The sequence below is a fragment of the Neofelis nebulosa genome, chromosome 7 (genome assembly GCF_028018385.1).
Source record: "Neofelis nebulosa isolate mNeoNeb1 chromosome 7, mNeoNeb1.pri, whole genome shotgun sequence".
In the NCBI taxonomy this organism is placed as follows: Eukaryota; Metazoa; Chordata; class Mammalia; order Carnivora; family Felidae; genus Neofelis; species Neofelis nebulosa.
In genome coordinates, this window is record NC_080788.1 from 36,849,012 (window position 1) to 37,137,369 (window position 288,358).

At 45.0% G+C, this 288,358-nt stretch overlaps 2 protein-coding genes, 2 long non-coding RNA genes and 2 pseudogenes across 10 annotated transcripts; 4 read left to right on the forward strand and 2 right to left on the reverse strand.

Moving 5' to 3' along the window:
* Positions 1-8,718: 8,718 nt before the first annotated feature.
* Positions 8,719-126,050, reverse strand: GLCE (glucuronic acid epimerase). 4 transcript variants are annotated; one of them, XM_058737247.1, is made up of 5 exons: positions 125,918-126,034; positions 86,640-86,706; positions 22,007-22,603; positions 18,545-18,790; positions 8,719-12,690 (listed from the first exon to the last, which is right to left on the reverse strand). In XM_058737247.1, exons 3-5 carry the CDS (start codon positions 22,587-22,589, stop codon positions 11,666-11,668), a joined length of 1,854 nt encoding a protein of 617 aa, XP_058593230.1. In that variant the 5' UTR covers positions 22,590-22,603; positions 86,640-86,706; positions 125,918-126,034; the 3' UTR covers positions 8,719-11,665. The 4 variants fall into 4 exon arrangements, with proteins under 4 accessions (XP_058593230.1, XP_058593229.1, XP_058593228.1 ...); XM_058737246.1 differs by lacking the exon at positions 86,640-86,706 and adding an exon at positions 42,755-42,802 and having other exon boundaries at positions 125,918-126,027; XM_058737245.1 differs by lacking the exon at positions 86,640-86,706 and having other exon boundaries at positions 125,918-126,044.
* Positions 75,964-76,447, forward strand: LOC131517905 (peptidyl-prolyl cis-trans isomerase A-like; annotated as a pseudogene).
* Positions 126,051-198,982: 72,932 nt separating the features above from the next.
* Positions 198,983-270,353, reverse strand: NOX5 (NADPH oxidase 5). 4 transcript variants are annotated; one of them, XR_009264017.1, is made up of 19 exons: positions 270,092-270,351; positions 264,083-264,206; positions 262,279-262,429; positions 257,456-257,666; positions 255,565-255,799; positions 253,677-253,830; positions 253,314-253,492; positions 252,197-252,379; positions 250,578-250,710; positions 246,962-247,098; positions 244,707-244,898; positions 242,314-242,358; positions 241,789-241,913; positions 241,430-241,514; positions 240,659-240,758; positions 236,458-236,624; positions 225,121-225,235; positions 215,619-216,273; positions 198,983-199,302 (listed from the first exon to the last, which is right to left on the reverse strand). XR_009264017.1 is itself a non-coding variant. In XM_058737249.1 (17 exons), the coding sequence occupies exons 1-17, from the start codon at positions 270,139-270,141 to the stop codon at positions 235,293-235,295; spliced, it is 2,403 nt and encodes an 800-aa protein (XP_058593232.1). In that variant the 5' UTR covers positions 270,142-270,348; the 3' UTR covers positions 234,629-235,292. The 4 variants fall into 4 exon arrangements, 3 of the variants coding, with proteins under 3 accessions (XP_058593232.1, XP_058593234.1, XP_058593233.1); XM_058737249.1 differs by lacking the exons at positions 198,983-199,302; positions 215,619-216,273; positions 225,121-225,235 and adding an exon at positions 234,629-235,424 and having other exon boundaries at positions 270,092-270,348; XM_058737251.1 differs by lacking the exons at positions 198,983-199,302; positions 215,619-216,273; positions 225,121-225,235; positions 264,083-264,206 and adding an exon at positions 234,629-235,424 and having other exon boundaries at positions 270,092-270,353.
* LOC131516354 (suppressor of cytokine signaling 5-like) lies at positions 217,211-218,336 on the forward strand (annotated as a pseudogene).
* Positions 220,150-225,125, forward strand: LOC131516355 (uncharacterized). Its single transcript, XR_009264019.1, has 3 exons — positions 220,150-220,413; positions 221,966-222,143; positions 224,705-225,125. It is a non-coding gene; the product is annotated as an uncharacterized LOC131516355 (long non-coding RNA).
* Positions 227,338-229,886, forward strand: LOC131516356 (uncharacterized). The gene is made up of 3 exons (XR_009264020.1): positions 227,338-227,980; positions 228,940-229,103; positions 229,666-229,886. It is a non-coding gene; the product is annotated as an uncharacterized LOC131516356 (long non-coding RNA).
* Positions 270,354-288,358: the final 18,005 nt, after the last annotated feature.

Genomic DNA, 288,358 nt, shown 5'->3' on the forward strand with positions numbered 1-288,358 from the left:
CTGGAGAAAGGAGAGACAGAGCCAGGGCTGAGTTCTATTCACCTTTCCCTCGCAGGCCATTTTAATTCAGTTAGTAATTTAAAATACTAATGCACTGTGGGGTCTGCTATAGCACAGGCAGATGCTGTGGCTGTCACCGGAGGGCTGGGTGCGCTGATCTGAGGAGGGGGTGCAAAGTGAGCAACTTTGTGAACCAGAGCGAAAGCCTCCCGTCGGTGATTTCTTCCACCCAGGAAGAGGCTGCTTTGGAGGACACAGAGCCAGAAAGGGAGACCGGAGTTGTGGCAGGTGGCAACCAGCCAGGGAGGACCCTGCTCGAGGGTGGTGTGGCCCACAGCAGGCCTCTCTCACCCTCCTCCACCCCTGGTCCCAGGACCCACTGGCTGTGTTACCGCCCAGCAAACCACTCCAAACAAAGGATCTGATCACTCCATTCACACCAAGGAGGAGACAATGGGAACAGCTTACTAATATTTTAACTGGCAGCATAGTTCAGCCCAAGGGCTGAGTCTCTGATTTCAGCGATAGCTTGCTGGGACGAGGCAAGGGGACAGGATAACTCTGGGAAGGGGTCTGTGGGGGTGTGGCCTGGGGGAAGGGGTAGGGGTCCTGTCCTCAGATTAAAATCCCGTTTCTTCAACTGAGAATCGGAATTGTTTGACACCCTAGGACAGCTAGGGCATTTTTTCTTGGTGGTTCCAGCATGGGTGAAGACGCATTTCCATTGACAGCGGCTCAGTGTGCTTTTCCTCATTTCTCTCGGTTTTCTGTTAACTGTATTTCCCTCCAGCTTTTGCCCAAAGGATCTGCTGGGCCCACCAGGCCTGAGAGGAGCTCTGGATTTCCCACGGGGGTGGGCAGGCTGGCAGTGTGTATGTGTGTGTGTGCTCACGCGCACACGCACACTCACACACACAGGTCTGGGGCTCACTCTGACCCTGGCCCACATTCCCTGCTGAGCACCCACCAGAGAACTTCCTGCCGAGAGCTCTGGAGACCTGGTCTGTTTTAGGGGATGGGGAAAATGAGAAGGCTTAGGGAGGTCACTGTCTGACCAGGGTTTAGTCCCTAGTCCGATCCCCAGTCTCCCTGCGGAGAGCAACATGAAGAGGAATAAAACAGGGCCCCAAGCACCTTAGGAACCAGGAGAAGGGTGCTCGAAAATAACAAGCGACCTGCTGATGGCTGGACCTAAATGGGAGGCAATCACATTTCCCTTTCTTCCTCCCACTGTCTCCAAGCCTTACCATTCCTTGAGCCCTGTGCTTTGCTTGCCAGCAGGCAAGAGCTCGTTCTCTCACCAGCTAGTTCTCCACCTTGGCTGCACAGTCTAACGGGCTGGGTACTCGGCCACAGCCAAGAGCAGAGCAGATCAGAAGCCCCAGGGGAGGGCCCAGGCAGCAGTGTTGTGTATGACTCCCCATCAGTGAACTAGGGGGCACTTCTTACACTTTAATATGCACACCGATTGCCTGGGGGTATTGGTGAAATGGTAAAACCCTGACTCTGATTCAGTAGGTTTGCGTGGAGCCCAAGATTCTTCATTTCCAGCAAGCTCCTAGGTCATCACCCAGGAGCTACGCTGATGCCAGAGGTCATAAGGAACTCTGTCAGAGTGTTGTAAGGAGAGAGCTAGTTCCCAACCCCCCTGAATTCTTTGAAGCTTGCATTTATTCATTCATTCATTCATTCATTCAACCACCCATGCACCATTTATTGAGCTCACAGGGCTGGGCTCTGTGCTAGGTGCTAGGAATAAGGTAGTGACTGACCAGAGTTAAGCTCCTGCTGTCAAGGAGGTTGCATCCCAGTGGGGGGCAGGGGGGCGGGGCACAGGTGAACCAACATGCGAGCAAGTCCATTCCCGCTGGTGAGAATGGCTACGCACATATAAAGTGGGGGGCTGTGACAGGGGCGTCCGGGAGGCTAGCTTCGCTGGGTGCTCAGAGAAGGCTTCAGGAAGGATCTGAGATTGGAGCTGGTGACTGAATGAGAAGCCGGCCCCTGAAAAACTGGGAAACAGTTCCGGCAGGAAGAACGACAGTGCCAATGCCCGAGGCTGGATCAGGCGGTCCAAGAAGCCTCTGCGTGGAGCGCAGTGACAGAGGAGAGGCTAGGACTGGGCATGAGGTGGGTGCAGGGGCAGGGGCAGCTCCTGGTGAACCTCCCAAGGCTGCGGAGGAATCCGGATTCTGGTTTGGGGCAATGGGAAGCCATTGGAGAGTTTCGAGCACCTGATTTTTGTTCTAAGACAATGTCTCTGCTGGCTATGCGGACACAGGATTACAGCGAGGCAGGAGTGAAATCCCACTGGTGAATAAATTGGCCTCGTAGTGACACACACACACACACACACACACACACACACACACACACAATCCTTTTATCTCCTCATACCCTCACACACCCCTGGAAAAGGCACTGTTCTTTGGCCTGGGAGGGGACCTGGTCTGCAGAAGACCCCTGTGAGCACATTTAGACCTCTCATCTCAGCCAATGACCCTTCTGTCACCCACACCTAGGAGCCGCCCCTCACCCCCACCCAATCCTGTCCCATTACCCCCTACCCGCCATACTGCCTGTCAATTCTTAGTTCAACCACATCTCACAATCCAACCACCTCAGTCCTGGCCACCCCCCTATCCCACCCAGGCTCCTGCAATGACCCCCTTACTCCACTGCCCACTTCCCCGCCTGCCCCTGTGACCCTGGGTCCACACAGCCGGCGGAGTCACTGAAGTGTGGGAGAGGCCCAGTGAGCAGTGGGCCAGTGTGAGGACTGCAATTAAATGAAAGGCTGGGGGGCCACTCAGTGGTGAAAGACTCAGCTTGGATTTTCCTTGGGAAGGAAATAAAACTATGGTTTCTAAAATTTATGAAGAAATTGGCACCTTGAGAGAGAGAGAATTTTTTTTCCCCTTTAAAATTTCATTTGCTTTAAATAAAAACCCACCTTGGGGCACCTGGATGGCTCAGTTGGTTAAGCGTCCGACTTCAGCTTAGGTCATGATCTCACGGCTCGTGGGTTCAATCCCTGCATCGGGCTCTGTGCTGACAGCTCAGGACCTGGAGCCTGCTTCGGATTCTGTGTCTCCCCCTCTCTCTGCCCTTTGCTGTTCACGCTTTCTCTCTCTCAAAAATAAACATTTTAAAAATTTTTTAATGAAAACCCAGCTTTAAACAAGGTGGCCAGGCAACAGGTAGGCAGACCTTTGAGTGGTTCTCTGGGTCACTTTATTCTATCTGGTAAGAGCTTGCATGTGATGAGACAGGGGACTGATAACCAAAGAGAAACAGAAACCAACAGAGAAGGGCCCCCCACCCTCATGCCAAGCCCAGGGCCAAAGGAGACAAGGCAAGGCCCCGCCCTGGCTCACGCCAGGCCGTGCCGATCCCGGGAGCCCCCTTCTAGACTCCCACCCAGGCTGTGGGCACAGCACACGATGAGGAGATGAAGTGGGGACTTCAGTCCAGCTCTGGTGTCAGCACACGGACCCCAGGACGCTACCACACACCGAGCCCCTGCTCCCGCGCTGGAAGGAGACCCCACTCGGCTGGTCCCCCAGGACCACTCTGAGGCTCGACTCAAACAATGAAAGGACTCTAAAAGGTGTGAATGTAGGCAGGTCCTTTAGAATCTCATTAATTCAAACTCTGATTTGGAATTTGTCATATTTTAAACATGTTTTGATTCGTTTTCACGGCAAAGAGTAAAAACTATGTACCTGCTGAATCTGTTACTTGGCGGACTTGTGAGGGGCAGGGACTTCTTCCTCGTCATCGCATCCCTGCAGCCGGCGGGGTGCCTGGGAGCTTCACTGTGACTCCTTCCAGATGTCTTCGTGCAGCTGCGCGCGCGCGCACACACACACACACACACACACACACACACACACACTCGATTACATCCTACTCTATAACAGATACAGCTTTTGCAAGTCCATTAGGGAAAACAGTCAATGGCAGGAAGGTGTTGCAGAGAGGCCACAGAGGGGACCGTCATGCCGCGTCACCCCAAATCTAATGTAAACAGACAGTCTGGGGATGCCGAGGAAAGGGGGGGCACATACCAATGAGACTTGATGGCGAGAGAACCTCCTGTTTCTGGACTCTTCTAACCATGTCGTGGAGCACGTATCAATTTCAGCAGAGTGGACAGAGTCTGTGGATGAAATGGGCTAATTCTCTCACCTGTGGGGGAGCGCTGGGGCTCTCTCGTCCCCGGGAGGCCTGCAGCTCGGGTTGAGCACACTGTGCGGGGTGCAGTCGGGAGCGAGTGGAGATGGTGATGGCCTGAGGACCTCGAGGACGGCGCTTCCGAACATGGAACCTGGCTTCCGGACCTTGGTGTGTCAGAGAACCGAATGACCTCTGGCAAGCGGCTTTGCTTCACGTTTGTTTTCTCCACTGTACAGCTCGCATGATACCACTTCCCAAGATCGTCAAAAGAATTCTAAAGAATGTATACGGGGTCCTTCCGCAAAAGCCTGACTGAGGACACTTGGCCACTTTAGCTGTTAGTGTTGCCACTATCGCTTGGTCTTTGATTCTGGAAAAGGAGGGCTACCCAAGGCCTTCCAGAGCGAAGAGCATTCCAGGGTGTGACTCAGGGCCGGAATGGGATCTTCTCATCCTGTCTTCTGGCAGGGAGCACAGGCTTGGCGGGAAGCTGGTCAACAAGCGTTTCAGGGAAAGGCACTGCGTGACCTTGACCAAGTTATATACAGTGTTCCATTTTCTCATCTCCTGCCAGAGATGAGCCAGGCTTTCACTCATGGCTGTGAGAGTCTGGAAAGCACCTGCAACAGTGTTTGTTCCCTATCCCTAAGCAAAGATGGTCAAGAAAGACCAATCAGAACCATAGTTTGTTGTTCCCGGACAGTAAGAACTCAGATTTATTCAAGCACATAAGCAGTTGCCCAGGTAGTATCTTCTGGTGGGCGTTTCCAGATGGAGATAGTATCTCTCTCTGTTGCCTGCAGGAGTTGAGAAGATACACTCTCCCCCTGATTAACTTGCCATACCATTGACAGGACCGGAGAATCAGTTTGGGGCCTCCCACCCTATATTCAACTGAATTACAGAGATTTCATTTCACTGGTGTTAAAAAGGAAAGATGAAGTTAACAGGCATTAAATTAAAATCCTGCGCGTTTGCCAAGACACCCCCACCCCCACCGCGCCCCGGGGATTTCTTTCCTTCCTCTAGTTCCCGAAGAGAGGAACGCTCTTTACTAGATTTTCTAAACTGGAGTGGGGCGGCCCTTCTCGTCTCAGTGCTTTCACGGGGTGCAGATGAGAACAGAGTAGAACCCCAGGAAGGTACGAGCTCTTCCAGGGGGTGGGCTTGGGGTTGCCCCCTAATATCCTATCTAAACTGTGTGTCTGCTGTCGGGCTGCTCGCTTTCTGATCCTTCACAGGTGTTCTTTCTCCCCCTTTGGCTGTTCTCTTTGCCTCTGCGCCTCTCTGCTTTGCTTTGCAGCCCTGTCATTTCAAGAAATCCTTCTACTCCTGGAAAAAGATTAGCAAAGTTACACAGTGTTGCTGCTACTTAACATTCAGGAAATGCAGCACGCGCGCGCGCACACACACGCTACCCATCATGCTTACCAGATGGCAAATGTAGCTCTTTTCACCAGAAAGTGAGCAGCGTTCAAATTCATCACCAATACAACATTTAAATTCACATCCATTTTCAATTTGACATCTTTAACGGGTTGGTATAATGAAAAGCAATATTTTATCCCAACATTGCTAACTATTTGTAAGTTACAATAATGCAGACTCGAGAGTAAAAAAAAATTGTCATTAAACAAATCTTACGACTTGCAATTTTGATACACTCTGGATCTATTTATCTGTTTTTGATCCCTCCGAGTCCTGTATTCAGAGAGGCTAACAGGAATGGCACTGGGTAGGAAGAATAAAAATCTAGTAGCTAATGTTGGGGTCTATATATATATATATATATATATATATATATATATAAATTTTTTTAATGTTTATTTATATTTGAGAGAGAGACAGACACAAATGGGAGAGGCAGAGAGAGAGAGGGAGACACAGAATCCGAAGCAGGCTCCAGGCTCTGAGCTGTCAGCACAGAGCCTGATACGGGGCTCGAACTCATGAACTGTGAGATCATGACCTGAGCTGAAGTCAGATGCTTAACCGACTGAGCCACCCAGGCATCCCTGGTCTGTACATTTTTTTTAATGCCACTGCTTAAGTTTAGTGGTGACAGTTTACTAGTTTATAAAAAACTTTAAGATTGATTACTCTTATTAGACTGTATTACCAAATAGTTGAGGTCCATGGGGTAGAGCAAGTTCCTTATGCTAACAGTGGCCAAGCCCACGAGCCCTGTCTCTGGAGTCTCAAGTGTAGATGTCTGCCCACCTACTGTTCCCCAAAGATCTCAGAGTTTTGGGTTTTAAGCTGGTTATCAACTAACTAAATGGCACCCGTGGCTAGTTCAGTTCCTCTGCACTGAAGAGTAAAGAGTAGCAAGGGGAGCCTGGGTGGCTCAGTCAGTTAAGCGTCTGACTTCAGCTCAGATCATGATCTCACGGTTCGTGGGTTTGAGCCCCGCCATCAGACTGTTGACAGCTGGGAGCCTGGATCCTGGTTCAGATTCTGTGTCTGCCTCTCTCTCTCTGCCCCTCCTCTGTTTGCACTCTCTCTCTCTCTCTCTCTCTCTCTCTCTCAAAAATAAACATTAAAATTAAAGAGTGAAGAGTGGTTTTTATGAGCTGATTGTGTCCCCCTCTCCCCACCAAATCCACGCTGAACGCCTAGGACTTCTGATTGTGACTGCGTTTGGAGATAAGACCTTTAAAAAAGGTAATTAGGGGCGCCAGCGTGGCTTGGTCGGTTAAGCGTCCGACTTCGGCTCAGGTCATGATCTCATGGCCCGTGAGTTCGAGCCCCGTGTCGGGCTCTGTGCTGACCGCTCAGAGCCTGCAGCCTGTTTCAGATTCTGTGTCTCCCTCTGTCTCTGCCCCTCCCCTGTTCATGCTCTGTCTCTCTCTGTCTCAAAAATAAATAAACGTTGAAAAAAAAAATTTTTTTTTAAATAAAAATAAAAAAGGTAATTAAGGTAAAGAGGTCATATGAATGGGGCCCTAATTCACTACGACTGGTGTCCTTATAAGAATAGGACACAGACAACACACAGGGGGGTGACCAGGTAGGGGCACAGCAAGGCAGCCATCTACAAGCCAAGGAAAGAGGCCTCAGAAGAAACCAAACCTATCGACACCTTAATTTTGAACTTTCAGCCTCCAGAGTTGTGAGAAAAGAAATTTCTGTTGCCTAAGCCACTAAGTCTGTGGTATTTTGTTATGGCAAACCGAGCAACCACAGTGGTCCGGACTGGGGGGAAATGTATGTAATGTAGAATTTACATTATACATTTCTCTGTAATGCAGACACTATGTTATTAACTAGGGCTTGTTATTCTAGGTAACAGAGGTCAAATCTGGCCAACCTAAGCAAGCACACATTAGGAATGCATCCTGAGGAGACAGCGGTATCTCACGGAACTGGAGAAACGCAGCGGGCCCCAGAAACGCACTGCATCCAGGGCCCGAAGCACTGACAAGATTCTGTTCTCATCTCTGCGTTTCACGATGTATCTACTTCGGTTTTCTAATCCATCCCAATTTCGGATTCCTGGGGCAGACATTCATGGGCCCAGCTTGAGGGACTCACCCCTGGTCTCACAGTCCTGGCTCGAGGCAGCAGGGTCACGTGGCACAGTGGCTGGCAGGGTCCCGTGGAGAAGGAGGCATTCTCAGGTCACACGAGCTCCTGACTGTGGAATAAGTCCTCTGGGGCTTGGAGGGTCTGTTCCCGCTCAAGGGCAATGGGGGAGGCGAACAGAAGAGGTTTAGTGTGCTAAAGCAGAATGGCCAATGGGTTAACAGTTTGGCTCTAAATAGCAAATCAAAGCAAGAGCAGCCTGAGCCCTCATCCAGACCAAGAACTGCTTGCAACCCGTGGCTGTCTCCCAACTGAGGATGAGAGAGAGAAAAAAGAGATGCCAAGGATGTTGAGTCGTAGCCTGTGCACCCATCAGCTAGAAAAGTTGCTTGGGGATCCACCGGTACTCCGTCATACAAACGGTGTGCAATGTGTCTAACCCAAAAGATAATGTGCAGTGAAACACAACATAAACCCGGACTGGTCTCTGGTTTTACATGTATTGGGGAGGGTGTATCATTACTGAGAAGAAGGGAGGGGCAGAGATTCAATAATGCTTATTGTTCTGGAGAAGAGGCGAGGACAGAAAATACAGGAAGGACAAACTTTCAAATAAATCTAAGTCAGACAAAAATGGTTACCAGCCTGAATCAGCATGGCAAAGGGCACCCTGATTTTGCTCGTTGCCCTTTCCTCTTCTTCGACTCGGCACCGGGAACTGAAGCCCCCAGGGAGGCACTGTCTCCTCCACAACACCTTTCCTGACCAACCACAGAGTCTGGCAGTTTACTTTTCTGAAACTGTTCTGTGGACACTGTGTCCCCCTGTACAATAAACCTCCTAGGGGTAAAACCCACGGGACAGGCCCTTCCCCACTTTGTCTTAAAGGGCCCGATACACCTTTGATGAATATTTACTGCCTAGTTGTCACCGGTTGAACAGAAAATTCTCAGAAATCCACTTGCTGGGCTCAAAAAATCTTAAGATTAGAGAAGGAAGAAATCTCCAGAGATATTCCTTTTAAGATAAAAACTTTATTTTACAATTTTATAAAGCAGCTTTACATTAAGCACAAACAATCCATTTACTCTGTATAGAAACAAAATACCTTTCCATCTGCAAAAAATCCAGTTTTGCTGTATAGAAAACTAACATGTGCACATTGTGCTTAAATTGCCAAGTCTGTACAGCTTTACAAAGGACCGCCCTTCAGAAGGGCGTCCTGTAAACACTTTATTGCATATTTAACACATGGCATCTAACCCACATGGACAATGGAGGAGAAACAAGAAAAACAATTACAACAAGGATGAAAATAGCAGCTTTCAGTGAAAGTTTGCACACCGACAAAGAAAAGGCCTCTGCCACATCTGGAAAGTTGTGCTTGTGTGTCACTTCTGTATTTGCTCACAGACACTGGGTGGTTTTTGGATGAAGCCTTTATGTACAATAATCCTAAAGGGCCAAACTTGACCTTTATCTGGAAACTTTTGGCTGGTTTTACAACTGAAGTGGCAATAGATTTAATTTAACATCAGAGCTAACTCAAGATGAATGCAAAAAACAAAGACCCATTATCTTGAAACAAAGACAAATCAAAAGAAACAAAACAAAACTAAAATACCTTCCCCATTCTTCTAAGCTGAGAACAAGTAAACGTTTCACATGGTTTAAAACCCTAGAAAACGCTTCGGAACAAAAACGCAATCGATGGTCTTGGGCAGTGTTCCTCCACGTCTGCCCCGCAGATCACCTGCATGAGAATTATCCGAATGCTTGTCAAAAATGCAGATTCTCATGCTTCACGGGCAGATTTAGTGAGTGACCGGCATCTGAATTTCAGGAAGCTCCCAGGTGATGCTGAGGCACCCTGAAGTTTGAGAACCACCGGTATATGCTGGCGGGGCTGTCGCAGGTTCAACTCATCCTCTTAGAAAATTCTGGGATCACGAGAAAAATCAAGTTGCTGTTGCAACGTGGAAGGCAGTGTGAAACCAACAGCAATGAAACAGCAATGCCATTTCTAGATCAAAACGTCTTTCCTTTTTCAGTGGAAAAGGACAGCCACATCGTTAAGGCACTGGTATCTGTCACGGAAGCATACCATGCTGTTTTTGCTGATTCCCTTAGTCTGAAGTACCAGTATGCAAACACAAGGCAGAAGTCTGGACCGCTCTAGATGATAACAGAGCAGATGAAGTAAAAAGGGCTTCCAGATTGGAGAAAGTTTATTTTTTGAGCACTGAAATTAAAAAAAAAAAAAAAAGGGAGTCCAGGTATTTTTGTTGAGACATCTAATGTAGAACTACAAAAGTCAAATGCTAGGGGGAAACTGAATAACCCGCAGCTCTTCTGTTGTGGGCAAAATAGAGTTGTGGCCGCCTAACTTGGGAGTTGAAGCTTACTTTTCTGTAATATCGTCTTCAGTGTAGATCTATATTGTTTTCTCGGCTCCTGCTCCCTTTGCCACTAATATGTATACTTTGCCTTTATATTACACTCATACACATGTATACATTTTCTGACTTCTAAGTTGTGTTGGTAGGCTGAGTTCAATTTAAGATGCAGTATGTGGGCAAGTGCCCTCGTGGCTCTTGATGTGCATTTAATACAGGTCACAGACAAATTGCAATTGTGTTTGTCAGACTCAGTCTCCTGAAAGTGTGGGGTCTCGTATTTCAATCTGTGTAAGTTACAGTAGTGATTTGGTGTTCGTCACACACTAGAACAAAAACAGCAAAATCAACCTCGCTTGATATTGACAATGCCGGAAGCCCTCTAGCAGACACTGCCCAGGGTGTGAGGGCTGTGAACCTATATTTATGTGAGGTATGGTGGGATATAAAACCAAAAGAAACGTCTGGTTACACACATACAGCGAATGTGGTAGCATCTACCCAATAGCTGAAATAATTTAAAATTAAAATTGCAAAAGAAAAACACTGATGTGCAGAGTCAATGGTCTGGAAAGTTGACAACCAAGAATGACCTAAAAGAAGGGAAAAAACCTGCTATGGTTCCTGTGTATAATATCTGACAGAGTACGTTTCTTTACAGAGGGGAAAAAAACCCCTGAAAGGGCAGCGGGAGGGGACTAGCTCCTTAAAGAAAATTTCCAAAATGTCCCCCCAAAACAGATAAAACTCTCAGGTGTAGTCTGAAACGAAATACAGAATTCTAGACAGTGACAAAAAGAAACCATCACAGGGGGAGTGGGGAGGGACAGACTGATTATCAAATCTTTACTGATTGTAGATCGAGTTTCATAAAACAGAATAACATTTTTGTGATTTCTTGTGCAGTCAACAAGTTTCATTTTAGTTGTGCTTACATTATATAACTGTGAAGCCTGAACACTGGCTGTGTTTTTAATTTACATGTTTCAAGAAAACCATACATTCAAAATATTCTCCATATATAACAAAGTCAACAAACGCAACACGAAATTTGCCCAGAAATTAATCTATAGAAAAGAAACACCATTTTAAAAAGTTGCACACAGTCCACTATTCAGGCTGCGAGTACACACTTACTGTATTACAGCACATAATTTTTTAAAGTTTGCTTCCAACATAAACATAAATAGTCACATTTTAAGAGAGGCCCATACTAAGTTTTCAGGTAAGCACTAGACAGCTGGCCACTAACAGCCACTTACCAGTGTCTTTCCCAAACCCAGAGGGATGGGACTATCTGTGGAACCGCAGAAGGTGATAAGCAAGGCAAAGTTAAACATCTTTGTTCAGCCATCGACTAACACTTTTCTGCTCCAAGGGCCACCGAGGTTTCAAAACACCCAACCCACAGAATGCAATGATCTCCGACGACTGGTTTCATTTATCACTTTGATGTAATCCACAAAAACCTAGTATACCACCTTTCAAAATGTGCCTATGCTCCGCTGACGTAGAGCCCATAGCTGTGTATGACAGAGGCTGAAAGACGATTTTGGTTCTGAGCTCTAGTTGTGCTTTGCCCTGCTGCCTTTAAGGTAGCTCTTCCACCTCTTGACAAACTCTTTGAAGATTGGGGACTCATCGATGGTGCTGAGTAGCTGCAGCTGATTGATGTGGGTGGTGTGGTAGTCCCAGCGGGCCAGGTTGGGGGCAATGCCGAGCATGAAGTGGCGGAGGTCATAGATGGTTCCTGACCCGGTGTCATACAAGGGGAGCATGGCTTTAAGGGATTCCATACCACGCTCATACAAGGACCTCGCTTCTTTCCCGAGTTTTTCCCCTGCAGTTTCTTTTAAGTCATACAGCCCAATTAAAGAATACATAAAGCCATTTAAAACGAAAGAGCTAGGTGTGGTGGGATATTCTTCATACCAGTCGTGTTTATTCATAAACACAGCCCTGACTCCATGCTGTTCGGACAGAAACTTGTAAGGGGCTGTTGCCCTTAAAGCTGAACTGAGGAATAAATGGTCTTTTGTTAACAGATAGGCCCTGACTAAGGTAGAAATGGCCTGCCCTTGGGCCATGGCCGAGTACCACCCTGGCTCTAAAGACTTGAACCCCTCCCCTAACTTACGGGTCACCATAATTGGCCAGCCACCTTTCTCATCCTGGTTCCTTACCAGCCAATCGCTGGCAGCGAAGAATGCAGCCATGTGGGCTGTGGTAGAGATGGTAATGTTGTCAAGGAAGCCTTTCCCTTTTGCAATCAACCTAACCACCTTTTTGGGCATGATTTTGGTTGGCTTGACAGCTTTTGTGTTGGAAAGACCCACTCCTTTCCTGAGGTCAGTGACCAGGTCCCTTGTGACCGTGCTCCACGAAGTTCTAGGCCCAATGCCATAGTATATGTCTCTTTCTTTAAAAGCAATTAGCTGGGTATTTGAGACATAATGTACAGTGAAGAGCTGATTCTTTTCTGTGGTCTCTAGAACCACGGACACACTTCCATTTGTCAAGAACTTGAGGTCAAATGAAATAATAAAATCTTTTGTGTTCCCCAGGTGCAAGGATACACCTTCACTGGTTTCTGTAGGGGGAAAATATACCAACAGAGACTGGTTAGAATAAGAGCTCTTTGTATTAAAAATAAATCACAATTCCTCCTTGATAACCACTAACCATACAAAATTAGCATTTCGATATTTTGGTTAACCATATCATCATCATCATCATCATCATCATCATCATCATCATCATTTTACTGAAGTAACCAAAAACAAATGATACAATTGATGAGCCCATCCATGATGGCTCATGAGTTTCAGGCCTGTCTAGTTTAGCGGGCTAAGAGCAAATGATTAAGGTGTTGTTGATCAAACAGCCTTTTCTAGATCGAATGCTGGCTGGTCGATAATCAATGGCTGCCCTAATATACCCATTCTATAAAGAGAAAAAAATAGCCAAAATAGGCTTAGCACATAATATTGTGAGACGTTAGAAGAATGGCTGCATATGAATTGAAATTTTTTAATCTAATTAACATTTAGTATTTACTATGTTCTAAGTGCTTTACTAGTCGCTTTTTTTTTTAATGTTTTTATTTTATTTTTGAGAGAGAGAGACAGAGTGCAAGCAGGGGAGGGGCAGAGAGAGAGGGAGACACAGAATCGGAAGCAGGCTCCAGACTCCGAGCTGTCAGCACAGAGCCCCACGTGGGGCTTGAACCCACAGACCGTGAATTCATGACCTGAGCCCAAGTTGGACACTTAACCGACTGAGCCACCCAGGCACCCCAGTGCTTTACTAGTCTTAACTCACTTAATCTTTGTAACAAGAATAGTGCTATTATTACTCTTACTTTATGGTTGACAAACTGAGACACAGGAAAGTTAAGTAACTTGTCTGATGTACAAAATGTGAAACTCAGGTTGCCTAGTTTGGCTTCACAATACACATTTTTCTTTTTTAAAGTTTATTTTTAAGTAATCTCTAGGCCCAACATGGGGCTCAAAGTCACGACCCAGAGATCAAGAGTTGCACACTTCTGCCAACCGAACCAGTCAGGCTTCCCTTTACAATATACACTCTTAACTGCTGCTAACTGATGCTGAAAACGATAGGTTTGCTTCCAGGTATCTGCTGGAGTTGTGAATAAAATTTCTGAAAATTAAGCGATGGGTTCATGTAGCCCACAAAAAGGGAGGGAAACTGGGGGAGGTCGAGGGGGAAGCATAGAATTAAAACCCCACCAAACCTTGTTTGAACTGTTATTCTACCACCTACTAGCTTTGAGATGTTCAAGACGATATAACTCTTTGAACCTCAGTTTCTTCGCATGTTAAATAATACTTTGCAAGGTAACTGTGAGGACTTAAAAAAAAAAAAAAAAGATAGTGGCTTGGAACAAAGTAAAAATTGATAGTGATTATGATTATTATTACTCTGAAGCCACTGGCCTTCGGAGGCTGATAAAACAGTAACAGCTGTTTTATCTGGCAAATCATCAAATAAGAGATTTCTCTTGCGTATCTACAGTACAATGACAGCTGACTCCCAAAAAGTTGCCTTTCTGAATATGGCTGGTCTAGATCTACCAAGAAAAGAAACAGAGCATATTAAAGAGCAGCAGCAACACGACCACCACCACCAGCAAAAATATACGTACTGCATATTTTATATATGAATTTACACTCCCACGTGTTATCTCACAGGATCTTTATAATAATCTGAGGCCGGTAGAGCAGGAATTACTACTTCCATTTCAGGAACAAAGATATGGAGGCTTTGCAAGGTTAAAAGGTTTGCTCAGAGCCAAATGCCAATTCGTGGTAGAGCAGGGACCAGAAACCAGGATTCCTGGACCCAAGATCAAAGACTATGAAAAAGAAATGGTATTGGAAATGGCATCCTCATGAGCATAATCGCTGGAAGAGTTGTTCCTCTCAAAATAGCTACAGAATCAGATCTGCTTTGAGGAGTCCTTTGAAGAAATCTTCCGTATATCACCAGGGGCAAAGATGAAGCGTGGACTGATGATGGTGTACACAAGAGTAATTAGCCTGGAGAGCCCTAGCATGTGGAGCTGGCTGTCAAACTCTCCCAACACTGGACTCTACCAGTGTGGACATAATTGGTCCGGGGCTCTTAATTATTTCATTTGATGGAACAGACAATCATGGAAATTGTATAAGGAATGAGAACATCTTGATAGACTTACATGTCAAATGATGCTTTGAGTGACTTTTTTTTTTTTAACTTTATTTTTTACTTTGTAAAATGTACATCCAAATTAGTTAGCATATAGTGCAACAATGATTTCAGGAGTAGATTCCTTAGTGCCCTTACCCATTTAGCCCATCCCCCCTCCCACAACCCCTCCAGCAACCCTCAGTTTGTTCTCCATATTTATGAGTCTCTTCTGTTTTGTCCCCCTCCCAGTTTTTATATTATTTTTGTTTCCCTTCCTTTATGTTCATCTGTTTTGTCTCTTAAAGTCTTGAGTGACTTTTTAAAAAGGGATTTCAGAAGCATATTTCTAATAAAGATCCATTTTATCTGGAAAAATGTCAACATGCAATCTCTCTCTTTACTAGTTGTTTTCCTACATCTACGGTAAAATGGAATCTGATGCTCAATACAACATTCCCAAAACACTGCAGGATTCTAAATTGACTGACAAATCACTCAAGTTTAAATTATATTCAGCAGAGAAGACTGTCTTGAGTGCTTATTTTTTCATTCTTAGGGTAATGCCTCATTAATAAGACAATATTATTAAGTATGACCAATTCATTCTCATGAAACTGAATAACAGTGATCCATCTTTAGAAGTCCAAATGGGGGGCTCCTGGGGGGCTCAGCTGGTTAAGTGACTGACTTTGGCTTGGGTCATGATCTCACGATTTGTGGGTTTAAGCCCTGCATCGGATTCTGTGCTGCCGGCTCAGAGCCTGGAGCCTGTTTCTGATTGTATCTCCTTCTCTCTCTGCCCCTCCCCCACTTGCACTCTCTTTCTTAACAATAAAAATTTTTAAAATTTAAAAAGTCCAAAATGGGAGGAAGCTGAAGAATTATCTATTTTCCTCCCAGAATTCCCTTCTTTCACTTTATCAATATAAATCTAATGAAATGATATGGCCAAAATTACCTGATGTTTCACTATAACAGATTAGTTGATGTCATGGGATATAACCTTTAAAAAAAAAAACTATTTTCCTAAAACACTATCACCACCAGAGGGAGCTACTGAGCCACACAGAAGAAGAGAAGAAGTCCCAATTCCCAACATAAATCAATCAAACAAAAAATGGTAGTCTTTACAACAATCTTCCAAGTCTTTTAATTCCCAATTTATAGATATACAGAGTGGTTACATAACCTGTCAACACCACTCGGAAGGATCCAAATGGTAGCAAAAGGGATGTGAGTGTGGTTGTGGCAACCACTCTGGAAATACAGCAGGCGAGGTCTGAGCTCTACTGAAGGTATTCTGTACCTAGAGATGCCTACTTTCAATCTATTAGTAGAAAGTTCTGGGTTTCCCATTTGTTGAAATCCATACTCATTCTCTCTCTGAGCAGTTAAGCCTAGGAGTTACTAGAAGTGTTTATTCTTGGTGTATATGTCCTTTAGGCCAAAAAAGGATGATAAACACTTAAGAACAGTCTTTAAATCAATGTTTTCACATACAACACAAACCATCATCATTCATTCATTTTAATCCACATACTAATAAGCTCAGTGAGAAGAGGCCCTCCCTACTCAGAACCTTGAGGAACAGTGAGAGATAAGGGCCAGGCAGAACTGGAGAAGCTCACAAGAAGTCTGAGAAAGAATGGCTGCACAGAGAGAGGGGAGAAAGTGAGGTCATGCAAATGAAGTGAAGAAAGTACATCAGGAAAGGGAAAGCTAATTTAATTTAATGGAGTATGACAGGTATAGTTTCAGTTCATTCAATTTTAAAATTAGGAAGAGGAACTCAAACATTACTCAACAAACAAAACAATAAAATATGATGTAGACCCATGTTCTGGTTCTTTCTTCTAGAGGATTTTAATTTTATTTCCTTTCAAGGAAAAAAATTAAAGGCCCCAAAAGAAAAACTAAAAGGCCAACAGCATTCAGCCCCTGGTCCTCTGAGACTCACCTCATTGAGGCCAATGTTTCTATACACAAGTTCCAAATTCTTCTCAACAGGGATTCTCTGAATTTATCCCCCAGGAGGTCTATACCCTCTGAAAAGCCTCATCTCCCCATCCTGCGACAGTCTCACTGCTTTGATTTCCTTCTCCTGCGCTGAGCAACAACTTCCATGTAACCCAACTCACTTGCCCTCATAACCTAGATCAAATACACCTCCACGCATGCCCAAGATAGCAAAACAAGGGCCCCATTCCCAGTTAGCACACTCCACCAACAAGGAGTTCCAACTGTGAGTAGCTTGTGTGCCACTGACAGAGTGTCCCAGAGTTCTCTCCCCCCATATACTGAAAACCACCTTAGGAAGCAGTTCTATCTCTAGCTACGGGCTACAGAATGAAGAGCTGACGTGAGGGTCCCTCACACAGTATGAGGAGACTTATCTTTTGTATCACCCAGGGCATCCAGAGTGAGCAATGAAATCTACTGCTCTAAATAGAATAGAGTTCAAAAGACCACTCTAGACAACTTCTCAACATTTGAGATCAAGATGAGAGCTGTTTCTCACCCTAATCCAGACAACATTACTAATTAGTGCAAAAGTAAGCTCCTTGGGTACATACAAAAACAACTGTCCTTTTGCTTAGTCTAATCATTTCCTGCTACAATAACCTCTTTGGTATCACAAGCTAAATACTCTTGAACATCTCCATGTACTTTCTCACCAGTCAAGCCTGTGGTTTTACAATAAGCAGAGATGCTCTGTGTACTGGAATATCACAGAATACCATAGGAGAAAAGAAGTTCTAGTCACAATAAAAACTAAAGGTCATTCATTATTTGCACTGCATTAAGCACTCATAAATCCATTACTTAAGGTCATCTAGAATGAGTAGATTTGTATTGTGGCTTTCAAGGTCTGTGAATTACACAGTCATCAATAAAGGACAAGGAGAGAATACAGAAGAGGTCTTATAACCTTTTCTCTCATTTTATTTACCGACTGCAAGGTTGGTGGGAGGGGGGAATCAGTTCTGTTCTTGACAACATTTCCCCCATAGAGAATTAAGCCTGAGGTGCTAACTGAAATTATTTCATTGTCTTTTTAAGTAATCGACTCATTAATTCTCATGGATATTGATTAGAGGAGAAAAATACATTACATCCTAATTAATGAGACTGTCTTACTAAAAGGGGAAATGTTGCATAAAGTTAATTTGATTTTATAAATGCTTTTATTAATGAAATGGTTTTATATGAAGTTTGAGACAATCTAGTACATTAACAAAACTCAATACGAGAAGCAGGCCTGGTTGCTAATGCTATAATATTTTGAAAAAAAACAAAAAAAACAAACAAACAAAAAACCATGCTGGTAAAAACCAGACAAAGGAAAGGATGGCTCTCTATAAAGAAAAATTTCTACTTTAATGCAAAACAGTTTAAAAGTTAAAGAATAAATGCTGCACTGAAATACTAAAATAAACCAATGAGGGTCATTCCTATGGGACATAGATCCCTGGAAGGAGACACATACCATGTAGTAACCTGGATCTTAATATTCAATCTATGGCTTGGTTTTCCATGCAGTTTTTTGTTTTTTGTTTTTTTTAATAACCTTGAATTTTTAGCTGTTCTTTTTCTAGGGATTTCACTTGGGTGACACCATGTTTCTTTATATAGATACAATATAAAGGGTCTGCTAATGTGCTTTTTAAAACCATAAAAGCAATTTTAAAGGAGTTATCAGGTACCATAAATCAACATAAAATTAGCAGACACATATAATCATCACCACTTACCTGGAGTAATGAACTGCTTAACATTGGTGAATCTAGACTTATCAGCCACACTAGCCATAAAGCAGCCCTTTGGCACGGTCCAGTCATTCGGCTTGCTGTTTCTGTCTCTGTCTTCTGCTGTTTCATATACCTCTACATGAGGGGGTTTCTCAGTTAGATTCTTGCTGTAATGACTCAACCCATATTGTGCAATCTGGATTGGGTAGAAATAGCCTTGAGGTCCCCATTGTGTAGATAAAGGTACACCTACAAAACAGAGAGACTAAATAAATAACCGCATCTGGACATTCCCAAGCGTATTCTGAACAACGCTCTCCACTGCTTTACCTCTGGGGCACGTTACCGGGTTATCGGCAGCTTTAATGCTTTGGTATTACGCTACTTTCATAATGCTTAAAAAACTAGTTAATGAGGCAATCAGACATGAAAAACAAAATTGAGGCTTATTCACTCTTGTTCAGTATTTGACAGACAGCAATGCAGTGTGGTAGAAAACCCTTTAAGAACTGATGTTTTACAGAGCTACAGACGTCCCGTTTTCAAAACCCCGTTTCATACATTCGTATTTTGTACAATTTCAATACATGTAGATAATGTTACCACAGGTTTATCCTAAAATATTAACTCTGAAATTTTCTTACATGTTTGTACTTCACATTCAAGTTAGTAACCTACTCCTCTCTCTCTCCAATGTTAAGATGTGGTCTAACTATATCAGCTGATGGCTGAAGTATTTGCTTAAGGAGCCGGGTATGACCAGGCAACTTCAAGTATAAACGCAGTTTGCAATTCTTCTTCATATCCGGCATGTCAAAATGTGACTCTTGAGAATGAGGCGTGTTTTTTAAATGAGTTGAAGTTGTATATCTAACTAGAGATTTCTGACATAATTCATTAATGGATGATGATCTCTTGTAAAGTTCTAAGCAAAACTTTGAAATGTTTCTTAGTGTTTATTTTAGTAATTCTACATGGGGAATACAATAATGCCACATTGCACAGAATATTGTATTGCTGCCTCATGGTCTATGTGTTTAGAAATAAACTCCTTTCTGTAGTTCTAAAATAATTTGATCGACATCAGACGGACATAGCAGAAACCAAGAACCTACAAAACTGTATGTGTGATGTAGTTTCAAAACAGTTTAAGGAATTAGGAGCTATAAGGGCTAAGAAACCTCGGCTACAGATATGCTTTTAATATAAAGACTGCATCATGAATTGGTGGGGACAAAAGATTATTCAATACATGTGAGGGGAAGAGTCTGAAATTATACCCTGACTTTGTACCATTTACCAAAATATAAATCAATTAAGCTGGCCTAAAAAGCTTAATGTAAAAAACCAAAACCCTAATAAAACTATTAAGAGAAAATACAGATGAACAGCTGACCACAATGTGGCCATGACTTTCTAACCATAAAAGTAAAAAAAAAAAAGTCTGTAAGTTTAGTAAATGAAACTAAAAACTTCCAAAACTAACAAATCGTAAGTAAAATGAAAGATAACCAAATTGAAGAGAATATCTTTAATAAGTGTAACAAAGTATTATTAACCTTACTATATATATAAAAGTTCACATAAATATTTTAAAAGCCCACTTAATTACATTAGAGAAAGAGGGAAACAACATGAAGATCATTTTATAATGATTGAAAGCATATGAAAAAGATATCTGACCTCACTAATTGTTATAGAAAGCAAATCATGAGATCCTTTGTAAACAACAGATTAAAAAAAGAAAAACCAATGTTCCTTGGGGCCCCTGGGTGGCTCAGTCAGTTAAGCATCTGACTTTGGCTCGGGTCATGATCTCACGGTTCGTGAATTCGAGCCCCACGCTGGGCTCTGTGCTGACGGCTCAGAGCCTAGAGCCTGCTTCAGATTCTCTCTCTCTCTCTGCCCCTCCCCCACTCACACTGTCTCTCTCTCTCTCTCTCTCTCTCGCAAATAAATAAACATTAAGAAATTAAACAAACAAAAAAACAATAAAAACAAAAAACAATGTTCCACGATGTCAAGAGCTGGGTGACAAGTGTGCCCTCACACTCTGCTACTGGAAACATGAGTAGTTCAACCTTTTCTGGAAAAAGCAGTGTAACTAAATAGATCAACTTCTATCATTTGAGTGACAGTTTATTTCCTAGGAAACTACTCTTAGAATATAATTAAAACAGCAAATGATTAACTATAAATATCTATACCATTATGTATAAAAGCAAAAAAAACTGGAAGTGACCTAAGTGGCCAACTAAGGAGAAAGGCTGAACACATTACACATATCATGGCATATTCTCACTATATGAGAGTAGTTGTTAAAATATTCGGTAAATATTTAATAACAAGGGGGAATAATCAATATATTTTAGATGAAAAAAGGAGAATATAAAATTGACTACACAGTATGATCTCAATTTATTTAAAAAAACAACAAAAAGATCGGGAAAACACATCAAAATATTAACACCAGTTATGGGTGCTTTTTACTTTTTCTTTAGCATCCAAACATCTATTACTTTTATACATTTTACATAATTTACATGAAAGGGTTTGACGATGGGTATCTCTGAAATCTCTAAGAAAACATTACCACCCTGGACACCGTATGGTTAAGTATCATTACAACTATGTTAAAACATAGACCTAGGTACAAAGACCTCCAGAGAATATACAAAATGGTAATAATTATCTTGAAGTGGTATGAATATAAGTGAATTTGGCCCTTCCCTCTTCTGAACATTAGGTAAAGATATTATAAAAAACTTAAAATATTGTATTAAAATCACTTTTTAATAGAATGAAGAAAATAAAATAAAATAAAATAAAACTAAGCAAAGCAATCTGAAAACACACTAAGTTCTTTCCTCGGGTTAAATGATGTATTTTAAAGTCAAATTCAATTTGGCTTTCAGATCCATCTTAGGTTTGACATACAAATTCCAAAATGTACTAATGACACTCATAACGAGCTCCTACTGCTTCAGGTTTTAAAGACAATATGCAATAGACTATAGGAGTGTAGCGTAAACGTTCAGAGAAAATGGCGTCTTGTTCTGAGGACTTTAAACCTCCATCCAGAGATGACACCTGGCTAATCTGGTAGTAAGACTGCATTGGTACACAGGTCTATTGGTCTCCTCTCGTAGGGCACTAACTGCATATTTTAATGCAAAATTTTTGGAGATGCTGTGCCCTTACTTTAGAGGTGATAATTTTAGATTCTGAGGCGGGTTCGTGGAATAATCCTATTTGATCAGGTATCATCTTGCAGCCCCCATATCACATCATCTAGAATGATGCCTCAGGTTTAGACTTAACCCGGTCCTCCTTGCGAAGTCAGAGTGATGAATGGTCTCCTGACAGTAAGCTATGTATGTACTTGCTATATCATCAACACCTACAATTTCTTATTCCTCAACACAATCAAGATAGAAAAAGGCAGTGGAGCAGACAGATACCAACCTTCAACCCCACTTATGCACTTGACTCTGTCTCGGACTTCCACATTGTAGCCTTCAAAGGACATAAACACGCCATCAGGGTGATAAGGGGCTCTCTGTGCATAGACTTTGGAATAGCTATGAGAGAATTCAAACCGATCGTAGCCATCATACTGAACCACCTTTCCATATACGTCAAAATATTTCTCTACCCAAGTGAATGGAAGAAAGACTTCATTCCCCTCTCTTCTCCCTTTAATTGTGTGTTCATCATTTATGAGACAGTCAATTTCTTCGTATTTGAGCCCTAACACCTTGCTTCCCCCATTGCTGTTGAAGCTCCCAACAACAGGGGGTGCTTTCTGCTGTTCCTGAGGGAATGCCTCCTCAGACTGCTTGGCCATGTGGTTCACATAGTTGTTACTCTCAGATGCTGCTGCTCTTTTTTCTAATCCATCCACTCTGAAGCCACTACTCAAGTGCCGTGGAAACTGGATCGCTTTATCGCTGGAACATTTATTCCACAAAAGTACCGTGACCAAAGTGAAGAGTGTGCAGATGATAATCAAAGTCTTATAGTTGACCCGAGCTGCCAAGCAACGCATATTTCAGACCATACCTATGGAGGCAAGAAGAAAAATTCATGCAAAGCTGTACTGCAGACATTTCATAGGATAAGGTTTTCCTTAGTTTTTTATATTGAACCACATTAGGGCAATTTTATTCACTGCAGTAATCTGATCAGATTTAAAATGACTAACTCAAACTTCTCAGCAGAGACAAAGAAAAGGCAAGAGGAGCTTCCCCCTCTTAAAATACTTAGCACGATCCTCTAAAGTAGAGATTCTCAAACTTTCTGTTTGTGGCTCTCTTGGTATCTTACTAATTGTTTCAAAGTCCCTAGGCCAAAAGAAATACCTGACAGTTCCATTTATTAAGTCCTTGGGCCCAAATAGCTTAATACATTATTTTTGTCTGAACAAGTTAGTAGCTGTCGGAAAAAACACAGCGGCTTTTGTAAAGGTAAAAACACTGATATCCATGCTGCCAAACCCAACAGTGAATTTTCGGTGCCCCTCCTACTTGCTCTCTCGGCAGCGTGAATAGTCAATGACTCTTTCCTACTGGAAACACTTTCTTCTCGTGGCTTCCAGGGCACCATCCTCTCATGGATTTCCTTGTACACCACTGGCTGCTCCTCCTCAGTCATCTCTGACCATTCTTTCTCATCTCCCTGAACCGTAAGTGTTAGCGTGCCTTAGGGTCTCAGGCCTCATACCTCTTCTTGACCTCTCTTCACTCCTAGGCGATCTCACCCAATCCCATGGCTTGAAATACACTTTATATGCTAACTACTTTCACAATTTCCTCTCTAAGCCAGAACTTTCTCCAGAACTGCAGGCACATACATCTCAGTACCAATCCAAGTAGCTGACATCTTTACTTGGAGACCAAATGAACTTTTGAAACACCCCGAACTTAACTCCTCCTCTTTCCCCCCATCTGTTTCTCTTTTCCTATTGCTCAGGCCAGAAACCTCTACTCCTTTCTTGCTCACCCCATATCCAATCAGTCAGGAAATGCTGTTGGCTCTACCTTCAAATTATACCCAGAATCTGACCTCTTTTCACCAACTCCACCATTACCACCACATCAGAGCCACTGCCGTCTTTCACTTAGAATACTACAATGATGTCCAAACTGGTCTCTTCTTATTTCTATCCTTGCTCTACTATTCTACCCCAAGTCTGTTCTCAACATAGCCATTAGAATGATGCTTTTTTTTTTTTTTTCCAGTTTATTTATTTTGAGAGATACAGAGATAAAGTGAGTAGGGGAGGGGCAGAGACAGAGAGAATCCCAAGCAGGCTCTGCACTGACAGTGCAGAGCCCGATGTAGGGCTTGGAACTCACAAACCACAAGATCATGACCTGACCGAAGTCAATAGTCGGATGCTTAACTGGCTGAGCCGCCCAGGTGCCCCAGAATGATGCTTTTAAATGTAAGCCAGATCATGTCACTCTAGTCACAATGGGAAAGGAATCTGATGCTGTTGCCATATAATACACTAGCCAGTTGTGACTGCAATTAAATAGTCCCGAATTACCTGTTGCTGAGGTCACTGGGAACTATGGAAAATTATGGGATTAGTCTCCTTAGTGTTTGCTACAGTAGCTCTATAATTCATTTTATGGTGTAAATCCACAACTACTTATTTTACTGTTGGAAATTATTCATCCCCTTTTTTCTTTCCACAAACCCTTTTGGGAGCGATGAGATTTTTTTATGTTGTTATTATTATTTTTTTAATGTTTATTCATTTTTGAAAGACAGAGAGAGACAGAGCACAAGCAGGGGTGGGGCAAAGAGAGAGGGGGACACAGAATCAGAAGCAGGCTTCAGGCTCTGAGCTGTCAGCACAGAGCCTGATGTGGGGTTTGAACCCATGAACCGTGAGATCATGACCTGAGCTGAAGTCGGATTCTTAACCCGACTGAGCCACCCAGGTGCCCCACAATGAGATTTAAAAAAAAAAAAAAAACCCAAAATGAAAATGTTTAATGAGAAATTACACAATAATTTTTTATTTTTTAAAGAAAGGTGATGGTGAGGGGCACCTGGGTGGCTCAGTGAGTTAAGCATCTGACTTTAATTCAGGTCATGATCTTAATGGTTTGTGGGTCTGAACCCCTGCATCTGGCTCTCTGCTGTCAGCACGGAGCCTGCTTCAGATCCTCTGTCCCCCCGCTCTCTCTGTTCCTCCCCAGTTTATGCTGTCTCTCTCAAAAATAAATAAATTTTTAAAAAAAGAAAGCTGATGGTGAATGTGTAATTCTCTATCTATCTATCTATCTACAGCTTGAATTCATGACCCCAAGATCAAGAGTCACATGCTCTACCAACTGTGCCAGCCAGGCACCCTCACTCATTTAATTCCAAAAGAAGGTGCCTTTGAGTTCTTATATGTCTAAAATCAACTTCAGTCTGCTCTCTCCTTTGATTTATAGTTTGGCAAGATATAGAATCCCTGGTTACACATTATTTTCTTTTGAAAAGTTGTAGGCAATGTTTTATTGTCTTAAAGCATTAAGAACTACTGATGAGAGGGGCGCCTGAGTGGCCCAGTTGGCTGGGTGTCCAACTCTTGGTTTAGGCTCAGGCTCACGATCTCGCAGTTTGGGAGATTGGGCCCTGCGTCGGACTCTGCGCTGGGAGCGCGGAGCCTGCGTGGGATTCTCTCTCTCCCTCTCTGTCTGCCCCGCCCTTGCTCACTCTCTCTCAAAATAAAGAAATAAACTTAAAAAAAATTTTTTTTAAAGAATTACTGATGAGAGGTTTGATTTCAGTTTGATACTTGTCACTTTGTACATGAATTTCCTCTGGATCTTTTATCTTTAGAATTCTGCAGCTTCCCAAGAATGTATTGCATTATGATATTTGACTCACTATTTCAGCATTTGTTGTGCCCTTTCCATCTGAAAACGTGTGTTCTCCAATTTTTGTTTAATGCGTGAAGTTCTCTTCCTACAGCCCTGAGTATATTAGAGTTCCTTTCTGGTTAAGTTCTCGCTGATTAGCTCTATTTTCTCCGGTAGCAATTTTTCTGGTTATTTTAGTCTTTCACGCCATCAGTTTTCCTCACATGCCTGGTGATCTTTGGTTACTCATTCGCATTTACATCTGAATGATTCATTTTAGCCAACAGATTTCCTCTATCATTGTGAAGATGGTTTGATTTCTGGTCGGACTGCTCTCCTGAGGAGGGCTCTGTGTGGGGTAGGTACAGGCTGACTGGCAGTGTTCCTTTAGGATGCATGGGTGGGGACCAGCAGACCTGCTAAATACCAGAATAAAGATGGCTTTTTTCCCTTTTGTTCTGGAGATATAACTTGTACTTTAAAAGCCTTAGCTTTTCCCAATTTCTCTAAACAAAATCTGTTTGGATGTTTTGCCTGGGGTTTGTGCCTGCTATCAATAGTCTAAGTGCAGGGAGGAGAGCGGTAAGGAGAAATGAGAGCCTTCTAGTACTTGAGCAGAGACCCAGAAATCTGTTCAATTACCACTCTTTGGTAGCCTTCCTATTTATTGTTATTGGTTTCTTCATTTCTTATTTCTATACATTTTATTTCAGTAGGGCATCAGGAGGGAAAGTAGGCAAAGACAGGGTTTTGGTCCATCTTGGAAATCATACACAGATTTAAGAGCCAGAATCCAATAACACTTTATCATCCACATTATTACTATTCGAAAATGTACTGAATGCTAAAAAACCAAAGCGTGGTACAAGCGAACCTTTAGAAGTCATATATTTACAAAGGATTTCCTTGTATTATAGTACCAGCAAACCAAGACACTAAATGGCGTTTATTTTTAAAAAGAAGTCCTTTGTTAAAAACACTTACGTGTCAACATTTCAATCATCTGTCAGCTCTACCTAACATTTAGACCAATTAAAATAGAAATATACAGATTTTATCCCATCTTTGAGAAGTGCCCCTTCCTTCACGACTCAAATGAGAGTAAACCCGCCTATGGAAGTAAGCTACCATTATAATGAGATGCATCATGGGAAAATATGGAAAAAATAAAAATAAAAAACTTTCAATAATCTTTATGCACGGATTTTGTTATCTGATCCCATTCTTTAACAAAAGCAGTGAGGGCTTCTTAGAGAAACGGATGATTCCAGGTGTAGGTCCTTGTCATGCCAGAAAATAAAGAAAACTTAAAAGTATCAATGGGTTCATAATCCAGGGGATCAAAAAAAAAAGCAGTAGGAGAAAGATAAAATGAGATTAGAAACACCTATAATGTTGAAACTGAAAGATATGTTGAAGGTTCACTACATTATTCTCTATACTTTCGTTTGTTTGAACACTTCTGTTAAAGAAAAAGAATAGTATCATAGCAAAAAATACAAGACAAGAATCACCCTGAAAGGTCCCTTTCCCCATTAGTCAAAGTTGTGAGAATTATGACTGATCATAACTGAAACACACTGAAACCAGAAAAATCTGAGCCTACAATGATACTCAAAAAGGAGAAAGCCAGAAAAAAACACTAATGTCATCTTCTGACTGGGCTGGTGAAAACTGGTAACTAAATGAAAGAATTTATTTATCTATCTGGCCTTGTAAGAGAAGAAGTCAATAGCCCCAGATAATAAAGAATTCTGTTACAGAAAAAGGGTGGCTAATGATGTAGAAGAAAATTTTTTAAAACAACAGAAAATTTGCATTGTGATCCCTCACAAAATTTACTAATTTAGACAAGTATTATATTCAGGTATATGTTTGACAGGAACCTAGTGATTCATATTACTCAAGGTAACACCAAATACATTATTTTCTAGTAGCAAGAGGAAAAAGTTGAGACTCTACAATGAGAGGATCAGATTCATTACCCTAATTCAGTACTCAAATGCAGTCTCATTAATGCTGACTCATCCAGATACTGTGGCTTTTGATGAGTTAAAAGAAAAAGTAAATAACCTATTATATATCCCAGCTAAAAATGTTTAACATGATCTCTAGGCTTTACAATTTGACTTGTAACTAATAGGATATACAAGAAACAGAGGAACAAATTAAATGCAGATACAACCAGACAAATCTAGAAGGCAAGACATCCTGCAGGAGAGCTGGCCCTGTCCCTTTAATAAGCCAGTGGTATGAAAAGAAAAAGGGGACTAGGTCAAATTTTTTGGGATATGACAACCAGATGTGAGACATAGTCCCTCCCTGGGAAATCAGACTGTGGACTTGATAAGACATGAAGACAGAAGAACATACAGAGATTGTAAATTGGGAAAAGGAGGTTACGAACAGCACACACAGAATGATCTCACTTTAGTAAACAATGCATACATAGGTCTTTATTTTCTCATTTCCCATGAATATATTTACTGGGTTTTTTTAAATCATTAAAATAGAAAATTAAGGTCAAACACTTTTGTTAAAATATTAAAGTAAATCTAAAATTTAACTTTAAAAATGTCTATAAATATAGTTTTCAAAATAGGCACGGGCGTCTCTTCAGGAGAGAGGGGAAATATGGGAAAAAGAAGGAAGATGGAAAAAAAGAAAACCCTGAGTATCGACATGCACTATTTATTAACTACTAAATAGATTTACCTAAAGGTAAACATGATGATTTTATTATAGTGTTGCTCAGATTATAGAAAACTAAGCAGAAACTTCAAAATTTCAGAAAGTATACTGCACTGACATTTTGCTAGTGCAATAACAACGGTACTTGTAACAGCCCAAACCAGGGTTTTCTGCTGACTGTTGATAAGCTTCCTACTTACCTTAAAGCTTTTGCCACATCTATAAACCAGATTAACCTTTTAAGTTAAAAAAAGAAAAAAAAGTTTTAAACAAATCAATGAATTCCAAAACCTTGAAACCTCATCTACTGCAGGTTCTAAAGATTTATTTCATTAGAAACATTATCCAATAAAAATTGGTTTTAGTACCTTTGGAGATCTAAAACAGAAAATAACATTCAGTAAGCATCATAAAGAAACGGGAATAATTTCTCTGCAGAAATGGTCAAAAATTAGGGAAAACAAAATACGCCTTAGTTTTCCTTTGGGAAAGCAAATTGTTCTCTTCTAAAACGATTTGCAATTCTAAGAACTCTTGTGTGATACTTTACTGAAATTAAATTCATTTTTCTAACTGAATATTACAAGTAACCAAGTCATTCAGTAAACATTAAATCATGGATATCACCATGAGTTTTTAAAATATGAAGGTCATATTTCAGATAAGAACATTTAAATAAATTTGTAGAAGATTTCATTGAAAGAAATTTTCTTCCTCTGAATAATGCAGACCAAGGCTTGCCTGATCATTATTTTCTCTTATTTACTCACATATCTAACAATTTGTATTTCTCTGGTACCAAGTAAGTAGGAAGAAAAGTAGTTGTGCAATATATAAACTAACTGACTTGTTCAATCAGCATCCGTTCAGCACCTACTATGTAGCAGGTGAGGCACTACTTCTGTCCCTAAAAGCCAGATTACTGGGAGATATGTGCACAAAAACGATAATGCTGAGATACCAACCGAAAAAAGTTACACAGGATCCTACACAGAGGAGGCGGCCTGTAATTCTCCCTTAATGTTTTAAGGTGTTAAGGAAAGCTTTAAGGTGGAATGAATAGAATACTGACAACTAAGCGTACTCCCAGATCAAGTACCTGAACTTGCCATGCCCTCTGCCTGGCACCGTTTCCCCAGATATCATTTGGCTTGCTCCCTTACTTCTTCAGGTCACTGCTTAAGTGTTAATGTATCAGAGAGGGCTTCCCTGACCACCTTATCTAAAACAGCACTTCTTACCCCAACATTCTCTAGGTCTTTACTCAGCTTTACTCTTCTTAATAGCATTTATCATACTTGATATCATACATATTAAGCTTATTATCCATCTCCGGAATCTAAGTTCCATGAGGGCTGGGTTTTGCTTCTCTTGGTCACTGCTGGATCCCCAGTGCCTAGAAATATGTCTGCTTCACACTAGGCATTCAATAGAGATTTGCTGAATGAACAAATATTGTTAAGTATGCAATTTTAAAAAATGAGAGACAACTTTGTTTTCTTTCCCATATTTGGGTATTCTGAAATCATAATCCAAATAAAAATGAACGTAACTGAGACAACAGAATATGGACTGTGATGCTGTATACTGGCCAACTCTTTAAAATAGATTTACAACTTAATTACTCCTGTTAGAAATGTTCCATCTGTTTACTGCTTGATAGACCAAGACTTAAATTACACAGTCAAATGGTTAAGTACTCTGTGACAGCTCTAACACAAAAGAGAAATGCCTAATATTTTTCGTGGTCAGGACTCTTCCAGTAATGTAAAACAGTATTCTCACTATAAAGAACAAAGTGAGAAGGTAACTTTGCCATCCTATTTTTAAAAAATATCAAAGTTAGGGGCGCCTGGGTGGCGCAGTCGGTTAAGCGTCCGACTTCAGCCAGGTCACGATCTCGCGGTCCGTGAGTTCGAGCCCCGCGTCAGGCTCTGGGCTGATGGCTCGGAGCCTGGAGCCTGTTTCCGATTCTGTGTCTCCCTCTCTCTCTGCCCCTCCCCCGTTCATGCTCTGTCTCTCTCTGTCCCAAAAATAAATAAAAAACGTTGAAAAAAAAAATTAAAAAAAAAAAAAATATCAAAGTTAAGGGCGCCTGGGTGGCTCAGTCGGTTGAGCATCTGACTTCGGCTCAGGTCATGATCTCGCGGTGTGTGAGTTCGAGCCCGCATCGGGCTCTGTGCTGACAGCTTGGAGCCTGGAGCCTGCTTCCGATTCTGTGTCTCCCTCTCTCTCTGCCCCTCCCCTGCTCATGCTCTGTCTCTCTCTGTCTCAAAAATAAATAAAAACATTTAAAAAAATTTAAAAAAAATATCAAAGTTAAAATAATCTCTGATACAACTGGCTCACGATGCTTCAAGTAAGATTATACCTCTAGGCAAATATCCCCAAGAAATTGAGTAGGGGGTATGCAGTACACAGGCATACCTTGGAGATATTGTGGGTTAGGTTCTAGAATAGTGCAATAAAGCAAGTATCAAAATACAGCAAGTCAAATAAGTTTTTTATTTCCTAGTGCATATAAGTTTAATAGAGTACACTATTTAATAGACTAATATGCTAAATAGACTATAACGCAGTCAATATATTAAGTGTGCAACAGCATTATGTTTAAAAAAGCAATGCACATACCTTAATTAAAAAATAATGCTAAAAAGTGCTAACCATCATATAAGCTTTCAGTCATAATCTTTGTACCGGTGGAGGGTCTTGCCTCGATGTTGATGGCTGATCAGGGTGGTGGGTGCTGAAGGGCAGGGTGGCTGTGGCAATTTCTTAAGACAACAGTGAAGTCTGCCGCATTGATGGACTCTTCCTTTCACGAATGATTTTTCTGTAGCATGTGATGCTGTGTGATAGCATTTTCCCCACAGTAGAACTTCTTTCAAAATTGGGAGTCAATTCCCTTAAACCCTGCCACACTGCTTTATTAACTTACTTTATGTCATATTCTAAATCCTTTGCTGTTATTTCAACCGTCTTCACCAGAAGTAGATTCCATCTCAAGAAACCGCCTTCTTTGCTCACCCATGAGAAGCAGCTCCTCATCCATTAAGTTCTATCCTGAGACTGCAGCCATTCAGTCCCGTCTTCAGACTCCACTTCGGTTTCCAGTTCTCTTGCTATTTCTACCACACCTGCGGTTAGTTACTTCCTCCACGCAAGCCTCGAACCCTTCAAAGTCCTCCATGAGGGTTAGGATCCACTGCTTCCAAACTCCTGTTAATGTTGGTATTTTGACCTTTTCCCAAGAATCATGAATGCTCTTAATTGCATTTAGAATGCTAAATTCTTTCCAGAAGGCTTTCAATTTACTTTGTCCAGATCCATCAGAGGAATCACTACAGCAGCTATAGCCTTTTAAAATGTATTTCTTAAAATAATAAGACTTACAAGTTGAAATTACCCCTTGACCCATGGGCGGTAGAATAGCTGTTGTGTTCGCAGGCATGAAACAACATTAATCTCATCGTATACTTCCATCAGAGCTCCCGGGTGACCAGGTGCAACCGTCAATGAAGTTATATTTTGAAAGGCATCTTTTTGTTCCAAACAGCAGGTCTAAACAGTGGGCTTGAATATAAAATTCAGTAAATCGTGTTGTAAACAGATGTGTTGTCATCCAGGCTTTACTCTTCTATATAGACCATAGGCAGAGTAGATTTAGCATAACTGTTAAGGGCCCTAGGACTTTCATAATGGTAAATGACCACTGGCTTCAACTTCAGGTCATGAGCTGCGTCAGCCTCTAACCGGTCGGCCAGCCTGTCCTTTGAAGCTTTGAAGCCGGACACTGACTTCTCTCCAGCTATGAAAGTCTCAGATGGCATCTTCTTCCAATATGAGGCTGTTTCATCTACGCTGAAAACCTATTGTTTACGATAGCCAACTTCCTTAATTATCTTAGCTGATATTCTGGATAACTTGCTGCAGCTTCCGTATCAGCACCTGCTGCTTCACCTTGCACTTTTATGTTATGGAGACCTTTCCTTATACCTCATGAATCAACCTCTACTCGCTTGCTCCAACTTTTCTTCTGCAGCCTCCTCACTTCTCAGCCTACGTAGAATTGAAGGGTTAGGGCCTTCCTCTGGATTAGGCTTTGGCTTAAGGAAATGTTGTGCCTGGTGTGATCTTTGTTTCAGACCACTAAAACTTTCTCCGTATCAGCAATAAGGCTATTTCGCTTTCTTATCACTCTTGTGTTCACTGGAGTAGCACTGTTAATTTCCTTTAGGAGCTTTTCCTTTGCATTCACAATGTGGCTAACTGTTTGGCGCAAGAGGCCTAGCTTTTAGCCTCTCTTTGCCTTCAATGTGTCTTCCTTACTGGGCTTAATCATTTCTAGCTTTTGATTTAAATGAGAGATGTGTGACTCTTAACTTTCACTTGAACACTTAGAGGCCATTGCAAGTTTTTAATTGACCTAATTTTGATATTGTTGTGACTTAGGGAATAGGGAGGCAAGGAGAGGAAGAAACAATGGCCAGTCCATGGAGCAGTCAGAACACATGCAACATTTATTAAGTTAGCTGTCTTATATGGGCAGGGTTCATGGAGCCCCAAAACAATTATAATATTAAGATCAAAGATCACCATAATAAGTAGATAACATTTAAAATATTGCAAGAGTTACCAAAATGTGACACAGAGACAAGAAGTGAGCGAATGCTGCTGAGACCCACAGACTTGCTCGATGCAGGGTTACCACAAACCTACAGTTTGTGAAAAACAAAACAAACAAAAAACCAAAACTGCAATATATGCGAAGCGCAATAAAGCAAAATGCAAAATGAGGTATGCCTGCCTATATTACATGATTCACATTTTACAGATGAAGGGACTAGGATATCATAGCCCACAAGAGATTCACTAAAGAGGACAGGAACAAAGCCAAGAGAGATGAGAACTTAAACATGGTTAAACATTGTGTTCTTTCTTATTTTACGGATGATGAAACAAACAGGCCTTGTAATGTTAAATAATTTACCCTAAGTTACATGATTATTTGATGGTTCACTTGAAATTTGAACTCAAGTTTGTTTCTCTGACTCCCAACCCTGTGCTCTGACAGGTCATAAGGTATCTTTGAGCAGTTATACATTATATTTCAGAAGCTGAATACTATCCTTCCCCAGAAGATATTCTAATTTATAACAGGTTACCCCATTGTGAATTGAACTCGGCCATCCATGGGTCTTATTCTAGACAGAGCTGAATTTTGATCTTCAATCAATAATTTGCATCAGTAAAATACAATTTTAGGAAAAGTTATTCTAAAAGTTTATTAGTATTTTTGAATGAAACTACCAGAATTTTGAATTTTCTTTAAATGTAACAGTATAATTATATGACATATTAATATCAGATAGAAATGAGTCAGAATTATGAATATTTATGTATATATCATCCAATAAAGCTATCTGCTCTCCACATTAGAATCATTAAACCCATGAAAATAGGATCCCCACTGCCCCCACAAATCTAGCAACAGCTCACAAATGCATTACAATACCTCATCTCTGCTAATAATTATTATGATGTACTGGGATCACTTGTCCAAAGCAAAACCTTTCTCTAGAGATAGGAATGGAGCTTAGTAACAGTTTTATCAGTCCACGTTAGTTTGAGGCTCTGAGAATAATGTCATAAAAACCCCAAGGTGGCAGCATATAAGAAGTGTGACTAGCATTAATATAAGAAGTTAGAGTACAGGGGCGCCTGGGTGGCTCAGTTGGTTAAGCATCCGACTTCGGCTCAGGTCATGATCTCGCCGTCCATGGGTTTGAGCCTCGTGTCATGACAGCTCAGAGCCTGGAGCCTGCTTCCGATTCTGTGTCTCCCCCTCTCTCTGTGCCCCTCCCCTGCTCTCGTTCTATCTCTCTCTGTCCCTCAGAAATAAATAAACGTTAAAAAAAAAATTAAAAAAAAAAAAGAAGTTAGAGTATAACAAAGTAGAAATCTTAAGTCTTATTGGGCATCATGGCTGTGTTGTGGCCCAGAAAGAAGAGAGAAAGGCAAAAGAAGGGCAAAAGAGGATATCTCTCAGTAGAACATCTTACCCACTTATGGGAAGTACTCCACAAATATTAAATCAGAAAGTGCCTAACTCAGTCACACTGATCTAGTCACAGTGTTTATGGTTGCATACATTTTCAATTTAATCTACTGGCTTGTGTAACCTACGTGGCAACCTAGTCTTCCCACAGTCTATAGCTTGTGCTAAAAATTATCACTAACTAGCAATCACTGATGGGTAGGTCAGTCATGCCACCTCATCTATCCTCAAACCTTCATGGGACATACTTAGGCTTAAAACAAACAAACACCAAATTACATTTGAATGAGAAAGGAAGTTTGCTGATTTTTGAGGGGGTAGGGGGAAAGGCTACAGGGAAAGGAAACATTTAAAGACAAGTTTTACTATATGCCAGGTGCTATACATATTTCAGTTACTGAAATCAAACCCTAAGCAGGAGTTCTTGTTATCACCATCATATAGCTGAAGAAACTCTACAGAAGACAAATTATTAGCAAGCACACAGTGGGATTTAAACCTAGATTTATCTGGCTTCAGAGTGTTAGGTTCTTCTTATCATAGCACAATAGCCTATTATCTGCTTCCAAATCACTATTTACTTTCTCACCAACTAGATGAAGAGTAGAATGATTTGCCCTTAGTTTGTGCAGACATCTTAAACTACTGACACTATGCAGCAACTTTTGAAACTAAAAATTGTTTCTGAAAAGAGGTTCTAAATGTATTCAGCTTAATTCTCCCTAACATTGAAAGCAATAATATAAAGAACTAGGGCAGCAGTGTTTTTTAAGGAGCAAAGAGCAGCAGCTTTTGTACCCAGAAAAGTTGAACAGCTATAGTGTAGCTAAAATGTTCTTTGAAGTGCTGTATAATATTTAACTAAAAAAACTGCTTCTTATGAGCAATGTGTCAAACTCAGCATATGTTATGTAAATAAATCAGTTCAGAAAGGAGTCCTAGGCTTCTCCAGCTGTGTAACATTTCTCCCCTCATTAGGAAAGCAAGAGAAAGAAAACCTAATGATGTGTTTACTCTGCATGGCTCATGCATACGGGGATTTTACAGTACAGATTGGTGGAACTATCCTAAGAAGTTCTACAGAATAGCTGCTAATAACTTTTTATCAAGTTTGATGCACCCCTGCAAAACAGAAATGACAGAAGGGGAAAAGTTCATCAAGTTGCTTGCTTATAGTAATTTTAAAGATATAAAGGTATAAAGATAGAATCTTTTGGCCATGCAGAAAGTATGTGGAAGAAATCATATGTGGACATTGGCCCCAGATGATTGATATATATATATATATATAATTTGAGAGAGAGAGACAGAGACAGAGAGGGAATGAACGAACAGGGGAGAGAGGAAGAGGGAGAGAGAGAATCCTAAGCAGGCTCCATGTTCGGCATGGAGCCTCAATCCCCAGATCTTGAGATCATGACCTGGGCTGAGATCAAGAGGCAGATGCTCAACTGAGCCAGCTGCCCAGTGCCCTTAGAATGCAGTGTTGAGTTACTTCACAAGTAATGCAGAATGTATCACTTTGGGAAAAAAATGATTAAGGGAATGTGCTAAAAGGATCATGTGAGAACAATCTGCCAGGCTGTTGGGCTGTACTGTGAATTCTATTTGCTAGCCGAGTTTGTGTTTTTCTAATGTTTACAATAAAAAGAAACATCCAATATACTGGCCTTCTGATATTATATAATCTTTTGCAATTAAAAAGACATTGTAAGATTAGCACCCCTATTTTAGATTTCTCTGAATAAACAGTTAACAGAAGTGCAGGGCAGGAGACAGGGAAAGTGGGACCTTTATAAGAAGGGAAGGAGAGGGGCGCCTGGATGGCTCAGTTGGTTAGGCGTCTGACTTTGGCTCAGATCATGATCCCACGGTTGGTGGGTTTAAGCCGTGCGTTAGGCTCTGTGCTGACAGCTTGAACCTGGAGCCTGCTTCAGATTCTGTGTCTCCTTCTCTCTCTCTGTCCCTCCCCAACTCATTCTCTGTCTCTGTCTCTCAAAAACAAAACAAAAAAACCCCACACATTTAAAAAAATTTTTACAAAAGGGGGAAGGAGAGGAAGAGACTGGCAAGTCTGAGTCCTTATTAATATACTCACATTTAATTCTCACAACTACAAAAGTGGGTATTATCTTCATTTTCCAGATAAGGAAACTGAGATAGGGAGTCAATTGTTGACTCACGCACCTTACTGGCTCTGCTCCCGCTGTCAGTTACCTCATTTCTGTGATTCGCAGTTTCCTCATCAGTGCAATAGGACTGGTACTAATCTACCTCATAGGTACCTCCTAGGGTGTCTAAATGAGCTAACATATACATCTAAACGATGTGGAAACCTTAGTTCCATCTTCCTTCTTGCAGAGTAATTACTAATTTGTTCAGTCACAATCTGTCCAAAGTATAGTAAGACATACACAGCTGGAAACAAACCAGGTTAAAGGACTAGTAACCAATTTGCCATTTTACTACATTTTCATTGTATTTCATTTCATATCCTTTATCTTCATACTACTACGGCATACTACATTAAAAAGAGTATGTCCCAAATATCAGAGTACCCTTCAAATTTTGAAAACAGTCAACAACTTTCTTCATCCCCTGATTTCTAACAGAGGGCTCAGAGCCCTCCAATGAGGTATCTCATATTTTATGTTATCCATGACTAAATAACCTATGAAGTAGTATCAAGAGAAAGCCATGTCACTCAAGATGATGTCATAGTAACAGAAATTTTAAAACTAAACAGGTTACTAACATGAATGTTTACAGCATTTATTCATAATATTCTAAAACTGAAAACCCAAATGTCCATCAGCTCAGGTGACTACATAAAGAAACTGTGGTTCACCCATAGGAATACAACTCAGTAATAAACTAATACCTGATATCTGCAACGACATGGATGAATCTTTTTTTTTTAAGCTTATTTATTTTGAGAGACAGAGACAGAGACAGAGTGAGAGCAGGGGAGGGGCAGAGTGAGGGGGGAAGGAGGAGGAGGAGGAGGAGGAGGAGGAGGAGGAGGAGGAGGAGACAGAGAATCCCAAGCAGGCTCTGTGCTGTCAGCACAGAGCCTGATGCAGGGAACTTACAAACCATGAGATCATGACCTGAACCAAAATGCAGAGTTGGACGCTTAACCAACGGAGCCATCCAGGCGCCCCATGGATGAATCTTTAAAAGCATTTTACTAAGTGAAAGAAGGCAGACACAAAAGGTTACTTAATATATGATCCCATTTACATGACATTCTGGAAAAAAGCAAAATTACAGGGATAAAAATTAGGTAAGTAGTGGTGGCAAGGGATTAAGAGGCACTAGGAACTTTGAGGGGTAATGGAAATGTTCTAGATTTTTATTGTTCTGGTACAGGTTACATGACTGTATACATCTGTCAAAACTTATCTAACTGTACACTTTAAAAGGACTGCATTTTGGGGGTGCCTGGGTGGCTCGGTCAGTTAAGTGTCTGGCTTCAGTTCAGGTCACGATCTCACAGTTCGTGGGTTCGAGCTCCACACCAGGCTCTGTGCTGACAGCTTGGAGCCTGGAGCCTGCTTCAGATTCTGTGTCTCCCTCTCTTTCTCTGCCCTTCCCCCACTCTCGTTCTGTTCTGTCACAACAATAAACATTAAAAAAAAAAAAACTTAAAAGGAGTGCATTTTACTGCATGTAAATTATATCTCAACAAATCTGACTTTTAAAACTTGTAATTTATAAAATTAGTCAAGAATAAATGCATTTCAAAGGGTGTCTGGGTGGCAGTTAAGCATCTGACTCTTAATTTTAGCTCAGGTCATATCTCACAGTTCATGAGATTGAGCCCCACGTCAGACTCTGCACTATCTTCTTGGGATTCTCTCTCTCTCTCTCTGTCTCTCCCCTGCTCATGCTGTCTCTCTCTCCCCCAAATAAACATTAAAAAAAATATTTTTTAAAAAAGAATTAATACATTTCTATCATTTTTTTTGAGTAATAAATGCTATGAATATACAGAAGTAACTTACAAAATAGGCCATAAACAAAAGGAGAGACTGTATTTGGGGGGTGGGGGGGAAACAAGCTTTTGAGCCCAATACTCCTAGATTTCAATAGTGGTAATCTGGACAATCTTGGACCAGGTAATCTCAATTCTCTCATCTGTAAAGCTGAGATAATACCTTCTACTTTATAAAGCAGTTGTAAGACTAAATGAACACTTAATTTGGTTCCCACCGCGTAGCAGGCAAAGAAAGGAAAATGTCAATGGATGAAGCAATACCTCTTTTTGAAGTCAATAAAGAGTAAGTTTCATCTATCTGTATCAGTTCATTTAATCAGCATCTATTTGTTAAAACATCTATTATATGGTAAGTCACTATTTTCCCAAATAAGCATTATGAAAAAAGAGATAACTATATGTCTCTCCCCCTGAAAAGAACACCGTTCTCTAAGTTTCTATAATTTTTATTATCTCATGAAAGTTGGTAAGAACAGCAATCAAGAAACAAACAGAATGATATATTAGTAAGGAAAATACATTTTATCAGCAACAAATGTGAATTAAGTAAGATTTAAGCTAAGGTTTCCCAAATGTACAATTTTCTGAGCAAACAGGAAGGTTACCAAATTGAATTAACTTCAGCACTGTAGGAACTTTCATTTAACTCCTACTTAAGACCTTACTGCATGCTGAGCAAAGGGTATGGATACTTTCTGGTGGTTTTTAAAACTGAGATGAATGTAAATTACCACAAAGAAATCCATTTACCTAAATAAATAAGGTGGCTGGAGTAGAAATGAAACTTATCCAAAATAGTATTTCTTAATGCACAAAAATATATTTCTATACATTTTCTAAGGGTTGAAGCTAACTTTTCACTGACAATTATGTAAAGTCTCAGATCCTGGCACTAGGATCATTTATGATGGTAAACCTGAATTACAAATATTTAACAAAGAAAATTACATCTTCTAGGATTTTTTCCCCAAATCAAAATCCTTTTCTCCATATACATATATATGTTTATTATGTATATTTCATATACACATACATACATATATTTTTTCTTCTGGCAACAAAGCCTATTGTATACCGAAGCACATGCTGCTTCATGTTTCTAAAAAATTATTCCTTCAGAACAGAATTTAAAGTATTATGCAACGTCTCATGAGCTTTAGGTTTCAAAGTGTGGCAAATACTGATTCAAGAATAAGAAATGAAGATAATACACAAATTTTCCCTTTGCTCTTCAGCCAACCATAAAGCAGAGATGGCCTTCCAACAACCCAATATGAATCTCTTCCTATCATGTCCTATGATGCACATTTGTAATAAGGATAGAGATCATTCTTTGTTAGTGCTAAACTCCATCTCTGGGAAGCAGAGTGAATTTATGTAGGCATGTATATTTTGAGAGAGAAAAAGCAGGGTAGGAACAGAGAGAGAGAGCGAGCAAGACAGAAAGAATGACTCCCAAGCAGGCTCCACGCTGACATCACAGAGCCTGATGCAGGGCTCAAACCTATGAAGTGTGAGATCATGAGCCGAGCTGGAATCAAGTTCGGACGCTTAACAGACTGAGTGCCACCCAGATGCCCCAGAAACAGAGTGAATTTTATTTTATTTTATTATTATTTTTTTAAACGTTTATTTATTTTTGAGACAGAGAATGAATGGGGGAGGGTCAGAGAGATGGAGACACAGAATCTGAAACAGGCTCCGGGCTCTGAGCTGTCAGCACAGGGGCCCGATGCGGGGCTCGAACTCACAGACCGCGAGATCATGACCTGAGCCGAAGTCGGCGCTCAACCGACTGAGCCACCCAGGCGCCCCAACAGAGTGAATTTTAAAAGCTTAATATTATATACTGAATCTGAAGACATAATACCAATGTTTTCTACCCCCTTACTATTTACTGCCAGGGTACGAAAGAAAGAAGGTGTTCACATTTGTTATTGGCAACTATTTCTTGACTGAAAATTAAATTCTTCTGGCAGTTTCTTGGTATAAATTGATATGGTCTGAATGCAGAAATGAAACAAGGGGACTTTGTTTGTAAGCTAAAAACAAACAAGGTCATTGAAACTTTTATTTCTCATTCTCCACTTTAGTCACAAAGTGACTAGTGCTCCACAACGGAGCAAAGGGGGTTATAGGAATTTGGGGGCTTCAAGACTTCTGGGGGCCATATGGAGTCTTTTACATGTTTTCCATATACTTTAGACCTAAACTCTCTGAGGTTATGGAGCACCCTAAAGATAAACATGTCCAACCTGAACATACTTTTCTATAAGGAACTCCTTAAGAGAATTCATAAAATTCTAAACCAGTATATCTTCCTGCAGTCTTTCCAGGAAAATGAGAAATTACCCTAAAATGCCCCAATATGGATATCCTACAATCTTTAATAATATCAAATAAGTTATTTCTTTACATTATTAGAAACTTATTTCTCATTTGTATATCCTCTGCCTCATTCCTTAATGTCTACTGCAGCATATCCTCCACCAAAACAGAAACACTCTGAATTTATGATTTTGGACTAAAGTTTGTAACTCTCCAAGGATGAATTTCTTATATACCTTTGCTGTTGCATTTGTATCAGAAAATAAAGTTGAAAGAAAGAAAGAAAGAAAGAAAGAAAGAAAGAAAGAAAGAAAGAAAGAAAGAAAGAAAGAAAGAAAAAAGGAAAGAAAGAAAAAAGGAAAGAAAGAAAAAGAAAATTAAGTCCTTGAGGGGAGAAACCATGTGTGAACAGATTTTTCTCCCTGCCAAAGTGCCTAGGAGTTTTCTTTCCACATAATAGCCTAATTATTCCTGAAATACATTTGGATAAATTCCTATGAATGTAATTCCCACCTCAAATTCTACTTTGCTATCTCATCCTAAATATCCACCTAAGGAGAAGTAGCCAGTTTGGGAAGTGTAAAGGATCCTAAGCTCTGCAATAATGAAATACACATTGAAAAATCAACACATTAATTAAAAAAAAAAAAGTATTTTGAAATCTTTAAGACAACTGGCAGAATAAGATAAAAGTACAATTGAGCAATTTCTACTTTCACAACAAATAAACCTAAGAGGAAGGAAGGAAAATGGGCACATGAGTTTACACACACACACACACACACACACACACACACACACACACACGCTTCATGCACTCACACCAATCCCAATGTACCAAGTGATAAATCAAGATCTTTACCTGGAAAAACATTTTGTAATATAGCACAATATTATGTATCTCATCTAAGATGCTACTGCCTAGAAATATCATTGATTATTTTTAGCATTTTCTTTCTTTTTTTAATGTTTATTTATTTGGGGGAGGGGGAGAGAGAGAGGGAAAGGGAGGGGGAATGAAGGAACAAAGGAACGAACAAGCAGGGGAGGGGCACAGACAGATGGAGACAGAATCTGAAGCAGGCTCCAGGCTCTGAGCTGTCAGCACAGAGCCCGATGCAGGGCTCAAAATCACGGGCAGTGAGATCATGACCTGAGCCGAAGTCGGATGCTTGACTGAGCCATCCAGGTGCTCTGAAATATCACTGATTATTCAGAATATAATATTACACCTGGATCAGCTACTGACTGTTAGAAAAGCATTAATGAGGGGCGCCTGGGTGGCGCAGTCGGTTAAGCGTCCGACTTCAGCCAGGTCACGATCTCGCGGTCCGTGAGTTCGAGCCCCGCGTCAGGCTCTGGGCTGATGGCTCGGAGCCTGGAGCCTGTTTCCGATTCTGTGTCTCCCTTTCTCTCTGCCCCTCCCCGGTTCATGCTTTGTCTCTCTCTGTCCCAAAAATAAATAAAAAAAAACGTTAAAAAAAAAAAAAAAAAAAAAAGAAAAGCATTAATGACTGTTCAACCATACTCTCCTATCAGACTGATACTATTGGCTTGACATACCAACATACTAGATACATACAGGAAGTTGTCCTCTAGCTTAAATAATTAGAATATTATTTTTATGCAGATAAAAGGGAACTATGATCACTCTGTCAACAGTCTGTTTTATTCCATTCAAAGGTTTGTATGAAAGGCAGAAACACCTACATACCCTAAATAAGAAAAACTTGTAAGGCATACATAAAGATATTGAAAAGGTCTTTCAAGAGCTAAAGAACAGAGAACACTAATAACATAAATATGAAATGGGGGCATTTGCTCTGAGTTTCAAGAGTTCAACGAATACTCCACCAATTCACCTGATATTTTAGGAATGACTGGAAAATAAATGGTAGAAGCAAAAACAAAACCCGTCTCCTTGGAAAAATTTGGTAAAATTTAGATATTTTTGTCTTCAAAAATCTAAAGTATAATAAAATCTGTCTCTCTCTGTCCACTTATCCACACCCAAAGAGAGCACTAGGAGAAAACTGATTTTTGTCAGAACTGCAAAGTGGATTTGAATTCTTGACCATTTGTTCGCCTTTTCAAATATTTATTTTCGCTGTCTTGTTTGAATTATCTATATATCAAGTATTCCATCTGAAATACAGGCTTTTTTACTTTAGAAGGGAGTCCTGAGCCACAGAACATAGACAGTCTCTAGAAGCTAGAAATGCAAGTAACAGGCAATTCCTAAAGCCTCAAGAGGAATGCAATTCTGCCGATACCTTGATTTTAGTCCAGTGAAATCCACTTTGGACTTCTCACTTCCAGAACTATAAGATAATTAATAAATTTGTGTTATTTAAAGCCACTACATGGTAATTTGTTACAACAGAAATAGAAACCTAATACATCTAGCAATTCGTAAGTCTCGATAATTCTTTTTACTGATCCCTGGTTGTGGATATTTACACAGAATCGGCACCTTAATACTACTCTGATAATCAGGTTTGGTAGGCATAATCTTTTGGTTAACAAGACAAAGTCTCAAATCAAAGAAAACATTAAAACGAAAAAACAGCAATAAATCATGCCTCTCACGGTAGACTATAGGTCAAACATGTATTACTGAGAGAATGCTGAAGTTTGCAACTATGTGCGTTTGCCTACTTCTCCTTTTAGTTGTACTGCTTTTCCTCCATCTATTTGAAACTCCTGTCATTAGATGCCTACAGATCTAGGACTGTTATAGCCTTTTGAAGAACTGACCCCTTTTACGTTATGAAATAATTTTCCTATTTTTTGTTCTGAAATCTACATTATCCAGTATCAATATAGGAACTCCAGCTTTCTTGTGATTACTGTTTACATGGTGTTATCTTTTCTGTTTACTTTTAACCGGTATCTTCATATTCAAAGTGGCTTTCTTATAGACAGTATGTAATTGAATCTTACTTTTAAAACATCTAATCAGGTAGTGGGGCATACAGACCGTTTAAAGTGATCACCAATATGGATGGATTTAACTCTGTTTTACTATATCTGTCTTATCTCTGTTCTCTTTTTCTTTCTTTCTTTCCATCTTTTGGTGTTTTTTATGATTCCATTTTAGCTCTACCATTTTTAGCTCTACCTCCTTTTTTTTTGTTTTTAACTTCTACTTATAAACACCATAATGTGTTGTTATTCTTGTTCTAAACAATTGTCTTTAAGAATATATGAGGGGAAAAAGAATTTTATATCCACACACATATTTACCATTTCTTATACTCTTCATTTCTTTTTGTGGATACAAATTTCCATCTGAGATTATTTTCTTTCTGCCTGAAGAACTACTCTTTTAACATATCTTATAGTATAAGCCTGCTGGTGACAAATTCTCTCAGCTTTGTTTATCTAAAAAACTCTTTATTTTGCCTTCAATTTGGAAACATCCTTTTTGCCAGGTACAGAGTTCCAGGTTGAGTTTTTGTTTTTCTTCTTCTAGTACTTTAAGGATGTCATTTCTGGCATGCATAGCTTCTGACAAGTCTGTAGTGATTTTTATGTTATTGTTCATCTGTTATTTAAGGCGGTATATTTTCCTCTGGCTGCTTTTAAGGTTTCTTTCAAGATTTTTGTCACTGGTTTCAACAATTTAATTTTTGTGCCTGGTTCTTCCGCTTGGAGATTTGTGAACTTCTATCATCTGTGGGTTTACAGTTTTCATCAAACTTGGTAAATATTTGCCTTCTATTTTTTGAAATATTTTTTTGTCTCCCGATCTCCTTCTAAAACTTGTTATACTTGTGTTAAATAGCTTAATGTTGTTCCATAGCTCACTGATAGGTTTTTTCCAACTATTTTTTTCCGTTGGTATTTCATTTTAGATAGTTGCTAGGTCTTCAGGTTTTAACTAATCTTTTTCTCCTGCAATGTCTGTTAATCTCATCTGCTGCATTTTCCACTTCAGAAATTTTATTTTTCATCTCTGGAAGTTCTATTTGGGTCTCTCTTTTGAAAAACAACGCCCACTTCTCTCATTGACATGTTTGTTTTCCTTTACTCTCTTGAACATACGGAGTATAGTTATAATCACTGCTTTAATGTCCTTGTCTGCTAATTTGATCATATGTGCCGTCTTTCTCGCTTCCTATTGGTTGATTCTTCTTCTGGTTTTGGGTCACATTTTCTGCTCTTTGCATGTCCGGTAATTTTTTATAGGATGCAAGGCATTAAGAATTGTTGGGTAATGAAATTTTTTCAGATCTGTTATGGATATTTTTACCTTTCATGCTTCATCTTCACTACTGCATGGTTTTTAAAGCAGAAAATGGTATTTATAGAAAATATGAGTTGACAAACGAATTTGTGCAATTTACTTTTTTGTCTACGACAAAATTTTAAGTGTATAGTACAACATAAGCACCATGTTGTACACAAGATTTCTAGAGCTTTTTCAACTTCCATCACTGAAACATTATACCCATTAAATAGCAGCTACCCATTTTCCCCTAGCTCCAGCCCCTGGCAATCACTACTCTGCTTCCGGTTTTTCTGAGTTTGACTACTTTTAGATACCTCATGTAAGAGGAATCAGGCAGCATTTGTCTTTCTGGGACCGGCTTATATCACTTAGCATAAAATGTCCTCAAGGTTCATTTATGTTGCTGCCTGACAGAATTCCTCCTTAAAGGCCAAACCATATTCTACTGTACATACGTATCACCATTCTCATCTGTTGAGACACTTGGGTGCTTCCACCTCTTGGCATCTGTGACTAATACTTCAATGAACACAGAAGTGCAAATCTCTCTTCAAGATCCCAATTTCAATTACTTTAGGTAAATACCCAGAAGTGAGATTGCTGGATCATACGGTATTGGATTTTTCTGAATTCCTGTGTTGTTGAGCTTTGTTCTGGGTGTAGTTCAATGGCCTGGAAACGGTTTGATAGTTTCAAGGTTTACTTTCTTAATTTGTTAGGTGGGACCAGAGTACAACAGTTCCCCCTCATCTGCGGGAGATGTTTTCTAAGACACCCAGGGGATGCTTGAAGTTGAGCTTAGTCCCGAAACCTATGTGTGCTTTTTCCTAAACACATACACTCCTGCTAAAGTTTAATCTATAAATTAGGCTCAGTAAGAAATTAACAACAACTAAAAATAGGACAATTATGACAATATACTGTAATAAGTTATGGGAATGTGGCCTCTCTCAAAATATCGTACTATACTCACACTTCTTGTGATGATGTTAGACGATAAAATGCCTATGTGATGGGATAAAGTGAGGTGACTGACACAGGCACTGTGATGTAGCATTAGGCTACTGCCAACCTTCTGAGGATACCTCAGAAGCAGAACCACCTGCTTTTGGACCACAGTTGACCATGGGTAACTGAAACCACAGCAAGTAAAACCGCAGATAAGGAAGGGCTACTACTGTAGCTTTTGGTCTAGAGCAGTGTCCTTGAGACTTTATCCAGTGCCTATTAGGAGGTCGTTCCACTCTGGCTAATGTGGCCAACTTACTCTCTGTGATCTCTGAGGGCTTTTTCTCCTACTCCTTCCAGTGGTTCTTTTCCTAGGGTTGAGTAGTTACTTCACATGTATACACAGATTGATAGCCAAAGACTTGAAGAGACACTCTCCAGGTCCCTGGGGTTCTCCATTTCTATACTTCTTTCCTTTCCAATATTTTGCCTTAAAATTTTAGCTTGTCCTCTCTGAACCCCAAACCCAATCCTGTGAGGCTCCTGGGCTGTTTAGGTTCCCTCTGTCGGCACTGTGGCTTGGAAACACGGTGGACTCACCCGCATTCATTTCCCCATCTCTCAGAGATCATTATCCTGGATTGACTTTTAGCCAGTATGTGAAAAACCACAACTAAGAAAGAAGTGAAGTTGAGAAGTCAATTCTTACCATTAATACGTTCTATGTGATAACTATGCCATTGCTTTGCTCCAACATAAAAAGCCTCACTTGTATTTATACCTGACTTCATGGAGGCATGTGTTAATTACTAAACTATCTCATAAAATGTTATTATTCTACAAAGTACATTCTTTTTTTTTTAATTTTTTTAATGTTTTAATTATTTTTGAGACAGAGACAGAAGAAGAGCAGGGGACGGGCAGAGAGAGAGGGAGACACAGAATCCAAAGCAGGCTCCAGGCTCTAAGCTGTCAGCACAGAGCCCGGCGCAGGGCTCGAACTCACAGACCGTGAGATCATGACCTAAGCTGAAGTCAGATGCTTAACCAACTGAGCCACCCAGGCACCCCAGTACATTCTATTTTTGTAAATGTTTATCCATTTTTGAGAGAGACAGAGAGAGAAAGAGGGAGAGAGGAGAAGAAGAGGGGAGGGGCAGAGAGAGAGGGAGACAAAGAATCCAAAGCAGATTCTAGGCTCTGAGCTGTCAGCACAGAGTCCAACATGGGGCTTGAACCCATGAACCGTGAGACCATGACCTGAGCTGAAGTCCGACACTTAACCCACTGAGCCACCCAGGTGCTCCCACAAAATACATTCAAAATCAAGCATGACTGAGAAAGAATCTTCCATGGAAATGCAAAGTTTTCTTTATCTCATCTTATAAACTGAACATGTACATTTTTGGCTAGCTCTCCAAGTATCATTTTCATTTTTTTATTAAAAATTTTAAATAAACTTTTTATCACAGTATAATATAGTAATGAATAGCTTAATTTTCATGAAGTTAATGTGCCTCTGAAACCAATACCCAGATCAAGAAATATAGTACAAGAACACAAGTCTGGTTTCACATTCAGAATTCAAATTAAAAGAAAAAGAGAGGAAACCCATACCATGTCAATAGCTTTTATCATATAAAAGCATTTGATAAAATTTAGTCAGTATTTTATTGAAAATGCTTACAGCAAACTATTGGAATAGAACTTTCTTAACCAGATACACAGAAGATTCCCTGTTATTTCCCTGTCACATCTTTCCCCCAAAGAAATAATTCTCCTGACTTCTAACACAATAAATCAGTTTTGCCTATTTTTGAACTAAGTGGAATCACAATGTGTACTCATTTGTGACTGGCTTTTTCTCCTGAACATTATGTTCCTGAGGCTTATCCATGTGGCTGTGTACCACAATAGTTCATTTATCCTCACTGCTGTATGGTATTCCATTGTACAAATAATACCACTATTTAGTTATCCAGTTTGCTGGCTTTGAACATTTGGATGGATTCCAGTTTTTGACTGTATGGGTATTGCTCTACGAACACTCTTACACGTGTGTTTTGGAGAACATATGTTAGCATTTCTGTTGGATATATACCTAACAGTGAAATTGTAAGGTCATGCGGTATAACCATGATTAAGTTCAGCTTTAGTGAGAAAAAAATTTAAAAAAGTATTAACCAGAGTGATTAAAGCAATTTATATTCCCACCAGCTGTGGAAAATGAGTGGCAAATACAATACATCCTCATCAACATTTGACAGCATCAGTCCTTGAATTCTAGCCATTCTGTAGGATAGACAGCGATATCACATCATGGGTTTAATTTATACACTGCAAATAAATAATGAGATTGAGGATCTTTTAATATGTCTGTATGCTTTCTGAAGACCTTCTGCTGCGAATTGACCATTTAAGTGTTTTGCCCATTTTTCTATTGGGTTGTCTGTCTTCCTATTGCTGTATAGGAGTTTTTAATATATTCTGGCTGAGTATTCTGCAAATACCTTTTGTTCCAAATGCAAATATCTTTTTCTCACTCTGTGGTCTGCCTTTTCGATCTTAACTGTAGTTTAGTGAACAGAATTACTTTCTTTTCTTTTCTCTTTTCTTTTCTTTTTTCTCTTTTCTTTTAAGTAGGCGTCACACCCAGCATAGAGCCCAATGTGGGACTTGAACTCATGACTCTGAGATCAAGATATGGGCTGAAATCAAAAGTGGGACAGTTAACCAACTGAGCCACCCAGGTGCCCCAGTGAACAGAATTTCTTAATTTTAATGTATATTCCATGCGAAAGGAAAGGAAAGGAAAGGAAAGGAAAGGAAAGGAAAGGAAAGGAAAGGAAAGGAAAAGAAAAAAAAGAAAAAGCTGGGGGAGTAATACTTACATGAGACAAAACAGACTTGCAAACAAACATTGTAACAAGAGCCAAATAAAGGCATTACATAACGATAAACATATAATCTTCCCAGACGGAATCGGGAAGAAACAGAAAATCTGAGCAGATTACTGGCTATGAAATTGAAACAAACAAAAGTCTAGGACCAGATGGCTTCACAGGTGAATTCTACCAAACACTTAGGAGTAAATGCCTCTCCTTTTCAAACTATTCTAAAAAAAATGGAAGAGGAAGAAATGCTACCAAATTCATTCTATGAGGCCAGCATTACCCTGGCACCAAAACCAGACACTACAAAAATTAAAAAAAAAAAAAAAAAAAAAAATTATAGGCCAACACTCCTGATAAACAGATGTAAAAATCCTCAACAATATATTAGCATACTGAATTCAACAATACACTAAAAAGATCATTCACCACCATCAAGTGGGATTTATCCCAGAGATGCAAGATGGGTCAGTACCTATAAATCAATCAGTGTGGTACACCATGTTAACAAAACAAAGGATAAAAACCATATCATCATCTCAATAGATGTGAAAAGCCCATTTGACAAAATTCAACACCCATTCATGATAAAAAATTCTCAATAAAGTAGGTATAAAAGTTCTCAAAAATACCTCAACATAATAAAGGCTATATATGACAAACCTACAGCTAACATCATACACAATGGTAAAAAACTGAAAGTTTTTCCTTTAAGATCAAAACCACAAGAATGCCCACTCTTGCTACTTTTATTCAACATAACAATGAAGTCCTAGTCACAGCAATCAGACAAGAAAAAGAAACAAAAGGCATCCAAATTGGTAAATAAGTAAAACTGTCACTACCTGCAGATGACATGATACTGTATATAGAAAACCCTAAAGACTCCACCAAAAAAAAAACCCAAAAAACAAAAAACAAAAAAACATGAGAACTAATATGTAAATTCAGAAAAGTTGCAGGATACAAAATTAATATATAGAAATGTGTGTTTCTAGACATTAATAACAAATTGCCAGAATAATCCTATTTACACTTGCATCAAAAAGAATGCAATACCTAGCAATAAATTTAACCAAGGAGGAAGGAGGAAGGAGGAAGGAGGAAGGAGGAAGGAGGAAGGAGGAAGGAGGAAGGAGGAAGAAGGCCTATACTCTGAAAACTATCAGACACTGATGAAAGAAATTAAAAATGATGCAAACAGGGGCATCTGGGTGGCTCAGTAGGTTAAGCATCCAACTTTGGTTCAGGTCATGATCTTGCAGTTTGTGAGTTCGAGCCCTGTGTCAGGCTCTGTGCTGACAGCTTGGAGCCTGGAGCCTGCTTCAGATTCTGTGTCTGTATCTCTTTCTCTCTGCCCCTCCCCTGCTCATGCTCTCTCTCGCTCTCAAAAATAAATAAACATTTAAAAAAAATTTTTAAATGATGCAAACAAGTGGAAAGATAAACCATACTCACGGACTGGAAAAATTGGTTTCGTTAAAATGTCCATACCACCCAAAGCAATCTACAAATTCAGTGCAATCCCTACCCAAATTCCAATAGAATTTTTCACCGAACTAGAATAATACTAAATATTGTTATGGAATCATAAAAACAAACAAACCCAAATAACAAAGCAATCTTGAGAAAGAAAAAAGCTGGAGGTATCACACCCACATTTCAAACTACACTACAAAAACTACAGTAATCAAAACAGTACAGTACTGGCACAAAAAGAGAGACATAGATCAATGGGACAGAACAGAGAGCCCGGAAACAAACCCATGCTTATTCAGTCAATTAATCTTCAACAAAGGAGGCAAGACTATACGATGGGGAAAACACAGTCTTTTCAATAAATGGTATTGGGAAAACTGGACAGGTACAAGCAAAAGAATGAAACTGGACCACTTTCTTATACCACATACAGAAATAAACTCAAATGGATTAAATACCTGAATGTAAGACCTGAAATCATACAACTCCTAAAAGAAAACACTGACAGTAAACTCTTGAACATCAGTCTTATTCATATTTTTTTGGATCTGTTCTTCAAGCTAGGGCAACAAAAGCAAAAATAAACTGGGGCTAGCACAGACTAAAAAGCTTTTGCACAGTGATGGAAAGCATCAACAAATTGTAAAGGCAACCTACTAAATGGAAGAAGATATTTGCAAAGGATATTCTAATAAGGGGTTAAATTCAAAATATATAAATTATAGAATTCATATGAAAAAAGCAAACAATCGGATTAAAAACCAGGCAGAGGACCTGAATCGAAATATCCAAAGAAGACACACATGGCCAGCAGACATATGAAAAAATGCTCAACATCACTAATCACCAGGGAAATGCAAATCAAAACAGCAATAAAATATTACCTCACAGGTGTCTGAATGGCTGGTTAAAAAAATCAAAAAACAAAATAAACACAAACAAAAACAAGAATAACAAGTGTTGGTGAGGATGTAGAGAAAAGAGGCCCTCATGCCCTGTTGGTGGAAATGTGAACTGGTACAGTCAGCATGGAAACTAGTATGGAGGTTTCTCAAAAAATTTAAAGTCGAAATACTGTATGATCCAGCAATTCCATTCTGGGTATTTCCCACCCAAAATGAAAAAAAAAAAAAAAAATTCAAAAAAAAAATACATGCAGTCCTATGTTCACTGCAGCATTATTTGTAATAGGCAAGATAAGGAAGCAACATAAGTGTCCACTGATAACATGAATAAAAAAGATGTGGTATACGTATAAAATGGAGTATTAATCAGCCATAAAGAATTAAATCTTGTCACTGTGACAACATGGATGGACCTAGAAGGTATCATACTAAGTGAAATGTGTCAAAGAAAGACAAATATGATTTCATTCATATGTATAATCTAAAAAAAAAAAAAATGAACAAAAATAACAAAACAAAAACAGACTCATAGATAGAGAAAAATGGGTGGTTGCCAGAGGGGAGAAAGGTAGGGGGTGGGCAAAATAGATGAAGGGGATTAAGAGGTACCAACTTTCAATTATAAAAGAAATCAGTCAAGGGGCACCTGGGTGGCTCAGTCAGTTTAGCGTCCGACTTCAGCTCAGGTCATGATCTTGCAGTTTGTGAGTCTGAGCCCTGCGCCGGACTCTGCGCTAAGAGCTCAGAGCCTGGAGCCTGCTTGGGATTCTGTGTTTCCTCCTCTTTCTGCCCCTCCCATGCTCATGCTCTGTCTCTCAATAATAAATGAACGATTAAAAAAATTGTTTTAAATAAATCAGCCACAAGAATGTAAAGTAAGGCATAGGGAATATAGTCAATAATTTGTAGTAATTTTGTATGGTGACAGATGGTAAATACACTTATCATGGTGAACATTTTTTTAAAATGTTTGTTTATTTTTGAGAGAAAGAAAGGGGGAGACAGAGCGTGAGTGGGGAGGAGCACACAGAGAGGGAGACACAGAATCCGAAGCAGGCTTCAGACTCTGAGCTGTCAGCATAGAGCCTGACGTGGGGCTCGAACCCACGAACCATGAGATCATGACCTGAGCCAAAGTAGGACATTTTTAACCAACTGAGCCACTGAGGCACCCCCATGGTGAACACTTCTTAATGTATATAGATGTTGAATCACTATGTTATAGACATGAAGCTAATATTTATCAATTACATTTCAATTAAAATTTTTAAAAAATGTTTTCTTCTAGAAGCTTTATTGTTTTACTTTTCATATGTATTAACTCATCTATATTTATTTTTTTGTGTGGTTTGAAGTCAAGGTCAAGATTCATCTTTTTGTTTTCCCCACGTGTGTGTCTAATAAACCCACTACAATTTATTAAAAAGAATATCCTTTCCTTCTGCACTGCAATGTTATCTTTAATATAAATCAAATGACTATACATGCATATATCTGTTGGGCTCTGTTTTGTTTTATTGATTTGTCTTTTCTTGTGGCAGAACCACACTGTCATTATTATAGTCACCTTATAACGTCTTGGTATCTTGTAATATAAATCCTCCAGTTTTGTTATTCTTCAGTATGATTTTGGCTATTCTTGGCTCTTTGCATTTCCATAATTTAAGAATCAGCTTCTCCATTTCAAAAAAAAACTAAACTAAGAAACAAATCTGGGATTCTGTTAGAGACTGCACTGAATCTACCTGGGGAGAAGTGTAGAGGTCTTTTGTTAGATGTTTGCATATTTGGTGTTTTTGATATATTGATAGGGAAACATTTAAAAATTTTCATTTTTGGCTTATTGCTGGTATTCAGGCCTAAAACTGATTTTTATTATGTCAATTATGTATCTGGTCAACCCTGCAAAATTTTCACTTTTTAATTCTATTAGTTTGTAGACTCCTGAATTTTCTTTGTAACAATCATGTCATCTGTAAATAACTAGTTTTCTCTCTGCTTCCTCCCTTAGTGCACTGAGTAGGCCAGCACTGTCCAACAGAACTTTCTGTGGTAATGCAAATGTTCTATATTTGTTGTGTTTGGTGGCCACTGGCCACATGTGCCTAGATGTGTTATGAGGCCAGTTTGATTGATGACCTATAATTTTAATTAATTGAAATTTCAATTGCAAAATAAGGTATTAGACAGCTTAGGTCTAGGATCGCCAATATAATGGTGGACACAAATGGTTATAGCAGTCACCCCTGTTTTATTCCTGATCTTGAGATAAATGTTTTCAATATTTTACCACTATGTGACGCTTGCTATAGATTTTGGGGTTGGCACGGGTAGAACTCTCTATGAGATTAAGGAATTAACATTCTACTGATGGTTTACTATAAGCATTTAATAAAATCATGAACAGATAAATTTTATCAAATGCTTCCACTTGATAAAACCTATTGAGATGATGTAATTCTCTCTCTTTTTTGTTAATTTGGTTATATTCACTGAGTTCCAAATGTTAGATCAAATTTGTGCTCCCGTATTAAATTCAACTTGGTCATGACATCTACTTCTGTACCTACCTATCTATCTACTTAGACTTGATTTACTAATCTATTGGAATTCGTTCACCTATATTTACAAGAAAAATAGACTTGAAATTTTTTATAATGTCCTTATCAGGTGTTGATACTAAGGTTATACAATCCTCAGAACAGGTTGGGAAATATTTTCTTTTTATTCTCTGAAGGAGTTTTAGTAATACTGATGTTAGTTCTACTGAAAATTCTTGGAAGAATTCATTTGTGAAGCCATCTGAGCCTAGAAATTTATTTGCGGAAACATTCCAAATTATAGACTCAATTTCATTAATTAATATGAAACTATTCAGATTTCTAATTTTTTGAAAGTTTTAGTAAGTGCTGTTTTCCTAGGAATTTGTCCATTTCACCTAAATTTTCAAATCCATTGGCATAAAGTTATTTTAAAAATCTTCTTCTTTTTTTTAACATGTGAAGTATCTGCTAAAATGTCCCTTTTTCATTCCTGAAACTAGAAGTTTAGGGGTGCCTGGGTGGCTCAGTCGGTTGAGCATCTGACTCTTGATTTTGGCTCAGGTCATGATCCCAAGGTCATGGGCTCAAGCCCTGCAACGCCCTGCAACAGTCTCCATAAGAATGGAGCCTGCTTAAGATTTTCTCTCTCACCCTCTGATCCCTCCTCTGATGGGTACACACACTCTCCCTGTGTCTCTCTTTAAAAAAAGAAGAAGTAGTTGTTTATGCTTTTATTTTTTTCCTTCATCAATACTCTGGGGGGGGGGGGGGGAAGTTACTGTTTTTATTAAAAGTAGTGATTGTGTTGATTTTCCCTTTTGTACTTTTGTTTTCTACTTTATTAATTTTGGCTCTAACTTTTATTGTCTGCTTTCAACATTCTTCACAGATTGCTTCTTACAAGACTTTGCTTGGTCCAAAGTCTTTGCTCAAAAAAAAAAAAAAAAAAAAAAAAAGAAAGAAAGAAAAAGTTATCCCGTTTTTTTTAAGTGTCTTAGAAAAAATAAGTTGCTGGCTGCCCTGATTAAGCTACCTAACAGTTCATTCTATTGGCTGTGTTTTTAGAAGTTTCCTCTGCAATACCTACTTTAGTATCAGCTCTATAACGAGCAATTAATATTTAAGACTAGTGAGTTGTGTTGTTATAGGGCTTCACTAACACTTCACTAATACTGGTATTTTCTCTCCAAAGTATGCTTATATATAAATAGAGGGCCCCTAATGATTAATTGGATACCCTTACTGTAGAACATACAAATTAAGCTAGTCAGGATAATCAAGGCCTGGGGGAAGTAACAAATATTCTTGATACTTTTAATGACTTTAGCAAAACAAATTTATTTCTTGCTCACACATGGTCTCCTAACTCAAATTACATTTAAACAATCAATCACCATTGATTTAAGTAAGCAATAATTTTACATGTGAGGTGTGTGTGTGTGTGTCTTTTTTTTTTTTTTTTTCCTATTGACATGCATTCAAGAATATACTCATTAGTTGGCATGCTTACTCTGGCTGAAGACAGGAAATCTATATTTAAAGTCTTGATTTACAGATTAGGAATATACATGAACATGAAGTCCTTATAAAGTTTCTATGCAGCCATGTTTGGATTTTCACTAAGGAGTTGGGATTCTTCGTAGTATAAACTTTCCTGCTTGGCAATTTAGCCTTACTCCAAAGACCCCATTATTTCTATACTGCTATGCAATAAACACTATGGACAAGGAAAAAACACTACATTTAAAGGGACTGATTGGCTATATTATTGCCTTGGATTTTCCTATCTTCTGCATTGTACATCTATCTGTAGGACAGACAGGGCTTATACAGACTAGGAGGCTTATGAGATCTTTAGAAAAATATTCTATTTTCAATGTCTATCTTAGTACAGTATCCAAAATTCTATCTAGCTTGACAGTTCCAACAATAGCAGTGTTTGGAACTTTGCCAAAATCAAGTTTATTACTCATGAAATAGTTCTAAAATGTTAATAGTTTGGAACGAAAGTGTTATTTGTGTCAAAGACCTAACTTTTATCCAACTCACCTAAAGATAAGGAGTTTAGCGGTCACAACCACAAGATTGTCTAATCACTATAATAACAAAGAATTGAAATGGGTGTGTGTGAGGTCTGATGAATTTAAAGCCCGAAGTCCAACAAAATTCTGAAACTTCACATATATAACACTGGGAAGCTGTATAGCATAGTCATTAAGGATGTATGCTTCCAATTGCTCCTTATGGGTTTGAATCTTACCCTGTCACTTATTAACTCTGTATTTAAGAAGGTTATTTAACTTGTTTACATATCAGTTTCCTCACACACCATATGGGTTTAAAGAGTAACTACTTCAGGGGCACCTGGGGGGCTCTGTTGGTTAAGCAACCAACTCTCGATTTCGGTTTACATCATGATCTCATGATTCGTGAAATTGTGAGATCAAGTCCTGCATAGGGCTCTGCACTGACAATATGGAGCCTGCTTGTATTCTCTCTCTCTCCTCTCTCTCTGCCCCTTCCCCCACTCTCGCGTGTTCTCTCAAAATAGATAAACATTAAAAAAAAAAAAAAACAACTACTTCATAGATTGGGATTAATGAGTTAATCCATGTAAAGGGTTTTAGATCAACGCCAGGCACACAGAAAGTACTCAATAAATGTTAATAAATCCACCACAATCCACCATCTTAAAAAAAAAAGTGAGAAAAAGAATTTTTAATTAAAAACGTCAAAGTTCAAAATTTTAAACCTCACAGCAAGTTGTTCATTTACTTTCAACCTAATGTCTACCAAAGTTTCAAAACCTTTATCATCCCCCAAAACATTACTATTCCTTATACATGACGATCCAACCAACAGTGTTTATTGAACACCTACTAGGCACTTGGACATAAAGACAAGAGGCATTAAAACTGCTATTAAAAACCTTATAATCATATTAAAAAAATTTTTTTAATGTTTATTTATTTTTGAGAGAGACAGAGACAGAATGAGAGTGGATTAGGGATAGAGACAGAGGGAGACACAGAATCTGAAGCAGGCTCCAGGCTCCAAGCTGTCAGCACGCAGGGTTCGGACTCCTGAGCTGTGAGATCATGACCTGAGCTGAAGTCGGATGCTCAACCGACTGAGCCATCCAGGTGCCCCAAAACCTTATAATCATTTTAACAAATTATTTAGAGAATTAGACCATATATAATCAGATGCTGAACTCTGTGGTAAAGAACATACATCTTGACGAAGATGACAGGGAATTCCATGAGAGCTGATACAAAGGTGCCTAGTGTACCGCAGGCATTCCCAGTACTAAGGGCTTACTCCACATTATGCTAAGCATAGAGAGGTCCAAATAATCTAACCCTTCCCTATCTCCCTCCTGCAAAAAAGGAAAAAAAAAAAAAAGGTTAAAAATACTTGGTTAATGTTATAGTCTTTTATTCCTAATGGCAAGAAGCATATTTTTTTTTTTACATGTACTGTATTACTATAGGTATATAGAGTACTCTAAGCACTTAAATTCACCAGCATAGTTGTGCTGGGCTGCTCATTCTGAAAACAAAAAAACAAAAAAACAAAACAAAAATCCCTATTTATTGGTTAGAACCAGAAAAGTAGACCAACTATACCATTTACATTAGTTTTAGTACAGACATAATTTCTGGCCTAAGAATCACAGACGTGGAATTAATCTTAGAAACCACAGTCTAGGGGCCCCTGCGTGGCTCAGTTGGTTAAGCATCCAACTTCAGCTCAGGTCATGATCTCAAGGTTCATGAGTTCAAACCACGTGTCAGGCTCTGTGCTGATAGCTCGGAGCCTGAAGCCTGCTTCAGATTCAGAGTCTCCCTCCTTCTCTGCCCCTCCCAGGCTCTCTCGTGCTCTCACTCTCTCTCTCAAGACTAAATAAACATTAAAAAAAAATTAAGAGAAAAAATGTTTTAAAAGAACCCACAGTCTAATTACTTTACAGACAAAAGAATTTAAGATCTAGAGGAGTTTAATGCTCTGTCCAAAGTCACACAATTAGTATTGGCTGTACCAACATTACAATTCAACTGTGCTGATTCCTAATGGTGTACTTTCCTTTTCAACCTACTGCCTGTATAGATCTTCGTGTAACACCAAAACAAATAAGTAAATAATAAGTAAATAAACAAGTAATGTTTTTACATCATCCTACTTAATATTATACTTTTCCCTAAAATATTAACAAAAGAATAATGAATTCTTACCAGATGTCAACTAACAGCACTTTTAACAAAAGGTCTGTAGTCTGACTGCTTATATATACTGAAACAATTTCCCATACAATTTTATCATATTTGAAGTATTTTCTATATTTATTGATTTGAGAATTTTAATATGCTAGAAATAAATACTAAATAACTAATGACTGGCGTATGATGGATTTACACTAAATGTACAATAAGATCACTAATACAATGAAAACGTTAAGGAAAAACTCTTACAACTGACACCAATTCTACATATAGTCGTTAATTTTGACAGTATAACATCACTACGGGGTAAGATACCATTCAGATAAAGACAGCTTAATCACTGCACAAATGGAATTTATTGATCTGCCATAAAATGAATTTATTGACCAAACAATCTAAAGCATTATTTGCAAGCTATACAACAGTTTGTTTTGCAAATGTTATACTAAGTATTTCTAGTTTAATCAGACCACTAAAAAGTTACTAGTTACTAGAAGAGTGAGGTTTTGAAATAATTTTTTTTTTTACTACTAAGCAATTCATACATGTATTATTTCTGATTCACACACGATTTTTATCAAGAAAGCTAATTATCACTAACATCACTAGAATCCTTTTTGAGACATAAACTGGAGACTCAATCGTCATTAGCATTAACATGTTTTATGTATTAACATGTATTATGTATTAACGTGTATTATGTATTAATTAACATGTATTATGCTGGCAGTTCCCTCATATAACCTGTATAAAATAAGTCTTCCAAAAGCGAGGTCCCTTAAGGTTGAAGAAAACACTACCAAGGTTGAGGTAATCTCAGTCTTACCTAATTATTAGTTTCTTTCTCAGAGGTTTAAATGTTTAGAGATTTTCTAGTAATTTCCATTATTTTCTTCATTTTAGGAGAGGCAGTATAATGGGTAAGCAGAGGCTTTTAGCTCAGAAAACAAAAGGTTCAAAATCCGACTCTGCCACTATTAGCTGTTACCTTGGATACATTTTATTTGTTAAAATGTGGGTAATTATACATACCATGTAGGCTATTGTGAGGACGAAGTTAAATAACGTGGAAATTACAGCACCTGATTTGGAGTCAAGCAAAGAACAGCTGCTCAGAAGTTAAACTATGGGGGCGCCTGGGTGGCTTAGTTGGTTAAGCTCCCGACTTGATTTCAGCTTCAGGTCGTACCTCACAGTTCGTGAGTTCTGTGCCCACAGCACAGACCCTGCTTGGGATTCTCTCTCTCCCTCTCTCTCTGCCCCTCCCCTGTTTGTGCCCACTCTCTCTCTCTCTCTCTCTCTCTCTCAAAATAAATAAATAAATAAACATTAAAAATTAAAAAAAGAAGGGGGCCACCTGGGTGGCTCAGTTGGTTAAGCGTCTAACTTTGGCTCAGGTCATGATCTCATGGTATGTGAGTTCAAGTATGTCGGGCTCTGTCCTGACAGCTTGGAGGCTGGAGCCTGCTTTAGATTCTGTGTCTCTCTCTCTCTGCTCTTCCCCTGCTTGTGTTCTGCCTCTCTCTCTCAAAAATAAACATTAACAATTTGTTTTTTAAAAGTGAAACTCCATACTTCCTCAATTCCCCAAATTCAGAAATGGTGATTTCTTTCTTTTCTTTTCTTTTTCTTTTTTTTTGAAGTTTATTTACCTTGAAAGAGAGAGACAGAGTGGAAGGGGAAGAAAGAGGGGGAAAGAAAGAATCCCAAGCTTGAACCCACGAATCTCAAGATCGTGAACGGAGCCAAAGTCAGAGGTTTAACCAACCGAGTCACCCAGGCACTTGAAATCGTGATTTCGATACTGGAAGATAATAAAGCTGATACTGTCAACTGTCACACATGCACAACTGCTTGTGGCTGCCACTTCTTGGAATCTAAAGCAAAGTCAAACGAAGTCACAAAGTTCACCTTCCTAATCTGTAAATAAGGAAGAAGCTACCATCAAAACATTAGAAAACAACCCCCCCTTCCTCTTTTTTCCCCTGCTGTTCCAAGGAAAATGGAAAGAAGGAAATAAAATATATTTATAGCATAAATATATATAGCACACCCCCCACACAAAAGGCTGCTTTTTCTTATCTAGAACTTATTTACAAAGAAAGTCTGAAAAGGTAGGTCAATATAAGTAATATACAGTGACCAGAGCAGCCACTATAGAAAGGTTAAAATTTCCAATTTAAACTTTGCTGGTTTAGGGGCACCTGGGTGGCTCAGTGGGTTGAGCACCCAGTGGGTTGGGATTCTCTCTCTCCCTCTCTGTTTGCTCTTCCTCTGCTCTCTCAAAATAAATTAGTTTTAAAAAATTTGCTGGTTTAAATTCAAACTGCCATGATCATATTAACAACAACAACCCAGGTTCAGCTACTAGAATCATCAGTAATGTAATCACACTATCAAACAGGATATTTAAAGAGACAGGCTCATTCTAGTGGTGCCTGGGTGGTTCAGTCAGTTGAGCATCCAACTCTTTATTTTGGCCCAGGTCATGATCTCGCAGTTGGTGGCATCGAGCCCCACACAGGGCTCCATGCTGTCAGCTTGGGATAATCTTTCTCCCTCTCTCTCTCTCTGCCTCTCCCCTGCTCATGCTCTATTTCTCTCTCAAAATAAACTTAAAAAAAAAAAAAAAAGAAAAGGCTCATTCTAAAGCAGACAAGAAAGGCATCTTTCCATCTGTAATAAGTTCTAATAATAACATTATTTTCATAATCTGAATATGTAAATAAAATACTGCTTAAGTTGGCTTTTTCTGCTGAAACTGGGGATAATTCATTTTGTTAACTAAAAATCCATATCAACAGAATCATCATAATTAACCAAGTGATTGACAGCAATATTATCCTTTAAGGCTTACATAATTATTTTCCCAACTTAAGCATACATTTTATGAAGTATACTAAGTTCTTAAAAGGACTTTATACAGCAAACAAACAGAAAAATCTATTTAAATAATCTGGCATCCCTGCATATAGTCTAATAGATCAAATACAGGCCTTTGCAAAACAGAAACAGTAAATACAAAGCTTCAATAGGGTAAAAATCACTCAATAAAACTTTATATGTTTTTACTTCATTCTGACAGAAGCTAAATTTAAACTAAAAACTTAGTTACTGAATTACAGCTTTTTTCAGCAGTAGTCTTTGAAATGCAAGAACGTAGGTGACGAGTATTCCACACATTTTTATTAATTCAGCTCAAGGAAGCAACATGTTATTTTTAAGCTGTCAATTTAAATGTTTATGTAAATTGGGGCAAATTTAAAAACATTCACTTCTAATCTCTTTCACCTAATATTAACTGATGAGTTTATAAGAATATAACAAAGGCTGCATATCTTGACAGACATCCCAAGAAAGTATCAGGTTTGTTTGTTCATTTGATAGTCAAAGGGGAAAAGATCTCACCAAAGACCCTAAGATTTCTTTTTCTACAGTGACATTTGTCAATCCAAAGCCAACCTTTAGCACTAGCAGAGAATTTATGTTTTACCTTACCTTGCATGTCTATGTAGTTACAGACATAATCTATGAGTAGATTCGTATAAAACAATCTAGCTTTAGACAACAATGAAATTATCATTCAAATACTCCACTACATAAACACATTTGTTCCACTGTAGTAAGTACAGAAAGCCAAAACTCATAATGGAAATGTGCACTTATTATAAAATATAGCCAAATCGTCAAAGATAATAGCAACCAGTTAAATCAAAACTATATTGGAAAAGACTATCCACCGGGTTGATCATAAAAGAAAATCAAGAGAAATAAAAGGGACCAGCTACCCATTTACAAACATGGATGGCATATTAACATTACTGGACATTTGGGAAACGCAAATTAAAACCACCACACAGATATTAGAACAGATACAAGACAAAAATGGACTGACAATACCAATGTGCTGATAAGGATACATACAGAGCAGGAGAAACTCTCATACTCTGGTGGCCGGAACGCAAAATTGTACAGCCACTTGGAAAAAAGTCTGGCAGTTGCTTAGAAAGTTGAATATGTACTTACAATAAAGTCTGTGATCCCACTCCTAGGTATTTACCCAAGTGAAAACAAAAACAAAAACAAAAACCACCTTCATGTAAATGTAGCTTTATTTGCAATCACCCAAAAGTGGAAACAATGCAGATGTCCCTCAACAGGTAAATGGATAAACAACTCTGGTAATACAATGGAATGCTACTAAGCAATAAAAAGGAACAAACTAGTGATTTGTGTAACAGATAGATGAATATTAAATGCATTTTGTTAAGTGAAAGAAGCCAGTCCTAAGAGGCTACATATTCTTTGATCCCATTTATATGAAATTCTGGAAAAAGCTAACTAAAGGCATGGAAAACACGTAAGTGTTTGCTAGGTTTGGGAATGGGGCTGGGTAAAAGGGTTGACTATGCAAGGGCAACAGAAGACATTTTGTGGATGATGGAACTCTTACTGGTAGATACATGACTCTATGCATTTCCATAGAACTGTACAACACAAGGAGTGAATTTTATTGAATATAAATTTAAAAAAAAAAACAGGGGTGCCTGGGTGGCGCAGTCGGTTAAGCGTCCGACTTCAGCCAGGTCACAATCTCGCAGTCCGTGAGTTCGAGCCCCGCGTCAGGCTCTGGGCTGATGGCTCGGAGCCTGGAGCCTGTTTCCGATTCTGTGTCTCCCTCTCTCTCTGCCCCTCCCCCATTCATGCTCTGTCTCTCTCTGTCCCAAAAATAAATAAAAAACGTTGAAAAAAAAAATTTTTTTTAAATAATAAAATAAAATAAAATAAAAAAAATAAACAAACCAGAGTGTCGGGGAAACTGACGATGGAAACAAACTGTGAAAAACTGGATCTAACTGTATTACAAATGAATGACATAGCAGACTGAAGGGCATATGGGAGAAAAGACCTGACTTAGCGAGCTTTGAATAAAGATAAAAAGAACTGTACACAAACACTGTATTCTATTTAGTAAATGTGTTTCTCTCAGAAGTATATGACTGAGCAATTCTGAAACTACTACATACATGGATACCAAATACAAAATTAAACTGCCGATAATGAGAGGTTTCTCACTGTGGGCAAAATAAGTTACAAATAAGCAAAAGGAAATGCGAGAATAATCCTTATGGTGCTAGGTTGGAGTTGGAAGTATCAGTATCAAATAATGTTTTGTATATATACAGATAGTACATACAGAAATAAACATAGGTAGGTGTGTGTGTGTGTGTGTGTGTGTGTGTGTGTGTGTGTGTGTATGTGTGGGTTAGTATACATGCACGCATTTTCTAGGTCTGAAAGGCCTAGAAGCAGTTAATGCCTCAGTAGCAATGAGCACACCTAGCACCCAGATGTTGGTTTGTAAAGACTATTCTCCAAACAGATGGACCTGGGCTCCTTGGAGGTGTGAGTGATTTCAGGCCTGGGGCAGGAAAAATATAAAATGAGCCTAGAGCATTGTGTAGAGCCACAGAGTAAGAAATTGCTGGGGGAAAAAAAAAAAGATGCTTTGAAAGGACAAAGATGCAAACTTCAAAGGGCTCCCAGGGGCCAAAACTGAAACAATTTGAGCAACAAAAGAAATCAACACTAGTACTGTTTCTAATCCAGAGAATAAAATAAAAATCCAAGAATGTGTATAGATATAAACGAATGATCAAATAAAATAAGTTAATGTGGGGAAGGACAACTCTTTCTTACAGAAGAAATAAAATTAATAAATGTAAGAGAAAGAAGTGGAATAGAAAATCACCATCAAACCATCAAAGGAGGGGCAACTGTGTGCCTCAGTCAAGCATTCACCACTTGATCTCAGCTCAGGTCTTGATCTCACAGTTGTGAGTTCAAGCCCCACAATGGGCTCCACACCTACTTAAAAACAAATCAGGGGCACCTGGTGGCTCAGTTAAGCGTTGGACTCGATTTCAGCTCACGACTGGTGAGACCACATCCCGTGAAAAATATACAAAAACTATATACTATCTTTAGACTTATTTCTACACCTAAAATTATTATAAAATAACAAGTTGAAGAAAATCCCATAATGATCAAATAAAGTAACATTTTTTGCATGATCTCCTATAAGGACAAACCTTAAAGGCTTATTTCCAAATTACTGTCTTTACTGCCCTAAAGGCTATACAATGACATTATCAGGGTCTACAAAACTAAAAATTTGAATGTTTCTGTCCCCTGGAAATCCACGTTGAAACCCTAACCCTCAATGTGATGGTACTTGGTGGAGGGACCTTTGGGAGGTGATTAGGTCATGTGGGCAGAGCCCTCATGAGTGAGATTAGTGCCTTTATAAAAGTGGTCCCAGAAAGCTCCCGCGCCCCTTCCACTATATGAGGAGAACAGAGGGAAAAGACAGATGTCTACTGATCAGAAAGCAAGTCCTTACTAGAAACTAAATCTGCTGGCACAGGTCTTGAATTTCCCGGCCTCCAGAACCGTAAGAAATAAATTTCTATAGTTTATTAGCTACCCAGTTTATGTTATTTTGTTACAGCAGCCCAAATGGACTGATATTGACATTCAGAAAAAAATTCCTAACTTGTCCACCCAACCTTTCTTCTCCAGACACATATACTCTAAAAAACAAGCAGCAGATTCCATTTAAAGAAGAAATTCTGTGTCTTCAACCCATGCATCTAATTGCAGTGATACTGTCAAATTGACAGTGGCTCAGTATTTGATTTTTAAAATGAAATATTTTATGTTGACCTAGAAAAATCTAACTAATCTAAGTCTGTATGGAAGGACTATGACAAAACATAAATCAGAGAAGTTAAAAAAAAAAAGACATCTTAAGATATGATTTTGATAGAGGCAAAAAGCTTTAGCAGTACCTTCTTATATCATCCATCATTTAAAAGGGAATTCTTATTCATAAGTCTCAATCTATGAATCAGATAGGTACTTCCCCAAACCACATTCAGTTTAGACCACAGCTAAACACGCATAATACTAAGATGGCCTCATTCACATATTCAAGCTACCAAGAGTCCCATCAATTCTTCTGTAGCTTAATGTTATCCATCCTTCATAATTCAAATGTGTAAGTACTCTAAGTCTATACTGATTGAAGTATAAAATGATATAAAATAATGCAAAATACACTCAGATAAAATTCCAGATTCCTCCTTTAAAAGTTAATTTTAAAAGTTTTAAATTCATTTTATAAGAACATAAGCAAAGATACCTCACACAAGTCTATTAGAAAGTCAAATGTATCTCAGCTTTATGCATGTTATAAAAGAGACTATTTTTCTTTTTTTTTAAATTTTTTTTTCAACGTTTTTTATTTATTTTTGGGACAGAGAGAGACAGAGCATGAACGGGGGAGGGGCAGAGAGAGAGGGAGACACAGAATCGGAAACAGGCTCCAGGCTCCGAGCCATCAGCCCAGAGCCTGACGCGGGGCTCGAACTCACGGACCGCGAGATCGTGACCTGGCTGAAGTCGGACGCTTAACCGACTGCGCCACCCAGGCGCCCAAAAGAGACTATTTTTCAAATCAAATAGTTCTTATTATATAAAGATTTTAGAAACTTATTTTGTTAACATTACCTAGAAAATAGCAAAAAAGAATTTATTTTTCAGATTTTGGTTTCCAAAAAAGGAAAATCCCTTTGTTTGATATTGCTTGGAAATTCAAATTTATATGTCCACGTATTAAGAAATATGTTTTTCTGTGGTACCTGGGTGGCTCAGTTGGTTAAGTGTCCGACTTAGGCTCAGGTCATGATCTCACGGTTCATGAGTTCGAGCCCCACATCAGGCTCTCTGCTGTCAGCACAGAGCCTGCTTTGGATCCTCTGTCCCCACACCTCTCTCCCCTGCTCACACATTTTCTCTCAAAAATAATAAAATAAACATTAAAAAAAAATATATGTCTTTCTTTCGCCAAGAGATTCCTGAGCAGCCTAGAAAACATTTTATTAACTATGTAGGCTCATATTTTAATTTTTCCTTCTATCTTCCATTTTTAAAATACTCATAATTTCAGGAATCACAAACAAGTATAAGCGATTCAATACAAATTTCAGAGAAACTAATTCCAACTTTAACCACTAAAACACAGTTTTATGTTAGAATCAGTTTTATTTCATTAAAAAATTTATGTACTCTAAAATACTTCTGTTACTAGGACAGATATTAAAACACATAATGACTACTTCCAAAATGTACTGTTTAAATTTACTAGGAAAGAAAACAGAATTAAAAACATTTGTGTGCCTTTTATTTTTTTTCTTTAGAGCAGGAAGTAGCTTGACCTTTATCACATACATAAACTTTAATTTTTTTAAATGTAAGCAAAATTAAGACTTCTACTGGAAATAAGAACTTGGCATTTAACTGCTCACAGCATTGTCTTATTTTTAAAATCAATTACTTCAGAAAATTAACACCTCTTTCTAAAAAATAATCTCTAATTAGTTTTCATACAGTTGTCTGTCACTTCACATTATGATTACACAGCACGGTTAAGATACTCTCGATTCAGTTTTCTAAGCCAAAGGTCAACAAACTTTTCTTAAAGGGCTAGATTTTAGGCTTGCAGGCTCTACAGACACTGTTGGAACTAGAGAACTCTGCCACTGTAGTGCTAAGACAGCCACAGACAATACATAATGAATGGATGTGACTATGTTCCAATAAAATTTTATTTAAAATAGGTGAGTGGCCTGTGGGCCATAGTTTGCTGATTCCTGCAACCAGGCAAACAGATCTGATTATCAATATATAATACCCTCAGTAAACAAATCATCACATGTTCCCTTGTTTCCGAAAGTTATTATGTCCTCTTAAGTCTAGAAGTGAAACATCAGTTATTTATATGATAAAGAAATCATTAAAATACGTTGAGGTCAGAATCTCAGATAAACTGAAAAAATGTGCTAATAGAGAGCACACATTAAAATATAAGTTTCAAAATGTATAGTGGGGATATGATTAATTTTAACCAAGCAATCTTACATTAATCAAATGAAAGAATTTAAACTCTATTATTACATGTCTGGTTTCAAACTCAAAATATATTTAATCAAAACTTCAGTTTTTTGGTCAGATTCCTAGATAAATAAAATTTAAAGCTTTTAAGTCAGGTTCTAGTTCCAGATAAAATGGGTTAATCATACTCCAACCTGTCTGAGTAAAGGTAGCTACAAGACCTGGATAGAATACATGAATAGCTACTTTGTTTAATTATAATTATTATTTTTTTTTATTTTTGAGAGAGACAGACAGAGTGTGAGCAGGGGAGGGGTAGGGAGAAAAGGAGACACAGAATCTGGAGCAGGCTCCAGGCTCTGAGCTGTCGGCACAGAGTCCGACGCGGGGCTCAAACCCACAACCGTGAGATCATGACCCGAGCCAAAGTTGGACACTTAACCAACTAAACCACCTAGGCACCCCTTGGAACAGCTACTTTAGAACTCTGAAAAGTAAACAGGAGCACAAAGATTGGGTCAGAAGACCAGAACTTGAAGTACCACTGAAACATCATTTTCCAGTATGTAAACCTCCAGTTCAGGTATCCTCTAGCCTGAACCTAATACCACCCCAAAACTAGAAGTGGGCATTAGTGCTGGCTCTAGGAGAGGGAAAGGGATCTTCCAACTAATCCCTCCCCCATTCCCTCAAGCTCAGCCTCCTGCAGCAGCTTTGGCAATGGAGGCCCATTAGGACCCTAAAACTCTGAGGAAGGGAAAACCTCCCTCTGATTAGAGGAGCTGTGGTCCAAAGAGGATGTGGAGAATCCCTGTTGCTTTTTCTCTGTTATTCTGCCACTTGGCGCTAGATATGGGCACAGTTGTAGGGACTGCACATTAGAGGAGAAAAAATAAAGCTCCACCTTTCTGGTCAGAGAAAAGGGGAGCCCTGAGGAATCAGAAATTACTGGGAGATCCCAAAGAAGAGCAGCTTCGGAAAGCAATGCTTCAAAGTTGTTTATGGACTTCCAGGCTCATCTCAAGCAGCACATGTGTGTATCTGACCCAGACAAGCACAGACTTTGAGACTTAACTATGATATAGACCACTACCCAAGTTCCAGAATGGCCCATGTGTCATGCACATGTGGGACAGATCCATAGAGCATGGCAAAGGCTCTGAAAATCCAACTAATGTTGTAGTCACAACTCACAGGAACTTTCATCCTTAACCAAACTGGGCTATTTGCCTACTAAAACAAATACATCAACATTCTGCACAGGAACTGAACAAGACCCAAAGTCTCATAACATACTAGTCAAACTCTCCAGGATATAATCCAAAATTACTTGGCAAATGAACAACCAGGAAAATCTCAACTTGCATGGGAAAAGATGCCTACACCAAGGAAATACAGTTGCTAGAATTGAGGAAGATATTAAAGATATTAGAGCAATCCATCATAGAATGCTTCACCAAGTAAAAGCAAACATTCTTGAAACAAATGGATAGATAGAAAGTCTCAAAAAAGAAACAGAAGATATAAAAAGAGAACCAAACTCAAATCTCAGCAGTGAAAAAGTATCAATAACCAAAATTAAAAGCTCACTAGATGAACTCAACAGTAGAAAAGAGATAACAAAAGATGAAGTCAATGAATACAGAGGAACAGAATTTATCCTCTGTGAACAGAGAAAAAGATTAAAAACAAAACAAAACAGGAAGAGTGCCTCAGATCCCACATTAATGACACCAGAATCCCAACAAAGGGCACCTGAGTGGCTTAGTCGGTTAATGGTCTGACTCTTGATTTCGGCTCAGGTCATGGTACCACAGTTCATGAGATCAAGCCCTGTGTTGGGCTCTGTGCTGACAGTGCGAAGCCTGCTTGGGATTATCTTTCTCCCTCTCTCTGCCCCCCCCCCACCCTCCACCTACACACACGCTCTCTCTCAAAAATAAATAAACTTTTAAAAAATCCTAATATGAGAGGATTTCAGTATTTGTTGAATTTGTTGAAAGACAAAAACTTAGAGTTTCAAGCAGCCCAGCCAACTCCCCAAAGAGAATAAATATAAAGAAATCCATGAACAGCCACATTTAGAAAACTTTAGACAAAAAGTCTTGAAAGCAGCCAGAAAAATTTAACATTACTTAGAGGGGGAAAGTGTTCAAATGACTGTGAATCTATTTTCAGAAATCATGCAGACCAGAAGGAAGTAGAACATTTTTAAAGTGCTGAAAGAAAAGAACTGTCCACCCAGAATTCCATAACCAGCAAAAATATCCTTCAGAGATGAAAGTCAAATAAAGACATTCTTAGATGAAGGAAAACTTAGAGAATGTTTTGACAGCAGGAGTGCTGTAAAAGAATTGCTAAAGGAAATTCTTCCAACAGATGGTAAATAACGCCATAAGGAAACTGAAACATCAGTAAGGAAGAGCAATGTAACTGTTAAATATCGAATTAAATATAATGGACTATTCTTATCCTCTTGAGTTCTTTAAATATGTTTGATAGTTGAAAGCACGAAGTATAACCTTCTGTGGTGGAGCTTTCAATGTATGTCATACAATACAATATATAACACAACTACAGCATAAAGTGGAGGGCACAGTAAAGGGACTGACTGTATGATGGTACAGTTTCTATGAGCCACATAAAGTAGCAAAATCTTGATGCTAAGTAGACTGAAAAGTTAAGCACATTGTAACTTCCAGAGCAATCACTAAAAAACAAACCGTAAAAAGATATAATTAAAAACAATCAATAAATTATCATAGAATACCTAACCAAAACACACACACCAACACACACACACGCACGCACACACCAAACACTCTAAAAGAAGGCAGGAAAGGGAAAATTGAGAAATAAAAACAGGGGTAACAAATGGAAAGAAAGAATAAGAAAATAGTAAATGTATGAGGCGCCTGGGTGGCTCAGTCGGTTAAGCGTCCAACTTCAGCTCAGGTCATGATCTCACAGTCCGCAAGTTCAAGCCCCGCATCAGGCTCTGTGCTGACAGCTCAGAGCCTGGAGCCTGCTTTGGATTCTGTGTCTCCCTCTCTCTCTCTGCCCCTCCCCTGCTCATGCTCTGTCTCTGTCTCAAAAATAAACAAAAACATTAAAAAAAAAAAAAAAAAGAAAATGGTAAATGTAAATTCAAACATATCAATAATTACATTAAATGTAAAAGATCCAAACACATCAATTAAGGGAAAATCAAAAAAGAATAGTAGAAAGAAGCATTCTTTAAATACAATGTCATAAGTAGTGAGCCACTCACAAAAGGGGCCACGAGCCAAGGAAAGTGAGCACCTTTAGAAGGTGGAAAGAACAAGGAAACAAATTATCCCACAGAGCTTTCAGAAAGAACCAAAGTCTTGCTGACACCTGGAATTTAGCCCAGTGAAACTGGCTTCAGAACTGTGAGACAGTAAATTTGTCCTGTTTAAGCCACTGTTTGTGGTAATTTGTTAAAGCAGCAACAGAAAAGTAATGCACTGGATCACAAAACAAACCTCTACAAACTTAAAAAAAAAAAAAAATTAAAACCATACAAAGGATGTTATCTGCAATAAAATTAAACTAAATTATCAGTAACAGAAAGATAACAAGATATTCTCCCAAGAGGAGGAAATTGCAAACACACTTGTAAGAAATCCATGGATCAGAGGCAAAATAGAAAATACTTTGAAATCAACAAAAATAAGACACTATATCAAAATTTGTGGAATGCAGCTAAAGCAATCCTTAGAGGATAAGTTTTGGCATTAAAATACATTAGAAAAAAGAAAATCTAAAATTAACAATCTAAGCTTTCAGCTTAAGAGACTGGAAAAAGAAGAGCAAACTAACAAGTAGAAGGAAGGAGATAATAAAGAGCAGGAATCAATGAAATTGAAATTAATATTTAAAAAACCAATAAAACCTAAATTAGCTCTGTGAAAGATCAAGACAAGCAAGAATGGTAAGACAAAAAGGGAGAAGACATAAATTCTCAGTACCAGTACAAATGGGGAAATTTCACAATAGACTGTACAAACATTTAAAGAATAACAAGGAAATACTGTGAGCAAGTCTCTATGCACACAACTCCCTGAAACCATAAACTACTAACATTCACATACATTAATATGGATAAGCTGCACAGGCTGTAACTATTAGATAAATTGAATTTGTAGTTAAAAACTTGCAAAAGAAGAAATTCTCCAGGCCCAGATGTCTTCGCTAATGAAATCTACCAAATATTTGAAAAACAGATTAATAAGACTGATAAGATTAGCAAGTAAGAAATAAAACTGTCCCTATTTGCAAAAAACATTATTGTCTACTTAGAAAATTCCAAGGAATACAAACAAACAAACAAAACCCTCCTGGAACTAATAAATGAGGTTATCAAGGTCAAAATATAGAAGGTAAACATCAATTATATTTATACATACTAAACAGTGAACAATTCAGAACCCCCAAAGTTTTAAAATAATGTTATTTAAAATAGTTCCATAGAAACAAAATACTTAGGTATAAATCTGATAAAACATGTACAGGATCTGTATGCTAAAAACTACAACATGCTGATGAAATACGTCAAAGATGATGCAAGTAAGTAGAAGGATATACCGAGTTCACAGACTGGAAGACTCAAAACAATAAAGATGTCAATTCTCTCCCAAACTGGTCTACATATTTAATTCAATTCCAATAAAAATCCCAGGATTTTTTGTTGTTGTAGAGAAGTTGATTTTCAAACTAATATGGAAAGGCAAAAAATCTAAAATAGCCAAAACTATCAAAAAACAAATTTAAAAAAAAGAAAAAAAGTTGGAAGAACTATACAATCCAATGGATCAGCACAGTGTCCACAAATAGCTCCACACAAACACAACCACCTGATTTTTGATAAAGGTGCAAAGATAATACAATAAGAAAAGGATAGTTTTTTGACAAACTGTCCTGGAACAACTGAGTGTCCAAATGCATAAAAAAAAATGAATTTTTACCTAAACCTCTTATATTATATAAAAATTAACTGAAATGGATCATAAACCTAAATGTAAAATATAATACTATAAAACTTTTTACCTACCCCCCTCCCCAAAATAGGACAAAATTTTTGTGACCTAGGGCTAGGTAAAGAGTTGTTAGACATGACAACAAAATACAACCCATTAAACAAGAAGGGATACATTGGATTTTATCAAAATTAAAAAATTTTGCTCTGGAAATTTTTTTTTACCATAATATAAAGACAAGCTATACACAGGGAGATAATGTTTGTAAATTAAATATGCAACAAAGAATTTGTACCCAGAATAATAAAGAACTCTCAAAACACAGCAGTAAGAAAACACTCCAATTTGAAAGAAAGAAAGAAAGAAAGAAAGAAAGAAAGAAAGAAAGAAAGAGAAAGAAAGAAAGAAAGAAAGAAAGAAAGAAAGAAAGAAAGAAAGAAAGAAAACAATCCAATTTAAATATGAACAAAAAGCATACTGATCAGAATGGTTAAAATAAAAAAACATGGTAACACAAAATGCTGCCAAAAATGGAGAACAACAGGAACTCACATGTGCTGCTGGTGGGAATGAAAAATGGCAAAACCACTTTGAAAAACAGTTTGGTGGTTTCTTATAAAGTTAAATTTACACTTACACAACCCAGCAATCAAACTCCTAGATATTTACTCAGGCCAACTGAAAGCATATTCACACAAGAATCTGTATACAATTGTTTAATGGAAGCTTTACTCAAAATCACCCAAAACTGAAGGAACCAAGATGTCCTTCAATGGGCTGTTTAAAAAGAAAATGATTAAAGGAAATAATTTAGGTGATACAAACAAATTGTATTTAACACTTTATGAGGTAGACAGTCACCCTTCCAACAACTGAAAATGGGGCAGAAGGCAGGAAGCTTTTATAGAATAAAGAATAAAGAACAAGGAAGAGAGAAACAGAAAATATCCGACTGGCTAGAGCCACACAGTCAACCTCATTTGGGGTGAGAAGGCCCAGAGGTGGCCTGGTAAACACCAGGGACCGGTTGACTAGAGATACCGTGTTTCTGGTCAAGCGGAGCTTTCATAGGGACACAGGTTTGCGGATGTGGCACCTAGAGCAGGAGCAGCTCTATCTCGGGCCTAGAAAGTTGTTTCAACGAGATGAAGGGATAAAACAACTGTGGTAAATGCCTACAACAGAATACGCTGCAGGAATAAAAAGGAGTGAACCATTTGATTCACGTGACATGGAGAAAACTTAAATGCACTTTGCTAAGTGAAAGAAGTCAGATCCAAAAAGTTACACAGTATATGACTGCATGTGTATGACACACCGGAAAGGGCAAAACAGCATGAAAATAAAAGAGATTAGTGGTTGTCAGGGAAGGGGGGATGTGGGAATGGCTGACTTACAGAGCAGGTATGTGAAGTGAGTCGTGGGCTGGGGAGCCCTATAGGACTGAGCCCTTCACCTGTGGAATCTGCTACTATCTCCAGGCAGATGGTGTCAGAACTTTAGTGCAATTTTGTGATTTATAACAAATACATACACTTGGTCATTCAGATGACCAACGTATATTTCTCACATATATTTTGCCTTCATGGTTCCAGGCTCACTGGTCCAAAACTTCCTGAGCAATAAGAGCAACAGGAACATCCTTTGTTATATTTGGTCCCTTGTTATTCGTAACAGGCCCCTTTTTCCATCACAACTGGGTTTGTGTTAATGAGGTGACTTCCATAAAATAACTAAGTAAGGATGGAGGCTGATTTCTGGAAGAACCAACCCCTTGATTAGGGGGTTGGAAATTTCAGTTCCACTCCCCACCTCCGGCCTGACCTCCAGGGAAGGGATAGGGACTGGAGGTGAATCGGCTGCTAATGGCCAATGACTAAATCAATCATGCCTATGTAATGAAGCCTCCATAAAAAAAAAAAAAAAAAAAAAAAAAAAAAAAAGAAGAAGAAAAAAGAAAAACCAGGAACGGTTTCAGAGAACTTCTAGGTTGGTAAGTACAAGAGCGTTTGGAGAGAGTGGTATGCTCCTAAAGGGCATAGAGGCTTCGCACCCTTTTCCCATATCTCACTCTAGGCATCTCTTCCACCTGGCTGTTCCAGAGCTATATTGTTTTTTAATAAACCAATAATCTAGTAAGTAAAATGCTTCTTTGGGTTCTGTGAGCTGCTCTAGCAAATTAATCAAGCCCAAAGGAGGGGGTCATTGGAACCTCTGATCTACAGCTGGAGGCTCAGAATCACTGGTGTCAACCTAGACTTGCAACTGGTGTGTGTGTGTGAACTGAGGTGTGGGGTGGCAGCCAGTCAGATGGGACTGAGCCCTCAACCTGTGGAATCTGATGCTACCTCTGGGTAGATGGTGTCAGAATTTAGTTGAATTGTAAGTCACCCAGCCTGGTGTCTGAGAACTGCTTGTTGGTGTGGGGAACTCCTCTGCCCTCCACACCCACACATACACAAGTTGCAAGTAGGTCCAGAACCTTTTAACAGAAGAATATTCAGAGTGATGAAACCGTATGGTACTGGGATAAGCGGATAATGACCCTGTGCCTTTGCCCAAACCCGCAGAACTGTACATTGCAAAAAGTGAACTTTAATGTATGCGAATTTTTAAAAATCCACTACGATATTAGGGAAATCTTAAGATAGAATGCAGTCTGTGACAAATGAATCTGATGGTACTGCAAATGAATGGCAAAACCCCACTGAAGAGCTTAGGAGGAAAATGAGTTGATTTAAGTAACTTTGGAAAACCACGTCTTAAGTGGAAATTAAGGCCAAATACAAAAGGGCCTATACATAAACACTGTAGTCTAGTTGGTAAGTTTATTTCTCATGAGAGTACTGGTTAATTCTGAATTTGCTTTTTACATGTATACTGGGGTGGAACAAGTAAGTAAATAGGCCAGGTTTCTCGTTCTCAGAGAAGTTGCAGATAAGCTCAAAGGAGAAAGCTAGAATGAACCCTATGGTACTGAATGAGAGTCACAGACGCTGGTATGAACTTAACATATATGCTGCTTAATATATAATACAAACGGATAAATACAGAAACAATTAAAGATGTGTACAGACGCATCAATTAGCATCCAGATGTTTAATTCCTACCTCTGTCCTCTGAAAATGCCTAGAAAGAGTGACACCCCACTAAAAGCACCCCGACACTGGTCTCTAAACACCATTCTCCAATACCAGCTCTACACCAGAGCTCAGAGAAATGCCTGATTCTAGGAGTAGGGTGGAGACAATACACGATGAATCTGGAGCATCTTCTAGGGCCAGAAATCAAGGAAGTACTCAAAAAACGTCAAAGGGACACAGGGGTCAACGATGAAATAATTTTAGCAACAAAATAAGTAACACAGCTTGGACTGTAAGCCAATGTATAAAATAAGTGTACATAAGGACGTAAATGACTGAATGAATGACTGAATGAATGAAAGGGACAAACTTCCTTATGGAAGAATTCCTAATAATATATGTAGACAGACCCTCATCGATAAAAAGCATCCCCTTGAGTGCAGGCTAGAATTAGTGACTCACTTCCAAAGAACAGATGATGGAAAGACAAAAAATAATTTTACAGTGTAGAAACCTAGCAAATACTACCTTAACCAAGTGATATTATCATATACCCCCTGATAGGATGTGATGAGAAGGGAGGGCACTTTGCTATCATACCTTTGATATTCTTCCCTAAAACCACTGGCCTTGGTATAATCATAAGGAAACATCAGATAAACCCAAATTGAGGGACATTCTCCAAAATACCTCACTAGTATCAGTACTCAAAACTATGAAGGTCATTAAAAGCAAGGAAAGACTGAGAAACTGCCAGAGACCATAGGAGACTAAGGAGGCACAACAAATGCAATGTGGAATCCTTGGAACAGAAAAAGGAGACTACTGGGAAATCTGAGTTTAGAATCTGGAATTTGGGTAACATAAGGTACCAAAATTGGCTTCTTCGTTTTGGTTTTGTAAGATGTTATCACTACAGGAAGGTGGGTGACAGGTATACGGGGATTCTCTGTATTATCTTTGCAACTTTTCTATAAATCTAAAATTATCCCCAAACAAAGTTTCTATTATTTTAAAGAATGGACAAAAGACGTGGACAGACCCAAAGAGAATACGTGTATGGCAAAAAAGCACGACAAAATGTTTGACATCATTAACTATTAGGAAAATGCAATTTAAAACCATTATCAGATATCATTCCAAATCCATTAGAATGGCTGTAATTAAAAAGAATGACCACTTGCACACACCGCAGCCCCAGAGCTGGTCATCCGCTCAGTCATGGTCAACCCCACCATGTTCTTCGTTCTTCAATTATCATTGTGGATGGTGAGCCCTCCAGCTGTTTCCTTTGAGCTGTTTGCAAAGTTCTAAAGATAGGAGAAAACTTCTGTGCTCTGAGCACTGGGGAGAAAGGATGTGGTAATAAAGCTTTCTGCTTTCACAGGATTTACGTGCCAGGGTGATGACTTCACATGCCATAATGGCACTGGCGACAAGTCCATCTATGGGGAGAAATGTGATGATGAGAATTTCATCTTGAAGCACACAGATCCTGGCATCCTGTCCATGGTGAACGCTGGACCCAACGAACAGTTCCCCGTTTTTCATCTGCACCGCCAAGACCGGGTGGTTGGATGGCAAGCACGTGGTGATTGGCAAGGTGAAGGAGGGCATGAATATCGTGGAAGCCACAGAGTGCCTGGAGTCCAGGAATGGCAAGACCAGCAAGAAGATCACCACTGCTGACTGTGGACGAATCTAATAAATCTCACTTGTGTTTTATCTTAACTACCAGACATTCCTTCCGTAGCTCAGGAGAGGACCCCTTCACCCCCACCTGTTTGAAATACCTGTAATCTTTGTGCTCTTGCTGCCGTTCTATAGGTTCCATATTTTTCCTTACTCCCCTCCAAGTTTAGGTGGACTGCAGTGTCAAGTTTATGATTATGAATGAAAAACTAAACAAACAAAAAAGAATGACCGTACCAAGTGCCAGCAAACAGAACTAGAACTATCACACATGGCTGATGGGAATACAAAGTGGTGCAACCAATTTAGAAACTGGCAATTTCTCACGAAGTTAAATTATACAATTACCAACAATCCCACCGCTATGTATTTACCCAAGAGAAATGAACACTCACATTCATAAAAGCCTGTACACAAATGTTTATAACATCTCTATTCAAAATAGCTACAAACTCGAACAATTCAAAGTCCTTCAATGAATTAAGGGATAGTGGTACATCCATACAATTAACTACTACTCAGCAATAAAAGTGAATGAAATAATGTTATACAAAACAACTTAGTCCACATGAAATCTTAAGGCACTATGCTGAGTAAATGCATGTGTAACAGTGTCAAATAGCTAAATACTCTATGATCCCATTTAGTGTCATTTTTGAAAAGACAAAACTAAAATGACAAAGTGGTTGCTAGAGGTTATGGGTGGAGTCGGGAGGGTACAAGTACAAAGGGAGAGCATGAGGGAGTTTATGAACTAATAGAACTGTCTGGATACGGACTGCGATGACAGTTACACTAACTTATACAAGATAAAATTCATCATCTGTTCACAAAGTAAATTTTACTGCATGCTCACTTTAAAAATTAATTTCTGATACTTAACCAAATCATCTTTAAGTCATCAAGATTTTTCCAGGATGTTTAGTTTGGATTTTACTATCTGTAAAAATCCTCTTGTTAATTCTGGCTATTTTAACATAGAACAAATGACACATTTCTCAGCTCAGTCCTAACATGTAGAATCATTGGGGGATCAATAGCCTAGAAGACAATTCCTCTAGTCAGTGCATCACCTGCAAAGAAGTCTAATCTACCAACAATCACAATGTCACCTAATTGAAGAGTAAATCCTGACGTGCACTTAATGGCATCATAAAAGAACATTCATTAATTTTTTAAAGAGAATACTGATTTATGGGGCCCCTGGAGGCCTCAGTCAGTTGAGCAACTGACTCTTGATTTCAGTTCAGGTCATGAGATGGAGCCCTTCAACAGGCTCCTCGCTGTATGTGGAGCCTGTTTGAGATTCTCTCTCTCTCTCTCTCTCTCTCTCTCTCTCTCTCTGCCTCTCTTTCCCCCTGTTTCTTTCCCCTGCTCATGATCTCTCTCTCTCTCTCTCTAAAAAAAACAAAACTAAAAACAACTAATTAATTAATTAATTTAAAAAAAGAATATTGATTTATAGCCAGAGAATTCCAGGGAAGGGAAAAATGGGATTAATTCTACTTCCAATGTATTGAGAACATTCTAAAAATGAGAGAGTAAAACATAATCATTTGTCCCCGCATTTATTATCAGGGAAAATTAATTGTTTTATTTGAATAAGAAGAAGGTGAAGGATATAAATCAAGTGACATAATATTTCAGAATTCTACTCTTCTGCAAGAGTTTTACCTCAACTAATACAGTACTACTGTAAGCTTCCATTATACCATCCACACACATAGCACAAAACATTCAAACGCATCCACTACAACAATTGGTTTAAATTTAAAAATCTAAGTAAAAAGGTACACCTTTCTGGAAAACACCTTTATTATTATTTAATCTATTTGATTCCTAGGTTTATCTCAGGTGTTATTTGTAAAAATCATATTTTGGCAACTATCTTATTTATTTATTTATTTATTTTATTTTTGAGACAGAGAGAGACAAAGCATGAACGGGGGAGGGTCAGAAAGAGGGAGACACAGAATCTGAAACAGGCTCCAGGCGCTGAGCTGTCAGCACAGAGCCCGACGCAGGGCTCGAACTCACGGACCGCGAGATCATGACCTGAGCTGAAGTCGGCCACTTAACCGACTGAGCCACCCAGGCGCCCCGGCAACTATCTTATTTAAATAAAACTCACTGACTACTTGTTTTAAAGGATACAATTGCTCTCAGTTGTGCTAGTAAATTTAGCAACAATCTTAAAGTATAAAATTTTAAAAATATAAAATCTTAAAGTATAAATTTCACTTTATACTTTATTTTAAAAGAACGAGAGATTTTTTTTTTTTTTAAAGCCAGTCTCCAACTGCACTAATTTCAAGTGGAAAACAAAAAACTTCTGTGAGGAACAGTTTTTGCCTTAAGGCTTTTTGTTTCCCTAATATTACATTCAATTAGAAGTGAAATGGCCTGCTTCAAGAACTTAGGTTTATTTTCCCCAGAAACACATTTGGAAAAATATATGACTTACATCTGGAACCATATCCTTTCAAACTGAAGCCATTTGTGTGCAGTCACTGTAATAGTTCACTGAGGCCAGTTTAGTTTTAACACCCATTGACACAGTGCCTACTGCAAATCAGTCTGCTTAGTCCTCCATGTAATCTTCTCAGTAAATGTTCAATTTACTAAACAAAGGCTGCTTCAGTAATTCAGGTCTGACTTCTAAAGATGCAAATATACCTGTCAAAAGCTTTCAGTAAGTCAGTAAATTTCATCTCTGTGGCATTGCAAGTATTTAAGTCATTCCTATATGTTCATGTCCAAAACCATGGAGGGTTTTCCCCCTTTTCGTAGAAAAATCAACAGAACCTCAGTCATTTTCATTATTGTAGTGTTATACTTCCAGCCCTCTTCAAATTTCCATTTAATAAGTTTTTGCATATGAACTAAATCCAATAGGATACCACAGTTTCCAAGACACTGAAGCATCAAAAAAAAAAAAAAAAAAAAAAAAAAAAGGCTCACAGAAATCAACATTATCTATTAATACTTTAAAGATTACAGTGCATTGGGGCACCTGGGTGGCTCAGTGCGTTCAGCGGCCGACTTCGGCTCAGGTCATGATCTCAGGGTTTGTGAGTTCAAGCCCCGTGTTAAACTCTATGCGGACAGATCAGAGCCTGGAGCCTGCTTCGGATTCTGTGTCTCCTTCTCTCTCTGTCTCTCCCCTGTTCACGCTTTGTCTCTTATTTTGTTTCTCAAAAATAAATAAATGTAGGGGCGCCTGGGTGGCGCAGTCGGTTAAGCGTCCGACTTCAGCCAGGTCACGATCTCGCGGTCCGTGAGTTCGAGCCCCGCATCAGGCTCTGGGCTGATGGCTCGGAGCCTGGAGCCTGTTTCCGATTCTGTGTCTCCCTCTCTCTGACCCTCCCCCATTCATGCTCTGTCTCTCTCTGTCCCAAAAATAAATAAAAAACGTTGAAAAAAAAATTTTTTTTAAAAAATAAATAAAAATAAATAAATGTAAAAAAAAAATTTTTAATACAAAATAAAAATTAAAAAAATAAAAGGTTACAGTGCATTAAACCACATCTATAAAATAAAAGTAGCTATCACCTACCTAGACCCACATTAATATCGCTCAAACTTAACAGGACAATAGCCATCTCAACTTAAGAAAATGAAATGAATAATCTAGCCACTGTTCCAAACTTTCTTTTATCAGAAATGAGATTTTGTATAAATATACTTAGGCTACTTGTTTGGAGACATGAAGAGTCATATGGATAAGAAATCATCCATAAGTAATGTTAAATTACCAAAGAATCATGAAGGAATTTTAGTTGGAAAGCTGTGTACTGACATGAAGAAGATGCCCTAAGACCCCATATGACATTTACACTTTGTAGTCCAAACCTGTGTAACAAATATATTTAACCACTTGCCAATAGTTCTGATAACAAGTTCTGTGATGATCAAGTTTAAAATTAATGCTGGTATATGATCTATAAATCTTACATACCTATGCTTACTCCAATCCATCATTACTAGAGTTCCTCATTGCTGCTTTGGGATATTATATAGCACCGAATAACCTTGACCATCACTGAAAAAATTAAGAATTGGCTTTAAAAGTCTTTGAATAATTGGTAAGAATCCCATGGTTTTTCACAAAACTTAGACTGACACTTGGCACATAGTGGGAGCACAACAGAGAGTTGTATATGAAGAAGACAGAGCTCTAGGAGTAGTACACAATCTCTCTCCTGATTTTATTTTTACTCATTTATTTATTTTTCTTTCATTATTTTAAAAAGCTATCCATCCCCAGAAAAGCCATATTGAGAAATTTATTTTAATGTGCTTCTGGGTTGGCAATTCACTGTCTATTGATGAATATAGGGCTTAAAACAACAGCTGAGGGGCGCCTGGGTGGCTCAGTCTGTTGAGTGTCCAACTTCAGCTCAGGTCATGGTCTCACAGTTTGTGGGCTCGAGCCCTATGTTGGGCTCTGTGCTGACAGCTCAGAGTCTAGAGCCTGCTTCAGATTCTGTATCTCCCTCTCTTTGTCCCTCCCCCACTCATACTCTGTCTCAAAAGTAAACATTAAAAATTTTTTTAAAAAAACAACAGTTGATTTTTTTTTTTATTGGGTAAGTATTTCTGGCTGTTGAAACCAGGGGGGAAAAAAGCAAAAGTGCCAATTTAGATGATGACAGCATTTATAAAGCTATCTTTAGCACTTTGAAGTTTTAACTCAGAAAAGATGGAGTACATGATAATTCTTAAGGCCTTTTAAAAAATTCTTCAGCAGGTATCTGATTAAATCTTAAATTGTCGGGGCGCCTGGGTGGCGCAGTCGGTTGAGCGTCCGACTTCAGCCAGGTCACGATCTCGCGGTCCGTGAGTTCGAGCCCCGCGTCGGGCTCTGGGCTGATGGCTCGGAGCCTGGAGCCTGTTTCCCATTCTGTGTCTCCCTCTCTCTCTGCCCCTCCCCCGTTCATGCTCTGTCTCTCTCTGTCCCAAAAATAAAAAACGTTGAAAAAAAAAAAAAAATCTTAAATTGTCATCTGAGTCTGGATTGATGAACTCAAAATTCCTCACTGCTTCTGGAGTAGAAAGTATCAGAAAAGAGAGAGAAGTCAGGTTCCTACCAATGCAAAGGAAAACCGAAGTAAGCCATTGTGAACAGTATCGGTTAAACCCTATTCTAGTGTGGCATGAGGAAAGGACCACAACAAGGGACACTAAGACCTGCTTTCAAAGAACTTACATAAACACAAAATACATGAAGAATCCTTTATAAAGCACTGCTGTATCTGTTTTGCTTGTTTTTTATAAGTAAACTGCTGTACACATATAGGCAGGGCAGGGAATGTGTCTTGTCTTTTCGCCACAATAGCCCGAGTGCCTACTGCAATGCCTGGCACAGTGTAAGAAATCAAAAATTATTTGTTGGATGAATGAAGACTTTCAACAGTTATGTCAATTTGGTTTCCTGGACTCTAGTGACCTAGCCCCTTTTGACAGACAGAATGGCCCTTCAAAGATGTCCTTGCTCCTTTCTCTCCTATCCCCAGCCTAGCTTCCCTTACATGGCAAAAAAGGCTTTCAGTTATAATTAAGATTATGGATACTAAGATGGGGAGATTGTCCTAAATCATCCAAGTGGGTCCAATCGAATCAATCACAAGAGTCCTTAAAAGCGGAAGAGAAAGACAAAAGGTGGCATCAGAGAGGTGAGACAGAAGAGGAAAGAGGAAATACCGGAGGAAATACCGGAAGTGTGAAACAGAGGTGACCGTTGTTGCTGGCTTTGAGAAGAGAGGTAAGAATGCCACAAGCCAAGAAATGAGGGTGATCTTTAGGGGCTGAGAAGGGTCCTCATCTGACAGCCAGCAAGACAACTGGGATGTCAGCCCAACAACTGCAAGGAAAAGAATCCTACCTCCAGCTCCAGGCTCTGAGCTGTCATCACAAATCCCGACGTGGAGCTTGAACCCACAAAACATGAGCTCAGGACCTGAGCCAAGGTCGAACATTCAACCAACTGAGCCACCCAGGTGCCCTGAGAGTCCGACTCTTGATTTCAGCTCAAGTCATGATCCCAGGGTCATGGGATCAAGCCCCACTTTGGGCTCTGTGCTGAGCGTGGAGCCTGCTTAAGATTCATATTCATATTCATATTCTCTCTCTCTCTCTCTCCCCCCCCTGCCCCTTTCCCCCACTCATGCTCTCTAAAATAAAAAAATTTTAAGCTATAAAAAAATACACCCCCCGCCTTTAACCTCTACTCTAGCACCCTGTCCTCTTGCGATCACCCTGACACTACTCCAATAAAAGATCTAAAATCTTTAAATGCTTCAATCTGATCAAATCTCCTATTAACTTTTACTCATGCTGCTCATACTTGTCACGATAAAGGAAATATCTTGTTTGAAGGAAGGGATACCTTGAAACAAAATGTGTGGTTCACCAATCACAAATTCTATTTTCTAGTTACAATGTTCAGTCAGCATCCTACCAGAGTATATGACTGCCCCCACTGAATGGTTATAATAAAACTGCAAATTTTACATTCCTTGCAACATGCAGTACCAAGGACATATACCGAACTGTGTTATTAAAACAACCAGTATGTCAAATCCTGACTGACTTACCTTCGAAGGAAAAGCCTTTTGTTTTTAAATCTGGAACCATTTCTTTGCCTCTTTATATTTATACACTTGCTCTAAAATATTAAAAAAAAAAACCAACCTCATAAACAATCTGTTTAACAGTAATTAGAATTTTATCTAGTTAAAACAACAGCAGAGTGTGCCACAACACAGATGGCAAAACACTTTCTCCTTGCCTGATCAGTGTCAGAGAACCATTCTCCTATTTCACGATCAGGAAGAATTTTGTTACAGGCTATCGCATTTATAGCACACACACTAGTGAGAGAAAAGACAGCTTTATTAAGAAAGCCATTGTTCAGCAGAACTCTTGGCTATTTCTCAATGTAAAGATTTTTCTTACTGCCCAGATAAAACCCAGCCAAATATATGATTAAGGAATCAGAATGGACGGAAGTCTGTACTATTGATTTCATTCCGGTTCCAAGTCCTTAAGCACACTAATTCCTTAAGGAACAGGTTCCCAAACTTGGAGCTTTTATTTTTTTTATTTTTTTTTATTTTTTAATTTTTTTTCAACGTTTTTTATTTATTTTTGGGACAGAGAGAGACAGAGCATGAACGGGGGAGGGGCAGAGAGAGAGGGAGACACAGAATGGGAAACAGGCTCCAGGCTCCGAGCCGTCAGCCCAGAGCCCGACGCGGGGCTCGAACTCACGGACCGCGAGATCGTGACCTGGCTGAAGTCGGACGCTTAACCGACTGCGCCACCCAGGCGCCCCAACTTGGAGCTTTTAAAAATCCCAATGCTCAAGTTATACCCCATACCAATTAACTCAGAATATCTGGGGATGGGGCAGGCATGAGTATTCTTAAAGATCCCTAAGTGGTTCCAGTATGATTATTAGCAGTGTGGCATGGTATGGCGCACTGAATGGAATCAGAGGCCTGGGATCTGGCAGTGGGCCCTGCTATGAGCAAGCTTGGGCACATCAATGACTGGGTAGCCATTTCCTCATCTATAAAAAGGTAAGACTGGGTAACTTATTGTTAATATCAAACATGTTATGAGTCTATGATGAGATTCCTTAGGTCTCTCCTAAAGATTAATAAACTGCCTCAATTTTAAACTCTCCCACCCCCCAACAAATCCAATCCATGATCTGATACTTTCCCCAGCCTGTTAAGAGCTTCTTTTTGTAAATAAAGATTATTTTAGAGTAGGGATCAAATTTAGCTCTTCAATTGCTCAGATTCTGATACACCATTATGTCTATCCAGGTCATAACGTAGTATATGGACTGGGAATGACTGGGAAGCTTGAATTACCTCAAAACACTACTTGTTATTAGACTACTTCTTGAATTCCCATTAAATTACATACACGTATTCTGGTTTTCCTAAATAGCATTCCTGGTTTTGTTTAGGTCACAGAGGTGTAACAGGATTTTAACTTTTCACTGATGTTAGCTCATTTCAAAGAAGGAAAGCATCAAGGACACTGGCCGGAAACATGGGTTGGGAGAACTGCTGAGGAGTGGCTGTTGCTGGACAGTCTCAAGCAGAGTCCCCGCCTTCTGCCAGACCTCTTACAAATGTACGTCACCAGTGATGAGGCTGCTTGAGAAAAGACTGACCCACTCAACATGTTAAGCGCTTCATAGAACCAGGGTTTGGGGACTGGGTGGCAGACTTCGAAAACAGACCTCCAACGATCCCTGCACTCGTGGTACTCACACAATTGTGTAATTACCTATTCCTCTGAGTGCGGTCTGGGCCTAGCGACTTCCTTCGAAAGAACAGAATATGGCAAAAATGATGGGCTATAACTTCTGTGATTAGGTTAAAAATGATGTCCTTCTTGCTAGTATTCTCTTCTGCCGGCACTCTTTCTTGCCCTCTTCCTTTCCTGCTCTGAGGGATACTCAACAGTAAGATCCATGTGACGAGGGACCAAGGGAGGCCTCAGACCAACAGCCTAAGGAGAAAATGAATCCTGCCAATAACCACGTGAGTGAGCTAGGAAGTAAACTTTTAGATGAGACTGCAGGCCCAGTCAAAACACCAATTGTAGCCTTCTAAGAGACCCACCTAAGCCATTCCTATATTCTTGACCCACAGTGAGATAGTAAATGTGGTTGTGAGCTGCTAAGTTTTGAGGCAATTTATTATGCAGCAATAGACAGAAAATACAGGCACAGAGCAACGAACACAAACACTGTACTGAAGGAACCAAGGGTTGAATAATGAGTAGGACCAAGGTATCAACAACCTAGTAATGGATAAGGGACATGTAAGTAAGCATGATAAAGTGTTTTAAACACTCTGACAGAAGTAAAAATATGCAGGGTACAGTAAGGACATAAGAAAGGGTTTGTTTTTGGAAGGGCACAGGCAATGAAGTTCTTTAAAACAGGAATGTGAGTTGTAAGCATGAAATATAATAATGGTCAGTTCAAGAAACTACATGTAATCTGTTAAATCTGGAACATAGAGGGAAGAGATGATTATTAGTCCTCCAACTTCAAAAATGTGCAAGCATTTATAGGTAGCATAAGACTCAAAGAGGTCTCTAGTATTGTATGCTAAATTTATACTAGTGAACTCTCAACCTCCACTAGATTACAGAACACCATTATGGAATAATATCACTAATTATGAATAAATGATCCATGCTCCAAGACAGGACTTGGCCAGGGCCAATCCTTCCATCCGTATACTAGATCCCCATTCCCTTCCACCTATACAAGGAAACTGCTTCAGCAATGACCTCTTCTCTCTACTGCATTGTCAAATATTCCCTCTCTACTGGATCATTCCCATCCCATATTTAAAAACAAAAATAAACCCGCTCCCTTAACTCTACATGCCATGTGTACATAGCTCCCCCTTTATGATAAAATTCAAAAGTGTTGCCAATACTCACCCTCTCATCTCCTTTTGAATCCCTGTCAACCAAGCTTCTTTCTCCACCTATTTGTCGAACTTGCCCTTAATAAAGTCTATAATGACTCCCACACTGCTAATACAATGATTAAGTCTCAGTCTTCCTCTTATGTGTGGCCAACAGCTGATACAAACAATAACTCCTCCCATAAGAAACATGGCTCCCAGGGCACCCCACTGTCCTGGTTTTCATCTTTCACATTATCTTTTGCTAGTTCCTCATTTCTCTATTCTCTACCTTCTGAATACATAATGTTCTAGACTTGTCCTTGGACCTCTTTTATGTAACTCATAATAAGAAATATATGCTCCATTTCTGGCACAAGCTCCTAAAACTCCTGGAATTTTGGAATTTTCTAAGAGACAAGAACAATAAAGATATCTTTTGTTGTGTTAATGAGATGACTTTTATAAAGCACCTAAAGAAGGGAGTTGGTTACCAGGAGAACCAACCATGAAATCTAAGGGTTGGAACTGCAGTCCCACCCACCTGACATCTGGGAAAACAAGAAGGGCAAGGGGCTGGAGGCTGAGTCAATCACTAACAGCCAATGATTTAATCAATTGTGCCTATGTAATGAAGCCTCCATAAAACATACAATAAGAAGGGTTTTAAGAGAGCTTCCAGGTTGGTGAACACATGAACATCTGCAAAGAGTGGGGTGCTCCTCGAGGGCACAGAAGCTCTGTACCCTTTCTTCATACCTTGCCTTATGCATTTCCTTCCATCCAGCTGTTCCTGAGTTATATCCTTTTATAATAAACCGGTAATCTGTAAGTAAAGTGTTTAAGTTCTGTTGGTCACTCTAGCATAAATTAACCAAACTCAAGAAGTGGGGAGGGGTCACTGGGAACACCTGATTTGTAGCTGGTGGGTCAGAATCACAGGTTAGCAACCTGGACTTGGAATTGGCATCTGAAAGGAGGACTGAGCCTTTAACCTATGGAATCTGATGCTATCTCCAGACAGAATTGACTTGTAGGATATCCAGCTGACACCCAAGAATTGCTTGGTGTGGGGAAAAAACCCACACTCTGGAATTGAGTACAGAATAGTATAGTACTTCTATCTACATTCACTCCCTAAGTGGTCTCCTCCAGTCTGAAGACTTTAAATACTATCTATAAACTGATGACTCCCCCAATTATTTACTGATAAAGAATTATTCTTTCTCCATAATTGTCCTCTAATACATCTAAACTTTCTACTCAACATTTTTAATTGGACATTTAATATGCCTTTCTTAGTATGTTCAAAACCAACTCCTGGGGTGCCTGGGTGGCTCAGTAGGTTGTGTCCAATTTTGGCTCAGGTCATGATCTCGCAGTCCCTGCGTTCAAGCCCCACATCGGGCTCTGTGCTGACAGCTTGGAGCCTGGAGCCTGCTTCGGATTCTGTGTCTCCCTCTCTCTCTCTCTCTCTCAAAAATAAATAAACGTAAAAAAAATAAAAAAATAGGGGCGCTTGGGTGGCTCAATCGGTTGAGCGTCCAACTTCGGCTCAGGTCATGATCTCACGGTTCGTGAGTTCGAGCCCCGCGTTGGGCTCTGGTGCTGACAGCTCAGAACCTGGAGCCTGCTTCAGATTCTGTGTCCCCCTTTCTCTCCGCCACTCCCCTGCTTGTGCTCTGTCTCTATCTTTCAAAAATGAATAAACATAAAAATATATATATAAAAATTAAAAAAATAAAAAATAAAAAGTAAACCAAACTCCTAATTAACCTCACCACCATCCAACCCACAAACTTGCTCCTCTTCCACAGTCTTCCACCTTAGTAAATGATACTATAAACTTTTACTAGCTCAGGCCAAACATCTACTGTTAGCCCTGCTTTCTCTCTCCCTTTTAGTTCTTATCTATCGGCTGAGTTCTTATCCAAAAACTGTTGGTTTCTCTTTTAAAATAGAATCATAAATTAAATAAACAAACAAACAAACCATTTTTCACCATCTCCACTGCTACCAAGCACACACAAATTATTGCAATAGTCTCCTAAATGATTTATTTCTGCCTCAAGCCATCCACTTGCCTACCAGTGGTGATCCTTTCCAATCCCCATGCCTCCCAACACTCCCCCTCCCCTTTCCACCCCTTATTGTTCTCTATAGCACTTATTGCTATCTGCCATCCTTTGTATTTCACCTGTTATCTTCTGTCTCCCTTCACTAGAATGTAAGCTCCACAAGAACAGGAATTTCTGTAATGTTGTACACTGTTTAGAACAGTGCCTGACAATAGTAGGCATCGTATTAATATTTCTGTTTGATGAATGACTGAACCAACCAAGGGGATTCTCTCACAGATCCATTCTAATATAGGGAAATGATCTCAATAATTTCAAAGGTACCAAAATATTACAATCATATTTCAATCATTGTGATGTAAGTTCTGGCAGTTTTAACTCCCTAATTATATTCATATTGGGCTCCCATTAGTTTGCATTCCCCTGGATGCATACTAATTATGTGGGGAAGAGAAGTGCAGAATGATCTTCAACAACAAGGAGAACCCAGATTGATTTTTAAAACTAATTTTCCAGGGGCGCCTGGGTGGCTCAATCAGTTGAGCATCTGACTTCAGCTCAGGTCATGATCTTGAGGTCTGTGAGCTCGAGCCCCCCGTGGGGCTCTGTGCTGACAGCCCAGGGCCTGGAGCCTGCTTCGGATTGTGTGTGTGTGTCTCTCTCTCTGCCCCTCCTTCACTCATGCTCTGTCTCTCTCTCTCTCTCAAAAATAAATAAACATTAAAAAAATTTTTTTAATAGAACTAATTTTCCCTAGATAATCAAAATGGAAAATATTTCCCACAATATTTCACAGAACATAAATGTTCAGAATTTGCAAAGTGTAGGATTAGAGCAGACGTTAGGTAAAAATTTCAAATTTTACTAGTACCAACAAAAACTACTTTAAGGTTTTATAAATTTTTTCATAAGTAATTTATAACCTTTGCCTAGTATAATACCACGTTTTCCATCTGTACTCCAACCTATATTTTCCTTTTTCTAAACTATCTGTGATAAAATAAACAAACAAACTATTTAGATGAAACTAGACTTACAGATTCTCAAAGATAAGAACAGGACTTGACTGAGCTAAAATAATATATTATTACACTTGTATTTGTATAATGTTTTACACATTTTCCAAAATGACTTCACACCTCTATGATGATCTTCATACTGATATGTACAAGAAGCAAGCAGATATTAGCTCACTCTCCCCTACCTCCCACATACTTAAACATACCTTACAGATGGAAAATTTTGAGTTTTAATGAGATTAACTGACTTGCTCAGGGGCACAAAGCTATTTACGTGGTTCAACCTGGACTGTAACCAAGTTCTTTCAAATCCAAGTCTACTGTTTTCTATCACAACATATTACCTCACCCAGTGATTAAAGAAAGGTACCACTGCCTAAGTCTATAAAACTTGACTGTAAAAGCGTCTTCCTTCAGGATTGGGCATTTTCACATTCCAACCCATTATAAAATGCTTTGCAGATGACACAAATGTGCAAACATTCCTACAGGGAAAAAAAAGGAGAAAAAGCCCAAGAACCAATAAAAATCAAGTAAAGAAAACTCAGTCTCCAAAGCAGCAGTAAGATGAGATTAATATTCTCTGCACACAAGATCAAGGTTTTCGAACAGTTCAACTATCAAACAGATACTTAATACCACTCAGCCAGAGGTAGATGTTTAACAGGGGCCATTCCAGGTAAAAATCACTTATTACGGCTAGAACTCATAGTAGGTCCCTATCTGAATAACCCTGGAAATCTGGAATGAAAATAAGAAGAATGAATTCTTTTTGCCCTTCTCCCCTACAGCTTAACTCAGGTTTAGATCAACAAGTGGTTCCATGACTCATTTCATCTGGACTTCTTCCTGGTTTCCTCTAATATTTAAGATGAGGAGAGAGAGGAATTCCTTTATCATTCCAGCTATACCCTAAAGCAATTCAAAAGTGGGTCAAGAGTAGAACTCAAAAAAGAGTACATTCCGTGTGAGATTAAAAGCTTTGTTCTTCCCATCACCAGAACCTAACTGTGTGTCTCTGACCCGTATTAAAAGTTCTTCTAGGGAACACCTGGTAGCTCAGTCGGCTGGGCATCCGACTCTTGATTTCGGCTCAGGTCATGATCTCACTGTATTTGAAATCGAGCCTTGCATCAGGCTCTGCACTGAAAGCACGGAGACTGCTTGGGATATTCTCTCTCTCTCTCTCTCTCTCTCTCTCTCTTCCACCCTCCCACCCTCCCTCCCTCCTTCCCTCTCTCTACCACTCCTTTGTTCATGCTCTCTCTCAAAATAAATAAACATTAAAAAAAAAAAAAAAAAAGTTCTCCTAGTAGAAATCTAGATTCATTTCTGAAGCCAAGTCAGGCATACCCAGGCCTCTCAAACTACAAATATGCCTGCAAGCTCAGTGGGCAGTAGCACACAGGAATTAACAGAACCTGGCCTAGGTAGGGAGAGCCACTCCATTCTACGACCAGGACAGACTAACCTAAAAATAGGTAAGAATTAACCACACACGGTTTGGTTCTATGAAAGAGTATTTGCTACCACAGATACTCTCCTTTCTTCCATTTCAGCCAATACCTAGGGACTGACATGTCACATCAGACTTTATTTCCAGTTCCTTCAAGAAAGTAATGGCTGGTGAGAAGTTAAAATAATTTAACTATGTAGGTTAAAAAAAAAAAAAAGTTAAAACTACTCTAAAAGAAATATGTAATATAGTTAATAGTGATTTGGGACCTACACCCTAAGTAATGAAAACGATCTTTGGTCTGGATTATCCCTTGCAAAGCCTGAAATAGAGTAAGACAAGCTAGGTACCTAGAGCACAATATTTAAGGAGGCAATGGGAAGTGCAGGACTGGTACCTGAGAGTGAGTGCCTCCTTAAACTTTGTATTAAAGGTACCCCTTTATACTGTGAGATATATACACATATATCTACTGTGAGATATTCACTCATTCATTCACTCAAGGCACAGTGGAATATTCTGCGGCTTTAACAAACACCCCAGCAGAATTTAAAGTCTGAAATCCTGATCACATTTATCATGACTATCTTCTGAACAGAATAAGAAAAGGAGAGGCTTGACATTTTGCACATATTCTGAAATGCAATTGCTTTAGAAAAAGGAAAAGTTTATAGTGTAAATGGAAAAGTTCATTGTTTATAGAGAGATTTCCAATTTGAACATGAAGGACAGGGATTATTCTTCTGCCTAAACAACTAGAACCTAGACAAAATATGGAAAACAACTGTTTTCAAGCACTGAACAAAGGCAACACAAGACTGTGATCCCAGACTACTGCTCTAACAGGGCAATAAATGAGAGAAACCTCTAGCTTTCTGCCTGGAGGTAATTCCCAGGCAATGGTACAGAGGAGGGTAACCCCAAAAAGAATCCAGTACTACTGCTGAGTTTAAAAGACACAGATCAAAGTTTGAAGAGGCCAAGGTGGCTAGAATTTTGTGTGGCAGTACCAACTAGCTGAAAGGAGAGATCTACACAAAGAAAGAGATCCAAGAAACTGCATAGGGAACCTAGTGGGTCTTTGGCTGAATACAATTTGTACATGTAGAACGTGAAATCCCAAAAGGTCAGGCAAAATCAGAATCAACCTAGGGAAAGAAAATTACTAGGAAGCTGTTAGATAAAAAATTGCCAGAACTCACAAAGGGCCAGGAATTGTTAAAGTTCCCCCTCTGCAAAGTGGAGAAATCTTGTGGAACACAGAAGTCAACAATGACCCTGGAAGGGCCATGCCTTAGAAGTGAGGTTAAAATAGTCCTACAGTAAAGGCAAGTCTGGGTTTGCCCCGAAACTGTTTATAAACAAGCCATGAAAAGACCAAACTTACCTGCAAGTAACTTAGCAGTTTACCATAAAAATTCCAACATTCTTTAATGTAATACAACAAAATCCAGGAAACAACACAAAACAATGATGATCACACAATCAAAACCTATTATATAACATACAGCATTAAAATTAGGTTTATAAATAAGCAATAAAATGTGACCCATGAACTAGAAAACCATTGTCAGTATTAACAGAATCAGAAATGAAAGAGACGATCAAATTAGGAGATGAAGATCTTAGAGCAACTATAATATACTTGCTCAACAACATAACAGAAAATCTGAATATAATGAGGAAATAAGGAAATCTATAAAAATTAATCAAATGTAACTATTGGAGATGAAAAATACAATGTCTGAAATAAAAATGTCATTGGGAGGGATTTATAGTAGATTAGCCATTGCAAAAGAAAAGATTAGTATTTAAACCTGAAGACCAGAGAATGAAACTGCTCAAAAAAGTAAAGAGGGAATGAAGATATTCCCCCCCCGCAAGGAACAGATCAGCAGTCTATCATATGTTTAACCTGAAGCCTGAAAACAAAAGAGGTGTAGCAATGTTGGAAAAGATAATGGCTGAGAAATTTGCAGTTTGTTGAATACCTCAAACTCACAGTTCCAAGAAGTCCAAGGAATCCCATATAGGATAAACACAAGCACACATTCACACATACACATAAAGCGTATCATAAGCCAATTACTGAAAACAGTGACAAAAAGTCTTAAAAGCAGCTAGAAAATAAAAGGCACACTACATACAATGGAACAAAGAGAAGAATCACCACAATACTCAGAAGGTATGCAAGCCAGAAGACAACAAAATAAAATCTTTAAAGAACCAAAAGATAAAAACAAGGCAACCTAGTACACAGAAGAGTTAACTCAGCAAGCTCAAGACTGTTATCCTTAGAAAACATTCACTAGCTAATACAGGTGGTTCACTGTGCCTACAGTGTTCGTGCAAACAATATGATCTATGCTAAACGCCTGCTTTCCTTCTGGGAGTCTGGTATTTTGGTGCATGCTAGGCAGAGGATGCTTATGTGACCAAACTCTCAATAAAAACCTTGGACACTGAGTCCCTAATGGGTTTCTCTGTTAGACAACATTTCTCATGTGCTGTCACAATTCACCGTTAAGAGAAAAACATTTCCTGTGTGACTCCACTGGGAGAAGACTCTTGGAAGCTTGTGTTTTGTTTTCTCCAGGCTTTAGTCATGCACCTTTTCCCTTTGCTAATTTGGCTTTGCATCCTTTCACTGTAATAAATCATGAGTAAAACTACATGCCCAGTCCTGAAAGTTCTCCTAAAGAAACACCAAACCGGAAGGCAGTCCTGGAGACTCTCAACACACTAAAATTCAGCAGCCAGAAAAAAATCTTTCTGAAATGTTGATAAAATACTTTTTTTAGACAAATTAAAGCTGAGAGAATTTGTCACCAGCAGACTCGCACAATAAAAAAAAAAAAAAAAAAAAATGCTGAGAAAAAAAATGGGTGCTTGGGTGGCTCAGTCAGTATGGCATGCAACTTCAGCTCAGATCATGATCTCACCATCTGTGAGTTCGAGCTGCACATCAGGCGCTCTGCTGTCAGCATAGAGCCCGCTTTGGATTCTCTGTCCCCCTCTCTCAAAAATAAATTAACATCGGGGGCGCCTGGGTGGCTCAGTCGGGTAAACTGCCGACTTCAGCTCAGGTCATGATCTCGCGGTCTGTGAGTTCGAGCCCCACGTCGGGCTCTGTGCTGACAGCTCAGAGCCTGGAGCCTGCTTCGGATCCTGTGTCTCCCTCTCTCTCTGCCCCTCCCCCTACTCATGCTCTGTCTCTCTTGCTCTCAAAAATAAATAACATTAAAAAAAAAGTAGCATTTAAAACAAATAAATAGGGGCGCCTGGGTGGCTCAGTCGGGTAAACTGCCGACTTCAGCTCAGGTCATGATCTCGCGGTCTGTGAGTTCGAGCCCCACGTCGGGCTCTGTGCTGACAGCTCAGAGCCTGGAGCCTGCTTCGGATCCTGTGTCTCCCTCTCTCTCTGCCCCTCCCCCTACTCATGCTCTGTCTCTCTTGCTCTCAAAAATAAATAACATTAAAAAAAAAGTAGCATTTAAAACAAATAGGGGCGCCTGGGTGGCTCAGTCGGCTAAGCGTCCGACTTCGGCTCAGGTCATGATCTCCCAATTTGTGAGTTCGAGCCCCGCGTCGGGCTCTGGGCTGACAGCTCGGAGCCTGGAGCCTGCTTCAAATTCTATGTCTCCCTCTCTCTCTCTGCTCCTCCCCTGCTCACACTCGGTTTCTCTTTCCTTCAAAAATAAATAAAAACATTTAAAAAAAAATAAAATAAAACAAATAAATAAACATTAAAAAATAACGGCGAGAAAGAATTTCTGCAGAAGAAAAAATGACCATAAACAAAGCATAAATCATAAATCTTACAGGAATGAAGAGTTCTAAAGTGGGTAAATATGTGAATAAATATAAAATAGTTTTCTTTCTTAAGAAAGATTAAAGATTTAAAGATTCTTTAAAAGAATAATAATCTTATGGAGGTTGTAAAATATATAGAAATAAAACATATGATAATATTTGGGGAAATGATGGGATAAGGGAAAAAATGACTAGGCTTAAAGTTACACATTATACATGAAGCGATAGATTATTATTTGTAGAAGACGTGTTAAGTTAAAGATGTTTATTATAACCATACAGCAACCAATGAAAAAGATAAAAAGAAGAGTTACAGTAGTAGTAGTAGTGTAGGCAGTAGTGGAGAGAAAATGGAACACTAAAATGTACTCAATTCCACAGAAGAGTTAAAAAAACAAAGAAGAGATGGGACAAATAGGAAACAAACAGCAAGATGGTAAAACATAAGTCCAATAATATTATATGTAAATGGTCTAAACATCTGACTGAAAGGAAGAGACTGTCATGTATAAAATGCCATCTAAAGAGAACCCCACTTTAAATATAAAAACATAAAGGTTAAAATTAAAGGATTATAAAAATATACCAGGCTACCACTAATAGAGTTGAAGTATCTATCTTAATATGAGAAAAATTATATTTCACAGCTAAGACTATTACCAAAGATAAAGAAGATCATTTCATAATGATAAAGGAAATCAATTTAATCAAGAAGATAGAAGAATCTAACTAAACAGCTTCAAAATACATAAAGCAAAAACTGACAGAATTGCAACAAAGGACAAATCCATAATTGTTATCAAAGATTTCAACATTCCTGTCTCAATATCTGATAGAAAAAGTAGATAGAAAATGAGTAAGGACAGAGCAGACTTGAACAATACTATCAACCAACTTAATCTAACTGAATTTATAGAACATTCAACCACCAATGACAGAATATACACTCTTTTCAAGTAACACACTGAACCATTACCCAAGACAGACTACATTCTGAGCCATAAAACCTTCTCAATAAATTTTAAGGATTTCAAATTACACGAAATACATTCTATTATCACAGTGGAATTAAATTAGAAATTAAAATCAGAACATCTTTAAAATCCCCAAACATCTGGAAACTAAATGCTATTCTAGATCTTAAAAAAGAAAAAAGGTTTGAAATCAATGACCTAAGCTTCCACCTTAAGAAATTAGGAAGAGAAGGACAAATTAAACATAAACAGTAAATAAAGTGTTCTCTCCTTTTCTGTTAAAAACGAAAAAAAGTAAGATCGGGGTGGGGGAGTGAAAATAGGGAAAACAAAACAGAAAATGGGGATGGTGGATGGTGTGGGGTGGGGGTGATAAAAGAATCAATAAAGACCAAAAAAGCTAGTTTTTCCAGATTAGTAAAATGCAAAATGGTAAAGACACTCTAGAAGACAGTTTGGCAGTTTCTTATAAAACAAAACATATTCTTACACAATTCAGCAATCATGTTCCCTGGTATTGACCCAAATGAGTTGAAAACATATCTCTACATAAAAACCTGCACATGAATATTTATATAAACCTTACTTACAATTGTCAAGACTTGAAAGCAACCAAGACTTCCTTTAATAGCTGAATGGATAAACTGTGGAACATCAATGGAGTATTATTCAGGGCTTAAAAAAAAAGAGCAATGAAGCCAGGAAAAGACACGGAGGAAACGTAAAATGCATATTACTAAGTGAAGGAGCCAATGTGAAAAGGCTATATACTGTAGGACATTCTGGAAAAGACAAAACTGTACAGTCAGTAAAGATCAATGATTGCCAGGAGTTGGGGGGGGGGGGGAGGAGAAACGAACAGGAGGAGCACACAATTTTTAGGACAGTGAAACTACTCTATATAATGCTATAATGGTGAATACACATCATTAAACATTTATCCAGACCCACAGAACATACAACACCAAGAGTGAATCCTAATGTAAACTAAGGACTTTGGTTGATAATGATGTGTCAATGTATAGATTCACTGACTGTAAGAAATAAACCACTCCTGTGAGGAATGTTGGTAGTGGGAGGTTTTGCATGTGTGGGAAGCAAGGGGTATATAGAGAAATCTGTACTTTCCACTCAACTTTGCTGGGAACTTAAAATTGCTCTAAAACACAGCCTATTTAAAAAAAAAAAAAATCTTAAGTCCATTAAAGCAAAAGCTGACTCTCTAAGTAAAATTGATAAATCTCTAGCCAGACTAATCAAGGGAAAAAAAGGAAAAAAGGCAAAACACCAGTATCAGAAATGAGAAAGAATTTATAGACGTTAAAAGGAGAATAAGGGAATGTTATGAACAATTCTAGGTCAATAAATTTAACAATTCAGATGAAACAGACAAATTCCTTAAAAGACAAGCTACCAAAGCTCACTTAAGAAAAAATAAGTAAATCCTGAATCAGTTTTAAACAAACTGAAACCATAGTTTAAAATCTTTCCATAAACAGAACTCGAGGCCCACTGGCTTCATTGGTGAATTCTACCAAGAATATAAGGAACAAATAATACCAAAGCTAAAATACATCCAAAAAAAATTGAAGAGCAGAGAATACTTCTCAGTTCATTCTACAAGGCCAGCAGTATCCTGATACCAAAACCAGACAAAGACATTCTAAGAAAACTATAGACCAAATCTCTCATGAATATGGACATAAGAATTCTTAACATTTCCGTAAATCAAACCCAACTAAACATGAAAAGTATAATGCATCAGGACCAAGTGGTGTTTTTACGAGAAAAGCTAAGTTGGTTTAACCATTAAAAATGAATTGATGTTAAAAAAAAAAAAACCTTTAATATAAGATTCTGTCCTTTAATGTGGAATACATGTTCTCATTTTCTTATTCTTTATTAACTTTTTGAATGCTTGTTTATTTTTGAGAGAGAGATAGACAAAGAGAGAGACAGAGTGCGAGCAGGGGAGGGGCAGAGAGAGAGAGAGAGAGAGAGAGAGAGAAAGAGAGAGAGAGAGAGAGAGAGGGAGGGAGGGGAGGGAGGGGAGGGAGGGAGGGAGACACAGAATCCGAAGCAGGCTCCAGGCTCTTAGCTGTCAGCACGGAACCTGACGCAGGGCTCCAACTCATGAACCATGAGATCATGACTTGAGTTGAAGTTGACTGCTTAACCAACTGAGCCCCCATTTAACATAGTTTATTAATATATTCAGATTCCACATGTACATTAATGTAAGGCATGATGAATATATTAAGTAGTATTTTAAGTCAAATTCCTCACCATTATCTTAATTTCATTCAACTCCAAATATGAACTTTTGCTTATCAGAGTTCTCAGCAATGAAATTAAACATCTCCTTTAGCAATAACAATCAAACTCCACCCACATTTCTGTATGAAATCCTAGGTTTCTTCAAAAGAATAATGTTCCAAGAAAGAAAAAGAAAGTGAATATGAGAAAAGTCAATAACCAAAATAAATAAATAAATGTATCCATCATACCCTGCAATCCACATAAAGCACTACCGTTTACCTTTACTCTACACCTGCTATCTTTAAAAACAGCTTTACCCAAAAAACCAGGGCAAAAATTTGAATGAAAAAAATTATAGAGAATACCTGAAAAGTTGCTACTAGGATACTTACTCGAATCAAGCATTCAAATAGCTGTTTTCTGATAAAACATCTTTTACTCGTTGAACATCTTAATTTCAAAACAGCTACACATCCTTATCTTCTACTGACAGATGTTGTATACTCCAAATCTAAGATCAATTGTTCACTTTTCAGGACCAGAATCTCCTGTGTTATTTAGGTTTCCTCCCTTTAATTGTACCCACTCTTTAATTAGTGTAAAAATTAAGACAATTTAAAATTGTGTTACTCTATACTTTCCACATTTCCTTCACATCATTCTGACTCCCATAAGAACTTGGTGAAAAGATACTTCAGCTTACAGAGAAGACAGGTGAAGGTCTGAGAGCTGAAATGATTTGCCCATGATCACATATAACTGGAAAGCAGCGAAGCTAGAATTAATTAGAACCCTAATCATAACCCAACTCACTTTCTACTTTATCACAATGCTCCAGGCAATTTTTGGAGAGAGAAAGAAAGGAGATACAAATCAAATCACTAAAGTCTCTATGTAAATGGCAGCTAAGTCAATTATCTGGAGGTGAAAGAGGTTAAAAGTTATTGGTTACAAGGAGATACAGATTCAAAACTGCCAACTATCTCTAATCTTTTCACTATTTCAACATTCTCTTTTTAAAGAAAGGAATGCTTAATAATTGCTATGTTGCTTTATATGATCGAAAACTCTGAACGTGGGCAATTAAATCAATAAAATATGACTAAGCATATTTTGGCTCATTATGAAAGTGTAACAGAAAAAGAATGGATAAGAAACCTCAGAGCACTAGGACACAACGAAAGCAGACACTGTGACTATTCCAATCTCCATTCTGCAACTTCTAAGTGGCAGCAACCAGGAAAACCGACTTCAGCTCAAGGGTGGGCTTATCCCTATCCTCGCTGCTAGAAATTGAATCAGAAATGAGGGGGAATCATGCCAATGAGACATAAAAAAAGGCTTTCTGTAGCTTCTGGTTAAGTTTGTCCTTTCTGTTCAGAGGAAGCTGTGGGGTATCCAATCGGATGGAGAGGGCACCAAATGTGGGGTGCTCTGATCTGGTGGAGGCCAGCAGCACAGATGAAGAATTCATTCACCCAAGGCAGAATAAAATAGATACAAGATTACACTGCAAGGGCAGGTAGGGCAGAGAGCAAAAGAGACCGAGACAAGGCAGTAGTGACGGGCCACATTTATAGAGCAGAGTAAAGGATACAGGGACAGACAGAATTTTCCATTTTTTGGTAATGTGAGGAACTGTGCCTGGTTGTAATTGGTCAGTTAGGTCTATGGTTATTTCGAGGTGGGTAACTTCATGAGCCTATTTGCACTGCCTGTTTGTATTCAGCTCAGTGATGAGAGTGGGCCCTTTTCTATTACTCAGGTTTCCATCACTCAAGCTTGTTGCCTAAAAGCAGCCCCTACACAAGCCAGACTTTTCTTCCTTGTAGAAGAACATATGGTTCTTTTCTGGCAACCATCATATAACTACAAAGAAAATCCTGCCTTGGCATAAAGCCAGTACTACAGAGCCTAGAGTAGAACAATGCAAAGAATCTGAATTCTTGGTGTCTTCAAGAAGGTACTGACCAACACTGTCCTGAACACTACTGTCCTCTAGTCTTCCAGTTATGTTAAAAGCTAATAAACTGCCTTATTGTGTAAGGCTGTTTGAAATGGACCTTCTGATACTCAAAGCTGAAAGAAGCCAGAGCAAAACAGACAGAAACAGACACTGAGATAATACATCCAGCTGATGAATTATAAAATTTGTGTGAGAACCAAACTGAGCTCTTGGATTTTTGAAAAGATTTTAAAAACACTTACTCCATTAGCAGGTAATTTAGACACATTAATATAAAATGGAAAAATATATAGAATAATGGGAAGGAAATGGAACTCTTTGCTTATTTTTTATAATTGACATTTTTTCCTGACTTGGATATTCCTGAAAGACTTAGAGGGAGGCAGAGTTTGCAAGGTGGGGAGGTGTCATTATTCTGCACAGTTTCCCCACAACTACAACTAAATTGAGGAGGTGACTGGGAGGCTACAACAAAAATCATTTTTGTTAATGGTTCAGGATCAGTCTTGGGAAATATTAACCAGTGTCCTACTAATGTTGGTCTTAGGGCTGACATTCATTTTTACAAAAAAAAATTCTGGATGCCAAATACAGAGAATGCTTATTAATTCTAAGTGCTACTAAAAGAAATAAGTCTACAAAGACAGTGTTAAAAAGAAAACGACAGGCCCGATATGGCATTACTTGGGCCAAGGCAAGTAACCAAACCAGGGTTTTAATACCTAACCTAACCACAGTTTCAAACTCCCACAGAAACAGAAGTCTTAACCTATCAATCAGTAAGTTTTTGATAAGCACCAGTGAGGTCATCTGTCAATGGGCCCACTCACTCCCCCAAACGAAAGAGGAGGAAATCCACCTAATAATACCCCTTGTTCTCCCACCTAAGGGAGGGTGACAGATCCTTTCTTTTCTTTTGCTAGTAACTTTCTTGCCCTACCTTCCTTCCTACAAAAAAACTTCCATTTTGTACAGACCCTCAGGGATCCCCTCTACTTGCGAGATAAGACGTTGCCCAATTCATAAATTGCTTAATAAAGCCAATTAGATCTTCAAATTTACTCAGCTGAATTTTTGTTTTCTAACAATGTCAAACAGGGATACACTTAAATTGCAAAACTGCACTGCAATTTCTGCTTTCTCCAACACTGCGTATCTTCTATGCCTCCATGATATTCTATTTGGGATGTTCTTCACTAGCTCAACTGGTTAAGGTGATTCTTGCTCTAACCACCACTTGACTCTCCCAGAATCCTTCTCTAAAAGAGTAAGAAGGAAAAGGAAATGAGAGGGAATCGAAACAATACACTAGAAAAAATAAACACAAAAGAAGGCAGTAATGGAGGAACTGAGGAACAAAGGGATGTATTTTTATTAAAAAGAAGACCTTTAAGCAGTGTGGAGGTTCCTCAGAAAATTAAAAATAGACCTACCCTATGACCCAGCAATAGCACTGCTAGGAATTTATCCAAGGGATACAGGAGTACTGATGCATAGGGGCACTTGTACCCCAATGTTTATAGCAGCACTCTCAACAATCGCCAAATTATGGAAAGAGCCTAAATGTCCATCAACTGATGAATGGATAAAGAAATTGTGGTTTATATACACAATGGAATACCACATGGCAATGAGAAAAAATGAAATATGGCCTTTTGTAGCAACGTGGATGGAACTGGAGAGTGTGATGCTAAGTGAAATAAGCCATACAGAGAAAGACAGATACCATATGGTTTCACTCTTATGTGGATCCTGAGAAACGTAACAGAAACCCATGGGGGAGGGGAAGGGAAAAAAAAAAAAAAAAAAGAGGTTAGAGTGGGAGAGAGCCAAAGCATAAGAGACTGTTAAAAACTGAGAACAAACTGAGGGTTGATGGGGGGTGGGAGGGAGGGCAGGGTGGGTGATGGGTATTGAGGAGGGCACCTTTTGGGATGAGCACTGGGTGTTGTATGGAAACCAATTTGACAGTAAATTTCATATCTTAAAAAATAAATAAATAAATAAATAAATAAATAAATAAATAAATAAAAAAAATAAAAAAAATAAAAAAAAAAGAAGACCTTTGAATAGTTACTTTAAATGTAAATAGTTTAATTCTTCTATTATAAAGCAGAAATTGGTAGAATGGATTTTAAAAGATGATTGAATTATATGTTATCTACAAGAGACTCATTTTGTATCCAAAGACACAAACAGGTTGAACGTAAAAAAATGAAAAAAGACATTCTATGCAAACTAACCAACCAAAAGAGAGCTAAAGTGGCTATATTTATATCAGACAAAACAGACTAAGTAAAAAATAGTTATAAGAGATAAAGAAGGACACTATACACCAACGAAAGGTAAATCAGCATGAAAATATATCAAATATAAACATATGGACCTAACAAAAGATCCTCAAAATATATAAAGCAAAAACTAATGGAAGTGACAGAAAAAACATTCTATAAATAATAGCTGGATACTTCAATATCTCACTTTCAACAGAAAAACCAGACAGATAATCAGTAAGGAAATTGAAGACTTAAGCAACACTATAAGCCAACTAGACCTAACAGATATATAAAGCACATTCCACTCAACAGCAAAACAATGCATTCTGGAATATTCTCCTCAAGTCCACACGGAACATGTTCAGGATAACCCATATGTTAGGCTAAATACAAAAATAAGTCTCAATAAACTTAAAAGACTGCTATCATACAAAGTATATTCTCAGAACACAGTAGCATAATACTAGAACTCAATAACAGAAGGAAAACTTACAGATATGTGGAAATTGAAAGACAAACTCTTAAACAGACTCAACAACTAATTTACATTTATCGTAAATACCTATAGTAAAAAAAAAAACCAAAACCAGCTTTCAAATCAATATCTAACTTTACACCTTTAGGAACTAGAAAAAGAAGAGCAAACTAGTAAAAGAAAAAAAATAATAAAGATTAGAGTCCTGGAGGTAAATTGAATAGAGAACAGAAAGACAATGGAGAGAACCAAGGAAACCAAAAGTTGGTACTTGAAAAGATAAACAAAATGACAAACTTCTAGCTAGATTAAGAAAATAAAAGAGAAGACTCAAACATCTAAAATTTTAGTTGTCTCTTATAACTACTGACCTTAAAAAAATAAAAAGGATCATAAAATACTATGAACAATTGAAATGCTAACAAATTAGATAGCCTAGATGAAACGAGCAAATTCCTAGAAAGACATGATCTACCAAATTGACTCAAAAATAAATTAAAATCTTAACAGATCTGTTAATGGGAGACTATATCACTAATCGAAAACCTCCCAACAAAGAATTAACACCAATCCTTCTCAAACTCCTGCAAAAAATTTGAAGGAACACTTACTAACTCATTTTAAGACACAAACATTGTCTTGATAACAAAGCCAGACAAAGATACCATAAGAAAACTACAGATGAATATCCCTTTTAAACAGAGATGCAAGAGTCTTCAACAAAGTACTAGTAAACTTAATCAGCAGCATATTAAAAAGACTTTGAGCAGGTAGTATTTATTCCAGGCTTGCAAAGGTAGATAACATATGAAAATAAATCAATATAACATACCTTATTAATATAATGAAAGAAAACACGATCATCTCAATTAATGGAAAAAGGCATGACAAAATGTAACACCTTCTGACAATTAAAAAAAAACAAAAACTCAGCAAACTAGAAACAAAAAAAGCTTTCTCCCTACCAAACATTGTACGAGAAGTTCTAGCCAGAGCAATTAGGCAAGGCAAAATATATAAAGGCATCCAAACTGGAAAGAAAGAAGTAAAATTATCCCTATATGCAGATGACATGATCTTATTTGCAGATGACATGATGTTATACATAGAAAATCTTAAAGACTCTACAAGAAAAATTATTACAGCTAATAAACAAATTCAGTAAGGTACAGAGTATATCAACAAACAAAAATCAGTTGTGTATCTATACATTAGCAATGAACAATCTGAACAGAAGATTAAGAAAATAATTTCACTTACAATAGTGTCAAAAAGAACCAAACACTTAGGAATAGGGGCATCTGGGTGACTCGGTCGGTTAAGCATCCAACTCTTGGTTTTGGCTCAGGTCATGATCTCACAGTTCCTGAGTTCGAGCCCCTCATCAGCAGATAGTGCAGAGCCTGCTTGGGATTCTCTCTCTTTTTCTGCCCCTCCCACTTGCACTCACACATGCTCTCTTTCTCTCAAAATAAATTAAAAACAAAACAAAACAAACAAACAAACAAAAAAAAAACACTTAGGATTAAATTTGACCAAGGAAGTACAAGGCATGTAATGTACACTGTAAGGGACAAAAGACTACTGCAAGAAAATAAAGACCTAAATAAATGCAAAGACGTCATATGTACATAAGTAGGAAGACTTAAAATTGTTAATTAAGATGGCAACAATCCTCAAAGGGATCTACAGACTCAATACAATCACTATCAAAATCTCCATAGTTGTTTTTGCAGAAATGAGAAAGGTGATCCTAAAATTCATACAGAATTGCAAGAACCAAACTAATCTTGAAAAGAACCAAACTAATCTTGAAAAAGGCAAAATTAAGTTGGAGAACTCACACTTCCCTATTTCAAAATGTACCACAAAAAGCTACAGTAATCATGAAGTACTGGCATAAAGACACAGCTACAGATCAATATAACAGAATTGAGAGTCCAGAAATAAACCCATTCACGCTATGAGAAACTGATTTTGGTGGCAAGGATGCCAAAACCATCAATAGGAAAAGAAACGTCTTTTCAACAAATGGTGCTGGTATAACAGGATATCCACATAAAAAGAAGAATTTGGACCCTCTATGTACAAATACACTACAACATATAATTATACTATGTTACCATATATAAATACCATATACTATTATACTATATATAAAAATTAACTCAAAATGGAGAAAAGACTTAAACATAAGAGCTACAACCATAAAACTCCAAGAAAATATGCAGTTATATCTTCATAATCTCAGATTTGGAATGGTTTCTTAGATATGACACCAAAAGCATGAGCCACAAAAAACAAAAAACAAAAAACAAAAAACAGATCAACTGAACTCTACCAAAATTAAAAATTTTGTGTGTCAAAAAAAATTTTTTTAAGTTTATTTATTTATTTGGAGAGAGAGAGCATGCACACCAGTGGGGAAGGGGCAGAGAGACAGAGAGAGAGAGAGAATCTTAAGCAGACTCTGCACTGTCAGCACAGAGCCTGATATGGGGCTCAAACCCACGAACTGCAAGATCATAACCCAAGTCAAAGTCAAGAGCCAGGCACGTAACTGACTGAGCCACCCAGGTGCCCCTGTGCATCAAGAAATATCATCAAGAGCCATTTATTTTTATTTTTATTTTTTTTAATTTTTTTTTTTTTCCAACGTTTTTTATTTTATTTTTGGGACAGAGAGAGACAGAGCATGAACTGGGGAGGGGCAGAGAGAGAGGGAGACACAGAATCGGAAACAGGCTCCAGGCTCCGAGCCATCAGCCCAGAGCCTGACGCGGGGCTCGAACCCACGGACTGCGAGATCGTGACCTGGCTGAAGTCGGACGCTTAACCGACTGCGCCACCCAGGCGCCCCCATCAAGAGCCATTTAAATCTCTGGCTCTTAATTTCAGCTCAGGTCATAGCCTCATGGTTCATGAGATAGAGCCCCACATAGGGCTTGCGCTGACAGTGCAGAGCCTGCTTGGGATTCTTTCTCTCCCTCTCTCTCTCTCTGCCCCTCCCCTGCTCTCTCTCTCTAAAGATAAGTTAAAAAAAAAATATTATCAGTAAAGTGAAAAAAAAAACCTACACAATGGGAGAAAATATTTGCAAATCACATGTCTGACAAGAATCTAGTATCCAGAGTCTACAAAAAAATTTTATAACTACAAAAAGACAAACCCAATTAAAAACTGGCCAAAAGATGGGGCACCTGGGTGGCTCAGCCAGTTGAGAGTCCAACTTCGGCTCAGGTTATGATCTTGCCATTCGTGAGTTCAAGCCCCGCGTCGGGCTCTGTGCTGACAGCTCGGAGCCTGGACCCTGCTTCGAATTCTGTATGTCCCTCTCTCTCTGCTCCTTCCCCGCTCATGCTCTGTCTCTCTCTGTCTCTCAAAAATGAATAAACGTTAAAAAAAAATTTTTTTTGGGGGGGGGGGGCGCCTGGGTGGCTCAGTCGGTTAGGCATCTGACTTCGGCCCAGGTCATGATCTCGCAGTTTGTGAGTTTGAGCCCCGCATTGGGCTCTGTGCTGACAGCTTGGAGCCTGGAGCCTGCTTCGGATTCTGTGTCTCCCTCTCTCTCTGCCCCTCCCCAGCTCATGCTCACACTCTGTCTCTGTCAAAAATAAACTTAAAAAAAATTTTTTTTTAAATAAAAAATAAAAAAAAAATTTTTTTTAATAAATAAAAAAGATAAAAATAAAAACTGGCCAAAAGACTTGACTAGATATTTCTCCAAAGAAAATACACAAATGATAATCAAGCACATGAAAAGATGCTCTGCATCACTAGTCATTAGGAAAATGCAAGTCTAAACCAAAGTGAAATGCCACTTCCTACCCACTAGGATTGACGAATTGCTAGAATTTAAAAAACCAAAAGAAATAACAGCAAAGATGTAGAGAAAGTAGAGTCTTCATACATTGCTGGTAGGAATGTAAAATGTTATATAGTCACTGTGGAAAACAATATAGCAATCCCTCAAGAAGTCAATCATGGGGCACCTGTCTGGTTCAGTCAGTGAAGTGGACAGCTCTTGATCTCGGGATTGTGAGTTTGAGACTCACGTGGGGTACAGAGATTACTTAAAAATAAAATCTTAAAAAAAAAGTTAATCATATAATTTCCACATTACCCAGTAATTTCATTCATACATATATACATCCAAAAATTGAAAACAGGTATTTAAACAAAAAACTTTACACAAAAGTTCGCAATAGCAGTATTCACTATAGCCAAAAGTAGAGACAACTCAAATGCCCATCAATGAATGAATGAATAAAATGTGTTATATCCATACAAGTATTATTCAGCCATAAAAAGAAGTGAAGGCGTGAGACATGCTATGACATGAATAAACCCTGAAAACAATACACTAAGCAAAAGAATCAAGATACAAAAGGGCACATATTGCATGATCCCATTACATGCAATATCCAGAACTGGCAAATTCATGGAGACAAGAAAATAGATTAATGGTTGCTAAGGGAATAGGAAGAAATGGGGAATGATTTAATGGGTACAAAGCTCCCTTTTGAGGTGATAAATGTTCTGGAAACAGTGGTAATCCTTGCACAACATTGCTAATGTATTAAATTTCACTTATTTGTACATTTAAATATGGTTAAATTTTATGTTATGCGAATTTTATCACAATTACTTCTTAAAAGACTCAGAACACAAATATTAGAATTAGCATAGAAGGACATTAAAGTAGTCTTTATAACCATACTCCACATGTGAAAAAGTTAAGTAAGGACATGGAAGATATTTTTTTTAATGGAAAATTTTTTCAATATTTATTTTGGGGAGAGGGCAAGCTGGGGAGGGTACAGAGAAGGGGACAGAGGATCTGAAGCAGGCTCTGTACTGACAGTCTGACAGCAGTGAGCCTGATGTGGGGCTGGAACTCACAAACCACGAGACCATGACCTGAAGCAAAGTTGGATGCTCAATCAACTGAGCCACCCAGGTGCCCCTTTTACCAGAAATTTTATAGATGAAAACTACAATGACTAAGATGAAATACATTAGAGGAAATTAGCATTAGCACGGAGTAGACAATGCAGAAGAAAAGATTAGTGAACTTGAAGGCACAGCAAGAGAAGCTACCTAAAAGGAAAAAAGAGAGAAAAAAGAATTAAAAAAAAAGTGAACTATAAGTGGCTGAACCTATAGGTAACTGGAGTCTCCCAGAAGGAAGAAAGTATATTTTTACATTTTACAGAAATAGGGGTACCTGGGTGGCTCAATCCGTTGAGCATCTGACTTTGGCTCAGGTCATGATCTCACAGTTCATGGACTAAAGCCCCACATCAGGCTCTGGTGCTGACGTTGCAGAGTCTGCTTGGGATTCTCTCTCTCTCTCTCTCTCTCTCTCTCTCTCTCTCTCTCTCTCTCCCCCTTTCTCTCTGCCTACTCCCCCACTCACGCACGTCCACTCACTCTCTCCCAAAATAAATAAATTTTTAAAAATTTATACCAAGTTTTACAGAAATAATGCCTGAAATCTTCCAAACTTAAAGAAAATTATAAGCCTAAGCTAGGCTTTTATAACACATATAAAGGTAAAATTCATGATAATAGTAGTGTAAAGACCAAAAAGGGCTTTATAAACAACCTCAACAAAATCCAACCACAAAAAAAAAGAAAAAAAAAAATTTTAAGAAAATTGCACAAAGGTACATCATCAAACTGCCCAAAACCAACGTTAAAGAGAAAATCTTAAAAGCAGCCAGAGGAAAAACAGACATGTCATGTATAGAACAATGAGGTAAGGACAACATCATATTCACAGAAACAATGCCAAAGAGAAAACACTGGAACATCTTTAAAGCACTGAAAGAAAAATATGTCAATACAGAATTCTATGCCCAGCAAAATTATCTTCAAAAATGAATGCAAAATAAAGACTTTTTCAGACATTCAAAAGTAGAAATAATTCATCACAAGCAGACCTACATTTTTTAAATGTTAAAGGAAATTCTTTAGCCAAAAGGAAAATCCAGACACAAATATGGATCTACCTAAAGGAATGAAGCAGAAATGATTATTTCAAGGGGAAATATATAAGATATTTTATTATTTAAATCTCTTTAAAATTGTTTAAATAAAAATAATAACAGTATACTGAGGGTTTATAACATGTAAATGTAAAATGTATCACAACGGCATAAAGACTAAGAGAAATGAAAATATTCTTTCCTATGGTTCATATTATTATACATAAAATGATATTAACTTTGAAAGTAGAGAAATTAAAGATGTATACTATAAAAATTTATATACTATAAACCCTAAGCAACCACAAACAAGCAGTTACAGCTAAAAAGGCAACTGATGTGATAAAACAAAATCATAGAAAATATTCAACTAATCCAAAAGAAGACAGAAAAAAGAAAAAAGGAGCAAAGAACAGATAGGGCAAATGAAAAACAAATAGCAAGATGACAGACTTAAACACAATCACATCAATAATCACATTAAGAGTACAGGCGTACCCCTTACTGCGCTTCACTTTTTATATTCCACAGATAATGGTGTTTCTTACAAATTGAAGGTTTGTGGCAATGTGGTGTTGAGACAAATCCATCAGTGCCATTTTTCCAACAGTATTAGCTCACTTTATGCTTCTGTGTCACATTTTGGTCATTCTCACAATATTTCAAACTCTTTTTTTATTATTCTATTTGTTATGATGATGTGTGATTAGTGATTACAACACTGAAAGCTCAGATGATAGTTTGCAAGTTTAGCAATACAGTATTTTTAAATTAAGGTATGTACACTGTTCTTTTGGACACAATGCTATTGCACACTTTAAATAGACTACAGTATAGTATAAACATAACTTTTATACACACTGGGAAACAAAAAAACTCACCTGACACACTTTATTGCAATACTCTCTTTACTGCAGTGGTCTAGAACGGAACCCACTGATTTCTCTGAGAAGAGCAATAAAATTAATAAACATCTAACCTGACTGATGAGGGGAACAGAGAAAGACACAACCAATATCAGGAATGAAAGAAGTGACAGCTTTATAGATTCTATAGATATTAGAAGGATAACAGGAAAACATGAAAGCTTTATGCCAATAAATTTGACAAGTTAGATTAAACAGACAAATACAGAATTTGCAAACCACTTCTATAACAAAGGACTCTTATCTAGAATAAAGAACCCTCAAAATTCAATAGTAAAACAAAAAATTCAATTAAAAAATAGAAGACGTGAGACATTTCACCAAAGAGGATGCGGATGGCAAATATATGTTCAACATCATTAGTCATCAAGGAAATGCAAATTAAACCACGAAGAGTTACCACTATACACCTATTAGAACACCTAAAGTAAAAAGTAGTGACAATACCAAATGCCAAGGAAGAGCGAGAAACTAGGCCTCTCATACAATGCTGATGGGAATCTAAAATGGTATACCATCTGGAAAATGGGCTGACAGCTTCTTAAAATATACTTTACACTTTCTTAAATATTTACCATAATGCCCAGTAATTCACACTCCTAGACATTTATGCCAGAGAAATGAAATCTCACGTCTTACACAGAAATGTTGATCACAGCTGTAATAGCCAAAGTAGCAAATGCCCAAATGTTCAACAATGGGTGAAGATTAAATAAACTCTGGTACATGCATACCACTGGATTTTGTTTAGCAATAAAAAGGAATTATTGACATATCCAACAACTGGATGGATTTCAAGGGAATTATGCCGAGTAAAAAAAAAGTCAGTCTCAAAGATTACATACTTTTTGATTCCATTTATAAATCATCTGGAAATGGCAGAGTTCAAAAATGGAGTCCAGACTAGTGGTTGCCAGAAGTTAAGGGGACGGATATGACTATAAAGGATCACAAGGATCTTACTGGTGATAAAACAGTTCTGTATCTCAGTTGTAATGTTGATTACACAAATCCACACGTGTGATAAAATTCAAAGAATTATATACACACACAAATGAATACATGTAAAACCGGTGAAATCTGAACAAGATCTGTGGGTTGTACCAATGCCAATTTCCTGGTTTTGATATAGTACTATAGTTATGTAAGATGTGACCATTGATGGGAATTGGATGAGGGTACATGGGACCTCTCTGTGCTAATTTCAGAACTTCCTAGGAATCTGTAATTACTTCAAACAAAAAAATTTTTACAACACACTCTTGACCGACCTACACACACACACACACACACACACACACACAGTATAAAAGTGTAAAGTGTACGTAAGCAAACCAAAGTCTTACTGAGATCTCAGACTTCTAATCTCCGAGCCCCTCTCCAGAAGAAACTACTCCTTTTCTTACGCATCCTTCCAGAGAAGTCTTTAACATAGAAGCATAAATGTGCTTATTAATGTGTGCATATATATTTGCATATTCACCCACATACACACAACTTACATTTTTTTCACAGCTTACTTTTTTACAGTAATGTCAGCATACCATAAATATTGTATTGCAACTTACTTTCTTCACTCAATAATGTGTTAAAGATGAATTCATGCAGAAGTACTCCTTTCTTTCTTTTTATGGCTGTGTGACATCCCATTGTATGCTTGTACAATCATTTATTTAACCCATATAAAGAAACATTTAGGGGGCACCTGGGTGGCTCAGTCGGGTAAACATCTGACCCTTGATTTCAGCTCAGGTCATGATCTCAGGGTCGTGGGATCAAGTCCAGCATGGGGCTCATAGGATTCTCTGTCCCTCTCCCTCTGCTCCTCCCCTACTTGCTTTCTTGTTTGCTCTCTCTCTCTCTCTCTGTCTTCAAAAAAAAAAAAATCATTTAGGGCTTAGGCATTTAAAGATAAATTCTTTAAAATTATTTAGTCAAAAAGTATGAAAATTTACCATTTTAATAAGTAAAACCAACTTTTCCTTCCAAGAAACTGCACAAATTTACATTCCTGCCTAGAGTGTATGAGTGAGCAATTCTAAACATCCTTGCCATGGTGGGGTATTACTGAACTTTTTAATCTTTATCAACCTAGCAAGTGAAAAATGTTCTGCTGTTGTTTAACTTTGTTATTACTAACACTTTATACTATATAAGACCATAAGGTTCTGAGAATAAATGATGTACCCAAGAGAAAATTTTACTCTGGGGAATTATAACCAATGAAGAAATAGAAACAAACATTGGGGGTATTCGCTGGCTCAGTTGGTAGAGCATGTGACTCTTGATCTCAGGACTGAAGGTTCAAGCCCCACGCTGGATGTAAAGATTACTTAAAAGTAAAATAAATTTTTAAAAATCAGAGTTGGAAAAGTCCTTCAAGAATACATTGATTAAACACTACTCCACACACGCTTTAACACCACAGTGTGAAACTGTCCACTCTATTTTCATTTTGATTGTTAAAAATACCTTCATTATGGGGTGCCTGGGTGGCGCAGTCGGTTGGGCGTCCAACCTTGGCTCAGGTCATGATCTCACGGTTTGTGAGTTCGAGCCCCACTTCGGGCTCTGTGCTGACAGCTCAGAGCCTGGAGCCTCTTCAGATTCTGTCTCCTGCTCTCTCTGCCCCTCCCCCACTCATGCTCTGTCTCTCTCAAGAATAAATAAATGTTAAAAAAAAAAACAAAACACAAAAAACAAAAAACCTTCATCATGTACCAATATTTCCCTTCCTCTAACTTTCATTCTTCCTAGTTCTATCCTCTGGGGATACAAAAGATATGCTTCACTCCCTCTTCCACGTGCCATTCCTTCATGTGTTTACCAGAACCACACATTTGAGTCAGGAAGAATGTTAAAGATCACTCAATTACCAACTTGAAAAGCATTCCCATATACCCCACTAAAGTCTTCTTTTTTCCTGGTTGAAAATCTCAAATGTTTCAATTATTTTGCAAGTATCTGTTTCAGACACTGCTTCATTCTGATTACCCTCCTTCTGAATACACTATCAACATCCTCCTCAAGATGTGGCAAATAGAACTGAGAACTCAGCTAAAGGCAGAATAGAAAAGGATAATCAACTATGTTTTAGACAAACTACTTCAAAATAATGCTGTTTAAGTGAGTGTGAGCCTTTGGAGCAGTTATAATAAACCACTGACTCATCGACTTCAGACAAATAGAGAGACCCACCTAGGCACACACCTACTTCAAACAAAAAAAATCCCACCTGTTAGCCCTCCAAGCCTTCAATACTGTATTTGTGCAGATTAAAAAAAAAAAAAAATTCAATTGTAAGAATTTTTTTGTCCCTATGAACCAGACATATCAAATATAGAATTATTACAAGTAGTTTTTTAGATACAGTCTAATTATTAAAAATTAATAGAGGGGGGCGCCTGGGTGGCTCGGTCAGTTGAGCGTCCGACTTCGGCTCACGTCATGATCTCACGGTCCGTGAGTTCGAGCCCCGCGTCGGGCTCTGTGCTGACAGCTCAGAGCCTGGAGCCTGCTTCGGATTCTGTGTCTCCCTCTCTCTCTGACCCTCCCCCATTCATGCTCTGTCTCTCTCTGTCTCAAAAATAAATAAGCGTTAAAAAAAAAAAAAAATTAATAGAGGAAGGATCCTGATTCTGTCACATAACATACTACCCTCATAATTTTGAGAGTAATGGATAAACATTTTAAATAGGACATAGGGGAAGGCAGCATCTTGAGGGACACACTAAGAATGAATTGCAGTTTAATTTTAACATCAGCCCATTGATCAATCACAAATCCACCTACCTATGCAAGTATTCAGACTACATTTCTCTAACTTGTCTATAAAGATATCATAAAAGGCTGTCAAATGCTATCTGTATAACCTTGGGGGTCCCTTACCTCATTTGTAAAACAGTACTAGATGAGGCAATCTATGTAAAGCATTTAACCCAGTGCCCAGCACAAAATTAAAAATCCAATAAACGTGGCTATAATTCTAGACGTACAATGGCAGAGTATCTCCTGAGGTACCTACCGGTTTACTTACCCCTATAAGAAAAGAAGTGAGACCAGTGTGGCATGACTTGTTCTCTGGGAACCCACGCTGGCTCCTAGTGATCAGCGTCTTCTTTTCGAAGTACCAACAACACGTGTGTTCAAAAATCTGAGAATTTGGGGGCACCTGGGTGGTGTCGGTTGACACCACCGAAGTCGGTTGACTTCGGCTCAGGTCATGATCAGGTTTGTGAGTTCGAGCCCTGCAACAGCTTGCTGCCGTCAGCACAGAACCCACTTCAAATCCTCTGTCCCCCTCTCTCTCTGCTCCTCCCCAGCTTGCACTCTCTTTCTCAAAAATAAACATACATTAAGAAGAAAATTTTTTTTAATCTGAGAATTTGTTTAGGAATAACGCCTAACTCATCAGTTTATTATTATCTGCATCCTTTACTTGTTTTCCAACATTGTATATACTTCAGCTGAAACACTCTTATATATAGTAGATCGTTAAAAGAAATTTTGTTGAATTTTCTTTTTAAAAATCAGGATGCATTTCTTACTTTTGATAACCATGGTTATATCCAGATGTCAATTAGGGTAAGCTGAGTAAAAGGTGTATGGGAATTCTCTGTACTATCTTTGCAATTCTCCTAGGAATACATAACTACTTCGAAATTAAACCTGTTTTAAAAATTAAGATGATCTTTTCTGACCTCTGATAAACTCCTTCTTTAAATTCCTCAAATATTATCAACCACTATCAGGTGCAAACTCTTGAGCAGCCTTTACAACTTCATAATTAATCTGGAATGGAAGATATGAATTCCAACAAATAGGAATTCTCATAATACTCCTACTTACCCTGGGCCACACAGAGTTAGTATTCAGTTAGTATTCATAGCCATCCCCAAATTTTATTTTTGGAAACAAGAGCCTTAAAAGAAATCTATCCTAAAAGCAAACATTTTTATGCCTAAAGCATTAAAGCTCTGTACAATCCAATTAAAACCTCTGATTCTTATTGCTCGAATCGCATATTTAGCAGTAACATTCAAGTCAAGCTCAAGATCTTTGATGTATGAGACCAATTACCACCATATAGTAGCATTAGCATGAAAACTTTTTTTTTTTTTAATTTTTTTTTTCAACGTTTTTTATTTATTTTGGGGACAGAGAGAGACAGAGCATGAACAGGGGAGGGGCAGAGAGAGGGAGACACAGAATCGGAAGCAGGCTCCAGGCTCCGAGCCATCAGCCCAGAGCCTGATGCGGGGCTCGAACTCACGGACCGCGAGATCGTGACCTGGCTGAAGTCGGACGCTTAACCGACTACGCCACCCAGGCGCCCCTAGCATGAAAACTTTTTAAAAACTATACTTTAAAAATATATTTATATCATGGATTTATATCATGGTTTCTGAATTAGGTAAATAAGAGTTTAGGAAAATGATAAATTTTATTTGTAATTATTCAAGCTCAAGCTTCCAATGTTAAGCAACAAAGTCATGAAAATTCTGCTAAAACTTTAACTCTCAAGCAAAAAAAATCCTAACACCAAAAAAAAAAAAATAAATAAATAAATAAATAAATAAAGTATCTTTCCCCTAAATACCTCCAAATAGGTTTTGTACTTTAGAGTTTCTTTCAGGTATCAACTAATTTTCAAAAACTTGGCTTTCCTTTTTGGAACAGTGCTACAGAATTGGTACCATAAACAGAAGTGCTATTGTCAAAGAATCGATCCAATAATAAAAAGAGCTAAGGCCACTTGTCTTATAGAAAATTACTGCCAAATGCTGCCAGACCCTGCTTTTCTTCCTTCTGGGCTAGTGGCCAGATACTAATCATTTTTAGACCCTTTCTAATTTTTAGTACACAATTTAGTACACAATCCCACATCTGAACTAGACAGTATTTTAATGAATGTTCTCCATAATTTGTCTAATGTTCCAGCATACAAATACACACACACACACACAATCCACCATACATCTGGAAGTATATACAAGAAAGTGATTAACAATGTTTGCCTCTCAGGCAACTGTTTGGGTCTTTGAATTTTGTATGCTTTTGTAAAAACTATTCAAAAATTAATTTGTCTATTAATTCCAGTTAAAATATTTTGCCTTACAAAATAATGCATGAGGCTTTCTCTTGAAGATATTTTTAGGGGCGCCTGGGTGGCTCAGTCAGTTAAGCATCCGACTTCAGCTCAGGTCATGATCTCGCGGCTCGTGAGTTTGAGCCCCGCGGCGGGCTCTGTGCTGACAGCTCAGAGCCTGGAGCCTGTTTCAAATTCTGTGTCTCCCTCTCTCTCTGACCCTCCCCCGTTCATGCTCTGTCTCTCTCTGTCTCAAAAATAAACATTAAAAAAAATTTTTTTAAGATATTTTTAAAATATTTTAATATGTAATTGTTTTAAAAACAACTTACAATGTTCAATGTTCAACTTCAATTATAATAAAAAAATACAAATTAAAGTAAGATCATTTCTGCTTACCAAATTAGAAAAGCTGAATACTAGCATACAAATTGTCATAACCTTTCTAGAAAACAATATGACAGTATCTAATTTTTTTGTCTTATCTTTGACTAAAAATTTTTATTCCTATCCTAAGAAAATAAGTATGGAGAACAATTATGCAAAGATTTTCTTCAATGTTAGCAGCAGAGGAAAAATTTTTCAATAATTAGGAATGGTTAAATCACTACACATTCATTCAATAGAACATTGCGCTATTAAAATTTAGGTTTTGAAATAATTTTACCAAATAGGAAATTCTTCATGATATAATGCTTGGTGGGGAATAAACAGCACACTATGAATAAATAATCATCGGAAGAGGAAAAAGAATGTATAACATAACGTTAGTAATGCTTATATTTGGGCTGAGCTTACATTTTTGTCTTTTGTATTTCTCCAAGTTTTTAAAATAAGTACCTAGAACTTATAAAATCGGGAGGAAAATATAATATTAACCTACAAAACATAAACACATATCTTTATTCTTAAATTTATAATATTGCAAAACTAATGTAGTATTTATTTTTGTTTTTTTAAGTTTATTTATTTATTTTGAGAGAGAGGGGTAGGGAAAGAGGCAGAGAGAGAGAGAGAGAGGAGAGAGAATCCCAAGCAGGCAACATGTTGTCAGTGCAAGCCCAGTGTGGGGCTCAATGTCACGAATTGTGAAACCATGACCTGAGCTGAAATCAAGAGTCAGATGCTTAACCCACCCAGCCACCCAGGAATCCCAAACTGATACAGTATTTAAGCAGTTGAAATTAAAAAAAAAAAAAAAAGTAGTTGAAACAAATTAAGTCAAAACCTTCTAATTAATAGCATTTAGGGAAACCAATAAAGAGTAACTCAAATTACTGTGTATCTTAAGATCATTCCCACCATACAATAAGCATTACCATTCAATACAATAAGCACTAGCAGCTAGCTCAATTTTAAATCAATACAATTAAAAAATAAAAGAAGGGGCGCCTGGCTCAGTCGGTTAAGCGTCCGACTTCAGCTCGGGTCATGATCTCACAGTCTGAGTTCCAGCCCTGTGTCAGGCTCTGTGCTGACAGCTCAGAGCCTGGAGCCTGTTTCAAATTCTGTGTCTCCCTCTCTCTGCCCCTCCCCTGCTCATGCTCTGTCTCTGTCTCAAAAATAAATAAAAACATTAAAAAAATTTTTTTAAATAATAATAAAAGAAAAATAAAAGAAAACATCAGACTATAATATGGTACACAATATGGACAAAAATTAAATCCCATCAAACAGGATTAATAATGTAATTATGAGTTAAATTATAATAATAGTTATTAGGATAAATAATATCCCTGAAAGAAAGAACTCCTTAAACAAACATATAACATCTAAACTAATATATATTACCAGGGGCACCTGGGTGGCTCAGTCGGTTGAGCGTCCGGCTTCGGCTCAGGTGGTGATCTCATGGTGTGTGAGTTCGAGCCCCGCATCGGCCTCTGTGCTGACAGCTTGGGGCCTGGAGCCTGTTTCGAATTCTGTGTCTCCCTCTCTCTCTGCTCCTCCCCTGCTCATACTCTGTCTCTCTCTCAAAGATAAATAAAGATTTAAAAATTTTAAAAAATAAAAAATAAAAAAATAGACTAATAAATATAACCAAACTTTTCCTTTAAATAAGCAGAGTCTGCTAGGGGGAAAAGTAGTTATTGATGAACAAATGATCATTTCTCAGACATTAATCTGTATAGTTGCAAATGTAGATGGAGTATATCCCTCAAGATTATATCCACCACTACTGACCACTTAACTCACAAGTTCACTATTACTCTTAGCACTCTTCATTGGGTTACCACTGCCTTAAGCCCAAATTCCTTACATTGGTTGTAAGACTCATGGGATGGTCCTTGCTTTCAATCCCCACTCCTTCCTTCTCATCTTCTTTCTACATCTTAACCCAGCAGTTTGCAAGCAAGTGTGATCCTTGAACCAGCAACATTTCCATCACCTGTAAGCATGTTAGAAGATTCATATGCACCAGGAGATTCATATGCACATTAGAGCTTGAAAACCACTGCTGCAGCCTTCCTGAATGACCTGCAGATCCTCAAATCCACCCTGCTCGCTCTCTCTCTGCAAATGCAGTTCCCTACCTAGAGTGTTCTTTCACCCCATTCCCTATGAGGTATCCTATCCACCTTGTTTCCTATTAGTCTTTCAAGTCAGCTTAGAAATCACTTCAAAAGAAAACTGTAAACTTTTCCAGAATTAGAAAAACATTCCTCCAGATCTCTTCTATTATTGTAGGAGCTCTTATTTGCACTATTCACCAACTCAAGCCACTTCTAGAATTATTTAAGGCCATCAAAGAAACCCTTTGCTTGACATACCCCAAAACATAACTAACACATGACAAAAATAAAAAACAGACTCAAAGCTTTTTTACCCATGTTATGAACGCATTAGCAAAGTTGATTTCAAAGCATATAGAATATTAAAGAAATATACAGAAGAAGCAAATGTCAGAAAAAATGACTTATTGTTGAAAAATTATAGAAAAATAGCCAACCAGTTCTGAAATTCACATCTTGAAATTAATTACTTGAAGAGCAAGTAATAAGGAATATGGCTTAGAAAAAAAAAAAAAGGCAAACCCAGATGAAAGAGAAATGTGTAAAGCCTGGACAAAGCTATGTTTTATGTCAGATATAAGAAACAAGTGTGGACCAGAAACCGTTCTCCAATATTTTTAATAAGTTCGAGATAATCTCACAGTACATGATTAGTTAATAATTTATCTTCAATCATTTAATGATCATCTAACATGTGCTAAAAACCATGTGGGATTAAGAATTATGTGTATGTCTCTCTATATATGGAGATAAGTAACTCCTAGTTATTTAGCCAAAAACTTAACCATTATGTCCACCAAAAGACAGGTACAAAGTTGTTCACAGCAGCTTTGTTCCTAAGAGCTAAAAACTGGAAATGGCCCAAATGTATCAAAAGAATAGAAAAAAATATATGTACTCAAACAACAGAATACTACACTGTAATGAAAAAGAATGAGCTACTGTTAAAAAAAAAAAAAGCATGGATGAATCTCACATAATGCTGAGCAAAGGAAACCAGGTTGATTCAATTTGCATGAAGTTCAGGAATAAACAAAACTAATCTATTATGAGAGAAGCCTGAATAATGGTTACTGTTGGGAAATACTGACTAGGAGAGAACATGAGGAAGGTTTCTAAGGTCCTAGAAGTGTTCTATATCCTGATCTGGCTGGTGACTACATGTTTACACATGTAAAAGTTCATTAAGCTATTTAGAATTTCTGTACTGTATATGATTTTCTTGAAGTCCCATACATTTTTTTTAGAAATGGAAGAGAAAAATTCCCCTTCCTCTATGCCAGCCAGGAAAGAGGAACAAAGGAAGGAGAAGTTAAATCAAATAATTTTCAAATTCCTGCTTTAAAGTTCAATTATCTTATTTATTGAATAAAAATTTGAGCACCTACTTAGTAACAGGTACTGTTCTGGGTGCTAGGGAGATAGCACTGAATAAAATGAGTAAAACTCCCTGCCCTCATGGATCTTATAGTATACTAGGGGTAGAAAGACAATAAAAATATAGAGTATGCTGGATAACAGAAAGAAGAAAACAAAGAAACAAAGCAGGGAAGAGAAATAGGAAGAGAGTGTAGAAAGGATGCTGTGATTTTAAACAAGGTGGCCAATAAAGGCCTCACAGCAGGGGTGATATTTTAACTAAGACTTGAAGGAAGGGAAAGAGACACGGATGTGTGGAAGAACATGTTTCAGGCCTCCTGAAACAGAGAGAAGTCCACCATGACTGCAGGGAAGTAAGCAAAGGTAAGATTAGAAAACAAAACAAAGCAAAACAATGAGAGTTTAATGAAGAGTTTGACTCCACCTCCTCATTTAAAGATTAATTTAGGGGCACCTGGGTGGCTCAGTCAGTTAAGAGTCTGACTTCGGCCCAGGTCATGATCCCACGCTTCATGGGTTTGAGCCCCATGTCAGGCCCTGTGCTGACAGCACGAAGCCTGGAGCCTGCTTCGGATTCTGTGTCTCCCCGTCTCTCGGCCCCTCCCCTGCTTGCGCTCTGTCTCTCGGTCTCCCCAAAATAAGCAAATATTAAAAAAAATAATAATAAAAACAGGGAGTTTGTTTAAAAAAATAAAGATTAACTTAAATCGGGGCACCTGGCTGGCTCAGTGGGTAGAACATGCGACTCTTGATTTCAGCTCAGGTCATGATCTCACAGTTTGTTAAGAGCTCGGAGTCAGGCTCTGCTCTGACAACGCAGGGCCTGCCTGGATTCTCTCTCCCTCACTCTCTGCCCCTCTCCCACACACAGGCACTCTCTCTCTCAAAATAAATAAACACTAAATAAATAAATATTTCTAAAAGATTAACTTAAGTCAAATCTTTTTCACACAGAAATTTCTGTAACTACTAGCGCAATCCACCCTGATACCTTCTGAGCTCCTACAGCTGTATCGCTCATGACATCTTTACATACTACCTTGCAATCAAATACATACTGTCTCCCACTCCCAAATAAACCAAGCCCCTTAGGGCAGTGACTAGATTTTTTGCTTTTTTTCTATCTCTACAGTTGCCCTGTGGATGGCACTTAAATGGTTACTGGTAAGGCTGACACCAATAACAACTCCATCAGGCATAAAGTTAGTAAACTGAGGATAGATTTTCAAAAAGAAAAAAGAGGAAGGACAGAAGCAAAGACTAGGGAACTACGTGAGTAAAGGCACCAAGGCGTCTCCACGCGTCATGATCCAAAGTCCGGATTTTCTCTGAGCCGTGTCCTTAAGACTCTGAGATCCTCGACATCACTTTTTCTAAAAGCCACTCCAGGCTTTTATTCTTGGGGGGAGGAGGGAAGAGGCACCTGGTATTCCTTTCAAGTAATGGTTTTTTTAACACCTATGTGTACAACTAGCTTAACAAAGAAAATCTTAACCAATTAGCTGCACAATCTTGAGCAAGTCATTCAACTACTCTTGCCTGTGTCAATTCCCTCATATGCTACACGAAGGGTTGGATTAAATGATCCCTTAAATCCAAACAATCTCAAATTCTCTACTTTAGCTTTTGTGAAAAAACTGAATGAATAAACATTACAACCTACTTCTTCAATTTATAAAATGAATAAAATATCTATGAATAATTTTAATACACTAAATAAGCAGTCACATTTCAAAAAGCAGTATAGGATTTGGAAAAGCATAGAACTTGGGAGTACAACGGACCTGCATCTAGTTATAGCATGCTGTTTAGTAGATAATGACCCTGAGCAAGCATTAAATCTTCAGCGAATAAACAGACAATATAAAGACACACACGCATTGACAACAATCATGTCCCATACAGAAAGCAGCCAGGTAGGTAAAAAATACCTACCACATCACTGATACCAAGATCTGAAATACCCAAACTAGTTTATAACTTTCTTACCAATTTTAGTTATAGGGATTAGTGGTTGCCTCAAAATCTGCAAGTTTAACAGAGTAACCCTTAACTCCTATAGTGCTGGGAATCTCACTTCTTAAATATGAGGATAAGAACTACAGATCTAATATCAGTTTGTGGTCATAGGGTAAGAGAATAAGATAATTTAAAAAGCCCCAAATTTTAGAAAAATAGGACAAGACTTAGATTTGGGCTTAACTCGGACATTACGAAAATGGTCAATCTTGGCACAGATAGTTCAAACCTGTAATGAGAGCCAACTGTGTAAAATAAGCAATAGAGGTTCAAAAAGTAGTAAGACAAATATAAACTTGGCTTCGAGTCCGGGAGGACCCAGCAACAGACATAAATAATTACAGCATACCAGTGAACATAAGAGAATGAATGAACAAGACAGAGAGAGTGCATAACTCAGTGAGGTAAGAAAGAGGGACAACCAGAGGACACAGAAGACTTAAAAAGCAGATAGTGCTTAAGTTGTACCTTCAAAAAGCAGCAGACTTTGTCAGCAAGACAGGAGAAAGAAAGGCATTCTAAACAGTGGGGAGAATATATGAGAGGGCTCTGAGTCAGGAAACAGTATGACTCTTTCGGTGAACTGACTGGATTAGTACAGTTGGAGCTTCAGATTTTCGGCGGGGGAAATGCAGGAAATGAGCCAGATGGTGAAGGGCCTAGTAATGATAAAGAGTTAGAACTAAATGTGTATTGTAGGTAAAGGAGAGTATGGATTTTAAGAAAGAAGCATTGAACAGATTTGCATTTTAGAAGTCACCTTGGCAGGAGCGTAAAGAATGGATTAAAGGGGGTCAACCACTAGAGACATCATTCTACACCCTAAGTTAAATAAGTACATTACCTTATCACACAGATACTCTATTATAGAACCAGAAATCAGAAATAAAAATAATAATGCTTTAACAGATAAATCTAAAGTATTAAAAAAAAAATCATGTACCTTCATGAATGTATATTCTGAAATTAAATATGTCCTATATATCTTAAAAAGAAAGAAGTTTCTAAAATTAGGTATCATATATAAAAATACATGGATCTAGATGTATCCTGAGAACCAGCTACTCTTTAAAGCACCCATTCCTTTTTGTACACGGAATACTGCTGACGGGCAACATCAAAACTAATGCAAAAGAATCATTAGAATTGGAGTTTGCACTGATTATTGACAGGGACTTCTCTGTAATTTTATATATATGGAAACTAAGGCCCTAAGAGACTAAGAAATTACCCAAGGCCATATGGTTAATAGCACAGTGAAGATTGGAATTCATATCTTACGATTTCCTTTCTAAAAATTGCTTTAGTGTATCACATTTATCATTCCAGAATCTTGAACGATAACCCATTATAGTAATAATGAAATATAAATAGTAATAAATTATAGTAATAATGAACCATAAAACTATTTTTGTTTCATATGCCTCAGAAGAGAAACAAATCTATTAGATGTGTCCATAGGTTGGACAAAAGAAATCTCTTCCTGAAGTCTGTGCCACAATAAGAACACCTCCATCCACAGAAACACAAAGTATTCTCGTCTAAGGAGTTTATAAAAACTTCCCTTCTCAAACTTGGAAATAGTTAAATTTTAAAATAGAAAGGCCTTAATTTGTTTTAAGTGTATTTATTTGAGAGAGAAGGAGAGAGGCAGGAAGGAGCAAAGCGAGGGAGGGAGAGAGAATCCCAAGCAGGCTTGGAGCTGTCAGCGCAGAGCCCGATGTTGTGGGGCTGGAACTCACGAACCATGAGATATGACCAGAGCTGAAATTTATTTTTATATAATTAAACATCTAACATCTTTAACATGTGTTAACGTTTTATTTGGAGCTCAGTACTCTTCTTATTCTGTTGTGCTCCCCATCCCCTATAATTTTAGATCCTTGAAATAGATTTTTTTCCCTCACTAGTACACACAATGGGAGTGGCAACACTGACAAAATGCCTTATACTGTACCTTTCACAAATTTGCATAGTGACCAAAAGATTTTAATTTTTAGACTTCTTTAGTTTCCACTTGTTATGTCCACTCATTGAAACAGATTCAAATAATACAAAAGTATAAAATTAACAGCTCTCTTCCAGGACTCTGCAATGCTCTCTTATTAAAGAATGCCCCAAAGGGGCACCTGGGTGGCTCAGTAGGTTAAAGGTCTTGACTAAAGGTCTTGACTCTTGATTTTGGCTAAGGTCATGATCTCACAGTTCATGAGTTCGGGCCCTACAACGGGCTCTGTGCAGTCAGCACATACTGGGATTCTCTCTCTCTCTCTCTCTCTCTCTCTCTCTCTCAAAAATAAATAAATAAACATTTAAAAAAAGAATCCCTCCCCCAATACTTTGAAGTTTGATATGTATCCTTACAGACTTTTTTATGCTTATATAACAAAAGGTTCTAATCCTCAGAGTCAATATATATTTAACACCCAAACTCTACTGATCATTATTCCATCTTTAATAATTCAGAAGATAGATCATTACCTTACTTGGTTCCTGGTTATGACAACAGACATCAATCATATTACTCAGGGCTTACTTTAAAAAGTGAGCTGAACCCTAATGTTTCTTCATTATCAGCATCTTAATTATTTTATGTATTCATTTTATTTGCTGTCTTTCTCTCGCTCAACGTAGGTTATATGTGAGCTGGAAATCACTGTACCTCCAATGTTGTGACACCTAGCGGATAACCAAAGATTTTGCTGACTGACTAGTATGTTTACTTAGAAATCATGAAAGCTGCTTTTTTTTTCAAAGTTACTGGAATTTGCTTAATTTATCATTTGTCTTTCAAAAATAATGAGGGGAAAAATGGTCTGCTTAGGGTTTTTTAGCTATAGTTCCACCCAAATATCTGCTCAATTGATCAGTTTCGATAGCCATAAAAGTCAATCAGGCATTTTGGTTTGAATTATAACTAAAGCAAAAAACAAAACAAAACTCTTACACTCTTCAAAGAGTTAAATATTTGCTACGTAGGAGTCCCTCCTTTTTAAAAAATGATTGCAAAACTCAAGGATTAAGTACACTGTCCTTAATCTTTCTGGTTCTAAGATCAAAAAGAAATGTCAATCTAAAAAAACTGACACTAAGAAAAAGGCTAAAGCAGGCAAAATTCTTTGCTTTGGCAAAGTCAAATTTGTCTGTTTACCCAAAATTACAAAATTACTGTGAATATGGACTCCACTGCCTGCCACATCAGGCTTCATTTACAGGCCTCTGTGATAAAGTAGCTATCTAACCTGAAGAAATGTCAAGCAAATGCAGACTTTCCAAGCTATCCATTTTTTTAAAAAACCACATACACATACATACAGGCCATTTTATCTGAATTTCACCTAAGACTGGGCTAGTTACCAAGCACTCTCCATTAGAGTCAAGACTAACTCAAGCTTCACAATAAAACTGTTAAAGCAGGATTCTCTAAAAGAGCTGTTAGCTTACAGGTCTCAAATGACGCAGAGCTCTAGCTCTGGGACCTCAAATTCAATGCATTACTTGGAGACCAAACTTAAAAGCTATCCCTCTCCACGAACGTTTTTCAAAGGACCGAAGAGAAGCCGGAACACACTTCCCAGCACTACTTGACTCTGCCCAGCACTCAGGCAAGACTTCAGGACAGATCTAATATTGCAGGGTCAGCAAAGCAGACTATCTAGGAAAGTGAAGCCAAAACCACACAGCCTTCTGTATCTTCAGCGTCTGGCACGCTCCACCTGAGGACACTCGCCTCCTAAAGAACCTAGAGTCTATACCCACCTAAGGCGCTGCCACTCTCACGCTCCCGGAGCAGCAAGACCGAGCACGCCCCCACAGGGATCCCGGGGCAGAGAAAAGCAAACTGCAGAACAAACCCACGATTTCTCCAACTAAGAAACGACACGCATCAATCTTCCCACTGGGCGCTGAGTAAATCTCATCTAGGAAAGAGACCTGGTCCAGGATGCTGGCCAGCCACAGACTGTCTAGCGGGGCTGGCTCGGGACGCCACTAGAGCCCCCGAGCCCACCCAAGCGCCTGCTGAGCCGCGCCCTCCATCCGAGATCACCCGGAGACCCGGTAACTCGCCCGGTCGCCCCCGAAAAGACTGGAGACCATGCCAAGTTACCGCCCCCCTCTGGGCAAAACAGAAACCCCAGAAAAGACGCCGGGCTCCGCCGAACACCCTTCCGCCCCCAGCAGCCCACCAAGGCTGCCCGACCCCTGCAGGACGCAGATACATCGCCCTCTCGCCGGGAGACCCGGATAAACAGAACCCCCTCCCCGGAACCCTAATACGCTGCTTCTCAACCCAGGGATGCGAAACAGTCCCGCTCAAAGGACCCCCGAAGACCCCAATGATCTGCCCCTTCAGAGACCTAGGACCTGCTAAACTGAATCCTCTGCCCCCAAAGAGCCTGAGACCGCGGTAAGAGGACTCCCCCCCCCCCTCCATGTTCCGGAACCCCGCTACACCACCTCGAGGAACCCCCAGGACCCTGATAAATCTCCCTGGACCCTGAGGCGGGACCCTGTGCGCCGCCACCCACCCCCACCCCAAAGTGGAAAGAGCCCCAAGATCCCCAATAAACCTCCTCGCCCCAGGAGCCCCGGCAGCCGCCACACCGCCCTGGGGCGCCCGCACCCGGGTCCCACCCCGCCGCCTCCTGCCCCCCGCGCTCCCGAGCTCCACCAAGCCTCGCGCCCACCAGGCAGCGCCGCGCAGCCCGCGGAGCCGCCCCCGTCTGGAGCCAGCCCGCTCCGGCTGCTCCGAGTCCCCGCTCCCCGACCGCTCCGCAGCCGAGACGCGCTCCGGGCTTCCTTACCTGGGAGCGCCGGAGGGCGAGCGGACCGAGAAGCCCTGAGGAAGAGAAGGCGGCGGCAGGGAAGGGGCGGCCCAGGCCTGCGGCTGCCGCAGCTCTAACCTCTCCGCGAGGAAGCGCTTGTGTGAGGAGAGCCCTCCCGCTTCGCGCGCAGCCGGGAGACCAAGCCACAGCCGTGCCCGCCGCTCTTCCCGCGAGATCCCAGCCACGGCTAGGGGCGGCCGCGGCGGCTCGAGTGACAGCCCGGAGAGCCTGTCGGCGGCGGCGTAGCAGGCGGGACTCGGAGCCCGTTGCGACCAATTGTAAAATAGAAAAGGTGATTCGTCCCGCCCACCGCTTCTCCCCTCCCCCGCCCCTCGCAATTAACTAGGGGCAAAAGTAACAGTGACCTCAAATAGTCACAGGCGGTGGCAGATCGCCGGAGGGCACTTTGGATGGCGAAGCTGGGCCTGTGTCTGGTCCTGCTCAGCCTCCGTAGACGCCCCTGGTTTGGGGAAGAAGCAGGTCTGCACACCCGTGTAGGCTTAGAAGCCGTTACCCTTGGTTACAGCGCGGCCCCAAGTGCGCAGAAGGTTCGCACCTTCCTGGTTGAAGGCGCACCCTCCTGGGGTTACCCGGGTGTAATCCCCCTTCCCCCCATCTCGCCTCTCTTCCCTCTCAACCTCAAACAGGGCGCCATTGTTGAGATGCCCGTGTTTTCTAAACCCCAAGTTGGGACATCTGGTCTGACAAAGGACTCTTCTGATTCGATCATTTATTTCTACTTTGAGCCTTCTAGAAGAGTAAAAAGTGTATCTCACTTGAGTCCCAGTATAACAAAATCCAAAATTACGTGAAAAGTTGTATCACTGTAGACCCCAGTGTCTGTACAGACAGGGCACTGAATAAATGAAAGGAATGAATGGAGAATGTGATATTTGAATATTTGAAGTCTGGCCCAGCCCCAGAAAATTCAAGCTATCTTAGCCTTTTCTTTATAATGACAGCCAATCTCTTCACCCTTAAGTCCGGCCAATCACTCCATTATTATGCGTGTCCTGTAGCCTTCATTCATCTTCTTGCCCTCCTTCCCTTACCCACAGCAAGAAGTGCCCTTTCTCCTCATCAAGGTTAACCCCTGCACCTGTGCACTGGATCTCAGCCATTCCCAGATTTTGTTGAATCATCTAACCTTTCATTCCCCATTATTAATTTTCCCCTCTAATCCAGCTCTTTTCTCCTACAAACACACTCGGTATCCTCCAACATTTGAACAGAACAAAACCACCCTACCTCCTCCACCCTCTGAAGGTACTCTATCTCTTCTAAGAATCACATTTCTTGAGAGACATTAAAGTATGTTTGCTGTCTCCACTTTCTCATCTCTTATTTTTCCCACTACAATGTTGTTTTCACACCACACCATCTGCTGTTCTCTCAATGGTCACAAAAGACCTCTTTCCTAATGGGCAAATGTTCTATTTGGGGCACCTTTCTCAATGGCCTCTTTGAAGCTTTTGACAATGGTGGCCATCTCCTCCTTTGGTGCCTAACTACATTCTTCTGATTCCCTAGTTACTCCTCTGACTTTTTTTTTTTTCCTTTGGGGGTGAGGGGCGGGTCCCCCCTCTTGGTCTGAAAAATGTCTATGTATTGGTGTTTCCTTGTCCATATCTTGTCCATAATAAGAAAAAAATGGCCATTCATAGTTGTACACTTTGAATGCCAGTAAGTGGCTCAAATAAAAGCAGTTAGAAAAGGCCAGTGGGAAAAGACATGACTACGTGACTATGAGGCTGGGTCTTAAAACAGTAGCTTGGCCGGGCACCTGGCTGGCTCAGTTGGTGGACCATCCAGCTCAGGTCATGATCTCACAGTTCCTGAGATCGAACCCCACCTCTGGCTCTGAGATGACAGTGCAGAGCCTACTTGAGATTCTCTCTTTCCCTCTCTCTCTCTTCCCCTCCCCCATCTCAAAATAAATAAACATTACCAAAAAAAAAAAAAAAAAAGAAAGAAAGAAAGAAAGAAAGAAAGAAAAGAAAAAGGCCTTCTAAACCAGGCCAAGCTGATTTAACTTGATTTTGTATTAAATGGGGAGCCAGAACCAATCCTAAAATTTGTGGGGTCCACAAAAAGTCTACATTTAGAGGCCCACATATTAAATGAATCAATACGTAAAAGTTATAAAACAAACTAACAAACTGTGAAGTTAAAAAATATAGGGGCGCCTGGGTGGCGCAGTCGGTTAAGCGTCCGACTTCAGCCAGGTCACGATCTCACGGTCCCTGAGTTCGAGCCCCGCGTCAGGCTCTGGGCCGATGGCTCGGAGCCTGGAGCCTGTTTCCGATTCTGTGTCTCCCTCTCTCTCTGCCCCTCCCCCGTTCATGCTCTGTCTCTCTCTGTCCCAAAAAAATAAATAAAAAACGTTGAAAAAAAAATTAAAATATATATATATATATATATATATATATACATACATAATATATGTACATATGTCTGGGCACCTGCGTGGCTCAGTTGGTTGAGCATCCGACTTTGGCTGAGGTCATGATCTCGCAGTTGACGAGTTTGAGCCCCACTGTTGGGTTCTGTGCTGACAGCTCAGAGCCTGGAGCCTGCTTCCGATTCTGTGTCTCCCTCTCTCTCTCTCTGCCTCTCCCCCGCTCATGCTCTGTCTGTCTCAAAAAAAAAAAAAAAAAAAAAAAAATATATATATATATATATATATATATTTAACATTAACATATATAAACATATATATAATATATAAAAAATATAAATATATATTTTATATAAAATATAAATATTTTATTTATATTTTATATAAAATATATATTTTATATAAAATATATATTTATATTTTTTATATATTATATATATTTATATTTTAATGTATTTATGTATTTAATATATTAATATATATTAAATAGATAGATAGATATCCTTTCACCTTGAAAATATACTTCCAGGGGCGCCTGGGTGGCTCAGTGGGTTGAGCATCCGACTTCAGCTCAGGTCACGATCTCACGGTCCGTGAGTTCGAGCCCCGCTTCGGGCTCTGGGCTGATGGCTCAGAGCCTGGAGCCTGCTTCCAATTCTGTGTCTCCCTCTCTCTCTGCCCCTCCCCCGTTCATGCTCTGTCTCTCTCTGTCTCAAAAATAAATATATGTTAAAAAAAAAAAAAAGAAGAAAAGAAAATATACTTCCAATACAACTTGGAAGACCAGGTTTGAACTTAGAATTCTGGGACTTCTCAGAGCTCCCTATGAGAACAGAGACAGCTGGTGTCCACACAGCAGCCTTCCCTACTTCATTTCCCACGGCCAGTTAGGCCCCACCCTCCATGGGCACTCCAGCCCACATGTCCACTTTTTCCTCTACAAAACTGTCATTTCTTGGCCACTCCACAGGTCCAGGAGTATATATCAGAAGATCTAGGAGAGAAGCCCAAGATCTAGGGGAGAAGGCAGGGACTTTTGGCTTCTGGTTTTACCTGGAGAAACGTAGAAACATCTGAAGAGGTGAAACCAGCTCCAAATGGACACATTCCTTTGGCTCAGAGGACTCCTGCTCAGTATGCAGGGATGCAGCTGGAGAAGGACCAGAGCAGAGTCCCTTCTGGCAGACCCTTCCCACCTGTGCCTAAAGGTGGTACCAGGAGAGCCGCTGAATTTCTTTAGGAGGCTAATGACATATATATTAGGTCTGTATCTTGAAGTATAAATCTGTGTGTTTTCTATGTTTCCTAGTGCCTCTTATCTTGCTTATTTTAATGGCAGGAATATTCTGGAAAGAAAACGCTTCTCGGCTCTCTTGCTATGTGGCATCTTCTCCCCAGTGCCCAGTTTCATAAATTATACTATCGTATGATTCCCTTATCAATTAGTGTATCAGAAACTTGGGTTTCTTCTCTAAACGTGAGAAAAGATAAAAAGCGGTGACACACCCTTAGCCTGGACTACAGCTTGGAATACTTACATTTGACCTCTAAATTCAAATGCTTTGGGGCTCTTGAAGAGGCCCTATGCGAAGGATACACGGTCAGGATGAGGACTGAAAAGGCACTAAGCCACTGCAGACAGGGGCACCCCTCTTACCATCTGTCTCCATGGCACGATGCTTCACTCTATGGCCTGACAGTCACGCTCTGCCTCTCAACCTCTCCATCTGGTCCCAAGTGCTCCCTTCCTCATTTTGTGTACTTAAGAGCTGCCAAGGAGCCAGAGCCACCATGGTCTCTGTTTTTGAGATCCAAGCCTAGAATTCTGCCCGTGACTCCTCACATCTCTTGGTGGTACTGCGGGTGATTCCAGCAGAGCTCTGGCGCTTGCTTGATCCCAGGACTGGAGTCTGTTCACAGCAACCCTCTTACCATCTGTGGCTGGTCTTTGCCAACCAGCAGTAGAACAGAACCAGCTAGCTTCTCACTCAGCTCTTACCATTTGCTGCCTGTATCTGACCTGTTATTAGTCCAGGTGAGTGCAACCAAACACTCCCGTCCCTGTTCAGAATCTACCCTTCCTGGTGTCCCACTCTCTGACTGCCCTGGGAAAAGCTACCTCCTGGCCACTGCATATTCATGGGGCGTAGAAGACAGCATTGTTTGAGAAGCTGGAAGAAGAAATCTGGCTTTCCAGACCCAACCCCCACTCCATGAAGCTTTTGGGGGAGCACCTATATGGTTAGGTTGGAGGCTGAAATTTATATAAATTACCCCAAGAATAAAGGAGCCATATTTATCTGTTTATTGGCTGACCATGTACTAAACCCCTGAATTTGGTTTGTTTTTTGCAGACACTCAGTCACAAAGGGGGAAAATCAAGAAAGTTGTGATTTTAAAATATGTCTACAGGGGTGCCTGGGTGGCTCAGTCAGTGAAATGTCCAACTCGATCTCGACTCATGTCATGATCTCACAGTTCGTGAAATCGAGCCCCATGCTGGGCTCTGCTCTTCCCCCACTCACACTTGTGAACAGGTGCACTCTCTCTCAAAATAAACTTAAAATGTACATATACACATATATATATACATACATACATGTGTGTATATATATATAATAAATTAAATTAAATATGTCTACAAATTCTTTGATACACATCCCTTCAAGAGATGGAGCTCAATTCCCTTCCCCCTGTGTATGAGCTAGACCTAATGATTAACTTCTAACAAAGATAATATGGCAGAAGAGCCTGGGTGGCTCAGTTGTTAAGTGTTGGACTTCAGCTCAGGTCATGATCTCACGGTTCGTGGGTTCAAGCCCCATGTCAGGCTCTGTGCTGACAACTCAGCCTAGAGGCTGCTTCGGATTCTGTGCCTCCCTCTTTCTCTGCCCACCACCACCGCCCCCCCCCCCCCCAAGCTAGCACTCTGTTTCTCTCTCTCAAAAATAAATAAACATAGGGGGCGCCTGGGTGGCGCAGTCGGTTAAGCGTCCGACTTCAGCCAGGTCACGATCTCACGGTCCGTGAGTTCGAGCCCCGCGTCAGGCTCTGAGCTGATGGCTCAGAGCCTGGAGCCTGTTTCCAATTCTGTGTCTCCCTCTCTCTCTGTCCCTCCCCCGTTCATGCTCTGTCTCTCTCTGTCCCAAAAAATAAAAATAAACGTTGAAAAAAAAAATTAAAAAATAAATAAATAAATAAATAAATAAACATTGAAAATATGGCAGACATGATGCTATATGACTTCTGAGACTAGGTTGTAAGAGGCATTGCAGCTTCTTCTGTGGTCTCTCTCTTTAATTGCTCACTCTGGAGGAAGCCCGCTGCCGTGCCATAAGGACATTCAAGCAGAGGCTAACATGGCAAGAAACTGAGGCCACCAACCAACAGCTAGGCGAGTAAGCCATTTTGGAAACCCGAGTCCCAGTTAAGCCTTCAGATGCCTGCCACCCCAGCCAACACCTTGATATAACCTCATGAGAGACTCTCAGCCAGAACCACCTAGATTCCATACAGAAACTGTGTGAGGTAATACATGTCTGTTGCTTTAAGCTACTTCATTTTTTGACACCATTTGTTACGCAGCAATAGATAGCTACTACAAGAGTGCTAGAGTTGTTTGGTCTTCTCCTATTCCCAGACAAACATCTAAAAACTCACATCCTGCCATGCATCAGGCACTAACATTACCTAAGAAGCAAAGAACAGTGAATTTGTAGCTATACTTGCTACATCTACGACTCAAGCGGTGCTGATCCAAACGAAAGTGGAAGAAACCATTTCTTGGTGGGAACAAAGATTCCAGCGCCTTCAGACTATTTAGAGCATCACGGCAATTAGTGATAGTAACTGTGGTGCCGTTTGGAGGCAGTTAATAGTAGGCCTTGAACAGTAGAGAAACTTTTCACTCTCAAAAGCTTAGAGTGTTTTACAAACATACTACTGTGATCCAGCCTTATGGGAAAGTATACGTTTCCATGAAAACGGGGGGGGGGGGAACCTCAAACATCCTCTTGCCCATCCATATTAACTGAGTATGAAGAGCTGAAAATTCCATCTATCAGGGCCCTGTCAAAATTAAATTGACATCCTGACACCATTAAGAGCCCGTGTGAAAGTAGAGTGTGTTTGACAGCAAGAAGATTGAAATTCTCTCTCAATGAAAAAACTGTGTTTCTGAAGTCTTAACATTGTGAATTAAGATTCAGTGGGAGAGCAATTTCCCTATTAAAAAAATGAGGAAAAGCCATAGAAAAAGGAGACCAGTTAGCCAAATTACATACACTGCCTGTCTAAATTCATTTTACATGTGTAAGAACTCTATAGATGGGCCATACGTACAAAGAGTCGAGTAATTTACAAGTTGAGGGAGAACTTACAGCCAAGAACATATATCTGAGATGCATCCACATCTCCATGATCCAAATGACTGTGACACAGATGTGGTGCTTTTCCATTTTCTTTAGCAGTGAGGGCAAAAATTAAGTCTTCAAACAAGATCCCAGACTTCAAACAAGACTGACTTCTTGACCCTTCTCTCAACCCCTCACCATCAAATTTTTAAAACCAGCCAATCCTCAAAGAGGTTACAGTGGGAGAGAGCCAAAGCATAAGAGACTCTTAAAAACTGAGAACAAACTGAGGGTTGATGGGGGGTGGGAGGGAGGGGAGGGTGGGTGATGGGTATTGAGGAGGGCACCTTTTGGGATGAGCACTGGGTGTTGTATGGAAACCAATTTGACAATAAACTTCATATATTGAAAAAAATTAAAAAAAAAAAGAAAAAAAGAAAAAGAAAGAAAAAAAAAAAAAACAGCCAATACTTCATTGAATAGCTACTAAGTGCAAGGCATTGTAAAGATGCAAAGTATAAGCCATAGTTCCTGCCATTAAACAGAAAATGTCATATGGACTAGATGAGAATCAGAAATATATAACGCCTTGCATGTGGTAAGTTCTCAACCGCTAGCAGATAAGCTGATTAAAAAAAAGTATCCAGGCAGCCACTCTTGGTGACCTAGCCGATGGCAAGGACCTCACCCCTTCCTTCCTTCCTTCTAACAAAACCTCGCTTTTGTTCAGCAATGTGCTCAGCCCCAGGAATGAAACATGTTTGGGCTAATCCAACCTCAGCTATTCCACTCCCCTTTGCCAGATATTCATTTTCCCTGCCTCCTTGCCAAGTGATCCAAATTTCTTGGATGACCTCTAAGGAAGCTTTCCTGTCTCTGGAAAAGTCCTTTCTCCAACTGCTCCCTTCTTCCTTCTGCTCGGAATACTAGCATTGAGTTGTGGCGGTTGGGACTCTGGCAACCATCTGATGACCATGGGGAAATAAATAAATGAATAGGGTAGACAAAAAGAGCAACAGAAATTTGGAACCAGGAGAGTCCACTCACATTTGGAGAGTTGGAATGGATCTGGGCTGTTTTTGCCTGCCTGGCACCCATCCTTCCTTCTTCTGGTAACCGTATCTCATTTTTCCTTTGGGGAGCCACCCAACTGTCGTTCTTCATGCCCGCAGGGCTGACCCCACCCATGGGTCCCAGGAGTAGACATATGACCCAGACCTGGTTAATCAGAGCATCATAGCCGTAGGCTTTCAGGATGGGTATGAGACCCATCCTTCTCTGGGACTTTTGTTAGAACTTTTAAGAAAGATAAGTTTGTTTTCCCGGAGGTTGTTAAGATGATAGGATGTGAGCCTTGAGTTTCCGGGGCTAGCTACCACGTGAACCTTAGTTTCACCTACTCCACCCAACTCTGAATGAAATCAACAGGTTAGAAGAATCAACACAATCAGAAGAGATAAAGGTCGCTAATGATATTTTATGTAAAGTCATACTTATAGTCTATCATGGACTTATTGATCAGGTAAACTAATATATACGTGTATATATATACAGGTATATACATATATACGTGTATGTATATACACGTATATATGTACATATATATACACGTGTATATATATACGTATTATATATACGTGTATATATACACGTGTATATATACACGTATATATAGTACATATGCAGAATATGTATAAAATAATATATATAAATAAATATATAAATTATAAACGTATAAATATATAAATATATTTTTATACTTATGAATCTATAAATTTATATATATATAAATATATGTATAAAAATATATATATTTACTTAAACCAATTTGGGGTTTGCCTCACTATTTGCAGCGGTAAGTGTCCTAATACAGGTGGCTCGGGACTATTATACAGGGAAAGTGGGATATGAGCTGTCCTATCAGGATAGATAGAAGTTTGATAACAGAAGAAGGGGAGCTTCTGGATGGAACAAATAATGTAAACAAAAGCTTAGAGTCAGTGAGGAAAATTGTCTGCTGGAACAAACAATTCGCTTTAGAAAGCAAGCTGACACAGAAATATAGGTCAGAATCAGATTACAGACAGGCCTGAAGGCCAGGCCAAGTCTGAGCTTTATTGTGTAGCCAGTTCTACTTCAGAGGCTTTTAAGTGGAAGAGTGATCTGGTCAAACCAGTCTTTGGGGAAGACTAATCCAGGAGGATCTCACAGGCTGGACTGAAGTGGGGAGAGCCCAGGTATGAGACATCCTGGGCAGAATCCAAGGACAGAGTCTGCCCAAGATGAGATGACCTCAATAGTAAGTGACCACCCAGCAGAACAGAACGAATCGGTTTTTTATTGCCAAATAGTAAAGGAACTCTTGATGGAGATTTGACTTAGAGACAGAGTCCTTACGATTGGTCATGCATACATTCCACAGACATTTACTATGAGCCCAGCGCTCTGCCAGGCGCTTGGAACATAATAATAGATAAGATAGCTGTGAACACTAGTCAATGAGGTATACTTCCATGAAACAACCAAACACAATCACGATAGGTGCTCAGAAAATTATTGGGTGCTGTGAGATCATGTATCAGGGCACCTAATCCCAGTCGTATTAGGTTCTTAGGAGTCAGGGAAGGCTTCCTAGAGAAAGCAACACTTAAAAGGAGACCTACAGCAGGAGTAGGAGTTAGCATGGTGGAAGGGATTGACAAGTAGAACGCTTCAGGCAAAAGCATGCTAAGCATGCTAAGGGATTTCTACCAAAGATCTGATGAAGTTCCAATGTAGTTTTCCTCCAAGGTGTAGAAAGAGCCTAAAGGGTTGAGCAGGAGGCTTTACCATGCAGGGTCTTACCTGCTGTGAAAAGGATTTGGAGCTTTATCCTGAGAGCCGTGTTAGCATGTTTTTCTGAGATCAGTCAACTCCGTTCTCTGACTTGATCATAAAAAGGGGCCAAGGAAAGGACCAACCCCATGCATTTTCCAAGTGGGTGGTCACTAGAGGGGGGGGGGGCGGGAGGGGGGGGGGAGACGACTCTAAGGTTTTGCAGAAGGTCTTCGACTTTGCAAGTATCTCCCCTGCTTGCAAACTGATGTTGAAAGTTTCATGAACAGGCAACCATTTGATACAACAAGGAAAGATCAAATGTCAAATGCTAATTCCTTCAGGAAGAGAAGCACATTTGCACGAAGGTGCAAACGACTGATAGCTGAACTTCCCTGGGGATGGTTTTTGAGGTCAAAGAGGGGGAGAGGACAGGAGGAAGGAAAGCAGGAAGCAGAAAAGTCACAGAGGGGGAGACAGATACAAAAAAGAAACACTGGAGGCATCAGAGAGAATGCCTAGTACATGCTCAACAAATGTTTGTAGGAAGAAATGGAAGAAAGGAAGAAATAAACTTCATAATTCCACCAAGGCTTGGCATCTATTTCAGGCAAGCACGTTGGCTCTTTTCTCCCTGAGTCCACACATGTGATGCACTCGAAAGACCAGGGGAAAGGAAAGGAGACAAGAGAGACAAATCTATTCTCTAGAAGTCCAGAAGCATGCGCGGAGCATGGCTTGTGATCCAGCTCATTCCTGGGACCAGAAGCTTAGAGTATGGCTTTGCCTTCCAATGAGGAGGACACCCAACCTTTCCCCAGGAAGGCCAGGTGCCTGGGGAATGGGCTGGGACCGAGCCCTGTGAGCCAAGCAAGCAGATGACCGTGACAGACATTGCATTTCCATGCCTGCGAGCTGGAGACCCAGCACCTACACTGTGGCAACTCTACATCTAAGGTCTCACTTGCAGAAGCCATTGCCTTTCTTCTGACGTTTCTTTAGTAGCACCTGTTCGTTAGCAACCCCTAGAGGATTTCTTTAAGTATTTGATATTGAATCATTGTTACTGACCAAGAATCACCCACACCTATAGACACTTTTCCCACATATGTTGGGGCAGAAGAGTCTGAGACAAACTGTTTTTCGGTAATTAAGGATGGTTTCTTTCTTCCTTTTCATGCGATACAAAAGAGGAACCTCCGACCTTCCTTGTTCACATTTCCACTAAAGGTATATTTTCGCCATATTCTTATAAGCCTCTGCTGTCAGAATAAAAATCCTTCTGGAAGAGCTTAGTAAATGCACCGTGTTAATGGTAACTTGACCTTTCACTGATTTCAAATTAACCAACAGGGAGACTGTAAGTTGCCTTAATTAAAGCATTATCTTCATTAAAGATTGTTAGATGGGTGAGAAAAGGCTCCCTGAAAACCAGCCATGTGCTCTGTGGTTGTAACAACCCGGCACCTTGAAGGTAGCCTGATTGAAAAGTTGTGCTGCAAAGCCAGAGCCAGGATACTGAGTTTAGACTATGCGGGTATGACCTGCTGAGGGGAAGGGCAGCCGTGGGACCCAGGTCAAGAGCAAGTGGGAAATGAGAGAGCAGGGTAGCAAGCACCTGTTACTTATAAGGCAGTTGGGGTGAAGGCCACTAAGTTTTCACAGGCTCAACTCCCCGGGAGCAGAGCAGAGCAGAGTGAAGCAGGAGGGCAGGAATCTGCCAAGGAAACTTGGGGGAGGAATCCTAAGCTCTGGTTCCTAACTAAATTATCGAGACTCTGGGTATGAGCAGGGTTGTCATACTGTGAAATGCCTCAGCAGCAACTCAAAATAGCTGTTTTTCCATCACAAAGGTCCAGAATTGAATTTGGTGATTGGATATCTCTGCAAAATACGAACCATGTGAACAATGATTCCTTCTCCCCAGTGTGTTCTAAAGATTGTTTCCATGGTAATCTACATTGTTTTGTCTAAATTATGCTTCGTGCCATTTTTTTCCCCTCCATCTAGATATTTGCGAAGCACCTATCGCTTGAGTATCTCTTCTGTGAACAAGTCCCCAGGAGAGGAAAGAGAATTTTTCTTGGAAGAAATGAAAGGCTGGCACTTGTCAAAAAGAGCCCAATTTGCAAGATGATATGGGGCCTGAGGTTCTCTGCAGGGAGGCCTCCCCTGCTGGGATCTACCTTGTGCTCTTCTAGTGGCAAGGGGAAAGCCCTTGTCCACGTTTTCCGTCATCTCTGAGATGTCTTCCGAGGAGTCCAGTCCTCTTTAGGCTTTGGACGGAATGATAAACTGGACGGGGAGGGGATGGCCCTTAGAAAACAGCTGTCCCCACTGCGTAGCTGAGACAATGCTGCTTGATTCCATTTTCTCCTGGCACACGGGAGGATTTCACTTTCTAGGTGCAATCAGGAGGTAGTTGTAGCCAATATCAAGGGCAGAAGCAATGAACACCACTTCTTGGTCAGGCCCTAAAATCTCCTGAGATATCCTTTGCTATCTCTCCTCCTTCCCTTCCCTGGCTGGCTGGACACAGAGGAACCAGTTAAAAATTCCAAGGGCCTGGAAGATGGAGGGGCACCGGATGGAAGGAGCGGTCCTGAGCTGCCATACGGTAGACTGTCAACACTTGAGCTGATGTGAGTGAGGAATAAACCTGTTCAGTCCTAAGCTACTGAGATTTGGGGTTGTTTGTCACAGCAGTTGGCCCACCCTGGCACTGACTGATGATATATGGCAGGTTTCTGGACAGACCCAGTGACAGATGGCAGCAGGAAGTGTATGCGGGGAACGAAGTGCAGTGGCCAGAAAAATAAGGTGGACAGGAAAAAGGTCAGATTCCAGATCAGGGCCTTCAAAGTGATATTAGCAGCCATAGCCATATACTCATAGCCATAGCCATAGCCATATACTCAGCCATAGCCATATACTCATTTGCTGAGTATAATAAGAGAGACTCTTTGGGATCCAAAGACTTGGGCTCCCACTGGACTCCAGCCTCTGGGACCTGGTTAGCACAGGGAGGGCAAGACGGGGCCTTCATTCTGAAGGAACGAAGTGGAACATTTCGAAAGGAGTCGGGCAGGGCAGGAGTTCGAGCAAGGATAAGACATAGGCCTGGTGACGAGGACCGCAGCACAAGGCAGAGAGGCTTGGACGTGGGAGAACAAGGCAAGAAGTTGTGTCCTGGCCCAGGGACATGAGAGAAATAGAAGCGATGGCCACAGCAAGGGCGACTCAATGGCAGTCTTCTGGGGGTGATGCTACCTGGGGAGGGATTGGGTACTGCTGTGCTTAGTGGGGGACACAAAGGGACCTCGGCAACCAGTCAGAGGACAGCAGAGCCTGGAGAAAAGGCACTGAGCTCTGTGGGAGATCAGGTAGCCAGAGCTCAGGAAGCGAGAAAAGAGTGAGGAAGCCATCTATGGGATCAGGCAGTGAGAGACAGTGGGAACAGGAAGTTAGAAGAAGAATCTGAGAAAAAGCAGCAAGAACGGAGCTTAAGGATCAGTCAACTGCCTGCTGATACCAGGTCAGGTAGACTTCAAGGACGGCAACAAGTGGGAGATGAGAAGGCGCGCCGATGAGCCAGCCGGTCAGGCAGTACCTGCCAGCAATCAACAAGGGAAGGAAACCAGTCACCCAAGGAAACACGCTCATTCGTCCCTGGCGGCACCGTGAATCAATGGTGTCAGCACGGTGGTGAAACCTGGCTTTCCCTGAGCATCGCTCTAACCTCCCTGCTCTCGTGTAAATAACCAGCCCTCACCTCATTCAGCTAGTAAGAGGTCAGATCACCACTCCAACTGTAGGCACTGGACAATCACCGGTTACTTGGGCGCCGTAAAAGAGTTTTGATAGGCAATGAGCTATAAGACTGTTAACATTTACATTTTGCCACATGTCTAGGAGTTTGACTTGCCATATGTGAAGGGTAAGAGTTCCGCAGGTTGATCATTGTGGGGCACGCTGTATTTTATTGGGAGAAATGGTTGGCAGCTCTTGGGATAATGGAGCTCTCATCCAGAATACCAAGGGAGCTCAAATACCCAGATACCAGGGATGGTGCAGGAGGCACACTGAGCTGGGCAAATGGTTAGTTCAGTCCAGGATTCTGACTCTGGTGAAGAGTGGCAGATGTGTTTCTCCATAAGACTCTCAGGTTGGGATTTCACTGGACTGGGAATTATCTCCACGACGTTCTTTCAAACAAGAAAGACACAACCTTTTGTTTTACACGCTGAAATACAATTTCTTTCTTTTTTTTTTTTTTTTTTTAACGTTTACTTATTTTTGAGGGAAAGGGCGCAAGCAGGGGAGGGGCAGAGAGCGAGAGAGGGGCAGAGGATCTGAAGCAGGCTCCACACTGACAGCAGCGAGCCCAATGCATGGGACTCGAACTCACGAACTGTTGAGATCATGACCTGAGCCGAAGTCAGGTGCTCAACCGACTAAGCCACCCAGGCACTCCTGAAATAAAATGTTTAACAAGAAAAAAAAAAAAAAAAAAAAAAACACCTCTCTAAGAAACAACACATTGACTTATAGGCAATAGATAATCTCATTTATACTATAGTGTGTATGACTGATAGCAGGCACTTCCCAGGGCAGATTTTAATTATGGAGAGGCAGAGAGCAGGATCTCAGAACTGGGGTAGAACTACGAGGAAAAGGAAGCTCACAGGAAGGAGGATAGCAAGGGATGCTAAGGTACTCCTTTACAAGGTGACCTCCACCTACTTCTCTCCCCGCTTGTCTGGCCATCTTTCACACCTGTCCTCCTCCAACACTGACCGGATACCTCCTTTTTTCAAGACACATCATGGCCTGTTATGTCTCTGTGCTCCTATGTGTATTCCCCACGTTCGGAACTTTTCACACCCCACAATCTCTGTCTGGACAGCTCTTAAGTCTCCCTCCTAGGCCAGGTTAAATGTTGTCTCCCCTGTGAAGCCTTCCAATTTACCAGGCAGTGCCTGGAGGAAGTTGCTGCTTCCTCCATGTTCCGTCAGCATTTTTGTTCAGGCTCTATGTCAGTGCTGGTTGTTTTAGGGATCTCTCCCTTTAGGCTGAGGGGCTTTCGACGGCTGGGACCATCACTTGTCTCTGTGTGGAACGTAGGACCAGGCATTGTCACGTCCCAAAAGATGGCTGCTGGATCGAAGAAAAATTTTTCTGTTTTGCGACTGCCCCCAACATCTAATTCTTTCCTCAGATTTCACCCTGTCTCCTTGGCTCTTAGTCTCTCAGCCCTCATTTTTCTCACTGGTAAGTTGGAAGTAAATACACTTAGGTATTGTGAGAATGGATGAAGAGAAAAGTAAGCTCCAAGTAGGAACGATCAACGCATCAAAGCCACCTAAGAGAATTGTTTATACGGCCTTGACTTTGGGAAGGATTTAAAATCAAATGTTGATTCATTAAAACACAACAACACAATCTTTTGCAAAGTACTGGTTATGCTTTCAGATGCTGGGCTGAAGGCTAGCCTTTTACCTTTAATGGGATTTATGTACGTTTTCCATTCCAGTTTTCCGAGAACAGATGAGACCAAATGTTTCATCCACTAGAAGATATTGTTCTTCTGGGCTAGTCACCCATTACCACGATGAGGCTTCATATTTGAATCAAGTCTATTCACGAAAGTAGTGACCAGTTAATTCAGAAAGATAAAACCCCGAGCCGAAAGCAGCGTGGTAAATAGGACTGCAAATCTGAAGGAATTGGCTTAATAAACTCTGCCCTGAGGAGATGTGTACCATTTCTTGGTCTCTTCATCTTTCAAACGAAGAAGGCTCGGCAGACTGTATTTTCCAAAGATGGCCACAATATTATCTCCCTTTCGATCCCTTCTTGTCCTCTTTTTTAACCGTGGTTGAAACCCTGGGACCGCCTCAACCAGTAGAGCACAGAAGCAGCATTTCATGACTTCTGAGTCTAGATTATTCTAAAAACCTTGCTCTCGGGACACCAGCTCTTTGAACTCAGCTGCCATTGTGTGAGGAAGCTTAAGCACGCCCATGCGACACAAACCACAGAGAAAGGCCATGTGTAGGTAGGTGCTCAGTCCATAGACAGATGTGAGTGAAGATACATCCAGAGGAGTCTAGCCGTTAGCCATTGAGACACCACCACCCCCCCCACCCCCCCCCCACCCCACCCCCCCCACCCACCCCCCCCCCCCGCCTCCTGCCCCATCAGCCTTCAAGCCTTTCCAGCTGGGGTCCCAGACACCACGGAGCAGAGAAAAACATTTCTCATCGCGCCTGTCTGAAATCCTGACCCAAAGAATTTGTGAACATAATAAGATGGTTGTCTCATGTTATCAAGTTTTGGGGTGGTTTGTGCAGCAATAATAACTTGGAATGGGAGGTAAAATCTGTCCTGGCTGCCTCATGAAGTTGTGACCGCATTAGATCAGTATGTAAGATCATTCTCTGCACATTTTCAAGTAGCCTACAGATCAAATTCAATAAGCTTACGTGGAGGCAACTGGGTGGCTTAGTCAGTTAAGTGTCCGACTTCAACTCAGGTCATGATCTCACGGTGGGTGAGTTCGAGCCCCACGTCAGGCTCTGTGCTGACAGCTGGGAGCCTGGAACCTGCTTCGGATTCTGCGTCTCCCTCTCTCTCTGTCCCTCCACCGCTCACACACGGTCTCTCAAAATAAATAAATAAATAAATAAATAAACATTAAAAAAAAAAAACTTACATGAAGTGGCCGTGCCTGCCACTCGCTTATCTCCCCCGCTCCCTGCCCTTGCAGCTTCTACGGCACCACTGCGGACCAGTAAGACATTGAGGAACCCGGTTTGAAAACCCCTGTTCTCATCCAACCTATTGTTCTCTGGATGAAAAATCACCGGCCCAGAGCGGCTCGTCCCCAGTCACCCAGACAGCTATGTGCTCGCTCCAATTTGTCACGCTGCCTCCCCAAAGAGAACTATTTAAGGCAGGACCATCCTTGCCTGAGAGCCAGAAAGTCGCAAGCAGGGACGAGCAAGATCATTCTGCGATATTTCTTTTCAAGTCTGGGGCAGACACTCTGAGCTGTTGCCCAAGCATGCCAAAGACAAGCCTATTTCATTTCCCCCGTTCCCTCCCCTGCTCCTCTCCCACTCGGTCCGAGGAGCATAGATCATTTCGTCGGGTAACACAGAAAGACTGAGAGGCATGTTCTGCATCGAGCTGTGCAGGCTGTCAGCTCAGTGATGAATGGAGAGCCGAGCTAACGCAGAGGTCCGCCGGGGTGCGGGTGAAGCTCTGTTTGATCACCCATCTTTGGCGCTCCCGGAGAGCTCCTAATTGTCACTTGGGGATGGGGTGCTGCGCTGTGGTTGAGCGCGTGGGGTCCTCTCTTGGCTATTAACCTCTGTGTTGTCCCTAGAAGCAGTGAGGGCAAGGGCAGGCTGGCACTCTGATCAAGTCACATTTAATGCACGGCTTCTCTTACTCAGCTAATACCTCAACTATTTCGATGGAAGGGAAAAAAATTAATAAACCCCCAAACCAAACCAAGCAGGAAGGATAAAGGTGAAAACTATTGACCTGAATACAGTAATGTCTTTCCATCTGCCGTGATATGTTCCTCTACCTGGAAAGGCCCTGTGGGTATTGATGAAGGACCCCTGACATTCTGAAAGCCACAGATTCATAAATCACTGGGTTTGAAAGAGGCTTTGGTGCTTGTCCCCTGAAATAAGGGTGTCGTTCATTTAGGATTTATGGCTCTGGGGAAGACAATTTATCTAAATGGCTACAGAGACCATTAATGGGAGACTTTAGTGTTTCTGATCCACGGAGCTGGGAGCTTTCCATGGGGACCCAGGAGTATCAGGTTTAAATAAACCTTCAAAAAAAAAAAATCTACGGATGCGGTAATCACTGAACGATCATTCGGTTGGAATATTAGTGTCGGCATACGCGAGGAAGAGACAATGAATTATCGTTAAAGGCAAAGCAAGATGTTTATTACAGGGCTTCATGGCAGAGAACAGGGATTTTAAAATTTTAAAAGATTAAAAAATGAGCATTTTTATTACCGTAAAAGCGCATGTTCTCTGAAGAAAACTTGGTAAAAATAGAAAAGTGTAAAGAAAAAATTAAATCGCCCATATCCCCATACTGCAATGATAATCACGGGAGATATGCTGGGTGTCTTTCCTTCCAGTGTTTTTTCTTGTGTGAGTATGTGTCCTCATGCACACACATGTATGCATACACACACTTGATTTTGTCATATATATATACATATGTACATATATATACATATATACATATATATGCATATATACATATATACACATATATACACATATATACATATATGTGTATATATGTGTATATATATAAATTTGTACAAGTAAATTCCCATGTAATTCAAAAAAATAAAAATAAAGATATATAATTAAAAACGAAGAACTTCTGTACTATTGATTCACATTCTGCTTCTTTACTTGACATTATGTGATATTATTATACATTCTGTGTTTTGTGGAAGCCATGTAACGTTTAGTCCCCTTGTATGTGGCAAAGTGCATTCAGTGACTCCCCCATCACTCGACATCAAGTGCTTTCCAGCTTTCACGCTGTCTCTGAAATTTTCTTTAGGTGAAATCCTAGAAGGGAGATTTCTGGACGGAAGGATATATACTTTTTTACAAGGCACTGGACGCAAATTGCCTTTACAATTTTCCATCACTTTATGTTCTCGTTTCTGTTGCAGTGTGACCCACGGGGCTTCCGCCTGGCTTTTCAACCCCTCCTCCAAGGATGATCACGGGGTGCCTCATCTGCCCCCCCAACCACTACCCCCCACCCCCGACCCTCTCCCCCCAACCCAGCTCCCTAATTCCAAATTTGGTTGCGTGTGTTTACTTATCCCCACACCTTTCCTGCAAATTTGTTTACTCGATGTTCCCCGGACATTTGCTGCCTTTGCCACTGGCACTCACCTTCCCCTTTCCTCCCCTTCCACAGACCCCACCCACCCTCAGGGTCTCCCTTAACTCCCTCCTCCCCCACAGAACCCTCCCAGACCACTCTATCCACAGGCTTGTCTCCTGAACGGCCCCATAATTTACTGTCTTCACACTACTCCTCCGACAATTAATCACCACTTACCAGCTGTATGACCTTCAGTAATCCCAGAAGCTTGTCGTGAGAATTTAATGAGATCAAGCCTATAAAATAAATACCTATCACAGAGTGGGGAGCGCACTGCAGCTGAGCAATAAATGGAAGCTCTTATTATTATTACGGCCAGTTCGCCCTGTGACATTTCTTCTGTTTAATGTTACACGCGCCCGTCTCCGCTGCTGTTTAACCGCGTGCGACCTGGATTCCTGATGCCCTGAGGGCGGCCGCCTCGTGGCACCTTGAGCTGCGTCCTTCCAGAAGAAGCTCACCGGGAACTTTGCTGCTTGTGACCAGGTAGTTGGGTCACCCAAGACTCTCTCCCTTGCTTTCCCCCAACTGGTTTAGCTTCTTAGATGACCCTGGCACCCCAAACTCTGAACGTTTCTGCCTCTCGGATGACTGCGGAAGCTGTTGCGCATGTGGTAACATCAGCGGGGGGCGAGGGGGCCGTGGGTCCAGTTGGGGCCAGTTTGTACTTAATTTGATGGAGGGGTGGAGATGTGACTCTGTATGTGCATCAGCGTTTCTGAGTTGGAAGAGGGCATGGAGGTCCTTTGTCCCTTGTACCCATTTTCTGGATACGAGATACCTTTTCTCTCTCTCCCTCTGACCGTCTCCACAACTCTCCCTCTCTCTCTCTAAAACAAAAAATAAAATTAAATGAGAGGGTTGGCCTAGATAATCTCTGAAGTGCCTTGCAACTAAGTTTTACAGTTCTATGAAACTGAAGCCCAGAGAGGTTAGGAAACTTTCCCTAAAATACGAAGAGCAAAACTAGAAATATGACTTACATCCCAGAACTTTGTCAATTCTCCAGCCCATCTCGCCAACCAGAGGCGCTCATCTCGTGCCTCCCACACGCTAGACGCCTGGAAGGATCACGCACGGGTGTACGTCAGGGCCCCAGTTCTCCCAGAGCTTAGAGTCCAGCTGGGAACACGGACGCAAAGAGAAAATTACAAACGTGCTAGTTTGTTCCCCAATATCTACTCCCCCTTTTCACTCACGCAATTAATAGAACTCCCAAGTTTAACGGGCTAGGTAGCGACACAGAATAAAGTTAAACGTCTCAAGCTTTGTTGCAGCTAAGTGCGGGCATGTGATTGAGCTCTAGACAGTGGGACGTGATCAGAATGTTCTGGGCAACCTCCAGGTCACTGCTCTCCCTTCACTCATTTTCCTGTCTCCCACTGGCTGGAATAGAAGCAGAGTGATGAGCCGTCTTGGGCCATGTGAATGAAGGCACTATGCTAAGAATGAGGGAAAAGATAGCAGTCTTGTGTGTCCCTGATGCCCTGGGGCCACCACAGTACTGATCATTCTTGCACTGCTAAGGAAGACAGACATATATTTCTACGTGTTAAAAGAGGCAGAAATGTGACTCCGGGTCACCGTTACCGTTGCAAAACTTACATCTTAACTAATATATGTAACAGCTGAGGGTCAAAGGTATTCCTGGAATACAGGTAAGCGGGCCATTCCTGGAAACTGTGGTGGTCAAGGTCTTCAGAGAGGTGACAGAGTGTGAGCTGAGTTAAAGGCATGATGGGTAGAAATAGAGAAGAGCCAATCTAAGTGAAGTCTGTGATGTCGAGCCAAGTCACAGAAATGGGATTATAGGTGGCAATTTCTAGAGGGACTAAAGGGAAGGTTTGTGTAAGACAATGGTTTCGAAACCAACCAGTCACTATAATCACATGGGAGGCTTAGAAACAGATTCCTGGGGCACCTGGGTGACTCAGCTGGTGAAGCGTCTGACTCTTAATTTCGGCTCAGGTCATGATCTCATGGTTCGTGAGATCGAGCCCTGTGTCGGGCCCCCGCTGATAGCTTGGAGACTGTGGGATTCTCTTTCTCCCTCTCTGCCACTCCCCCTGATCTCCCGCTCCCAAAGTAAATAAATAAAACTTAAAACAAAAACAAAAACAGATTCCAGGATCCCAGTGCCAAATATAATGATTACAATAAACTAGGGATGGGATCCAAGAATCTGAATTTTAAAGTTTCCAGGTGATTCTAATGATGGAAGGCACTTTGTCTGCCATGAGGAGCAGCTGGGGTGGCACCAGATCGCGGAGGGTCTTAAATACCATGTGGAGCATCCATCGTTCCCCCAGACTGTGCTTGGTACACATAAACTTCTTAAATTGGGTCTTTAAAGCTAATTGTCAGGTAGGAGGAATTCTAAGAGAGAGCCCACATGGTATCCTAGCGATAAGTCAGACCCGACTCCCATTCTGGCTCTTCCCTTTGCCAACTGTGTAACCCCAAAGCATGAGTGTCAATTTCTTTATCAGGGAGAATAGAGACGATAAGCGTTGCTGTGGAGGTGAAACAGGAAAGTGTACGCACAAATATCTAGCTCAGCGTAAACGTGCAATCATGTCACTGAAATGTTAGTTGCCCCCCCAGGCACGATGCTCTTGCTCTGCCTGCTGTGCACGAGGTAGGTTGGCAGGAGGAAGTGGGGAGGGTGGTCTAGAGACCAGGGCTTCAGTCCTGCCTCTGGCATCCAATCACCTTGGACCGGGGGACCTTGGGACGCTGGCACTCTGCCAGAAGTGGACTATGCCATCATGAGTCATTGGCCCCTGGATAAATAATTCACCCTTGTTATTATTTAGCACTCTGTGGTCACTGCTGGAGACCCGCCAATGTCAGGCCAGGCCTCGGTGACACTAAAGGGCTCTCGTGGGCATCCCTGCAAGCTCAGCCTTCAGCCTTGATTTCCATTAGTTCAGGATGGAGGAGAAAGGGCACATTCTGGAAGCTCCCAGGGTTCTACATTGTGACTTGGTGAAAATAAAAGGGCTTAATTACTTTGGGCTAAAGTACACAGGCATTTGACATTTTGAAAAATGGTTTTATGACATTTCTTTAGATAGGTCTGGACCAACGGCAGCTGCTTACTTTTTAGGGAGGTGACAGAAAAGGAGAAGGGAAGAAAGCAAGGGAGGCACCTCAGTATTTTAAGAATACTCCCTTGGGGCACCTGGGTGGCTCAGTCAGTTAAGTGTCTGACTTCGGCTCAGGTCATGATCTTGCGGTTCATGGGTTCGAGGCCCGCATAGGGCTCTCTGTTGACAGCTGGGATCCTGGATCCTGCCCGGGATTGTGTGTCTCCCTCTCTCTGCCCCTCCTCTGCTCACATTCTGTCTCTCTCTCTCTCTCTCTCTCTCTCTCAAAAATAAACAAATGTTCAAAAAAATTTTTTTAAAAGAATACTCCCTGGGGCGCCTGGGTGGCTCAGTCGGTTGAGCGTCCTCGGTTGAGCATACGACTTCAGCTCAGGTCATGATCTTACAGTTTGTGGGTTCGAGCCCCGCATCAGGCTCTGTGCTGACAGCTTGCTCAGAGCCTGCAGCCTGCTTCAGATTCTGTGTCTCCTTCTCTCTCTTTGCCCCTCCCCAGCTCATGCTCTGTCTCTCAAAAATAAATAAATGTTAAAAAAAATTTTTTTTAAAAAGTATACTCCCTTATATTTACAAAGTGCTTTATACTTTTTAAGGCAGCTTTTCATTCATTACCAAATCATTTGATTTGCACAATTATTCAACAAGGGAGAACAGGGGAGGGAGGAAATACTGCCATTTACTAACTGGATGAGCCTTGGTAAATAAACTTCTCTGGCCTCAGTTTTCTCTTCTATGACATGGGGATATTGCCTGCTGTGCAGGCTAGTGGTGACGATTAAACTACATGCAAACTGTAAAAGTCCCTAGCATAGCAGCTAGCAGAGTTTCTGTATTCTCCCATTATACAGATGAGAAAACTAGGAGAGAAAAATAAAGTGATAGGAACCAGTGTCTGGGTCATGCCTAGTCTGGGGATTTTCCTTACTATATGTAACACATGGACTCTCAGAAACAGCAATTTCACAAAATAAAACAAAACTCTGCTTTCCATATTTCCCCCTCAGTTCCATGCTGGGAGGAGAGCCTGAAATGGAGTCGTGGGGATCCTAATATACAGCAGGAGAGGCAAATGGCTGGAGAAGAAACTTACCAGGAGGGCAAGAGCCCAGCAGGTGGGTGAGGGGAGAAGGAAGCTCCTGGAGAGTCTGGCTTCGGGCAGGGCGTCTTCTCCGCCAAGCCGCTGGTGGAACCAGCTGGAAGAGGACACAAATGAAAAGCATCCAGAGCTAGAGGAACTTCCCACACGAGGCTGGGAGGACCGGCCGTAGCAATGCATCACCAAATCACGGCTGGAAATTACCTAGGCAGATTGAATGAAAGGAATGAGACGAAACCCAAAAGAACCAAAGCCAGGCTCCTGTGCTGGGTTTAAAAACCCAATAGCACAAAACACTGAATGAGGAAAAACTGACTTGAAAGCGGGAGATCCTGAAATGACAGCCAGCCAGGAGGCAGTCTGATACGGCAGGGAAAGAGCAGGAGATCAGGAATTAGAGGTCCCCGCTCTGCCCTGGTTCTACAGAAGCTGTGAGTCACTTGACCTCTCTGGGCCTCAGTGACCTGTAAAATTAGTGGCTTGGACTGCTAGATAATTCTTATGGTTTAACCTTAGCCTACAACTCTATCTATTTCCCAGGTCGAGAAGACTGGGTACTTTGAGCTGGCTGTCCATTCAATAAGAGCTAATAGTATGCGAAGAAGTGGTTAATGTGAATTTAGGGTGCACGAGTAGGAGGGTAGTGGTCGCTTGAGACACGGCTGTAGCCCAGCTGACCTCAGCTGCTGGGCAGACCTCTTTGTAGTAGTCAGTTTGGGAAGAAAGCACATTTTGGGAAGTCTATAGGAAAACTAGAGTCTGTCCAGAGAAAGCCCGCCAGGATTGCTAGAGGTCGTATTTGAATTTGGAAAAGTTGAGGAATTGGAAGTACTTACTCTCAAAAAGAAAATCCTGAAAAGGAACATCATAGCTATAATCCCAACATCGGAAAGGCTGCGGCTCAAAAGATGACTTGGGATGATCCTGAGCTCTGTAACTTCTGCAGTCCGGACAAAGTGGGTCAACTTGAGCTCAGTTTCTGAGTGGCACTGGGACAGGGGAACCATTGCGCGGGGCGCACAGGCTGCTGCCGGGAGGTGTGGACCATCGCCCAGGGACCAGCTTCAAGGAGGCAGGCCAATGCTTCTCCCTCTGAGCTCCACGACGAGGGGAGCAAGGTGAGGGGAGGTAATGAGGAGAGAGGGCCCGGGCTGTCTCTGGATCTGCTGCATTAATTATGCGGCCACAGCAGGCAGTTAGCAAGTGGGCAAGGGGCAAAGCAATATGGCGGGTTGGCTGCCCCCTGCACCCTAAATGGTAGGCCACTGATGAGGGTCCATGGAGCCAGAGGTTTCTGGTTCCTCTCGGCTTTGTCTTGTAGATTGTTTGGACTCCAGAGAGCAGGATCTTGTTTCGATCTTTCCGCTTCCCCCGGGTTAGCTCCTGGCACCGCTTCAGACTCACCGCCAGGGCTCAATACGTGTCTTGTCAAGTGCCTGAATGAATGGATGGAGGAACAGCGGGAGCTCAATAAATAGTTATTGACTTAATTAATTAATTAATTAATTAATGGAGAATTGACCCAGCCTTTCATTCTGATCTCAGGAGGGTGAAGGCCTGGGAGGTAAGCTCACAACGGAGACAAAGACGCACGTGATAAAAACTAATAAAAACTAAGGAGGCAAGGCCCGTGTTGGAGGAAGGTAAAGCGAGAGGCAGTAGGGAGAAAAACAAAAGGCAAATAAAGATTGGCGAGAGGGGACCATCAATCCTGGCACCCAGGAATGGTACTCCATCCATCCATCCATCCATCCATCCATCCATCCCATTACTCCTTTATTCATTCCTTTGACCAGCCTTTCTTGAGGGCCTACTCTCACGTCAGCTTGTTCTAGAGACTATCTAAGACAGCATGAGGCATGAAGTCCAGCGACTGCCTCAGGTGTCTATATCAGATGCTCATGAAAAGAATACTTCTCAAAAAAAAAAAAATAGTGTAAGATGCATGATGCCTTGAGATCACGCACCAGCTCTGTTAGGCTTCCTAGGTCACCAGGAGCTGGGCTGGAGGGGATCTCTAAGAACACAATTTTTAAAATGTCTATCTGGTGCCTCCTACCCATTCTGTGGCACCTCAAACTTCCTTCCACGTACTTCTGGGGGTTCCCAGTGGGTGACCCGTTGTGTTCATGGGGGCCGCAGGGCACCTGACAGCAGCCTGCCTCTCTGTTCTGCCTTGCTGAACTGAGGTCTTTGGTTACCACCAGTGGTGCGTACGGCAGCCACAGAAGGTGCCTGGCAAAGCCTGGTGCACTGGGGGCGCCACCCAGGTCCCCGCTGCTGGTACTCTCTCATATTTGTGCCGAAGGCACTCGTGCCCAACACCTGTCCACGCCTAACACCCAGCATAGGTGTCCAACCTGGAGACAGTGTCTCTTCCCACTGGGGCAGCAGTTGCTGACCCCAAAGTGGCAGCTCTCTTAGACCATTAGGACCCATGACCATCGTTGTGAAGCTTCTGGGGTTTTTGTAGCCTTCCTACACAAAAGGGCTCAGCCATCAGTCCAGTGGGGCTGGGCAGAGGTCATTCTGAGCGATAGGATCCACATCGCCCTCCCCCCGCACACTGGGCCATTATCCTTAAATCGAACCTCCGTGACTCCCTTCTCTCTTCTCTTAGGATAAATTCTTTCCCAGGAGGCTCCTTTGCTCCTTATGGAAATAGATCTCTAGTGGGTCTCCCGATAGTCCCCCAAATTGGGACTCCCCTACTATTAAGGGAGGAACCAAATGAGTTGCACAGAACGTGGTTCAGAAACTGGATGTGCAGCTTGGAACCCTGGGTTGAAGATTTAGGGCTTTATGTAAGCTTAGCAGGACTGAGCCCAGTGCAGTCGTTAATTACTGATGCCTGCCATATGGGCTGGAAGGGTGTGGGCACGATGTGTGCTCCGTCTATGCCTTCCCTGGTCTAGGTTACTGTTTGCCTTAGGAGGGCAGAGAGCAGTAGGAAGGGGTGGGACTTAAGATTTGCTTATACAAATATTTGATAGTGGATCTCTTTTTTCTTTTTTAATGTTTATTTATTGTTGAGAGAGACAGAGAGGGAGACAGAGCACAAGGGGGGGGAGGGGCAGAGAGAGAGAGGGAGACACAGAACCCGAAGCAGGCTCCAGGCTCTGAGCTGTCAGCACAGATCCCCCAACATGGGGCTTGAACCCCTTGAACCGCGAGATCGTGACCTGAGCCGAAGGTGGATGCCCAAGCGACTGAGCCACCCAGGCGCCCCCAGTAGTGGATATCTCACAACTCTGAGAGATATTGTTAACAACCCTTTTTCTAGATGAAAATCTACAACTCGGGGAAGGTGAGTAATTTGCTAACAGCCAGAGAGCTACTAAGTGGCAGAGTCAGGATCCACACGCTGGTTGGCCTGATTCCCGGAGCTGTGCTTTGTCCGCCACCCAACGTGGTGTCCTAGAGGTCGGCCGAAATGGGAGGGACCACAAGACCACTGAGTGTGGCAATGAGGACTCAGGTCCTATCCCGGACAGGGCTTTAGCCAAACATCGTACATAAGCAGGCATTTCAGTAACTTTCCCTGGCAATGACGATGGCCGATCATGATAAAGACTGTGGGGCTGTTGCCCAGGTCCCCACCCCCCTCATGAAAGGTTAGACTTCACAGCAGTAGAGAAAGGGTGAGTTGCCCCCAGATCATCTTTGTAGGTGATAGATGATCCGACAGACTCGCGATCATTTCAAAACTCACATACTCATCTGCATTATCCACAGAAGCACTCAGCCCACAGATGTACCCGAAGGCTTTTCCTAAATGCAGACTCTGACTTTGTCCTCCTTGCTGATACCAACCATGGCAGGGCAATCACCTTTGACCGCTGGCTGCCCTTGACCGTTGAGGTGTCTGCATGCAGTAACTGTATTTTACACATACAGCTTCCCCGTGACATTTCACGGTTTACCAAATACGACACAGGCACGCTTCGATTCCACGTCATGCACCTCCAAATCTGGCCACTCCCGTTAAGGGCTGTGAAGGTTTCACGGGAGGCAAGTAGAGTACGCTCCTGTGTCCGCCCTCCTCCAAGCCACGCACCCGGCAATTTTCACCTCCCTCGTTCCGTGCCCCCCTGAGGGTCAGAAAGTGGAGTCCTAGCCCAGATGTTCTTCCAGTGACAGCTGTACGGAGCACTCAGCCCAGTGCTGATCACTGTGGAGGAGATAAGAAAAGACAGAATTCACAGAATTCACCCTGCCTCCAAGAGATGAGGAGACCACCCAGGCACAGCTGTACCATGTAGCAGAGAATTAAGTGCTGGATTTGGAGGAGGAGGAGGAGGAAGAAGAAGGAAGGGGAGGAGGAGGGGGAGGAGGAGAAGGAGGAGGCAGGGGAGGGGGAGGAAGAGGAGGAGATCTTAGGGAAGGCCTCATGAAAGGTGGCTTGCAGGGATTAATTCTAGTTCTTATAGGAGGCTAGGATTAGACTTTGAAGAAAACTCTAGGCTTGAATCTGGGCTCAGTCCTTCACTGTCTGGGTAACCTTGGCCGTGTGCCTTTTCTGAGTCTGTTTCCTAATCTCATCAAATAGGATAATCATATTCCCTTCTCTAGGGCTATGGTCCTGCCCCACCCCCCGCTACCAACCGCCCAACGAAGTGTTAGAATTACAGCACAATGTGTTGATTCTGGTATCCCTGACGCGCTGAGAACAAAAAGTGATTTTTGTAACTCGTTTGGCAGTCACATCTGACCTGACCTGACGTATTGGGTGAAAGAAACCTGGCTTGAATTAATAATCTTATGTATCCCATGTACGTATTTCACTACAGAAAAAATTAACGTGTTTGATTTTGGCACGCTGCCTCAAACCCCACGGTGGGTGACACATAATACACTATTTATTACGTATCCGTGTGCTAAAATCTGAACGGTTCCGAGCTCTGGAACACCTCCGGCCACAAGAGACCTGGATTATTATCACACTGCCTCAGCTAGGAGGAGAGCAGCAGGCATTTCCAACCCACTCAGCCCTATGACTGTTACGATTGCTATGGAGAGCGAGGCTTGCAGACTTTTTTCTGTGAAGGTCCCAGCGGTAAATATTTTAGGCTTTGTGGGCCACCTATGAGCTCTGTTGTAACTATTCATCTCTGCAGCGGGAAAGCGGCTACCACAAATGGGCGTGGCTGCGTTCCAATAAAACTTTATTTACAAAAACAGACAGCTCGCTGGCCTTGGCCCACGGGCTGTGATGGACGAACTCGGAGGTAGAGGAAGGGGACAGAGAACTGGAACGAGCCCCACAGGTCACCTGCTCCATCCTACTCCCGTTTCACATTCTGGTCCCTGAGAGGGGCAGGAAAACCCTGAACCACCGGGTCCAGAGTCCAGGCTGTGGCTCTCTCCGTGCCCACATCATTCTGGTAAGTCCTCGAAGTAAACTCTGCCCTGCCGCGCAGGCCTGTGACACCTGGGAGCAGGGCAGAGGGCCAGCGAGCCTCTTTGATCCTGACCCAGTGCCAGAGAGCACCGGACGCCGACAAGAATCTGAATTTCCTCATTCCACTAAATGAACAGGGCAGTTCCAAAATCAAAAGCAATGGGACGTATAAAACCGAGTCTCAGTGCCCTTCGTCTCTAAAGGGCATTTGACCGACTGCCTGGGCTGCAGGGTGCATGCTGCCGGCCAAGGGAGACCAGAGCCAGAGTGAGAGTGGCAGATGACGGCCACCCAGGGCCCGGGAGCGGAGCAGCTCTGCTCACCATCTGCTGTCCTCCCTCCCCTTCCTCCGTCAGAGAGGGAAGAGCCCTGCCTTTTGGCCAGGTACCGCGAGGGGCCACCTCCTTCCCCAGCTCCACGCCAAGAAGCAGGAAGGCAACGGCAGATGCTCACCGAAGGCCCTGAGATGGGAGAGGAGCGGCCAGCCTGTGGCTGCAGGGAAGAGGGACAGCGTGGGGCAGAAGCTGCACAGCCAGCCTGAGCCCAGGAAGCCAACGGAGAGATGGGGTCCCGGCAGCAGTGATGGAACCACAGAGCCTTAGCACAAAGGAGGCTTAGCAGTGCTGTGCTTCCGCCCCTGCTTTCACCGTACAGATGAGCAGGCCAAGACGCAACGTCACACGCTCGTCAGTGGCAGAGGGGGATCTGCAAGTCCTGTGTCCTGATTCTTGGCCCGGGCCTCTTTCTACCGGAGGCACGCGTTACCAAAAAGGCTTTCGTCCATGGGAAATGTGCCAGCGTGTAAAAACTGGATATGACAGCAATACCTATGTCATGGGGTTATTTCAAAGGTTAAACGAGTAGGGGCCCCTCGGTGGCTCAGTCCGTTAAGCGTCTGACGTCCTCTGAGGTCCTGATCACGCAGTTCGAGGGGTTCAAGCCCCACGTCCGGCTCTCTGCTGTCAGCGCAGAGTCCGCTTTGGATCCCCTGTCTCCCTCTCTGTCTGCCCCTCCCCCCAACCCAAAATAAATAAGCGTTAAAAAAAATAAAAATTAAAAAATAAAGGTGAAAAGAGTAACTACACGGTATAAGCTTTTGCAGAAGTGGGTTTCGTCACTTAGACTGTCCTGTTCCTCTTCTCTGTTGGTTCAGACCAATTGATTTTTCTGTGGACAAAAAGCATGCTCTGACTGGTCATGATCAGCTCAGGATAATGACTTCTGCCTTTGTTATTAGCCGAGAGAGAAGGGATGATATCCCGCTGATATGTACATATGTATACGTACATGTTTATATATCCATTCTCCATCTGTATCTGTCTCCTATATCTTTCATCTTTATATTCGTGTGTAAATACACACACACACACACACACACACACACACACACACACAATTAACCTTGTCCTAGAGACCTGCTCAGAAACAAACCAAATGGTCACCTTCCAGTGGCTCCCCCTCCTCCTCGACAACAGACAGGGTAGGGCCAGATAGCCCGGAAAGGCGACTCAGGCATCCCGGCCTCTGCAAGTAGGCCTTACTCTCAGGAGCCCCAGGAGGCATCACCAATTGGCTGGAAGCTTCCTCGTCTCCACGCACTGGCTCCCTTTCTCTATTATGCTGATGGAGACAGCCTCACACAGGCGCTAAGGATTCAGAGTCTGGGAGCCAGGATGCTGGGTGTCAGCCCTACCACCTGCTTGCTGGGTGACCTTGAGCTAGTTAAGCTCTCCCTATGCCAGTTTCCCTGTCTGCAAAACGGTAGCTACCTTAGAGGATTGCGAGGATCCACAGTTAACACACTATACGTGCATACTGAACACCATACAAATGTGACCTAACAGCGTCGCACGCCTACAGACAGCGCTCTTACTTTTCCCAGGCCCAAAATGCGGGGCGGGCTCGGCCCTGGCCAGCCTGGGCCCCTGACTCTGTGTCCCAAATGTGCTTTCTGCTCCCCCCCTCCCCCCACCGTGACCTCTGCCGACAGTGGCTTTTCTGTCCCCTGAAACCTCAGAGCGCACAACTCTGCCCTTCTCAGGGTCCACCCCTCAGACACTACTTGCCTTGCTGGTTTCTTTCTGTTTCTCCTAAAGAGGAAGAGTTAGTTGGCTTTCCAAAGTTTTTATTTCAGAACGCTCGAATGTTAACTACCTACCCTGAGCCAGCTCTCCTAACAAGCTCAATCCGTGGGGAGAGTCACACCCTGCCCCTCCTTCCGTCCTTTAATAGTTCAAACCAGTGGTCAGCTTTCAAGAGTGGCTACTTTGTGGGGCGCCCGGTGGGCTCAGTCGGTTAAGCGTCCGACTTCGGCTCAGGTCATGACCTCACGGGTTTGTGGGTTTCACCTGGGCATCGGGCTCTGGGCTGACAGCTCGGAGCCCGGAGCCGGCTTCGGAGTCTGTTGTCTCCTTCTCTCTCTGCCCCTCCCCCGCTGGCGCTCTGCCCCGCTCTCTCTCAAAAATGAACATTAAAAAAAAAAAAAAAGAGTGGCTACTTCGTAAAGTATCTGACAATGTTTTCTCTCTAGTACAGGCCTCAAGGCAGTGGTCAAGCCCCACAGTGTGGTTGTGTTCCCCAGGACACCTTAAGAAGCGCTCGGTGAAGACAGACCTACCGGTCAATTGATTGGCTGGCTGATTGAACCGGCGGGATTCCAATGAACCGGGCGTGGGCAAGGCCCCAGGGCCAGCTCCCTGGCCAGCAGTAGGGAGAGGAAGTGAATCTCAACTCCGCCCTCCTTTCTTTGATCTGACTTCAGTTTCCCCTCTCCTAGGGGCACACTTAGGCCCAAACCGGCTCCTGCAAAGATCCTGCTGGGATCCTGCTCTCTCAAGGCCAGAAAACCAGCTCCCATGAGTACTGGAGCAGCCTTGATGAATTCTGCCTGGCAGGGGGACCGTAGCCCAGTTTCCCAATCGATGGCGCTCAGCAGAAGCCTTTTCAGAACAGAGCCAAAGAAAAATAGAAAGGATGGTTTGCTTAGTACATGGGACCTTGCTGGATGGGGACGGTATTTTCTCTCTTCTTTTCCTCTTAGTTACTTGTCAGTTATTCTAGCTTCTCTTTCTTCCTCTTTTCTGTCCTCCGCCCTCTTCTCTCACTCAACACGGTAAAAGGTATTGTCTGTCTTACAGTAACAAAGGAGTGGCTCTCAGCTTTGTTACATCTGCTTCAAATAATGTTTGGAAAAAGATAAGGTATAAAATAAATGAATGGGTCCGTGATGGTTGAGTGGGTCACAGCAAACTAAGCATTCAGCGTTTGAGTTTGTTGTTAAAAGGGACTCTTTTTTCACTCGGGTTCCTAAAATCATCAGGACAGGGACCAATTAAAGGCTGGCCAACACTTCCTGATAATTCTGTTTTCTTTAAAGTGGGGGTTCATCGCTTGTATTTGTGGGTTGGGTTTATCAGGATATTGCATATTTCCCGAGTAATTGACCTGTAATCTAAGAACACCTGGCTGTCACCAGGTGGCAGGTGAGTGGTGCCCCCTTTGCGACCTGCTGTCCAAATGGCGAGTTTCCACAGCCAATGCTAAGAAACGCAATGTGAACTCCCTCGTTTAACATCGGGGAAACTAAGGATTAGTGGGACTAGGTGAGGGGTCCCAGGTCGTGCAGTGAGTTAGTGATAGAGCCAAGGCTATGGGAGACAAATGGCATGACTTTCCTGGACCCCTAGAGCAAGGTTCTTTGGGATTAGAGTCAACTGAGGGCTTCCTGCAGTTGGAAGGGTAGAGGAAATTCCAATGATCGGAATTGCCAAGAGGCCCCTCAAAGTTAAGCCACCTTCCTTCTGGATCTCTAATTTCTAGTTGATAGTATTTGTGAAAAAGGACAGAGTGGCGATGTTTTCCCCTTCAGATACATTTTTTAAAGACGAAGAGGAAAAGAAACAGAAAACAAAAAGGTGCTGCGAACATCGTCAGACTTACGCCTGAAGAGGAAAGGAGTTGGTTTGTAGAACCTGGGAGAAAATGTAGCGGACATCTGTGGGCAGCCCAGGCAACCACTGGGGCCAGAGGGGTAGGCATCTGGGTTGCTGAAGAGATGAAAACTAGATACCAGCTGGTCCCTGGCCACAATGCCTGCCTGAACCACCTCCAGTGCCCTGGGCCTGAGCTGTGGGCCTCCCTGAGTCCCCAGAAACCACCCCTCCCCGGCAGAAGACACCTGCCTGTGGCCCCCTCCGTTTGCTGGGCCCGTAAAGTGATCTCTGAGAGCAGGACAGGCTACTTGACAAGTCTCAGGAAACATATCCCTAAAACTGCCCTGAGTTCTGGCCTCAGATCATTCCCTCGCCTAAAGCAAACCTCAGCCTGCAACGGCGTCAGGCTGTTAAACACAGATCACTGTGCCCCACCCGGGTCTGGCGGGTCTGGCGGGTCTGGCGTGGGGCCTGATAATTTGCATTTCTAACAAGTTCCTGGATACTGCTAATGGCGCAAGTCCTGCCATCGAGAATCTTGGCTTCAAGCATCACCCTCGTCACTGGCTCCACCTTTTAGGAGGTGAAATGGCCTGGCGAGATGGGAGGAAGCCTCGATTTGGAATCAGGCTCACTAGCCTTGTGAGGTGTCCGGGGGGGGGGAGGGGTGGGCGGTGGGGGCAAGTCAGTTCCTCACGTCACCTCCCTACGTCTCAGTTTCCTCACCTGGAACATGAGACGTCTACTGAATAGAATATTCTTTCCCTGAAGTTTTTGTCTTAGACACACGGTGACGTTGATGTGGTTTTCTTTCCAGGGCCCCTGTCCCCACCCCCCCCCCCCCACACACACACATTGGAACCACCCCGGGGGCTTGTTAGAATCGCGCAACCTTTATTCAGCCATCATTTGGAGCAGAGACAGGAACGTGTGTTCTCCTTTGTGCCCCTCCCCCTTTCTGCCAGGAGAGAGAGTCTTGAACCAACTTCAATCAAAAAATATATATGTACGTATCGAGCGTCTACCGTGTACCTGGCACTCTTGGGGGCACTTGGAATACAGCGGTGAATAAGAAGGACAAAGATCCCCGCCCCAGTGCAGCTTACAGTCTAACAGGTGGAGTCACACGTCACCTTGTGGGGGCCGCCATTCAACCAGCTACGGGCACCGAGAAGCACGTGACGTATCGCCTCAAAGCGTGTGCTCAGCCACAGGGCTCCGCAAGTCAGACGGACTCTTTCAGTCCGCAGGGTGGATGTCTACGAAGTGGGCCAACACACTTGGGCTGCTGAATGTGCTGTGAGGTGCACTCCAGCCCCGTGCATGTGGCAGTATAGACTAAAGGTTACGAACAGCCCCTCCTGTACCACTTTACTCTTACAAAACAGGTTCACCTCTTTTTACCTGATCTGATCTGAAATCAACCCACAAAGGAAACAGTCATAAAGTCACATGGAGGAGACCTAAGAATATTTATAAAGCAATATGTGGCGGGGGTGGAGGGGTGGGGAGGCGGCTGGGAGGTTCAGTCAGTTAAGCGTCTGACCTCAGCTCAGGTCATGATCTCACGGCTCGTGAGTTCAAACCCCGTGTCCGGCTCTGTGCTGACAGCTCAGAGCCTGGAACCGGCTTCAGTTTCTGTGTCTCCCTCTGTCTCTGCCCCTTCCCTGCTCATGCTCTGTCTCTCTCTCTCTCTCTCTCTCTCTCTCTCTCTCTCAGAAAGAAATTTACATTAAAAAAAATTTTTTTTTAATTCAAAAGGTGATACATAAACAAGACACCGACCTCCATGTCTCAGCTCTGGATGGAGGAAACAAGGGGTGATATGAGCACGTGAACAGGGGTAAAACTTGGCTGGGCTTTGACTGAGGAAAACGAACTTGGGAGGCTCAACGCTGTGTAGTACGAGGATTATAAAACCACCATTTCTCTGGTGTCCCAGGAGTTAACGTGTTGGGCACCACGCATACACTATCTTCTATCATCACAGCCAAGGGTGATGCTAACATATTTAACGACCAGGAAGACCTGATATCAATCTGCCAGAAACATCGCTCCGGAACCATGTCTGCAGGCTCCTGCTGGGTGGGACATGACCCTCGGGCTGGATGTCTTGGGGTCCCGGAAGGGGGTGGCTAGAATGTTAGAAGCGGAAGGAAACCCAGGGGCTCAGGGCAGTGGCTCTTCAGCAACCGCTGTGGATGCATTCGAACATTCTAACAACTGGAACGCCTCCACTTATGGGTGCAGGCTGGGTAACAAGCCTTGCAAGGTAGGCACTGATGTGATGTCCCCGCTTTATAGATGAGGGTGCCAAGGCTCAAAGTGGGGGGAGATTTCCTTGAGGGCCCAAGGCTAACAAGGGAAATACTTGGCTGGGAAGAAAGGATGCCAGAGTCGCCAGGAGGGTGTGGGAGCATCTGGGCCACAGCTTTGGAGAGTGAAAGATTTCAGCTAAGAAATCTCCCCTGACGGTTTTCATCCGAGGAGCTTAGAGCAAAACAGCCACTCGTCGGTTAGCTCACGACGGGTGGGGGGGGATCTCAAAGCAGCGTCTTCCTCCCCAGGGAGCCCGGAGTCTCATGTTAAATAGGATGAAAACTTATCAGGCGTGCCCAGACGCTGAGGCCGCCCTCCCCACGAGGGACAGCGCGGCGCTCCAGCTGCCCAGCTGGGCAGTCCGGTGTGCAAGACACAGAATGGAATGGAATGTCCAGACACTGCCGGGCAGAGGGCCATGGAACAGAACATTTCAACGTGGCGGCAGGAAAGGGCTGGCAGAAATCAAAGACACTGGCCGATCAGGGGTATTTAGGAAACACTTGGCATGTGGAGCATAAGCCGTGTAAGAGGTCAGCCAGGAGTCCTCCGCCAGGGTTTCAAATCACGCAACCGGCAAGCAGGGGGAGGCTGTGTGCCGCACCCCTGCTTCAGCCACAGCGCTTCTCTTTCACTTGGTTTGTGCATTAGGGTGGCGATTCCAATTGCACGAAAGGGTTCCGCGGCTCAAAGCCATTTCCCTGGGTTGGCAAACCACCGACCTCATTCACTGGGCCCATTTTACTGATGAGGAAACTGAGGCACAGAGTTGGAGTGAGCGGCTGTCACCCAGTGGGTGTGGTCTCCTGACGGCTAGTCCAGTATTCTGTTCACTTGCCCCCCGCCCCCACCTCCTTATCTCTGCTAGGCACAGGGTTGGGGGAAGGAAAGTAAAATAATGCTTGTCCTTATGGGCGAATTTTGTTATGGAGAAAAGATTGAAATCCCCAAAGCTCTCATCCCCGGGTGCATTATGTCTGGCAGGGATGGGGAGGTCAGTTGTTCTGGAAGGTTGGTGACGAGGGGGTGATCAGCCAGGCCCCACAGGATGAGCCGGACAGGAAGGGGCAGAAAGGAGCAAGGGGGACGCTGGGGAGGAAGAGCGTGAGGAAAGCGGTGGCAGCCGGTGGTGGAAAGATCCTGAGGAGGCCTGGGACGTTGGCCGTGCCCCTCCGCCAAGCAGCCAGTGTCTCAGACCACAACTCGTCTCCAACCGTGTAACAGATCAGAGCAGCGTTTCCCAAACTCCACTGGCCGACAGAATGACCTGGGGGCTTTTCCATAACACAGGGTCCTGGGTGCTGGCCCTTCTGAGGGAGGTCGTTCAACGAGTACACTGTGAGAATCTCAAGACCCCCTGAGTTCCCCTTCCGGCTCTGAAATTCTCTTTTACGATGCTTCCACGGGCATTTGGATCTCTCCCCATAGAACTCAAACAGCATCCTTTTCTCCACCAGAGAGGAGTCCTTGACATGTGCACCTGTCCAGAGCCTCCAGGAACAAGAAGAGCTGCGTCTCTCAAGGAGGGAATTGGGTTTACGACTTCGGCTCAGGTCATGATCACGTGGCTTGTGGCTTCGAGCCCCGTGTCAGGCTCTGTGCTGACAGTTCAGAGCCTGGAGCCTGCTTCCGATCCTGGGTCTCCTTCTCTGTCTCTGCCCCTCGCCCGCTCACGCTCTGTCTCTCTCTCTCTCTCTCAAAAATAAATAAACATTAAAAAACTGTTTAAAAAAAGAAAGAAGGAAAATCACCCCAAATGTCATTTTAATCATACCTGGTATTGAGATTCTGAGATATGTTCTTCTAACCTTGTTTCTATCCAAATGAAATCCTGCTCAATTTCTTTGGTAAATTCACTTCCCCCGACACTTCTCGTCTTGCGTTTCTTTGAAAGAACAGAAGCCCTCATAGCTTCTCGTCACCAGGCTTTGAACGCCCCTCCGTCTTTACATGTCCTGGTCGTTCCACCTATTGTGACGGAAGTGGGTTTTGTGCATGTCAAAAACCAACCCCCCTTCCCACCGGGGCACTGGACGCCGGCCTCTCTCTCCTCCCAGTGACCCCACTTGTCATTGCCCCAGCTGTCTTACATCCTCAGGGTCTCATGCCCCGGATCATCCCCAGTAGCATACAAACCTGCTCTAATATCTCCTCTGTTTAAAAATCCCCTCCTTGGGGGGCGCCTAGGTGGCTCAGTCGGTTAAGCGTCCGACTTCGGTTCAGGTCATGATCTTGCAGTTGACGAGTTCGAGCCCCGCGTCGGGCTCTGTGCTGCCAGCTCGGAGCCTGGAGCCTGCTTCGAATTCCGTGTCTCACTCTCTCTCTCTGCCCCTCCCCCGCTCATGCTTTCTCCGGCTGAAAAATAAACGTTAAAAAAAATTAAAAAAAAAAAAATCCCCTCCTTGGGGCATCTGACTGGCTCAGTCAGTAGAGCGAGCGACTCCTGATCTCGGGGCTGTAGGTTCGAGCCCCGTGTTCGGTGTAGAGCTTTCGTAAACATAAAATCTTTTAAAAAATTTTAAAATAAAATAAAAATCCCTCCTTGGCCACTGTATTACTCTCCTAGGGCTCTTGTGACAAAGTACCACACACCAAGTGGCTTAAAACATCAGAAGTGTATTGTCTCACAGGTCTGGAGCCTAGAAAGCCCAGATCAAGGTGTTGGCTGTGTTCCCTCTGAAGCCTGCAGGTGAGAATCCTTCCTTGCCTCCCCCCAGTTTCTGGGGGTGGCTGGCAACCTTTCATGTTCCTCGGTTTGCAGCCACCTCTCTTCAGTTCCTACCGCTGTCCTCACGTGGCCTCGGTCCTTTCTCCTTTCGTCTGGGTCTCTCCTCTCTCACAAAGACTGCCCCGTTGTCCTTTGGGATTAAAATCCCACCGGACTCCAGTAGGACTTCATCTTAACCCTATTTCCAAATAAGGTCACAGTCACAGGTACCAGGGGTTAGGACTCAACAGGACTCTGGGGGGTGGGAGGGGGACGCAAGTTCAACCCCCAACCACTGCCGCTTCCCTCCTGCACCTGCTCTGTCTCTTGGTTCCCTCCCCCGACACATCTGGAAGCTGGTTCTATCACCCCACCCCCACCCCTCCCAATCCCACCCCCTCCCCCCAGGCGTCCTTGTCCTTAATCCCCTCGTCCCTGCGCACCACGGGGGGTACTTGTGCCATCATCCAAGCCATGGCTACCCTGCCCTTCCAAACTCGTACCTGGCCTCTCTGCTCCCACTCTCGCCCCTGGATTCATTCGTTCACTGAACCAGAGTGGTCTCGTAGAAATATAAGCCAGCTCTGCTTAAAACCCTCCAGTAGCTTTGTATCACACTTGGAATAACATCTGAGTCCTTCACGTGGCCTGCGAGGGCCTTCGTCCTCTGCCCTGCCTGCTTCTCTCACACCAACTCCCTCATGTGTCCCTTCACGCGCTGACCGCGGTTTAGGGTCTCTCCCCTCCCCCTCCCCTAGAAGGTGAGCCCCCGGAAAGCAGACACCTTGTCTTTTTATGTGTGTACATTGGGGGTGACAGCCTCCAGGATGATCCCCAATGACCCCTGCCTCCTAGGATTCCTGCCGCCTCCTGCAGTCCCACACTGAAGAGGGCGGATTTGCATAATCAAAGGAATGTAGCAGGGGTGCCAAGGTATCCCTTCTGAGGCAGGTCCTGACAGACCCTGCGATCTTTGTCCCCTTCTCCGGGATCACTTCCTCTGGTGAGCCAGCCGCCATGTGGTGAGGGCACTCAAGCTGTCCTACGGAGGCCTCCTCACAGCCACATGAATGAGTCCTCTCGGAAGCAAGCCTGTGAAGACTACAGGTGACACGGCTGCCGCTGGCCTTTTGACCATAACCTCATGAGCGGCCATGAGCCAGAAGCCACTTCTGAATTCCCAGCACGCAGAAACCGTGAGGTAATAAACATTCGCTGTTTTAAGGCACAAAGTTTTGGGGAGTCGTTTGTTACACAGCAATAGACAACTAACACACTTCTAAATGTATTTTTTATTTTATTAAGCGTATTTATTTTGAGACAGAGAGTGCACGAGCATGGGGAGAGCAGAGAGAGAGGGAGAGAGGGAGAAACCCAAGCAGGCTCTGTGGGGTCAGTGCAGAGCCCAAAGTGGGGCTCAAATTCTCAAACCGCCCGTGAAAGCGTGACCTGACATGAAGTCAGGAGTCTGACGCTGAGCCCCCCAGGCCCCCCAAATATATTCCTTCGTTAAAAGGTGGCATCATAAGATACATACTGTTCAGAAAGCAACTCTTTCATTTAAATGGTGTCTCGTGATTTTCCTAGGATAAATTCTTAGAAGTGGCATCTCTGGGTTAAAGAATGTATTTTGGGCTCCATGTTTTCAAATTGTGCTTCCAGAAAGCTTATGCGATTCTTTCCAGTAGGATCTGAGAACACCTGTTCAGTAGGCAAAGCCTGCAAAAACTTTTACCATTTGCCCATCTGATAAGTTTTTAAAATAGCCTTTGATTATGGGAAGGTACATTCCTTTGATCCTTAATTACAGCAGCTTTGAAACTGCCCGAGAGCCGCCCTGGGTGGGTAGGATGCACAGGTGAGGGCCCAGATGGCACTTCTCCCCACCCCACCCCCCAACAGCCCTTGCAAGAGCCTGCACTTCCTGGGTCTCTGAGCTCCCCCCTCTTTTCCTCTCCCCAGGAAGAGAAAGGAGTAAGGGCTTTCCTTCTGGAGGCCAGGCTGGGGTCTCAGTTTGTCCCTGCACGTGAAGGCGCTGCCTTTGCTGAGCCCCCCCCAGGCTGCAGACCCGACCTGCTGGCAGGGTGAGGTCCAGCGGTGGGACCTCCCCACTGAGCCGCCTGCTCCCCATCCTGAGGAGAATGCCCAGCCTCCATTTCCCCACGCCCAGTCCATTTGTCCAAGGTGCTTAAGAAATGGCGTTTAAATTAGTAATGGCACTGACCAAACCTGGGTTAGCTTCCAAGTCAGACTGAGCCATTTAGAGCTCCACTCATCAGAAAGAAGGGGGGTTCCCTGCTCTCTGGGAGGCCTCCTGATCTTCTGCTTGGGGTGCCCACAGACCTCTGCTGGGCTTGCTTCCCTCTTTCTGGGGGAGGGGGATGGGGACCTCGGGGAGGGAGGGAGAGGGGGAGGAGCAGGGGCCAGCAGGGAGGGAGGGAGAGAGGGAGGGGAGAAAGGGGAAGTGGGGAAGAGAGAAGAAAGGAAAAGGGAAATAGAGGGGACCAAGGAGGGAAGGAGAACAGAGTAAAGAACAAGAAGGCGACGAGGCGGATGGGTGCCACACACACACACACACACACACACACACCCCGGATTTGTTTGGCACTTAGTGGTATCACCAAAGCATACAACTCAACTCCAGAGCGGGGGTGAGGAATGCTGATTTTACGGGCTTCCCTTGCAGGGAAGGAGCAGGTCACATCACACCCCAGCATAGCAGACCCTCATCAAATGCTCCCCTTTTTCCTCTCCCCTAACTCTCCCGAAGCCTAGTTTTGAAAGGTCTCTTCAATTTGTGGGGGCTTCAGAACCCCACGGAACAGGACTGCTCCCTGGTCTGCAGGCTGGCCACGCCTCTGGCCCCCGGAGGCCCTCCCTCTCCTCTCTCCATCTCCCAGCTCCCCTGGGTTATTCTAGGAGCCAGATCAGCCCTCTGGCCAGAGTTGTGTGGTTCTCCGAAGGCTTCTGTCTCCCTGGAGCCCCCGCAACCCATCAAAGGCCCAGGTAACTCATCCAGCTTCTCCCTAACTTATTTTTGCCCAAGACGGGACAGATGGCGGCTGCCTGGTGGATGTAAGGGCGTCCAGAAAAAATTCACCGGTCCTCTGGATCCGTCCGTTCCTGGAGCATGCGTGTCTCCGCCTTCAGTCCGAGTAATGGACATTCTGACCTCGTACTACCTGGTGCCTGTTTCCACGTTTCTACACAGCTCACAGCTCCTTAGAAATGGGCTGAGAGGCAGGGAAGAAGAGAAGCCCTGGATTGTCCCCTGTACTTGCAGGACTCTGAACCACAAAATGGATCATTTGCTCAAGGTCACAGGGTTAAAAGGTCTGAGGAAGGACCACGGCTTTGTCTCTCCAGTCCCCGTTCAAGTCTCTTCTGTACCCCCTGCTCAGGACTGCGATACGATTTCCCTGAGCCCTAGGCACTTTTGCCTTCATGGACCCCTTCCACCATAAAAAGTATATTTTATGATTGTGTTGGTATGAAGACAGACAAAATCCCAGCCGGATTCGTTATTCCGTGTTCATTAGTATGATATGCGTTTTTTTCCTTCGGATTTTACAACAAGCTGAAAACCTTTTCATGGCCACTGAGAGTCCCGTGGGCCCCAGACACAGCGCCTGCTGTCCTCAGGGACCAGTGGATCAGCCCTGCAGCCCGGCATTAAATGCTCTGCCCACTTTCCGAAGTGTTTCCATGACGTGGAGAGAGAGGAGATTATTAGGAAGAAGAAAGATCTAGCTGATTAATAATGTAAATACCCATGTGCCTCACAGGCCTCCAGCTGGGAAACACACAACAGCCAGAATCGATCCCCCAAGCAGCCAGGAGGCTGGAGTTCAGCTTCCCCTCTGGTGCTTGGGTTCCACCGGGTCCCCCTTAACCTCTTAGTACTCACTCCATCCTTCCTACTCCATCACACCGAAACCAGCTTCCGGATCTGTGCACCAAACACCTGTCACTAGGGCCACTACAGAGACAGATTCTTCGCTCTCTCTCCCTGCGAGTCCACATCAAGGACGCTTATGAAGATCAACAGGAAGTACATGGTGACTGGGGACATCACCGATGGTCCAAAGTGATACCCGGAGAGCGTTCAATTAGGAGGCCAAGTCGCTCCTTCCATGTGAGCCTTTGAAGTTCTCAGGCAATGGCTTCTATAATTCTCCTTCAGGTAATTACAAGGGTCACAGCTTGTCTTTGGCCTTCAGGGGGGAGTCAACTAGAGCACAGACGGCACCTGTGGTTTGGAGATGCTACGAGGCCCCCTGCCCAGGGCGGAGCAGACATTTCCACCCCGTCACGCACTCCGTCGAGGCTGGGGTTGCCCTTGGAATCCTTCACAGCCCCGGCAGGTTGGCGTCCCGCTGGCCCCTGCCAGACCACACCCAAGCGAGCGTCCTGCTGGAGACCTGTTAGCTAATCCCTGATCTCAGCCCTCCACGTCAGTCCCTGTCCTCCATTCTTTTTGTAACCTTAAAGAAATGTGCTCATTAGGAATCCAAACAGCACTGCATATTTCAAACCCTTGAAACCATAAGTATGTGTGTATATATATTATAAAAAATATATTATCAATGTACACATAAATAACCACGGTCCCTGTTTCACAAAAGCTGCAAGTGAGGCTTGAAGAGGTGGAATATTGAACCCAGAACATAACAACTATCTAGTAGGGATAAACCCTTACATTGATGATGAAATGTTGACTCTGGGATTCCTGGCGGTGGGGAGGTAGGAAGATCGGGGTGTCATTACCCCAGAATCACGTCAGGTGAGCCTGCCTCGTGAGACTGAGATCTTCACGTGCTCTCCCATCAAAGGCTTTAAAGGAAAGGGTAAGCGGGCTGCTGTGGGGCCATCGATCTGCTTCTCCAGGGCTCACTTGCCTCTCTTGGGAGGCTCTCAACCTCCTTGGGAGACCCTGGCAGTGTCTGGGCAAGAGGCAGATCTCCGCGGCGGCCTCCGTAACAACGATTGGCTCTCCTCTTAACTCTAGGGACCCAGAGTTACAGGAAAGCTCACCACTTCTCTATTTTCACCAGTCATCTCCCCAGAGGAACCCTTGAGGCCTGTAAGTCATGCGCCCAAAAGAGATTAGAATAAAGCAGGGGGAAGGAAGCATAGAATCGGCCCCACCCTGCATGCTTGCATCAGGGAAGGACGGTGTTGAGGCTGGAGTTTGAGGGTTTCTCCTTATTCTCTTGTCTGCTCCTCTCTTCTCTCTTGGCCTCCTATCCACTTCCACTGACTTCCTTTCCTGGTCCAGGCCTTTGGGATAGCCCTTTGAATTGGTTGCACAATCCGAATTTTACAATACAAAATTGAAGACATTAAGTAATTTGCCCAGGGTCACGCTGCTGGAAGGCAGAGCTGGGAGTCTGTCCCATGTTTGTTTGGCTGTAGGAGCCAGGTAGGACCTTCCCTCCCTGCCTCCTGTCCCCGTCCCAACCTCCTCCCCGCCCGTCAAGCTGAGCAATACATCAGAACTATCATACGGATGTGTTTTATCCTTCTGGGTGCCATCATCCCTTCCGTGGGGTCACCAGTGCCTCGGAATCACCAACAGGGCGGGTGAAACACAGATACCCTTCCCCCCAGATCCTAATGCAGGAGGTCTGGGGAGGGGCCTTTGAACTTGCGTTTCGAATGAGCTCCCAGGTGCTGCTGCGGGGGGACCCCACTTTTAAGACCTCCCAAATCATAAGCTTGGCTGTCTAATGGTGGAGTTCAGGCTTGTAACAGAAAACTAGTTGAGGCTTGAGGGATTTTTCCAGCGATCCTGGAATCACACCAAGCAGGCAGCTGCCTCCTCTCCCCCAGGCAGGCTGCTTTTGCTCAAGTCTTTGATGTTCTTCAAGGTGGAGCCAGAGAATGTGCTGTGTAACTGGATCTTTGGGGAAGGAACCTCAGCCGGCCCTGGCCCTGGCCCTGGCCGTGCCCAAGCGCAACAAGAAAACAAGAGGAAAAACCAGGACAGCAGGTGTGGGGCCGCTCCAGAGGCTGCAGTGAGCTTTTCATTAGCAGGAGCCCTATTTGTCCTCAGGGTGAATCTGACAGGGGGTTGACAGGCCACAGCAGCTGTGGCCCAGTCACAGCAGCTGCCCCCACCTGGCCAGCAATTAACACAAAGCGTCACGGGGGCGGGGGGTGGGTGGTGGTGAGTCGGGGGCTTAGAAGACAGAGCAACTGCTCCCCTCGGAGGACTCCACCGGGGGTCGGGGTAGCTGCCCCACCGCCTGACACGTGGAGGGCACAGGGAAGGGCTTCCTGGTCACCCAGCTGTCCCCTCCTTAAGAGGGTGGGAAACCCAGGTTCGAGAGGAGGTAGGTAATGAGGACGGCGTCTGAATGACCATTACAGGCTCAAATACCGGCCCCCGGCCATTCTAATAAGAGCCTAACATTTATTGGGCATTTACTAGTTCCAGGCACTGGGCAAAGCACATTAAATGGATCCTATCATTTACTCCCTGCAATAACACTATCAGGACTTTACGGTCCTCATTTTGCATGTAGGGAAAGTGGGGTGCAGGGAGATTGAGTAACTGGCCTGAAGCAGCACAGCTAGTAAGCAGCAGAGCTGGGATCCGAGCAGAAACCTTCCCTCTCCAGATCCCGTGCTCTCTGTTACACTGCATCCCGTGTGAGCCTGGATTCCCACCGGTCACTGCTCGTTCGTACATTGCTTTCGTGGATTCCCACCGGTCACTGCTGCTTTCAGTCATACATGCATTCGTGGATTCCCTCGCTTAACCATATTAGGCCCTAGGGGCCCCTGGGGGGCTCCATCGGTTAAGCGTCCGACTCTAGCTCAGGTCATGATCTCATGGGTTGTGAGTTCGAGCCCCGCGTCGGGCTCTGTGCTGACAGCTCGGAGCCTGGAGCCTGCTTCGGATTCTACGTCTTCCTCTCTCTCTGCCCCTCCCCTGCTCATGCTCTCTCTCTCTCATAAATAAACATTGAAAAACCAACCAAACAAAATATATTAGGCACTGGGTAGCAAGAAAGGAAGACAAGTTCCCAGGATGTGGAGAAGAAAAACAAGAGATTCATAGCATGACAAAGGCCCTGAAGGGTTAAGTACAAGGACTGGGGTTGTGATATGAAGGACCCTCACCCTTAAGGGCAGGGAAGGGGCCCTGGAGACACCATTAGAAGTTGTAACACTTGAATAAGTAAATGAATCAACCAGTCTCCTGACCCGTTAGGGGCTCACTTGGTCTGGACGTGACATAGGTTAGGGCAGATAGTCCCATTTGGGAAGCTTGAGAACCTCCTTTTCTGGTGGTTTTCACTTGGGAATCATCTGGAGACCTTCCAGAAATCCCTACGCCCTGCCTCATGCCCGTCAATCAGAATTCAGGGTGGGGACTTGCCAGATGATTCCAAGTGTAACAGAGTTTGGCATCCCTGTTCTAGACAGTTCCCGTGCACTCCACTAGAGAGCTTAGCAAGTTCTTACATTCTTCTTGCTCCTGTTTTGCAGTGAATGAGGCAGGGTTCGAGGAGAGCTAGAGTGGATCCCTGGTGATCCTGGAGTTTCCAGCAGAGGCACTGCAAAGAAGGGCCTGGGGGGCACCGGCTATGCTTTTCTGACTGCTTCCGGCTGAAGTTTCAAACTTGAGAACAAACAGTGTTTGTGAGGAGGGGTCGGCTGGATAGATGTGTAAAGCGAGATTGGAACTCCAGGTCTGTATTTATCTCTCCCTCTCTCTCCGTGCACACACAATCACAGAGTCGAATCTCTGGATCCGGGATTCCAGACCTCGGCTGATGCCGCAGAAACGGTTGCCTCCTAGCGGAGGGATTCAGTGCATCTCAGCAAGACTTGGAAGAAACTTTTTGGTAAAAAGAACGTGAGCAACAGCAATGGCCATTTCTGAGCTCTCACTAAAGGCTGCTCCAGGCCAAACACTGTTCCTTTAACCCTCACACCAAATTCAGCAGGGAAGTATTAGGATTATTCCCATTTTAGGAACGAGGAAATGGAGTCCTAGGGAGGCCGCCCGGCCCCTAAGGGGAAGAAGCAGGGTTTGAGTCCAAGTTCCAAAGCTCTTCCCACTAGACCATGCCGTCTATGGAGTATAAAGGAGTCACCGACGTGAGAAAGGGAGGCTTGACCCAAAATTTAAGGGGGATGAAGGAGTCCGGATAAAACTGACTCCACGGAAGGCTCCTTCTCCCACCAATCCTTCTATTCGATCATTTCCATCAGTAAAACCTCCATCTTTTAAAAGGCCCTCCCTTGACCCCACCAGCCCTCTGGTTACTGCTCCAATCTTGCAAAGTGCCAAGTTATCTGTGTTTGCCCGAGAAGGTATGTATGAGAGATGAGCTGGAGGGAGAGGCAGGGGTATCCCCTGGATTGGCAGGACTCTGTGTCCTTGGAGCTGTTGGGGGCGAGCCCATTCTTGTCTTCCTTCCCCCGTTTCTCTCTCTGCCTCCCCAGGAAGGATTCTGTCGAGGCTGGGGCAGAACGAAGAGCTGTGGATGGCCAGACAAGGGTGAGGGCACAGGGAGCCCGGGCCACAAGCTGAGATAGGTGCCTGTGTCCTGCTCACGGGAGGTCCGGCCAGCACGACCTGAGATGGGGTCATTATCCAGACTTTATTCTCCCTCGAACGGTTAGGCCCTGGGTTATGTAATTGGAGTCTGAAGGAAGTCCTAATTTGTAGGAAACCCACAGTATGTGAGATGCGGTGTCAGGATGTTTAACATACTTTTATTTCATTTACGGCCCAAGCAGTCAAGTAGGGAATGTTGCCTTCGTTTTCTGGAGGAGGACACAGGCACAGGAAGGCAAAGACCAGCACATGTCGAGCCAAAAACTTTAGTCCAAGAAACAGCTTGGGGTGGGGGGGGTGGGGGGGGGGGGGCGGGGGCGGGGAGAACCTGCCTTGCTGGCTTTCTCTCGAAGAGTATTCGGGTAGGAGGAAATGGTAGCTTCGGTGGCCACGGAAAACCCACCCACGCTGTCATTTCGTGCTTCACGCCCTTGGAGGCGGACAACCTGACTCCAGCCCCGATACTGGGTCCGCTCACGGGGAACGTGGCACGGTGATCACCAGACCCACGCGTTTCGTAACCCCACATGTCAGGACGAGCACCTGATGCCGTCGTTTTAAACAGGATGTCAAGAAACAAGCGAGGGACTAACCGGGGCAGCCTCTTGATCCGCCCCGCTTGCCGGGGAAGCTTCTCGGAGGAGACCGGGTTTCAGAACGGCTGGGTCGGGGTGGTGGCTGGAAGGGGGTGTGGGACTCAGCGTGCTTTCTCACCTGACTCTGCTTACCAGCTGTGATTACTAACTTCTCCCAGCCTCAGACTTCCCATCTGTAGAATGGGAACAACCTTTCTTCATAGGGCTGCTGTGGGAGTTAAAGGAGACCCAACATGCAGGGCCCTTGGTACAGCTCCTGGCACAAAAATGGCAGCTCAGTGAATGGTCGCCTGCTGACAGAGAAATGGCTTGGCTTTCAGAAGTGAAGGGAGGGGAGCTATAGCTTAGAGAGGAGGGAAGCTGTTTCTTTGTACCCTCGGACCCGAGAAGGGACAAGGTCAGCCCCTTGCCAGCCCTTCAGGATTCTTGGAGAAGAATCCCAGGAGTTCATGGAACTTCTCCACAGATTCCTGGAGAATTCTGATCCCAAGCTGCTAAAAAAGGAAAGGATGTCTGGATGTGGCTCTTTTCCCTGCGGTTCCTCATGAAGAGAGGACGAGAGGCTTAGAAACAGCTTCACCCCTTAGACAAGACAGTCTGCAAGAAGTGGAGACCACAAGGCGTGTCCCTGCTTTCAAAGAATGTACTGTGCAGCCAAGAGCACAGAGGAAAATCACAAAGCATGTTATTAAGGATCAGAAGGAATGTTCCAGACAATAGGCGTGTGAACCGTTTGACAGAGACAGATCTCTGGAGTCTGGGGTGCAGCAGGGAAGGCTGAACAGCAAGTGTGGGGTTTGGGCTGGCCTCGGGAAGAAGGATTTTACTAGGAGACAAATGGAAAGGATTTTTCATTTGTTTGTGTTCTTTCCCCAGACGGGGCGGCTGGCATGAGCAAAGGTGTGAGGGCGAGAAACTGCAGGGCATGTTCGGAGGCAAGCAGGTGGCCAATTTTTAAAGGGCAGCCTGGGTCCGGGCAGGGAGAAGAGGCAGGGGAAGTGGGTGATGTTGTGCCTACCAGGCCAGGGCAGGCGGTGAAAGACGGCCAGGACAGGTGTCCGGGAGGCTTGGACTTGACTGTACGGGCGGAGGGGAGCCGTGGCAGGGTCTTGAGCCTGGGAGTGGCCCGTTACAGCTTGGCAGAAGTGTACAAGGCGGATTGTGGGGTCGAGGAGAGGATGTAGCAATGCAGGGGCACAAGAAGTGAGTGGAGACGAGGGCCCAGACTGTTCGTGGCAGCCACGGGCACAGACAGCAAGAGAGAGTGGCAGGTGCCATTGGGAAAAGACCGGACGGGGTGAGGCGACTCCCTGCCCGTGTAGCTGAGGGGAGGCAGGAGTCTGGTGAGACTCCAGCTCTCCAGCTGGAGAGACTAGATAAAAGGTGTCCTAGAACCACGGAAGGAAATGAGGTGTGGGAGAAGGAGCCAAGTGTTCAGGGGAATCTGGCAGGAAACTCGGATGTGGAATAGGGAATAAGGAATCTGGAGTGTGAGACGGGTCCTGAGAAGGTGTCTCCGAGAATCCAGAGACAGTGCCAACAATATCAGACGCTCACTGGGGAAGCCTCAGAGCAGATGCACTCCCATCTTTACCTCCTGGACCCCTCTTCTCCCCGACCCCTGGGTCATGAGTAGAGGCTCCAGAAAACAGCCCCAGCCTTGCCCTGATGCCCTCATCCCAAGCCATCATTTAATTATTTCACGCACCAATAATAGGGGCCATGTAATAATGAGGTTATTGCACCCAACAGCAAGTGAACAGTAAAAAGGTTAATTACATTTGTTTTTTTTAAATCTGTGCAAAAGGAAGATGTTCAAACAGTTGGGCAGACTAATTGAAAGCTAATGTTGTCACTAAATTGAATTTCAAATGAATTTTATATCCATAGTTCACTTTGTTAATTTCATTCTCTGCATCCTGTAATTTGTTGACAGTGATTGATTATTTACGTGAATAATATCTGTGTACCAGGATCATTTAGTGATAGAAAATGCCACCCACGATCGTAACATCAATGAACACCGTTTACTTAAATTTTCACCACCTACTTAGATTGTAAAAGGTACTGGGTTAAAGGAACTAGCCCTGAGATTCAGGGGATCAGAGATTAGAGCGACTATGGAGGGGGGGGTGGGGTGCATGGGCATTGGGGGTGACCTTCACAGTCGAGACTGGATGGATCCCTGTACCTGTAAGACACCAGGCTACACCTTGACATATTCATGGGTCGTCTGTCACTATTTTTGTTTTCCCCCAGCAAAAACAAATCAGAACCACAGACAGATATCTGGGTTTGGAATCCAGGAATCTCTTTTGGATAGATCACTACCTATGCTGGTGATGAAGAAAGCATGACTTGTGTGGGGGGCATGAGGAGGAAAGGTGAAGAGAGGCTTGTGATGGAGTCAGGGTAGTGTTATCTGGATAGAGTTACATGCAATCTCCACTCCTGGGGAAATCTACGAAGAGGACTTGGAATCCGCACACTGAAAATAAGCACCCAAAGTTATGCTAATGTGGGTAGCCGTTGATGACAATTTAAAAAACACTGTTCATCCCTAAATATTCCCAGGGACCTGCCTCCCACTCTTTGCCCAATGGTTTCTGATCCACTCTAGTCCTTGCTGCCTTTTTTATAATAAAGTCTTTTATAATAACGTTTTTTTTTTTTTAATTTGAATCTCCCCCCCACACCCACGATGTATGCTTTTTTCTTTTCTGCCCAGTTTCCTTATCATTTGCTGTAGCTCGCTTATTTTGGATTCATGCAGCCTATGTTGCAAATCTGTCTTATCTAGTAAACTGAAAATTATTGCTTTAAAAAAGCACCCGCATAACACCCTCTCCCACCCTCCAAACAACTTTATGAAATAGCCGCTATTGTAATCTCCATGTTATAACTGAGGAACGGGAGGCCCAGAGAGGTTAAGTACTTGTACTGATTATAAGTCCAACTTTTAGAAAAAAATCTTTTTTTTTTTAAGATCTTACTTTTATTTAAATTCAAGTTAGTTAACATATAGTGTAGGATTGGTTTCAGGAGTAGAATTTAGTGATTCATCACTTACGTATCACACCCAGTGCTCATCCCAACAAGTGCCCTCCTTAATGCCCATCACTCATTTAGCCCATCCCCTCCCCCCGCCCCACCTCCCTCCAGGAACTCTCTAGAAAAGAATCTTGCTTTTGGTTCTCACTGTGTAAACCTGGGTGACTGAATTACCCAGCCACTCTGAGCCTCAGTGTTTTCAACCGTAAATAGGGATTCTAATCCCTCCCTGACAGAGCACTGAGTGGGATTAAGTACTTTGCATCATGTCAAATGACTCTTAGCTGGCTCTGAAGACCAGCCCCACCCAGAATGAGACCAGAGAAGCAGAGCACACGAGGGCATGGCAAGCCCAGCTGGGGCATGGGGAGGACTCCAACCTTATAAACATAGGATTGGGCCCAGCGTTCCTGTATTAAAAATGTCACGATCAAAGTTCACTTATTTCCAAAATGTACTATGCTGCAGTGATATATTCACAAGCGTGGAAATCATCTATATACAACATTCTGGCATTGTCTGGAATATCAAGAAATGGCAAACAAACTAAATGTCTACTAACTGAGGGCTGGTTAAACCTTTTAAAGTTTTCTACATACCATTAAATGCTATGCCACTATAAAAAGGAAAAAGTTCTTATGCGCTGGTGTGGAATACCTTTGAGTTTCAAATGCCTCTGAGTGAGTTAAAAATTAGAAATAGATGGGATGCCTGGATGACTCAGTTGGTTAAGCACAGAACTCTTGATTTCGGCTCCGGTCATGATCCCAGGGTCATGGGATCGAGACCTCGCACTGGGCTCCGTGTTGAATGTGAAGCCTACTTAAAATTCTTTCTCTCTAAAAAACAAACAAACAAACAAACAAACAAACAAACAAACAAACCAACCAGAGATAGGTGATAGGTCGATAGAGATAAAAAGACAGAGGAAAAGGTATAAAGTCTAGTAGGATAGAAAAGAAATGTCAATTGTACTGGGGTAAGGAAGTAAAGAGGGGCTGGATGGACATGGGCTGGAGGAAGGCTTTTTGCTGTAAATCTTCTTGTGCCTTTTGAATTTTGAAAGAGGTGAACGTATGACATATTCGGAAAATAAATAATTAGAATCGGAAAAAGTGTACTAACAGCTATTTATTTATTCCTTCACAAAACGAGTGTTGGTGGGACCCCTGCTACATGCCAGACCGTCTTCAAGGTGCTGAGCGCTCAACAGTGAACAAAACAGGAAAGAATCCCTGCCCTTTGGCTTCCATTCCAGTGGGAGAGAAACCATAATAAGTGATAAAAAAAAACATGATAAACGAAGAATCTAGCACACCAGAGATGATAGAGGCTATGGGGGCAAGAAAGCGGGGTAAGCAGAGTGAGGAATGCTGGGCGTCCACATTTAACAAGGTGGTCAGGGCGGGGTCTGAGATGGTGAGTTCGGAATAGACCAGAAGGAGGCCAAGGAGAGAGCAGAGGATACGGGCGGGGGGCGGGGGGGACAGCCTTCCAGCGGGAGGGAATGGTCAGACAGGGCTCGAAGGGGGTAAATGCATAGCTTGGAACAGAGAGGAGGTGGTGGCTGGACTGGGGTGGGCAAGACGGAGAGGAGAAGGCGAGGGGATCCAGCAGGGGTTGGGCGGGGAGGGGCCAGAACAGATAGGGCCTTTGGGGCCACTGTAAAGAATTAGGTTCTATTTTGAGTGAAATTGGAATCACTGGAAATTTTGAGTAGATTGGAGAGATCTGGTTTAGGATTTAACAGGATTGCCCTGGTGTGTAGGAGGGAAGGATGGAAACAGGAGACCAGTCAGAGGCTCTTCCAACAATCCAAGTGCGAGACGATAGTGAGGTACCCGCTTCCTAGGGCCTGCCTTAACAAACTAACACACGCTAGGTGGCTTGAGACAGTCGAAAACTAATGCTCCAACACTTCTGGAGTCCAGGAGTCCCAAAGCTAAGGGGTCAGCAGGGCGGTGCTCCCTCTGAAGGCTCCAGAAGAGAATTCCTCCTTGCTTTTGCCAGCTTCTGGTGGCCCCAGGCATTTCCTGGCACGGGACTGCAAAACTCCGACCTCTACCTTTGTCTTCTCGTGGCCTTCTCCTGCTGTCCCTGTGTCTCTGACCTCTCTCTGCCTCTCTCTTACAAGGACACCTGTCAACAGATCTAGGGCCCACCCTGAATGCAGGATGATCTCAACTCAAGATTTTTTTTTTTTTTTTTTGGGAGACAGAGAGCATATGAGTTGGGGAAGGGCAGAGAGAGAGGGAGAGAGAGAATCTTTTTTTTTTTTTTTTTTTTAAATTTTTTTTAATGTTTATTTTATTATTTTTTGAGACAGAGAGAGACAGAGCATGAACGGGGGAGGGGCAGAGAGAGAGGGAGACACAGAATCGGAAGCAGGCTCCAGGCTCTGGGCCATCAGCCCAGAGCCCGACGCGGGGCTCGAACTCACGGACCGTGAGATCGTGACCTGAGCCGAAGTCGGACGCTTAACCGACCGAGCCACCCGGGCGCCCCGGAGAGAGAGAATCTTAAGGGAGCTCCACACCCGGCATGAAGCCCAGCGTGGGGCTTCATCTCACAACGGTGAGATCATGACCTGAGCCGAAATCAAGAGTCAGAGGCTCAACCGACTGAGCCACCCAGGTGCCCCTCAACTGAAGATTCCTAATTACATCTACAAAGACCCCTTTTCCAAATGAGGCCACAGTCACAGCTTCCACATATCTTTGGCGGATAATTCAACCCGCTACCGTGCGCTAGGGCCGGGATGGTAGCAGTGAAAGTCTTAAAAGATTCTTAATATATTTGGAAGAGAGAGCCCAGAGGACTTGAGGTGTCAAGAGTGATTGCACAGGTGTTGGCTGAGCCCCTGGAAGGTCAGAGTTGCCACCAATGAGATTAGAGACGTTGCAGGTGGCTCAGACTAGGGGGAGGGTTCAATCCAAAGTTAGGTCTTTTTTTTTTTTTTTTTAAGTTTGTTTATTTTTGAGAGATAAAGAGAGAGTACAAGCAGGGGAGGGGCAGAGAGAAAGGGAGAATCTCATCCACACTGTTGGCACACAGCCCGACGAGGGGCTCGAACTCACGAACCATGAGATCATGACCTGAGCTGAGTTGGACGCTTAACTGTCTGAGCCACCCAGGCCCCCCGATCTGAAGTTCAGTCTTGAACGTTCTAAGCTGGAGATGAGAATTTGGCACCCGGATGGAGATTCAGGTAGGCAGATGGATATATAAATGCCAGGGTAAAGGAGAGAGTGCCAGCCAGCCTTCCTTCCCAACCACCATGGGGCATGAGCACGCCTCCTGCATATATCCTCCAAGTGGCTGATAGGTCATGGCTTCTGTTTCCATAGACTTCTTTTAAAGGTCAGCTCTTCTGGACACACCCATGAGTATAAAAGTGTAAGAGCTAGGGGCGCCTGGGTGGCACAGTCGGTTAAGCGTCCGACTTCAGCCAGGTCACGATCTCGCGGTCCGTGAGTTCGAGCCCGCGTCAGGCTCTGGGCTGATGGCTCGGAGCCTGGAGCCTGTTTCCGATTCTGTGTCTCCCTCTCTCTCTGCCCCTCCCCTGTTCATGCTCTGTCTCTCTCTGTCCCAAAAAGAAAAAGGAAAAAAAAAAAAAAAAAGTTGAAAAAAAAAATAAAAGTGTAAGAGCTAAAAGAAGGAAGAAAAAGCCCCTCGCGGTTTGGGGAAACCCCCTTGCACTCACCGGGAAGGACCTGGACCACGGCACCCCCAAATTCATCTCCACCACAGAAGACAGTTCCTGTTTCTGATCTTTTCCTTTCCAAATAAAAGTCCAGCCAGGCACATCGGCTGAGATCAAAACAACGCTGCCAACCTCTGTCTGTTTCTGCAGCTTTCAACCGCCGTTGCCATTTGCTGAAAGACGAGAAAACAAAGATATTGGCAGGTTGTCATGAAATATTTCCTCCCGAAATCCAGTATACTGTATGTGATTCAAATCTGTTTATGCTCTTAAAAGATTAAAATCAATGCTTCTGTTTGTAGCATGGCTGTTTGTTCTAATCAAGTTTACCTTCACCATGAAGGGACTACACAGTCGGCTGAGAGCTTTCTCCGCTCACGAACCTTGGGTGTTTCTGCAGGTGGCTGATGATACCAAGGTTTTGGAATAGACAGGGGTGATCGGTGTGAACAAAACCGAGGTCAAGAGGGTCATCTTTTTTTTTTTTTTTTTTTTTTTACATTTTATTTATTTTTGATAGACAGTGAGAGACAGAGCACAAGTGGGTGAGGGGCAGAGAGAGAGGGAGACACAGAATCTGAAGCAGGCTCCAGGCTCCGAGCCGTCAGCACAGAGCCTGACGCGGGGCTCGAACTCACGGACCGTGAGATCGTGACCTGCGCTGAAGTCGGACGCTTAAACGACTGAGCCACCCAGGCGCCCCTAGCCTCCAACTCTTGATTTCGGCTCGGGTCACGATCTCATGGTTCTTGAGTTAGAACCCCACATTGGGCTCTGTGCTGACAGCACGGAGCCTGCTTGGGATTCTCTCTTGTCCTGTCTCTCACCCCGTCCCCCTCTCAAAATAAACAAATAAACTTAAAAAATATATATATAAAAATAATGTGTGGGGGAGGGGCAATGTAGGAAAACATCAGCAAGGACACAAACCAGTCAGCAGTGGCTCTCTCTGGAGAGTAGGCTAGGAGCGCAGAGAACTCCAACTTTCTACTTTATAAATCCCTATATTGTTTGTTTGAATTTTTTTTTTTTTTTACAACAACCAAGCAATACATTTGTAATTTAATTTTTGCAAATCTGGCAGGATAAAGATTTGCAAATCTGGCAAGAGGCTGCTCTTGCCCCCTGGGAAGATCCGATGACCTTCAGTGTCTTCATCAATGTCGCCATATCCAGGGCCTTCCATGTGCCAAGTGTTTTACTCTAAGTCTCACCTGATCCCCCACCATCGTGCCATAAGCTCCGTGCCAGCACCCTCATTTTACAGACGGGGAAATTGTGCTCCGAGAGGGCAGATGGTTGGGCCCAAAGTTACCCAACAAGCAATGGGCAGAGGCTGGAGTCAGGCCTGGGTCTTCCAGAGGCCAAATCTTCCCCTTTACTGGAAAAATGACAGAGCCCCTGCTGCCGAGCTCATTGATGGTAGGGGGGTAGTGGCACTTCCTTGGAGAAGGAGCGTCCCCTCTTTGGCTACTGGGAACCAGCCAAGGAGGTGCCCACAATGAGTTCTCCAATTGTTATTCCTTCGAGCTAACGTCACGTGAGTGCCCACTGCCTGCCTAGCTCTGCCATGAACGCTGAACATCTGTTAACAGATTCGTCGCGACAACCCCATTTTGTAGAGGAGAACAGCGAGGCACAAAAAAGCTCCCCCAAAGAGAGAGAATCTGATAAGCCGCTCACTGCTGGCTTTGTACAAGCTGCTGAGCAGCTCAGCGCCTTGCTTGCAATTACTCCCAACGCAGCAGGAACAACACGATACAAATTCCTTGGTGATCAAACAGGATCGATTGGAAAACGTGGGCCAGATGGCAGTGGAAGTAAGTAGATTCGCCACCATTAAGCGAGATAGTGGGTGCTGTGGTGCCAAGGAGAGTGCCTGGCACAGTGTGTGTCCTCCTGGACAAGCAATTGTTCGGTCTCAGACCACAAGCAAGGGGCCAGGTGCCTAGGATGGGCAGTAGGCGGGGACCACACTGATCCTTGAGTTGCAGGATGTAGGCATACATCCAGAGGTGATGTATACACCGTCCGATCTGGAATCGATTTAGGAATTCCAATCCAGAGCTGAGAATTCAGATGTAGTGATGGGGGTGAAGCCTGGGGTGTCTCCTCGGTCACTGCGCAGAGCTGCAGGAGGGGTCTCTGCAGTGGGTGGGACTTGGGGATGAGCGAGTTAACGGGCTTGATTTCACAGTACGTGCCCAACGCAGGGCATCCTTCCATCCTGAAGGATGTCGCCTTCCATCCTGAAGCCAAGGAGTGTTATTAGCGCACTGGTGAGATTTGGGGGTGCCTTAGAATTCCATATTTCCAGCCAATGTTAAAGCCCTCTGAACTGGTCAGAGTTCATCGGGGTATTGGGCCCAACGGGTGATTTCACGGAAGCGGCATTGTTCAAAGCTGTGCACAAAAGTGGGTTAGGAAGAAACAGACAAAACTCTCCAAGACAGAATGGGGACCAACAGGGATGGGTGCAAAGGCACGCAGAGAGGTTCAAAATATCATGGCACAAGATGGCTGGAGAGGCCGGGCTGGACAGCACTTTACATGAAGGCTTGAAGTTACTTGGCCACAAATCCCATAGGAACTTAAAACAGAAAAGGACACAGCTGCGAGGAAAGCTATTGCAAACGTAGCCGGCATTCCTAGAAGTGTAGTGTGGAGGGGAAGGGAGGGGAGGGGAGGGGAGGGGAGGGGTGGGGAAGTCCCTCCCCCAATTCCTCAGGACTGGCCAGACCTCACTGGGGTTTGGGGTCTGGCGGGTGAACAACGACGGCAGCAGTTGTAAACCCGCAGCCCAGGGGCTGGATCCAGCCCGTAGGCACATTTTGTTTGGCTTACACGATGCTGTAAAAAACGAAACCCACAAAAAGGGATCTGATAAAAATCAAAAAATTTCAAATAGAAACCCAGATTTCCAGCAGCGTTGGAAAGCTTCGGAGATCTGGCAGCCTCCCTCAGAGACGACTCCAGGCTGGATCCGAACAGCAACGGCTTCCTTCAGACCAAGCATTTGCTTGCCCGTTTGCACAGTGCCCGCCACACGTGGTCGTCTCTGACAGTGAGCCTGAGGGATGGTTGCCTTTTATCACTGAATTTGCACAGAAAAACTTCTTTGTATCCCTGTCTCTATGAAAAGCGGGTCGATGGCGGAGTGAGGTGGCCGCGAGATTTTACTGGAGTTGGCCTGCTCTTTTTGAGTCCGTGACTAGCCCGGCATCTGCAGAAGCCTGAAGTCACGGTCTGACAACAGTCCACACAGAGGAAGAGGCACAGCATCTTGGAAGGGTCACACTGTAGATAATCAGCCTGGCGAAGAGTAAGGCTCAGAGAAAACACAATTGTGGAGAGCGGTAATTGGAAGGACAGTCATAGGTAGAGGGATTGGCCTGTGTGCTGCTTTGGTGGGCAGACCAGATGATACAGACGTTAAAACCACGTTTCCTTGGGGCGCCTGGATGGCTCAGTCGGTTAAGCGTCTGAGTCTTGATTTCGGCTCAGGTCATAACCTCACCGTCGTGAGATCGAGCCCTGCCTTGGGCTCTGTACTGACAGTGTGGAGCTTGCTTGGGATTCTCTCTCTCCCTCTGCCCCTCCACCACTTGTGCTCTCTTTCTCGCTCTCTCAAAACAAATAAATATTAAAAAAAAAACAAAATAAAATCATGCTGACTTTTAGAGATATGGTAAAAGTAAAATTAAAGAGAATAAACGATTTTCTAGAACATTAGGCATGTAGCAAACCCTCAATAAATGTTAGCTATTATTATTTGCAACTGGGTGAAAGGTTGGATAATTTATTTCTACGAGCGTGGCCAAATCCTAGCTCTGTGATTTTATGTCTCATTCATCTCCATTTCCTCCCTCCAAGAAGTTGCTAAAAAGAAAGAAAATGAGTTAATTTCAATCTCATTTTCTTTTATCGCTCCTCTCCCACCTCCCATCAAGACACTTCTAACTTCTGAAACGGCCACAGGCTAACTCTGTGAACTACAGGCTTTATCTTTAGCTCCTTCTATAGCCTCTTCCTTTGTGCCAAATACCCTGGAAGTCAGCGAAGGTTTGCAGAAGGTGCGCTCATTTGAAAATGTTTGCTCATCTCTTTTGCTTCAGATTTCAAGTTGACTGCCCGGAGACCTTTTATCAGTAGTGATGATACCAATGGGCTGAATCAAGTTCAAGATCAATCGGCTTCTTATGAAATGAATATGGAAGCAGAAGACAGACGAACATGAAATGTCGAGCCTTTAAACGGAGACGAGAGACTTCTTCCTCTGAGCGCGGGGTAAGTATGTGCTGGGTGTAAGCAATGCGGGGCCTGCGGTTTTATGGCTAAATTTGGCAGGGAAGGAAAAAATTGTGAGAAGAAACACAAATTTCTTTTCCTAGCAGAAGCTGGCTGTGGCAGACACGGCAAAATATAAACCCATTCCTCCTTCCTCCTTACTAGTTAAAACCCCAGGTTGGGTCAGGATGTGAATGTGCCCAGTTAGTCACACTTCCCTACTCCCCGGGGCAGATTGTCCTTATTGGCGACACAAAGGCTGACTTTTGTTACAGGAGTTGATAAACCTCCTACTCGAGTCACTGTTTATCAGATGTTCTGTTACCTCCAGCCAATCGGGGTCTCTGCAACACTCAGATCCTCAACTGGGTGTCCAACAATTCAGTTCTGACACGGTCTACCCAGAGTTAGCATCAGACCCCACAGGTTGAAGACTCAGCCTCACAAACCTGCCCCCTACTTCCGATGCCAGTCATGAGTCCTGGGCCGTCCATACTGCTAATCAACCAGCTATACGCATTGGGGGCGGCACTGTCCCCTCGTCAGTTTTGCTAATTTGCTAGAACCGCTCACAGAATTTTACTTGTGTTTACTGGTTTATTATAAAAGCTCTGGAACTCAGGAACAGCCGAATGGAAGAGGTGCCCAGGGCAAGGTCTGGGGGTTGCCTATGGAGCTACCAAACTCTCTCAGCACTTCTAGGAGTTTGCCAACCCCGAAGCACCTCCAACGGTTCAGGGGCTTTTTGATTGAAATCACTGGCCATTCAGGATGGAACTCAATCTCCAGCCCCTCTCCCCTACCTGGAGGTGAGATGGGGCTCAAAGTTCCACTCCTCTAATCAAGCCTTGGTCTTCCTGGTTCCAGCCTGAAGCTAGCTGGGGTGGGGGGCAGTCACCCGTCACCGCATTAGCAAATAAAAGACGGTATCATTCAAGAGATTCCAAGGGTTTTAGGAGCTCCTGGGCTAGGAACCAGAGACAAAGACCAAGTGAATTCTATCGGATTCATAGGCCAGCTACTTACTAGGTGTTTCCCTTCACTGTCTAACACAGTACTCCAAAACTTAGTGGCTTAAAACAACCACCTTTTTTTTTTTTTAATGTTTATTTTTGAGAGAGAAACAGAGGGAGACACAGAATTGGAAGTAGGCTCCAGGCTCTGAGCTGTCAGCACAGAGCCTGACATGGGGCTTGAACCCACGAACTGTGAGATCATGACCTGAGCTGAAGTCGGACGCTTAACCGACTGAGCCACCCAGGCGTTCCCTAACAACCACCATTTGATTTTTTCTTGTGAAATAATGAGGCTCCGCTGGATGATCCTTCTGCTGGTTTCTCTAGGGGTCTCATGTGGTTGTGCTTGGCTGGCCTCTTGGCAGTCACAGGTGAAAACCGGGGGCTCCTTTCTCTATGGTCTTTCCACATGTCTTTTTACATGGCAGGTGGATCCCAAGGATAACATTCCAATCTACAAGGACTTGTCAAGCCTTTGCTTGCATTATGCTTGTTAATGACCTACTAGCCAAACCCAGAGTCGCTGTGCAACCAGGTTAATAGTCTACCACACCAGGAACGTTGTGGAAAGAATATATTCTTTACACAGAGGATAGGACTACATTAACACCCGGGTCCCTTCTAGATAGAAGATTCCTTCTTTTCACAGTGTCTTCCACGATTCCATCCTTCTTTCCTTTCTTCCTCTTTTATTCTTACAACTAACCCTAACCCCCCAAAAAGGCAAAAAATGTGCCACGTTTCCACAAAAGCAGCTCAGTGACTTAGAATCTAGGGATTAGGACCTGAACTCTTTAGGGTTATAAACTGATAGGCTACAGACATGTTTTTTTTTTTTTTAATTGTTTAACTGAATTTTTTTATTAAGTATTTTTTAATGTTTATTCATTCCTGAGAGAGAGAGAGAGAGAGAGAGAGAGAGAGCGCGCGCGCACAAGGGGGGTGGGCAGAGACAGAGAGAAGGAGACACAGAATCCGAAGCAGGCTCCGGGTTCTGAGCTGTCAGCATAGAGCCCCACGAGAGGCTCAAACTCACGAGCCATGAGATCGTGACCTGAGCCGAAGTCAGAAACCTAACCAGCTGAGCCACCCAGGTGCCCCACCTACAGACACGTTTCGATTGGAGCTCATTTTTTTTAAAGTAGGGAAATTTCAAACAAACAAACACAAACAGACTCAAAGACAACGAACACACCAGTGGTTGGCAGGTGGGGGGCAACACAGGTGAGGGGGATTAAGATGTACAGCCTTCCAGTTAGAAAAGAAACTTGTCCCGGGGACGAAAAGGACAGCATAGGGAACACAGACAATAATGTAATAACATCATATGGTGACAGATGGTAAGTACACTTACCGTGGTGAGCATTCTGTAATGTATCTAAGTGTTGAATCGCTAGGTATTGAACTTGAAACTAATATACTATTGTTTGTCAACTCTACTTCGATTTTTTAAAAAACTGGGAACTTTCGCGTGAGAATTCAGATTCGCAGCTTCCCTTGGAAATGGGAAAGAGCAAGGAGTTTCTGGCCTCCCCTTCCTCCATGGCAACAACAGGCAAGGGCTGTTGGGGCTTCCCTTTTCAGGAGGGCCACGGCTCCCCAGCTCACCAGGCTCCCCACAACGGATTCCAATTCGACTTACCTGCCTCACTCCTTCCTTTTATGTGGCAGGCCTCTGAAAGTTTTTGAGTTGCAACCCCTGCTTGAAACTAATTCTGAATTTTCTCTCTTTCACCATACCTCCTCCCCCCGCCCCCACAATTTATCTCCTCTCTGTAAAATGTGCTCATTGTTATTTTCCACTCACTCACCGTAATTCCGTTATTGTGCTGGGCCCGAAGTCTTGCCCCGCTTGAGGACAGCTCAACAAAAACAATGCCTTGCCTTTTTGTTTAAGCAGTGCCCAAAATCCCACCTCCTCTTAAAAGCCCTTGCTTGACTTAATAATGGTAGTGGATTCATCTGGATTCAACCACGTTTGCATTCAGGACCCAGGATCCAACGCCTTCGTAATGTCTCCGGTCAAAGCCCGATTACAAAACCCTCCAGAAGTTGGTTGCTTAACTGAGCCACCCAGGTGCCCTTCTGCTGCCTTTTTTAGATTTTCCAGAGTCCCTCGTGGCAGCAGGTTAGTGAGTCCCAAAGTGGCTCAGCATCGGTACCACCTGAGGACTGGTTCCCGGCTCGCCCCCATCCCCACGTGAATCAGCAGGTCTGGGCTGGAGCCTGGAAGTGTGCACCTCTAACAAGCTCCCCAGGGGACGCTGGTGATCGCTTACGTGATCACTTGTAGAAAGTACCTGCTAATGGGCTCATCTCTTTCTACCCACCACTAAGCGTGGGGTTGGGAGGGCAATCTGGCACTCCAGTTCTTAGAAAACCACTTTCGAATCCCACTGGTTTTGGAGGGGTACTGAGTGCTGTGGGGCTTCTGCGAGTCATACACCGAACCACTTCTGCGGGCAAACTGCAGCTCTCCGGCCCAAATGCCCTCGCTGCCAAACTGTTTGGTAGGCCTGCCCTTTGGGGTTTTTTTGTAATGGCATTTGACCCATAATATGCTTTCTGCCTGGCCACAGGGGATTGTTTGCAGACCTTCTGGAGGGTTAATAAATAAATGATGGGCTTCTTTCTGGCCACGGGAAACCGTCTCAAGGTCAATGCTATTGCAGAGCAGGGCTTTACAGAGCTTGCTGAGATTAAAAAATCATCGGCTCCCACTAACCACATCCCCTCTTTTCTGAAACTTTGAAGCTTTGCTGCTGCAAAAAGAAGCACAATTAAGCCTCGATAAAATTTTAATAGCGGGAATTATGCACTCTGCAACCAGCCTACAATTAGCCGTTGCTATGCTACGGGCAGAACCTAATCACGATAATGAGGCAAACAAAGGGAGGGAATTAATCAGGGCTATAAGGTTAGAGCACAGCCGGTTCCATCTCGGGAGCACTGATTTCTGAAACACAGCAGTGGGGCCCCTGGGAAATCTCGGTCCTCCGCAAGGTTAGATTATCTGGTGTGGGGTGGGTGTGTGTGTAATCTTCTGAGTAAGGAAGGCACTGAGAGTGCAATATCATTCCTACACCACCACGAGGATGCATTCATTTTAAAACATGACGATGCCCCTACTCTGTGCAGGAAACCATGTTAGGTTCCGCGGAAGAGATATTGCTACGCAACACACGAGCCCGGCCCTCTAGGACTTTGCTACTCCAAGTGTGCCCCTTGGATCAGCAGCATGGGCACCCCCGGGGGCTTATTGGAAATGCAGAATCTCGGGTCTCACCCAGACCTCCTGAATCACAGTTGGATTTTAGCAAGATCCCCGGGTGACCTGGGTGCACACCAGAGAGGAGACACTCTGCTCTAGAATTCTGCCAGGTTCTGTGTGAGGCATTCAACATGTATGGCTATCTCATTTAATCTTTGCCATAACCCTACGAGCTTCCCCCCCATTATGCTTGTGAAGAAGCTGAGGCTCGGGGAAGTTAAGAAACTTGCCCAAGGTCACCGAACTAGCAGCAGGAGATAGTCACATTGTAATTCCGGGGTCTCCTGATGGCAAAGCCCGGGGCCTCACCCTCTGGTCCGAAGTGCCTCCTATCACGGATGGACGCAGGGTGAATAAAAATAATCACAATTCAGATCTGGGTTTGACAGAGGGTCACGAGTGAGTCCAAAAGGGAAGATGGTTTTAAGAGATCATAAAGGGGGTAGTAGTCCCTTTTGGTTGGGGTGAGCAAGGATGGAGTAAGTAGCCTGTGAGCTGGGATTTGAATGATACGTGGGAATGACACAGACATAAGGGTGGGCAGGGTGTTGCAAGCAGCATGGTCTAAGCAAAGCACAGTGACTAGAAGGCATGGAGAGTGTCCGTGGGGCTAATGAGCAGAACACTTGGGTGTGATCCAGGTGTGAGGTAGGGCGGGCTTATGGTAGGCCTTGAATGTCAAGATAACTCCATTAGGAGGTGATGAGGATCCATGGTTGGTGTCTGAGCTGGGGGGGTGTCACGGTCAGGCCAAACCCTGGAAAGAGCTCTCCTGGATGTTATAAACGGCATAGAGAGGAAGACCAGAGGGCAGACTGAGAGCACAAGCCACCGTGGGGTCCTTGGGGTCTGAACTGGGGGTGTCAGTGAGATAGGAAAAGAAGCGGTGCCAAGAGATCCTACGTGGAGTGGGGGGACAGGGCACTGGGACGAGTCAGAGCCTCTGACTCCAGACTCCGCCCCTGGTGACTGGGAGGGCACCGAGTCAGAGGGAAAGATGATTTCGGGAGAAAAACGGCGTTGCGATCCGAGATGTATTGCGGCGGATGTGATTCGCAACCTCCCATCCGTGACATCAATGCTCATCCAACAGATGTTTACTGGGAGGGACAGCAAAGTGAATGAGGCATAGAAGCGAACCAGTGACAGTTTACAGTAACGAGCACCACGTGGCCCGAGCTCAGTGCTTTACAGGCATCGCCCTACTGGCCCCTCCACAGCCTCCCAAAGTCCCTCAGAACCCAGGATGTATATTCTAATCACCTAGGGAGCTTTAACAAAAACACCAGGACCCAGTGCCCACGCCCTAAAAGATGTATGCACAGTCACTGAGTTGAGGGAGGGTCCTGGGCCAAGGTGGTGAGAGTATCAGCTGAGTCTCAGTGAAACCTCCAATTCTGTCCATGTTCTTCAGCCAAAGAGCACCAGGAGCACATCCGTAGTTAAGCAAGTGAATGCACTTGGCTTTGATGGGCGACTTGGACGGGGCGGGGGGGGGGGGGGGGGAGAGGGGTGCATCTCAGGAAGTGGGGGTTGCTCTAGATTGGATGGGGGGGCAATGACAGCAAGTGGGGCAACGCTATGAATATCTCAATAGAGCTCCTCTAGGGGGAGGGGAGACTGGAATGAAGACAAAGTTGAAATCGTCAAGAGGTAGTCACTCGTCATGGCCAAGAGGGTGACTGACTGCTGGGTGGCAGAGTGATCTTGTTTTGTCTGTGCTTAAACAAAATGATGGTGTGGCCTTGCTTCGTCTCATTTCATCTTGGTCTCAGTGCAAACTTGTCCGAGGTTGGCGTTCTGTGAAACCGTGTTGATCTAAAGGAGCTTAGCCCGGCTTGGCTCCGCGTGTCAGGCCGGCTTCCGAATGTCAGGTCGCCACTGTTTTCTCTCCCTGGACCAAACCCTCCCATCCATCCTCCTTCCCAGCCAGCGGCAAAGGAAAGTAGAGGGGAAGTTAAGAGTGAGGAAGGTGTGCGGCTCAGGAAGTGAAAAGAAGAGGCAGAGAAGGAAACGGTGCTGGTGGGCGCGGGGACAGTAACCCGATGAACGAGTTCCGCTGCCCAGCTCCAAACCCAGCCGCACCTCAGCTGAATACGGGTGGCTGGGCCGGAAAGGGCCCCGACTGAGCATCAGCACGAGGCGAAGCCATTCATTAATGTTTCACTGCCCTGCAGCCCAGCCCTCGCGTGTCAGCGGTGACCTTGCAACCCACCAGCAACCCCCCCCCCCCACCCCAAAGCAAGCACTCTTTCCCGCCATCTGTTTGGCATCGAGCGGCTGGTGATGCTCAGCTTGGTGTGAAGGGGGACCTGCTCACGGAAGGGGAGGCGAGCAGGCGGCTCCGAGAGGATCCAGGGAGCCAGGCCCGCAGCCCTGTGCGGGAGGGGGAGGGGAGAGGGGCGTGTGCGCATGCGTGTGGTCTCTCCGGCTTAGGGAAGTCTTGGCCAGACTAGGCCCGTTGACGCACAAGGTGTGTGGGCTGAGGGCTCTCCCCGAATCTGGAGTCCGGCCCCCTGAGCAGGTGTCTGCAGCCTCCCTGTCCCTACTCCAATGTACCTAGAGCGGGAGGAGAAGGCACCGGAGCCCTCTGATGCTCCTACTGGCTCAGGGGCTGCCATCTGGGAGGCCTGTGTCATTCCTCCACTTTGGGGCTGGCTCTGGGGAACTCTGATGATTCAAGGGCTGTGGAGGCCACAGGGTCCAGGTGGCCCCAAACCTGCCATGTCTGTTATGTCTTTTGTGCCTTGGCTCAGGCTTTCCCTCTTCCTGGAAAGCTGGCGCCAACCGGGCCCCAGCTACCCTTAGGACTGAGTGTAAATTCCTGCTTCCTCCTCCAGAGTCAATTATCCCCTCCTCCGTGCTCCCAGAGGGAGGCCATTGCCCCTGCTTCTACGGAGAAACTCCTTGCGGTGTGTTTGTTGTTATGTGTTCCTCACTTGAGTGTCTCTCCTACCTACAGGGAACGGGCTTATTTATCACTTGGTCCCCAGCCCCTGGAACTTGGCCAGACTCACAGCAGACATTTGGTAACTGTTTGGGGGAGGCGAGGAGAGAGAACTCGACCACCATTCTCAACTCCCAGCAGAGTCCTGGGGCGGGGGGGGCGGTGAGGGAACTGTAGAAGTCAGCCCTGGTTGCTGTTGAAGGCAGGCAGCGGGCTTCCCATCTGGGCCAAGCCACAGCCGGTCACCCCTGCTCCCTTCTCTTCCCATCTCACTAGGGCTTTTACGGAGTCGAGAGTAGATAAGGCAGACGTGGGAGAGTTCCAAACTCAGGAAGAATCTAGGCCACAGGAAGCAGCAGGTGTTCTGCTGTTAGTTCAGGAGAGCCTCAAAGGAAGGGGTGACTGGCAGGTGGCTCCCCTGTTAATACAATTTTAATCCACAACTTGGCTCTCCAGAGCCAACTCCTCAGCAAAGCCCCAGAGACAAACAGAACCAAACCATAAACCTAAAGCAAGATTCTCAGGGCAATAAGATGGGGGGACGTGGGGGCTAGGAAACATTACTCACCCCCTGGGCTCCCTCGGGGGGAAGCAGAGTTAGATTCAGTGCTCGCCTGGGGTGGCCGCATCCCTGGGCAGGTGCAGTATGAGGCCCTGTCTCCCGGCCCCTGTCAGGGCCTCTGCAGGGGGACCTGCGCTCTGTGATGTTTAGGTGGAGCCGGTCTCCTCTTTGCAAACAAATGGTGCGTCTCTCCAATTACGCACTTCAGCACCCGAGCCTTTGAGCCTTTGGTGGGGACGATAAGTGAAAGTGACAATCAGCACACGCATAATGATTCACAGCGTTTGTAATGGGTGAGACACATCAAGAGACTAGGGAGAGGCAGGGAAGGTAGGAGGCTCCTTTCAGAAGTTCTGGGATCCAGCCAGGGGCAGGGAAGAGGTGGGAGAGAGCTGGGAATAGCATTTGAAATGTCTGCCGGAGCCCATTCCCATGGCGCACAGGGGCAAGATCTTGGCAGCCGTGATCTCAAAGAGGCGAGGGAAGAGCTGGATGTCAGGCCAGGGTTCAAATCCCGGCTCTACCCCAGCTAGGTCTGTGATCTTAGACAAAGCATTTGAATTCCCCAAGCTTCTGTTCCATCATCTGTTAACAGAGCTCATGTCCCTCCTCTGAAGCTGTTGGGATTTGGATTAAAAGAAAGGAGGAGCGCCTGGGTGCCTGCGACTTCGGCTCAGGTCATGATCTCATGGTTCATGCGTTTGAGCCCCGCGGCAGGCTCTGTGCTGACAGTTCGGACCTGGGGCCTGCTTCAGATCCTGTGTCTCCCTCTCTCTCTGCCCCTCCCCCCCACATGCTCTATGTCTCTCAAAAATGAATAAATGTTTGGAAAAAAAAGTTAAAAATAATTTAAAAAGAAAGAAAGGAGATGGCCTGGGCCACCTGGGTGACCCAGTGGGTTAAGCGTCCAACTCTTGACTTTGGCTCAGGTCATGATCGCGCCGTTGGTGAGATCGATCCCCGAGTCTGGGGCCTGCTTGGGATTCTCTCTCTCTCCCTTTCTCGCTGCCCCTCCCCTGCTCTCAAAATAATTAAATAAATATTTTAAAAAAGAAAAAGAAAGAAAGAACATGGCCCATAGGGAAGGAAGGAGCACAGCTTGGCCTACTGGAGCTGCCCAAGGAAGTTCCCTTCCCTCCACCCCCCTTCTTCACAGGCTAGGAGCATGCCCCACCCCCCACCCCCCATGCCCTCCCTCCCCATACACTAGACAGCCTAGTTTCTCACAGCATGAATTACCTAGGAATTCTCTTGCATCTAGACACTCTGTGAGTGTGTGCTTGGCAGAGAGGAAGCGGCTGGTTTGAGGCGCTGGTTGGTGGGTTCCAAATATTGGCTGTCCTCTGTGTAAAGCAGAACTTCTAATTTGCCCTAAAGAATGGCCATCCAACTGCCCGGAGGGCCTCAAGCTGGAGCAGGCTGGGAGTAGATAAGAGTCTCTCCTTTCCCATCACGATTTTATCGACTGTAATCGCCTCTCTGTCCAGACTTCCAGCCTCCAAGTTTTCAGCTTCAAGTGATTCATCTCAAAGGCCACCCCCATGGGCCCCTCATCTGCTGTTTAATTGGAGAAGGGGGTGCTGGAGGCCCCAGAGCCTTAATTGCATTTGTTAATGGGTAGGTGCAATTATCCCTGCCATACTCCTGCACACTGCCAGGCAGACAGAAGATGATTAAGGGGATCTTTAAAACTCCAGCTCCCTACAGCCCTCTCCGCTAATTGAGCAGTGGAGGAAGCGATCTTGAGCTCCCCCACTCCTTTCTTTAAATTAACTCCTGGCTCCCAAGTCCTCCTCAGAGCAGTGCATTGGCCACATGGCTCAGAGCATTCTGTTCCAACCCCATCTGTCACCCGTCACTTAGGCACAGGGCCCAGCCAGATCATCAGTGGGTCCATCCATCACCCATGGACTGGGAGTAGCAGACTGGGGCTGGGGGGTACCTTTACGGCCCCCAGAGGGTGATATCATCCAAGCTGATTTAACTGAGAGGTGACCTGAGAGTGGCCCACTGTCCCCTGCCTTGGACCACCTGTGCTCAATCTGGACTGCCACAAGTGTCTAGTGACCGGTCCACCGTGCCCTGATTTAGTGTATTCTCCACCTGGCAGCCAGAACAGAGTGATCAGCTTGCATCATAAACAGGGTCAAGCACTCATGCGAAAAATGCCTTAACAGCTTCCCACCTTTCCCGCAATGCAATCCAAGCACCATGGCTGACGAGGCCCCCGGGGGCCTGGTGCCTGGCACGCTCTCCATTCTCAACCTGTATCCTCTGGCCCTTGGCTACTAAACTCTAGCCACACTGGTCTCGTCATTCCATTTCCCAAACACACTGAGTTCCTTCCAGCCTCAGGGCCTTCGCACATGCTCTTTACACTTCTGGGAAGAATTGCCTTCACACCTCTCATGGTCAGCCCCTTCCTATCCTTTAGCTCTCCCTTTAAATAGATGTTGCTGAAGAGAGGACTTCTGTCCTATGACTGCCATATCTTGATTTCCCGCTTCCTTATTCCTTTTTTTAAAAATACTTGTTTCCTTCAAAGCATATATTACAATTTTCAGTATTTTCATTCTGTTCTTTTGCTATCTATTTTTGCTGTGGTTTGGGTCTCAATAGACTATAGCTCCATGAGGTCAGGACCTTCCTTTAGTTCACTGTTGTATCCCACACGCCTATCGGAGTGCTTGGTACTTCCTCATTGAACAAACATTTATTGAGCACCTACTATGTGCCAGGCACTCCCTCGGGCATGAGGGATACAGCAGTGAACAAACAGGAGAGAATCCCTGCCCTCCTGGAGCTTATATTCTAGAAAGGACAGGAGAGGCAGGCCATAAACAATGACTATAATAAGTAAATTATATAGAATATTAGAAGGTGACTGGACTTTTTCTGTCAACCAAGGTTGATGCTAGACAGTTGTCCACGATCCTGGGAATTAAATATTGGGTAAGAAGCTAACGAGAAAAGGAATGTGTGTGTGTTGGGGTGCTGAAGGATGATCAGTTAACAGGGTGGACATAGGTGCATTTTGTTCCCATGAAAGCAGACAGGTTAGCTTACACCTTCTTTCTTCTGGGTGCCCGTCTCCTCACTGCTGCTGGCCCTAGCTTTTCTCAGAAGAGCCCCCTCTATGCATCTTCTGTCCCCTTCTTCATTCCCCGTAGGAAGTCTCCAACCCTACGTGCCCATCACCACAGGATGGTCAGGGGAACTTGGGCTTTGGCCTGCCTGGCATTCGTTCCCCTTTCTTCTGGAAGCCACATCCCAAGTTTAATTTGGAGACCACTCCCGACCCCATGAGATACAGGTTTGGTAGGACTGTGCATCACAGCGTCTGCCCTCTCCCGGCCAACAGGTGGCAGTGGCCCCAGGCCTGAACCCGAGTCCTACGTGGAGAGACAGGAAGATTTCAAAACAGTTTATTCATTCCGACGAAATGACTGTCCATTGGTTCCTGCCCCACCCCGGGTCCTCAAAGCCACCCTGTTCCTGTCCTTATCAGTCATGTGTCTCACTTGTTTCTTTCTGGAGCTGCACCACCGTCCTTCCGTCCACGCTTCCTTGTTCACCGTGTGGGGGCTGGTCAGTTTCAGTTGTTGGCGGCCAGAGCCCCTGACCCCGTGTTGACCGCCGCTGGCTGCATCAGTGCAAACAGATGTGACTGCAGATCAGTGCTCTTGTTGGCTGGTGGGCGAACTGGGGCTAGAAGCCGATGCCTTTGGGCCTCCGTTTCCTTGCCGGTAAAATGATAGTAACAGCGCGTTCCTCGCCGGACTGGAGGTGTTTGCCTGTGAAAAGTGCCCAACGGCCCTCTCCCCTCGTCTTTGCCCCGACCTCTCACACAAGTCCAGGAGGAGGAGGAGTGAAGTGGTGGAGGCGGCAGGTCCCCACAGAGGTTGCTATGGGAACCCCAGCCACATGTGCAGCATCCTGGAGTGGGGCGGGGGGGGGGGGTGCGCAGCTGCTGGGGGGCTGGCGGCAATGACGCTGCGCTTTGGGGCAAAAAGGCCCAGCTGTTCCCGTCCCCCCAGGTCCCAACTTGGCTCGGTTCACGGGACTCGGAACAGAGCAGCTGTTGAGCTTGGGGAGAAGGGAGGGGGACCGGACTCTCCGTGGCTCTCGCCTTCCAGTCTCGGGGGAGGCTGGGAGGGAGAAGGCGCGGTGCTCAGCTCAGAATCCTCGGACGGCAAACAAGCCTTCAGAGAGCCGTGTAGTCGATCAATCCCACAGCGAACCATCAGTGAGTCAGTCCTGGAAGCCCAGCACTAAACTGAGTAGGCAGTGAGGGGGACGAGAATCAGAAAACAGTGGTGGGAAGACCTCAGTGGAAATAAAAATAGACGCTGGCAACAGTAAGCTTGCCTATTATTGATGGAGTTCCCACCATGCGTTAGCCACTCAGCCCAGCTCTTTACTTGCATCCCGGTGACAGCCCCCACCAGTAACTGCAGCAAGATGCCCCTTCACCCGCGCGGAGGCGGAGCTCAGAGTCACGTGCGTGCCCGAGGATCACCTAGCCGGGCGAGATCACCTCGTGTGAGGTGAGCATCATACAGGCCAATTCATTCCCTGGCCCGCATCCACAGTACGTTCTGGGCTTCGTATCAGCCATGCTGGGAGCTCCGCGGGAGAGGCTGGTGTGCACACCGGTGACAGCGACACCGGTGAGGGCCAACCAAACGCCTGTGAAAGCGGTGGGGCAGGACGGCGGCCGTGCCTTGAATATCGGGGTGAAGTGGAGAGATGCGGCTGGACTGGACCTCGAGGCATGGCCGAGTGGTAGTTTAGCAAAGGAACCATGACGGAAGCCGGGAGGAGGGAGCTTCCCGCGGCGCGCGCGGTATGGTCGCAAGTGTGGTTGCAGGGCAGCTTCCTGCAGGAGTCCCTCGGCTGGAGCGCCAAGTGCGTGGGGCTCCGTGCCAGCTCATGCCACGAGCTGAAGCCAGATCGCAAAGGGCCTTTTCTGGGAGGCCAGAGGATTTGAACTGCATCTGGGGGGAAAGGGGAGGCGGCAGACGGGTTTTAAGCAGGGGAGTGATGGGATCAGATCTGCCCGATACCCACACAGCCCCTGCTCTTGTGTCTAGGGCCGGAAGAGAGGTGGGGACCCCGTGGCTGTCGTCCAGGGGTCCAAGTGGGGGGTAAAGGGAGCCAGGGCCGTGGGAGGTGGGGAAGAGGGACGGTTAGGTGAGACATTCGGGGAAGGAATCAGTAGACCCTCGGGGGCAAGACACTGAGGACAAGATTACGTTCTTTGCCAGGAACCTCTGGGTGTGTGTCTGTGCATCTGCGTGTGACGGTGTGCGTCTGTTTACGTGCGTGTCACGTGTATGCGTGCATGTGCGTACGTGCACGTGACGCTGCTCTCTGGACGCACGCTGGGGCTCGCACGCACCTGTGTCCGGCAGCTTCCGGATGCTCTCAGGCACATTTGCACGCACGACCGTATCTGTGTGTCTGTCTCATGGTCTGTGTGCCCACCTGCTGCTCCCAGTCCAAGGGCAAAGCCCCCGGCCCTCACGCTCTGGGCTCAGTGGAGCACTCCGTGTGCCACGCACCTCCAGCGACTTAAGCTGTAGACGCTCCCACTGCTAAGGCGAGATGCACCTTCTGTCCCTGTTTGATGCTGCAACGTGAACCCCGAGGCAGTTCTTCAAAGGGAGCACTGGGGGTGGAAAGAAAGGAGGCACACGTCAGGATTAAAACTGCGAACTGACCGTGCCCCTGCTCAGCCCTGGCCCAGGGACCTTCCTCCACAGACAGGCAGTGATTTGCAACTGCATTTCCCCCAGGCCAGGATGAGGGGCTTCTGAGAACGAGTGATGGGCAGGGCTTGGGGAGGGGAGAGAGCTGCCCCCCCCAACCCAGCAAGTCCCTTCACCAGCTGCCAGCAGCGAGCCAGCCGGCAGGTGGAATGGGCTGCCCATAGGAGCCCTCCTTCCTTCCTTCCTTCCTGTCCTCCTCTTTAGCTCGCTCCCTTCCTCTCTTCTCTCTTTCCTTCTCCCTGCCCTCCTCTTCCTTTCCCTCCCTCCCTTCCCTGCTCTCCTTCCCTATCCACCATTTCCGGAGGACTTGGAGGTTTCGCACCGACTCCCATGTGTGTATTAACTCTGATGCTTAGTGATGGTGTGATGGCATGATGGCGGGCAGGTGCTCCCCTCTCACCTCGCAGGGTCGTTAGAATTATGTGAATTCAGGCTCCACTGCACAGCACAGTGCCAGGCTCCCCGGAGGAACTCAAATGGCAGCCATCCATTTGTGCAGTGGATCAATAAGGCATCTCCCCATCAAATTGGCTTTACCAGTCAGAGACATGGTCTGATAAATAGTGCAATGAGAGTTTTACAAAAGGTGGGGGGGCTAGGGTGCTCGGAGGAGGCTCGGAAGAGGAAGGGCCACCCTTCCTAGGAAAGGTATAGGATCAGGGAGAGCTTCCTGGAAGAGGTGCCTCCTGAGTCTTAAAGGCCGGCCGGATTTCACCGAGTGAGTCCGAGGTGAGGACATCCAGATGAGGGGAGGATTTTGCGGAGGTGTGGGAAGGAAACTACAAAAGCACCATGGTGCATCCGGGCCTCTGGTTCCGTGTGGGGAGATGGCCGCGGGCTGCAATGCGAGGCAGGTCTGTGAGTGAGGCGTGCCCAGGGGAGAGTTTAACCAGATGACCAGTGCTGGGCTGAGGGGTCTGAGAAAAACCTTTCCAGGCCGAAAGATCTTTTCCACTCAGGTGGCAGGCTGCCTTTGGTGGCCGCCCACATGCCTCTTCGGGGGGGCTTGCTGGAAGCGGTCAGCTCCTGCAGGATGGCCCTAGCTGCAGAGGGGGCTGTATGCCAGCTCCCCCTGCTTCCCCCTGCCGCAGCCCACATTCAGAGAGTGACCGGTGCCAGAAGGTTAAGGATCTGGCCATTGTGGCCCAAGTCAAGACAACTCTGAGGGGCTGATCTAGCTCCAGGACTTCCCTGAGAGGTCAGCTGAGGCTGTCAGTGGGCCCCTACTGCCCTGTGACCTCTGCCTCTGCCTCCCCTGCCTTCCCTCCCTCCCTCCCACCGCTGAGGATCCCAGGGGCTCCCTAACCAGTGGTCCTCTGTTAACACCACTCGCGTCCATCTGAGTCTGTGGCTGAGCCTTCAGCCTGAACGTTGCCCTTGCAACCTTCTTTCCCACCCCGCCTCTTTGTCTAGTAACCTTCCTTTTTGTTGAAGTCCACATGCATACAGAAAGGTGCAAAGCTCTTTGAATTATGGACAACTCAAATCCTTGCAAAGTGAACGCAGCCCGTCACCGTTGCCCAGATCAGGAAGCAGAGTTTTAGCACCCTCGCCCGAATCTCTTCGTGCCTGTCTCCGTCCCGAAGGTAACCACCGTCCTGACTTCTAACACCATCGGGAGATTTAAGGTTTGCTGGTCTTTGGCCCTTAAACTGATGTGGTCACCTGGTGTGCACACTCAGGTGTCTTCTTTTACTCAGTGTTACGTTTGTGCGATTCATGGTGTTGCAGGTGGCCAAAGTTCATTCATGCTCGCTGCCGCACACATTTCCTGTGTCTCAATTACCATATTGTCTTCATTTATTCACCGCCCAGAGTAGTTTGGGGCCTTTCCAGTTCGCGACTATTGCAAATAGCTCTACTGCGAACACGACTGTACAGGACTTTCGGTGTTTTAGAAACCAGTTTCTGTTACGTGTATACCCAGGCTCAGGGTTTTGGGGGTCGGTCTGAGTATGTCCCTCTTTGGTGATATTTCTGAACTGTTTTCCAAAGGGGCTATGCCACCTTACTCTTTCACCTGTAGCTCATGAGGGCTCCAGTTACCCCGCACCCTCACCAAAACTTGACATGACCTTCCGTGGTGGTATAATTCTGATTTCAGTTTCCGTGATGGCCAACGAAGCCGAGCATCTTTTCATGGGTATTGGCTATCTGGACACCCTCCTGTGTGAAGCCGCTGCTCTAAGCCTTTTGCTTATATATTCACTGTTTTTTTTTTTTTTCTTTATTGATTTGTAGGAGTTCTTTATATATTCTGTATACAAGTCCTCTGTCAGATCCCCATGCTCCTTTTTTGAAATTCAAATATCCCCAAGAGAGGGGTGGGGGGATGGGGCGGTGGGAAGGAGGAGGCTGAGGCAGCGATGAGGCCCAGCATCACCAATACCTGAATGGTACCAAACTTCTTTCTTCCCTCTCGGAGCCTGGGAAGCCCTTCTAGAAAGGAGGTGTCCTCGGTGAGGCTGCATTTTCCTTCCTCCTACCGGTCTTCTTCCAGCTGGGAGAAGCTGGGATATAAAAGAGGAGTCCCAGAAGAGCCAGCAGCAAAGACCTGGAATTTTCACAGTCAGGGAGAAGAGCCGAGGGAAGAGTTTGACCTCCCCCCTCCTTCTGGGCCTGCACTGGTGGTGAGCATCTACTGTCAAGAGGAGAGGGGAAGGACAGCAGGAGCACCCGGGCTCAGGATGCCTGGTAGTGGCTTCTTCCAGAGAGACAGTGACTGAGTCCAGGGGACACTGGAGCCCAAGGGGATTGGAGAAGGAGAAGGAAAGACCGGGGGACCAGAATGTCTTGAGGGGAGATGTGACCCCCCCCTCAATGTACAGGATTCTATCCTCTTCACCCCCAGATCCCTGGCCCCTTAGCAACAGGGGCCCCTCTCAGAAAGTAAGGGGCCTGTGGGGCTTTCTGAGAGGAAGCCCAGTGAGGGGAGGACCTGGAGGTGCTCATTAGTGTGGGTTGAATGAATGAAGCTCAAAATGGCATGTAAATGACAATGGCACCGTTTCTTGAGCGCCTGCCCTTCGCCAGGCACATTTACTTACTAGCAGCTCCTGTCCTACAAAGAAGCACCTCCATTTTGCAGATGAGAATAAATAATTTGCCCACGGTCACAAGGCTGTAATTCGTCCTCAGCTCTGCCGAACTCTGAAGTCTGTGTGCTTCCCGCGAAGCTGCACAGCTTCTGATTAGGGGCCCCCCTATCTAGTCGTCCCCACCCCCCCCCCCACACACACACTGCAGAGAGCAGTTTACCAAGGTGTTCCCAGCAGGCAGCGCGCTTCTCCCTGCCAGGTGTGGGAATACGAAGCCAGCCGGTAGGCGGGGCTCCAGGAAAAGAGGAGGGGATAAAGGGGAAATCAAGGGCTCTCTCTCAGGCTGTATGTTGCCTGCTCTCCTGCCTCCCTCCCTCCCTCCTTTCTCTCTCTCTTCCCTCTCTGTCTCCCTTCCAGAACACTAACTGAGCCCTCCTGTGTGCTAGGCCTGTGCTAGGGCCCAAGTGAAGAAAAGAGGCACAAAACCTTGCCCTCGTGCAGCCTATTTATGGTCAACTGGCGAACATGGAGAAGGTCATTCATCAAATGAGTACGCAATTGCAACCGGAGTTGGAGGGGAGGGGCTCACGTGTGCTTCCTTTGCTCCTTCTGCAGCAGATGTGCCCCCAGCATGGGAGGGGGCCCAGTGTCTGTGAGTTCTGTTCCCAGACGCCTCTGTGCTGCAGGGGGAGCCAGCCATAGGCTGCTGTTGCCAAGCACCCCGAAGACATCCCTCCCCTTCCTGGCTTTTGTTTTGTGAAAACACGTTTTCAGGGGAATTATGCTGCATTGTCTGAGGGATGCGGGGCTTGGAGGGAGTGGGGGTGGGGGAAACAGCTGGAGGAGAGAATTGGGAGTGTCTCCCAACCAGAAAAGGGTCAGGCTTGGGAGGTGGGGAGGGTGCGCTGGGGGACCTTAGAGGGGGAGTGGTCAGCCCCATCACACAGGCTTCCAACACTGTCAGAGATGCAAACAATCCCTCATATGCACAGATGCCTGGCAGGGACACCATGGAGCTTCTAGTCTTCGGGGTCTAGGAAATTTGGGCATAGCTATTACCTGTGGCATCCACAGCGGAACGGAGACTGGAGTACCTAGCCTCAACAGTGCATATTCCGTAAGGCCCCGGAGACCCTTGCTCGAGTTGAGGGGGATTCTCAATGTCAGCTAAGGTGGAGTTTCCCACCCTCGTGGCCACCTCCTCCGTTCCTCACCTAGATGTCCCCAATTCATGTTCAAACTCCTGGCCTCTGAACTATCATATTTTTGTCTAACTACGGTGGTTGACTTCCAGCCGGGATCCATATCTGCTTTCCAGCATCTTCCCCCACCTGCTGGGGCACTGACCGGGGCGACACCGGGGGAGGAGGAGGGATAGCACTATTCATGGGGGATTTGTAAGGATTAAATGAGACAATTCACGTGCAGCGCTTAGTACAGCGCCTGGCGCACGAAAGTGCCCGATAAACATTAGCTATTGTTATTAATTACCTCTCCAGGCAGAGTGGGAAGTGGAACAGAGGCGCGGAGGGGCATGGCGCGCTCAGATAGTTGGATCGCCAACGGCTGGTGCAGCACGGGGCTCAGGGGATGGTATCGGACGCAGGAGAGTGACCCAGGATCTAGAGCACGTATGGGATCACATGCACCATGGCCAGCGGGTTTGCGATTTCTCCCCTGCAGGCCATGGGAAGTACTAGCGTTTTATCAGCAGGAACGTGCGTTTCAGAGAGCCCACTCCGCTGCAGTGTGGAAGATGGATCTGAGTGGAGAGAGACTCAGGGCGTATTGTTACCTGCCGCTGACCCTGCTTTATGAGGACGGCGCTTTGGCATCTGAACAGGCAACATAAGGAGAAAGGGAGTCTAACCTATTTTCCAGCAACATCTCATTTCTAAGTGAGTAAGCAACTTTAGGATGTTAACTGTACAGTCAGGGAAGTGATACAGCAGGAGAGAAAACGAAAACAACAACAACAACAACAACAACAAAAACCCGTAAAGAGATTGCAAGTGTGGCTCTGCAGGTGACAATGATTCAGGGACATAGAAGTGTCAAACTTTCCGAAATCCTGACACTTTTCCTCCCATCGTATGTTCTACCCACTGACCCGAGGAGACCTCCCCTTCAGCTTGTGCATTAATTAGGACTCTGGGTTGCAAGCAGCAAAGCAAACAAAACCTTTGCTCAAGTGGGGTTGGGCAGTAAAGGGAAGTTACTGACTTGCATAACTGAAAAGCCTAGAGGTAGCTGGCTTCGGGTGAAGCTTGATCTAGTGGCTCAAACAGTGTCATCGGAGAATTGGCTGCTCTCTGTCCTGCTATTCGCAATTTAGACTTCCTCCTCAGGCCTTAGACAATCTCCAGCCACCCCAGGCTTCCTCCTCACAATTATGAATGGCTGCACTGGTGCCTGATTCACATCCTTACTTTACTCTTTCCAAGGCCGGATGGGTGCTGTATGTGTGTGGGGTCTCTCTTCTGGGAGAAGTATTCCTCTAAGAACAGCTGCCCTTTCCTCCCCTCACTCAGTCCATGTCTCCTTGCTTTCCATTGGCCTTGAGAGCTTATACGGCCCTCCCTAAACCAAGCCGTGTGGTAGGGGCTGGGAGACACAATTGCCCAAGGACGGACCCTCCTCACTCAAAACACATGAAAGAATGACAGGAGAGGAAGGGTGATTTCCTGAAGGAAACTGCCCTCAGAAGTAGCATATGGACACAGGCCACCATGACATTGTTTCTCCCTATGTCCTTAGCTTCTGTGACCACTCCTCCTAGAAACTGGGGATCCTTCTCGTTTCCCATCCTTGAGGTATGAGGGTCCTCACAGTGCTGTCTTAGGCCTTCTCTCTCCCTCTTCCACGTCCCCTCCCCACCCAGTTGTTGGCTCCTGAATCCACACCGCCCGTCCAGGTCTCACCCTGTGCCATGAGACCACGAGTCCAGCTGCCTGCTGGACCCGCTGGGGCCTGAAACCCAACATCCCTAAAACCTGACTCATTCTCACCCCCACCCCCCAAACCACCCACTCCAAAACTGCTCTGAAACCCGGTCAGCCTTGACCCTTCCTCCCCCAGATATAACCAAGCCCCAACTATAAATCTCTGGGGAATCCATCTACCTCTTTCCAGCCCCACTGCCCAGCTCATGTTAGGTGCTCGGGAAGCACGGGGTGACCGATGGCTTCTGATTCAGCCAAGGCCACACCCCTATTCTGCACAACCACCTCAGCGCTCCCGCAGCCGCCAGAATGGCCTTGCCATGAGAGCAGGGTCTGTATTGTTGTAACTGCTGCCTGGTGCTTAAAGATCTCCCCAGAACTGCGTGGACTGCACACACGGACGAATGGATGAGAGAGAAAAGAAAAAGGGACTGCCTCCTGGGGAAAAGAGTCAGCATCTGTGAGGCCCTGTGAGGCAGCCAGGAGGGCAGAGGACTCTGAAGGTCCTCTGGGTCTCCAGATCCTGGGATCCCCTCAGGCTCGGTGCGGTGAGGCCCGATGACCATGGGAGCAGTTAAAAGCTGAATCGCCCCGTTTCTTGTTTGAATTCATCAGAAAACGAGCATCTCGAGGCCAGGGGCTCTGGGAACAAAGCGTGCTTGTTCTTCCCCCGCCCGGGTCACGGTCACGGGTGCTGGGCATGTGGGTTAATGACACCTAGGATTTCAGCTCCTGCGGTGACATGAAAACGTGTATCGAGGAGAAGGCAAAATGGGCCTGCTGGGCTGTAAAAAGCTCACCAACTTTATTAACCTCCTGTGACTTGGCAGAGACGGTAAACTGGTGGCAAACACACGGATGTGGAAACAGACGTGTGGCTCCGCGACTTTGGTTTTCTCTATGAGGTCTCTGTACTTTTCTAGACAAAGACTCGCGCTTACCTCTCTCCTGCTGAACAGGGGCCTCCTTCTGCCCTCGGCAGGCTCGGAACAAAAGGGAAAGGAAGGAGAAGACTCTGTTTTGTCGTGTTCCTGCCTGGGCCAGTTTCCACGGACACCTCCCGAGCATGATCTTATTTAAACTTCACGGTAACCTTGAAAACAAACATCTTCACCTTCCTCCTTTTTATAGAGGAAGAGACAAAGGCTCAGAGAAGGCCCCCGATTGTCAGAGGCTGAGGGGTTGGCGAGTGTCAATACTGCGCCCTGCGTGCAAATCTGTTTTTCCTATAGACCTTGTCACCAGGCTGATTACACGGCCATGGTTAGATTTTAGGGTCTCTGTAACCTGCATCACACATGTCAGAAGCACAGGGGACGAGCTGGGGGTGGGGGGTTCAAACTGCCTTTGGCTCTGGCTCCCGAGGAGAAGCCTGAGCAGTAAACTTTACAGAACAGTCCAGGTTTCACGTTTGCAAGAAAATAATACATGCGTACCATGATAGATTCTCTGCCTGATTTCTCCATATGAGGCTCGCCTTGTATTATGCTGCTTAAAACTTTTTCTTTTGCTTTTTTAAAATATTTATTTATTTATTTTGAGAGACAGAAAGTGAGCAAGAGAGAGCAGGAGAGGGTCAGAGAGAGGGAGACAGAGAATCCCAAGCAGGCTCCACACCATCAGTGCAGAGCCCAACGTGGGGCTCGATCCCACAAACCACGAGATCACAACCTGAACTGAAACCAAGAGTTGGATACTTAACCAACTGAGCCACGCAGGCGCCCCTCTTTTTCTTTTTAATATGGAGAGATTCCAAGAAGAAAACCCAAAGTGAGCCATTAAGCTCCCTGGTCAGGTTAGACTTTGTGGACACTAAACTTATTGTGGTATCATTTCACATGTATCAGATCGTCATGTTGTACGCCTAAAACTTATATAATGTTACCTGTCAATTATATCTCCATAAAACGGGGGGCGGAAAACCTAAGTATAAATTTAGGAAATTCAAACAGCAGGAACATTTTTAAAGTTAAGTACTATTACCTTCTCTCTCTCTCCCCCAAAGGCAATCTTTGCTAACATTTTCTTGTGATTCCTTCAGCCAAAAGGAACACATACGCGTAGGACTGTATTTTGTTTGTGACAGGAGTAGGGTCACATGATACCCCTGAGATGTTCTTTCTTTACCTTGTTCTTTTTCACTCCGTACCACATCTGAGAGAATCTTCCCACTTTAGCACCAGACCATCCACCTTCCTTTTCCTGAGCACATGGTGTTCGTTTTCTTTGCTCGTTTGAAAAACCCGGTTTGGGGTCTTTTTCCCCATCAAACTCTTGGAACTTACAGAAGTCAGTTTTCGGTCAACTTTACGTGTTACAAATACATTGTCTTCATTTTTCACTGTATAATCTCAAACACATGTTCACATTTCTTGTTCCTAGAGGTAGCTCAAATGATTGCTTCATAAGGACCAGGAGGAGGGCAGGAAGGGGCTGTATTTGTTTTCTACTGCTGCCATAAGAAATTACCACAAATCTGGTGGCTTAAAACCAGTCGAATTTACCATCTGAGGTTGGCAGTCTGAAGTGGGTCGTGGGGCTACGTTCCTCCTGGAGGCTCTGGGAGAGAACCTATCTCTTTGCCTCTTCCAGCTTCTAGGCCCCCCCCCCTTGATTTCTGGCCCCTCCCCCCAAGCCAGCATCATAGAGTCCTCTCCTCCCTGGCTGTTTCTATCCTTACATCCTTCCTCTCTATTTGAGCCTCCTGATTCCTCTTAGAAGGATCCCTGTGATTACACTGGGCCCATCCAGATAACGCAGGATAATCTCCCCATCTCAAAATCTTTAATCACGTTGGCAAAGACCCCTTTGCCATGTAAATTGTGACTATGTCCAGGGATAAGGACATGGACATCTTTTGGCGGGCGGAGGAGGGGTGGGAAGAAGGGTTGGTAGTATTGCTCCAAAGCATAGCCACCCCTCCTCCATCTCTGGCACTCTAGAACTTTCTACATGCAGTGTGACCTAAGCCTCAGTGCAGACCTCTTCTTCCAACCCCATCTAAAAGGGGAAGCCTGGGGCACCTGGGTGGCTCAGTAGGTTAAGGGTCTGACTTCGGCTCAGGTCATGATCTCACGGTTTGTGAGTTCGAACCCCGCATCGGGCTCTGTGCCGACAGCTCAGAGCCTGGAGCCTGCTTCAGATTCTGGGTCTCCTTCTCTCTCTCTGCCCTCCCCCACTTGTGCTCTGTCTCTGTCTCTCAAAAATAAATAAATAAGTGTAAAAAAGGGGGGGGTGCCCTTATTCTTCAAGGGCTGGCACATCACCGCGTTTGTTTCTTTCTCACCCCAACAAACCCCCCTCCCATCTGGCACAGGGACAACTTCTGGAAATCAAGCTCTTGTGCTAAGAAATTAACTCTCCCAGCTGGACCTTACTCCCTGACCAGGCTCTAAGCTCCTGGAAGTTTCAGCTTTTGTTGGTTTGTACCCAATATGCCTATTGTGGTACCACCTGCTGTCAGAGAGAAAAGAAAGGAGGGGGGCTGGAAGAAAGGGAGCCAGTTGCTTCTCTGCAGCCCAGCGGGCCTCCCTCTCTCTTCCCTCCTGCTCACCTGGGGCTCAGCTTGACTTCTCTCTCCCCTTGGGTGCCTGGGTTTTCTAAGGGCCACCTCGGAGCAGAGACCTTGCAGGAGGATCTTGCCCTATTTTCCATCTAGCTATCGGTGCCCTGGTTTCTGTTCTGCACAATGCTGGGGCCACCACAGGAGCAACAGGGACACTTGGTATGAAGCTGAGCGTCTTTCGGGGTTCTGCTGGGGGTGGAAGGGTGAGGAGGGCAAGGGGTGGTTTCTGGCGTAGGGAAGGAGTTCAGATATTGCGTCTTGTTCAGGTACTTCGTCTCAGAGGCGGTGAGGGGGAGGGGGTGGACTGGATGGCCCCTCGGGGTTGCTACCAGTCCCACGTATCCACAACTGCCACACCCCCACCCCGGCAAATCTGCCTCTTTCTCTGAAACCTCCAGATTTGAGACCTCCCTGGGCAAGTGGCCATGGAATTTTTGTGCCTCCTGATTATAAAAATAGCACATGCCTCTTATTATTAAAAAGTTGACAGTCTCAGAAAAACATAAAGAAGCAGGAAACTATGATACCCCCAATCCAGGTATCCGGGAGGAACCACGGTTGACCTTTTAGCCTATGTCCTTCTAGTCTTTCTACGCATATATATTTGTAACTCCTGTGAGAGGCTTCTTTCTGGGGTCTTCTGGGGAGGGGGCATCTGGAGATTCACTTAGGACCTTCAGGTATCCCCAGTAGGGGGTTGCTGGCCATGTTGCTTTGGCCCATGCCACCAGGGAGAAGTTGAGCAACCTTTCTCGGCAGCGGTCCTGGGACCTTAAGGAACATTTCAGTTCCGTACTGGATGACAGCAGAATACCGTCTCCAAGTCTTACAGAATGGGAGTCCTATTTGGAGGGGGTGGGAAGGTGGTGTAGGTATCTCGTGATATTCCGCCCCACCCCCACCCCCCCACCCCCCCGCCAGCCCAGGAGCCCTCCTGCTTGGATGTCTTTCTCCTCTCCTCTCTTTCCTGTTGCCCCTCTGACGCCGCACCTCTTCCTGCTCAGAAATCCAGCTCATCCTCTTCTGGAACAACCTCTCCCTGAAACAAACCAGAGACTCTTAAATCCACTCCTGTACCTCCCACGCTCCCAGCTCCTGGCTCTGAATGACCACGGCTCGTCTCCACTGCTGCCACAGCTGCTCCTGTCTGGAAGACAAGAGGGCCTCTGCAGGGGGGTGCAGGGGATGAGGGAGGAGCCCTGTTCTCTGAAGTGCAGGGACAGAGGGGGGCAGGTGGAGGGTCCTTCCTCCAAATCATAGCTGCTTCACCCAACAATGTACCTATAATACAACATGTCTCATGAGCTCAAGACTAATTCTTCCAGGAACAAAAATACCCACAACCGTACAAATAATATTTGACACACATAAGAAATTAATATTCTTCCTATTACTATACTCGTAACGCTATTTCCTGTGAGCAAACTGCCTGACCTTATTAGCTCGAGAGAACATTTACCTCCTCTCTGTCAAGGTTAGATGACAAGATATCCTTCATTAACTTGACAAAAAAGCATATTGCTTTAATTGCTTGGAAAGGAAATTGGGGTGGGTGTGGGGTGGGGGGGATGGGTGGGGCGAAAAGTCGCTCTTTCAGTCTATCACACACATATTTTTAACATACTTGAAAATACACAATTTTGTATCTTGCTTTTTTTCACCATGTGATAAACACTGTCCCCCCATTTTTTTAAAAAAAATTCCCCAAACACCCTGTCTTATATAAGCACCATTTAAAACCATTGTGTAACATTCCATCGTAGAACAGAGCCTGGGCTTTTTAGGGGCAGAAAGTCAACATCCCAGGATCATTCTTGCTAAAGTAAATCCTTAAGAGCCCTAATAACTAGCTTGGGAATTGCTGGAGACTTTCCAGAGAAATCACTAATAGAGAACAGCTTACGTTAAGTTGGAAAGGCTGTTCTAGGATATCAGAGCTGTGTGCAAGACAGCTTGAGGCCAGCCCTGCTGTAACCCGAGTGAGCTGGGTCAAGAATCATATCCTAGGAGGGGCCAAGATAAAAGTATTAAAAAAACAACAACAAAACCAAACAGACACAAAAGGTACTCAACCTGGGTGATTGTGGCAGCAGCCATCAACCGTCCCCCAGGAGTAGAATCAGTGACATTTCATCTTGGACACAGGCAGACAGCTGTATTCCTGGATGGGAATGAACAGGTGTAGGAGCAGGAGATTCCTAATTTCAAGCTCTGACCATATCTGAGACTAGGTAGCCCTCAGTTCTCAACGCTGACTGAACGTTGCGGGGGGGGGGGGGGGGGGGGAAGAAAAAAAACAAAACACAAACCCAAAGGAAATGCCCAGGACTTAATCACAGTCTGATCAAAAATAAAAATCAGATCCGCCCCCGGAGAATCCTAGGGAAAGCCAAAGCTCTCTGTTCAGTTTGTGCGGCTTAGATACCCTAGAATGCCTTTCTGAAGGCAGGGGGGTGGACTGTATGACCTCCAGTATGTGTCACATCCACCCCCACCAAGACTTGGCAGCAAATCCTGGGATGTCAGGAGTATTTTTTGCCCATTTTTTTTTTTTTTAATTTTGCAAACCTATTTTCAAGTCTCGTCATCCAGGAGACTTGGTTAATAGGACAGAAATTTGGGGGTATGACAAGGAACTCTGACTGCCTTAGGTCTTCCCAGATGGGTCTAGCAGTCCCGAGTTTCATCCAGATATCTGCAGGGGACCTTCCAGGGAAGTGATGGGCTGCTCACTGCCCCATTAGGATTCCTCTATGGTCTTCCCAGAGGGCCCAGCCTGACCAGATGTGGCCTGGAACTGGGCGGGAAGCTGCGGAAGAGGAAGCTAGCTCCCTGCTACATCACAAGCGGCTTTTGGTAGCCAGCCCTGAAATGGTCCCCCACACCCACTCAAACATGCCGTCAGCCAGTAAAAGTCATCCACACTGCCTCCAAAGTCTGTCTTGGATCCACTTCTCTTCCTCTCCAACACCAGCTCCCCAATGTCGAGATGATCTCCTCACTGGTCCACCCACCTCTAATCTTTCTGCCGTGGGTCTATTCCCCACGTGCCACAGCCAACGTGATCGTTGAACTTCTGTTTCCAAGATGGTGTAAAGGTAACAGTGCCCCCTTCTGTTACTGGAAATAATCCAAAACCAAAAAGGAACTGAAAGCAAAGCACTAACTCCATTTTTAGTAAAAGTAGCACCTAAGACACAAAACAGGTGGAACAGTGACCCCCCCAAACGATGGATCTTCAGCAGAGGCGCTCGTAGGAGGAAGCGGAGAGAGCACACCAAACCGCCAGCTTGCAAAGAAGGTAAGGGGCGCACCTGGACGAGCAACGCAGAGAGCCCTCGTTTGCAACAGCTGGAAGCAGGTGCACGTGCTGGTGACATGGGTTCTGCTGGACCGGGACTAACCATACTTGTAGGAAGTGGTTTGTCTCTGTGACAACAGGGGAGGAGTGACTTTGCGCTGGGAAGAGCCTCGCCATTGGTGAAAAGAATTCAAGGCTAAGTGCCCTTATATTGCCCCCGGGTCATAAGGAAAATTTAGCCCACCTGGAAGACAACCTTGTCCACTGTCATACGGGAGGTGCAATGGGAAGGGAAAAAAAAAAGTCACCTGCTTCAGTGACAAGTAATCTATACAAAACAATGACAAGAAAAAAAGGAGGGGTGGGGGGAGAAACAAACAGCAGGCAAAGAAGATACACCCAAAAATGTTGCCACAGAGCAGATGAAAACTCTAACCGGAAAATGAAGAGAACGTAGGGAAGCAATCACCTCCGTGAAGAAAAGTACAGACCTTAGAGATCCCGGAAGAGGTCATGAAACAGTAGGAGGAAATGGATCCCGAGCCGGAGTGCTCAGAAAAAAAGACAGCCATCCAAACTTCATTCTTAAAATAAAGTCTAAAATCTGAAGGAGTAAAAGGGACCATAAATCCTGTTAAAAACTCAGTGAAAAATAGCCAGAGGAGTACAAATTACAGAAATGGATCGGCTGGGAGACAGTAGGTATGAAGGACAAAAAAAGAGCTGTTTGTATGTGCGTGAACTACTTCTGAAAGCGCACACAAGAAATTGATCGGATGGTTTGCCTCTAGGGAGGGGGGGGGGGGTGGGAGGAGGGCAGGGATGGAAGGGAGAATTTCCACTTTTCTGCCTTTTAAGAACGTTGACTTGCATGAACATAGTAGCTCTTCAAGAAATATTCTCATCCGGCAAATCCCAAAAGCCCCCAGCACACATAACGCATGCACATTTACCAATCTGATCGTGTTATTTACTCTGCTCCCTGAAAACCTCTGAATGGCTCTCCTTGCCGTTAGGATAAAGAGTGTACATCCATCTCCAGATGGCTTAGCCGTGGGGCGACCATAGAATTTATTGCGCAACAGGGCAGTGTTGAGGTGGGACGGGGGTCGGTGCTACATGTGTAACCTGAGACTAAAGTCGCCCACCTACGCGGTGGTCACGACCTGACCCTTGCGGCCCTCTCCAGCCTCCCCGCTCAGCCCCCAGCTCTCTGTGCCCAGCCACACTCCAGAACCCTCCACGGGGCTAGCCCTTTGGATCTGAATGTACCTCTCACCACTTTGCGTATTTTACTAATTCTAAAATGCATGTTTCCCTCTCTACATTTGTACGTCTGAAATTAGAACGGGTCTTACAATCCACAGCGTGTCCTAGTTTTATCCGAAGGCAAGCTTGTTGGTGGGCCCTAAATGAATGGCACATCCTACAACAGAAGGCACATGTTATCACTCTGAACTGTAACTGTCTCGTCCCACGGCTAACAGTAGTTACATGGTAAATAAATTCCACAAGGAAGCAGAAATTTTCAGGAAAAAAAAAATTGGGCGGGGTTAGGGGATTTTCTCTTGAAAACTTCTGAAAGTTTTTTTTTTTTCCTGAATATGACTGGTTTTCTCTAGGTCTTTCAGGTCTCCAAATAACCCAAACTTGATTATAGAATGAAATCAAGTTCCATACCAAATACATCTTTATGTTTCTAACAGCAGGACTTTTGATCTATAAAGGAAGGTGAAATAAAGGTGAAAAATATATATATATTTCTATTGCAGCATCTCTACCTCATCCTTGACTTGGGTCACAAGGTACAAGTGACAAAGTGCAAAAGAACATGTTCACTCATTCAAGAAACGTCCATGGAGCATCCATGGAGCCTCCGTGATGATCTGTCTGCCCTTGGCTCCGTACTGAAAACACCCCAACAAATAAGACCAAGTCTCCTCCCTGCAGAGCTTACAATCTAGTGATGGGTATGAAACAGGAACATACGCACAAGTAAAAATATGACATGTCAGAAGTGGTGGTTATAATGATGATAATACACTGACTGGAGATCTCCAGGGGAGAGACTTGGCGAAATTATTTGAAAGAATGTTTCAGCTGATTCTTGTGATCACTGGCTGCCTGGGCTGTATTAGATGTTTTGAACTTAGGCTGCGAGTTCATGATAGAATCACATGACACGCTTTCATGTGCACGACACCTGGGTCCCTCCCCTAAAGATTGTGATTTAATCCATCTGGGGGAGCCCTGAGCTTTTGTATTTATTTAAAAGCTCACCAGGTAATGCTAGTGAACTGCCGGGGTTGAGAATGGAGGGCTGTTGCAGTCTCAGGGATGTTTGGAGATCGGAATTAGGAGCTCGCCGCTCCCAGGCTATCCACTCCTGCCCAGGAGTCACGATTAGGCTCTTACACCCACCTGCCCGCCCGTGTCCAAGGCTAAATGTCTTCAGATCTACACCCAGGGACAGACTGATGGCCAGCTGGCGTACTGTGCCTTCACATCTGCTTTTATACTTTTGCTTCGGCTCCTCCTTGGCTATGCTTCCTGTACAAAGCCAAGTCTGGGAGGTGACCCCTACCATAACATTTCAGTCAGGCCCTAATGCCTTCTGTGCACAGCTGTGACTGCCTGGAGGACAGTCCAGTCCCCGAGCACAGGTTGCTTTCCGTTAGCAATTTCTTTGCAAAGTCCCCGGTGTAGAATTTCCATTAGTGACTCCATTTTGAAATCCCATCAAGTCTACCAGGTGCTATGGCAAGAACCCAATATGTAAACACCCTAACAACTCCCTCTTAAAAAAAAAAAAGAAAACAAAATGTTTTCCTTTTCAGATCAAAATTTCCAAAATTATTCTATCCCTACACCTGGCCTCTGAGGGGGATTGAAGAGGGAAAAGATTGGGGTCCCAGGACATCCAGGTGAGAGGAGCCTAGCTATTCTCTTTTCTTATGACTCGCCTCTGAAATCACTCCCACCCTGACATGAACTTGCAGGAAAGCTCCCCAACCGGCCTTGGCTGGAGCTGGGTGACATCTGTGAGCCTCAGTTACTCCATCTGTTGGTATTATTGAAAGAATCAGGGGTGCGGGGCGTCTTCGTGGCTCAGTTGGTTGAGCGTCTGACTTCTGCTCGGGTCATGATCTTACGGTTCGTGAGTTTGAGCCCCATATCAGGCTCGCTGCTGTCAGCCCGGAGTCTGCTTCAGATCCTCTGTCCCCCCCTCTTTCTCTGCACCTCCTTTGCTTGTGCTCCCTCTCTTACTCTCTCTTTCTCTCAAAAATAAATAAAATGTTAAAAAAAAAACAAACAGAATGAGGAGTGCCGGGACCGAAGCAGCAAGTACCAAACCTTGCACATAGTAGGCAGTTCTGGTTGTTATTACCTCCCTCTGCCTTCCAGTGTTTTTCTTCTAGAGAACTGATTGTGTCCGGACTGTTTTATGTCATTGCTCAATGAGCTGGAAACGGCAGCCGTGCTGATTAGAATGCTGGTTTGCAGGGAACAAACAGTAGTGTTGACATTTGCAGAAAGCTTTCTTGCTAAACTTTAAACACTTTGCAGATCTAATCCTGCTGGCATTGCCTGTTAGTGATATTTCTATGGCTATGATGGACGCGCCGAGTTCAATCAGACACCCGGGGAAAGGGCAGGATAATTGGTTTCCTTTAGGGTTCCAGCAAAGGTAGGTGGATACCAAGTTCATTTTAGCATGAAGGAGGCTAACTTGTATTGAGCGTTACCTGTCTGGCACATAGGAGGAGCTCAATAAATGTTGACAAGCTGAATAATGTGAAGGAATGATTAATTAATTGCATAGGCCAGAACGGACTCTGCATTTTTATTGGGCACTATCTGTTCCATATGCACAAAAGGCTAATTTCAAATATTGATGTATTTATTTGAGCACAAAATGGCCACCTTCTCGCCGTGTTCTCATATGGCCTTTCCTTGGTACGCGTAAAAGAAAAACCCGTCTGGTGTCTCTTCTTTATTTTTCATGTTTTGCTTATAGATTTATTTTGAGAGAGAGTGAGTGAGCAGGGGAGGGACAGAGATAGGGAGAGAGAAAATCCCAAGCAGGCTCCACACTCAGCACAGAGCCCGATGCGGGGCTCGATCCCACCACCATGCGATCCTGACCTGAGCTGAAATCAAGATTGGATGCTTAACTGAGCCACCCAGGTGCCCCTGGTGTCTCTTCTTATAAGGACACTAGTCCTATTGGATCAGAGGCCACCCTATGGCCTCACTTAATGTTAATTAACTTCTTAATTCCGATTATAGCCACATGGTTAGGGCTCCAAAACATGAATTGGTGGGGGGTCAGGGGGAGGGGACACTAACGTGAAGACCCCAACATTACCCTACAGTGCAGTTAAGTCCTGTGATGGAGAAAGCTCTGATTGTGAGCTCCTTAAGGCTAACTGGAGCTTTTGAAGGGTTTACGCAGGGGAGGGAGTAGCAAATCATAGCCCAGCGTCCTCTTCATTTCATCCCAGGTGACCAGGAAAGTTGGTCCAGTAAGGCTGCTGAGATGGGGGCCCAGCCTGCAGGGAGGAAGGCGGAGGAGGAACCCCGTACTTGGCGTGTCTGACATCCGCAGATGCCTCAGGTCTGCAGTCCCCTGTCCGACGCCAGGTCCAGAGCCCCCTCCATGTCCCCTTCTCTTGCAGAGGCCTAAGCAGGGTGGGGACAAGCCCGGCGGCCAAGAGGCCAGATCCCAGAGCCGGAGGCCAGCTCCCTCCCTTGCACCTTGTAGGGTTGCAAACCGGCTCAAGCCTCTCTGTGTCCCCTCCTCCAGTCTCTGGTTTGTGCCCAAGGAAGGGCCCACCTGAGTCTTCCCCAGACCTTTTTGCAGAATCTTTGTGGACTTCCTGAGCCTGGGAACTCTGGGGCAGCCACTGTCCCCGCAGGGCAAGCAGTGCAGCACGCCCAGGGGACTGAGAACGCCCCACACCCCACCCTGCTCCAGGCTCACCACCGCACCCCTTTCCACCTTCTCCCCTAATGTCGCTCAGCCACTCTGCGTGGCCTGCACCCTGCCCTTTGGGTGTAGGCACCCTACCCCACCCCTGCACCCCCTCTGTACCTCAAACCCCACAAGGGGAGCACGGGGTCCAGGGACAAGGAGGGATCAAATCAGGTAATTACCATCCTCCTTCTCCTCAACAGACCACCCTGAGCACGACTGCGGGACGGCGCCCAGCAAGGGCAAGGCCACAGAGAGGCTTCCTTCCTGTTTTCAGGTCAGGTGCCTGTAGTGAAGACTCAGTGAGTTGTGAAATGCCTCTCCCTCTGCTCCGCTTCCTTCCATGTCCTGTCTGCCTGCCTCTTTCTCTTTTCATGATTTTCCTTGTTCCATCACACAGGGGATACACAACCGCATTTTCAGGTAAGACGTTGAGACCATACATGATTGAGATTACAAAGCAAAGCGTCAGCACCCTGCCGTGCCTCCACCTCCCCCACAATCCCCCTTTCCTCCTCCCAGGTGGAATCACTGCCAGAGTTTGGTATGCACATCTCATCCCCGTAGCTGGGGGAAGTTCCTGCATTTACACATATGTGAATACACACGTCTGCCCAGTATATACAAGTACGGCCTTCTTACCTATATGCCTACGTGTACATGTACGTACATATAACTTTTGCGATGTTTTGATATAATCGAGGCCATACCATAAGTGTTCTGCAACTTGCTATTTGCGTGTGATGTGTTTGGGGGAACCGTCAATCACAGAACACACAGGTCTACAGGGAGCCCTGTCTCGTCCTAACAGCTGCACGTTCCAATCTGCAGATTTCTGCAGGTTTTTTAACCTCTCGTTATGGACAGTTCTGGGGTTTCAAAGGTTTGTTTTGGTGTCACAAACAAGGAAGTGACGGCTATTATGATCAGTTATCTGTCGCTGCCTAGCACATCACCCCAAAACTTGGTGGCTTAAAACCATAATACGTATTTATTATCACTCACGGTTTTTGCCAGGCATTGATCTGGGAGCCGCGCGGTCAGGTGGCGTCTGCCTCCGCATTTTTCACGAGGCTGCAGTCACTGGGTTGTGGGGGGCGGGGGCTGGAGGGTCCCCTCGCTCACAGGGCTGGCAAGTGGGTCTCAGTTGATGGCGGCGAGCCTTCGTTTCTCCCCATGTGGGCCTCTCCACTGGGCACTCTCACAACATGGTGGCTGGTTTCCCCCAGAAGGAGTTATTCAAGAGCGAGCAAAGCAGACGCAGCAATGCCTGTTAAACCTAAGTTCAAAGGTCACACGTGGTCAGTAGGAGGTGTTTTCCCATTCCAGTGGGGGCTGGGGGAGGGGGGGGGGGCTGGCTGGGGACAGGCAGTCCGGAGGAAGCTAGACTGCCTTCCATTGGAGGGGACTGGACCACATCAGCCAGGGAGCCTGCGGACTCTCAGCGACCTCTCGACCGCGCCTGCGCCGTCTGGACCCGTCCAGGGTCACAGGTGCCCCTGATTGAGGCCGCTCCGCCCCCGCCGACAGATCTCATCATCAACGGTTTAAGCGGGGCAGACGGGGGATAATTTCAAACACAGGTGCCAGAATCTCTTCGGTCATGACGGAGGAAGCCACAGTGAACACGTGGACGTGAACTCCAACAGTTATTTGTCTGCTAAAGAGAGAAACATCAGGATAGGTGACTCAGCTCCTCAGCAACAAAGCAGCCCCTCGGGAGAAACACGACTCGCAACAAGAGATTCCTACTCTGGGCACGTTCCGTGGAGTGGAAGAAAACTTTCTTGTTCTCCAAAGACACAGTTCATCGGATACCGATAAAAGGTTTGGGAGAACTCGAATTGGACTCCGAAGAAGAGAGGTATGGTGTAAGCTCTGTGCACAAGACGGACAGAGGGTCCAACAGAACTGTAGGAAGTCGCTCTCTGACACAGAGGTTGCAGGAAACTGTGGGCCTGTGTTTTCCCATGAGGACTTACAGCAAGCGGCCAAAACCCCTCTTCTAATAAAGGAAAAATACACCTTTCTGAATTAGTGCTTGAGAAATGCCCTTTTCCTGCTAACTCAGATTTAGCCCCCAAACGGCACTTATTACACGGCATATAGCCCCTGTGAGCCTACACTCAACGTTTTTTGATACATTTGATAGATCCTCGGTTTCTACGAAAGATGAAGGAGATCAGCTTTGAAAAAGAAAGCAGCGGGGCGCCTGGGTGGCTCAGTTGGTTAAGCATCCGACTTCGGCTCAGGTCATGATCTCATGGTTCATGAGTTCGAGCCCTGCGTCGGGCTCTGTGCTGAATGCTCAGAGCCTGGAGCCTGCTTCCGATTCTGTGTCTCCCTCTCTCTCTGCCCCCCTCCCTCCCCCACTCACACTCTGTCTCTCTCTCTCTCTCTCTCTCTCTCAATAAATAAACATAAAAAAGAAAAAGAAAGCAGCAAAGTATTGAAGAGGGGGTTGACCCTCCCCCTCCCAACGCACACATATGTACATTTGAAGCGGACCACACACGTCGATCCGTTTTAAGGTGGGACCGACGTTAACCTGGAATGACTGAAGTAAGTGGGGACAATCCTGCAATTCCATAAGCTGATGTGACTCAGCAGGGGATACTACCACCCTGTGTCTGAGGTCAAGGAGGCAGAAGCAACAGCAGGTGTCTGGAGACAGCCTATGCTCACAGGTTAGCAGACAGGGAGCTTGGAAAGTCCATACACAGATTGATCACATCCCCCGCTTCGTGCCTGATTTGCTTCAGATTACAGGGAATCCCTGTTGCTGGGGAGTGATGGACCGTTACGAAGCTAAGCCTCCTTGAAGGGAAACCTGAGGGCACATTCTCGCTCAGGGACTCTGAGCAAAAGGTCTACCTCTTCTCCATGAGCTCCCGGCGCTACAACAGATCCCTGTGTGCCCCGACTGAACAGTGGAACCACAACGTTGGTTCTGACGCCCACGACCATGTGTGTTTCACTCCTCCGCTGTCACAGGACTTTCGGAACATTATAAAGGTCCCAGTGCTGGCATGGTTTCTTTTTTTGAACCATCGCTTACTATCTCACCAAGCAGGACTTTCCCTTTTAGCCTGCAGTATATCTGCCATGCCGTAATCTGCAGACGCACTAATATGATGGAATTGATGGGCTCCCTTTACCATCAGCGTTGCAGGACTTTTTTTTGAAAGAGTATCGTTATAGGCAAAAAGGTAGAGTTCGCTGGTTAGAATGAGAACCTGTGAAGGCAAAGGAAACTCTCCTGCCCTCGAAGGGCGTTAACTAAATCTGCTTTTATGTGCATCAAACAATACACCTATAGCAAGTACCGTATGCATCAGTGTTAGGTTTTTTCAGTACAGGATGTAGGCTTAGTATCCATCAGAGGCAATCTGCTGTTACTTACTCAGATAAACGTGGTGCCTATGGAGACAACAGAGGACAGGGCTACAGGTGTTCAGGAAGGCTACAAACACATTTTGTCCATTGAGCTAACCGTTTGGTTTTTGCAAACTGTAGTAATTGAGTGAGGCAACTCCGGGGCATTTGCCGTGAAGAATTCTATTTATTACTAAAGAACAAATTATTAATATTGGATGAGTGTTTCAACAGCGTGACTAATGTTTAAAATCGTTTTTTTTTTTTTCCAGACTTTTTCTGTGAGCTTCCAAAAGTAATGATGTTTGTAGTGACTATAAATCAAGCTTTGGAAGTCCACAAAATAAAGATGGCCTTCCTTTGAGGAAAAAAAAAAATGCAGTTTTCTGGCCACAAGGTATTGGTATAGTTTATAGTCAGTCCCCTGTCTCTTCTGCAAAAGGTACTGTTAAGTAAACCGGGTTTTCTAAGTAGTTGTTCTAAATTTTCAGGCTTCTAAACTTGGCAATAGAATTTTATTTAAAGGCCCTAGGTATTAGCTTTTTAAAAAAATGAGTGCTTTAACTTAAAACACACTGGGGAAAGCTGCAATGTAGTCCTGTGTGTGATTTTTTAAATTTCTTAATATTTTTATTTTATTTTTGAGAGAGAGAGATGGACGGTGAGCTCGGGGTGGGGGGGCAGAGAGACAGGGAGACACAGAATCCAAAGCAGGGTCCAGGGTCCGAGCTGTCAGCACAGAGCCTGATGCGGGGCTCGAACCCATGAACAGTGAGATCATGACCTAAGCCGAAGTCAGATGCTTAACGGACTGAGCCACCCAGGAGCCCCTGATTTTTCAGGTTAATACGTGCAGTCTAACCGTTGATTAAAGTTGCATCTTTTCCTGGGCCCATGATGAGTTTGTGAACCATGAAGAAAATGAGACTAGAAGATGCCCGACCAGGTCAGATCAACAATAACTACAGTGGTTGCTGATGTTGTGATTGTTGTTAAACTATAACGAACAATTTGGATTTATCTCTTTGTTGTAAACTCTTATAGCTGAATTGCTTAAGTACAATTTATAGAATTTCAGTGCAGTTAACTTCTAATGGAAAATCTGAAACTCACATTGTAGATTTAAAAGGTACTATACAGGGGCACCTGGGTGGCTCAGTCAGTTGAGCGTCTGACTTTGGTTCAGGTCATGATCTCACAGCTCGTGGGTTCAAGCCCCACATCGGGCTCTGTGCTGACAGCTCGGAGCCTGGAGCCTGTTTCAGATTCTGTGTCTCCCTTTCTCTCTGCCCTTCCCCTGCTCAAGCCCTGTCTCTTTCTCTTTCTCAAAAATAAACATTAAAAAAAAATTTTTTTAAAGGTACTGTGCAACCATTATATTTGTAAATTATTTAGCACGTTTTTGTCACCTAGAATAGCGTGCCATACTACTCGAGGGGGCTATCTTGCAAGTAATACCAAGTTCCAGGGTTTGCTTCTTAGTATTGAACTACATTTACAGTTCTGTCCCAGACTCGTCTCACCAGTCGAATCCATTCATGTGTCTTTTTGTTCACGTGCTCTGTACCACTGGTGAGTGCGCCTTGGTTTCCTTACCTGCTTCCACAGAAAGTTCTTTTACATCCTAATGGCTATTGCCAAGGCTACACGAAAGAAAAGCTATATTTGTATGCAACCCTAACCCTTTGATGGCTAACCTAGGTTCCTGCTTGCTGCGCCTTGTTCCATCTGTGTTCTTATGCTAATAAAGTATGTTTGGTGTTCTCCTTGTAAAACAACAACAAACGAGTCACATGTTGTCACTTCTGCCACATTCTGTTCATCAGAAACCAGTCACTAAGTCCAGCACTTTTGAAGGAAGGAGTGCAAAGGATTTGTGAACATATTTTAAAACCATCAGTTCTGGGGGCGCCTGGGTGGCTCAGTCGGTTAAGTGGCTGACTTCCGCTCAGGTCATGATCTCACGGTCCGTGAGTTCGAGCCCCGTGTCGGGCTCTGTGCTGACCGCTCAGAGCCTGGAGCCTGTTTCAGATTGTGTGTCTCCCTCTCTCTCTCTGACCCTCCCCCGTTCATGCTCTGTCTCTCTCTGTCTCAAAAATAAATAAAAACGTTAAAAAATAAATAAATAAATAAATAAAAAAACCATCAGTTCTGCCCTGACGCACGATCTGTATGGACTTATGCGAAGGCATCCTTAGAATAGATTTCTAGAACTCAACGACTGGATCAAGTGATATATGCACTTTGAATCTTGATAATTCCTGTTTGTGGTAGAAACCGTTCATCGTCCTCCAATAGCCATCATCTCTCTTTCTCCATTTAGCACTGGACCTCCTGACTTTTAGCTGGCACAACTCGAGAATGTACCTCCCAACCTCCATTGCTGCTACATGGAGATGTGCGACGAAGTCCTGCCCAGTGAGAGGTATTGTGTGAAACTTCGGGTCGTGCCCTTAAATTAAAGGAAGCTATTGACATACTTCCTTCCCTGTGCAGATCGTGGGGTGACACGTAGAAAGAACCCATCCCTGGATCCCCTCATGGAACTGCCCTTCTTCGCAGGACTTCCTACCAGCCTAGACTTTTGTATGAGAGAGAAATGGAGTTACACTGCCCGCCTGCATGTCCCATCTCTGCCACTTGTCTGTGGTGACATGTACCTGAGTGCCCGCTAAGCGCCAGGCTCTGTGCGTGGTGCTGGCAATCCCTCAAGAAACTGCTGTATCCGGAGCTCACCTGTGGAGGGCCAAGAGGGACAATAAGCCAGGCTGGGCTGCAGTCCCTTCACCTGGAGAGTGGGGACAACTCCCAGGGCCATTGCAAAGACCGAATGAAGTTACATGAGCATCGGATTGTGACCACAGCACCTGGAGGCAGCAAAGCCTCGGTACAGGCAGCTGTTATAATGAAGAAAAGCTATATAGGTGCCTGGGTGGCTCAGTCGGTTAAGCCTCCGACTCTTGATCTTGGCTCAGGTCGTGATCTCACAGTTCGTGAGTTCAAGCCCCAGGTCGGGGTTCAAGCCCCACGTTGTGCTGATGGCCATGGCTCAGAGCCTGGTTGGGATTCTGTCTCTCTTTTTCTCTGCCTCTCCCCCGCTTATGTGTTTTCTTTCTCTCAAAATAAATAAACAAACTTTAAAAAATAATTAAGAAAAGCTATAAAAGAAAGCCTCCAGCAACCCCCCCCCCCCATTTCCTCTCTGTGCCCTTTTGTCCCCTCACTGGTAACTTACATAGACTTTAATACCCATCTCCCTGGGGTAGGGGGGGGGAGGGGGAACCTGCTTTCATAAAAGATCTCATAAATTCTTTCTCACCGAGATAAGAATGACTGGTATTGTTTAATGCACTTCTCCTGCTACACGTACACTCTAGTGGGGGACATACTGTGCTTGACTAGACCACAGACGTGAAAAGTCTAACTATGAAATTTCGGGCACCAGTGAAGCTAGGTGGGGGCCCTTGGCCCGCTAGGAGGGGCTTCGCTGATGCTGTCGAAATTGTAATTTTTAGGGAGCCGGCCCTGACCTCCTCTCCCCTCTCTTCTTTAATATCTTCTTCCCTCTCTTTACCTTTTTTTTTTTAAGGTTTATTAATTTTTCCAGAAGCAGAGTGCGAGCAGGGGAGGGGCAGAGAGAGAGGGAGGGAGACACAGAATCGGAAGCAGGCTCCAGGCTCCGAGCTGGCAGCACAGAGCCCAACACGGGGCTCGAACCCACGAACCGTGAGATCACGACCTGAGCTGAAGTCGGACGCTCAACCGACGGAGCCACCCAGGCGCCCCGCTCTTCCCTCTCTTGTCTCTTCAGCTCCCTCTGTGTCTCTTCCTTGCCTAAACGGCCATCTGAGTCTCTGATGATTCAATGTGATTACGTTTCCACAGGCAGGTGTGTGTCCTGTTTAGTCACATTAAAAATAAATCACTTAGCCCCACACAGTCAATGCATCAATCTGTTGCTCTCCTCTGCTTTCCAGGAACGGGTTGCTCAAAAAGTAAATGACTCGTGGGTCACGTGAGTGGGGAAGGCCGAGGTGGAGTGACAGCGCCCTTCTAGTTCGCCCACCAGCCTCCTGCCCGAGCAGACAGGGAATCCGTCGTGCCCGCGACTGTGCCCATCTCAGAGTGCACGCTGTGTTCTTGCGGCCCGTGACAGTGAGCTGTGGAAGAAATACGGCTTGGGGAGGTGGGGTGGGGCTCGGATTTACTGATGCTTCCTATGTGCCAGACCCAGTACTTTCTTTTTCGTCTCTTCCCTTCTTCCGTGGGGGAATCAGGATTCTGGTCGCGGGAGTCTGGGCACGTTGGTCTTTCAGGGCCTCGTTTCTTGAAACCAGAAACATTACATCTTTCTCTAATCATTCCTTCCGCTATGACGGAAGAGTCTGGGGGTTAGGCAGACCTAGCTTGCCACTGTGGGCACGTGGCTTAGCCTGTTTCTTCAGCTCTAAAATAGGGCCAGAAATCAGGATCGAACCAGATAATATATTTAAGACACCTTATAAATAGGCAGCTAAAAAAGGGTGGTGTGTAATTCCTCCTTCATAACGCAGGTGACATACTTCACCGTCTTAGAGGTTTGGTCACTTTTACAGGTTGGGGTGGCAGTGTTCCAGGAGGGGAGTGGGTGTGGGTGTGGGTGGGTGTTTCTTGATGAAAACAGTGTGGGGGAGAGAGACCAGAGTCTTTGTAGAAATCTCAGCACTTTAGAAAACCAGACCCCAGCCTCTATCAAATGCTGCCAGGGGGCGCGTATCAAAGACCGTCCTCCCAAAAGTCTTACTCGGTGTGGCCTCCTTCCACGTCCCATGTGGGCTGGTCTGTGATTTGCTCTAACCAATAAAATGTGGCAGAAGTGACGCGGAGGCAGTTCTGGGCCTAAGCCTTAAGAAGCCCTAGAAGGTCCCAATTTTGTGCTTTGGGGAGATCTGGAACCAATATGTAAGAAATTTAGTCTCTCTGGGCTGGAGAGACCATATAGAAAGAACACGTGGAGAAGGAGAAACCCTAAGAATATATGGAGAGAGGGAGAGACAGACGGACAGTGGGAGAAAGGCCCAGCCACTCCCGTGTGCCACGGAGCCCAGCCCTCCAGCCACGGCTCTGAGGCACCAGCCATGTGAGTGACCCAACCCAGATACTCTAGCCCAGTCCAGCCCCCACATGACTGCGGTCCCAGCCGACATCGTGTGCAACAGAACTGCCAAGCAGATCCCAATCACCCCACAGTCTCACGAGAGACAATAAAACGGTTGTCTTAAGCCATTAAATTCTGTGTATTATATACAGCAATAGATAAAGAAGCAGTTAGCGGGATCTTGGAGTTATCACTATGTGACAAACCATGGACGCTCATTATGAGAGGTATACAGGCACCGCCCTTGGGAGCTTGGTTTGGGCAAGGAGGTTGCACACGGGCAAGCATGAAGATTTGAGACTGTTATTAATCCACACTCAAGGGTGTGCTTAGAAGCGGGATGCACGGACTGTTGATGATGGCGTTGGGAGGGTGAGGCAGGAATACTTCCTAGAGAAAAGGAGTTTTGAGCTGGGATTGAAGGAAAGAGCAGATGACATGAGAAGATGTCTCAGAGAATGAAGGGTAAGGCATTGATAGCAGCATGGTGGGGAAATTAGGACCCTGGGGAGGAGGAGCTGAGAAACTTAAAGTCTGGTGTTAGCTGGGTATAAAAAGAAGGGGGCTGGGGAGCCTGGGTGGCTCAGTTGGTTAAGCGTCCCACTTCGGCTCTGGTCATGATCTTGCGGTCTGTGAGTTGGAGCCCCGAGTTGGGCTCTGTGCTGACAGCTCGGAGCCTGGAGCCAGCTTCGGATTCTGTGTGTCCCTCTCTCTCTGCCCCTCCCCTGTTCATGCTCTGTCTCTCTGTCTCTCTGTCTCTCTCTCAAAAATAAATAAAAATTAAAAAAAAAAAATAAGGGGGGCGGAAAGGGGATCTTGCCAAGCTAGGCCTGTGGGAGCCTCAGAAAAAGCTGGTTATTTCATGAGCTTTACTTTCTCCATCCCATTTGGTAAAAATATAACTTGTGAATGGCAGCATCCTTCGCTGCAGAACTGCACATGCTCGAGCTTGCCACTGCAGTCTCTTGGGGACTCTTCAGCACCCCCTGGAGGAGGCTCAGGGGGTGCACAGGTCTCCTCCCAGGATGGCATGTGGGGGCGGGAAGTGAAGCTGAGGGAGGGGGCTCCGTGTGGCTGAAGAGGAGGGGAAGACTTAAATCTGTGGAAGCAGCAGCCACCAGAGCAAATTGGTTGGTAATTAACAGGTAATTAACAGTTAATGGCTCACTTCAGGGCTAACGTGAGGCTGGAGCCAGGGCAGGAAATGACTTTAAAATCCCTTCCTTCCCCTCTGTGTTTGGTGGGGTTTTGACCTCTCCTACCTGGGAAGATCTGGGTCTTGTTTGCCTCCCTGGCTCCGGGAGTCAGGGCCAGAAGGTGATGGCTAGCCCCAAGAAACGTCAACTCCTAAGAAAATGAGCGATTCTGCCCTTCCCTTGAGGAAACAGGGGCCCAAGTGCAAGTTGTAGGGAGAGGGGCACGTGGTCCCTGCTCTAGGCACGGAAGGGCTGACAGGGTCAGGGGCCAGGCGGCTTACTCCGCCACGTCTTTCCAAATTGTAGGGTGGCACCTGAACTTGTGGGTCCACCCAGCTTACTCCATTGATAACTTCAGTATTCACTGTTATTAATTTTTATAGGCATGGAGTGAATCGGTTAGGAGCCTGCTTAGCTGTGAGGAATACAGCGCCCAACGAACAGTGCCCTGAGCGATAAAGACATTCCCCCAATCCACAAAGAACTACTGAGAGGTGACCCCATGCCAGGCACTGTTGTAGGAGCTGGGGAGAGAGCAGAGAAAAGCGAACTTCCTGTTCCGGAGCAAGAAGGTAGCTCCTGTGAGGGCAGGGGCTTGACTTTGCCTTGAATACCCTGGGCACCTTTCTCCTCCAGTCCCCCCTTGTATTGGCTTCTGCCTCGTGGTCAACAGGTGGCTTGGGATGTCCAGGAATCTCAGTGGAGACAGATAGCAGGAGACAGAGGTGACCAGCCATTCCTGTTCCCTCTACCAGAAGGACACAAGCTTTCCCGGAACCCCCAGCAGATTCTTACTTACCATCATCACTGGGGAGACCCTGGGGCAGCGTGCGGCTACCTCAGATTTTTCATGACTAGTTAATCTGGTTGTCATTTATCACCTGGGGTTGCCCAGAACAAAGTCGGGGTTTAGTCTGCAAAAGAAAAGGGGGAAAGAACATTGGGGTCAGGCTGTCTTGTTCCCCCCGTGGCTCTTGGGGGTCGGCAGCCACCCACAAGGTAAACACTCTGTGGTCAAATCTTAAGTAAATAGAGAAACAAGTTAAAAGTGGCATTAGATACAATCCCAGATGAAGCAAAAAGGCTTTACTCATTTACTGCTGTTTACTGAGCTCTTTGGCGAGCGCTCTTCAGGACGTGTGAAGGGGGATGAAAGGCTCCAGCCTCAGGGAATGTTCAGACCAGCTGGAGATGGCAGGCACATGAAACAGCCTATGCCCCTGAGAGAATAAAAAGGCTTTGGTGGGATCTCAATGTACAGATATCGAACAGAGGTCCAGGTAAAGGCCATCATCGCATGAGGCACCCTCATGGCCCTCCCTGCCCACACCCCTCCTGGAGAACACATTCTGCTCACAGCTCTTAACGGGTAGTCCTGTGACACGCAGGCCCCTCCCCACCCCCAGCAGGCCCCTCCCCACCCCACGCAGGCCCCGCCCCATCCCACACAGGCCCCTCCCACCGCTGCCCACGGCCGTGGGGATCACACATGGGCCTTGAGTCAAAGGCAGCGGATCCCCTGGCTGGCGGCAAGGAGGCGAGCCCAGCCACTCAGATACTTTCTTTCTCTCTCTCTCTCTCTCTCTCTCTCTCTCTCTCTAAAGTAAGGGACACAGAGACAACAGCCCCTGTGCAAGAGGTCCTGATACCACATGGGGCCTGAAGGGAGCAGAGAGCTGAGGCCTCTCACTCCTGACTTGGGTCCATCCTCTCTGGTTCCATCCTGACCATCAACTTCCCTTTTACTAGGGCTGGTTTGAGTGGGTTTTGTGTCTCACCTTGAATGCCATTGGTGTGGGAAGGCTTTGCCTCCACCCTTTACCCTTCACCGCTCACCCTTTCACCCACCTCTTACCTGCTTCCCAATCTATCCCCCGCCTCCACCTTGCTCCGGGTTCTCTTCCCCCAACTGGTCTCCCTGCATTGGCTCTCCTGCCTCCATTTCATTTCCACATGTGGACAGTGGTCTTTCTAACATGACCCTGGCATGCCCTTGCTCTAAATCTTTGAGTGGCTCCTCACGGCTCGGCCTTGCGGACCCAGCTCCACCACTGCGCTCCTGCTCTGCCAGCTCCCCCCCCCAACCCCTCCCCCCCCCCCCCCGCCGCCCTCCACCACCCCGAGATACACAGTCCCACGGGGAAACCTGTGCACGTACTTGGACCTGTATGCATGAATATCCACTTCCCTCCACCCCCGTTTCCCACTCCTCCTTCAGGACCAAGGCCTGGGTTCATCTCACCCCACCCTGACCTTGGTTCCCTCCTCTGGCCATCACAGCACTTTATGAGGACCTCCCCTGGTATCTGCTTCATTGTATTGGGACCACACTTGCTGTCCTTGTCACCTGGCACAAGGCAGGCATTCAACAAATACTTCTAGAATGAATGAATGAATGAATGAATGAATGAATGAGTGATTTTCAAATGGTGAGCCAGCAGGCCTCAGATGATTCGACAGGGTTTTGTTGGGGGAAGAGGGCACGAGGAGGGGGTTTTCCTTCCTGGGAGATTAGCCTCAGTCTAGCCTGGGTGGACAGCCAGGTTCTTTTTTGTTTGTTTGTTTATTTATTTATTTTTGAGAGGGAGATAGAGAGAGCACAAGTGAGGGAGGGGCAGAGAGAGGGAGAGAGGATCCCAAGCAGGCTTTGCATTGTCAGCACAGAGCCCAACGCAAGGCTCGAACTCACGAACTGTGAGATTAGGGCCCGAGCTGAAATCAAGAGTCGGACACATAACTGACTGAGGCACCCAGGCGCCCCTTGCCAGGTTCTTTTTGAGGCCCTCTTGCCTCCTAAAGCCCACCCCATCTCCCTGCTCATCTGGGGACATGGGGACAGGCTATTTGAAACCGGCCTTCTTGTCCTCAACACTGAATTGAAACCCCCAGGAGAATTTTGCTGTGTTCGTCTTCTGGAGAAGAGGAGCACAGAGCCGAAGGGCAGAGGCTGCAAAGTGTGGCTCAGATTTGATAAACAGGCAGGAGGTTTCAGAAGCAATCAGGGGAGAAAAGAACATACATTATTCCTGGAATTCACAATGAACCGCTAATGAGCTAGAGGAGCTATGATCTGATCTTGTCCTGCCTCCTACAGCCCAGGACTGCTGGGTGTGGGACGGGACGCAGGGAGGGGCGCTGTCTGCCGCACCAGCATCCACACGGCCTGGCCAGGGCACCCCCCAGGACGGGAGGGGTGGGGCAGTGGTGTTTGCTGACCCCTGGGAGCCTGGTGGCCCTCCCTGGGATGGGAGGGTGTTTATTAGCCCTCCAAAGGTGGCAGGTCATAAAGGACCTAAAGACAAGGACTACAGGTGCTTCCTGACAGCAGTGCCGGAAGAGTGTCCTCCCTAGAACCCAACGGTGCTGGCACCCTGTCCTTGGACCCCTAGCCTCCAGAACTGCAAGAAATAAATCATGTGGTTTATAAGCCCCCAGTCCGTGCTGTTTTGTTACAGCAGCTCAAACAACCAACAGTTATTGAAATGTACTACATGCAGAGGACTGTTTTAAGCAGCTCTCACACATTACCTCATTTAATCCTTACCATTGTCCTATCTAATAGGTACCATTATTATGATTGTGCCCATTTTACAGATGAGGAAACCGAGAGTAGAGACCTTGACCCTTCTGTCCACTGTTGAACTCCAGCACCCAGAATGGTAGGAATTCAACACACTCGTCTGTTTAATGGCACCATGGTGTGCTCTAATGGGGAGCTCGGGGGCCAACAACCTCCCGGATGATGGCCCAGTGGGACCTGGGAAACGGACTGAGGCTCTGATGCCATTCAAGAGGTCTGCCCCTGCCTCCTGCCCTCTTTTCATCCATGCTTATTTTTCAAGGCCACTTACATGCAGCACTTTCACAAAGAGGGAAATCAGATTTAGGTTTGGCTCCCGAGTAGATTATAATTACAATTTAAATCAGGGATGACCTATGCAGAAAAACCATGGCAAAGTAACAAAAATCACAAAGAGAAGCAAACAATGTGCTGTAATAATTTTTTCATTCGTTCATTCATTCATTCATTCACTCACTCAAGGAGCATTCAGTGGGTTCAGCCCTGGGATGCAGAGATGAGAGTGACTTAGGTCCCGCTTCCAGTGGGAGGAGGCAGTGAAGGGTAGCAAAGGCCTGGGGCCAGCAGCTGAGGAGAGTGGGCTCCAGGCCAGAGGCCTGCCCCCCACATCTCTCTTCTCTCTGCTCTGAGGGGACCTTTCCCCAGAGCTGGTCCAGCCTAGAGTGCAGCCTAAAGGGTTCTGGTCTGCCGAGAAAAGCAAGTCAGTGGGCCTTGTCCCAGGCCTTGGGGCTAGCTGACCCCTTTCTGTGTCCCTCTGTCCTCCCCCCTCCCTCTGTGATAGCTGGCAGAGGGCTCCAGGCTCCTGGCCTGGCTGCACACTCATGCACCCGCTCACTCACGCGGAGCCATCTACAGACAGCCCGGCCTCTTCCCCCAACTGCCCACGCAGCTCTGCGGGGTGATTGATGGGGCTGCTCTCGCTCTGGGTCCCAGAGAGCTCCTTTTGAATAATAACTTGGCAAAATTACTCTCTTTTTTTTGCTCTCCCTATTTCTGATTCATTTGTTCTTCCTAAGTCATTCATCTTTTTTGAGTCAGAGGAAGAATGAGGAAGAGGAGGAGGAGGAGTCACAGGGGCGAGGGGCCAGGAGCCCCGCCTCCTCCTGTCACTGACTGCACCGGAGACAACCACGGCACCTCTCCCGCTAGGATGTCTCTATTACACCTGACCTCTGCCCTTGGGAGAAAAGCCAGTGTGGGAGGTAAGGGAGGTGGGGGAGGGAGGGGCCTTTCTGGACTGCTGAAGCCCCACCTTGAAGGCAGCCGCCTGCTCTATTCACACGCAAGGTCTCCTGACACGCTTGCGGGAATGTGGGGTTTTCTCACCCTCAAAGGGGAGCAGCAAAGAAGGTAGGAAGGAGAGATGGGGGTTCAAGTGGGTCCTGTCAGCTTACCAACACCTTCACTGGTCACCTGCCATGTGCCAAGCGCCAGAAAGACAGACAAACAGATTCTATTCCTGCCCCCAGGGGGTTCGCGGGCTAGTACACAGGTAAGCACAACACCTGTGGTACATGGTCTAGTGGAAGTAAGTCCCGTGCAAGCATATGGAGGAGACTATTTATTCTGTGACAAGAGGGACCAGCAAGGCAGTCTTCACAGATGGGTGGGTGATGAGCTCTTCTGAAGCCTCAGTCTACAGGTGGGGGAGGATGCTCCAATGGGGGGAGGAAATAGCTTCTTTCTTTTACCAAAAAATGTGCCCTTTGCTCCTCTGCCACACAGAAACTCACTGCCTCTTTCTCTTTATTTTGTTTTCTCCAGCAGGCTGCACGCACACAACTGGGATGGTTCGAGTATGGCCCCAAATGTCCGCGGGCACGATCAGGGAGCCTGTTTGGGGCCATTTGCCGCATGGCTACGGTTGGGAGGCTGGAAGTTTCCTTGAGAGTCAAGTCTCCTTCCAGCCATCTCTGCCATTCAGCTTGAGTATTTTTCCCCCTGGGAAGGATTTCCCCATAAAATAAATGTCTCGTCTGAATTAATCTTATTTTTCAAAGGAGGGAGTCGTCATATTGTAAAGACAGATCATAAAAAGATGCATCAATCTGTCAGGAAGGCTGGTTACTATGAGTATTTGTTTAGCAGAAACAGTGTGCCCCATCCCCACCCCACACATCTGGCCCAAGAGGCTGGGCTATTGCTGGGCCCAGCCCCATGCGGGCAACTTCTCCTGAGTGCCCCAGGCCTCTGCAGTCTTTGCGGACCAGCCCCAGGCCCGGAAGGGGCCTGGCTAGGGTGCCCAGGTTGGCATATTGTGGCAGCCTAACTTTTCAGAAGAGGCCTGGAGCGCCCCCCACTGGAGGGGCCAGTCCCACTGCCCAGACATGTCCCAGACACTTTCATTCGGGAGCTAATGGTCTTTGGGATCTTAACGATACTCCAATCTCTCCATTTTGTTTACACTTGGGGAAAAAAAAAAAAAAAAAAAAAAAAAAAAAAGATTATATAGGCCTTAACCTCAAGTCATAGATTAAAAAGTAAACCAGTTAGGGGCACTTGGGTGGCTCTGTTGGTTAAGCATCCGACTTCAGTTCAGGTCATGATCTCACAGTGAGTTCAAGCCCCGCTCTGCTGTCAGCACAGAGCCCTCTTCAGATCCTATGTCCCCCTCTCTCTGCCCCTCCTTCACTTGCATTCTGTCTCTGTCTCTCAAAAATAAACATAGAAAAAACGTTTTTTAAAAAGTAGCACAACCACACAAGCAATTCCTGAGGAGTATGATGTAAAATTTATATACCATAATATAAAACGTACACGGATAATACATGAAATACGAAAGAGAAAAAGGCAAAAGTCCTCCTTCGCCTCCTCTACAGCTGACCACTGTGAATGTTTGCTGTGTCTCCTAACTCTTTTGACACATTTCTACTGATGTATCCCCTGCTCCCCACGCATACACGGGGTATTTTGGGTTACATGAAGTTGTTCTTTTTTCTTTTACTTAATATTCTTTTATAAAAAATGAAAGAATAGGGGCGCCTGGGTGGCTCAGTCGGTTAAGCGGTCGACTTCAGCTCAGGTCATGATCTCATGATCCGTGAGTTCGAGCCCCGCATCAGGCTCTGTGCTGACGGCTCAGAGCCTGGAGCCTGTTTCAGATTCTGTGTCTCCCTCTCTCTGACCCTCCCCTGTTCATGCTCTGTGTCTCCCTGTCTCAAAAATAAATAAAACGTTAAAAAAAAAATTAAAAAAAAAAAAGAGTAAAACCTACAGACATTTATCATAGAAACTTCAAACTTTATGGAGGGTAAAAGTTTTTTTAAAAAAGATAAAACATAAAAAAAAAAAAAGATAAAAAGTAAAAAAAAAAAGATAAAAAGTAAAAAAAATCATAAAAAAAAGAAAATCCTTCCTGTTCCTCATCCCTACTCCCCAAAGCAGATACAAATACATACATATATATATATGTATATATATATATATATACATATATATATATATACACACACACATATAAGTATATATTTGTGCATATTTTAAAGAAATATATTTTATGTATACACCAGTATTTAAAAATATTCACATTCATTCTGGGGTGCCTAGGTGGCTCAGGCAGCTGAGCGTCTGACTCTTGATTTCGGCTCTGGTCAAAATCATGACCCCAGGGTCATGGGCTTAGCCCCATGTCGGGCTCAGCGCTGAGTTTGAAGCCTGCTTGAGATTCTCTCTCTTCCTCTGCCCTTCTCCCCTGCTCCAGCTCTCTCTCTCTCAAAATAATTTTTAAAAATATATTCATCCTTACTGTGTCCATTTTATAGACGAGGAAGTGACAGCTCAGAGAGGTCACAGGGCTTATCCAAGGTCACACAGCCGACTGGGACAGAGGCAAATGTGGAAACCAATGTCCTGACTGTGGTGGGTGGAGGCCCTTTCACTGCACGTCTCCAAGCTGTTTGCCCAAAGCCAGTCTCTCCTGGTGTCTCTAATCCCTCCCTAATCTTGACTTTGTGTGCAAGGCTGGTGACACCTCTCAATATTGCCCGTGTCACCGTCCCCTCCTGTGAGCGCCTGTTGGCTCTCGGTGTATTAATAGACTGCACTTGTGCCTCTCGTCCGGGTGGGCCTGTCTAATCGCTTCACAAACGCCTGCCGTCTCTGTCAGAGCTGTCCTCAGTGCAGAGTGGCCTCGTGGAGCCTGACACAGTGATTCATTCAGTGGGCTTTTGTTTCCCAGACTACAAATGACAGTTATATGCAGAGGACCCTTCTTCCCAAGGATAATTCCAGTTCAGTAAGCCCTTGGCCTTGTGGGAGCTGACATGCGGGGTAGGCCTTTTGCCCCTCCCTCTGTGCTAGATTCTGGGGCCACAGGCCTGACCTTGGGGAGCTCACAGGTTGATGGAGGAGGACAGCACACACCTATATATAATCCGCCCTTTACCGCAGTTCGCCTGTGTTCCCTCTGTTCTCTTTGTGTGTGTCTGTCTTAGCCCTCTGAGACCCAGATGTGTCTATGGAGAACAGTCAGCCAGCCATATGGACACATTCGTTTCTTGTTGATAGCAGGATGGCCCCCATCTGGACGTCCGGCAACATCCAGATGGACACGCTACCCATCGATCCCGCCACCTACAGTGATAGAAGGTGGCAGAGCCTCAGGGCCTACAGGCTCTCTCCACTTACAGATGGAAAAGTGGGAAGCCCAGAACCTGGACAGCAAGGACCAGGAAGGGAGCGCTACGTGGGGGGGTGTGGCAGGGGAAGGAGGGTCTGTGTATGCATTCGAGTGTTGGGGTTAGGGGCTGGCAGCTAGAGGAACTCTGATCCTGAAACTGAATTCTCCTGACTTCACAGAACTGCCCAAGTCTGGGTCTGAAGACTGGAGCCCGAGCTTCGGGGTGGGGCGCAGCCTCCGCCGGCCTTTGATTCACTGCCACTCCGGAACCGGTCTCCTTCCCGGCAAACAAAACCTCCGCGATCTCTGATTCTGCAGCGCCCTCCAGTGGGTAACGGGAGTATGTCTGCAGAGAAAGTCTTAGGACTCCACGTGGCAGGTCATTACTGGATTTTAGAATCTATATGCAAGTTCCTTACTGGATTTTAGAATCTATATGCAAGTTCCTCCACCTGCTCCCCACCCTCTGCGTGAGAGAAAATTCTAAAAGGACAGTTGGCTGTTTGTATGGAAGAGTGGAGAAGGGAAAGTACAATGCTAAACAGACTCTGCTCTGCCAATTTTCCAAATGACTTTGGTCCATTCTTATTGCATCCCCCAGCCCCAAGTCAGGACACCCTCTTAGTTAACTTCTAACTCCTGATAGTGCCTGTTTCCCCCCAAGCCTTCGCAAGTTTGATGAAACTTGGGGGGGAAACCCTAAACCAGCAGGGGGAAATGGGTTCCAAGACTCTGCCATCTCAGTGAGGTAACACAATTCCTCCAGATCCGAGTTTCTCCGTGTGAGCTGCGTGTGTACCCCAAGCGTGTTGGAAATTAAACCTGGCCCCATGTGGAGGGGCCCCCAACACCAGGTCTCCCAGCTGTGCGGGCTCCCAGCCAGAGAGGGGCTCAGTGAGGCTCCCCTCCTCCCCACCTTCCCTCCCAATGCGGTTGCCTTCCTTCCCTGCAGGTGCTTGGTCCCTCCTCCTCTCCTCCTCTTCCTCTTGCGCCTCCTGCCTCCTGCTTCCGGGGTCATGCCCCTCACCTCCCGACTGCCTCAGTCCTCACGGAGCATACTGCCCTCTCCCCCAGTGGGCCCTTCAATTCCTTCAGCCACCATCCCCTTCTCTCGTGGCTGCTTTGTGAAGAGAACTTTTCCCACCCGCTTTGTTTCCTTGTCACCCACGTGATGCCTCCATCGTCCTCTCCCCTCAGCTGCTGCACACCCCCTCCCCTTGCCTGTGTCCCAGCTCCCTCCCTGGATGCCCAGACCTTTATAAGGGGTGTCATCGTCACGGGTGTCACCCAGCTCCTTTATCTGTTCTCCCTCGGGGTCTTCCGACCCACACGAAAGAAAAGCACTTTCCATGGGAACGTGCCGGACCCCTGGAAGGCAGCTTTGGGGAGGAGGGTTTTAGGCTGTCACGGAAGGGAGAGAACTAGAAGGGCAGGCTGCAACATGGAGGACTCCCAGGAACTGTGGGGTTCATGGGGGCTTGCTGTGCGGGGCAGGCGGAAAACAGCTCAGATCCGAGGAGGTGAGGCCAGCCCACCCTCCCTTGCCCTCAGCCCAGGGCCTCCCTTCCACAAAGTGTCTTCTAGGAGAACTTTGGCATTTGCTGTTTCTGCCAGGTACTCTGGCCACACAGTGACAGAAGGGGCCACGAGAAGATGCCGAGATAAAGAGATGGGCAGGGAGGGAAGACACGTGTCCTGAGTACGGACGGCACGGATGGTGATGTCTCCTCTTACTCTCACAGCAACTGTGACCGGGAGCGCCATTTTTCAGATGAAGAATCCGACTCAGAGGGGCTCCCAGGGCTACACCATTGGGCCATGTCTGAACTGAGCTTCTGGGAGCCACCTGCCCAGTGTCCAGGCACACAGCCTTGCCATGTCCCCACCCCCCCGCCCCCCGCCCCAGACTGTCACCTTCCTATTTCTCTAATGACTCCATGCATGGAGAGAAGGGAGAAACTGACATGTGGAGCAAGGGAGGGACACGGAGGGACACACGCAGGGGAGAGGTAGAGAGAGGCAGGGAGAGAAAGGCGGGGGACGGCAAAGGGACACAGATGGGGAGACAGTGACCTAGAGAGAAGTGGAAATAAGCTGCTTATCTCTTCCTAAGGGAATGAATGGATTTGTAATAAAATATGCCTTCCAGGTCTCATCCCCAGAACTTCGCAATCAGAATTTCTGGGAGTGGGGCCCAGGAGTCTGCGTGGAAAGAAAGCTCCTCTGAGCAGCAAAGCGTGCTTTGAAGTGCATCCGAAAGACAAGATGCATTGATGGGTGGAGACAGAACGGGGCAGACGGATAATATGCAGTAAAGCAAATACAGCCGCATGTTAACGGAGGAATCCAGCAAGTGGGTAACCCCGTTCACTGTACGATCCGTTTAGCTGTCTGTATGTTTGAAATTTTTCATAAGAAAATGTTGGGATAGAATCCTGAATGACTGTGCTGATTAGGCAGGTCTGGGACCACTGTTGTAGGGGAAGGCTTCCTCCGAGGACTTTGGGAGGAGCGGTCGCCTGGCAAGCGCCCTCTGCACCCCGCTCCGCGGCGCCTTGGGTCTGATCAGTTTCTCAGCAATCCCAGAATGCACAGCGGCCCCCGCGCAGGCCACTGCCCTGTCCCTTGGGTCCTGAAGGAAGTCCATCTGCCCCTGGGCCCTCCTGTGCCGGGTGTGGAGCAGGACTAGGCAGGCCCTCTGAGGCTGGCCCCTGTGGGGCACAGAAGCAATGTGATCAAATCGGCTGGCGGGGTGGGTTTGGCAGAGGTGAGGCTAGAAGTTCTCTTGGAAGAATCTGAAGCTGAAGTGCTCACAATGGCCCTTGAGCACCTTGGCCAGAGCTGGGGAGCCACAGAAGAAGACCTGCACCTTGCCCTTCTTCTCAGCAGCCACTTTCTGGAACACCTGGAGCCCACACGGGGTTAGGAGAGAGGGAGGGGGAGTAGGCCTGTGGACCTGCTCAGGTACCCACCCACCTGGAGCTGACAACATAATCGGGGGGGGGGGGGGGGGCGGGATGGCCTTCTGTCCCCACGAGGAAATCCAAGGCACAGCCACGTGGCTTCAGAGCAGAGTCCAACGTGCAGCCATTAATTTGGGGGCCATTGGCTCACCCCCCAGCCTGACCCAGACCCCAGGAAGGGGCTGGGCCGGAACGACCCAGTTCTTCCACTCCCAGAGCGTGCCCGTGGGAGGACTGCAGAGCTGGAGGGCAACCCCAGAGCACGCTGAACCCCAACTGCTCAGACCTCACACTAGTCCTCCCCTGGTCACATGCCTCCATTGACATGTCTCTTTCTTAAAGTCCAGCTTTTCCCCCAGTGAGGACCCTTCCCCACCCCACATTCTGCTTAAGGAGGCCACTGCTGAAAGTCCTCTTTGGTGGCCAAGCACCGGCAGCGTCCTGCTCCCTCACTGGGGACAATTGTCTCCAGCACTTTGAAAAGCAGTCCCTTCTGGCACCTCATGCAAACTCTGCACCTGATTGGGAAGTACTCAGCAGGAAAAATGATCTGAAAACCAATCTGAGAAATCAAATAGAAAGACTGTAAATTTCTGTGCCTTTGGGTCTCAGTCTTTTCCATTTGTACCAGAAACAATAAGAAGACATGGTGCTACTTCCCCAAGACCCTTGTCTTCTCAGGCCTTCTGAGCCTTCCTTCATAGGGAGTTAGGGCTGGGGGAGGCCTAGGAGGTCATATAGGCTAACGTCTCTGAACAGATGGGGTAAGTGAGGCCAATAATACGACAAGGTAAGCTAGTGATGGCACCAGAACGTAGGTCCCCTGCCTCCCTTTCTGGTTCTGGATCCCGGTTAGACTCTGAATGCTGGCCTCATGCTTGGTCCCTAGCTTCCCGGCCCTAATCTCCCAGCCACTGTCTTAGGCTCTCAGCCCCACTGGGCCCTGCAGGCTGTGGGGCCCTCGCTGGCCTTTACCTTCCTCCAGTCAGGCCGCCCAGGCTGGGTGCGTGTCTGGAGGCCCGTGATGAAGTCCTTCTTCTCCTTCTTGGCCAGGAGGTCGAGGGCCATCTGCAGGCCAATGGCCTTCATGTCATTCTTGCCCAGTGCAGAGGTCATGTACATATGCAGCTCCAGGAAGGGGCCTGTGTGGCGGGGGGAGAAGGTGGCACTGAGGAGCTCGCGCCCGTGATGAGGACAGGGTAGGACGCCAGCCCCTAGTCCTGGGGCTTGGATAGAGACCAAGAGTGCTCTGAACTCACACCTTCAGCCCACTGCGCTCGCCCATGACCTCCAAGGGACCAGCGCTTTAGAAAGGAAAGGTGGTCCACTGCTGGAGTGGAGCCTACTCTGTGCATGGCATACACGAGTGACTGTCCATCCACTCTCTGATGTGCGCCCCACAGCCACCCCAGGAATAGACGGGGAAATGAATCCCAGGACAGCACAGCACAGCAGTCCTTGGGCTCTGAGCTCATGTCCTTGCCTGCCTCATGGTGTCTGCTTAGTCTGCTTGGGGACACAGGCCAGGCACACCTGGAAATGTAACTGAGAACAAAAGGTCAAGGGTTATATGAGTGGCAAATGCTATTGGTCTACAGGAAATGGATGGGGCAGACTGAGCCGCTTCCTGAGAGGGTTGGGCGGGGAGGGGGGGTGCTGGGATAGGTCTTGAGAGAGGACCAAGATTCCAAGGTGGGGGGAGGGGATGAATAGAGGGCATCCTAAGAAGGGGGACCAGGTGAGCCGAGGATGAGAGGCCCGAACAGATGTGGTGTTTGTGGGGCATGATGTGACTGCCTGCCTGGAACACAGGATCCTTGAATGGGAGCAAACGCGAGATGGGCCTGGACACCCACTGAGACCAGAACGTGAAGGGGCTTGAATTCCCAGCCAGCAAAAGGGGGAAGGGAGTGGGTGTTGGAGCAGGGCATGATGGGATGAGAACAGCACCCCAGAAAGGGGAGCCAGAGGACAGGAGGGACAGGGCAGAGTTTGGCCTGGACCTGCCTGGACACTGGTGGGTGCACACAGCTCAGTGCCTGCAACAGGACAGGTTTGCTGAGACACTGATCCCTTGAGCTCTCAGGGCAACTGGAGCTCCCTGGTGGGCACCTCTGGGCTCAAGCACCTTCCTCCATTTCCCCCGACATGGCGTACAAATGTTCTCATTTCCCAAGAGTGCCACGATGGGGAAAAGGCTGGCGAATGATGCCTTCCACCTGTGCGTTAGTCCAAGCTAGTGACAGGCCCCGATTTAGGACGCTGGGTCCACAAGCTGATGATCACTTCATCCTTCTCTCCCAAGACTAAAGGATTCACGCCATGCCAGCTGGCTCTCTACTGTCTTGCGAGATATACCATTAGCCTGCTTTTCCTTTGGCTCAAGGTCTCAGTCACTGTTAAAATGCAAATGGCCCTAGGAGAGATTCCACATTTTATTTCACATATCACTCCAGTTGAGTAGGGCTGGGTGGTGTGGGAGGGAAGAAGATGTACCGTAGGGGACGCTCATCTGAGACAGCCCCGACCCTTCTTCCCCCCTCCCTGAGACTCCCCATCCCCCTGCGAGGGGTAAGGGGGAGCGACACCACAGCGGGAGGGAGAAGAAGGGGCTCTGGAGAATGACCTGACATGGTTTTCATCCTCTCCAAACAGTCGTGTGGGAGACAGTCAGTCCGTTTCTGGGACACTCTCTTAAGGAAAGACTTGAACTATGTGCACATACATATTAATTGCAGCTTTATGTATATGTATATATACATATATACATATATACATACATATACATACATATATATATACATATATACATATATACATATATACATATATATATACATATACATATATATATATATATATATATGTATATGTATATATATATATATATCAGGAGCATCAGGAATAAATATAGTGTCTAGTAGCCGAAGCACGGCAAACCGTTAACTGGATCATTCATTATACAGCCATTAAATACTGCTACTGTTAGCGGTGACGCTGAGGCTTTTCTTTCCAGGAGGTAACTTTACTCGTGCCGGCACAGCTCATTTGGGTTTGCACCTGAGCCCCGAACGCCACGTGGCGTGGTTTTTTATGTACTTGCCACTTCTTTGTCTCCTGTATCTGGTAACGTACAAACGTGCAGTCTGATTAAGCGGTCTCAGGTTACAAGGTCATGAGGGATGTCACGTATGCACATAGCCAGCTTGGCCCGAGTTTCCCTTTTTTATCCTCCCAGCAGCCCTATGGGGTAGGCGCTAGTTGTATCCCTGTTTTTTTTGTTTTGTTTTGTTTTGTTTTGTTTTTCACATGAGAAACGTAAGCAAGGCAATACCATGGTCAGGTTTCTACAGCGATTACAGGATAGAATAAAAATTAAACCCAAACAGAATGTTCGAAGCCGAAGCTACAGAAACTGAACACGATGAACCACAAATTCTAGGACTCAAACCTTGGTAAATAATTAAAGACGAAATCAGAAGTCGCGGGCTTCAGCTGCCGTTAATGAGAAGCCTTGGAAGAAATGTGAGGTAATAAAGTTGTTGACTCAAGGGGCTTCGAGAACGCAAAGCACCAGGTTGGCTGTTACCCTTTGTTTATACAGATTACGAAGAAGCAAACGGCAAATATTTATATACCAGTAACCAGGAAACTTAAATGAAATCTAAACTTTCCCCCTAGCTCATCATCATAAAAGTGAGTTTCTAATGAATTAATATACATAAAAGCATTTAGAGCAAAGTCGAGGCTCTATAAATATTTGCTATAATTGTTATTTACAAGAAAGAGCAAAGAGCTTTACTGTAACATTCTAAAGTTTGCCGATTCCATGGCAAACACTGTGGACTTGTGCTTTATGGCTTTGAATATTTGTTGTAGTAAGCGTCGTCTGTTTAAACATTTCTTATAGAAAACTGCATCTGAGTACTTGAACTTATAAACTGTTTTTCATAGGAATTTGAATTCGCTCATGGCAGCTTTAGGATAATTAAACAGCCAAATAAAATCTGACTTCAACCAGTGTAAGAAAAACCCACCAGTTCTCTAAAGTTAGAAACATATCTAAAAGTATTCCTCCTCATGTTAGTTATTCCACAAGGAAAACGAAACCAAACGATTCTAACAGATTAACTTTAAAACGCAGCGCAACTTCCGTAAAGATGTTCCGTAAAGACTATGATGGAACCCAGAGAAGCATGTTATTGTATAGGCTAAGCGCTGGCTTAGCACAACACATAGGCAGCAACACTTAGGGGTTGGTGGACGGAGACCGCAGGGCTGGAGGGGGACATTCGAAACATTCATTTTTGACGAAAGTGTAAAAGAAGGGACCAGACAGTAAAATAATTCATACACGTTAAGGTGTTCAGACCATTCTCCACACTTTTTGATTAGCACCTTGTCAGGAAAAAGAATGAGCATTCACCCTCAATCAACGCCTATGCTTATTTACCTGTGCATCTCTACCAGCAGATTATGTACATTAAAAATTTATGTTGGATGGGGCTCCTGGGTGGCTCAGTCGGTTAAGCTTCTGACTTCGGCTCAGGTCATGATCTCACCATTCATCAGTTTGAGCCCCATGTCAGGCTTTGCACTGACAGTGTGGAGCCTGCTTGGGATTATCTTTCTCTCCCTCTCTCTCTGCCCCTACCCCGTTCATGCTCTCTCTTTCTCAAAATAAACAAACAAACATACAAATATACATCTTTAAAAAATGTAAGAAAATATATCAGGGGGTCCTTTTTAAATTTCTCTAAATATATTTTTTTAATGTTTATTTTTGAGAAAGAGAGACAGACAGAACGCGAGTGGGGGAGGGGCAGGGAGAGGGAGACACAGAATCTGAAGCAGGCTCCAGGCTCTGAGCTTGAACCCCCGAACCATGAGATCATGACCTGAGCCAAAGTCGGACGCTTAAGGACTGAGCCACCCAGGTGCCCCAGGAGGTCCTTTTTTTAAAGACCGTGTGCATAGCCTGATGGGATTATGAATACATTTTTCTCCTCTTTTTTTGGTTTCACAAATGTTACATTTTAGTCGGGGGGGGGGGGGAGTCATCCTCTTTCTCCCACATTTTGCATACAAATGGAATTATCTAGACACCCTCTTAAATAGACCCTGAGCCTGAACTGCCACCCTGCTGCCACGCTCCTCAGCCCCGTCCTTCTCCTACCCTCTCGTGTCTCCTCGGCCTGGTCCAGCTCCAGTTTGGTCAGCAGGCTCACAAACCACTCGAAAGACCGCTGGTCTCGATTGATCCAGATGAAGTCCACCTAGGGGGGAGGGGCCCTTCTGCTCAGAGCTGGTGCTGCCTTGCTCACAGCGCGCTCACACCTGTGGTCCCCACCGCGGGATGACCACCTGGGGGTCAGCAGGGCACACATTATCACCCCCATTTAATGGAGGGGGAAACTGAGGCTTGCAGAGGTAGGAACCTTGCCCAGGTCACAGGGCAGCGTGGGATCAGGACCCAGGTTCCTGACTGCCGGCTCGGGGTTTTCTGTAATGATCTATTTGTTTATAGCAAGCAGGGTTCTGAAATAGGAAGCTTAGGAAGAAGCCAACAGAACATTAGTTAATTATTTTTTAGAAACTCTTTTCAGTGGTCTATAGAAAATAACGAATTTTCAAAAGGCAAACGTTTTCATTTTTAAAACCACCACCAGGCAATGGTAAACACATCATGGCTGTAACTGGATCCCAGGTGCCTGACTTTCGGGCTCCCAGGTCTTTAGTGGGATTCCATCTTCAGGGCCCTCAATGCCTCTCAGAAGTGACAGGGGAAGGCCTGGACGCTCGGGAGGCACCATAGGGCCCAGTGGATCCAAGCAGGGGAGAGAGCCATCTGTCCCTTCCCCTCATCTGCAGCAGAGAGCCCACTGTGGTTCAGGGAGGTTTCCGGGAGACAGGGCCCAGAGGCCTGCCTGGAGGAGGTGGTGCTCACCTTGTGGAGCTTCATGTCCTCATCCTGGACATTGTCCATCCAGGAGTGCTGGCAGCTGGGGCAGATGTGCTTCCTCTTCTGGTGCCTGGGGGGAGGTGATGAGGGATTTTGAATTTGGGTGAGTATAAGACTTCTCAGGACCCCAAAGAACAGTGCAGGGGGCAGGGGAAAAGGGTGGGGTGGCAGGGCCCACCCTGTGAGGAAGCGGAGGGATGAGAGCCAAAAGAGAGAGGGAGGGGGAGCAGGGGAGGAAAGAGAAAAAAGGGTGAAAGGAGAGGAGGGAAGAGCAAGGGGGAGGGAAGAGAGGAGAGAGGAGAGTGTCTCTGGACTCTGTCCCGGGATGCAGCCCACCCGCCCACCTGTACATGATGCTCTGCAGGATGGAAGCGAAGGGGGTGATGCCGATGCCTGCTCCGATGAGCACCGCATGCTCAGAGGCAAAGATCCTGCGGGTGGGGGTTCCGTAAGGGCCGTCGATATAGCACTGTGAACAAACAGGAGGGCATTCGAGGGGAGGACTGGAGGCATGGGGGAGAGCTGAACCCCAAGGCTTCAGCATCTCCCTCTTATATGCAGGCAGTCACCTCCTGGGCTGGAGCCCAGATCTAAGTGGCTCCCACTGCAGTGCCTGGAGCCCAAATCTGGGAGAGCCCTGGAATATTAGAAGGCAGAACTGGTGAGAGTGGGACCCAGCCAGCATCCCTGTGTGCACCTGCAAGGGGACGGGTTCGATCCCCTTCTCTGGATACCGGGAAGTCAGGCCCTGGGGACTTGAGGGACTGGGGTACCCAGGGCCACGGCAAGCCCTCCCTGCAGGCAGAGGCTTCATATTCTCTGGTTGCGGCAGGGATTCTCGGTCATGTCCACCTGCTGGAGCCTCCTACCTTGATGTTGCAAAACAGATGGTTCTCAGAGGACATCTCGGAGACCTGCGATGAGCAGAGAGTTGTGGGTCTCTGGGAGTGGAGGGGTCAGGCAATCCTCAGAGGCATCCTGGCCTCTGCCAGTCTGAGCACCTTCACAAAAGGGGAATTGCTTTTTCTGTCCCAAGCATGGCAGGGAGCATGGAGTGTGCCGGTAAACCGGCTCTTCAGGAAAAGAAAACAACGACGCGCTCCTGACTGGTAGCGTCTGGAGATTTCTGGCAGAAACACTGCCATCACGGCGGCCACCATAATGACTGTGTCTAAGAACCGGCTCTCAAAGCTCCTGAAAATCTAACAGTTGGCTCTTGTGATCCAATACAAATCAGCTCCAGGGGGTGACTGGAGAACACCCCCTCCCTCCCCCTATCTCCAGCCACTACTATACCTTTCACGTCTCCAAACACACCCCCTGGCCTTGACCATTCTTTTCCCTCAGCTGAGAACAACACCCTTTCTCTTCCCCAGCTGGTAAATTCCTATGCATCTTCCAGAGTCCAGCTCATCTAAAGTAGCTGCTCCTTCTTGAAGTTCTGCCCGGCTTCGCCAGGCAGAAAAGCCAGTGGCTGGCCTGGCTCATGGCTCCACTCTGCCCTTGGGACCCTGTCCTGGGCTTGCTGATGGGAGCCACTGAGGGCAAGGAGGAGGCCTCTTCTGTCTGCTCTGCCTGATTCCTCCAGGCCTGAGCGCATGAGAGACCGGATTTGGGAGGTCAGCGCACTTCCTCCCACAAGGTGAAGGAAGCAGAACCCCACCCCCCCCACCCCGAAACAGGCTATAGGGACCTGTGATAGTTCCCTGTCTGGTGCTGGAGGGCAGCGTTAGGAGTGACCTTCACAATTACCCAGAGCAGTCCCTCACTTGACAGAAAAGGAGCCCAGTCTAAGAGTGGGAACAAGCTCAGGGGAGAGCCTGGGTCTCCTGCTGACCGTCCAGTGCCCGTCACACTACAGCCTGCTGCTTCTTTGTCCGGGGGCCACTGAATGCTGTGTCCCCCACGGTGTCAGACTTGAACTACTTGTGTAGGAGGTACCCTGGACGAGAGCTACTCTCCTTTCCGTGGTCTTTAAACCTTCCAATTGCAAGGAGAAAGCCCACATCACGGTTAGTAATCTTTAATGTGCTACGCTTACCAAGCCCACCTCTTTCTTTTTCTGGTACTAAAGCAAGAAAGAGAAAGAGCATGAGAGAGAGAGAGAGAGAGAGAGAGAGAGAGAGAGAAGGAGAAGCAGACTGTGGCTTCAGGCTCAGAGCGTCAGCAGGCAGGAACATCTGGCCAGAATTGATTAAGATTGGCTTTTATTGATTTTACTTTTTTTTTTCCTAAATTTTTTTTTTCCTTAATGTTTTTGTTTTTTTGAGAGAGACACAGAGTGTGAGTGGGGAAGGGGCAGAGAGAGGGAGACACAGAATCCGAAGCAGGCTCCAGGCTTCCAGCAGAGCCCGATGTGGGGCTCAAACCCACGAACTGTGAGATCATACCTGAGCTGAAGTCGGACGCTCAACCGACTGAGCCACCCAGGCGCTCCTTGATTTTACTTTGAGAGTTACCTTCTGATTATGGCACATGAAACTAGTTTACCATTCAAGATAGCAATCTACAGCATCCTTTTATTTATTTTTTTTTTAATTTTTTTTTTAACGTTTATTTATTTTTGAGACAGAGAGAGGACAGAGCATGAATGGGGAAGGGTCAGAGAGAGGGAGACACAGAATCGGAAGCAGGCTCCAGGCTCCGAGCTGTCAGCACAGAGCCCGACGCGGGGCTCGAACTCACGGACCGCAAGATCATGACCTGAGCCAAAGTCGGCCGCTTTGAGCCACCTGAGCCACCCAGGCACCCCTACAGCGTCCTTTTAAATGCAAGTAAGTTTATAGGGACACGTGCGTGGCTCAGTCGGTTAAGCGTCCTACTTTAGCTCAGGTCATGATCTCGCCACTTGTGGGTGCGAGCCCCGCGTCGGGCTCTGTGCTGACAGCTCAGAGCCTGGAGCCTGCTTCGGATTCTGTGTCTCCCTCTCTCTGTCCCTCCCCTGATCACACTCAGTCTCTCTCTCCCTCAAAACTAAATAAACATTACAAAAAAAACTTTTTTTTTAATACAAGTAAGTTTAAAGTCATGTTGGGGTGTGAGGAGAGAGACCAGGTAGGAAATATTCCCAGTGAGGAGCGAACACGGCAGAAGTTAGAAAGGCAGTGTGCACATGCCTGGCTGCAGGAGCACCACATCATATGCACGGCTTCGTGCGTGTGGTTGCCCTTAAGGACCTCTCTCCTGAGTCTCATGGATCCACCACCCCTGGGGACACAAAGGCCGGCTCTCCCGCCTCCAGCCCCAGCTTCCTGAGCCTTACCAGACCCCACTCAGACGTGGTTCTCCGCTGTGCCTGAGCCGATTCCTCTGTCCCTGTGGGCACCGGGCCTGGGTCCCCATGCTGTGGAGTCCCCCTGGGCCTGTAGGATGTCAGCTCCACGGTGACATCCTTGCTGGAGGCCACAGCTCCCTGCACCGCGGCTCCGGACTGGACGGGCTGGCACTGAAAACTCTGTTTGGGTTCGAAGTGGAAATGGCTTTATTATTTAAATCATGAAACTAGGGTGCCTGGGTGGCTCAGGTGGTTGAGCATCCAGCTCTTGATTTCGGCTCAGGTCATGATCTCGTGGGTTCGTGCGTTCGAGCCCCACGTCAGGCTCTGTGCTGACAGTGTGGAGCCTGCTTGGGATTCTCTCTCTCTCTCTTTCTCTCTCTCTCTCTCTCTCTCTGCCCCTCCCCTGCTCAAGCTCTTTCTCTCTCTCTCTCAAAATAAATAAACATTTAAAAAAATTTAAATCATGAAATCAACACATGTTAGTTTTTAAAGAGTCACATGTTACAGAACTATAAAGATTAAGGTGAAAAAGTACCCTGAATAAAGTGGAATCACTTCTCTAAACACTTTTTTCTATGTCCTTCCAGACTTTTACTCTCTCTCTCTCTCTTTTACATAAATGAAACATATTGCTTTGTAACCTGCCTTTTCCACTCACTACATCTTGACTAGCTTTCCATGCTAATGCATATACATTTACATAATCTTTTTTAAGGAACTTACTATTCCGTGATAAGGGTGATCAGCAATTTATTTAGCTACATCCCTAGTGTTGGACAATTTTGATTATCCCCATTTTCTCATTAGTGTTAATTAACAACCACCATATAGAAGATAACATCTTTCCCATCTCTATCCCTTTACCCTGATTTATTTTTCTTCATGGCACGTATTATCACCTGACACATTATGTCTGTATTTTGTTTGTTTATTGTCTACCTCTCCCTCTGGAAGGGAAGCAGGCACTGCATCACTGTTGCTTACAGATTTATCTCCAGCATCTAGAATAGTGCTTGGAAAACAGTAGGTGCTGTGCTCAATAAATATTTGCTAAATGAATGAAGGAACAAGGTGATTAATGTACTTCCTGTGCAGCTACCCAATTAGCTTTTTAGGACAAATCCCTAAAAATGGAATGGCTGGGCCTGTGGGTACACATATTTAAAATGTTGACGCATGTGGCCAGACTGCCTGCCAGAAAGATTATGCCAATCTATTCTATGGCGGTGGTACCTTAAGGTCCTAAAGAAACACAGTCTTTAACGTATCTACCCACAGATTCCTGGTGTGCGTGACTCTCCTGGTGTTCAAAGCCAGCTTCCTCCTTCGGGAAGGTTCCCCTGATTAAGAACACAGAACGTTCTGCTTGTTTCTACTGACCCTTTCATCTCCCAAAGCTTTGCTCTGGGCATCTTTCTAGAGGGGTTCGTGATCTGGCCTGGCAGGATTCCGCCTGGTTTTTCTCCCCTCGGAGTTTAAATTCCACAGGGGCACGACAGGGCTGAGCCAGGCCCGGGGCTGCTTTTCCTTTGACCTTCAGCAGGGGCTTCCCCATATTAACATGTCTCCCAGCTGAGCCGTACAGCCTACTAGGTGTGGGTTCGGGCGCCTTAGCCTCCTTTGTCCGTTCTCACTGTCGTCTCGCTGCCCTCCTCCAAAACCTCCCCGAGTCAGTATTCGTTCCAGACACTGGCAACTTGTCAGCTTCGTGGGCTCATCAGGGCTCAAAAGATAACAGCGCTGCCGCTGATGCTGCTGACGCTGATGGTGAATGGTCCACGTGGACCGTGCGGTCCCGTTAGCTCAGGGCTTTCCCTGCATTCATTCCATCATTGGCCCTTAAAAAGCATCACGTGAGAAAGGGAGGCCAAGGATGGGAACCACCTGCAGTTAGTCCATTGATGACTAAGCTAAAGCTCGAGTAAGCGAAGGGACATACAAGGCCGTACAGTCACAAGGTGCTGGAGCAGGGACGTGGAGGCAGGGTTTTCCGATCTCAATCTCCCCTCTCTTTCCATTGTCCACCTGGCTTCTAACGGAGGACTTGGGACTCGGGAGGTCCTGGGGCGGGTGGGCTGTTGGATCACACTGTCCACAGTTGCCTCGCACCCTGTGCTGCCGTCCAGCCAGTGTATACAGCCGTTGCTCAATGATTGATGTTCACCATTGAGAACATCAGCAACTCGGTCCCCACTGGGTTTGACTCCACAGTGGACCCTTCGTCCCCTGAAGCAACCTACCTGGGGCTTCCTCTGGCTCCTTCTCATCCTCAAACTCCTTGACAGCCGTTTGGAGTCCACAGGGTCTGATGCCTTGAAGGACTCATACAGCCTGTTTGTCCACTGCCCTTGGGACCGGACGTGTAGCCAGATGGTGTCTGACCAAGACACAGAGCAGGGGGAGAGGGGGTCAGTGCCGGCCTCCAGCAGGGAGCAGGCCCGTCTCACCTGAGGGACTGGGGCTGGGCATCTACTGCTCAAGCTCCAGACTGAATGTCCTTCCATGGGCCCAAACTAGCAGTCCCAGCCCTGGGACTTGGAAATCTCATCTCTCTGGTGCAGATATTGTAGTCTTCCTCCATGAAGTCAACTTAAGCTGTCTGCTCTGCCAAGACCAGGGTCAGAGCGGCCCTGAGCACGCTAGAAGCTCCGTGGGGGTGGGGGCCCTGCCTCCTCCATCAGGCCAGGGTCTCACCAAGGTGGCAACCACTCCCTCCCACATTCAACCAGGTGCTTGTCAACGGCTCTGCACACAGTAGGTGTTCAGTCTGTGGCACGAACAATGGCTTTCATTGTGCCCAGTACCTGGGATGTAGCTTCTCTGCTGAGGGGTGACCGGCAGAAAGGTGGTGTGGGTGGCCACCCCTCTGCTGAAGGGTACCAGAGAGAATCCACAACATTTGAACAAGGAGCCCCCCACCCCGAGAGATCTCCTGCTCAGGCATTCTTACCCTTTAAACAATTTCTTTAAACCATGGGGGCGCCTGGGTGACTCGGTGGGTTAAGCGTCCGATTTGATTTCAGCTCAGGTCATGATCTCACTGTTCATGAGTTTGAGCCCCACATCGGGCTCTGTGCTGACCCTGTAGAGACTGCTTGGGATTCTCTCTCTCTCCCCCTCTCTCTCTTGCTTGCACTTTCTCTGTCTCTCTCAAAATAAAGAAATAAACTTAAAAAACATTTTAAACCATGGACTCTCTTGGCAGTCCTGTGAATACAACAGAGAGACTCCTTCTCAGAGCAGGGTTTTTTATTTTTATTTATTTATTTTTTTTCAACGTTTTTTATTTATTTTTGGGACAGAGAGAAACAGAGCATGAACGGGGGAGGGGCAGAGAGAGAGGGAGACACAGAATCGGAAACAGGCTCCAGGCTCCGAGCCATCGGCCCAGAGCCTGACGCGGGGCTCGAACTCACGGACCGCGAGATCGTGACCTGGCTGAAGTCGGACGCTTAACCGACTGCGCCACCCAGGCGCCCCAGAGCAGGGTTTTTTAAATACACAAAGTCACACACATGGAAATCACAAATGAAACAGCACGTATTTGTTTGCAAAAAAACCAAAAAAACAAAAAACAAGCACCCCCCCCCCCCACAATGTGTGATTGAAGAATACGTCTGCTTCTTTGCCAACACAGGAAACTATGAGGTCCCGCCAGAATTGCGTGGCCACTGAAACCTGAAGTCGTTGATGAGCATAAAGGATACCCCGAGGTGCCGGCAACCATGACAATGCGATCTCAAAGAATCTTGTGATTTTTATTTTGAAAGAGTCACAGGTATTGTTAATGCTTCAGTGGATGGCTGTGGGCATTCACAATCGAAGAAGATGCTAAGGTTCAGTTAATTCTCCGAGGCTTCCTCTCCCTTGACCCTACAAGTGCCAGGGGGGCTGGGCTGTGCCTTGTTTACACAACACACTCTGAGGCGCCCCACACAGTGAGTGCATGTGGGGGGGCCTCCCTAAACGCTGGGAGAATGCAATCAGTTACTACTGCCGACCTGAGTCCACTCCTGATTTCTGTGAGCCAGCTCGGAGTATGTACCAGCCCTCATACGGACTCACTCAGCCCACCACAGGAGGCTCAGGGCCCGAGAGACAGGCAGGTTCCAAGCAAACGCCCTGAAGAAACCCCATTCGAGAATCGGCCAAGTCAGTGGCACATCCATCTAGTATATGTGGTCATTTTAATCATACTGGTATCACTATACTGGAATACTATGCAGCCATGCAAAGGGAAGTTCTTACTTATTTTTTTTTGTATTTTTAAAAATGGTTATTTATTAGAAAATTTTTTAACGTTTATTCATTTTTGAGAGACAGAGAAACAGAGCACGAGCCAGGGAGGGGTAGAGAGAGAGAGGGAGACACAGAATCCGAAGCAGGCTCCAGGCTCTGAGCTGTCAGCCCAGAGTCCAAGGCAGGGCTTGAACTCACGAACCGTGAGATCATGACCTGAGGTGAAACCAGACACTCAACCAACTGGCCCACCCAGGCGCCCCTTGGAAAGTTTTTTTTTTTTTTTTTTTTTTTTAAAGAACTGATATGCAAAGACTTTTATGACATACTGCTCACAGAGAAAAGGCGGGCTGCAGAACAGTGTGAAGAATGTGACCCCGTGTAGGCAAAACCATCTCCACATCTATAGAACCACGTGGGTATATAAAGACAGATCTGGAAGACTGTTCACCAGAAGACTGACAAGGGCTTTCTCTGGATGGCATTGTTTGAGGGATTTTAATTTTCTTCTGTGCATATTCCTATACGGTTTGAATTTTCTGAGAGCAGATCTCTTTTGGAGAAACAGAACAGGAAAGAAAAATAGGAAGAAAAGAACCTTCCCCCTCCTGCCTCCGCCCCCACCTTTGCCCCTTTGTACGTCCAAGCCACCACTCAGGTGACTCCGGGGCAGGTGGTACGTAGCCTCACATGAGGAACCCTTGCCTTGTGTCTGAACTGTGGGGGCTGGGCCACGGGTCCTGTTGGTCCGGCGCTGGGAGGCATCCTAAATGGAACTAAAGTTTTTAATAGGGATGGGTCAGAGGAAACAGGCAACCAGGACCCTTCATCCCTCATGAAGCCGAGCAAGGGTCAGGCAAGGCATTCGCTGCCAGAATTACCACTTAAGGTGGAAAGGCCAATCTCTGGCCTAGGAAGAGGGCACAGGTCTGGGTGCCGGCTCAACAACAGTCCAGGACCAGAAGGACGGCACGTACATGGGTGGAGGCCAGAGGTCCACTGGGTGAAGGGAGGGTCAGCTGAGCAGTTCCACGGGTGTGCTGGTGACCCAGAGAGAGATGGGAGTGGTCCAGGGATGGGGAAGAAGGATTGGAGGGATTCTGCTGCCTCGGGGCTCCACAGAGATGGGGGAAGCCTGGCTTCCCGCCACAGCGCCCTTGAGAACTCCCTGGCTCCTCTGAGTTCACTCCTCCTCTGCCTCAGACCCCTGCGGGCTCCCAAGTGCTGGCACCAACCGTCCCCATTCAGAGTCCCCCTCGGCCCCACCCAGGCTCTAGCCAGCTTTGCCAGCCACCTTGTCTGCCTTTCACCTCTTCTCTGACCCTCTCTCCTGCCTCCCCGCCCTGTCCTTCCCTTCTTCCCTCCCTGCCCCACCCCCGATGTAGCGCCGACTACATTAAATTGTCCTGTGTTCCCAGCTTTCCATGCTGTTCCTTACGTCTTTTGCTCTGTCTCCTCCCTCATCTCCTTCTCTGTCTAGTAAGCTTCCTGGAGCTTTTGGAGGTCGACTTTGTGGCCCTGGCCTTGCTCACGTCTGGGTTCCCAGTTCCCAGCCCGCGCTTGGCACCAGGCAGAACTCGGTAAATGCCTGCCGAGCGAGCAGCGGGGCTGGCGTACCTTTCTGCTCCGGCGCGCTGCTGATGGTGAACGGGTGCCACTCGTAACGCGCAATGGTGGGGACGTTCAGATACAGGTAGTCGCCCGGCCTATAGTGGAACAGAGGGGGCCGCTTGATGAGCAGATGGGTGACCTGGGAAGAGAGGAAGATCGGGGTCATCCGAGCAGGCCCAGGGGCCTCCGGGCAAGAGGGCAGAGGCTAGGTCATCCTCCTCCGTCACACACCAGGCCAGCCCTGGACGTGAGACCCTCCGGCCTGTGAGTGGGGCTTGGCCTGCGGCACCTCTGCCAGCCAGGCGGTAGGTGATGATCAGAGAAAGGGACAGTAGGGTTTGATCCTGGTTTGATCCCACTTCTTATGGGGTGAACACTGCTGGCAGTGGCCTTTCTCGGTGAAGCCCCCTGACTGCTGTAGCCCGTTTCTTGCAACTGCTGTAGTATTTGGCTGGCATCCAACCACTAATGGGCATCTCCCCCAGGAGAACAATATCCCCCTGGACAACAGCTTCTGTTTATTGGGCACCCACAGCGTGCCAGAGCCGTGCGAGGCACTTAAAAGTGTCATCTCTGGTCCTCACGGCAGTTCTCTGAGACGGATGCCATTCTTTCTCCGCTTTACAGATGAGACGCGAAGGCTCAGAACGGTTAAGGAGTTTGCTCAAGGCCACCAGCTAGGAAACCACGGGATCCGCAGCTAATCACGGCGGAGGCTGTCCAGAGCTGAGCCACCCAGAACTGCCTTCCCTTTCTCCATAAATGGCCCGGTCACTCAGACACCCAGGAGATGTCCTAGGCTCCTTCCTCTCCCCACCCCCAAATGCAGCCAGTTACCTCTTGAGTCTTTCTGTGATATGCCACCCCTTTCTCATCCCACAGCCACTGCCCCTGTTTAGGATCAAGGCCCTCATGAGCTCTCGTCTGCATCTTGTGCAACAGCCCCCAAACGGTCCTCACTGGACCGTCTTCCACAGAGCCACTGCAGAAATCTAGCTGGAAAATAAACTGGCTTACTACCCCCACCCCCCTCCCCCTGATCAGGTGTTCCACCAGGCCCTGCCCACCCCTCTCCCTGGCACCTTGGCCGTAGCTGTGCTAAATTACCCATAGTCCCCAAGGACAGCACCCCTACCACAACCCGGTGCCTTTGCTCAGCCTGTTCCTTCTCCCAGGAGTACCCTTCCTTATCTTGTCCACGCAACAAACTCCTGCTCATCTCTCAAAACCCCGATGGGGCATCTCCTTCCGCATTCTAAAGCTTTCTCTGACCTCTCAAAGATAGTTTCCTACCTCCTGACACTCTGCTCTCACCCATACAGCCCTGCACTGTAACTAAAGGGCAAAGCAGGACAGTGCCCGAGCCGTCTCCGTGACCTGGCACAGGGCCTGGCAGTTTGCAGGCTCTTAAGACTGATCTTTCATGGTATCCTGCCTACCTGTCATGCCGCTTCCTAAAATGTCCCTCCTGAAGGCTAGACCAGATCCCACACTTTGCTTGTCTCCTCTGCTGTGCAGGGGCCGTAGCTACGCTATTCCCTGCTTCCTTGCGGGTCTAGCAGGGTACCCGGCTGCTGCGCCCTACCATCCGCAACGCCCCTAGGCACCTCAGGCCCCCTTCACACCTTGGAGGGAAGGAGATTGACTTCCACGATGCACAGGGCTGCCATGCGGGACACCGCTAGCCCGATGGCCTTCTCCAGGAAGAACAAGATGCCAGGGACCAGCAGCCACTTCCAGAAGCTGGGCCCGTGCACAATGAGCAGGATCCACATGGGGAGGTAGGACAGATGAGTCCAATAGAACACCTGCGAGGGTGAGGAGGGAGGGGGCAGTAAGCTTCCAGAGCTCAAGTCCTGGGGGTGGAACAGGGAAGCCCCCAGAGCCTTGGTCATGCACTGCTCTCCTGGGGACAGGGGCTGGGGCTGGGAAGCTTTGGGGCTTATTTATTCTGGGCCCTTGGCCCAGGGATCGTATAAGGGTTCCTGGAGCTCACACCAAACATCCGAAACCTCTGCCTGGGGATGTTCTGGGCAGAGTGGAGTGCCCCCAAAGGGCTCATGAGCATCACGGTCCCCATCACATTGGCCCTTTCTCAGGGGGACGTGAAGACAGCCATTTCCTGAGCATGGAGAAGAAAAGAGCAGAGCACCGAGCTGGAATGCCTCCTCTACTACTGGCTGTGGGAGCGTGGGCTAGGAAATTACTTGTCTGAGCATCAGATTCCTTGTGGGTCAAGCGAAGATGCGGATTCCGACTTCAAAGGATTGCTGCTGGTGCTCTCTCTGTCTACCTGACGTGGTTTGGTTTTGGGCTCCAAACCAAACCTGTGACCTCCTGCGCAGAACCAACGCTCCTCCGTTGGAGCATCGACGTGCCAGGTGTATACTTAGCGGCTTCACATATAGTATCCCATTTAATTCCTAACATAAATTCATAGGTAGAGAATTATAGGGCCATTTTATAGATGGGGAAGCTGAGTGAGCCTGTGTCCCTTCCCCTTCCTAGCTCAATCCCATTAGGGCAGGGGGCATGCCAGCCAACAGGCAGAATCTTCCAGAGCAAAACATTTTTCGCTTTGCAGACATGAACTGCAGCCCAGGGGAAGAACCCAAGTCGCGGGCACATAACATGCAGAGCAGCCTGGGCACTTCCTGGACTCTGGAGTAAGTGAGAGGGGACACGGCATGAAACGAAGTTGGGAGGCCAGCCTGGGAGAGCAAAGGGGCAAGGGCCTGGCACCTCAAAGCGGCCGCTCCTTCGGATGCAGGAGCTGGAGCAGGCAAACATAAGAAGCAGCAACAGCAGCAGCGCCACTCCGGTCGGGGAGGCGGAGCCACGGACCCAGCCAATGCCGGGCCTCGTGGTGAGAAGCAGTTCCCAAAACCGGAAGGGGCTGGCCCCGGACTGAGCTTGGAGCGCTGGAGACAAGCACAAGACAAGCTGTTCCCTCTCCACCTTTCCCTCGGGGTCCCCTCCCTTCCCCATCAGGCACCCACCCAGGCAGAGACCCCTTCTCCACCCACCGGGCATGCAGGGCACACAGGGCTGATAATGAGTGGTTTGTGGGAGGCCCACCGGGCTCCCGGCCCCCAGGCGACTCACCGAAGTTCGCAACGTGGGCCACGGTGTGCACAAGGGAGAGCCCAACCACCACCCAGCCCATGAGCTGGTGGAACTGTATGTTCTGGTCCAGCGGCAGGACCTGAGCCAGCCACGTGGCCCGCAGCCAAGTGAGGCAGCGTCTGAGCATCAGCACCTGGCCAGGCAAAGTGGCGGAGAGCCTCAGCTGGCTCTCTCTGGCTCTCTCTCTCTCTCTCTCTCTCTCTCTCTCTCTCTCTCTCTCTCGGCCCCGTTCTCTTTTCCCCGGCAGCCACCTCCCATCCTCTTTCTGAGCTGTGTTTCCTGCACCGGCCGCTTCCCCATCTCCCCTGTCCCCAAGCCTTCACTGCCCCCCTAGGTCCACAGCTGGGGTGTCCAAAGCAGCGTCTCCAGAGTTGGGGCAGGAACAGAAAATGTTGAAGAATGACTGCTGGTATTACTTTGATCTAAACACAGGAGGAGTACATAAGCTTTTTGGTAATATTTGGTATCTGTGTTGACATGGTGCCCTCATTTAGTCTTTACGTCAGACAGGCACATGTTATGTCTAGTTCTCAAGGTGTCCTGGAGGAGAAAGACTAGCTTTTCCAAGGGGCTTTTGACAAGGGCTCCCTCCTTGCTCATTTGCTTTCAATGTACGTGTGCCCAGATATGTGGACTTGTAGATTACATTGTCTGATTCTAACAAAGCTAAAGTACCTCTCACAGAAAGGACAAGTAGCTTAAAAAGATTCCCTGCAGAGAAAGTGCTGATTGAAAGCAATGTTAATAATGCAAGAGCAAGTGACCAAGAAGATAAGTCATGGGTCTCCAATTCCCACACATAGCCAGTTCTGAGGATAAAAATAAAACCCACGGGGCACCTGGGTGGCTCAGTCGGTTGAGCATCCGACTCTTGATTTCACCTCAGGTCATGAGCTCAACTGTTCAGTTGGTGGGTTCAAGTGCCGAGTTGGGCTCTGCACTGGCAGCATGGAGCCTGCTGGGGATTCTCTCTCTTCCTCTCTTTCTGCCCCTCCCCTGCTCACACTCTCTCTCTCAAAATAAACATTAAAAAAAAAAAAACCCACATAAGAACCTGATATTATCAAGAAGAGTATTTGAACTAAAGCTATACGTCCCTGATCATTAAGGATAACTCTTGCCATATAGTGTGCCGTAAGTCTAATAGCTAATGATAATAGGGCATGCACATAATTACAAGTAAATGAGCATGAATTGGGTTATTGGAAGGGATTTTTGTTTTAATTGTAGGAGCAGAATCGAAACCACTTGGAGACCTCACTCCCTGGCCCAGAGTATCATATTCTGACTCATTAGCCTGGCATTCAAGGGCTCTTACAGCGTGCTCTCTGCTTGGAGCCCTGCACAAGAGCCAGCCCCACCTCCTCCAGGGTCCACCATAAGGCTGTTGTGAACATCAAACGGAAAGTGCTTAGCCCGGTGACTGTACAGAGTAAGTAAGTGCACAAAAATGCCAGCTGTGTTGGGCACCTGGGTGGCTCAGCCGGTTTGTGAGTTTGCCCCCCGCCCCCTCCCTTAGCGTGTCAGTCTCTGGGCTGACAGCTCAGAGCCTAGAGCCTGCTTCGGATTCTGCGTCTCCATCTCTCTCTGTCCCCTACCCCGCTCACGCTCTCTCTCTCTCCCTCTCGAAAACAAACTTAAAAGAAATTTTTTTTTAAATAAAATAAAAACGCGAGCTGTGTTTTACGTGCTGCGTGACTATGGACAAGTCACGGCCCCTCTCTGGGCCTCATGTCCACCGCGTATTGCCCCAGCTGACCTGCCATCCTGCCCTGAGGCACCCCAGGTGTCCACCTGTCGGTCTATGAGGAACCTACATCATCAGTCCTCCCGCCCGCTTCCCTGCCCTGGGACGGCGGAGTGTTACCACGATGAAGCTGCAGTCAAAGTTGAGGCACTGGCCGCAGCCCTTGGCCACCATGACGCTGGCGCCCAGGGCCCGGTGCGCGTAGGCCGCCAGAGTGAAGAGCAGCACGTGGAGGCCCGCGTAGGCGGCCAGGCAGAGCAGGTGGCTGCGGTGGTTGTGCCAGTAGGCGGAGGTCAGAGGGCGAGGACGGCGACTGCGCGGCCGGGCGGCAGGGGGCGTCAGCCAGTGGGCGGCGCTGTGGGAAAGGGGCTCGGCTCAGGGGGACTCGGCCAGGCGGGCTGCGGCGGGCACCACTGAAGTCGGAACCTAGAGACCCCCCACCCCACCCCCCGACCCTTGTAACCGACCAAGTCTCTGGAGCCTCGTGGCAAGTGGGCCGGCTTCCCTTGACACCAGGAAACAGAGAGGTCAAGCGACTTGCTCACAGTCACACAGTTAGGTGAAGCCGAGATGGAACTCCCATCTGTCCGATGCCGCATCCACCATGGCTATTTTCAATACCTCCCTTACTTGCCAATTGAGGGGGTGGGGGGTGGGGGTGGGGAAGGCAATCGAAAAGGATGGAAGAATCTGAGACGTGTTGTGGTGAATAACCCACAAGTAAGTTAATACACGAAAAGAATGAATTACAAAACCGGCACTTTTCAGACCTCGGAGTCAAACTTGGTGTGTTGTTACACCACGTCTATTTTATTTCCTCCGCAGCCCTTACCAATTTAGTACTTCCCTAGTTTATGCATTTATTTATTGGTATCAATTACATATAAATTAACGGTGCCTGCTCCATCAAGCTGAATAAATGACTGCCTTTGCTAATTATTTGTGTGACCCCAGGTAAGTTACTTCAGGTGAGGTAACTAACTTCCTTTGGGGCGTTGCTATAAAATGCACTGGTATATTTGTATAAATGCCCAGCCCACAGTAGGTGCTTAATACTGTGAGGTTGATTCTGAAAAGACACTGTAGAAAACGGGGGCAAGACCATAGCTGCCACGCAGTACAAGACCTTTGTCCCCTATGAAAAAGAGGGCAAAGGCCGGACTTGGAGGGGCTAGGCAGAATGCAGCTGGGCGGGATTGGGCGAGGGTGGGGCGGGCTGGGACTAGGTGCGGAGTGGTGGGGCTGGGCAGGGTGCGGCGAGGTGGGACTGGAGCATGGTGGGGCTGGGACTGGGCTGGGAAGGACCGGCCTGGGGCGGGGCGGGGGCGGGGACGGGCAGGACTGGAGAGGGCCACGGGTGGGGCGGGCCTAGGCAGGCTGGGCTGGATTGGGGTGGAGCGGGGCTGGGCGGGGCTGGAGCTGGTCACCGGTGGGACGGGCCTGGGCGGGGTAGGGCGTGGTGGGGCTGGGCCTGGGCGGGGCTGGAGCGCGTCACCGGTAGGACGGGTCTGGGCGGGGGTCGGGCGGGGCGGGGCCGGAGCGGGGCTAGGGAGCGGCTGGAGTGGGGTTGGGCGGGGCTGGGCGGGGCCAGAGCGGGCAACCGGTGGGGCGGGCCTAGGCAGGGTAGGGCGTGGCGGGGCTGAAGGTGGGGGGGGGAGGGGGGGGGGTCACCGGTGGGACGGGCCTGGGCGGGGCTAGGGAGGGGCTGGAGCGGGGTTGGGCGGGGCTAGAGCGGGCCACCGGTGGGGCGGGCCTAGGCAGGGTAGGGCGTGGCGGGGCGGGGCTGGAGCGGGCCACTGATGGGACGGGCCTAGGTAGGGTAGGGCGTGGGGGCGGGCCGGGGGCGGGGCTGGGGTGGGCCTAGGGCGGGGCTGGAGCTGGATTGAGCCGGGCTGGCCGGGCTGGCCGGGCTGGGGGCGGAGCTGAGGGATCCCCGGGGCCTCGGGCCTCTCTGCACACCTGAAGGGTAACCCCTACGCGGGCAGTGCCCACGCTGGAGACAGGGCCGCACCTGATGGTCAGGTTTTCCATGACCCCGGGGAAGCGCTGAAGCTCGTTCCGGAGCTCGTCGAAGGTGATGGCGCCGTTGTTGTCCTTGTCGGCCGACTCGAAGAGCGCCAGCGTCAGCTGGTCCAGCTTCTCTTCTGGCAGCGAGATGGCGCTCTCGCGCATGCACGATTGCAGCACGGTGCGCAGCTCATCCGCGTCGATGGAGCCGCTGCCTGTCCCAAGTGGGGATGAAGACGAGTGGGGGCCTGCCCGGGACCCCACTCTGTACCCGCAGACTCCCCTTCCCATACACAGCCATTGCATCGAGTGGCGAACGTTCCCTAATCGTCCACCTCCAGTTTTCTGCGAACCAACTCCCTTTCGGGGTATAGACCAGGCAATCAAAAAATACACAGTTATCACCCTCCTCTCAGAAACCTTCTATGGCTCCCTACTGCCCAGTTCAGGACAAATAAACTCCTCTTAGCCTCAGTGCATGTCTTTCTCGAGAATCTGCAGCCTCCTAAGTACTGAGCTTCCAAGACCATCTGCACAGAAGATGCACTTGCTTGCTTAATTTGTAAGGATTACTCTGCTTAGAGTATTAATTATCCGGAAGCAAATTGTACGTGGGGTGGTGGTGAGGGAAAGTTCCCTGTTGCTCTCTCACTTGAAGCAGACCTTCCTCTTCCATGTTGTCCTGAGAGGCCACAGCTGGGCACTCAAGTCCAGCCACATGACTTTACATGAATATGGGTGACTGAGAGTGTGATGGGAAAAAGAAGCCAAATCTCTCCGCCGCGATGAGAATTAGAGGCATATTTTTTTCTGTGTGTATTTCCATTCTTCATGAGCAGCGGGGCCTGTGATTAATGGGTTCTTGGCCTGTTGGGATGTAGACACACTTGAGGTAGCTTTGGATTTCTGCCCCTTGCTAACTGCTGGTGGGCTGTAAGTCCTTCGGAGTAGTGAAACTTACTTTGCTCATCTATAAAATGGGGATCATAATTCCTCCCTTTCAGAACTGGTTCAAGGATGATAGATCATTATATAGCACTTACTGCAGTATCTGGAAAAAAGTAGTTGCATATAAATGGAAAGTCTTCACTGGTATTGTGATCGTCAGGAAGACCCAAAGCCAAAGTCTCAAATCACATGCCAGGGCAGAGTCTAAAGTACCCCTCTCCACTCACACTCCTGTCCTCGGCTTTCCTAGTCAAGAGCCACCATGCAACAGGTTTCTAACCGCATCTGGAGCTCCGGTCCCTCCCCTGTCCCCTTCACACCCCGTCATCCATCCAACTTTATTCTCTCCTTGGCTAATTTCAAATCTAGGGTCCTCCTTCATAATTATTCTCAGATACACGTTCTTCTTCCTTGTCCCGCTGTCCTTCTATTCCAATGACCTAAAAATATCCCATCTCTGAGGGAATCTAGCCACCTGTTCTCTCCCTTCCTGCACCAGGGCAGCTAATAGGACACTCCCGAAGAAAAGCACCCAAGAGGTCAGGAAGCTATATCCCCAGCCAGAGCAAGGCCTTCAACTTGCCCTGCAACCCTCTCCTGCTTCTCTAGTGTGGTCACTCTCCTGCTGTCTGCAAGGACCACTTCTCACCTCCATGGCCATCCAGTCCCTCGTTGGATCTCAGAGAAAGCAGAAGCCACCGGAAGGGAATGCCCTCTAGTTCCTGCCATAAAACTGCAAATCTCCTTTCACCTGCCATGCCCTGCCTTCCTCCCCGCCACTGCCTGCTAGGAGAATGTGAGTGTGCCACTCCTCCCATCACAAACCGACCTCTCCATCTGAAGTCATCGGTAAACCTCAGGAGCGAGCAAAGCTTGATGCTCAGAAAGCAGTCAGTGAGGATTGTCCCATGGAGACTGGGTGGGGTCTGAGGAAGATGTTCAGGAAGTGGGTATGGCCAACTGCCCACGTACTAGGGGAAGGGGGTCGATTTGGGGAATGGGTTCCAGGAATGAGGTCTGGCTAGATTGAGTCAGGTGCAGCGGGGAGCTAGAGAAACCCCATAGGCCAGAGGGCCCTGCCCAGCAGCAGGCCCGCACCTAGGTTGAGCTTTTCAGGATGCAAATCCAGCCCAGTGACTTCCCTGCTCAACACTCTTCAATGACTCCCCGTTGCTAATTGTACTGAGACTCCAAACCTTGGCCACCAAGGCCCGCACAGTCTGGCCTCCCCAACCATCCCAGTCTCACTGGGTGCCTCTTTCTCACTGCAGTATCCCTTCCTCTGATGATTCCAGGCCTTCAGAGATGCTTGCTGCCACGGAGTTGCCAAAGGTTTAAGTGTATTTTTTTTTTCAAGTTTATTTATTTATTTTCGAGAGAGACAGAGAAGACAAGCAGGGGAGGGGCAGAGAGAGAGAGAGAGAGAGAGAAAGAGAGAGAGAGAGAGAGAGAGAGAGAGAGAGAATCCCAAGCAGGCGCCTCAGAGTTGCCAAAGATTTAAAAGCAGGATGTTCATGGGGGCGGCTCAGTCGGTTGAACATCTGATGCTTGATTTTGGCTCAGGTCATGATCTCACAGTTTAAGGTTGAGTCCCCCATCTGTCTCTGCGCTGACAGCATGGAGCCTGCTCGGGATTCTCTCTCTTCCCCTCTCTCTCTGCCCCTTCCCTGCTGGTGTTCTCTCTCTCTCTCTCTCTCTCTCTCAAAAATAAATAAATAAATATTAAAAAAAAAAAAAAGTGGCGGGAAGGGGGAGACAAATTGTCCATTTTGGTAATGGAGTTTGAGTAAACAATAACACATAGTGGCTGACACGTATAAAGGGTGTATCCTGTGCTGGGCACTGTTCTGAGTTTACACAAGTTAACTAATTTAATCCTATCAACCTCATGAGTATATACTGTTATTATAACCATTATTCTCATGTCATGGGTAAAAAAAACCCTGAAGCACACAAAAGTTAAGTATCTTGCCCAAGGCTCACCATAATAATTATTATTTTTTTAATGTTTATTTATGTTTGAGAGAGAGAGAGATCAGCGCGAGCAGGGGAGGGGCAGAGAGAGGGGGACAGAGGACTTGAAGCAGGCTCCGTGCCGACAGTAGAGAACCTGTTGTGGCGTCTGAACCCACGAACCGTGAGATCATGACCTGAGCCGAGGTCGAATGCTTAACCGACTGAGCCACCCAGGCACCCCCACCATGATTATTAATAAGTGATGGAGCTGATTTCTGAACTTAGGCAGCCTGACCTCCGAGTCAGAGATCTTAACTCCTAGACTCTGCGGCATGGGACCCAGGATCAATATATACATACAGTGGAATATGATGTGGTCACAGGAAGTAATGCTGTAACCACACTAAGTTACCACTTAGTAGCCAGGGTGGCTACAATTAGAAAAACAACAACAACAACAACAGAAAGTAACGAGTGTGGGCAAGATGTGAACAAACTGGAGCCCTCGTGCATGGCTGGTGGGAATGTCATGCGTTACAACCTCTGTGGAAGACTACGGCATTCCTCAAAAGACTAAAAATAGAACTACCATTTCATCCAGCAATTCTACTTCTGGGTCGATGCCCAAAAGGATGGAAAGCAGGGTCTCTGAAGACCTACACCCGTATTCATAAGAGCATCATTCGCAATAGTCGAGAGGTGGAAGAAACCCAAGGGTCCGCTGATGGATGTATAAACAAAACATGGGTCTATCCACACAATGCAATATTGTCCAGCCTTAAAAAAGAATTAATTCCTGTCACATAGTACAACATGGGTGAACCTTGAAGACATTATGCCTAGTGACATAAGCCAGCCACAGAAGGACAAGTATTCTATGATTCCACTCATATGAAATACCCTAGAATAGTCAAATTCTTACAGACAGAAAATAAAAGTGGTTGCCAGGAGCTGGGGAGGGAGGAATAGAAGCTCGTGAGTGTTTAATGGGTATAGAGTTCGGGATGATGAAAAAGGTGTGAAGATGGGTGGTGGTAATGATCGTTCAACAAGGTGAATGCACTTAATGCTGTTGACCTGACATTTAAAAAATGGTGAAAGTGGGGGCTCCTGGGTGGCTCAGTCAGTTAAGCGTCAGACTTGGGCTCAGGTCATGATCTCACAGATCGTGGGTTCGAGCCCCGCGTTTGGGCTCTGTGCTGACATCTCGGAGCCTGGAGCCTGCTTTGGATTCTGTGTGTCTCTCTCTCTCTGCCCCTCCCCCCTTACACTCTGTCTCTGTCTCTCTCTCTCAAAAATAAATAAAAACATTTTTAAAATGGTGAAAGTGGTAAATTTAATGTTATATATATTCTGCTACAGTAAAAATGATGTTACAAAGCAATACAGTCTTGCATAAACAAGTGTTTATATTATTTAGTAAGAAAAGGCAGTATGCATAGTATAATCCCATTTTTTAATTTAAAAATGTGTGTGTGTGTGTGTGTGTGTGTGTGTGAGTGTGTGACAGAGATCAATTAGAAAGCAGTAGAGAAAAATGTTATGGGTGATTTTTGCTTTCTTCTTAAAACCATTCTGTATCATCTAAAATGTTCACAGTGGACTTAACGTTCTTATTGTAATATGGAAAAAGCAATAAAGCAATTTCTTTTTTCAAACATAGAAAAGAACAAAAGAAAGTTCTGGATTCTGGTGAGTTGAATCAAAGGCATTTGTCTCCTGGGCTAGAATGGCCCCTTCTCGCCACCTTCCACAAAAGGGAGGCAGAGATCAGACAGAGAGACGGGTCGGGGTCACGCCGAGGGAGACAGCCATCAGCCTGGCCTGGAGAAAACAATCCTGTTCTGCCCCAGAGACGCTGAGATGGGTCGATTCCTTTTGTCCCCTCCCACTGAGGCCACCCCCGCCCCCAAGAGCCCTTACCATCAACGTCGTACACCTGGAAGAGGAATTTGAGTTTGTCCATGGGGTTGCCGTGGATGAGCAGGGTCAGCGCCTCCAGCAGCTCCTGGAGCGTGATGGTGCCACTTCCATCGGAGTCAAACAGGGCGAAGAATCTCTCGGCAAAGAAGGACTGTGGCCAGAGACGGAGGGGAAAAAGCACAGCGTGGACTCGGGGCCTGCGCTTTGAAGTCGCGCGGTGTGCATGCGCGCATGCGCCGTGGGGTGGTGGGATTCCGGCAGGACTCCGTCCGGTGCGTGGGGTGTGATGGCAGGGTGTGATCTGTCCGCTTGGCCACACTAGGGGGCGGTGTCCATGGCCCATCCTGCCTGCCTAGAGCAAGTTCGGACTCCCGATGGAAGAACTATTCAGATCCCTGCAGGGAGGATGGACTTGTGTCTGGGCCTCAGGCCCTCTGCCGGCACGGCAGCCTGGTCATTTGTACGGACTGTCTGTCTCCTACCTGCCATCGCCCCCATCAGCCTTGCAGTTCAGACCCCTCAACCTGCAAAAAGGGTCAGACAGAAGGTCCCCTGCAGGCTCCTCCCAGGTCCTGTCTCATCCCCTTGGGGTGAACATGAGGGATGAGTGAACCAGGACGGTCTTGGAGGATGGTGCTTGAACACCTGTGTCTTGCCTGTACTAACTGTTTAAGCTGCCGGTAGCCTACACTTCAGGCTTGTTCTTAAGCGCCAATTCACTCACTTCATTCATTCATTCATTCATTCATTCATTCATTCATTCATTCGGCAGCCATGTCCCGCACAGCTCCTGCCTGCCGGGCCTGGTGATAGACACTCAACACAGAAATTAAGACACGTTGGGTCAGAGCCCCAGATATACCAAGCGCAGACGCTCCCCTCGGGGCAGGCGGAGGGGTTCGTAGGGTTCAGGTCTCACCTAAGGGGACCGTGAGGAGTTTACAAGCGCCAAATGGGGGCCAAAGTCGGCTGTAGACAGTCAGCCCTGCCTTGGCTCTCCTCTTTCTTCCCTAGATCACTGGGTAAGACCTTAATCAGCCTCCACCATCTTGAATGGTCTTTATCTTAAGGTATTTTGCAGCCTCCTGTTGACAGTGTAATGTTCTGCCAGGCAGGTCTTTTTTTTTCCTTCCCCATGTTCACTATATAGAAGGAGGCATGGCAGTTAGAGCTCTTAGCAGCATCCCTGCTACCAGCAAGTGAGGGGCCCTCTGATCCAAACGGGGACATGTAGATGGTCCCTGGCCCGCCCCTATCAAGGACACAGGCCACCACCAGATGCCAGCCCACAAAACAGGTGGGGAGAGGTTGACATTTGCCGGCTCACTCCCCCTGTCTCTCTGTGGATGTCTCCCCAGTCTGCCCGGCATGCAGGCTGTTCCAGGGATGTGCAGAGACCCTATCAAATGGGAGAGGAACGGGGACAGTGTGGGAGTCTCACAGATACAAACCATTGAAAAACATTATTTCTTGGAAGGAGGCTTACGTACACGATAGCATCAACTCGGCCTGTGAGGCTGGTGGAAAATATGAGGCCAAAAATATTTCTTAAGATTTGGCAAGCTGCTGATACCCAACTTCACATGTTGTTTTGAAGACCCCAGGAGGCCATGACTACCAAAGGGACGGACGGGCATCGATAGCAGAGACAGAAACGTCCTCTGATCCTGCTTAGAGGTGGGGCCTAGAGCCCCGAGGACGCCCGGGGAGCGATCTGTCCCTCCTTGCGATGTACTGTGTCCCTGAGAGCCGGATGGCTCTTCCCTTATGAACGCGGGGCCCTACTTCTGGAGCGGACACTTGCCTCTTTCACATTCAAGGCTGTTTTGAATTCTTGCAGGTTGATCTCCCGGTCTTCTCCCGCAATGGTCTCAAACTGGTGTGTCACCCACTGAAGCCACTTGGCGTCCTCCTCGGCACTCATGGTGCTTGAGACAAAGGAGACAGGTTTATGGGCTTGGGGTGGCCAAGGGCTCCGGGGGGTTCCAGGCCCTGTGCCTTCTTCTAACGAGGCCTCGGACCTTCCATGGGCTGGATCGGTCTCCCCAGGACTGCTGAGTCCCTGTCTCTCCCTTCCATCTGGCATCAGCCAGCCTGGGCTCGTGTCTCCTTAGGTTTCGGAATGACAGGGTCCCAGTGAGATGGAGTCCAGATTGTGGGCATAAGGTCAGAGAGTGGCACACTCCGGGAATGCCATTAACATGGTGACAATCCTCCCCCACCTCACATTTACACAGCTCTTTAGTGTTTTCCAAATACCTCCCACCCACCACTTCATTTGGTCTCTGTCACCCTCTGGTGGGTCACGACATTTTATAAGGAGGAAATAGATTCCGAGCAGTTGAGTACTTTAGCAAAATTTATTCAGCCAGAGAGAGAGAGAGAGAGAGAGAGAGAGAGAGAAAGTGAGCGCTCAAATCCAAGGCTGGCATGTTTTCCATCATGCCCCAGAGCCCCCACCCTTTGCTTGAATATTTCTAGTACACGCCATGCCAGGACTCAGGCCTCGGGTCTTGACTGTCTGGGTCCAGGGCATATTCTATGATGTTCCAAGGGTATCAGTGGGCAGACACCCTCCCAGATGACCTAGCTATACAATGACCTGAACAGAGGCTAGTGATAAATGAGGACACCACTTTCTGTGGCATCAGAATCCGACAAACCAGAATTGAGACTGTGACTGAGGATATATAACATCCTGTTGCTATCAACTTCCCTCTGAGAGAATGGCTTTGTCTGTATCCCGTGAGTTCAATATAACCTTAAATGATTTAGCTACAATTGATCCTCATTATTTGCAGATTCCATATTTGTGAATTCGCCTATCTGTTACACTTTACCTGTGACCCCTAAATCAATGCTTGTGGCATTTTTGCAGACATTGTGGACTTGAGCAGAACAGTGATAAACTTGAGCTGCCCAATGTACACGTTCCCAGCTGGGGTTGAACAAAGTGATGTTCTGCCTTCTTGTTTTCAGCTCTCATATTATGAACAAGTGTCCTTCTCATGATCTATTGAGTGCTGCAAGAGTTGAATTTTTGTGCTTTTTGTTGGTGATCTTGCTTTGTGTGGTGTTTTTTTTTTTTTTTTTTTTTTTTTTTCTGAGAGAGAGAGAGGTCTCAAGTGAGCAAGGGCGGAGAGAGACAGAGACAGACAGAGAGAGAGAAGTGGGGCTCACCCAACGTGGGGATTGTGCTCACCAGAAGCAGGGTTCGTGCTCACCTGAAGTGTGGGCTCAAGTTCACCCGATGCCAGACTTGAACTCACAAACCATGAGATCATGACCTGAGCCGAAGTCAGATGCTTAACTCGCTAAGCCACCCAGGTGCCCCATTTTTTTCATTCTTAAAAAAAATTGGGGGGACACGTGGGTGGCTCAGTCGGTTGAGCATCCGACTTTAGCTCAGGTCATGATCTCCCAGCTTGTGAGTTCAAGCCCCGTGTCAGGCTCTGGGCTGACCACTCAGAGCCTGGAGCCTGCTTTGGATTCTGTGTCTCATTCTGTCTCTGCCCCTCACCCACTTGTGCTCTATCTCTCAAAAATAAATAAATGTAGAAAAAAATTAAAAAAACATTTTTTTTCAGATGCCTGGGTGGCTCAGCCGATTAAGTGTCTGACTTTGGCTCAAGTAATGATCTCAAGGTTCATGGGTTCGAGCCCTGCATCGGGGCTCTGGGCTGATAGCTCAGAGCCTGGAACCTGCATCGGACTCTGTCAGAGGGGCTGGAGATTCTGTGTCTCCCTCTCTGCCCCTCCCCTATTTGTGCTCTCCCTCTCTCTCAAAAATAAATAAATAAAAATTGAAAATAAGAATAATAAAAAAAATTTTTAAGGGGCGCCTGGATGGCTCAGTCAGTTAAGTGTCTGACTTCGGCTCAGGTTATGATCTCACAGTTTGTGGGTTCGAGCCCAGAGTGGGGCTCTGTGCTGACAGCTTGGAGCCTGAAGCCTGCTTCAGATTCTGTGTCTCCCTTTCTCTGTCTCTGCCCCTACTCTGCTTGTGCATGCGCACTCTCTCTCTCAAAAATAAATGAACATAAAAAAATTCTTAATTTTTTTTTTTTCTTACAGGGGACACACAATGTTACATTAGTTTTCAGGTGTATAATGTATCTCTACATGCTATGCTGTGCTCACAGCCAGTGTTACCTACCATCTGTCACCATGTAACATGATTACAATGTCATTGAATACATTCCCTGTGTTGCACCAGGGATTTTGCTCTTTAAAATGGCCCCAAGAGTGATGCTGAAATGCTGGCTAGCACTCCTCAGCACAAAAAGGCTGATATGCCTTATGGAAAAAATATGTGTATTAGGTAAGCTTTGTTCAGACATGAGTTTTAGCACTGTGGACTGTGAGTTCTACGTTAACAAATCAACAACTTATATTCTTTTTTTTTTTTTTTTTTTTACATTTTATTTATTTTTGAGAGAGAGTGAGCACAAGTGGGGGAGGGGCAGAGTGAAAGGAAGACACAGAATCTGAAGCAGGCTTCCGGCTCTGAGCTGTCAGCACTGAGCTGGACGTGGGGCTCAAACTCACAAACCGTGAGATCATGACCTGAGCCGAAGTTGGATGCTTAACTGACTGAGCCACTCAGGCGCCCCTCAACAACTTACATTCTTTTTTTTTTTTTAATTTTTTTTTAATTTTTATTTTATTTATTTATTTATTTATTTATTTATTTATTTATTTTTGGGACAGAGAGAGACAGAGCATGAACGGGGGAGGGGCAGAGAGAGAGGGAGACACAGAATCGGAAACAGGCTCCAGGCTCCGAGCCATCAGCCCAGAGCCTGACGCTGGGCTCGAACTCACGGACCGTGAGATCGTGACCTGGCTGAAGTCGGACGCTTAACCGACTGCGCCACCCAGGCACCCCTTTTTAAATTTTTTTTTAATGTTTATTTATTTCTGAGACAGAGAGAGACAGAGCATGAGTGAGGGAGGGGCAGAGAGAGAGGGAGACACAGAATCAGAAGCAGGCTCCAGGCTCTGAGCTGTCAGCACAGTGCCCGACGCGGGGCTCGAACTCACAAACCATGAGATCACGACCTGAGCTGAAGTCAGTCTCTCAACCAACTGAGCCACCCAGGCACCCCAACAACTTACATTCTTAAAGGAGGCTTTAACCACAAGCACACATAAAACAGGGTTATATATTGAGGGGTGCCTGGCTGGCTCAGTTGGTAGAGTGTATGACTTTTTTTTTTTTCTAAGTTTTATATATTTATTTTTTGAGAGAGAGAGAGAGAGAGCAGGGGAGGGGCAGAGAGAGAGGGGGGCAGAGGATCTGAAGCAGACTCCAGGCTCTGAGCTGTCAGCACAGAGCCTGACACAGGGCTTGAACCCACGAATCATGTCCCATGTGGGGCTCGAACTCACGAACCATGAGATCATGACCTGAGCCAAAGTCAGACACTTAACCGACTGAGCTACCCAGGCACCCTGGAGTGTGTGACTCTTGATCTGGGGGTCATGAGTTTGAGCTCCACATTGGGTGTAGAGATTATAAATGAGTAAACTTAAACAAACAAACAAACCCAAGGCTATACATTGATTTTTTGACAAAAACGTTGCACCCAGATGTTAGCAAGGACTTAACCCTGTATTTTCCCTAGGAGCAATGGCTCAGAATTCCCTAATTCATTGTTTTCAATGACTTTATAGGACACAACTGCCATGAATAACGAGAATCAACTGTATTTATATATTAAATTTAAAAATAAACAAGCTAACTTTCACTTAAGGAACTGGGAAAAAAAAATACACACACACAATAAATAGAAGGATTGACTATTAAGTAGAAAGTCTGAAATTCAGGAACTAGAAAACTGAATAAAGTCAAAATAATAAATTTATTTTGATTCGGGCAATGATTTCACAGATGTATCCATATGCTAAAAGCTCATCAAACTGTTCGCTTTAACTATGCAGTTTGTTTTTTGTCAATTATGCTTCAACTCAGTGAAAAAAGAAGTTGGGTCTTGGAAAAGTCTGAATAGAAAAACATGATTAAAGAAAAAAAGTGAAAGAAATACATTAATATTGAGAAAGGCGATAAAAATGGAGGCACTACAGAAATGGAAGAGTATTGTGTGTAGATTTTTGTGAACTCAGGGAAATGAATCGATTTCAAGAAGAAGTAACAACCTGAACAGACCAAAAATCATTTAAGAAAGGAGAAAGGCAGTGAAATGTTAACCCTTTACAATAATATCAGGCCCAGCTTGTTGTTACAGCTGAGTCCTATCCAATCTTCAAAGAATAAGTCCAATGCCAAATCATCTCAGACGGTAAAAAATAATGGTAAGACTCCCAATTTACTTTACAAAGCCAGCATTACCCAATCCCGATGAAGATAGCATACAAAAAAGCAAGCAAGCAAGCAAGCAAGCAAGCAAGATAGATGGATAGATAGAAAATTCTAGACGAATGTAACTTGTAGAGATGCAAAACTCCAACTAAAATACAACCAAGCTAAACCCTGGGGTTTACTTAAAAAATAATAGGGGCGCCTGGGTGGCTCAGTCCGTTGAGCGTCCAACTTCAGCTCAGGTCATGACCTCACAGTTCGTAGGTTCGAGCCCCATTTCGGGCTCTGTGCTGACGGCTCAGAGCCTGGAGCCTGATTCAGTTTCTATATCTTCCTCTCTCTCTCTGCCCCTCCCCTTCTCACACTCCTCTGTCAATCTCTCTCTCAAAAAAAAAATAAACATTAAAAAAAAATTAAAAAAAAGAATCCACCTTTATCACGAAGGACTTTTCCCAGAAATACAAGGATAGTTCACTGTTAAGTAATCTATGAAGTGCCCTCTGCTGGCCAGTAGTGCAGTATGGGAGGAGTAGTGATTCCCAAACTGTGATACATGCCTGTCAGAAACAGGGAGGGCTTTGCTAAGATGCCCATTCTGACTCACCAACTTCGGCGCAGAGGGGCTGGGAATCCACACGTGTAACCAAGCACCCTGGAAGTTTGCGACCCACAGTGAGGGGTCTAGGCTCACACCTGGAGAACTGCTGTCCTGAAGGTTAAAGCCCCACTTACTTCACCTCTCGGGACCTAGAGGAAGGCATTCCACAAAGCAGAGACAATTCTGGAAAACAGGCTGCATTGCATGCAGGTGCTAACCCAGGGAGGGTGGGGATGGGTTTCTGATGTTCACCACCCCCTTCTCAGAAATATGAGTGTTTCGGGCCTGCAGAATGAGAAGAAATTCTGGGAGGCTGGTGGAGAAGAGGCTGGAACAGCTGGCAGGAAGGAAGGAGGGAGGGCATGGGGGAGAAAAGAAGGAGACAGAAGTCCTCGACAACGAGCGAGGAATCCAGATTTCACAGCTCCAGGGGAACAGTATGCTCACCAGAGGCCAGAATTTTCCTCAGGAGACCAGGATTCTGGGTCCGGGCTTGCTTGGCCCTAACTGAATAATAACTGGCCCCATGCACTCTAGTTTCCTCATCTGTAAAATGTGACAAGCATTCTTCCAACAAGAGCTGCCGTGGGGATCACACGAGGTGCCATTTGGGAAAGTGCAACTGGCAAACACTGTACAAATGCCAGATATCGTCGTTAGTCTGACGATGTCGATGCCTGATTTTACAGATGTGAAAACAGGCCCAGAGAGGTCTGGTGACTTGCCCAAGATTGCACAGCTTGCTAGTGACCAGGCAAGACCAGGCTCGGGTCTCCTCACTTCTGTCCCGGGCAGACGGTCATCCTTTGTAGCTCACCCCATCTCCAAAGGCAAAAGAACCCTTGCCTTTCCCTTGTCAGTGGCATGGAAAGCTAGACAAATGAGCCACTTACCCTCTGCAGCTTTCAAGGTCTGGTTGGGCTGGGTCTCCCGGTGTGCTCATCCTTTCTCCTGTTTTCTGGACCACAGGTCCCAGAGAGGCTGTGGTCTGTACGGCAGCCTGCGTCGAGGAACCCACAGTTCACTTCTCTCCAGCTCCTCCTCTTCCTGAGTCTTCTAAAGCCCTGCTCACACCCACAGCCCCTCGGTCACCCACGTGCTGGCCACTGGCCAACTTGCTCCTGAGGAATTCCAACAAGGAGCCTATTGTGAGGGTAGGGCAAGGATTTACTGGAAAGATGTTGGCTGTCTTCCATCTGGCCCGATATCTTGCATTTCCCCTCCCTCAAGAAGATCAGTAGGTAGGAGATCTAGAAATGCACCATGCAATAATAATAATAATAATAATAATAATAATAATAAATCACCAATAAGTCAGAGTAGGCTCTGCTCAGCACCTAATGAGCCAACTGAGACTTCATTGATCCCAATAGCATTGATTACCAACAGAAATGTTGAAGTACTCACTCTGAGCCATGCAGTGTGCTAAGGACTGTATACACAGCGTTCAGGTAAATATATAACACAGTCCTGTCTGGTGGGCATTATCATCATTAAGCCAGTGAAGAGGAAAGTGGGGCTCTGAGATGTGAAATAACATGTCCAGATGGCGTGGCAGGCAGGCATTCAACCATGGTAGGCTAACTCCGAGACTGTGTTTTTTATTTTAATGTTTATTTATTTTTGAGGGAGGGGAGGGGGAAAGGGGCAGAGAGACGGAGACACAGAATCCGAACCAGGCTCCAGGCTCTGAGCGGTCAGCACAGAGCCCAATACAGGGCTCCAACTCTCGAGCCGTGAGATCGTGGACCTGAGCCGAGGTCGGAAGCTGAACCTTCTGAGCCCCCCAGGCGCCCGTGGAGACTGTATTTAACTACCCAGGGAGCAAAGCTCAGTCCCAAAGTACTGAGTAAAAACATATTGAAACAGTCCTGTGAAGAGGTTGCCAGTTCAAGGGACCTGGGGAGGGAGGGAGGTCTGTGAGCTCTATTTGCTAAAAACCTAAGAGAGATTATACAAACACAAAGCCATGCTGCAACTAAAATTTGAAGTGCTTTTTACTTTTTGTCCTGCCTGGCAAGAGATCAGCTGAGGCTGAACATCTGTGGCAGATTAGGACCCCCGACTGGTGATTTTAGAGGTCTCTGGTTAATTTCCAAAATGAGGGCAATAATAATTGTTGAGTTTATTTATTGTGAGAGACAGAGAGCAGGAGAGGGGCAGAGAGAGAAAGGGGAGGGAGAATCCCCATCAGGCTCCGCGTTGGCAGTGGCCGCTCGGCTAGAACTCACGAACTAGAAGATCATGAGGGGGAAATCAAGAGGCGGACACTTAACCAACTGAGCCACCTAGGTGCCCCAGGGAACGTGTAGTTTACGTTAAATCTCCTTACAGCTTGCAGCCCATTGATACACACCTGAAACATACAGAACGTGACCTTCCTCCAAGAACTCATGGCTGCCTTGGTGCCTTAATATTTATGTTTGATATTATTAAAGACTAAAAGTAACTTTAGTTACTTAACAGCAGCTAGCTTCTCAAGATCCTGAAAGCCCTGCTTCCAAATTCCTTAGAGACTTATGCTCTCTCTAACCACCCCCCAATTAAAAAGTATATAATCAGTCATTCCTCACAATCCCAGCACGGCTCCTTCTGCCCACGGGTCCTGTCCCTGTGCCATAATAAAATCACCTTTTTGCACCAAAAACACCCCAAGAATTCTTTCTTAGCCATTCTTTCATGAACCCCAAACTTCCAAATTTCATAATTTCATCACCATGATCTTGGTTTAGGCTTCATGTGCTTTCCTTCGACTCAGGATCAGAAAGACCTTCAAGGTCGTAGAGCTTAACCAACCTTTTTTTAGCTTAGGTCTCTCTTCCGTCCTTCCCCAACCACACTTGGTGGTCGCCAGCCCTGACTTTGCACACCCCCAGTCACAGGGGGATCACTTGCTTGGGAAGTAGCAAATGGGGGGCTATTTTGAGTATTCAAATAGTGTTCCTCTGTTCTAGAGTGAAGAGAGAAATAGAAACTTCCATTAAGTGACTTTAGAAACTATGTGTAGGAAATGGAAAATTCTTTTGAAGAAATAGGCAAAGCAGTTAATATGAATTATGCTTTCAGGTGGTAACCAGTTAGGGAAGAAAAGGAGGACTAAGAAGAGGTGAGACAGAGCTGCCCCTGTCTTGGCATCACTGTGATTACCCGTGTATGATTCTCTGTCTACTCTCACTGCACTGTGAGCTCCTAAAGGCAAGGACTCTGGCTCATTAATTTTGAATTTGTTTAATGTTTATTTATTTGTGAGACAAAGACAGAGCATGAACGGGGGAGGGACCAAGAGAGAAGGAGACACAGAATCCAAAGCAGGCTCTGGGCTCTGAGCTGTCAGCACGGAGCCTGACATGGGGCTTGAACCCACAAACCGTGAGATCATGACCTAAGCTAAGTCAGATGCTTAACCGACTGGGTCACCCAGGCGCCCCTTTGGCTCATTAATTTTGAATCCCAGGAAACTAGCACAGTGCCCAACACATGGTGGGCACTGCATGTGTATTTGTGGAATGAATAAACCTGCCTCAATTTGACAAGTATTTATGAAATACCATATGCCATGCACCGTCTGGGTCTACAGAGATGAGTAAAAGAATCCAGCACAGTAAAGGCAGATACAGAAGTGCCAAGAAGAGAGTATCAGGAGGACTCCCCAGTGGAAGTGACTGACCTGAGATGGGTTTTAGAGTATGAATAGGAGTTTGCCAGCTGGAGAACAAAAAGGACATTCCGAGCGGCTGGAAGATCGAACACAGAGGCACGAAGATGGAAATGCATACTGTGTTCGGGAAGCTAGGAGCAGTGCGGGTATAACTAAACAGCGACATGGGGAAGGACGAGCCTGAAAACAGACCCAGAGCCAGGAGCAGGAGTCAGATCATGAAGGGTCTTGTGCGAGGCAAGCTAAAGAGCTAGGACCCTACCCTGGGATGTGGGGTGCCAGTAAAAAATATAACGCAATGGAGCAATGTGATCCGATACTTGCCAACGTTCTGACACATAAAAGTCGAATTTATATCCTAGTATCTGGGCAAAATGCAAATTTTTAAAGGGATGATAATAAACATTGTGAAATGTATTTTTAAACATGCCTTCCTTTTCACAAACATTTGGGGAGGATAGACTTTTTTCCCTGGTTACGTTTTTGCATGATCACAAAAATGATAAACATTAATTATAGAAAAAAAAGTACATAAAAGTGCGCGCACACACACAGATTTAAAAAAAATCACTGTAAACCCACCCACCCAGGTGAAGTCTCTGCTACAATGAAGGGTTCCTTTCTAGTCACATTCAGAAGATAGCCCAACATGGGATTCAGAGTGGAATAGTTTCTGAGGAACCCATTTGTAGGAGCTGGTTTGCCTTTTGAAAGGTGAAATGGAATGGGATGGCTTAGGACATGGGGTTTTACCCCATGGGGTGTTACAATGGAGTTGGGAGGCCATTAAGGAGGTGGGCCTGCACACTTCACCGGGTAGACTGTGAACTTCTGAACCCGGCCAAACCACAAATATTCTAAGGATCCAGCCTGAACACCTGCAACTTGCTACACAAAGAGACTTTGCTTAGCGATAGCCCTAGCAACCAATTAGATACAGCCAACACTGGTTTTCTGCCACCAACAGAAATTCTTTGTAAACAATTTATACAAGCATTCCCTTTTGTCTTTAAAATCCCTTGACTTGTGTTCCCTGGGAGGGCAACCTTTGGGTCACTGCCTACCTCTGTTTCCCTGAATTGCAATTCTGAGAGCACAAATATATGCTTTTGTTTTATTTTATTATTTATTTTAGCGAGTTGGCTCAAATATTTTGTTTGGCATTTTATTTTAGCGCAGCCTCTTTTCTGAGCCGACAACCTTGTGGGAAAGTCTTGGGTGGCACCTGGGAAGAGGAGGAGGAAAGCATGGGTCTGTTCTACCCTTGACCTCTGGTCTGAGCTCTCGGAAAGCAGAGATGCTCTTCCTGCTTTTGCAGGGAATGCAGGTGGCCTGGGTACGGTGTGGGCTCAGGGAGTCTTGAAGTTTCAGAGGACATCAGTGGCTGAGCAGTGGAGGAGATGTCCTCAAATGGCTGGCTGGTGGTGGACAGCTCCGGGAGCACCAGGGTGGCAGGGATTTGAGCAGGCTGGCTTGTGAGCACAAGCGACAGCAAAGGCCCATGGGAGAAACCCCTGGGGGAAGTTGGAAGCGGAGTAGGGAGGCCAAGATCCACAGTGAGAAAAAGGTGGGCATGAAAGCTAATGTGACTTCCTTCACACACGCAAGCTGGGGTCAGCAAAGTAAGAAGATACAACTTGGGGCTTCTGGTTAAGGTGGCCCGAAGTCTGCCCCTTGAGGACCCCTCATCTATACCACACACAAAGCAATGACTGATAAAATACTTTAAAAAATGTAAAAGACCAGCTGCTCTCAAAAATAGGATAAATATCTCTGTCGGCCAGATGAAACAGAAACACACAATGGCTGTAAAATGGAATCTCTCGTCTCGCTCGCCTCTGGGAGCAGAGGCTTCTAAGAACTCTGCTCCTGGGGTAGGATGCGAGTCTCCCGACTGATGGATCAGGGCTGAAAACAGCTGTGACCAACCATTGCCGGGGATTCACTTATTTTGTACTTGGGAGAAAAAGAGGAGTTGACATTGTCTCCTCACCCAGACCTGGACAGGCCAATGCCTGTTTGGTGACTGCACTCCCAGTGTCCTCACATCTCTATGGATGGGAGCCCTGGGCCACCAAGGTAAAACCAGTATTGAATTGGGGAGGAGGGGTAGGCAGAAAGCTGGATGGAAGCAACAGTGAAACGTCTAGAGGAAGACTGAGCATGAACACACACACACACACACACACACACACACACACACACACCCCATTCAAGATGAGCCAACAAGCTAGGATTCCAAAAGTCCCCAAAAGAATGGATGCTAAGAAGACAGCCAATCAAACCAATAACAGGGAGAATTCATTCTGTAAGTTGTGAAAATCATAGACTTTAAGCCTATGTAGATTCCTTGAAGAGAGAAAAGAAAGAAAAACACCCATTAGAAAAAAGAAATAAAGAAAAAAAATTAAACAGAAGGGAAACCAGTTTCAGCCGGTGTGAAGAAAACCCAGCTAGACATAGGGAGAATGACATGGGTATTACAATTCAATAAATAGGATAACGTTTTTAAACTAGACCTAGTTGAAGAGGGAATATACAATCCCTAAGATAGCATGGAATCATTCATTTGTCATACTTCTGTAGCTTTTTTTCACTTACCAACATATTCTAAGCATTTCTCATTATTGGCAGATATGAAAGTGTCCAAATGTTGTAAGCTAGTGTTCAATGTCTAGACATTTGATTTTTCCATATATATTCCATTACTGTAAACAAGTTTCTGAGAAATCTTGTGATTAATCTTTGCCCAAGTTTTCAGTGGTTTCTCTCCATTCCCCAAAAAGGGATTGCTGAGGGTAAAAGGAATAAACTTTACAAAGCCTTTTGATAAAGCCAAAGAGCCACATTGCTTCCCCCAAACCTTGGGCCAGTTTTCTCTCCCACCTATGTTTTATTTTTTTATTATTAAAAAAAATTTTTTAGGGGCGCCTGGGTGGCTCAGTCGGTTAAGCATCCGACTTCAGCTCAGGTCACGATCTCGCGGTCCGTGAGCTCGAGCCCCACGTCAGGCTCTGGGCTGATGGCTCGGAGCCTGGAGCCTGCTTCCAATTCTGTGTCTCCCTCTCTCTCTGCCCCTCCCCCGTTCATGCTCTGTCTCTCTCTGTCCCAAAAATAAATAAACGTTAAAAAAAAAATTTTTTTTTTAAATTTTTTTAATGTTTATTTATTTTTGAGAGACAGACAGACTGTGGGTGGGGGAGGGGCAGGAGAGAGGGGCAGAGAGAGAGGGAGACACAGAATCGGAAGCAAGTTCCAGGCTCTGAGCTGTCAGCACTGCTCGAACTCACGGACCTCAAGATCATGACCTGAGCCGAAGTCGGATGCTTAGTTGACTGAGCCACCCAGACACCCCTCCCACCCATGTTTTAAGAGAATGCCTACTTCACCAAATACTTGTGAATAATAGGGATTATTCTTTAAAATACTCGTCAACCACTGGGGCGCTTGGGTGGCTCAGTTGGTTAAGCGTCTGACTTTGGCTCAGGTCATGATCTCAGGGTTCATGAGTTTGAGCCCCGCGTGGGGCTCTGTGCTGACAGCTCAGAGCCTGGAGTCAGTTTCAGATTCTGTGTCTCTGTCTCTTTCTGCCCCTCCTCCACTCATGCTCTGTCTCTTTCTGTCTCTCAAAAATAAATAAACTTAAAAATAAAATAAAATACTTGTCAATCAGGCAAAAAAATGATACCTTACAGGTTTTGTTTGCCTTTGTCTGATTAGTGAAGAAGTGAAACGTCATCATGGAAGGAAAAGTTGTAAAGTGCTCTTTTTCTTTTTTCTCAGATGAATTGGCACATATTTTACCATAGAAGGGACATGAGCTTCTTTTTTATAGTCATGTTCCCAACTGGTGGGTTTTTTTGTTTTTTGGGGGGTTTTTTGGGGAATAAAGTACCTTTTTTTCCCTACTTTTTTTTTTTTTTTTTTCGAAGGCATGACGTGTTTTCATTCTATCCCTATGGCAGATGGGTGATTTTTGGGCCTGATTTTGAGTCTTGAGTCTGTAGCCCATAGATACTTCCCTGCTTGCTGGAGGATGGAGACACTGCTATGGCATTTCCTCTGCCAGGGAAAGTCAGGGAAGGCCGCTGAGATGTGGACAGAGGGCAGGGGAGACCGTGGGTCACTGGCCTGTGCTCCTCTGGGTGGCTAGTCTGCCACCTGTGTCCTGGAGCCCGAATCCCCTTACCCCCTTGAGATCTCCGGCTATTGCCCAATTTCTCCTTAATAACAAAACTTCCTGAACGAGCTGCTTATACTCAGTCTCTACTTCCTCATTTCCTTTTTTTTTTTTGGAGAGGGTGGGAACCCACTCCAATCAGACTTCTATCCCAAAAGAAGCCTTTCTTAATGAGATTACCAATAAGCTGCCCATGGCTATGCCCAGGGGTTATTCTCAGTCCTTAACAGCCTTCAGTGAAGGTGAGGGCGCCCTTTCCTTTTTGAACCTCGCTCTTCATTTGACTTCCAGGATCTCGTCCTCTCCTGGTGTCCTTTCTAACTCACTGTCTCCTTCTCGGCCTCCTGCCTTATTGGTACATACTGTCCTTTCATCGGACTTTGAAAGTTGGGCTCAGTCCTCAGACCTCTTTTCTTTTCTCTATAGGTTAGCTTCCGGCTAAGTGCATCTAGCTGTATAGTTTTTAAGTGCCTGCTCCGTGTCTCCACTTAGATGTCAACGTGCATCTCAGACCGAACGCCTCCCAAATTGGACTCGCGGTGTCCTTAACTCTGAGTCACCTGGCGTGAATGATCTCAGTGAATGATCCCCTCTCCATTTTACCTAGCTTTTCTGACGATAAACAATGGAGTATTCATCTACTCTTTTCTTCCACACACCTGACATCCAACCCACAAGCAAATTGCTTCTACATTGGAAATAGATCCAGAATCTGACTGTCTCTCTGCGGCCATCACCCCAGCCAAAGCCACCATCACCGCTCACCTGGACTCTGACAGCCTCATTCACCTCCCTGTTCCACCCCTGTTTTCTACTCAGCCACCCTGGAGATTCTGTTCAAATGTAGGTTAGATGAAATCACTCCCTTGTTTAAAGTCTTCGCGTGGTTTCTCGTCCTGCAAGGCCCCCCCGTAGTCCCTCCATGACATGGCCTCATGACCTGGTGCCCTCGTCTTGGGCTCTCCCCCTCACTCACTCAACTCCAGCTACACTGGCCTCCTCAGTATTTCTTTCTTTTTTTTGTAATGTTTATTTATTTATTTTGAGAGATTTTGAGGAGGGGGGGGTAGAGAGAATCCCAAGCAGGCTCCATGTTCAGCACAGAGCCTGATACAAGGTTCTATCTCACAAACCTGAGATCATAACCTGAGCTGAAATCAAGAGTCAGGTACTTACCTGACTGAGCCACCCAGACACCCCCTCAGTATTTCTTGATCATACCAGGCACACTTCTGCCCCCAGGGCCTTTGCACTGACTATTCCCTCTACCTGGAACACTCTTCTCCCAGACATCTACCTGGCTAACTGCCTCACATCCTTCAAGCTTTTGCTTCCCTCACACCTTCTCATTGGAAGTCTACCCAGAGCACCCTATTTTAAAATTGGGTGTCGGGGCGCCTGGGTGGCGCAGTCGGTTAAGCGTCCAACTTCAGCCAGGTCACGATCTCCCAGTCCATGAGTTCGAGCCCCGCGTCAGGCTCTGGGCTGATGGCTCGGAGCCTGGAGCCTGTTTCCGATTCTGTGTCTCCCTCTCTCTCTGCCCCTCCCCCGTTCATGCTCTGTCTCTCTCTGTCCCAAAAATAAATAAAAAACGTTGGAAAAAAAAATAAAAATAAAAAAATAAAATTGGGTGTCACCTTACCCCAAACTGCTAATTCTCATCGCTCTGCTCTCTTCTTTCCACAGCATGTATTATTTTCTAACATACTATACAAAAATATACTTCCTTATGTTTGTTTTTTGTCTGCCTTCCCCCCGACTAGAACGTAAGCTCCAGGAGGGTGAGGACTTATCTGTTTTATTAGCAAATGAATCTAGAGACTAGCACAGTACCTGGGCTGTGAGTACCCCGTAGGGGAATCTCCCCACTCCAGCTGACCATTCCCAATGCCCCACTCTGGTTCTAAGGAGGGTCAGCAGGAACTGAGGGCCACCCAGCTCCAGGCATTAGTAAGGAGAAGTGGCCCCTCCGCCCAGCCTGCTAACTCTCTGCATGGCCTGGAAGAGCCACCTCCTCTCCAGGACTCGGTCTCTCATCTGCTCAATGGAGACTTTTTTTTTTCCTGTGCTCCCTAAATCAGGACATAGTGTAAGAGTGGATTCGGAAATGTGTACTTTAAAGCCCAAACAAGTTGACCTCATTATGCAGCTCACATCTGGGAGAAAGGCTCACAAGGCTCTGTTTACAGACCATTTGCTGAGGATAATTCTCCTCCTGGAAGCCTGTCCCCCAGATTGCCACCCCGGGGTCAAAAAAAATATATGCAGAAGTTCATTTCCTGCTGCTGTAAGTAGGGTTCATTCCATTGTGACGTGAAATATATATGGTATATCCTTCCCAACTCCTCCCCTTGATCTTTCCATGGAAAAACAGGACAGTTAAGGTCACCTAACACCATTCCAGAAAGTTCTGTTATGATTTTGACTGATATATACAATTTCAGAGGGTATGATTTCACCAGCTTTTCTTAGCTCCTTTGTAGGACCTGGAAGGCTGGGACAGGTCTTCCTTCTCTTTATCCCCTGCAGGGCTCGGCCCGCAGGAGCAGCTCCACCAGGGGTTGCTGATTTGGTCCCTGTCGGTCTGTTGGGCCCCTGACTCGCTGTCCCGCAGTTTGAGGAAAACGTGGAAAGAGCAAATACTGCCCCTGGACCAGCAGCTTTTGCAGGGACCCCCGGGATTGTGGGGGGCATTAGCATTAGCAGTCCATGTCTCAGACTGCAACATGCTTGTGCAAACACTTCCCAGGAAGTCCCAATAAGACCCCAGTGGCATAGACACTCTGAGCCTCTGTTTGTCAGACAGACAAACTAAGGGGCAGAGCCCGGACCAGGATGCTCTGAGCCCCGCCAGTCCTGCCCGGGCTTCCTTCCCTCTTGGCAGAGATGTATCCTCGGCTGGGTGCTGAGTGTGCCTTGCTCGCTTGCAACGCGGAGCCCTTACAGGAACTGCCTCTCCTCTGGGCCAGCCCCTGGGAGCTCTCTGCCCCGCAAACTGCAAACCAGGCTCATCTGTCAAGGCCCGGCCCAACTTTGGCCTCCTGGAGACCCTGACTGCTGTCCCTAGCCTTGAGTGTCCTGTGTTCCTGCAGCCCTTACTGGCTGCACCACAAACTTGGCCTGAACACGTGCTGTCTTGCAACATCTCATACCATTGCTTTGTATGGTAATTTAGTCCTTGGGTCATAATTTCCCTTTGTGTTTGTGTGTGTGTGTGTGTGTGTGTACCTCTTCTCTTCCCCACTAGCCCATCAGCTCTAGAGAGGCGGAAACCATCTCCATTCATTGTTTATTTCATTCATCCATTCCTTCAAGAGATAAACTGGTGATCAAGGGAGACACGGTTCCTGTCCTCACAGAGCTTTTATTCCCTATTTATTCCTTATATCCCCACACAACTCAATATAATCCAGCTATATAACCAGCAGGCAAGAGTTCATGGGGACAGCCTCTAGCTGGCGAGTTCCAGCAACATGTGTCCCTTTGGTCTGGTCAAAGCCAAGCAGGAAGGACCACAGAGACAGGGTCTGTGTGGGGCACCTTCTAGGTGACAACCCCAGAAAGGAATTCCTTCTGGGTCCTGCTCCGGGGATACTTTGGGGGCCCACCCATAAAAGGGTCAAAGCCCTCAGGCCCTGAAGAGGCCTTAAGGCTCACCAAGGGAACATTTCTTGGCATAGAGGGGGAAACCGAGGCACCTAGAGGTCTGTAGTCGCTCTCCTAGCCCAGGGCTCTTCTCCGAGGATCCCACTGAGGTAGGATTTCCTGCCGAAGAGAAGGACTATTTTGCTGCCTGGCAGTTGAGAGCAATTCTGGTGCACAGGAGTGTGTGGGTGGAAAGAGACCCCCCCAAAGCCTGAGCTCTCGGTAGTGGGGCTCTGTCCGCTCTGCCCACCGTTCTCCATGCTTGGGAGGATTAGATGAAACGCCTGGCCCAGAACAGACACTCAATTCGTTTTCACTCATTCAGAAGACCATTTTGATTATTTTCAACCAAGTTCCTGAAAAAGAACCCTAGTTGGTCTTCTTGAAGCAGAAAGAGCTGAGTGCACGTGACTTCAACTGCCGCCCCAGGGTTCTCGGTCCTGATGTTCCAGCTCACCCTACCACCCACAAAATGGGCGCTTTGGGTCCACCCCTTGATGTCTGAGGCCAACATGCTCCTTTCCCTATTCCTTGTTTTCTTTGCCTGTTAAAAAGGGGCTGTTCAGCCCTGCCGCCGTGAGGTTGTCAGACTCTGCTGAGATGCCACCACGAATACACTTCTCTGCAGGTGGCACTGGATCATGCTGGCTCCTGTCCCCCGTTGCTTCTCCTCCTGGAGGAGTCTGTTCTCTAGAGAGAGTGGGGCAGGGTTCCAAGGCTGGGTGAGGGCCTCTTCTCCTTGGCCACCCCCACCACCCCCTCCCAGCCGCCTTCAGAAACACACGCGGCCAGAGCCAACAGCTGCTGCCCCCACTGTTCAGCTCAGGTGACAAGTGTGAGGCACACTCCCATCGGTAAAAGAAGGCAATGGGTGGGCAGGGGTTTTTGTGGGGACCCCTTCCCCCTCCTTCCTCCTTGCTTTATGAGCTTGGAGAAGTCTAGAGACTTACAGAAATTATGTCTGCATACAGCCTTGGAGATGACGTATTCCAGTGGCTTCCAAACACTTAACATTAATTTCTAGCTCCTTGGGTCATGTTTTAACTGACCTCAGTAAAAAAAAAAAAAAAAAAAAAAAAAAAAAAAATAAGCATACAGATTTTTTTCTATGAAAGATCTAGTACAACCTTTCCTTTCTAGAAGGGGAAGGTGAGGCCCAGCCCGAGGAGTGGGTGTGGCTTCCTAGAGGTAACTCGGGAGTTGATGTGGCTGGGACTAGATCCCTGGTTCCCCCACACAGCATTCTTTCCAGTAGCCTTAACACTGAGGAGGTGCCTGCAAAACTGAGGCTCGTCTCAGCATTGAGAAGGAGGAGGGAGACAGGATGGGGTACTTGCAGCTTACATGAGAAAAGAACTTCAGCTAATCCAGGAACTCTGCAGATGTGTATCTTAATCCGGTTCCCTAAGAATTGGTTCTTGGAATAAGGCTAGCAGCTGTAAACTCAGACTTTCTATCGGAAGAAATAAAAATATTATCCTTGCCTTTTGTCATTAAGAGGTTTTGTTAAGAGCCACCAGGCTTTGGGAAGGCCAGAGGAAGGAAGCGTGGGCTCAGATGTTAGACTTTGGAGAATGCCTATCCCTGGTTCCCACCGTGAGTTGTGGCCTGAGATCTTCACCAAAGCTGACTTGCCTTGACTTCCCCTCTGCCCCCCGCTTTCCCCCTGCCTCATTTCTCTACCTTGCCTTGTCCTTCCTTTTGTCCCTTCTCTTGTGTTCCTTTAACCCTTTAATTTGCACCCAGAGGAACCACAGCATGAACGGCAAGGCCTTACGCTAAGGCAGTGGCCCAGCCTGTGCCCAGAATGCTGGTTCCACAAGAGAAGCAATGGAGCATCTGGTGATTCGGAGTATATTGGCATATTACAGGCTCCGGGTTGACCAAACATGTCCTAGCCAATGACAAGAGGGCATTGCCTCTCTCCAGACTCAGAGTTCACCTGAACCTGCTCCTTAAATCCTGGAGATGTGAAAGGGCTGGGGTCGTGGCAGCATAGGATAGTTCGGGAAGGCTCTAGATAGAGTCAGGCCATTGGTTTAAGCACCAAACATATGATACCTCTCCTCCTCATTTCTTTACCTGGTAAACTCTTTTTTTTTTTTTTTTAAATGTTTATTTATTTTTGAGAGAGAGACAGAGACAGAGCGTGAGTCGGGAGGGGCAGGGAGAGGGAGACAAAGAATCGGAAGCAGGCTCTAGGCTCTGAGCTGTCAGCACAGAGCCCGATGCGGGGCTCGAACCCACGAACTGCGAGATCGTGACCTGAGCCGAAGTCGGACGCTTCACCAACTAAGCCACCCAGGTTCCCGTAAAGGTGCTTTTATACGAGAAACACTTGTCTTCAGAGAAGGTACACCGTGCAGCACAGAGCACAGAATACAGAGTCCTAAAATAACACTGCTGACTCACTCACACACTAGTGTTACTAGAGGCATCTTTTGAACACTTGGGACCCAGATTGGTGTGAGGATGCTGTTGTCCCAGTGGGGAGGGGGTGTCCAAGCCCCCTGCACACAGGCCAGGCCTATATGTTATGTCACCAGGAGCAATGGCTGCCATGGAAACTAGAGGCTACAGACCCCCTTTTCAGACTGCTAAATCCTGAGGGGGAGCTTTTGCAAACCCCGGGGAGAGGAGAAAGCAAGGATGTGACAATACGGAACTTCTGTTCAACCTTGCTTAAGGAGGGTCCAAATGGGATTTAACTTCCTTTTAACAAAAGCCAGGCATGAAGGAAAAAAAATAATAAACGAGGCATGCATGCATGCACATAGTGAAAACTGGAACAGCACAAAGAGTAGACAAGGGAAAAGGAGCCCCCCTCCCTCCTCAGCCCGTGGTTTCAGTTTCCAGGGGTGAGAGCATTCGTGGTGTTATGTTTGTGGACTTGCACACAGTGGATGATCACAGAGCCACCTGCACGCACCACCTCGTTCTTTTTGGTGGCCGCAAGCATCCCATTTCCAGTCCCGTTTCAATGGACTTCCTTGATTTAGACACTCTCAGGAATGTTACATTAGCTGCACCTGGAATGATTTCATTTCTACATTTATCTAGGCATTTTTGTCGACATATATTTATGCCTAATATTCCACATATTGCCAGGATTTGTAATCTGCATCTCCCTCCCTCCTAGGCTGACCCCCCCCTCCCAAAGGCAAGGTCTGGAAGGGAAAGCAGTGGCCAAGGGTTAGGAATGGAAGGTAGGGCACAACGACGAAAGGGAGGCACAGGGAGCTCCTTTGTGGCGACTGAACAGCTCCATACCTGGACGGTGGTGATGAGCACACAAATCTATACATGTGACAACAATACACAGAAGTACGCACACACACATACACACAAAGCTCTGTGGGGTTGTACCAATATCAACTTCTTGGTTTCAATATTACATGGTAGTTTTACTTATGTTTTTACTATTGGGGGAAACTGGGTGAAGGGTACCTGGGACCTTTCTGTGCCATACTGACCACTCCCTGGGGATCTAGAATTATTTAAAAAAAAAGTGAACATGACAACAAGGTTGGAGTCTCCTGCATCCAAGTATTCCATTCCTGGCTCTGGTGCAAACCCTGGCACAGAGATGTGCTCAGTAAATATAAGTGGAAGAAGCAAGGGGTGTCTCATTTCTAGGCCTCAGTGTCCCCGTCTGGGAAATGAGGCCATGGACTGAATGACCTCCAGTGGCCACACATCCCACACGTTTCCAGTCCCCACATTCCATTCTGTTTGGTCAGCACGTGCTCCTGCCTGTGGAACCAGTCACCCGACTCTCCTCCTAACTGCTGATCTCCCGTACCGTCACCCCCTCCCTCTCACTTGACAGCCCCATAGGCTGATACCCACTAAGTTTCCCAGCAGAACATAATAGTAGTGTGATGAACTCACCAGCCAAATTAAAATGGAAGATGTAGCACTTCTTGAAAAATGATATTTCTTAAAGTCTCTGATGTGAAGAGCAAAAGAAATTTGCCAGATATGTCTTAGGGTGGCCTGGTTTGCTCGATGGACTGAAAGTATACAACCAAGTGAAAGAATAATGTAATAGTGAAGACAGGGTTCCAAGCTCCAACCTTCCTTCAAATGAGGCTGCCACAGTCTCTGTAGGCCAAGCCTCGGGCTTGCTAGGATTTGAGGAGATACTGGCTTATAGTGGATAGTGTTGCGGCTCCACACAGACCCCTTTTCATCATTTCTGTGCCCCTGTTCACATTCCACAGGTGGCACCCTCACGTCTTCTGAGAAAACGGCTGAGGCCAAGAATGCTGGGCTTGGCCTGGGAGCCAAAATCTTCCTCCTCTCCCACTGGGTGATGGGCAGGGCAGCATGAGAGCCCAGCTCCCTGGCCCCAGCTTGGGACATCACTTGCACTCTGGACTCTCCCTGTGGGATTGGGTGGCACTCAAGAGATAGGTGAGGCCTTTTGTCTGAGGCTGCACTGGCTTGGATTTCCCCTTCCCTGTTCTGCTTCCCAATCAATCCCCTTACAAGTGTTCCCTGGGAGCTTTTTGAATGATTTGCTTACAAATTCACATCTCAGTACCCGCTTCTGGGGAATTCATTTGAGCTATGGTGTCCTCAAACAAGTTCTAGCCATTGAGATTTGTCTCAATGCCACTCCTAAAGGGTGGGTGTCATCATGGAGCGTCCCCCTCTCAGACTGAGGCTTGGTGAGTTCCTCCAAGGGTGCAATCAGGCAAGATGGTTAGAAGAGGAGTTGAGAGAAAATTAACAAGGGAACAGGAGCTTTGAATAACACACTGAATCAGATGGACTCAACAGATAAATTCAGAACATTCCATCCTAATACAACAGAATACATATTCTTTTCAAGTGTACGTGGATCATTCTCCAGAACAGATCACATATTAGGCCACAAAACAGGCCTCAACAAATTCAGAAGATTGAAGTCATACCACGCACCTTTTCTTTTCTTTTTTTTTTTTTTTTTTTAATTTTTAACATTTATTCATTTTTGAAAGGCAGAGAGACAGAGCACAAATGGGGGAGGGGCAGAGAGAGAGGGAGACACAGAAACAGAAGCAGGCTCCAGGCTCTGAGCTGTCAGCACAGGGCCCGACGCGGGGCTCGAACTCACAGACCGCGAGATCGTGACCTGAGCCGAAGTCGGACGCTTAACCGACTGAGCCACCCAGGCGCCCCACCACGCACCTTTTCTGACCACAACGCTATGAAACTAGAAGTCAACCACAAGAAGAAATCTGGAAAGACAAAATACATAGAGGTTAAATAACATACTACTATTAAACAATGAATGGGTCAACCAGGAACTCCAAGAAGAATTTTAAAAGTACATGTAAACAAAGGAAAATGAAAACACAATGGTCCAAAACCATTGGGATGCTGCAAAAGCAGTCGTGAGAAGGAAGTATATAGCAATACAGGTCCTCCTCAAGAAGTAAGAAAACTCTCAAAAAAAAAAAACAAAACACCTAAAATTATACCTAAAGGAGATAAAAAAAAAGAGGAAAAAATGAAGCCTAAAACCAGCAGAAGGAAGGAAATAATATAGATTATACCAGGAATAAATGACATAGAAACTAAAAACAACAACAACAAACAAAAAACAAACAAAACAAAAGAAAAACCACAAAATAGTAGAACAGATGGATGGAACTAGGAGCTGGTTCTTTGAAAAAATTAATAAGATTGATAACCTCCTAGCCAGACTCTTCAAAATGAAGAAAGGACCCAAATAAACAAAATCATTAATGAGAGAGAAGAATTAACAACTAACACCACAGAAATACAATTATAAGAGAATATAAGAAAAATTATATGCCAATAAACTGGACAACCCAGAAGAAATGAATAGGTTCCTAGAAATAGATACATTACCAAAGCTGAGGAGGAAGAAATAGAAAATTTGAACAGGCTGATAACCAGCAAGGAAATTGAATGAGTAATCAAAATCTGCCAACAAACAAAAGTCCACGGCTGGATGGCTTCACAGGTAAATTCTATCAAACATTTAAAGTAGAGTTAATACCTATTCTCCTCAAACTAAATAGAAAAGGAAGGAAAATTTCCAAAGTTATTGTATGGAGCCAGCATTACCCTGATATCAAAACCAGATAAAGACACAACACAAAAAATGCCATGTTCTGATGAACATGAATGCAGAAATCCTACACAAAATACTGCCAAACCAAATCCAACAATACATTAAAAAAATAATTTACCACGATCAAGTGGGACTTATTGCTTGGTTCAATATTCACAAATCAATCAATGTGATACACCACATTAATAAAAGAGAGGATAAGAAGCATATGATCCTCTCAGTAGATGCAGAAAAAGCATTTAACAAAGTACAACATGCATTCATGATAAAAACGCTCAACAAAGTAGGAATAGAGGGGACATAACTCAATATAATAAAGGCCATATATGGAAAACATACAGATAATATCATCCTCAATGGGGAAAAACTGAGATGTTTCCCTCTACTGTCGGGAAGAAGACAGGGATGTCCACTCTCATCATTGTTATTGAACATAGTACTGGAAGTCTGAGCCTCAGCAATCAGACCAGAAAAGAAATAAAAGGCATCCTAATTAGCAAGGAAGAAGTCAAACTTTCCTTATTCACAGATGACATGATACTATATATAGAAAACCCAAAGGATTCCACCAAAAAATTGCTAGAGCTGATACACGAATTCAGTAAAGTCACAGGATATAAAATCAACGTATAGAAATCTGTTGTATTTATATACACCAATAATGAAGCAGCAGAAAGTGAAATTCAGGAATCAATCCCATTTACAATTGCACCAAAGCCAATAAGATACCTAGGAATAGATCTGCCCCAAGAGGTAAAAGACCTGTACTCTGAAAACTATAAAACACTAATGAAAGAAATTAAAAATGACACAAAGAAATGAAAAGATATTCCATGCTCAAGGATTGCAAGAACAAATATTGTTAAAATGTCCATACTACCCAAAGCAATCTACACATTCAATGCAATCCTTATCAAAATACCAGCAGCATTTTTCACACAGCTAAACAAACAATCCTAACATTTTTATGAAACCACAAAAGATCCAGAATAGCCAAAGCAATGTTGAAAAAGAAAAGTACACCTACAGGCATCACAATTTCAGACTTCAACTTATATTTCAAAGTTACAGTGATTAAAACAGTATGGTACCGGCACAAAAATAGACACATACATCAATAAAACAGAATAATAGGAAGCCCAGAAAGAAACCTACAATTATATGGTTAATTAATCTTCAACAAAGAAATAAAGACTATCTAATGGGAAAAAGACCATCTCTTCAACAAAATGGTGTCGGGAAAACTGGACAGCCACATGCAAAAGAATGAAACTACACCATTCTTTTTCACCATACACAAAAATAAACTTGAAATGGATTAAAGACCTAAATATTAGACCTGAAAAGAGAAAAATCTTTAAAGAAAGCACAGGCAATAATTTCTCTGACATTGGCCATAGCAACTTTTTCTAGATATGTCTCCTGAGGCAAGAGAAACAAAAGCAAAAATAAACTAAACAAAAATACTAATTCAAAGGAATACCTGCACCCCAATGTTTATAAAGGCATTATAAACAATAGTCAAACTATGGAAAGAGCCCAAGTGTCCACTGACTGATGAATGGATAAAGAAGATGTGGTAGATGCAG

What these genes read in the sequence shown, in the direction of transcription:
- GLCE (XM_058737245.1), bottom strand. Translation starts at nt 22,589, where the DNA reads ATGCGTTGCTTGGCAGCTCGGGTCAACTATAAGACTTTGATTATCATC. An exon ending in GTGCATAAGTGGGGTTGAAG is followed by an intron (nt 18,791 to 22,006) that starts GTTGGTATCTGT and finishes TCTGTTTTGTAG; the next exon opens with GTGTACCTTTATCTACACAA. An exon ending in TAAGCAGTTCATTACTCCAG is followed by an intron (nt 12,691 to 18,544) that starts GTAAGTGGTGAT and finishes TTCCCCCTACAG; the next exon opens with AAACCAGTGAAGGTGTATCC.
- NOX5 (XM_058737249.1), bottom strand. Translation starts at nt 270,141, where the DNA reads ATGAGCACACCGGGAGACCCAGCCCAACCAGACCTTGAAAGCTGCAGA. An exon ending in CAGCCTTGAATGTGAAAGAG is followed by an intron (nt 262,430 to 264,082) that starts GCAAGTGTCCGC and finishes CTCTGGCCACAG; the next exon opens with TCCTTCTTTGCCGAGAGATT. An exon ending in CCACGTCTGAGTGGGGTCTG is followed by an intron (nt 242,359 to 244,706) that starts GTAAGGCTCAGG and finishes TGCTCATCGCAG; the next exon opens with GTCTCCGAGATGTCCTCTGA.